The 272,847-nt window shown below is 31.7% G+C and overlaps 4 protein-coding genes and 4 long non-coding RNA genes across 8 annotated transcripts; 2 read left to right on the top strand and 6 right to left on the bottom strand.

Annotated features, from left to right (window-relative positions):
- The first annotated feature begins 28,010 nt into the window (after window positions 1–28,010).
- LOC143066660 (uncharacterized) lies at window positions 28,011–35,205 on the top strand. Its single transcript, XR_012975723.1, has 6 exons — window positions 28,011–28,121; window positions 29,769–29,919; window positions 30,334–30,403; window positions 32,494–32,560; window positions 33,411–33,496; window positions 35,069–35,205. It is a non-coding gene; the product is annotated as an uncharacterized LOC143066660 (long non-coding RNA).
- A 1,217-nt stretch (window positions 35,206–36,422) lies between these two features.
- Window positions 36,423–41,420, top strand: LOC143066661 (uncharacterized). The gene is made up of 3 exons (XR_012975724.1): window positions 36,423–36,481; window positions 38,958–39,038; window positions 39,972–41,420. It is a non-coding gene; the product is annotated as an uncharacterized LOC143066661 (long non-coding RNA).
- A 5,878-nt stretch (window positions 41,421–47,298) lies between these two features.
- LOC143069515 (adhesion G-protein coupled receptor D1-like) lies at window positions 47,299–223,930 on the bottom strand. The gene is made up of 16 exons (XM_076244194.1): window positions 223,809–223,930; window positions 222,726–222,845; window positions 221,313–221,385; window positions 220,559–220,673; window positions 219,973–220,019; window positions 217,246–217,369; window positions 213,163–213,266; window positions 212,247–212,349; window positions 211,396–211,546; window positions 210,700–210,769; window positions 209,992–210,058; window positions 209,098–209,183; window positions 52,110–52,236; window positions 51,198–51,239; window positions 49,025–49,108; window positions 47,299–48,737 (listed from the first exon to the last, which is right to left on the bottom strand). Exons 2-16 carry the CDS (start codon window positions 222,841–222,843, stop codon window positions 48,684–48,686), a joined length of 1,365 nt encoding a protein of 454 aa, XP_076100309.1. The 5' UTR covers window positions 222,844–222,845; window positions 223,809–223,930; the 3' UTR covers window positions 47,299–48,683.
- LOC143069517 (uncharacterized) lies at window positions 59,570–62,288 on the bottom strand. The gene is made up of 4 exons (XR_012976430.1): window positions 62,215–62,288; window positions 61,118–61,232; window positions 60,212–60,258; window positions 59,570–59,669 (listed from the first exon to the last, which is right to left on the bottom strand). It is a non-coding gene; the product is annotated as an uncharacterized LOC143069517 (long non-coding RNA).
- On the bottom strand, window positions 62,579–68,488 carry LOC143069835 (uncharacterized). Its single transcript, XM_076244640.1, has 7 exons — window positions 68,387–68,488; window positions 67,415–67,528; window positions 65,537–65,736; window positions 64,929–65,117; window positions 64,523–64,594; window positions 63,574–63,682; window positions 62,579–62,706 (listed from the first exon to the last, which is right to left on the bottom strand). The coding sequence occupies exons 3-7, from the start codon at window positions 65,708–65,710 to the stop codon at window positions 62,579–62,581; spliced, it is 672 nt and encodes a 223-aa protein (XP_076100755.1). The 5' UTR covers window positions 65,711–65,736; window positions 67,415–67,528; window positions 68,387–68,488.
- Window positions 126,793–144,647, bottom strand: LOC143069516 (uncharacterized). Its single transcript, XR_012976429.1, has 9 exons — window positions 144,292–144,647; window positions 141,720–141,822; window positions 140,942–141,092; window positions 140,464–140,533; window positions 133,169–133,235; window positions 132,069–132,154; window positions 129,477–131,045; window positions 127,750–127,833; window positions 126,793–126,961 (listed from the first exon to the last, which is right to left on the bottom strand). It is a non-coding gene; the product is annotated as an uncharacterized LOC143069516 (long non-coding RNA).
- Window positions 145,464–166,559, bottom strand: LOC143069514 (adhesion G protein-coupled receptor B3-like). Its single transcript, XM_076244193.1, has 13 exons — window positions 166,494–166,559; window positions 165,700–165,771; window positions 162,064–162,209; window positions 160,924–161,034; window positions 158,594–158,793; window positions 158,082–158,267; window positions 155,737–155,808; window positions 154,334–154,442; window positions 152,650–152,769; window positions 150,417–150,489; window positions 148,476–148,590; window positions 148,083–148,129; window positions 145,464–147,057 (listed from the first exon to the last, which is right to left on the bottom strand). The coding sequence occupies exons 1-13, from the start codon at window positions 166,544–166,546 to the stop codon at window positions 146,601–146,603; spliced, it is 1,761 nt and encodes a 586-aa protein (XP_076100308.1). The 5' UTR covers window positions 166,547–166,559; the 3' UTR covers window positions 145,464–146,600.
- On the bottom strand, window positions 168,519–193,543 carry LOC143069836 (uncharacterized). Its single transcript, XM_076244641.1, has 10 exons — window positions 193,407–193,543; window positions 188,908–189,099; window positions 178,722–178,793; window positions 178,156–178,227; window positions 176,026–176,097; window positions 173,653–173,724; window positions 172,923–172,994; window positions 172,027–172,098; window positions 169,737–169,808; window positions 168,519–168,615 (listed from the first exon to the last, which is right to left on the bottom strand). The coding sequence occupies exons 2-10, from the start codon at window positions 189,096–189,098 to the stop codon at window positions 168,519–168,521; spliced, it is 792 nt and encodes a 263-aa protein (XP_076100756.1). The 5' UTR covers window position 189,099; window positions 193,407–193,543.
- Window positions 223,931–272,847: the final 48,917 nt, after the last annotated feature.

Genomic DNA, 272,847 nt, shown 5'->3' on the forward strand with positions numbered 1-272,847 from the left:
TGATTTTGTACCATTATTTATCCACAGATATTGGTCACATCTCCAATCATCTGCACCAGTTTGAAACAAATAAACTTCGTTTGCCTTTGGCTTATAAGGGAGAACATTTGATGTACGAGATGTTTCAGGTTTAGTTAAAATATCTACTATTTCTGTTTGATGTAATACATCTGTATGCATATAGACAATAGACCCACTTTCCATTTTGGTATTTTGTCTACTAGTAAGTTGTGCTAATATGATGGCTATACAACTGTCTTTAAAAAGACATGCCTTTAAATAAAGCAATATATAGTAGCACTAATATCAATCTATTTACTTTTGTATTTATAAATATATGTTTGACAACTGTCTTTAAAAAGACATGCTTTTAAATAAAGCAATATATATAGTAGCACTATTATCAATCTATCTATATCTATAGTTCAATAATGAATATATATTGAAAATTGTCTTTAAAAAGACATGCTAAAAGCAAAATATAGTAGAAATATAATTTGTGCGATCTGAACTGATTGAAAGTCAGAGCATAAATGACTGAACAATTGAATAGTTATTACTAGGTGAGTTAAATGTTAATCTGAAATCCTGAACTTCATAAAATTTCTTCTTTAATTGGATACTAATTACAAACTGATTATAAGGTAATTCAATTAAATGTATTTGATGTCTCAGGTGTGAAAACTTTATTGACATGTTATTTGGCTTGATTGGTGATTACAACAAGTGTCAAAATTAGATTAATTTGATTAAATATCATTACTTCTATTATGCATTGGTGAACCCGCTCACATAAACATTTTGGGCTCATTGTTTTTACTTTAAAGTTTATTTATTTTTCTTATGAAATATTTATTAATCTCACAAATTAATTCATTTCATGGACAGATATATTATAAAAATGAAGAGATATTAACACTTGTGTCGATCAGTTCAATATATTTAAATTATAATATCGGCGAATGTTAAATCCGTCAGATCAACTTTTTTTTTGAAGAACAAAATTTTACATATTTAATATAAAGTTTATATTTACTTATTGATCTCTCAGATTTCATAATTTCATACATTTGATAAAATAAAAGAGACATAAACACTTGTGTCTACCAACTTATTATATTTAAGGCATATAACGGCGAATGTTTGTTCCGTCCGGTCAACTTTTTCTGAAGAAAAACATTTTTATTTACTATAAAGTTTATATTTTCATATCAAGTATTTATTGATCTCGTAGATTTCTTAGTTTCATGTAAACATATTGTAAAACAAATAAGATATTGACACTTATTTTTATCAGTTCAATATAATTAACGCGTACATCGGCGAATGTGAACACCGTCCGGTCAACTTTTTTTGTCGTATCCAATATTTATTATTCTCACAGATTCCTGAATTTCATGATTAAATATTGTAAAACAAAAGAGATATCAACACTTGTTGAATATATGTATAGCGTATATCGGCGAGTGTGAATACCGTCCGGTCAACTTTTTTGGCTGAAAAATAATTATTTTCCCTCTTTTTTTTAATTTTCATAAAATATAGTTTAATATCTTTCAGGTCTACAAATATTAAACAAATCTATCGAATAACAAAAAAAGTTATGACTATTTCTATGTCGTCCGGTCAACCGTCCTGTCACTATCCGGGTAATCGTCCTGTCATTAGTGCTTCCCTCCAAATTCGTGTATTTGGTTTTGATGTTAGATTTGTCAGAGGATTTTGTCTAATGCTTAGTCCGTTTCTGTGTGTTACATTTTAATGTTGTGTCGTTGTTCTCCTCTTATATTTAATGCGTTTCCCTCAGTTTTAGTTTGTTACCCCGATTTTGCTTTTTGTCCATGGATTTATGAGTTTTGAATAGCGGTATACTACTGTTGCCTTTATTTATTACTATTGTTTATACATGTATCAACAGAAAGTCACTTTTACGGATCTTTACGTTGTTTATTGTAAATTTCTCCATGTTTCAATTGCAAATATTTCTTCCGGTCATTACCGGTCACCGGAACTAAATTACTTTGCATATTCGTATATTTTCTGTGATTATTACCTGCCAATTCTCATAAATAGAAATTGAACGCTGAAGCGAAAATCTTTGTTTAAAGCAATGTAGTGTTGAATAAAAATCGCACACTAACTTTTCTTTAAAACGTAATAATTTTGTCAGTTCTTTATATTTTTTCACTGTAGACCGACGATTGATTTTTAAATTGCGCGTCAAATCTTTTTCCATATCATAAACACCTATACACTGCATTGTTACCAAAAATACACCTGAACTTTAATGACCCAGTCAGTGCTAACACTCACGTAACATATGCGATTTATATAATAACCCGAATTGCTCGCGGTAACAGCCCGGTACATCCAAGGGCCATGTCAAGTGGGTGATAAACATGTCGGTTTCATTATAATTTTATCATTTTTCTCTGATTAAACTGCTATCCTGGGGATGCTAATTTTGTATCAAGCAGAGTGTTCTCCTTCTCATATTACCTCCATGGTTTTAGTTTGTTACCCGAATTTGTTTTATTTTCTCAATCGATTTATAAATTTCGAACACCAGTATACTACTACTGTTGCATTAAAATCTTAATGATTGAAAGTACAAGTTTTACTGCAGGTCACGTGGTATATATTTATTTTAAAGTCATAAGTGTCTTATGTTTGTTTCAGGCTTTCAAATGATATTAAGAAATATTCGCTGTTCGAAAGTTGTGTGAAGCACTGTTGTTAATAACTTCTTTTTGTTGGTAGGAAACAAATATGTAAAAGAAAGCACTTATTCTGAGTGTAGACAATCAAAGATTGAAAATAAATGTTATTTTTTAAATGTTTGTTGTTGCCTACAAAAAATACTCTCACAACAATCCTAGGAAAGCATCTATTGTCAGATCGAACCAAGAGTTGTTTTCGTTAATTAAAGATGATCTGTAACAGTTATTGTGATCTGAACAGCTCTTGATAAAGAGAGGCGAAAGTTTCAAGAGGGACGTTCTTTGTCATAAGTGGAAAATAAATGACAACGCCATGGCTAATTCAGAAACGAATCAAACACTAGTACATAACACACAACATAGAAAACTAAAGACTAAGCAACAAAACCCCATCACAACATGGGGGGATCTCAGGTGCTACCAATAACTTATTAATTGCAGAAAATTGAGTACTGTTTAAACTTTTCACTTGCAGTAAATTAAGATCCGTTCAGTCTATGTTCAGATTTACCAGTAGTTGGTATTTCCCCGCACAAATCAATTACTTACAAAATGGTCGGAAAAGCTACGAAATAGTACTAAATTGATTACAAGCGAATAGTTCTTAAACATTTGTTAATTTACTGTTTAGAACAGACAGACATTTTCAGAAGGATATGATTAGTCAGACCTGGTGTTATAGATTACTTACACTCCAACTGGCATAACAGTTGTTTATAGCTCTGTTATATTTAAAAATTTGATAAGCATTCCAAATAGACATTATAGAGTAATGTGACAACTGAAATATAGCACCCAAAACATGTGAAATAAACATCATGTATACACTGTATATACAACAAAAATGACTAATACATTTAAACAAAATACAAACCTCAAATAACAAAGACACCACCAAAACGTGTAGTAGATAGTAAATTTCACGTTAACAATGACGTCATCAATAAAGGTTTGTCTTACATAGTACATACGTAGACAGTGTACTGTTTCTGTTTTAAATAACAATAATATGAACTTAAATGCAAGGGTGAACACAATATATACTCAACACTGTTTACGCCTTTTGTGTCCGAATTGCTCCTCATGTCCAACTTGCAACAGAAAAACACAGTTTAGAGTAAAAAAAAAAGAAGGCCGGATGCATAATTACGTGAAAAGTCATACGTCCAAAAATAATCAAACATAACACCAAAAAGTCTAAAAACAAACAAACTTAAGTAACATTAAAAATGCATAACTTAAGCAACTATAATCTATAACTCAAGACCATCTTGTGTTATTTGTGAAGTAGACTCTAATTGATAATTTGTTGATGAAATTAACGTTTTGGGAAAAACGACGTGACGTTCTTTGACTAAACCCTTTCTCATTAATTAATGCTCAGATACCGTTTTATAAAGTCTGAGTAGCACCTGCAAGCTTTTGAATATCGTTTTGGTTGAAAATGTATACTCCATACGCGGGTTCTCAGTTGGGTCGATGCCACTGAGGGCGAACTTTTCGTTCCCGAGGGTTTTACCAGCCCATTAGTCAACACTTCGGTGTTGACATGAATATCAATAATGTGGTCATTTTTATAAAGGAGTAGGTCAGGTAAGGACCGATTTTTGCCTCAAATTTCAGGTTCATCTGACGAAAGATTTTGAACACTTTTTAAACACTTAAGTGTCTATTTCAGTTGATTCAATTAGTTTATGTCAAAAATTCAAGCTTAAGTATGACAAATCTATCAAATATGCCAAAAATGTCACTCTTCAGATGTTTTTTTTTGTGAAAAATGAAAAAAAAAGTGGCCGTGTTCATCCTCAACCTTTATACATAAACTATTCATAGATACCAGGACTAAATTTTGTATATACGCCAGACGTGCGTTTCGTCTACAAAAGACTCATCAGTAACACTCGAATCCAAAAAAGTTAAAAAGGTCAAATAAAGTACGAAGTTGAAGAGCATTAAGGACTAAAGTCCCTAAAAGTTTTGCAAAATACAGCTAAGGTAATCTATGCCTGAGGTAGAAAAGCCTTAGTATTTCAAAAATTCTAAATTTTGTAAACAGGTAATTTATTAATATAACCATATCAATGATAATTCATGTCAGCACAAAAAAGTGCTGACTACTGGGCTGGTGATACCCTCGGGAAAATAAATCTACACCAGCAGTGGTATCTACCCAGTGGTTGTAAATAAACTCATCATAGATACTAGGACTAAATTTTGTATATACACCAGACGCGCGTTTCGTCTACAAAAGACTCATCTGTGACGCTCGAATCCAAAGAAGTTAAAAAGGTCAAATAAAGTACGAAGTTGAAGAGCATTAAGGACTAAAGATCCTAAAAATTTGCCAAATACAGCTATACATGTTATGTATTATCATCAAATAAAACTTACATATCAATTTTAAGCATGAACACAAATGCGGCCACTTTCATTTAAGACGGAAACCGTTTAAAATTTAACAAAAATGCCAAAATTGTGAAGATTTCAGTAATTTAGCATGACTTAATGATGCTAGTACCCGATATATATATGCATTGTATCGTTAAAAACAGGCCATAATTATTTAGAAGAAGCATTTTACTTCCCAATAAACAACTAAAAGTTTACATTTTAACAATTTTGTAAAACTTCTATATTTTGGGGCCAAAAAGGGGTCTTACTGGACCTACTTCTTTCCTGTTTACAAAATTTTGAATTTAAAAAATAAACCTAAGGGTTTTCTAATCACATGCATATATTACCTTAACAGTATTTGTCACACCTTTTTGAAAATTTTGGATCCTCAATGCTCTGTAACTTGCAGTGGTTGTCGTTTGTTTATGTGTTACATATTTGTTTTTCGTTCATTTTTTTACATAAATAACGCCGTTAGTTTTCTCGTTTGAATTGTTTTACATTGTCTTATCGGGGCCTTTTATAGCTGACTATGCGGTATGGGCTATGCTCATTATTGAAGGCCGTACGATGACCTATAGTTGTTAATGTCTGTGTCATTTTGGTCTTTTGTGGATAGTTGTCTCATTGGCAATCATACCACATCTTCTTTTTTATATCTTCAACTTTGTACTTGTTTGGCTTTATAAATATTTTGAGATGAGCGTCACTGATGAGTCTTATGTAGACGAAATGCGCGTCTGGCGTACTAAATTATAATCCTGGTACCTTTGATACCTATTTACTGTTCCTAAGATGAGGAAAATTTGTAATTTTAGAAATGAAATCGTCATGTGTGTCATGGACGCTGGTACTGAGATGACCACTTTTGTCAATATAAAGTTAAATGTCTAGACGATATCACTAATATTATTGTTGATATAAAAGGAAAAAGATGATTGTCTATAACATGTATTAGACAAATCTCCTTTATTTCAAACTGATTTTGTAAATTTATCTCACTAAAACGTCCACTGGACATTTAGCAACCAAAAACAACTCAGTCATTTTATGCTAAATTTGCAAATTATATAGTTTAAAATTAACTTTAAATTTACGATTTCAGTTTGTAAGTTGGTAGGCAGTGGTTATTCGTGGTCAACTTATTTTTACAAATATATTTAAACAAAAACTGTATTTTCTCTTACAACTGCAAACAGAAATAACACGAGGTCTATTAATTGATTTTTTTGATTTTTTGCCCCATGAAATTGTCTGTTTTTATTCAATTAAAGCCCCAGTTCCACTAGACCACGATTGCAGCACGCTCACCGGGTTCTAAAATTTATTCAAATCGTGGTGAAGACGGTATGAACGGCACGAAACTGTTAATTTTTGTTGTTTTCACGGTGATAATACTTCCTTACTACGCTTCTACAACGATCCCGGTACGATTAAACCACGTTCTCGCCACGCTCTTTCTACGATTATCATGATCCTACTACGCTCATCACGTTCTCACGACGACCATACATATCACGAGGTATCCGATTGCAACACGATCTTATTACGCTTCTACTGCGATTATAGCACATTCTTACCACGATTTTATTACGTTCGTACCGCGATCTCACTACGTTCTTAGCAATAACGTCAACATCTTTTTCCGTATCATTACTGTTCCATTCCTTCGATTAATACGTAGATGTCTCGGAAACAACACAGTAAAGCAACCAAAACCTACCAGAACATTTGGACGTGGTGGTAGAGGTAGATATTGAGGCTGAGGGAGCTCTGATAGTAACGAATTCTGACCCAACAGAGATGTCGGACCGACCAATCAAACCTGAATCACAACCTATTGCTGGTCCATCAAGCTCAAACAACGATGTTTTTAGTGAATGATAGCAGAGATGACACAAATATGACATGAATGGTTGTGGCGCCATTAGAGAAAAGGGACAATAGGTTCAAATTACAAACACACAAAATAAACCTTGAGAGCTTTTATATATTTTATGTGAAAATGACAACGAGCATGATGGTCGTAGTACGAACGTAGTCAGGTCGTAAGAAGAGCGTGATAAGGACGGCATGGACATGCTAGAATCGTACTATGGATTTGAACAGCGTCGTGTAAACGTGGAATAGTCGTAGTTTTAGCGTAGTTTGGTCGCGATGAAAACGTGATGGTCGTAGAGCAGTCTCCTCTTATATAACTACGTTTTTGCTACGTTCTCGCCACGATGGTATTGCGACCTTTGCGATCTTACTACGACCTTACTGCGCTCTAACTACGCTTCTAATACGACCTGATTTCGCCACGACCACACCACGATTATTTTGAACATGTTAAAAGTTGGCCACGCACATCACGATCATGAAGACCTTACCACGACCGTGATACGACCTTACTGCGATCTACACGATCGCACTACGATCGTCAAAATTTTCATTTTTTTTCACAGATCGTGGTGCGATCGTGCCCTAGTGGTACTACGGTATAACATTTTAAATGGTCGTTGATATGTTCTCTCTATTGATTAAACAACACGTTTAATAATTTCTTGCGTCCGAAGCGCTTTTCTTTGGAACATGTTTTAATACATATTGTGAATTCTAAATACGGTTTGCATTTTTATTTACCTTTTTAATTATTAGAACTAATAGTGGATTCAATAAACCTTTGTGAGGAAAATGTGGACACTCTTCATACAAAATGGAATACAACAGTAGAAAGTACCCTAGCTACGGTAGCCTGCACTGGTGGCTACACGGGTAATGCTTCAAGATACTGCAGTAGCCATGGCAAATGGAAGGAACCGAACTACATCAATTGTATTAGTAAATCAATACAACATATCAAAGAACAGGTATATCCTGTATATACTTTAAGAATTGTTCTGTTTCTTTACATGCTATTTTCTGATATTTCTTCAATCCCGGCCCTATAAAAAAGTAAAAAAAAACCGAATTCCTAGGAAAATGATAAACGGAAAGTCCGTAATCAAAATCAAAAGCTCAAACACATCATCGAATGGATAACAACTGTCATTTTTCTGACTTGGTACAGACATTTTCTTATGTTTTGAACTCTATATTTGCCTTATTGTTCAAATCCGAAGTACCTGTTTTTTTGTATTTCTGAAATCTTTGATCCTTATATGCAAATAAATACATGTTGTTTTCAAAAACCAAAAAAAGAAAATCGGAACATGGAATAGCTAACTTCCATTGGTTTGACCTGAAAATATTAATATTTATTTATGTAGTATAGTTTTAAATCTGACTGTCATGTAACAAAGTAAAATCGGTTTTAATACAAGGTTGATTCTAATATGCGTTATTAAGGTGAGTTTTTAAAAACGAAGCTGTCAATTGAAAACAAAATATTAAGAAACCGAAAATCTGTCAAGTAATAGGTTGGCCTAGTCTTACAATCCGTTATTATGAAACTAGAAATAAGTTGAACCCACTTTAAGTACTTTGTAGATCTTGATATGTTGTCATAATGATAAATGACACATATTTCCTATATTCACTATTCTCACATTTTTAGTGTGTATGATCAAGAGTTAAGAGACCTTCTTCAAGAGAACGGTCAATTAATGTCATTTCTGTTATACCTATCATTTTGAAAAATATTTTTTAAAGAATCAGGTGAGTTGTATATTTTTTTAGTTCTGACGTTTGTAAAAAAGGATATATTTACAATAAGTCTATTGATATTTTTTATAGTCCTAGGTCTATGGAAGACAACTCCTGATCGATTTTTATTACATATCTATATTTATTTTCTTGTATTTTTTTTAAACAACATTGATACTTTCTATGATTTTCTTTCGTTCTTCAAAAAGCGAGTTCAATGAATAAGATAAGTTTGAAGTCACTAACAAATCTTCAGATGAAAGACTCCAAACAAATTTTATTTCATCAGATAACCTTGAAAATATTTTTTTAATTTTGAATTTTAATTAGACAGATGTTGAGATTTAGTATCTTTTAGAACAGGACATTTTAAAAGTTTGACTGGTTAACCAATATTACATTTCATAGAATAATACATTATATCTGTGTTTTTCTTTTAAAATTGGAGTTATATTTTTTATGTTCTTTTAGTCCTGAAGTCTACAAACACAGGGTTTACAATGTCTTACCTTCAAACAAATTCGTAATATACAGACATGAAATGTTTGGTTAAAAGCTTACAATTTTGATATACATATCGGGTTTGGAATATACATTTTTTTATGGATCTATGTCTGATTTCTGATTGCAGAAAGCTAATGTGCGTAATTAAAAATTAAAACTGCTTATAATATATGAATTACATTGCTATTTGATGAAATTTCGTAGTTCAATTTCTCCTTTTTTATTCTATTTTTGAATGTTTTAAATTGTGTAAGCGGTATAAGTGTCTCATATGTCTTTTAAGGCATGAATCTAATATATTTTTATGCTGTTTTTATCTGATGTATAATATATTATGTATAATGTTAGATTGTGACACTGTAATAAACTAATTACTTACTTACTTACTTACTTACTTACTCTATTTGTTTAGACAGCTAAGCTATTGTCTGGGGACAGTGACTATAATCTAGTGACAATTATCCTGACAGAGTTAGAAAACATAACAAGAGATAATGATGATTTACTGTCTGGTGATCTACTTACGTCATCAGATATACTGAATGATATTGCTAAGTATGTTACAAACCACACAGAAAAATTGTCACTTGAACAACTTGAGGTTAGTTTCCGTACTCATACATTATCCAAACAAGCTGTTAACACGGAACATTTAAGAAACCAGATGAACTTGAAATTATCATTCATTCTTATCAGAACCTTCATAATCAAAATATTGTAAATGATTTGAAACACGTAATTAATGGTACTGAACTGACAGATTCATTTCAATGTGAAACTTTAGTAACGCACACTGTAACCTAGTAAACTCTTAAAGCAAGATATACATAAATCTTAAATTATCTTCAAAGATAAAGATAGAAATAAAGGATAAGAAATATACCGCTGGAAGTTAGTAAATGAAAAAAGATCTGATGAACATAAATATTTTTTTTGCATCTATTGTATCAAAAAATATTAATATCGTGTTTAAAATAATTATCAACCTTAATTCATCTATCAGGTTTAAAATACTGCGTAACCAATATATTATTCTATAAGACACAGACGTATATTGATTTAGCTTTTTTTATCTATTTTTTGTTATGTTTATATGTTCATCTCAAATAGCAGTGTGGTGACCACTACATTTGATGATTTACTGACTTGTAATCAGAATCATTTATCTTTCAGATTTTTGCATCTCTATGCAACAATTTACTGGATGAAAGACATCGTCAGCCATGGGAAGAACTTGTCGATGGGGTAAATATTTGTTAATACAATATACAGTGTATGTAATGTGCGAATCCTGAAATGCTATTTTCACTGTATCTGGGATGAATTTCTTATCTAGAAGGATAAATAAACGGACGACAAATTCACGATTTTTGACTAAAATAAGAAATAATATACAATATGTACTGTTTTTATAAATTCCTGATAAATGTATTTGATACGGACGGGTTTTAATCGCACCTACAGCCATCCAGGTGTAAGATTGATACACAGATAGATAAATATTAAGAATAATTCTCGAACAGAGCGTGCAAGACTTTTAAATATAGTTGTAAAGTTTCATTTGTAAAATAAATGTACTTTTAACCATGATTAATAAAAATGTAGTATAACTTAAGACAGGTTTTGTTGTTCAGCTTGTTGCTATTGAATCAAATTCTACTTTGTAGTAGTTTTTGTGATACGATTCATGTCAACTGTTGAATAATGATACCAGACTTTCATTTTCACTGTAGAGCGATTCATTACTGTTGTATATGCGATACATTTTTAAAGAAGGATTAAAATTAATTTTCGTCATATAAAATAGTAATTGAGCCGACTCTCTCGAGTAAGAAGGATTGATTATATATGCATACTGTGTGAGTGAAAGTATGAGGTAATATAGCAATACATTTCGTAAAAATGGCATTTATTGCTAATATTGTCTATTCTATATTCACTTATAATTTGTTCAGACTCAGATCCAAATGTAGGATTAAATATATTGTTTCCTATGACACGCCATCATTGTAGCAACCATTTGATTTTCTGGTGTGTGTGTGTGTGGAAGGGGGGTTTGATTTTTTTTAGAGACAAAGCTTTTATTACATTGAGCCAAAGTTACTTGTAATTTTTTCAGGCAAATTAACTGCTATGATGGTCTGGGCTCATGCCCCCACCCCACCTCGCCCGCGCCCCCAAGAAAATTTTGAAAATTAGATGTCTATTCATTTTCTTCAATAAAAAATTAATATAGCTCTATTTCCAAAAAGAAGTATGTTGTTATATAAACTAATGTACCATTTTAAGTGAAAGGAAGTTTATAGCTCTAAGTATATTATAACTCAATTGTTACTTTTTGGGAGGGAAAATTTACCAGAAACAAACTGTTTTTTTTTCCCAAAAAAAATATCCATATATCAATAACAACCCCTTCCCCCCCCCCCCCCCAAAAAAAAAATAAAAATAAAAAAATAAAAAATAAATGGTTGTTTCGGTCTAAATATAAAGCACATACTTTTTGCGTTTTTGTGAGCTTTTTTGTTTTGCTAAGCATTGTAATTAAGATTGAACACACTTTAATATAAAATAAACAAACAAGCCATCCAAACCGTTTAAGTACAAGCATTATGAAAATAGCTCTAATGGATGTATCTTAGAAAATCAAAGAGCAGTTACAAAAAGATCATTTCACGATTGATTGAGTTGTAACGTTTTCGTCTCGCACAAACAATTGCTTTACATTTGACCTCTGGATGGCTGTATAATTATTTTTTGTAATGCCATTTTATGTATATCTTATACAGTAAAGAAAAATCGAGCAACAATCGAGTCACCTTGATATATGTTTGAATTTCTCATGAATCGATAATGCCCCATTCCCACAAGACCACGATTGCACCACGCTAATTTAAAAATAAATTCAGATCGTGATAAGGTCGCATAAGCGGCATAAAAAAGTAGATTTTCATTGTTTTCATGATGCTTCTACGTCCTCATATGCATCACGCTTCTACAACGATCCCGCTACGGTTATACCACGTTCTAACCACGTTTATTCTGCGACCTGACTACGATTATAACGATCTTTCTACGCTCATATCGTCCTCACTAGGACCATATGACGATTTATCAATTGCAACACGATCTTACCACGTTTCCGCTGCGATTATAGCACGCTCTTATAATACGATCATACCACGTTCATACCCCAATCTTACTACGCTCCCAACAATAACGTCAACATCGTGTTCCATATAAATACTATATCATTCCTCCTGTTTTTCATTGATACGAAGAGATCCAGTAAACATACTCCAATATGTAGCACCGAACAATCCAATCTGATTCGAAACGTATTGATGGTCCATCAAGATCAAATTACGATGCTTCGGTGAACGATAGAAGAGAAGACACAGATGTGTCAAGCATGATTGAGCCGTTGGAGATGAAGGAAAAGAGGTTTATTACATACAGACAAACAAAAGCTGGAGAGCTTGTATAAATTGTATATGACAATTATAATGAGCATGATGATCGTAGTACAAACGTAGTCAGGTCGTAATATCAGCGTGATGATGACGGCTTGGGGGCGCTAAAATCGTACCATGTTCTTGCACAGAGTGATATAAGCGTGATGTAATCGTAGTGGACGCGGGTTTGGTCACGGTAAGAACATGATGGTTGTAGTTAAGTCGCTGTGACATCATAGCGCAGTATCTCCGACTAGTTTCGCACTTTCGCTACGCTGTCGTTACGACGGTACATCGACCATTGCGATCTTACCACGACCTTACTGCAATCTCACTATGTTTCTACTACGATCTGATTTCGCCACGACCGCACCACGATTGTTTTGAACATGTTCAAAGTTGGCCACACTAGACCTCACCACGACCGTACTACGATTTTTCTGCGATTTGTACGATAATGGACTAGTGGGGACTGCGGTTGTACTATGTTCTCGATGTTTTACTTATGAACGGTACAGAACTATGACGAATAAAAACAGAAAATAAAGAACAGAAAAAATATCGATGAACAATACACAATATCAGAAATCAACCATAAGTTGATTATACTCTTGAATATTCAAGGGAGCATCTACGACCAGCTTGCTTTTAAAATATCATCAGTATAAAAGTAATTTTTTAAGACTATGTTCAGTTGTTGCATGTCAAATTATCATATAAAACAATAATGAAAATTCATCGCACCTCAAAAAATTCCACATGATCAGAAATGATTGCACTTTCAGTGATAAGTCATCGCTTCTATAGTTAAAATGAATAGCATCCAGTCAACACTATTATGGATTCAGCAGCTTTAATCACACTTTTTTGGACTTTAATCTTGTGATTATACATTAGAATGTGATATTATTATTAAATTGTGTTAAAATATACATTTAAATCAATAATTTCGTACTTTCAAAAAGTAAACAAACGCAGTTTTCCCCGTCACCCTTTATTCTACATAGGCATACTCACATATAACAGTGAAAATGAACAAGCTAGATTTGCACTTTATATACACTGATATATAAGATCCGGAATTTGCTAGCGTTTTTTTAAGTCTCTGATACAATCTTTAAAAATATACCACAGCATGTGTCTATTCATGTCAATTTTCTGCGAGGTAATTGTTTAGAATTTTCTATAAGATACATTTATCACTGGACTAGTATATATTTGTTTAGGGGCCAGCTGAAGGACGCCTCGGGGTGCGGGAATTTCTCGCTACATTGAAGACCTGTTGGTGACCCTCTGCTGTTGTTTTTTATTTGGTCGGGTTGTTGTCTCTTTGACACATTCCCCATTTCCATTCTCAATTGTATCATATGTTTAGTAGTAAATACAGTAGTTTTGCATATTTGATAAATAGCCTGTTGTTTAATCCATATCGCGTTTGATGCGCACCCTTTATCGCATACCCTTTATCACACCTCTACTTTTTTTTTGCTGAAGAAATATTTTCTTCAAAATAGGTCATTCTTTTTAATGACGTCATTGTTTGGAATGTGACATCACGAACGTCAAGTTTTCATATTGTATGTGACGTCACGAACGTCAAGTTGACATATTTTTTTGGCACACTAAATGCAACTAGGTCTATAAAAAAATATACAATAATAAACAAAATATTTAAAAAAAACAGCACGCAAATTGTAAGGTAACCCAGGTGCTTCGGATAAGTAATTAAGCAGTTTTTTTAAGGCCTTTGTAACAAGACAAAAGTAGAACTGAAGGTAACCCAGTGCTATGGATCAGAAAACAGTTCATATAATATAATACTCTTCTGTTGAAATATATCATAAAGCGTATAAAACATGGCAAAATGCGTATCACATGTCGTATCACCCTCGAACAATATCATCCCTCGGGCCTAAAGGCCCTTGGGCTGATATTGATGTCTCGGGATGATACGACATATGATACGGATTTTGCCATGTATTATTCTCTGTATATCAACTTGCACGATCGAGTTTCTTTAAAGTCTAATGCCAGTTATAAAATGTACCTTTTCTCATATTATGTTACAATATAAGATACTGGATTAACTTGAACATGTACAATTTTATGGATTTACTTTCATTCTAAACGGTAGTAGTATTGAAAAATTGAATGCATATATTTGTTATTTTGAATCTGTTCAAAGTTTTGATTTTTCTACCCTGTATACCACTTTGCCTCATATTCTTATTAAGAAAATTTCACATCCCTAATAAACTGGGTATTTAAAAAGTTAGAATGCGAGTACATATTTCAACTTCTTTTAGGTCATTTGACATGCTTTGATACTATGTATTTGCTTTGAATTTTTACTTGATATCATTTTTGTTCGCTTCGGAGATTTCGTATATTGTCAAGTTATTGGATTTTCAACGGGGACTAACTGTGCACCACTTATTGCGGACCTGTGGATTTACTTTCATTCTGAACGCTAGTAGTATTGATAAATTGCATGCATATATTGGTGATTTTGAATCTGTTCAAAGTTTTGATTTTTCTACCCTATATACCACTTTGCCTCATATTCGTATTAAGAAAAAAATCACATCCCTAATTAACTGCGCTTTTAAATAGTCAGAATGCGAGTACATATTTTCAAACTCTTTTAGATCATTGGACATGCTTTGATACTATACATTCGCTTGAATTTTTACTTGATATCATTTTTGTTCGCTTTGGAGATACCGTATATTGTCAAGCTATATGATTTCCAATGGGGACTAACTGTGCACCACTAATTGCGGACCTGTTTTGTATTGTTATGAGTTACAATTTGTGACTAAAATAGCAAAGACCCATCGAAACAACATTTGATACAAAAAAATTTAACAATACTTTTAGATATTTGGATGATATAATGACGACTTCAGTATGTATACTAAAGAAATTTGTCCTGTTGAACTTACTTTAAATAAAGCTAATATTTACTATGACCACTGCCCTTTCCTCGATCTTGATAGCTATTTCATTAACGGGAAGCTTAATACAAAAATTTTTGATAAAAGGGATGATTTTTCATTTCCTATCGTTAATTATCCATTTTCAGATGGTGACGTTCTCTTGTCACCATCTTATGGTGTTTACATATTTCAACGTGTACGATTCACCCGTGTATGTAACAACGTATTAGATTTTAGGGTGATAAATTTATGTATTACTGAAAATTATTACACCAGGGTTTTCGATATCACAAACTAGTCAAAACATTTACTAAATTTTATATAAAGAAATAATTCGTAAATATAACTCAACATGCAGACATCTTATACGTTCAGGTATTTCACATCCAATCTTTTATGGTAATATTCATTACAAAGCACAAAAATGTCAGTATTCACCTCAAAAGCTCACAAAACCTTTAAACAGACTTATTAATAAGGGATATAGTTACGATACTGGTGTCAGGTTATTAAAGATTGCATATTTTGGCTTTAATATTGATTCACTTATAGGGTCTTTGCATCAGAACTAAACACATTTATTTGTAAAAAACAGTTGTTGGCATGACACGGGTTATGTTCTATTCATTTATTTTATGATAGTATGATACTAAACTGCCAACGGGAGGGAGTGTGCCTGACATTCATATGATGAAAACATAATCTTTAAGTCAGTTTAATTGAGATCTGGAGCTGGCATGTCAGTTAACTGCTAGTAGTCTTTTGTTATTTATGTATTATTTTCATTTTATTTATTTTCATTTGTAACATCTTCTGACATCGGACTCGGACTTCTCTTGAAATGAATTTTAATGGGCGTATTGGTATGCGTTTATTTTTCTACATTGGCTACAGGTATAGGGTGAGGGTTGAGATCTCATTAACATGTTTTACCCCGCCGCAATTTTGCGCCTGTCCCAAGTAAGGAGCCTCTGGCCTTTGTTAGTCTTGTATGATTTTTAGTTTTAGTTTCTTGTGTATAAAGTCCATTACCATTGTACTAATATACATATTTTTAATGGGTCAGCTGAAGGCCGGCTACGGGTGCGGGAATTTCTCGCTACATTGAAGACCAATTGGTGGCCTTCAGCTGTTGTCTGCTCTATGGTCGGGTTGTTGTCACTTTCACTCATTTCCCATTTCCTTTCTCAATTTTATTAAAAACTAAGTTCGTACAAAAAAGTATATTAGGATTTTTACGAAATGAAGAAATGAAGATATAAAATTCTTAATAGTCTTTATATTTATAAACACAATCTATAGAAAGTATGTAAGGAATGGAAATTCTAAAATAATTATTTGTTGGTTTCAATGTACAATCTACGGATACATTAGTTGAATGATTTTTATTGATTTTAATGACTAAATATTCCAAATCAAAAATATACAAAAGAATACAAGTAGTTTACAAGGAGAACCACACATGTTGAAACAAAAACACAAACTAAATACAAATACAAATCGGAAAACCAAACATTTTGAAAGAAAAAGCAACAAGACTTATTTGATGTGGATGACTTAGCAATTCATAATTATTTACACCGAAATAAATGATGCATTTATATTTATAGTCATCTGATTGCTATTCTAGACATAATGATTTATTGTTTTCATCAGGGATCAGGTGGTGCTGCTCCGCTTGTAAATGCAGTAACGGAGTTTAATGATGCATTTAATGATGTTATTGACAGTAATTTCTCACTGATTGCTGTAAAGGAAAATGTTGGTACGTTTTTCAAACTATTTTAATCCATGTGCTGTTGGATAGTTATTTCAATAAGTTTTAAAAATGCTTGTAATATAAGAATAGATATCTTTCTGCAAAATGTAACCAGAATTGTTTTAAGTGAGGAAACAGGAATTACACGTTTCAATATCAATGAAAGATGGATACATCATTTCATTTAAAAAATAAAAGTACATGTAATACTTATTCTCGATGTAGGTATTAATTGAACAAGTGTCTTTTTTAAAATCTTTCTTTTAGCCGTGAAAATTATGTCAAGTCCTTGTATTTTGTGAGTGTAAATGTCGTCATGTCTGTCTGTGAAAGTAAACAAGAGCCTGTAGGCTTTAACTGATCATACTTGAAGGCGCATAGTAATTTTACTAAAAAAAGAAAGAAAAAAAGAAAAGTCAAATACGTACATGTAATTAATATTCCCCGGGGATATTTCTATTAAATTTTGTCTTTTTTCTTACATTTTATCTTTCATAGCATGGCGACACATACAATTAGCGTACCGATTGTTTATTATAATATTTTTTGTGAACGATAGAAAGAGAATAACCTGTTTTCATAGAGAATTATTAAACAGGCATTACTCTCTAATATAAAATTTTCTTTGACACTTTATGTTTTGAAACTTGACAAAAAATGACAGTGGTAAACTTGGTAAATGCTGTCTACAACACAGTTGATATACACTTAATGTAGCAGAGATAGGTCAGACTCAGTTTTGGTCTTAAAAAAGAGGGTTTTTATCTGCAATTATAGGAAACAGAAACATGCAGAATAAACGACAACATATCTTTTCATATCATTTGACTTTTTATTCGTAGAGAACAGCACATCATGCACTATCCCTTGAGAAATTTGAAAACTGATCCTGACTTGTCTAAAAAAACACATTCTTATTAATAAATTGCGTTTCTTCAAAGCCTGCATTTCCCATAGAAGCTAACAAATTTATCTAAACCCGCTAAAGTCAGCAAGGCGTACATTTGGTCTATTCATTGTGAAACTAATTACCTTTTGTTTTAATTGACCCATTTTAGATGTAAAAGTCACCGCAGACACAAAAAAGTGCAAAGCTTAAAAACAATTAACCAATGTAACACTATCGAAACAGTAGTGTAAATAGTATGCCACAAATGAGGAACTGTTAAAGGGGTAGTCCATAAAAAGGACAAAATCAAACATTATCAACAAACGGATCGAATGAATATATTTCAGTATGTTTTGTTTTATAAACTCCATATGCCGGTTATTTAAGTTTATTCTTTTATTTTAGTAATGGAAGTAGGGAAGACTAGTTCTGATGAGATCATTGTTCCTGATCGTTCGAAAACAAATGTTACATGGATATCCGATTCAGGAACTGAAATTAAATTGATACTTCAGAAGAATATATGTACCGGTAAATTAACATATTTAAAAAAAAAAATCTCTTACATTTTTATTCATACTTCAACGCTTAATGTGTTATCTAAAAGCCTAAATTCACTCTTTTGAACACAACTTCAAAATACTTTTTTATTCAGTGGAGATAATGTCAGATAATGGGTTAAAGGCGAGAAAAACAGATAAATATACTCATTTAGAATTTATAAAGGCTCTAATAAAGTTGATAAAAATCAGAATTGATAACCTTAATGGGTCTATAAATACCTACACTTCATCAATTCTTATAGACTAAAAAACTGCAAAACAGAAAGATTTCATCCTTGACAAATATGTTACTGTTCCTGGAGATCGCGGTCAAAACAACGTATTTTTTTGTGTGTGCCAAAAAAGATTATATAAACTGCTGGATAAATAAACTAGGTATTGACAATTCACTTGGAAACTCGATATTTGCCCAAAAGACACTTACAAAAGAGAGAAACCTGTATAATAAAAATGATAATTATATTGCTAAATGATTTAAGTTTTAGTGACTATGTTAAAACGTGCTAGAGATAAATGATAGAGCAGATAGTCTGCATCATATCTTGATTTACATCTAAAAATTGACAGTGAGGGTCGATTGCAAACAAACGGCTGCGACAAAAATATGATTTGAGCTTCCTATTTGTGCATACATATTTCCCAGATGGTACTATATTCCAGACCTTGTATTTCCTATCATGATTTTTACATTATCTATTTATATTGTACATAAGAAAATGCCTATACCAAGCCAGGAATATGACACTTTATTCATTTCTTTGAAATGTTTGAGTTTTTGATTTTGCCATTCTTTTTGTAAAAGTAGTATACAGTTTTCTACAACGAGTGTCAAATATTCATCGTTTTTGGAAAGAATTAATATCTCCATTAATATCCATGATTTGCGTTCTATTGTAACAAGCCTTAACTGAATCCAAGATTCTTGTATTGGCTATTTATGAAAAGATCAATTATCAAGAATATGTAAGAACCATCAGTTAATAAAAATTGATAAAAAAACATAAATTATTAAAAATTTGTTACAGGCTTGACGGGTTATAGTAGTACATTTTACAGAAATGTTTCAAGGCTTTTTCCAGAGTATTTGTTACTAAACGGGTAAGTTAAAGTTGGTATTGATGAATTATCACAATGATTATCTAATCAAGTTAAATAAACAAGTTCTTCTCTTTCCACTCCATTTGTGTTTTATCAGATAAGAAAAGAATAAAAAGTATCTTGAATCATGTATGTACATGTGTACCAAGCATCAGTATTTTCTTTTTCTACTTTTTTATGTTTCAATATGTGTTTTTCCTTAGCTTTTTGACATAGAAAAGGGTAATGATAATGCTATCATGCGATCCGTTAACAAATATGCCTAATTTAAATCAAATATATTGTATTTACAGGACAGTTAAGTCATTTAATGGTAGTTATGATGTTAACTCCATCATTGCTGATTTTACGATTCATGGATCATCTTGTTCAAACTATACCTTAATTATGAAATTCGATCACCTTTTGGTAAGTGATTTTGTGTTTAATATATACGTTAAATATTAACATGTAAATAAAAAAAACAATAAGTGGAATTTGGCTGGTTTTTTTGTTGGTTTTGGTCGAGTTCTTGTCCCCTTTCAATTCTCTATCTTATACTGTATATGTTCGGTCACTGTTTAGTCTCACTAATCTATTTCATTTTTTTCTTAACTGTTTTATTGCATTTGTATACAATGTTACTGAGCTTAACAATAATTTTCCGGCATTTATAATGTCTATATCACAAATGTCTCATATATACATAAATGCTATCAGTAGAAATTACTTAAAAAAAAATACAAGTTTTTTTCGAGTATCATTTCCTATCATATCTGCTGGAAGATACATTATTTTTCTATTTCATAATTCTCAATCCATTTCGACGGATCAAGGTGTTACAACCTGCAAGCAAAAAATATTCTTTTATATTTGTTTTATTCAGGGAAACTACAACAGACCATTTTGTGGACATTGGGATTTCAATACTCCGTAAGTATAAAGTCTTTATTAAAGACATGATATTTGTAATCATTGCTATCTCCAGAAATCATATGGTGGGATGTAGGCTTTCAACAATAACCAAAACAAATACCGTATAGTTAACTATGACATGCTTCCACACACCAAGATGATAATACGTATATTGTCTGTTTAAATAGTAAATATCATCTTTTGAAATATCTTTGTTATGAAATACTCCTCAACTTCTGTATATCATTTTTCAAAGAAGCTAGCGTTATGTGTTATCTAGCAATAGCATAACAACAAAAATACATATATAAATAGATGAAAATACCTTTAATAAAATTATAGAAAAACGTATTTTCAAATGTTTATCTAATTAAATTTATTCTTATTGAAAAACAGATCATCAACACATGCATTTATCAACATAATCGCGAGTAAATGTCACAAAAATGGTTTTGAGTTCACTTAATCGATAAGTCTAAACTGCTTGTAAATTGATTAGACCATAATCAGTCTACGTTTTGATAACACTAACATCTGTTGAAAATTACTCAACCTATGCCAGCAGTTTTTCATACAGTTTTATACCTAAATTTCAAATTGTTGGCATAGGTTGAATGATCCATTGCGATATATTCATTTTATCTTATAGGAATACTAGTAATGGAGCGTGGTCATCCTTTGGTTCACGACTTGTTGTTGCTGAAGACTCTTATACGATATGTGAATATAATCACACAACTAATTTTGCCATATTGATGAGCCCAGGAGGGAGAGTATGTGCTTTTTTCATATAAAGGATAACTCATTGATCAAAAACTCAACAAAAAAAGATATCATATAATGCTCTTCAACTTTGTATTTTTAGCCTTTTTAACTCGTTTTGATTCAAGCGTCATTGTTGAGTCATTTGAAGATGAAACGCGCGTCTAGCTCAAATACAATATTTCAATTCTGGTATCTATGATGAGTTTTTTTACAACCACAGGATCGATGCCACTGGTCGTAGAGTTTTATTCCAAGATGATATCGCCAGCCCAGTAGTCAGCACTTCTGTTTTGACATGAATTAAAAAATGTCCTGTGCTAATTCAGAAATATGGCCATTGTTATATTATAGTTCGTTTCTATGTGTGTTGCGTTTTAACGTTTGTGTTTTCGTTGTGTCTTTCGTTTTCTTTTATTTTTGAGTGTGAATTCACATTACTAAAACACGTGTCACGGTACTTATCTATCCCAAATTCATGTATTTGGTTTTGATGTTATATCTGTTATTCTCATAGGATTTTGTCTAATGCTTAGTCCGTTTCTGTGTGTGTTACATTATAATGTTGTGCTGTTGTTCTCCGCTTATATTCAATGTGTTTCCCTCAGTTTTAGTTTGTTACCCCGATTTTAATTTTGTCCATGGATTTATGAGTTTTGAACACTATACTACTATTGCCTTTATTTATTAAGCGCAGAGGTTTGGCTAACCACGAAACCAGGTTAAACTAACCATTTTTCTTAAAATATCGTGTACCAAGTTAGGAATATGGCAGTTGTTATGTAATAGTTCGTTTCTATGATTGTTGCATTGCTGTTTGTCTTTTGTTGCACTTCTGTGCTTTGTTATTTCGTTGTTTTCCTCTTATAGATAATGTGTTTTCCTCGGTTTTAGTTCTGTTGCCTTTATTCATATACATGATATATATAGATTTTTCCATTCATCAAGTGTGATACAATATTTATCCACTCGAAACATTTAAATATTCAAATTTAAAATGGAAATCGCATCGAGCGATTTAACTTTTTTAGAATTCAACTGCCGAGTATGGATATATATTAAAAAGTAAAATCACAAAAAAACGAACTTAGAGGAAAATCAATTCGGAAAGTCCATAATCACATGGCAAAATCAAATAACAAACTGCACGAGATAAAATGGTGAAATCGTTTTCTCTAATGATTGCTGTTATATGCAGAAAATCATGAATAAAGGCAGCAGTAGTATACCGCTGTTCGAAACTCATTAATCGATTGAGAAAAAACAAATCCGGGTTACAAACTAAAACTAAGGGAAACACGTCAAATATAAGAGGAGAACAACGACACAACAGTAACGCAACATTAAAATGTAACACACACAGAAACGAACTATAATGTAACAATGGCCATTTTCCTGACTTGGTACAGGACATTTTAAGAAAAAAAGTGTGGGTCATAATCCGTCTGTTAGAATAATCTGCAAACAGATGTGTTCTTTCTATATGACGTAATCAGGCAAGATCGCTTTTTTTTCATGACGTCACAATAGGATTTTCAGATAAAAGCGAGAAAGTTAGACTTCAAAATTGAATTTTGTCCAATGACAAACTGAGTTCAAATGAACCACAGATTGATTAAGTAAAAAATAAATCAACAGGTAAGGAAAGTATAAATCGAGGAAGAATCAGAGAATGTAAAACATATAGCATGTATCAGATAGCAGTACTATTTTTGGATATAATATCCAATTTTCGAAGACCCTAATCTCAAGTTTGAAATATGTGTGCAATACATTTTTTTCCCTGAGTCATGGAATATGTCGACTCTACTCCTATTTCATCAAGTTATATAATGAAAATGCAAATATTCAATAGATGCAAACACTGTTATACGTATGCGTTTGAATATGTTTCTGGTATGATCTTCATGTCTTGTCATGACAAGTTGAATGTGTACATTTCTTTTGTACATGTATGTCAGACCCTTTTCTAAATATTATATTTTACAATTTTACAAGCCATTGTCTCGAGCTCACCACTTACCACTGAGTCTGATATCAGCCATAGGATGTGGAATGTCAATTGTATTTCTGGTCATCACAATTATCATTCATGTTGTATTTTGGAGGTAAGTTAAACGTTTTTTAATCATGCATATATTGAAATGAAGGTGTTGTCATTTGTATGTATACATGTATGATATGACCAGCAGAAAGTAAAAAAAAATTACTAATCAATAAAAAAATCATGAAAATTACACGTTTTGGGAATCTGATGACCTTATATGCAAAATCACAAAATCGTTGTTCTATTTGTAAATATTCTTTAAGCTCGTAATATTTTGAATATAATGGAATATTTAGCAACTGTCGTACAAATGAAAAGTGTAACCAACTATGTTTCATTCAGTATTGTCTTTTAAAGGAAATAACTGTACCAGGTCAATAATATGTTTTATTTTTCTTTTCCATTCGTTTAAAATGTTTGAAATTGTTATATTGGCAATTGAAAAGGGACTTTCCTATTCAAGTTTTCATAGAAGTTCGGTATTGTTGCTGTTTTACGTTTGATTACATTCACATCTTTAAATAATTAGTCTTCACGTTTCCCATATATTTAAAATTATATTTCTTGACTTGATAGCAGTCCGTAGACGATAAGCGTCATTGGTTTGAGATTAAACACAACCCTTTAATGTTTTCGGCGTAGATTCAAATTCGTAAAGACTGACAAAGTTAAACGTTAGACTATGTTAATCAACGGAACAATTACTTGCATTGCGACAAACACAACCACATCCCATTTTCCTCGAATGTGACATCACCGAATATATATTATAACATATGAGATTTTCTAAAAGAGGGGCCAAAGATAACAGAAGGACAGTCAAACTCAAAGATCGAACATAAACTGACAACGTTATGGCTAAAAAAAAGACTAACATACAAATAGTAGTACACATAACACAACATAGAAAACTAAAGAATAATCAAGATGTTCGTGTTGCTTAATATTTACATGTAGTTTCATAGTGCTCTATTGATAATAATGTCTGTGATTTCGATCTGCTCTTAATAGAGATTTCCAATAAAATGACTTTACTCGACATAACCGACCTAACTCAACGTATTTCGTTCTATTGCATTGAAGCATGACGGAGGGGAGATTCCACTCAATGCATGTTTTGCTCTTTTAACACGCATTTTTTGCTGGAATATACTATATGTAAAAATCAACCCAACTATTGTTTTTAATCTTTGATTATTTTGTCATTAAACTTTGAAAGATTTTATTAAAACAAATATTATAATGGATTAAGTAAGTTAGCAATTTGTAATCAAATACACCCATCATTTCTTGTCATTTCACTTGACTCATATTTTAGTAATTCTCAAATTATGAATTTAAAAAAAAAACAAAGACAACATTTAGCATGAAAATATTAAAATAATTAATTCCAAAGCGAGAAGGTTGTCTATTTGTTTTTGTTTTTACAAGTTTTAAGTTTAAAGTAGATTCCAACACACCCGAATGAAAAAGGTGTACTCGACTATTTTTTCAATATAATTTTTTTATAATTTTATTAAAGATAATTTGATGTTGGCAGAAATTCATATCATTGATATATTTATCAAATGTTACTTTTCCGTCTTTACCCATACTAATGTATGGGACGAGGTTTTTGTCCTTGTATACCTAAACGTGCATTCGAGGATACAGGGTAGAGGGCATACTCCCCCTTTTGATCGCTAAATAATTTTGAAAGTCTCATGTTTTCCACAATATCTATACAAATTGTTACCGTATAATCGTCAGCATAAATCCAATTATCGGGAACTACACCCTCTTTCAAATATCTTGGATTTGGCCATATTCACAAATTGTGCTGCACGAAAAAAAAACTTATATCATTGTCATTTGACTTTGATAAATACTTTTTAAAAACAACATTGTCTGAACATTAGACTTCTCGCATGATATTTTACAGTTTAAGACTACATTCTGAATTTTATTTTTTCCGTTATTTAGTATCTCACTTAACACAGAAATGTGATACTGACATAGTAGAGTTGTTGCTTTTTTAGACTATATCTATGTGTATGAATTTCTTATACTTCATTGGTGATATGTACCAAAAACAATGCGACAACTTTTCACAGGATACCAAATAACACAAAAATTTTAACCACTATAGGCCACCGTACGGCTTTCAACAATGAGCAAAGCCCATACCTCATAGTCAGCTATAAGACGGCACAAAAAGAAAAATGTCAAACAACTAAAACGAGAAAACTAACGGCCAAATTAATGTTAAAAAAATGAACGAAAAAACAACAATAAATGATAAGCACTGAAACACAGGCTCCTGACGTTGGACAGGCACATCCATACTAGGACAATGGTGTAACAGTACGACATAATTGTTCAATATTATAAACTGGATAATTATTCTCTATTCATAAGTTGTGGTTGTTTTAAGATAGTGTTCAGCAGCTATGGATATTATCAGATCGGTACATGAAGTTTATTTTGGAAATACTATAAATTGCTGTTTTGATGCTTCGTTTTAGTCTCACGAGTCAATTCCTTTCTTACTGTTTTAATTGTCACATGATCATTTGATAAACATACTTCAATGATTTTTATTGGCTTTAACTTGGACATTTATATGTAGCATAGATATGCATGCGTAAAATAAGTTCTCGACATAAATTGCCTAAAATATCAGATAAGAATTAAGCCTCAAGTTATAATACTAACGACGAAGAAGCCTCAAGCTATATTACTTATGATGATGATACTGTTGTATGTCTTATATCCAGCGACAAGTATTACATATATATATATTAAGGATGATCAAATGATAATGATAAATGCAAATATATCTTATTGTACATGCCCAATACTTAGAGTCGCATTTTCATATGCTAGGTAACAAGAGAGCGTAACCACTATAAGGACACACTTGTCTTTCTACAAGTAAACCAATACCTGCTCTTACTCATGAATGCATCATGCTTGGTGGAGAAACCGTAAAATACATTCTCAAAGTCATTCGTTCAGGGGTCCAACAAAATATTTGAACCCGTACTCGAGGCTAGCCTGCTACCAGTCAATCCCATGTACATTGTACTAGTATATAATTATGAAAATAAAGTGTTTTTAGTCACTGGTTATCTGTCGCAGATTTGTCACTTTTATACATATTCCTCCAAAGCGAGACAAAAATTGAAACTAAAATGTTTTGTTAACTCAATCAGTATATGTGATAGCTTACAAACTCACTTCTAATTGGATAAGTAAGAGTTAAAGAAAATTCCCGTAAAGACTGAAGTGACATTATTGTTGTCTCAAAAGTGTAACAAGTATGTAAATAGCATTCCAATCCTCTTTTAATCAGAGATACTTGGGGACAGGATATTGTAGCCAAGTACTATGTACTATTAACTGATAGTTTACTATCCGCAGTGACAAATGTTTATATGCATATTATTCATCAGTTGCGAATCAAGTACACCTTCCAAATTACAATCTATGTAATGATTTGGTGTACACATTTATTTACATACATTATTATCAATTAAAATCTTTTCTTTTTTTAATGTTCGTTGACTTTCATTTGAAAGAAAAGTGTATGTCAACTAGTTAAATTTAAAGACGTACGCGACCTGTTTTTTGTAAGTATACTCATCCCGTTGTCGTACATTTTCCTAGTTGAAAAAAAAATCGGAGATTGTAAACTAAGGAGATTAACTACAGAAGAAGAGAACGTTTGAAATGATGCTGAATAAAGTATGATGCAATCCCAGTTATTAACTTTAACTGACACATATTCTAATTAACACTTTCAGTTCATTTTTTTATAAAATTGCAAAAAAAAAAAAAACTTAATTAATATTAAATACCCACGGAAATAAGATATTACAAAACATTATAAAAAAACGAAAAGAAGAAGGGACACCATGATAACGACAAACAAGAGCAATACAAATATCAAATAATAAAAGGTTCATTAATTTTTGCAAAGTATATCGGAAAAACAAAGTCATGGTCATGAGAAGCACAAAAGACAACTCAAATGAATCGTATGATAGGTAAAGATACGTATATATACGTGGTCTTATGACAGTAAGTATTGGCGGGAATCTCAATAGTCACGTGATATATAAAAATCATAATTTCTTTCGTTTTTCATCATCTTAGAAATACTTGATATTGATAAAATTTCTTATGAATGGGTTTTATAATTTAGGAATACTTAGTTTAAACTTGAGTGACGCGTTTAACAAAATTAATTGGTTAGCAATAACCGGTCCCGTTACGTGCGTATGTCGAGTTAGGTACGTATATCATTTTATTGGAAATCTCTATTAGTACTGAAGATACCTAAGGGCAATTAAAGTCGAAAAGGCATCTTTTCTTTTATTGTTTTGCAGGGATGTGAGCGATGATGGTACAAAAGTACTGATGAACTTATGTGTCGCATTACTTATTTCGTACGTCATATTCCTAGCTGGCATAACACAGACAGAAAATAAAGTAAGACAAACAGAAAAAAAGTCTATAACTGGGTTTATATTTGATTTAAAACTAAAATTGAATATTTCAGCTCTTTCTAAATTATTAACATCTATTTTAGCAGCAATCAAAGACGGGCTTCAAAGTTATTGTGAAACTGCCTATTCTAGAGGTGGCGTGAATCAGATGTGGATACTTAAAAATTCCAAAGATCTTTTAGAGTACATACAATCCAACTCTCTTTCATCTTGTAACAGTATTAAAACATTTGACTTTTCTACTCTTTACACAAGTATTCCACATTCCAAACTAAAAGACAAATTGAAAGAGTTGGTATTACTTTGCTTCATAAAAAAGAATGGCCAACGTAGATACAAGTATCTTGTCTTAGGAAGGGATAAATCCTACTTTGTAAAGAATCACTCTGATTCAAACAAAAAATTCTCTGAAACTGATATTATCAAGATGCTTAATTTCTTAATTGACAACATATTTGTAACGTTCGGAGGACGTGTTTTTCAACAGACTGTCGGCATTCCAATGTGAACAAATTGTGCCCCTCTACTTGTCGACTTGTTTCTTAATTATTATGAGACAATGAGGGTCGGTTGAAAACAAAACTTTACGACAGAAGAGATGATTTCAGCTTTCCAATTGTGAACTTTCCATTTCTAAGTAGCAACATTCCAGCAGCACCTGCATACGGGGTATATATCTCCCAATTGATACGATATTCCCATGCTTGCATTTCCTATCATGATTTTCTTGATAGAGGGTTGCCTTACGTCGTAACTACAATTCCCTTCCCTTTCATGAATGTGACCTACCGAATTAGACCATTTACCGGATTAAAATTTTGTAATCACATAAGCAACACGACGGGTGCCACATGTGGAGCAGGATCTGCTCACCCTTCCGGAGCACCTGAGATCACCCCTAGTTTTTGGTGGGGTTCGTGTTGTTTATTCTTTAGTTTTCTATGTTGTGTCATGTTTACTATTGTTTTTCTGTTTGTCTTTTTCATTTTTAGCCATGGCGTTGTCAGTTTGTTTTAGATTTATGATTTTGACTGTCCATTTGGTATCTTTCGTCCCTCTTTTAAGGAAGATATTAATTATCTATAAACACAATACCTAGAATAAGTCCTGTAATCTAGGACATTCAGGATAAGGACTCAGTTCCTTCACGGGAACTCAAATTTATCCTTTTGAAAAAAATGTATACTGATTTATTTGCACTAGATAAGTTTTCTATATGAATGATGAATTCTGAAAGCAAAAGCGTAGAGGATATTGATAGCAAAAAAGCCATGACAAAGAAGTGACAGAGAAAGAAATTAAAAAGAATTATTATTTTAGTTTTATAAATTCAAAATTAAATTGAGCTACAACACAAATAACAACATAGTGGTGTATCATATCGCATATTTGTGAATAGAAGCGATAGCTATTATGTCTGCATAACTAAAAATAATAACGCAGCATTCTCATGATACTGGATACTGGATACATTGTTAAAAAGGCTAAATGATTTGATCCTACCATAACATTTTACAGAAATGGAAAACACGAACAATTGCCAACATTTTGTAAAAAAGATGCAGTATTCAAATTAAATATCTTTATACAATTGTATAATTATTTCTCAACTAGCTTTATCATATTGTAGGTTGTTTGTTCAGTGATTGCAGTTGCTATGCATTATATGTTCCTCACAGACTTTGCTCTGATGCTGGCTGAGGGTATTCTTTTTGTGAAAATGGTTGTGTTTATTTTCAACAAACGTTCTATAATTAATCAACTGATACCACCATGTTGGGGTAGGTATAATTCTACATTTACAACTCAATTTCAAATTAACAACAATAAACTATTAATTATTTAAAGTAGCTAATTAGTCAAAGAAGTTATCAAACAAAAATAAATCTGGATCTGCTATGCCACATGCGTTCTTGTTCATAAGGACTATAATGTCTCTGCTTACATACATTTATTATTTGTACAATAGAATTTTTTGATAATAGAACATACAACAACCTGTAAAGAAATGAAAAAAAAACTACACAAAACATGTGATTAAATAAAATCAAACTTACAAACAGTGGGAAAATATTTCTAAAATAAGAGGTAAGTAACGGATTCAAACATCTTGCCTTATGCCTATTGCACAGATGATGGTAGCATTAATCCAACCAAAACGTCGCTCAATAAAAAACTGTAATCTTGATTTTCAGTTGTTCCTGCTGTTATAGTTGGAATTTCTGCTGGTGTGACTAAACTTAAAGGATATGGCAATCACAAGTAGTACGTATATAACTTTAAAAATAGTATATTATGCATACAACTACAAATTCTTACGTACCCTACTACTTTTTTTCTTCCAACATGTCCAAAGATGAAGTATAAGACCCTGCAAGATATTTTTAACAGTTGTATGGCTACATCTTCTTAAGAGTTTACATTATAATCGAACAGACCTCAATTAGACTGCATTTCAAGTGTATTTATACTTGTAAAATGCTGAATTTGCGTTTCTAGAGATTATACATAGAGATCATATATGGGAAGAAGTAGGTAAAACAGCCGTTATTACAAAGCTCAACCCCTAGGCAATATCAAATTTCACAGAATAATTCGAAACATGAAGATAATATTGAGATGTAGTCAATACGGGATTGGTTTGGATTAAAACTACCAAGGGGATTGTGACCTAATGAAACATGAAACAGTGAAAAACTAATTTGGTGTACTCTATTGATATTATATAATGAATTAGAAAATAGTAAAAACATAAAAATACTGAACTCCGAGGAAAATTCAAAAGGAAAATCCAAAATCAAAAGGCAAAATCAAAAGTCCAAACACATCAAACGAATGGATAACAACTGTCATATTCCTGACTTGGTACAGGCATTCTCTAATGTAGAAAATGGTGGATTGAACCTGGTTTTATAGCTAGCTAAATCTCTCACTTGTATGACGGTCATATCAAATTCCATTACATTGTCAACGATGCATGAACAAAACATTCATACTCAAAGAGTAAAAAATGTCAAAGATAGGGGTACAGCAGTCAATATTATGTTACCATCTTAATATCACTATAAAAACAACAAATGTAACGAAGAAGCACAAACAGGCATACATCAAATTTAACATACTCATTTTGTTTTTCTTATACGACTTAATTTATCTATGTAAAGTCTACCCATAAAGGATAGAAGGTTTTCAGTACTGGTATAAAATTGCGCGTTTGAAATTCGCACAGGTAGACATAAAGTTAATTTTGTCGTTCAAAGTATGACGGCATACATAAATTCAGATTCACGTTAAGTAGATATAACAGAAAACAGATTTAACAGTAAAAGTAATAATAATTAATAAAAAAGTTGTGTGGTTCTAAGTATGACGGGATACATAAGTACAGTTTCACGTCAAATGTATATCATAAAAAACAGACTTAACAGAAAAAGTAGTATTATTGAATAAAATAGTTTTGTCATTCATAGTATGTCAAGATCCATAAGTAAAAGTAATATTAATAAATAAAATAATTTTGTCGTTCAAAGTATGATGTTTTACATAACCACAGAGTCACTTCAAAAGAATATCTAAAAAAAACTGACTTAACAGTACAAGTAATATTAATAAAGACAAATAAAATAATACTATTATACGTTATTAAGATGATAACCAACGTCAGTACGCAAAATCTATACTTCAAGACCATCTTGTATTATTTGTGAAGTTGATACGGAATCTTTATCAACAAGTTTCGGTATCTTCCGATGAACTGGAAATTGGAAAAATGGAATTCAATATTCTACTGTGTATTGTTGAATTGTATTTTGCTAAATTTTTAACTTGCCATTGAATATATGAATAAATAAACTCATCATAGATACCTGGACTTAATTTAGCATAAACGCCAATAAATAAGATTAACATGTTTTATATGTTTTATTGTAAATAAAAACTTTTAATTTGATTCCTGTTTAGAACAAATAAAATTCAAATGGAACCCATATCAGTCTAATTGCAAATTTTCTTTTCATACTCTATGGCACTTCCGCCATGATTGTTAATTCTCACGTCACAAATGTTTAATATTGACCTTCAACAATTCCTTTGATATACGTTTAAATAGATCCATAACGTTAATATACTTGAAAATAGAAACAAGGCTTCGAATTCAGATATATGAAATATAATTTAAACACGTGATCGTTATATCCAATGAAAACAGAAGAATGCTACACCATGTGTAATTCTAGTACATGTTTCCTTTTTATTTTATTTTGTTTTATTTTCAGTGTCCATTTTCGTAACTATAAGAATAGAATAATAAGACGTAAATAAATAAATGACCCTCCGAAATGCTTTCTTCGTTTCAGTTGTTGGTTATCTCCTGAAACAAACCTCATCTGGGCGTTCATAGGACCAGCATTACTTGTTATTACGGTAAGGAATGTTTTGATAACATATTAGTAGTCAATCGCCGTTGTTTTGATCCATTCGTTCCAAACTTCATTTTTTTTTATCAGAAATGAGTGAATGGAAACTGAAACAAAGCGTCTATAAAAGAGGGTAGAAAGATACCAGACGGAAATTCAAACTCATAGATCGAAAATAAACTGATAAATATTTAGTGTTGCGCACGTTTCGTGCGAGATATAATTCAGCAGGGAAACATTGATAACAACTTATTTCCATGTTTCATTTAAATGAAATTGAAAAACAATGTAAAACATGTAAACATGGAACTTTCGACGCTTTTTCAGAAAAAAAAGTGTTTCCTTGATACCATCTCATGCATTATTCACATTGAACATTATTTGTTAGGTTATATTAACAACTGTCGACAAAACAGTTTTGAAGCATCAGAATAACCCAACCAAACTAAAAGCATAGTTTATCAAATATAAAAGTCATTTCAAGATTAGATTAACTGGATATTATGTTGCAAAGCGAATCAGTTACTGCAAAACACCTACATCAATATATGAAATGTATGAATGTGTTAATATTTTCAGTGACGATGTTTCATAAAATTGCATGTATATACAATACAAGCTTTTATACACTGTGTCAACTTAGGACATTATAACAGGTTTTTCCCTGATCTTTCCTTTGAAATTGGTTATACACTCAACCGAACGTTTTGTTCTTTGAATTCCAACTGCACATTTATCTCTACTTATACTTTTTATACTTAGTAACACACACACGAAATCAAATTCTTTGAAGACATTTTTTTTAATTTATTTTGAAATGTCGATTATTTAATTTTATTTAAAATTTTATTTTTCAGATTAATGTTATCGTCATCATCATAACTGTATATAAAATGATGACTGTGAAAGCTGTAGCTACGAAAACGCCAAAAGAGAAATCCAAGTAAGTATGTTATATGTACTCAATTTGTCTGGATTCTTTATTAGTACCCTTACTGGTAAAAATATATTGCGGAACCAATTTAAACTGCTTTGAAGTATTAAAAATTAGATAAAATGTAAAACAAAGGTCAAGTACAGATGCGTGTTTTATTACGACCATATGAGCTTCCACAGACTCGCATTCCCACCTGTAAAATATTGCACCTTTAATTCGTTGTTACAAAATGTATCGTTACAATTTGTTGAAAATAAATGAAATCGTCTTAAACGGTTAAAGTTGAAGATCGACACATTCCTTGCATTTGATACTTTTTTTTCCTCTTTTTTAAGAGAAAACACAGTTTAAGAAGGAAGTTAAAAACGGTAGAACATTTGATTACTTTGTCAAATTGATTTATAAGATGCAACGGTCAAATGTATTAGTTGGGTAGCGTTTTTACAGCTTTATATAGTGCAATATTGTCAAATTGTTAAAAGGTTGTGCACATTTTGATATTGTTATCATATTATTGGCTTTAAAATCGCTATCACTAAAAGTAAATACTCTCAGATATTTACTAACGTTGTTACAGATAAGGGAGAGATAAATTCCCTGCAACGTCCGATCTGTGTTTTTCTGGTGTTTTTCAACTGTTTGTCGATCTAATGATTTCTGCTTTTTTCAACTGATTTGTATTATGTGTTCTTATGTTGTACTGGTATACCACTATTATAGGTTAGAGAGAGGGTTGAGTATTCAATCTATCTACATTTTGGTGGATAGTTGTCTCATCATTTGCTCATTGGCTATCTAAATACATCTCTTTATTGTTGTATAGAATGACACATGATATAACGTGACCGAAACGCTTTAATAGATATAGTTTCATCAGGAACGCTCCATGTTGAATATTTGAAACTCATGATGTATAAGAACCAGAACAGTTGAATAGCTATGTAATCAAACATTACCCGAAAAGAAATTCCAGCAGACATTAAAAAAAGATATTTAATGATTTTAAAAAGTATGAAACGGTTAATTTAAAACACGTTATTTAAAAAATTGTCAAAAAAGAAAAAATATCAAATAGCATAACTTCAGAGATGGTAGCAGATGTTTTCTTCGAGTGAGACATACCGAATTCGTCGTATTATCGTGTTTGCTCACTCTCGCAGGTCATATAGGGTCGCCATCAGATTTGTCGTGGAATTCATGTTGCTCAGTCCTCATTTTTTTGTGTTTTGTTTATTTTTCTATCTGTTGGACTGTTTCCTTTTTAGCCATGGTGGTGTCAGTTTATTTTCGCCTGTCTTAAAATATTGAATAACGGAGTACTGAGCTTTCTACGGTGATAATGGAAATGTTTAACGACCTTGACTGGCTTTACAGCTCTCGCAAGGTCAGTTCCTACGGTGTCTATCATCCGAGGTATCTACCCAGAGCTGTAAAACAAAAAAACAAAAAACTACAAATCGTGACTTGCTTGAGTCCGAAGCGTTTGTAATGAAACATAAACAAGATCATCAATCAGTAATTAAACAGTAATTTTTCTTGAGGCAAAACATGAACATGACGTTTGTTGTTCTATTGTAGAATTGGTTTGAAAGGCATCCGTGTTATGTTACCGTTGTTTGGAGTAACGTGGGTACTAGGAACGTTTTCATTGAACGATGATCTGGTAATGTTCCAATACCTATTTGCAATTTGCAACTCTCTTCAGGTAATATTTACTGTTTTATACTTATCATGCACTCAAATGCATTAAAAAGTCCCTTTTTACCACATAAAATCATGTGAAAAAAGTTTTCAAAGTAACGAAATAGTTACAGATACCAGAATAAATCAACGGAAGCTTATTTTTCATTTAATAATTTTTGAAGTAATTCAATGGAAAGGTGGGAATTACATGTACCAACTGGACATTCGATATCATAATTCGGAACAAGATGAGAATGTCCAATAAATAACCATTTCTGAGAAAAAAGAGTTACAAAACTCACAAAAACCAATAAAAATAAAAATAAAGACTGACCATTTAAAACTACAGCAACACCGGTTGCAACCCTATGTGGCCGAAATAAGTGCTGCAGGTTTGGCAACCGTCGTATCAATCATACAATCAAACAATATTTGGTCTCTTTTGGTGATATCAAATTCGCAGAAAAATAATCTACAGACCTGAATCGTTGTTATATTAGATAAATATGTCATTAAGCTTCGTATGTGAAAGTAAAATAACAAACAAACGTCGAATTAAATATTCAAAACAGAAAACCGGTAATTCAAAGCGCAAACACAGGAAACCAATGGATAACAATTTTTACATTCCTGACTTGGAACAGACTTTTTCTTATGTTGATTGAACCGGGTTTTATAGCTAGCTTAACATCTCACTTGCATGACAGTCACATACAATGCCATTAAATTGAAAGCAATGTGTGAATAAAACAAAAAGACATAATCATGATATTTGATAACGATGTCAAGAACAGGGATACATATTCAACATTTTGTTATAATCTTAATCAGTATAACAACAAAACAATATGTAACTAAGACACACAAAAAGGCATATCGACAAAGCACATTAGCAAGGAATTAAAGGCAATCATATGAAATTTACCAAGACACAATAACACAATTACAGGATGTATAAGTTCAGTGCCACGTCACTTGTAACAAAGAAACACAAAAAGGCATATAGGCAAAGCACATTAGATAAACGAAAGACAAGCATGCAATTTGTCTTTGCCATGGAACAATAACATAATGGCGGGATGTATAATTACAGAGCCACGTCAAATTCATACCACACACAAAACAAAAATCAGGAATAAACAGTAAACACGGTAAACTTAATATTCACAAAGACAAACAAATGAGAATATATTATCACACTTTATTATGATGTATTTAGAGAAATGAGAATGTTTCAATATCTAATAATCATTATCCTTCAAACAGGGTCTCTTCATATTTGTATTTAACTGCTGCTTGACTGACAAGGTATTTATGTTAAATAAAGGCAACCGTAGTATATATACCGCTGTTTGAAATTTATAAATCGATTGAGAAAAAAACAAATCTGGAGTGGATTACAAACTAATATTGAGGGAAACACATCAAATATAAGAGGAGAGCAACCACACAAGTAAAACACAACAATAAAATATAACACATATAAACGAACTATAATATAACAAAAGCCATTTTCCTGACTTGGTACAGGACAGTTTAAGAAAAATAAATGGTGAATTGAACCTGGTTTTGTGGCTAGTCAAACCTCCCGCTTTTATAGCAATGTTAAATATAACAGATAAATGACAACATTTCATGACATGACTACAATACAAATGAATGGGAGAAAATATAGGACAGAAAAACACACGAATAATAACTAACAAAAGGTACCAGGTTTTAAAGTTAATACGCCATACGCGCGTTTCGTCCACACAATGATGATACGAGCGAAATAAAGCATTGGCTGTCTTTATCATATAAGTAAATATTCCGACTAAAAATTTAAATTTTGCAGTATCACACAAAATAAATATCATCTCTATATAACATATTATCTAAAGAGATGTTCCGTGATTGTAAATGTAACAACAATTTACAAAGTCATGATAAAACGTATTTACGCAACTATATGTATCTGTTGTTATTTTTCCTCGTTGACCAGCCAACTTATTAGAACAGGTCTTATTCCAAGATCTATTTAGAGATTGATTGTGTTCTTATAAAATATACAGTATATATGTAAAACTCAGATCGACGTCCGGTACCTAATCGACGTCCGTTTCTCAAATCGACGTCCAATTCAGACGTCACAACGAAATAACATACCCATACCACAATGGTTATAAAAGGCCACAACATGAATAATGTAAACAGTTCAAATTAGAAAATTAAAGGTCTTATTTATAAAAAGAAAAACAATTCTGAAAGACCAATATGGCAGACATACACAAACGGCAATCACTGCACTACTGGCCCATAAAGAATATGTCGGGTTAAACATGTGTATGATCATTTAAGCCACTTAACACAGAACAGTCGTGTAACAGCAGAACATAAAGACATAATGGCTATTTCTTGCGTATACGTTTCACTCCCTGAACTCCCTGTGCACATTCATAATGTAAAACTCAGAAATTTGTTGAAAGATATCTTACAGGGGTCCGAATTTTAATACTCTCAAATCAATTGGCTTTACTTCTTTTTTTTGTCTATTGTTGAAGACTGGATAATGCTTCTAGATGTCGTTTTATATTCTTTGTCGTTGGGTTGCTTTCTCATTGACATACACTTACATGCATGTAATTTATTGATATGCATAGCAATGACACACTATAATGTAGATCGATTGGATTAACTTTTTATCGAGATAATTAAAACATTAATATGCAATTTTTTGAAAATGTAGTTGTCGTAAGAATACTACAAAACAAACAATTTATTGTTTATGATTTATTGATATTGGATATCGATTAAAGACAACGACAATGAATCGGACATTGTTTTGGCAATACATGAAGTCACATCGGACATCGATTAGAGTATCAAAATTTTGGACGTCAATTAGAGAATGTGACGTCATATTTGTTCGTCGATTTGTGTAACAGACGTCGATTTAAGGAACGGACGTCGATTAGAGACCGGACGTCGATCTGAGTCTAACATATATGCCATCACATGTTTATAGTTTCGCATCATAATTTATATCTACCCTGGAATCAATAACAACTATGAGACCAATCTTTAATAAACTTGATGTTAATGCTTTGGAAATTGTGTTTTTGGTTACTGATTTGTTAATTAATGAGTACATCATAATTGGTTGGAATAACCAGGCTTAGTAAATGTTGATAAACTACAATTACAGTGCTGTTTATATTCAATTATCTATTTTAGATAACATTTGTTTCGACCCTGTTCCTGATGTTCGTTATCGATGAATAGATTATTTGCATTTTTAAAAATTTTATTGGAACTGTGCACATTCAGAATGTACAGAAAAAAACTAAAAAAACAAGATTCGAAAAATATAAACGACTAAAAGGTCTACTGTTGATTTATTGATAATAGTTGGATACCAATTTTCGTGGATTTTGGTGGTATAGGGGAACCACGAATTAAAATATTCAACGAATTGCAAATTTTCAAAAGGAATGTAAGCAAACTGAATCAAAATCGCGAAATTAAATATCCACACATATGCAAGTTTTTTCAAACCACGAAAATTGGAACACACAAAAATAAATGTATTAAAACACTACGTAAAGGGAAAATTAAAACTAAGAAACACAATATTCAAAAACATAGGCTGAAAGGATGGTATGCATATCCAACTTCACGTCTAACAACCGTTGTTTTACTTATATATTTTCAATTAGTATTAGAATGATATACCATTTCATAACATGTTACTGACTCCTATTCAACCCCATGTACATATTGTTATGTTTTATTCTGTGTATAGATCAGAAAAGGTTACCGGGAGTATAAGAGACGACGTGCCAATCAAATGGATTCAAAATTATCTACCGAGTGTACTAATAATGTGAGTATATAGATGTAAACATAGACAAAGACTAACAAGAAAGTAGCTCATACCAAAACTCGCCTTTTTATTAAGTTCATCTCTATGCACTTGACATATCTGATTACACGAATACAGTGAGGCATTCTTCATAAATGTGTCTAAAAGAATATTAAAGTGTTGCCTGTGTATGCAGTATATATCTCCTAAATGACACAGTCTGCAGACTCTAATACACCATGTAGTCATACATATATGAACTATAGACTGTTTCGTAGGTTTCGTCAATAACTTTGTCAAAATTTAATGTATATCTTTTGTATCGCAACTAAAGAACAGAAACACAAATTAATAGTTTATGTTAATCATGTTTATTGTTTTAAATATTAATATAAACATATGTATTTAAAAGAGGGACGAAAGATACCAAAGGGACAGTCAAACTCATAAATCTAAAACAAACTGACAACGCCATGGCTAAAAATGAAAAAGACAAACAGAAAAACAATAGTACACATGACACAACATAGAAAACTAAAGAATAAACAACACGAACCCCACCAAAAACTAGGGGTGATCTCAGGTGCTCCGGAAGGGTAAGCAGATCCTGCTCCACATGCGGCACCCGACGTGTTGTTTATGTGATAACAAATCCGGTAAATAGTCTAATTCGGTAGGTCACATTCAGGAAAGGGAAGGGGATTGTAGTTACGACGTAAGGAACATATCCGATATCATTTGTGAAACGGTTATTCCATAACGGTTAACCAACTAATCTAAATTATCTAGAATTACTGTTCATTGGTAAATGTTAAAGCAATAAAATAATGTTTCTTTAACATTGATGATCAGCAGTATTCTATTGTTGGAACCCTCTTTCAAAACTTTATGCATATTGCTTTCTTCTACTCAATATCAATGATTACTGATTCATAATCGTTCATTTTTGTATAGGACAATCTGAAAACAGCGCATCGACGACAAAACGTGTACACTGAAGAAATGGACAATACACTATAACAATATGTCTAGGCAATCATGTACAGTCCAACCTTGTTTTTTGTATTATAAGTTTATCATTTTAGCTTATTTTTACAAATGTATTAATATGTCTTTAATTTACAGATAATAGTTATCAATTGCATGTATCATAATAAGTGTTTAGTTTTATCGTTTTACAAGACGTTTTACTATTACTAATTAAGACAATTCTTATATTATATTTCATAAACACAACAGTATCATTACAATCATGTATATATCAGATACAAATGTTTATTAACGTGGCTAGAGAGACATTCTACAAAATGTCACGTTCACATCTTATATTCATCAACTAAATGTTTATAACATATTGTTTCTTGTTGGGTCAAGATATAATGTTTATACTCAGATATTGCTCTATCTTTTTAGATAAAGAACTCTTATCAACAATGTATATCAATATCAACAGATCATCTTTATGCATTTTTTTAAGTTATAAAACTTTATAAAAAAATTATAACAATATTAATATATACAGGACATGTACACTTAAGACGGGATCAATCATCAACTGTGTAAAACAACAACATTTTGTTTTACTAATAACAGTTATTTAAATAACACCAAGTCTTCGTGTTTTCTGATTTTGATATGAACATAGACACTCAAATAAAAAAAAGTAAACATATGCCAAGTAAAATACGAATTTGAAGCTTTGAAGACCCGAGGTTTGCCAAATACAGATTACTCATCAATTCCATAGTAAGAAAATAACTAGTATTTAGAAATACAACGTTTTGTAAACAGATTATTTACAATAATAACCATATAACACATCTAGTTCATGTAAAAGTGGGGCAAATGATACTAAAGGGACGGGACATTAAAACTTAAAGATAGAACATAAACTGACAGGCAAACAGGCAAACAGACACATAATAGTACACAAGACACATTTATGTAATCATATAAATATAATCACCTATTTGCTGTAAACACTATCAAACAAGACAGCTCCCAAGATTTCTTAATGTTTAATAAAATAAGGTATAATTCATTGTTTGTAACAAACTCTTAAATTGTTTTCTCACTATATCGAGAAAAAAGAGGTAAAACCTAATTTCACGCTAAAGAATTTTACAATTTTATACAAGGGATTTGTCATATTTTATCAAAAAAAAAAAGATACATGTTCATGTTTTTGTTAAAACCAGAATGTATTGCATGTTCTTTTTGTCAAAATCGTTGCATATCTGGTATTGAAATATTTATGTTTTTGTTTGTGTAGCTAGATGCATACAATAGAACAAGTCTTAAAGAGTGTTTAACAATATATATATTATATTTTTGTAAACCGAATAAAATGTTATTAATATGAGACAACGAGAGATACATGTGCTTTACATATTTCTAAATGTTATAATAATTCTTGTTTTATATATTAAAATCTTAATACATCTAGTATTTTTTTTTCTATATATCCAATAAAATAAACAAAAAATGATAAAATCAAAGCATTCATCAAGTTGACGTGTGCTCCACTAGTAAAAACAATATATTGTTTGTTTCGTTATGTCCAGTGTCAAATATTTCATGCAGGTCTAGAACGGCCACCAGTGATACAGTCTTCACGCCGAATGGCAGCCCAGGCTTATAAAATTGTTATCGGGCCTGTAAAAATCATATCTACTGGCCAACAGAATCTAAATAAAAAATTTCGAACACTGAGCTCTGGACCTGTAGATTTAACAGTTCATCGTGAAGACCGGTGATATATGTAGTATTATCATTAATAGGACGAGTTTGTAATATACCAAGTTTGTAATGTGCCGAGATTGTAATGTGGCGAGTTTGTTATGTACCGATATATCTAAAAAAAATGTAGCTTCGCATTTGTGATATTGATCAGACTTTTATGATTCCAACATTATTTAAAAATAAGTGCAAAAGACACTTGCAGCTTTTAAATATAGGGATTATAGGATGTGTCAGGGAGAAAAAAAAAACAATTGCCTGTGCACCCCCTCCCCTTTTTTCTTACTTTCTACATTCAATTGCTTAATATATCTTAAAAAACAACACATGTTAATCGAGCAGTTTGAAAAATGGATTCATATGCATAACCTTTTTGACGTAGTATGCAATTTATATATTACCTTTTTATTTGTTCTGGAATCTGAATCGAGCTAAATTTCCCTGCATATTGTATCACTGTTTTCAAAATCAGGCAGTAAACGTGCGCATTCTCAGAGTTTTCGTAGTATGCAGCGGGAAAACCCGAGGACTGATGAACGTTCCGCTATTATAAAACGATTATAAAATTAAAATAATAAATGAGTCATTGACAAAACTTAAATGATATATTAAACAATAAATATTCATATAAAATATTTATATAAGAACATTTAATTTGGATTTGTATTATTTTCTTGGACTTTTTGGTGCAAATTATGTCTGTGCGGGGAAAAAGGGGAATATTGTGAAAATCGAAAAAAATCGTGAATACATTTCATTGAAGGTGAATACTATATCTAGGAAGACTCATAACCACAAAATTGTCCCATAAACCCAGATTTTAATGTGTCAGCTTGTATGTACAGGGTTTTATTCATTACGTTATTATAATGTTGACACAACGTAACAAAATGTTACGTCGGATTACGACAGTTATAAGCACGTTTTCACAACGTAATAAAATGTTACTTTCTGACAGGGTACTAAATTGACGTAGATTCGATGTAATTTTATAACGTTGCTGTACGTCTGCATCCAACGTTGGGTTGTTACGTTCCCAAAACGTTGGTACGACGTACAATCAAGACATGACGTTCATACGACCATTAACCGACGTTTGGAGTACTGAATAACGGAATCAATGGATCATTTATAACGTTTACCGATGTTGTGATTAATACTAAAATATGGACGTTGACTTACAATAACATATAATTATAAAACTAAAATTGTTATAGACATATAATATAGAAACGTCGAATCAACATGCAAACGCAGAACAACAACGAACTTATTCCATCAACCATCAACTTCTTTTCTTCGTATAAGCTTCCACTTTTAGGAACACCCCTCTTTTGGGGGTAATATAAAAAGTATAAAAAGTATTTAACTATGTACTCTGTGAATATATATACACTTGCTTAAATCTAAAATAGACTTTAAGTTTCTAAGTTGAGTGATAACTGTCAACAGCCATTACACACTTATCAGTTTTAGTCTCGAGTTATGGATCTTGTAGCACACATCTCTTGTGTGCATTTCGAGCTCTTCTATTTTGAGCTTGCTTTCACTAAATATATATGTGAAGTTTGTACAGTCAAATATAAGGACTGTAATTTGATTTCTATCAGTGAATGTCTCTTTCCACTTCATTTCTCCAATGAATTTGGTTACATAACTTTTAATTGGGTTGATGATGAGCAGGTAGTAAGCATATGAGTACGGTCTTCTGGTTCTTGATTGCACATTTGACAAGATGGAGCAATTTCATATCTGCTGAATTTATGCCGATCAGCTTGTAGGGTATCCGTTCGTGTTGTCAACATATATTTATTCCGCCTAACAGAAATTCCATTGGAAACTTTGTTATAAACAACGTCATCCTTTTTTTGGTTATACCTTTTCGAACATCAAGACTTATAGGTTGTAATGTGGTGTAGGAGATATGGGACGTTCTTTGATGTCTTTTGGACTGTGTCAATTTGAAGAACATAATTCCAGTATAGTAGTTTGACATTTTAAAATTCACTATTTTTTTCCACTTATATTTAGTAGGCAAACTGCTTTGAAGTTCCCATATATTTGGAAGATTATATAATTGTAGGGTTTCCATTTCACAAAAGAAGAAGTTTTTTGGATTGTCAAAATTGATTGATGATTGTCTTTGTACAAGATCTTGAACGGTCTGGTTTTTGGCCGATAATAAAGAGTAGAGCATAGATAGTTGCCGCTTGTGAAGCTCTCCTTTAACTGGTATTCCATCTAATAGTAGATATATTGCCGGTGTAGCTATTCTTTGCGGAAGGGATTGAATATGTCTCAAGGTATTTTTATGAAATTTTTCTAGTATTTTAATTTGTCCTTTTGTAAGTGGTAGTATTTTTAAACCATATAGAAGCCTTGAGAGATTATATGTATTATATATGTTATATCCTGTAATTGGGTCAACCGCATTTGTTCCATGTAGACCGGAGCTCATTAAGGAGTATTTTGTTCTTCTTATTAGTTTAATGCGGTCATCAATGTTAATTTCATTTTCTCTTTTTTTATTTTTTAATTTGAAGACCTAAATGTGTTGTGGCATTTGTTGGTTCTATGGTTTTTCCTTTTAATATCCAACTGTTGTCTTTTTCCTTCGTATTACACTGTACGATTTTAGTTTTTGTTGGATGGATGTTATATTGATGCTGATCAGCACATCTACCTATAATGTCAAGCATTTAAAATTGCATTTCCGATGTGTCCGAGCTCAATAAGGCAATGTCATCTGCACAAGTAGGGGCAACTATGTAAATATTTCCTAGATTGAAGCCAATGCAATAGAGTTGTTTTTGAGTTCTTCCAGTGGATCTTTGACATACACTTTATAGAGGTGCGTAGATAAAATTCCACCTTGTCTTATCCCTTGTTTAATATTAAAACTATCACTGATACCCCCCATCCACTTTACTTTTGATTCTAAATCTGTGTATAGTCCCTTAATAAGTTGTAATAGATCTGGAGGAATATTTTGGTCTAGTAGTTTGTCCATTAGTATGATATGTTTGACTACATCAAACGCTGATTGTACGTCAACTGTTGTTATGAATAATGGTATGTTTTTGTTGTTTTTTTTAAAAGTTTTTCAAATTTTTCTTTTGTTATAAGTAAGCTTACCATAAGGGGACATAATTCTTCTGCGAAGCGAAATTGTAAATCTGGACCCGGATGTAATTGGAGTTTCTTTAGAAGACTCCGTTCATTTACTTTTCCAATGATGGGAGTAACAGTAATTCCTCTGTAACTTTACATCTATAGGATTTTTACCACTCTTTATAACAGGAGTAAGGACTGCTGCTTTAAAGGCTCTTGGAATAGAGTTTGTCTCTTTGATTTTATTGAATAGAGTTGTTAATACTGGTGTTAATACTGATTTGGCATTCTTAAGATGTTCGGCAGTGAGACCATATTCATCTGGTGATTTCCCTACATTTAGAGTTTCTATTGATTTTTGAATTTCTGTTTCTGTGTATGGGTCAGATGTTACTGGATTTTCTTTATAAAATTTTTCAATTAGGTTTTGACGTGTTTGACAGAGATCTATATAGGAGTTGTCATATTCCGAGTTTTTTTGGCATACTTAAGTCTTAATAATAATTAGCAAATACTTTTCTTTAGTTTGAATGACAGTATTCCTTTTCACCATCTATTTCTATACAAGTTGTAGTACCAGTTCTGAAATTTCGGTTTCTATTTATCAGTCTATAGAAAAGTTTTGTTGTTGGTTTTTCCATGATTGGTTGGTAGAGTTGTTTTCTATCAACAGCTTGCTCTATTCTTTGTGCGTTTCTCAAAAGTTTCTTTGCTGTTTTTAATTCAGAAGGTGATGGATGGTTTTGTGGCCGTACCTGATTTTTCCATTGTGAATATAGTGGTTTACATGATTTCAGATGTTTTAGTACTGTTGAAGTTGCATTCCATTCTGGCCCTTGTAATTTGATAGGTTTTGCTGGAACAACGTTAACTACCTTTATTGCTTTCAGTAATTCATTTGTAATGGTTTGAAGTTGGTCTGAAGTTGAATCCTCAGATTTAATTTTAAGGAGACCCTCTGATAATTTTGAGATGTATATTTCAGTGTTTATTTCATCCCAGAAAAATTTTTGTATGAGTTTCCTTCAGATGGTTTTCTATTTGCAGCACTTGTAATTGTTACAGTGGTGTTTGTTTCTACTGGCACATCAGCTGAGCTATTTGTCGCTGAACGGTCCCAAATTTTGTGTTCTTTGAAGATTGATATATTCCTTCTTAAAATGCAATCGATTTGAGAGGATGATTGTCCAGAATGATGAAAGAAAGTAATATTTGAATCATAATTTCCAGCTGTTTGAAGGCCTAATTCCTGTACAAAGTTTTTCAGTAATTTATCATGCTTGTTTGATCTTGAATGTACTTAAGTTCCTTTGAGATCCCCACAGAGAAGTATTTCATAAAGGTCCTGATATTTTTGTATTATTTCAAAGATTATATCTAGACATTCTGAGTCAACACTATAATAATTTTGTCTTACAATGTATTTAAAAACAAGAATGTGTCCTCAGTACACGAATGCCCCACTCGCACTATCATTTTCTATGTTCAGTGGACCGTTAAAATCTCTAATTTGGCATTAAAATTAGAAAGATCATATCATAGGGAACATGTGTACCAAGTTTGAAGTCAATTGGACTTCAACTTCATCAAAAACTACCTCGACCAAAAACTTTAACCTGAAGCGGGACAGACGGACGAACGGACGAACGGACGCACAGACCAGAAAACATAATGCCCCTCTACTATCGTAGGTGGGGCATAAAAACACAATTTCACATGGGGAATGGTGGTATAAAGGGTTCAGAAATCAAAAGTGTAGTTAGAACTAATTTCAGAAAAAGACTGAGATGCAAAATCATCCAGAAATTTCTTAGAATTTTTAAGAATCCACATACGGTTAATAGCACTACGCGAGTAAAAGAATTCTTGTCGTTCAAAGTATTTTCAAAATTATAATACAACAATAACATATTGGCACAAATAGAACAATAATAAAATTGCGGGACCTTTAGAAGAACAGAGCCACATCATATGTAACAAAGAAACACAAAAAGTTACACGTACAAAACACACCAGCAAAAATGAAAGATAATAAAAATTCATTGATTGGATTTAAAAAAAACCATAATGACAAAGGAGTTTCGTGAAGCTGCCAAAGTGTTAACTGTAGCAATATTCAAACAGCGCTTGTATATTGAAAATGTAGCTTTCACTTGATACACTATTTTTATGAACGCCATAATGAGTTGTTTGACTGATTTGGAATATCTGTTTCACAGACGACGACGTACATGCTTCAATTTGCGTAACTAAATTTCGTCCGGGTTCTTAAGGGTTTGGTATGTTTTCAAGAAGAAAATGATATATATATAAATTGTGTTTAACATGCAGAGCTCAAAAGACAGTAAGATATTAACTATCAAGTTCGAAAAAAAGAATTTAACAAAGTCTGTAAAACATGTGAAATAAATTTAAAAAAAAAATAATTTTATTCAGTAAAAGTACAAGAATCTAACTATACACATAATAACTATGAGTAAATGCTTGAATATATTTATAATTAAGTAAAATAATTAACAGGAAATAATTGTAAGTAAAACAAAATTGCAAAGATTAAAACACAAAGTTTACCAATAACATTATAACTGATATATTTCAATTTATGAAGATTCATTTAAATTTTATCTGTAGTTCTATGTTTTAATTCTGTTATACATCATCACCCTTGATTACTACCTAATTAGTGTATTAAACCTGTTTTGTCATCATACCACTTATCACACAATTTGATTTGATCAGATACCTGATCTATTATATACGTTAGCGAGAAATTAAATGTTGAGTAGCCAAATATATAGTGAAACTAAATAATAGGTTTCTAAAAAATGCCTCAATTTATATTTTACAGAATGAACACAGCATAGAAAGACCCTATTTTGATTTCAAAATTCTAATTTTATTTTAAGAGTTATGTTAATATTAAAAAAAACTATATTCACCTTTAAAGCTTTGAAAAGTCGTTGGTAGTGAACAAAATATTGTTTTTGTTACCTCATCAAATTTTCAAAAACTTTTGCTGTCTTCCCGCATTTAAAGATCGTGTTATTTTTTTTATATGCCCTCTATATGATGATAATAGAAAACGATGTCTTTATAAAATATTTGATCAGTTCTAAACATTTCTAAAGCTGGGGAAAACTATATGAAGTTGTTCTATTGATTTCGATAATGTCAATTGCAAATGGTAACATAAATTTATATTTGATTTCTAATCAGTGATTATCTGTATTCTCTAATTCAAATTAAAAAGACAACAGATATGAGAACGAACGTTCTATCTTGGCAGTGGAAACCATTTACCATAAGATTATGAAAATTGGATGTGAACCTGGTATTATCCTTCGGTGTTTACTTTATGGACTGACTATCTCACCTTAATTATTGAACTTCCATCGTAGTTCTCTTATATTTGATACGTTTCCCTCAGTTTAAGTTTGTTACCCGAATTTGTGTTTTTCTCTATCGATTTATGAATTTTGAACAGCGGTATACTACTGTTGCCTTTATTTGTGCTTTATGTATAACTAATGATATAGATATATATAATGTTGTGTTTGTATTTGTTACCTCATTACCATGATTAGTATAGTATATTATTATTAGTAGAAATAAATAAAATATGAACTAAAAAAATGCTAAAACTATATACCCTACTTCTGACAGGCTTGATTTATAAGTCCGATTTGTAATTATGTAAGACATTATTTTACACCAGAACAAATAAGATAATAAGTATACATATAATAATAATAAAAAAAAAACAACAATATTAAACTGCATATGGTTGATGTCATATGTATTCTAATTCTCTTTCATTTATTTCTTCTTTTCACGGAAATTGTCGTTGAGACGATGTGTTTTTGAATTGTCCTATATGAAAATAACAGAAAGTTAAAAACAATGATCAAGTATACTTATTTAAGTTTCAACATAATTTCATTAAATGAATGACGAAATCGACCAAACAATATAAGAGGTTATGAAACTCTTGTAGTTTTGTCTTGCATACTGTGTTATTTACAATGCATAATCTGCATATAAAGGTAACACTTCAATGTAGATTCAAACACATGTATGCAGAATACTTATCTATATTTATTGTTTTATTTATATCAGGTTAAAAAAGATGCACTTTCTGTTGATATATATTTACTTACAGTATTAGTAGAATCGGTAGGTAGCTTAGAATCCATACGATAGGCGTGTCGTCGTCTCTGGAAATGACGGTAGCCCAGTCTGACCTGTTTACAATATAAAACAATATTATACATATGTATACAGCTCAAATAATGCACATTTTTGTCAGGGGTCAGCTGAAGCTCGCCACTTGTTTCGAGATTGGCTTGGTCGATTTCTACGCTTTGGTCGGGTTGTTGTCTCTATGACACGGTCCCCTTTTCCATTCTTAATATCAAATGAAAGTGTAATCAATATCACGAAATCAATCACATCAGTTTTAGGATAAAGAAATACATGACAGCTAGTTTACGGATTTATTGGTGTCTTCAGGTTACAAAATCCATCACAGGTTTTCTTATGCTTTAATCTCCTATATAGCTTATCAAGTAGTCAACACCGAAATGAATATCAATAATGTGGTCATTTTTAAATTTTCCTGTTTCAGTCGGGGACACACTAATATATTAACAATGTAAGTGTCCTTTGATTATATCAACCATAATAAAGATACGATAAAAAAAAAAAACCAACAGGATTAGTGTTCCTTGCTTGCTTCCATTTCTTGCACTCAATTTCAGGATTCAATTTTTGTAAATATTCGAGAAAAAAAAGTAACAGAAAGTGAAAGTCAGATTTCGTTTCGGTTAAGCCAGTGGTCCCACAGGGGTCAATTATTGGACCAAGTCTTTTTATTTATAAATTAACTGTTTACAAAATTTTGAATTTTTTGAAATACTAAGGCTTATCTACCTCAGGCATAGATTACCTTAGCTGTATTTAGCAACACTTTTAGGAATTTTGGATCTCAATGCTCTTCAATTTCGTACTTTATTTGGCTTTTTTAAAACTTTTTTGGATTCGAGCGTCACTGATGAGTCTTTTGTAGACGAAACGCGCGTCTGGCGTATATATAAAATTTAGTCCTGGTATCTATGATGAGTTTATTTTATACTATATATACACGTTGTGGCATTCAGTATGTTGGAGAAACAATGGACAAATTTAATATTCGGCTCAATAACCATCGTTCATCATACAAAACCAACAAAAACTGTCCTCTCACAAGACATCTTCGTTCAACGAAACATCCTTTTGATAATGTTACTTTCCAAATTATAGAAGTCAACACCGAGTACTCAGACGTACTTATAAATATAATTATTTTCTGTGACTGTATATTACATTAATTTGTAGGATCCTTTACTATAGATAATTTAGCTGATCTGTAACAATAACATCTTCATGCCTTATATATCATGTACTGTAGTACGCTGCTAGATTAAAACTGACGAGGAAAGGTAACACACGGCCAGCGAAAGCTCTTTTTTTGAGAGCCCAGGTGGTCGTGTGGTCTAGCGGGACTGCTGCAGTGCAGGCGATTTGGTGTCACGATATTACAGTAGCATGGGTTCGAATCCCGGCGAGGGAAGAACCAAAAATTTGCGAAAGCAAATTTACAGATCTAACATTGTTGGGTTGATGTTTAGACGAGTTGGGGATATATACTTCGGTGTTGACATGAATATCAATAGTGTGGTCATTTTTATAAATTTCATGTTAACTAAACTTAGAATGTTTGGAAAAACTAAGGATTTTCTTATCCCAGGCATAGATTACCTTAGCATTTTTTGGCACAACTGTTTGGAATTTTGTATCCTAATGCTCTTCAACTTTGTACTTGTTTGACTTTATAAATGTTTTCATATGAGCGTCACTCATGAGTCTTGTCTAGACGAAACGTGCGTCCGGCGTACTAAGGTATAATCCTGGTACTTTTGATAACTATTATCAACATAATGAATAGTAGGACGAAAACATGCAATCCGATTAATGTAAAAGTTAACAAAACAATCGATGCCCGAATAATGCAATCAAGTTGTGATGTTCAAATTCAACCTCGAAAATCAGAAATAATATTGACTGTGAAAACGACTTGTATAAAAAAAGGTACATCACAAATGTGGTTATAAATAACAAATGTTAAATGAAACATTACTACTTCAACTGAATCATAACATTTAGATCTTCAAATTATTAACAATTCCAGTTTTTTGAAAACTCTGTTCAGTCACAAACGGCCGAGTATATCATTAACACAAGCAATGCATAATTTTCTTTCGTGTTATTGATTTCTATGGTAAAGATAAATACCTGCTCATTCAAGATACAGTGGAACAAACATATGAAGAAACCCTGTTTAAAGAATATTAAATATCAGGTTATTCTATTATTATGAATTGAATGGTACAGTGATGTAATATTAGACAATTAGACGAAACACGCACAGTTGATTACTAAACTTTGACAATGTAATTAACAAAATTTACGCGATTATAAACTAATAAATATACCGACTTAAATTTTGGTACTCGAGCATCAATTTTAGTTTACATTAGAAATTCGATATCTCTATTGCAGCATTTCAGCAGCACCTGCATATAATATAAATATCTTCAAGTTGATATTTCGGAGCATGTATTTCGTATTAGGATTTCCTTGATATACAGTGCTGCTTAAAAAGAAGCTATGAAACTAAGGTCCTTCATAAGTTGCTTGACCGTTATGCGTTATCTGTTTCAGAGATGACGACGGATATTTTCTAACTGTTCTATTCTCAATCTTGTTGTTTTCTTGAATTTGACATCACCTATTAATACATCGCTGTATCTATTCTATCATAAACATCACGACAAACGTTACAATTGGTGACTGGATTTGAGTACATGATATCACATCAGGTTTTGGAAGAATTATTATTGCTCGTTTTTTAGTTTTTCAATGATGCGTTATTGACTATTATGAATGTTTTCGTTGTATTTTACTTTCTTATGTTTAAATTGTCAGTTTTCCTTATACTTATAGGTATCCATTTCGTATCTTCCATCCTTACTGTAATTATCTCGAAGTTATCATGATGAAACGAAGCTCATGTTGAAAAATATTAAACTTTAATTAATATATCATAGAACATTTTGGTAAATGATTGCATTTAACACATATTTGGTTTTGAAGTTCTTTAACATCAATTTGACTGAGTGATAAACAAGTAGATGTCTAATATACCTGCAGAGAGTTGAACGTTGCAAAAAGGTATTGAAACATGACCAGATCATCGTTTATAGAAAATGCTCCTAGTACCCACGTTAATCCAAACAACGGCAAAATGACACAAATACTTTTTAAACCAATCCTGAGAAAAAAACAACATACATTTGTTTTGTTCTGAGAATTGACAGATACACTTTATTGTATTCACAAGATGACGATTTTTCCGCTATTAACATTTATACTTTTAAAGCAATATGAAGTATCAAAATTAATGAATATATCATTGATAAGGTAAAGTTATTTCCTTTCATATGACTAACAATTTGTCAAGCACGCATAATCGACTGAATGAAGTTATGATGGTTTCGTTCATAATTGTCATCCTCATATATACATTAATGATTAATCTCTCCCCCGATCACCGTTCATGTCGATGTCCTGCTTATGTATGTGTCACAGTTGTCTTGTTCTGTTAACTCAGCTGTCATTTATTCTGTTATCTGCTCATGAATGGAGGTTTTATTCAACTCGTTGTATTTTTTTATGTTTCTTATAATCTTGAAGGCTATTCCCTGCTAATAATTATATGTTTTCTTATCTTCCTTCGTATTGAAAAGATGTATCTGGTCTATCAAACCAAACTGTTATTTCCTATCTAGCTTTGGAATACCTTTCGGTTAGTAAAATAAGACACTTATATGTTACGAACATTTTGAAAGTGTATTACAGAAAGTACTGTTAACCATTTTTCCAATATGACAATAACAAATCATTACGAGTGCCGATGATTAATACTGACAAATTCATCATCAAAAGCAAACTTACTTAAATTTTACTTTAAGTGTTTTCGCAGCTAACCCTCTAGTTGTCATCATTTTATACACCGTAATAATGATGAACATGAAATTAATCTATAAATATACGATATACAAAAATTAATTGACATTAACTAATTTTAAGAATATAGTTTTCCCTTCTGTAAAGTAGGTTTTTTTTGGTTAGTTATTCTTTCTATGCGGTTAAATTAATGAACTGATTTTTGAATAATTATTTCTTTGGTTTGGGTTCTTGGAACCTCTTCCTTTCTACATTGCGCGATAGCATGCCAAGAACAAAATCCATTGTTGTTATCTATTTTTGATTTTTACCACAGCCTTAGTTACGATTGTCAGTTTGATTTTGACTTCAGTTTGCTTATCTACAATGGTTAATTCTGCCTCTTCTGTTAATGTAATATCATTTTTTTTTATATGTGTCAACCATGAGTAATGCAGTTAAAACAGTAGTTGGTGCTTGTTACTGTTATTTAAAAGTACCATATATTTGTACAGTTGCTGTAAGGACAGTAGGAGGAGTTACTGGTTTGTATTTTCAAGCAACAGCACGTCCATATCATTTGTATACATTAGGCATAAACATACGTCTATAAATCGTCACAAAATTTGAAAGTACATGTAGATATTAGAATTTCAGAAAACAAAATTAAATTGCAAAACTCATGTCTTATCATGATACTCTTAAATTCAGAATTGTAACTTTCTTATATCATTTGAACATACATACCACAATAATAAGTAGTGCTGGTCCAATGAACGCCCAGATGAGGTTCGATTCAAGGGTTAACCAACAACTGAAGTAAATAAATGAAATTATCCTCTGGTGTTTAATACCAATTATATAGGTTATGACGTTATATTTTATTAATTTTCAAATTTTAAGCAAATGAACGATAACAGATGTTAATCCGGATCCAATATGCAATACATAGGTAGTAAAACAATATTAAACTAAAATGTTTAACTCATACTTAGATATTGTTTAACGAAAAAAAAAAATCAGTCGAACTCAGATCAAATTTCTTATTGTTGTGAGAATACACCATGAGAAAACACCATTGTCGCAGATTAGCAGGGTTGTGTCGCTTTCAAACTACATTAACTGCACCACATAATGTATGTGCACGTCCTATGTCAGGAACCTGTCATTCAGCGGTTGTCGTTTGTTCCCGAATATCTGGTATTTCTGACAGACTTAAATAAATTAATGGTTGCACCAAAACCTAATAATAAAGACATTTAATGGTTTGACCCTTCAATGTATTGTATTATATCATAATTACACGTTAAATACGTACAACTGTTGATTGCCGTAGCCTTTAAGTCTAGTCACAGCAGCAGTAATCCCAACTATAACAGCAGGAACAACTGGAAATAAAGATTAAAATATTTCGTATAGAGTGAAGCTTATTTACTGTCCCTACACAGTTCAAGATGTTTTGCACGTCCGTACATGTACATGTTATCGTCCCTGATTTCAAACTGATATTTATCCCGGGATTTGTGAGTTTGCTGTTTTTAAATCACGTTTTCCTGCATTTTGATTCTTTTCGTATGTTGATTTTTTTTTAAATGTTTTTGGTAATGATGAATGCACTTGGGATTTTGATTACAAACTATCCTCTTTTCGGTATTGAAACCATGAATGAATTTGCAGTTACCGTACGTGTTTAGCCTTCATATCGACTAGCAAAATAATTTGTTTACCATTGAAAGGATATGAGTTATTCTAAAAAAAATAGAATACTTTTTTTAGATTGAACGTCGTCTTTTTGTTAGGTGATGTATATACATGTGTCCTTTTTGTTTAACTTACTCCAACATGCTGGTATAAGCTTATGAATTATAGAGCTTGCTGGGAAAACAAATACTACCATTCGCACAATAAGAATCCCTTCAGCAAGCATCAGAGCAAAGTCTGTCAGGAAGATATAATGCAAAGCAATTGCAATCGCTGAACATACAACCTATTAATAAGATATACCAAAAATAAAATCATTACAAAACAACCTATAATAATGTTGCAAAATGTTGAAGGCAGTAAGTCTTTCTCATTGACACTTGCAATCAACACTGCATTTTTCTCATCATAGGTTCAATAAAACTTCCCTTTTATTGCCAATTGTTACATACCAAAATGTTGACAAAGGTTCGTGACTTCATCGTTAAACTTTTTCTGGAATCATGTTAATTGCACTTAATGATGACTGGTGTACCCATATTTTGACTAATTTATTCATTATGTCTGTTCAGTTCACGCATCATTGTAAATATAACGGAATTTGATGAGACTGTCATCAAAGTGAGAGGTTTAGCGCTTTAAAACACGGTTTATTCCACCAATTTATACATCTGAAAATGCCTGTACCAAGTCAGGAATATAACAGTTCTTGTCCATTCGTTTTTTATGTGTTTTGTCTTTTGATTTTGCCATGTGATTATGAACTTTCCGATTAGATTTTTCTCTGAGTTCAGTATTTTTGTGATTTTACTTTTTAGTATATTACGATTCATTCATATTGGCTTTTTGGTACATTCTACGTAGATGGTAATGTTTATGTGGTTGCTTTTAAGAAACACAAAAATGCACCGTGATTGGTGTTATTACAACAATATTAATTTTGTTTTCTGTTCAATGCTAGTCAGTACGGATTTTCTGTAATAGAACTTAAACTTTTTCATTCAATATTTGACTGAACAATTGACGAAACATTTTTTCATGTGGGTTTTAATTTTGTTTCATTTAAGCTATCATTACGTTTTGTGTATTTCTGTTAAACGACGTGCAATACGATAACTTATAAAAATGTTAAGGTTGGATCCAACTAAATCAGTTTAAATCTTTTCATGTTTACATAGAATGGAGATTCTTCGATGGTCTACTTTCCACAAAGCTTATGCAATAAAAATGCAATATTTTTAAATACATAATTATATATGAGCTTAAACCATTTTAGTTAACAGCTATGGATATTATAACGCGTTTGATTAACACTTTTAATTGAGTAAACGACAACTTTGTCTCTGATGGACAGTCGTTTTATTGGCAAGCATACCCTATCTTTTGATGTATAAAATGACAGCTTATTATTTTTATTGAATACCAACGTAGATATTCGTCGTTTTAATTATTTACGATGGCATTGTATTTTCATCCTTGACTTGTATGTTCAGATGGTTTCTTGTTCTTCTTGTTTTAGTTTTGAATCACAATGTATACAAGTTTTACAAATGTATACTGTATGACTTCGTTCCTGTTTTCTTACTTTGTTCTCTGTTTGTTTGATACCAGCTAAGAATATTACATACGACATAATTAATGCCACACATAGGTTCATCAGTGTTTTTGTTCTATCATTTCTCACATACCTACAATTACAAAACCGATCAATACATAAGTATAGTATATAGCTACACAATCACAAGAATCGGGCGCACAAATGTCAGGTGAAGTATGTGTTGTTGATTACCTTAGACGTATTTATCATAACCTTTTTGAATTGTCGGACCCTCCTTGTTTGGCTTTTTAATTAGTCCTGGTATCTATGATGATTTTATTTACAACCACTTGGTCGATGCCACTGCTGATGGAGATTTATTTCCCCGAGGGTATCACAAGCCCAGTAGTCAGCACTTTTTGTGCTGACATGAATTGTCATTGATATGGTTATATTTATAAATTTACTGTTAACAATTTTTTGAAATTTCTGAATTACTAAGGCTTTTCTACCTCAGGCATAGATAAAGGCAACAGTAGTATACCGCTGTTCAAAACTCATAAATCCATGGACAAAAAACAAAATCGGGATAACAAACAACCGAGGGAAACGCATTAAATATAAGAGGAGAACAACGACATAACACTAAAATGTAACACATATAGACAGAATCCCACGAGAATAACAAATATAACATATATGTATAACATCAAAACCAAATACATGAATTTGGGATAGACAAGTACCGTGACACGTCTTATCGCAATGTGAATTTACACTCAAAAATAAGAGAAAACAAACGACACAACGTTATAATGCAACACACACAGAAACGAACTATTAGATCACCTTAGCTGTATTTGGAAAAACTTTTAGGAATTTTTGTTCTCAATGCTCTTCAACTTCGTACTTTATTTGGCCTTTTTAACTTTTTTGGATTCGATCGTCACTGATGAGTCTTTTGTAGACGAAACGCGCGTCTGGCGTATATACTAAATCTAGTCCTGGTATCTATGATGACTTAATTTACAACCACTGGGTCGATGCCACTGCTGGTGGAAATTTATTTCTCTGAGGGTATCACAAGCCCAGTAGTCAGCACTTTTTGTGCTGACATGAGTTGTCATTGATATGGTTATATTTATAAATTAACTGTTTACAATTTTTGATTTTTTTGAATTACTTAGGCTTTTCTACCTCAGGCATAGATCACCTTAGCTGTATTTGGAAAAACTTTTTGGAATTTTGGTTCTCAATGCTCTTCAACTTCATACTTTATTCGGGCTTTTTAACTTTTTTGGATTCGAGCGTCACTGATGAGTCTTTTGTAGACGAAACGCGCGTCTGGCGTATATACTAAATCTAGTCCTGGTATCTATGATGAGTTTATTTACAACCACTGGGTCGATGCCACTGCTGTTGGAAATTTATTTCCCCCGAGGGTATCACACGCCCAGTAGTCAGCACTTTTTGTGCTGACATGAATTGTCATTGATATGGTTATATTTATAAATTTACTGTTAACAAATTTTTAAATTTTTTGAATTACTAAGCCTTTTCTACCCCAGGCATAGATCACCTTAGCTGTATTTGGAAAAACTTTTAGGAATATTGGTTCTCAATGCTCTTCAACTTTATACACTATTTTGCCTTTTTAACTTTTTTAGGTTCGAACGTCACTGATGAGTCTTTTGTAGACGAAACGCGCGTCTGACGTATGTACTAAATTTAGTCCTGGTATCTATGATGAGTTTATTTGAGTAGACGAAACTAGCGTTTGGCGTATTACATTATAAATCTGGTACCTTTGATAACCAATTAGTATGTATATAAACAAATCAAGTAATTATGTGCATGCTATTTGTTTATGAATCGTGTACAATCTAGTGATTGATAGATTAGTTGGAGCAAACATCCTTTTTACGTTCCGCTGATATTTCCATCAAGATATACATAACACCAATTTTTTTTTGATTACAACAATTATGCTAATCTTACCTCCATAGAACAAAATGAATGAGAATTGTTATAACCAGAAACAAAAGGGACACTGCACATCCGATGACAGATATAAGACTCAGTTGAAAATGATGAGACGATGTCTTGTAAAAATAAAAATTATATATTAAGAAAGATACACCGACATCAAAGTACAATTTTCAATACTTGTACAGACTTGTTATACTGATTTTGCTGTACGGCGATGTTTCTTCACAACTAAAAACAACGAAAAGTACACATTTACTCTTGCAGGACATTGAGGATGGATAAACCAACAATAATTTTAAACACAATTGTTATATAGCTGTTAACCAAACTTTTGAATTTTTGCAAATGATAAGGCTCTTGGATCTCAGGAATAAATGACCTTATCTGTATTTGGCAAAACCCTTAGGTATTTTGGTTCTTAATGCTCTTCAACGTCGTACTTTATTTCGCTTTTCTTATCTTTTTTTATTCGAGCTTCACTAATGAGTCTTTTGTAAACGAAACGCGCGTCTGCCGTAAATATAAAATTTCAATTCTGGTATCTCTGATGAGTTTATTTACTTGTAAGAGGATGATATCATTTATAATGTTAATAGAAAACCGGTATCTACAGGTAACGTTTTTCTCCTTCATATTGAAGTATTATTTTAATAACAATGTAAACCCTTAAACGACGAATTGAGATACAGAGTAGTTTTATTTTCCGATACACAAAATCTGCCTGATGTATTTGTCAATTTGGTTAATTTCGTCAACTAACTGCCAATTATCTTTCGGTAAACAGAAATCAGTTTTTTTCGTAAAATAACGTCATTTGACATAATTTGTAGATTCCCCGAAACAAGCATTCAGCAAAAGAGGAACCATTACTCGAATGAAACTGGTCGTTATTTTTGAAACCCCAAACATATATGCATATTTCAGACATTTTTGCATTGTGGAGTGCATTAATGTTGCTTTTAAAATTAGCTAATACAAAAGTCAAAAAGGAATTGATCAATTATAGTTTATAACTTATATGTTAAGTCTTCATCCAACTTCGTGGGTTAAATGCTCAAAAATTGAGCGTTGTAAATATAAAGTATCCCGGTCAGTACAACAAAATAATGCAGAAACAGTTGAACCATTATCAAGTGCATTATAACTGTAATGACCACCAACACTTAGGGTATGAAAAGTGAAAATATTTCAGAAACATTAGTTTTGTTTAAATCCATTAACATATTTCCACAAGCGAATAATTATTACATTAATTGGTAAAAACATAAGAAATACTTTTAGATATCATCCCTTTTCTTATTTTATATAACGAGCATACCACATTTAGAGAATGAATATAATACAATTGTAGAAATAATAAAATGTAGATGTTATATTTTATTGAGAAACTTGGACATATTATTTAACAGCAGTAAACATACTGTCCTGCCTGGGCGAAATTAGTTGTATGATTATATTCGCATATCGTGAACGAGTCAGTAGCATCAACAACTCGTGAACCATAAGTCGACCACGCTCCATTCACAGTATTTCTATAAGATAAAGTATACATGTCACATTTGCAGTTTTTCTGTTGATATAATCTTGCAATGGGTAAATTCGAAAAAGGTACACAAATATTAATGTTCATCTATTCAAATTCCATTTGAAAGGATAATGTTTAATAAAACAAGATGACCATGTATAGTTTCCAAAAGGTGTCTTCAATTCATGTTTCAATAAATCTGTTAAAATATTTGATTTTTTTATGAATGGTTATTACTGTGTCAGATTAAGTAATAAATGCAAACCATATTCATTTTCTTTGTTTAAAACGCATATTTAAGTATATCACTGTTTGAGGTTATGGAAGGATTAGTGATCTCAAATATTGTTTTCATCACCACATGCATTGGCCTGTGATTCATATTCGTTTTCACTTATAATTCAGGCACACATTAGGACACTGGTTTTCTAGCGTTTTCTGATAATTGGTGCCGGCACTACAATCTACACTATTTGATTGTGGTAGATAGTAGTCTCATCGGCCATTATAACAAATGTCCTTACTTTATAAAAGACTGTTCATACTTACCGAACACTGAAATCCCAATGTCCACACAATGGTTTGGAATAGTTTTCCTTGTTAAAAAGAATACCAAACAAACAATGTATTTTAAACTCAATACCCTCACAAAATTCTCATGCGTTCATATTGTTTTAATAACGAAATCACCACCGCGAGTATTTAATTCCAACAAATGGATTTCAAGTGTTTCATAAACATATTCATATTCCGTTCATTGTTATAGTGTCTGTACATTTTGAACACAATGCCTAACGCAGAAAAAATATTAGAAAACCATGATATATTCCAAAATTGTCAGAAAATCATTTTGTGTTTTTAAGTTGATGGTACTGTTATTTCTCTTTTTTATATAGATTAAAACGTTTTTTTCCGTTTGAATGGTTTAACACTTGTAAATTTTGTGGCCCTGTATAGTTTGCTATTCGGTATAAGCCAAGGCTCCGTGTTAAAGGCCGTACCTTGACCTATAATGGTTTATATATGTAGAGAATAGATCAAATAGAAAATATAACTGGTTTATTTTATGTAGCAAAACTGTATCTAATACCATTAACGGTAGAAATAAATATCTATGCAGTGATGCTTGAAAGTAAATTATCGAAATGAACCATCTTAAACAACCTCTACAAAGATGATAAAGCAAGCAAGGACCAACATTAAAAAATGAATTCAGACTGTTCCTTGTATGTCCGAGGGATGCATAATTTTATATCAGCAAATTGGAGTAGAACCTTACCTGTATTTTCATTCCAGTATCGACACGTTGGCTACTGGTATGATGATACACTCGGTGACGAACAGTCCAACGTCATTAGTTTACTGCGGACAGTTTCACAAAACCAAAACAATAAATGTAACAAGATTGAATAGTGACAGAAACATAATAAGTCAAATTTTGAAACATTCACTCACCAAAACATGTTCGAATTTAATAATTAAGGAATAATCCGAACAAGTTGTTCCATGGATCGTAAAATCAGCTATTATAGAGTTAACACCAAAACTCCCATTAAATGGTGTTATGTTCCTGTAAATAGAATAAATACAGTTATATTCAAATTGTATTATGTAAATTAAAAGAATGTTTTCGGAATAATCAATTGTTAAATACTATTATAATTTTCTATATCAAAGTGGTAATGTTAGGAAGTCGGAGTTCCAGCAAGAACCATCTAACGTACACAGGCAAGATCGGAATGCAACTAAATGTTTCAAAATGTGTACGGAGCAACACTGATATATAAGGTGTTTCAAAATTTTACGGGAAGAAAAAACATGACCATAGAAAATATTAGCCTAAATACCAAACTCAAAGATCAACTAAAAAAAGGTCATGTTTCATTAAACATACCAAAAATAAAACGCTCTGTTGTACATTCTACAGGACAGGTAAGAGAGCCGTGGTGTCTCGATTAGCCCTATCGAACTACTAGCACAAGGGTTCCTGATTCGATCCCCGTTGAGAAAATTTCGGGACTGACTTTTTGGCTTTTCCTTTGACACTATTTGCGAGTATGGGTCTTGAGAAACCGTTATAGTCCGTCGGAATGGAAAGATACAAGGCTGACTCATGAAATGAGAAAGCAATATCTCTTGCACGTATTAGAAATCCTTGTTATTTCTAAAAAAAAAAGTAGGTTTATGACGCTACAAGGCACCACTCGCACCTGCAAAGTTGAAAGGGGTTAATAAAAGTTGCAACAACTTGCTTCCACTATAAGTAAATATGTTTAAAATATGACAAATAGAAAGCCACTTTCGTATCAAGCAAACATAACATTTTTGAATAAGGACAACCGGATGTCGGTTTAAAAAGAGTCTTCAGGTTACCATTTAATCTTCAAATTGTTTGAATCAACCAGAGAAAATTGTCAAAATTGTTTAGTGAATACATGTTAAGGTCTACTTTGGTTATTCTTTCATTCCTAAAAATAAAAAAGGAGAGGAGCGGAGGAGAGTTTGTTTATTTTATAGGATTGAAAAATCTGCAAAATCATTTTTTAACTTACCCATTTAGTACTAGATACTTCGGAAAAAAACGTGAAATATTTCTATAGAATGTACTGCTATAACCAGTCAAACCTGTAAAATACATACTGAATATGTATCATGTGTATGGTGTTAATTGTTTAATTAGTACATGAGTATACATGATTACATCTTCTTCATCATGATTTTATCCAATTGATAAACGATAAGATAATAATAATAAAAAAGGTAGTATATTATAAGTATTATATAAGTTCTATTTTTACTTTTTATTGACGTCCTTTGTATATTATTTTAAATCCTTTAGTATGTTTGCTCCAAATAGTTTCTTTAGTGTAAGCGACGAAAGATACGTGTGTCTTGCTGTTAATTAAAAAAAAGTATTTATTTACCGCTACAGATATTCTTTTTCAGTTTGATTTCAGTCACTGAGTCTGATATCCACGAGTCAGATGTTTTCAAACGGTCAGGTACAGTTATCTCATTCGTACTAGCCTTTCCTACTTGCATTACTGAAATGAGGGATTTTTCTAGAATAATTGATATATAGATAGTATAAAATGTGATACAGAAATAAAACATGCTATACATGTACATTTACATGTATGGGAATCGTTCGAAAAACTGTTTATACATTTGTAGTAGTATAAAACAAACTCATGATAGATACCAGGATTAAAGTTTTAGATTTACACCTGACGCGCATTTCGTCTTAAAAAAAACTCATCCATGACGCTCGAATAAAAAAAAATGAAATAATACTCCCTTACTTTAGTAAGTCATTTTTGCGTTGTTTTGGTGTTTACAACAGGACATTCTTATCAATAGTTTATCAAACCCCATAAACTAAATGTAACAACTGCACACTACATTCATGACATTTTGTTCAAATGAGGATGTAGGCTTCCTATTTGAAAATGTTTTGGCTAGTGTATTTGTAATTATTCTTTTTTTTGAAGGATTATTTTACTCATTAAGTTGGCTTCGGTTTTTTAATATGCATACAACTGTTATATGGTTTTATTTGCTATTCTCTAAAACAATAAATCTTAAAATATTGATATATAATATGGTTTCGTTGTTGCTACTTGTGTATTATCGACTTGAATGGTAATGTTGTCTTTCAACCAAAACTAATTTTGATTTAATTCTGGTTTAGAAAGTGTATTCAAACTACGCGTATTAATTTATCAGGTTTAAAAAGATGAAATGAGATAAAAGGATCAACAGAAACATTTGTGGATAATAACATTGTTATCCAAGATTTGCTCACTTCCAGTTTAACAGGTTGAGTTTCAAAGAAAGACTTTTATACTCACAATAACGTGAGCACAAACGATTAAAATTGAATTATTAAACTGCAGAGTTAAGAAACGTACCGACATTTTTCTTTGCCACGACCAAGGATAACTCATCGTCAATTATCTCGTTAAATGCATTAGTATACTCCGTAACTGCGTTTACTAATGATGTAACACCACCTAAACCCTGGTAGAATAAATAAATGAATGTTTCGAAAATATATAATAAATGTCTGAAATATATTTGAACTATTTACAACATGTTCTTTTAGAGGTATATTTTGCAAAATATTTCGATATGGAGCTTTGTTTTATATTGATCGTTCAGTCTTTCTTGTTTTTTTTCTGCCAACGCACTACCTGTCCTTCTTTGTGTACATTAAACTTTTGAATATTCAGTCAATTGTGACCCTTAAAAGTGACGCCATAGATATTAAAGAGACATCCAAACTCATAGGTCGAAAATATACTGACAATCCCATGGCTAAGAAAGAAAAAAAAACACAACATAGAAAAAACAATGGTGATCAAAGGGTCTCCGGGAGTGTAAGCTTATTCTGCACTACATGTGGCATCTGCGTTAACATATCCGTTATAATCTGAGAAACAGTTATTACATAAACACAACCAACGTGTGATGGCGACCGTTAAATAATGAAGGGTTGATTTCAATTTCACCACTTGTAACCCTTGGTTTAATAGCTTTCCTTTTAAATCACGAGCGTCTAACAAGAAAATCATGATGTAGCATAAAAGCTGAAGCATGTTGTATCAACAGGGAATATATACTCCATATGCAGTCGTTTCTGTAATATAGTTACTTAGAAACGGAATTACCATAATTTGTAAGTTGAAAATCTCTTTTGTCTTAAAGTTTTGTTTTACTTTGATATCATAACCATTTACTACTTACAAACTAACGACACGTAGACTAGTGTAAGTATTTTATAAACAGAATTAAATTAGGAAGTAAGTGCTTATGTTTTCCCTATCTTAATATGTATTTATTGTATTGCAAAATATTAACCTCGTTGTTAAGTTCTTCCCATGATTGATGGTTTCTTTCATTAAGTAAATTGTCGCATAGAGATCCAAAGATCTGAAAAACAAATTATTTTGAATTAACAGACAAGTGTAGTCCCTGTTTAATACTTTGTTATTAAATGAGAGTTTTCCAGGTAAATGAGAGTTTTCCAGGTAAATGAGAGTTTTCCAGGTAAATGAGAGTTTTCAAGGTAAATAGTTGGCATTGAACTGCCATTCACTCTGTATCTCAATTCATTTACAACATTTAATTACATTTTATTGATAATAATTTTATTAACAATTTATTAACATTTAGAAAATTCTGGTAAGAATATATGAAAATTGGTTTTGTATCTTGAAATTAACTGTTCCATGGGAAAGACTTTATGCATAACTTAGTAACAAACCTCTAGCTGATCAACTGAAAGGTCTTCTGTGTGGTTGGTAACATACTTGGCAATATCATTCAGTACAGTTGATGACGTCAGCAGGTCACCTGACCGTAATTCATTATTATCTCTTGTTACGTTTTCTAGATCGTCCAGGATAATGGTCACAGGATCAGTTTTATTGTCTCCATACAATAGCTTGGCTGTCTAAAGTGATTTGATTTTAAACTTTATCAAATAACTTCTGTGGGATTGTATAGAAATGCTTGACATTTTTCGAGTGCCCCTTTAACTCTTCAATGACAAGTATAATTTGTAATTGATTTTTAGAAGTCATTTCATGATAAAACTATAATTTCTTAGGTCTTTTAAGGAATGATTCAACATGCCTTAGATATAGCATCCTAGAGGGTAATAGTTTCCAGAAGTTTGGTAGTTTAAAAACCTTCTGTTATGAGCAACAGGGAAAGTGTGCCCGCTTGTTTTGATTGCACATATTATTTTTGTATAGTTAAAAAGGATTTTTCAACAAAGATTCTACAGGTATTTTATATATTGTAAATATCGGAATTTAACTATTTACATGTATGAAAGGAACATGTTGTCATAGTATATACAGGATTTACCTGTTCTTTGATATGTTCTATTGAGTTACTTAAACAATTGCTGTAGTTTGGTTCTTCCCACTTTCCATTGATGCTGCAGTATCTAGAGGCATTACCCGTGTATTCACCAGTACAGGCTAAAGTTGCAAGTGTGCTTTCTGATGTTTTACTCCAAGTAGTATGAAAGATGTCCATATTTTCTTCGCAATAATTTGCAGATTCTACATTTGGTAAGTAAAAATATATTTAACACTCAAATGTGTCTTGTAGTACAGCTATTTGAATATTGATAACAATTTGTGGCATGAAAAACATGTGATCATACAGATGTGCGCTTCTTTACAGACCAGCTACACCCATATAGAAATATGATAAAGCCGTATCGACAAATACAATGGGTGAGATAAGAGATAGTTGTGTACAATAAACTGAATAATGTCATCTTCAATATATTCAGTTACTTCCTTGCACATCGTTTTGTTTGCAAAATTATGAGGATTTATACAGTTGCAGACATTACAAGTGACTAAAACTGCTAGTAACGGCCTTCTTCCTGTTGGAGCAAGTATTCATTCAACTACATGAATTTTTGATCTAGCACTTTATTTCAAATTATAAAAATGCCTAAAGAGAAGACATAATTAAAATAAAACTGCACAGGTTTGAATCTTTTTTTTTATATAAGTGCATGACTTGTAAATGGTCCTGCTGAATGATGAACCACATATTGTTTTGCTTAAATTCACAGATTTGGAAGAAATCTGCAATTAAATGTTATAGTAACCATTATATTTACTTTAGCAATAGTTACGAGAAAAGACAAACTGAAGCATTTCCGATGATATTGATATACGATATGCATTATGTTTTGCTGAAAGAAGTCCTTATATACAGGTGTTGGTTGTATAACAACATTGAACTGTATTAGACTGTTTTCAAACTGACACAAATGTGTACAATTGAATACATAATATTGACTTTTAGATGTTCAATATGGAGAGTTTTATGCATAGTGTGAAAGTACTTTTTTTCGTTGGGTATCAATTTTCGTGAAACTGATATAAATGTTTAAATATTAGTATAAAGTTATCTTGACACAAAACGTTTTTGAATTTTTGGGAATGATTTCCAGAGAAAAAAAACAACTTTAATTTGGAAATGAATTGAAAACAAAAGACCATTTTGCATTGCCTTTTCCACACAGAAATAAAGCCTACAGTATATTGGCTTATAATAAACAAAAACCAAGTGTAATGGTCACATTGCAATGATGGGGAGATTAAGTATTCCAATAATTAAGATATGAAACCAAGTTTTTTTTTGTATTAAAAGAAGACCACGAGGTATGATTGCCAGTTAGACAACTATCTATCACAGTCCAAATGACGTAAATTAATGTATTGAAAAATATGAAGCTATTATTCAGTGACCCATAATGATACAAATGTTATAAAATATTATTCCTCTAAGAATTTGTCATATTGGAAAATACTAAAAATCTTATATTAAACTTTTAAAACATATAATCTACTTTTAGAGCATTTTTTGTTTAAATCTTTCAAATGGGCAAACACAATAAAGTGTATTAAACTTTTGTCACTTGATGTAAATTGCTATTTAAGCAACAGCTTCAGATTTAAGCATTGCCAATTAAAAAAATAACACGGTTTTGAAATAAAAAAATGACAAAGTAATTGTAGAAATAATATAAATCTTGTATTTAACTTATTGCTGTTTCATATACAACGATACCACTTCCACAACACAGTGATGCACTTTTTGTTGAAACAATTAAAAATACCTTGCCTTGTAGTTATTAAATTAACGCAATATGCATTGATGTAGTAAACATGTATTATTGTCAATGCCATAAAACCATAGCTTTTTTGTTTGTCTTACCTGTGCATGTAGCACCTGTCCATTCAACGACACATGAACATGATAATTCACCAGAACTGTCCTGACTACAAGATCCTCCATTTGAACAGTAATCAGTATACTGACAAGCATTGTCTTTGTAAAACGATAAAGCATTATATAACCTTTGAAAATGCGGTTCAAATGTGTTCGTCATATAAAGTAACGTTCTCCCAAGTATTTGTATTGTAGTTCTGTCATGTAATGTTGTCATTTTAATGTTATATTTAACATTGTCATAAAAGCGTGAGGTTTTGCATGCCACAAACCAGGTTCAACCCACCATTTTTTTTTCTTAAAATGTCCTGTACCAAGCCAGAAAAATGGCCATTGCTATTTTGTTGTTCGTTTCTATGTGTGTTACATTTTAAAGTTGTGTTTATGCTGTGTTGTTGTTCTTCTCTTATATTTGATGGCTAAGCTACGAGTCATCTAAATATTTACATCTTTTTAAAATGTTTATACATCTTATAACCATTATTTATGTGTTGCTATATGATTGTTGAACACTCGTTTTTAAACGAAAACAAATGACCTTCTGTTTTTTTCAGCGTGCATACTAACCACTAGCTTACACTTTCAAACTATCTCGCTTTAACACGTAAGATTGCTATTATTTCAAAAGAGTGTTGTAAAACAGGGGCGAAATATACCAGAGGGACATTCAAACTCATAGATCGATAATAAACAGACAACAAAGAAATAGAAAAACAGACTAATAGTTCACAAGACACAACATAGAAAAATATAGACTAAGTAACACGAATCGGACTAAAAACAGCACTAAAAATTATACTAAAAACAGGTGCTGCATGAATAAGACCCCATTATACAGTATATATCATATTTGTGATAAATATATAATTGAAGTATGTTACGATAAGAATTTATACTCGTCTAAAACATCATTATTATGATGATTTCATTGTTTATTAATTTGTAAACAATACTTACAGGTACAATTATCAAAATCTCTTGCTTGAAGAATTGACAGTTGGACATTCCGATCCAAACAGAATACACTCTCACTAGTTAACGATTTTGATTTGAGCCAGGTCCAAAAGGGAATGTTACAATCGCAGAATAAATCAAGTTCCCTGTTAATAAAATCGATGACAAGAAGTAAATTAATCAATAAATGTATATATTTTTGAAATAAAATACCCTCCTATAACATGTATAAACTCATTAGTATCATTATATTTTGAATAAAAGAAGTACTAGAGAGAAATAGGTAAACAAATGTGTGGGGCATATAACACACAGCCATGATGTATATTGTACATGTAGAAGGTTGTTCAAATTTACCTATGTTACAATGTAATGATTGATAGCCCTTTTTTTAAACAATTCAAATGTATATACTGGTGAAAAGTATGTTTGTTACCATTACATAGTATCATCAATATCACCAAAGTTAAAATAAAAATTGGATATCTTGATTGTTTTGAAAAATTTGTAGGCGTAGGATATTCAACTATATCACTAAATTTTCTGACGTCAGACACGCATGAATGTGTTTGTAGACAGATGTTTTTCTGTTCTGTTAAATTGTTCCTTTTAAAATTGTTACACGATGATGACTGCTGTACCCATATTTTGACTATTTTATTTATTGTGTCTGTTTAGTTAACGCATCATTGTAAATATAACGGAATTTGATGAGACTGTCATCAAAGTGAAAGGGTTAGCGCTATATAACCAGGTTTAATTTACCATTTTCAGAAATATGACAGTTCTTGTCCATTCGTTTTTATGTGTTCTGTTATTTGATTTTGCAATGTGAGTATGGACTTTCCGAATTGATTTTCCTCTAAGTTCAGTATTTTTGTATTTTTTTTTTCACCGTACAAGTACAGACAGATATAGCAGTCCAGAATTTACATTAATCACGTTTAAAAATTCGTTCGACTCTATCAATAAATCTATTATAAAATAAAATATGTAGTTTTGTAGATACATACTACGTGTATAACCAGTGGTAAACGTTTAAGGCATAAAAGTTATTATTTTTTTGAGTGTAACTATTCTTAATAATTAAAGTCGACAAAAGAAACATAATACAAAAGTGCATTAACAACTCAGTTGACGAAATGATTATAAACCGTTCAACGTAATTATTTTACTTACAGAGAACTTAAGTTGGTGTTATATGCAAAAGTGTCATTCCTGACAAATGTCAATTGGTTTCCCCTCAAATATCTGAAAAAATGATGTAACAACTTAACTATAAAATTAATGTTGTTAATATCTTCAAATGCGTTTAAATTAAAACATACAAAAGCAGTGAGTACACTTACGATCTATGTATGGTGGTATTGTAAATGTTTCAATTTCTGAGAGGCTGAAATGTCTATCATCTTTTTGCCATACGTATTTTGTTGCTCCTACGGACAAATAATTAAATACTATTGTCTTTGTATGTAAGTCTTGCTCCTACGACTATCTTGTAAAACAATAAGAAGAAAAAAACAAGTACTCATGTTATTCCTTATATAAAAACGTATCATTTGATAAGGATAAGATTTTGACGAATGTTAAGTCCTTCAGGGATTCAATGAATATTACATTGAACAACAAATTGGAGGACTTACCTTGTTGGTATTAGTTACCTGAAATTCACAAAATACCGTACAAACAACGGTATATTGCAGGCTCATCTATATGTTCGACCAAAGAATTGTCAATTAGACTGACCACAACTTCCCTTCTCAGTGAACAAGGGTCATCAGAAATAATGTTAAACTATATATTCACTTGCGTAGTGGTATATACAACATGTGGATTCTAAAGAGCTGCTGGATAATTGTTAATCTGAAATCAGTTTTATCAAAACGTTTTTTTTACCTTGTATAACACCATTACCCATGCTTATTTTCATATAAGTCAAAGTTTCTGCAAAAGTAGGAAGATCAAAGAAGCCTGTTCATTCAATTTAAAATTCAAGTCCGAATATGATAACTATTTTACATTCAAGCTGTTTTAGATTAGACGAAAAACCTTTTACTATTCATAAAATCTAGTTCAGAACGCCACACATGCATTATAATATACTTTATATATTATTATAGAATGTATACCATGTATGACCCCCGAACACGATGAGTAGATATCAAACAATGTCAACTCGCCCTACTGGTTAATCGGCTCACACTATTTCGCCACTTAGAAAAAATTTCCCCTCTCTTGTACACCGACTGGTCCCACTTTTGAAAAAGTGTAAAATAAAATTGAACAATCAGTCTGAAAACTCACTTATTAACGAAAAGGGTTTAAACCCCACTGCAAAAGGTCTGCCAACTTGCCCCACTTATAAAAATATCTTGCTTCCTGTAAGTATGTTAAATTACTGATAGTTAGTATCCAGTCGTCCTGGTGTAGTGATATGTGTCGCTTGATAAAGATAAAAAAATATGTGTCGTGGCTTGATATGCTATAGGTCTTCAGTTCGAATCCCAGCATATACACTGGATTTTTTCTACGTTAATTTTGATAGATAGTCTTTTCCGTATAAAGAATTATAACTTTGATAGTGGATTTGACATTCCCGCCAAAATTTTACAGAACAAAGGAAAGCATGCATACCAAAGTAACTCAAACTGGGGTGGTCTGGTAGGGTTGATCCGGTTCACTTTACCCTTGTTAGAACAAAGGAATTAGTATGTAAATGATATATCGCCCATAACTAGAATAGTTATCAAAGGTACCGAATTATCATTCAGTACGCCAGACACGCGTTTCGTCTACATAAGACTCATCAGTGACGCTCATATCAAAATATGTATAAAGCCAAACAAGTACAAAGTTGATGAGCAATTACAGAAGCAACAGAGTCGGCTTCCTCTGTCTCGTTTGTAGGCTTATGCATCGAATTTTACATTCACAGTTATATCAGTACCAGAATCTATAACACACGGGACGATTTTAATTATAGATTATCAATTTGCCCCACCTTAGTAGCAATAAACAAACTTCAACTGCATATGCGATATACATTCCCAATTTATTCAGTATTCAAGGGCTTACATCTTCTACTTTCACTTTATAAGACGTCACCAGTGTCTGAGCAAAAATTTAATGAACCACAGGTTTGTCAAATAATTTCTGTCTTTTTCTTAACCAAATTAATCTGTAGGTACCAAGATCTTGTTGAAATTACTGAGTATCAAATTCACAAATAATACACGGTGGTCTTGAAGTACAGATTATAGGTACTGACGTTGTTTATCGTCTTAAAAAGACGTGTTACATTATTATTATTTTTATGAATATTGCTTTTACTGTTTAGTCTGTTTTTGATGATATCAATTAAATGTCATTACTTATAACATCCTGTTATTGTGTTATTGTTCTATATATGATATTTTATGTATTTGAGTCTTTCATTCATGTGATTTCTTTATATGCATTTTTTGTTCTTTTTTGTTACATATTTGTTTGTTTGTCTCGTGATTAAGATTATAACACAATGTTCACTGATGTACCCCAATCTGTTTGCTTCGTTCACACATCGTTGTCAATATAATTATGGAATTTGATGTGACTGGCAATCAAGTGAGAGGTTTAACTAGCTATTAAACCATGTTTAATCCATGATATAAATGCCTGTACCATGTGTGGAATAGGACAGTTGTTATCCATTAGTTTGGTGTTTTTGCGCTTTTGATTTGTCATTTCAATAGGGACTCTCCGTTATAGAATTGTCTTCGGAGTTCAGAATTTTTGTGATTTTACTTTATTCAAGAAAGTGACTGAGCTTAAGCATTTCTAATGACTTGGAGATCAGAGGACTATAGACTAAAGGCGTAAAACTATGGAATTATTAAATGTATGCAAAGAACCAATTGTTCTTTCTGTACCCTGAGCCCCGGGAAGCCCAATCACAAAAAGCTTTTGGGGGTGAGGGTAGTTTTATGAAATGGAACTCATTTCGTATCCCGAAACTTTGACCACGTAATTAAAAACTAGTCATAATGCATATCCAAGATTACATTGTAAGAGCAGAGGAATTTAGGAAAAGGCAACTGTTACCGCCTACTTTGAATAAACGGTGCATATGAATCCATAGGAACTTATAAAAATAGCATGTATTAACTTAGGTGCGTTCGAAGCGCTTTTCTTGCAATACCTGCTTAGTTATGGAATGTTTGTATTATTTAAAGTCATTGTACTTGCAGTTTAAATCATCTAATGTAAAACTGAGTTGACAAATGCAATTTGTGTTTAAAGTATACATATATGTGTTTGTAGGATTTCGGAAGTCATCACTCCATATTAAGTATGACGACTGACAAGAAATGCACAGAGCGTCGTACCGTTAAATTATGGTTCCGATTGTTAGATGTCTAAGGCCATTTTTAACATCATTACTTGGTTTTGAAAAATTATTCCCTTCAAATAATTTTGATGGAAAGTTTGATTTATTAGCTTAAAGGAATAGACACTTGAATATACGATACTTTAGATAATGGGATAGTAGCCTATCCGTCAAACGACCTGTAGAGGTAAACAAAATTGACGTGAAAAAAACTGATAGTTGATATTTTTATTCTTAAATTGAATACAATAATGAGCATGTTTATGTTTGGCATGCAGTCAAAGTTTTTTGCTTGATTGAACTTAATCAGGAACGCTCACACAAATCACTACAAATGTTTGTCAGTATAACAAAAATCAAAAGTTTTTAGTTTGGTAGAGAGAGAAAAAATACGGGTTACGCACTTTTGCAGGTTTTGTTCGTTCATAGTAATGAGCATACTCTATGTTAAAATGACTTTATGGTTGAGAAGGAAATATTGGTTAACGCTAAACATACATTCTATTGAGCGCTGGGAGGTCATCAAATGTTCCTTGTTCTATTGAAGTTATTTGATTGTCTTGTAAGTATCTAAAAGGGAAGCATTATTATTATGGCTATATTGTTATTTATTGTTCTGGTCTTTTTATTCAATGGTCAGTAAATAGTTGTATTCAGAAACAAACAATTTGTGTTCGAAAAATGTTAAAACTAATAATCTTCTATTAAATTGAGAACGGAAATGGGGAATGTGTTAAAGATACAACAACCCGACCACAGAACAGACAACAGCAGAAGGTCACCAACAGGTCTTCAATGCAGCGAGAAATTCCTGCACCCGGAAGCGTCCTTCAGCTGGCCCCTACACAAATATATATACTAGTTCAATGATAAGGTACGCCATACTAAACTCTTTCAGCATTACAAAGAGACTTAAAATCGAATGATTTATTTAAAAAAAACCATATAATTGATGACAACGACACAACAATTTAACTACAAACAGACAGAAAAAGAGACAAAAGTGACATTCAAACTCATAAAGGTAAACAAACTAACAACGCAATGGTAAACACAATAAAAAAAAAAAAACAGAAAAAACAGATAAACATCAATATACCATGTACGAGACACAACATAGAAAGCTAAAGATTAAGCAATATGAACTGCTAAAAACCTGGGAATATATTGGGTGCTCTTAAAGGGTCAGCAGATTCTAATCTAAATGTGGCACCCATCGTGTTGCTTGAGTAGTACAAAAAGCGTTAATTAGTCTAGTTTAATCAAAATCGAGAACTTACAGGTTGACATTATTGTAACGACGATAGGAACATACCCGTCGTAATATTTGAAAGATATTTTAAATAACAATCAATGAATTAGAGATGTGATCTTTAACATTTGTGAAGGCGTAATTTCTTCATTGCCTCAACTGGGAACTCTAGGTTTAAAAGATTCCTTGCGTTAAGCAAGTCAATCATGATAGCAAACTTTAAATTATTTCATGAGAGACCATAATCAAAATAGAAGAAAGCATTATTAGAGGATAATGCTAGCTTCATTTCTGTCTCCATAAGAATGGGAAATACTGTGTTAAAAGTAGAATGGTCCAATGTGTAAAGTGTTGTATAACAACTCTAACTTCCGGTGCATGTCATAACAAGGAGTGAAGTAAAATAGTCGATTTTTTCCCGAATATTTTCTGGCCTCAATGCGTACTAAGATTATAGCATTATGGCAATTCATTGTAAATGACACTCTCGTTCCAGTCAGTATTTTGCTTGATTTACATAATTTCATTTAGCACGATTTGAAAGTTCCAATAACACTTATGTTTTTCCGTACTTACTGATACACTGAATGACACTAGTGAGTTTTGCGAGTTTTTTTTTTACCGTTATGAAATAACCGTTTCACCGATGATATCGAATATGTTCCTTATGTCATAACTACAATTCCCTCCCCTTTTCACGAATGTGACCTATACCGAATGAGACTTTTTACCGGATTTGTAATACCATAAGCAACACGACGGGTGACACGTGTGGAACAGGATCTGCTTACCCTTCCAGGACTTCTGAGATCACTCCTAGGTTTTGTTGGGGTTCGTGTTGCTTTGTCTTTAGTTTTCTATGTTGTGTCTTGTGTACTATTGTTGGTTTGTTTGTGTTTTTCTTTTTAAGCCATGGCGTTGTCAGTTTATTCTCGATCTATGAGTTTGACTGTCCCTTTGGTATCTTTCGCTCCTTCTTCATAAAGAATACTTGGCAATAACAATGTTGATTAGTTCAAATGTGAATGTTTGATTATTTAAAACACTAAGGATGTCTTAACATTCGCTCTTACCCCTGTGCCCCTTATCATATAACTGTGTTGATGCAATCACAACTAATGAATCTTTTGTAGACAAAATGCGCGTGCTGAGTAGAAAATCATAAGACTAGTACATGTAGCTTACTGTTTCTATGATGAAAGATATTTTATCTACGATATTATCACTTGTCCAGTAGTCAGCACTCTTGTGTTGACATGATATATACTCAGTAAATTAACTATTGTTACAATGTTTAATTATTAATTATAGGTTTAATACCCCACCCCTTCACACACCTTACAATTAGTTCAAGAATAAATTTTTACATACATAGTATTGAGTAATGGTAGCCCTTTAAATGTTCCTTGTTGTAAGGCAGTAATTTGATTCCTATTTAAATTTCTGAAATAGAAGAATAATTTGATAATGACGACAGATGATAGAACTCTTGCATTTTATTCATCACTTGGTTTTCCAGATTCCAGCCTTCACTTTCACTGACGTAAGATTACGTATGAAAACACGTATCCAATATCTATCATACGTACAATTTGAGTTATTTTTAATGGTTTTGATTATGAAATTATTTTTAATATACATTTCTTTGTCTTTCTTAATAGTTTTGTAAATTTTGTATAATTGTATTATATTTGTTGCAGGGAAACAAATATTTGGATGATATTTAAAGGGATATTTTCTGATCATTTCCGAAATATAGAACCCAGTATTAGTCAGAATCTGTCTCTTTATAAAAGTACAACAAATGAGATAAAACTATTGCTTATCTATTGAACTAAAATTCTATAAAAGATGTTGTTTTTATAAAAAGGTGTGTTCGATAAGGGATTGTTCTGTACTTTTTTTAACGGGAATGACATCGGAGTTCATACACAAAAGACATGTCTAGGCAATTTGTTTTTTATCCTTTGAAGTGATTAGACTAAGTAAAATGTAAAACATGATACTGTAAGGCCAAAGTTAAGTCTTCGTTGCAAAACTAATATTTATGGCTAGCCGTTTTGCTATTTATTCGTACTTCAAGATATTTCATATAGTTAATAAGATATCTTATATAGTTAATAAGATGTCTATAGTTAATAAAATATCTTATATAGTTAATAAGATATCTTATATAGTTAATAAGATATCTTATATAGTTAATAAGATATCTTATATAGTTAATAAGATATTTCATATAGTTAATAAGTTATCTTATATAGTTTAAAAGATTTCTTACATAGTTTATGAGATATCTTATATAGTTTATAAGATATCATGATTTTCTTGATAGAGGGTTGCTGCTCACAAGGAATCTCTTAAACCAAGAGTTCAACATGGTGAAGTTGAAATCATTCCTTCTTAAATTTTACGGACGCCATGACGAATTGGTTGACCGTTATGGAATAACCGTTTCACAAATGCTATCGGATATGTTCCTTACGTCGTAACTACAATCCCCTTCCCTTTCATAAACGTGACCTACCGAACTACACTCTTTACCGGATTTGTTATCACATAAGCAACACGACTGGTGCCACACGTGGAGCAGGATCTGCTCACCCTTCCGGAGTACCTGATATCTCCCCTAGTTTTTGGTGGATTTCGTGTTGCTTATTCTTTAGTTTTATATGTTGTGTCATGTGTACTATTGTTTGTCTGTTTGTCTTTTTCATTTTTAGCCATGGCGTTGTCAGTTTATTTTGGATTTATGAGTTTGACTGTCCACCTGGTATCTTTCGTGGATTTCAAATGTTTGGATTTGAGTGTTCCCGATGAAGGTAAATCCAGAAAAGCTCTTCGGACGCATTAACTTATTAAACGTGTTGTTTTCATTTTTTTTTTACATCACTGAGTCGATACCTCGGCTGGTGGACTATCAGGCCCCGAGTGTATCATCAGCACAGTAGTCCGTACTTCGGTCCTGACATGATCATGATGATTTAACAAACTTTTCAAAAATTGTATGTTTATTAATCTTGAAATTATAAAGAAACTCAGGTTGGAAATCCCTCAGACAAAGTAGACTTTAGATGAATTGGCTATTTATTTTAGGTATTTTTGTCATATAGCTCTTCAACGGTTTCAGTACTTATACATCCCTCGGATTTCAAATGTTTGGCTTTGAGCGTTCCTGATGAAAGTAAATCCAGAAAAGTGCATCGGACGCATTAAATTATTAAACGTGTTGTTTCCATTTTTTTCTTTCTAAATTATATAAGATATCTTTAAAACTATATGAGATATCTTTTTAACTAATACGGTCTACGCACGAGTTAAATGATTGAAATGTGCAAACAACTAGAAAAGTCAGCTAAATCTTTTTTAAAAACGCATGACTGACACCGTGCCAATGATCATATTTCCATGGTCAGTGCACCGATTTAATTGGGTCCAACTCTTATTTGGTATATAATTTGAAACGTTTTATAGTTTGAATAAAACGGAAGAATGGACAGATGCACAGACCAGTACATATACTATCCCCTTTCAAAAGTTGGTGATCCTCCTACTTACAAAACTGTAATCAATTATTCCGTATGTGTCCGTTTTCATACGTATCAATATATGTTCAGCGCTAAACACTTTAGACAAACAATTTGAGAGTTATAGTATGCACATGTGTGTATGGATTTTTCCTAGAATCCAAACATCATTATACATAAAGATAGAATATTTAAAAAAAATGATTCTGTAAAGGGTTATACATTTTTGTTAAAGAAGAGTCCTCGTAAATTTCATTTAAATAAATTCTACGGAAAGGTGAAAAGTACTGTCAGAAAGATTCATCGGTGATCTCAATTCTACCTTTGCCAAATAAAGGCAACAGTAGTATACCGCTGTTCAAAACTCATAAATCCATGGACAAAAAACAAAATCGGGATAACAAACCAAAAGCGAGGGAAACGCATTGAATATAAGAGGAGAACAACGACATAACACTAAAATGTAACACATATAGACAAAATCCCACGAGAATAACAAATATAACATATATATATATAACATCAAAACCAAATACATGAATTTGGGATAGACAAGTACCGTGACACGTCTTATCGCAATGTGAATTTACACTCAAAAATAAGAGAAAACAAACGACACAACGTTATAATGTAACACACACAGAAACGAACTATAATATAACAATGACCATATTCCTGACTTGGTACAGGGCATTTTTAAAGGAAAAAATGGTGGGTTGAACCTGGTTTTGTGGCATGCCAAACCTCGCACTTTTATGGCCATGTGAAATATAACATCAAAATGACAACACAGGACTACAATATAAATAAATTGGAGAACACAATTGACAAAGAATCACACGAAAAAACAGCCAACAAAAGGCAACAAGTTCAAAATTTTTAATACGCCAGAAGTGTATTTTGTCCACACAAGACCTATGTGTGACGCACAGATACAAAAGTTTGAAAGCCGAAACGAGTACAAAGTTGAACAGCATCGAGGACCAAAAGATCAAAAAGGTTGTGCCAAAAACGGCAAGGGTTTTCTGTTAAGTTACCAGAAAATCCCTATAATTTAGAGTAATTTATACTTTTGCAAACAGTAAATTTAATAAAATGAATATTCAAAAGATGTACATGATAAAGCTGAAGTATTAACTAACTACAGGAAACAACTGAAATACATTTACATAACCAGACATTTGAAACACAAAAGTAGACACATCCGAATACGTTTAAACCTCTACGCCAAGTGACGTCCTATTGCCAAAAGTAACTTGAAATAAATTACAAAAGAGGGACAAAAGATACCAGAGGGACATTCAAACTCATGCAACCCTTATATTATTTGGCACAACTTTTTGGAATTTCGGGTCCTTAATGCTCTTCAAGTTTGTACTTGTTTTGCTTTAAAACTTTCTTCATCTGAGCGTCACTGATGCGTCTTATGTAGACGACATCTTTAATCTTATAATTTTCAAAATAAAAATGACAATATCATCTCGCTTCAGATTCCATTATTTTTTTTTTCAAAATGATATTAGATTTAGAAACTACAGATCTGTATAAAAATTTGTCGTGTGGGAGAGAAATATGCGAGTTAAATAGAATAAACAAATGAATAACCGGTGCATTTGATTACCGGTAACTGCATTTATCATTTCCCTAAAAGATTGTTAAAATCACCCTAAATTTAATAGCATAAGATGCAAAGATGTAAAATAGCAGCTTGCGATAATTTTATAATAGCATCATATTCAACAAAGTATGTGTATCCAATGAGCCATAAACTGATGCAGTGAATGCTCTTTTCAGTCACCCACCGATGCAATGGGCCGACACGATATGGTCAGGTAGGTTTAGATATGACGTGTAATGTTATTTTATTGGAAATTTCTTATTGACCAATTTTTTTTAAATATATATATATTATCATCACATTTGTGTTTTCATAATTCAATCTGCAGTGTACCTATCTGAGGCTATAATTTTTCATAAGATTAACAATTAATAAAATTAACGGTACCAATTTTCTTGCACTCTACTCCTAAATTACCGTAGGTGATTTATTTTATTTTTCTATTGAGCAAAAGCAAGAAAACTTTGTTTCTATAAATACTGTATTATACTTACATATTACGGAGCCTCGGTAGGTCCTCAAATGTTCCTTTTTGTAATATAGTAATGTTATTGTCACTCAAATGTCTGAAAAGATAAAATGGTTTTGTTATATAATATCATGATTTATTTTAGTGTTATTTTCCTAGAAGATCGAGTATTAAACCGATCATTGTATACTCTTTGCTAGTTTATCTGCTAATGTGGCAAGAGAGAGAGCGAAAAAAAAAATGCATTTAAAGCACTGTATTAAAGTTCGTTCATATCGTCTACGTTGTTCACTTGATTCTACAGGTTTCACTCGTCATGGAAGACATGCATGGTAAACATATATATAATATATCAAAATAAACGTTGTTAATGATAACCTCATGTTTCAATCAGACTTCGCCACAAGGAAGACAACGTTAAAATAAACTCATCATAGATACCAGGACTAAATTTTGTACATACGCCAGACGCGTGTTTCGTCTACAAAAGACTCACCAGGGACGCTCGAATCCAAAAAAGTTAAAAATGTCAAATGAAGTACGCAGTTGAAGAGCATTGAGGACCAAACTTCCTAAAAGTTTTGCCAAATCCAGCTAAGGTAATCTATTCCTGAGGTAAATTGTTACGCATTATTTGAGTAGATATCAATATGAATATGACGCCCGTCAAGCAAAAACAACCCCTTTCGCATTTGACGTCGTTATCGGTAGTCAACTCTAGAATGTAACGCACAACAAACCGATAAATTGCACGTTGAAATTGAGATATTTTTTTTTCAACATAGAGTTACGATATATGCTTATTGTATCAGTGGAATGATTTATAATGTAGTGTTGTGTCGTTGTTCTCCTCTTATATTTAATGTGTTTCCCTCAGTTTTAGTTTGTTACCCCGATTTTGTTTTTTGTCCATGGATTTATGAGTTTGAACAGCGGTATACAACTGTTGCCTTTATTTATAAACAATATAAAAAAAATCCCACACATCACCAAGTCTCATTATGACATCGTACCACGCTATCTGATGATGCAATGCAATAAATGTATTAACCTTCTACTATATATAACATGTATAAACAATAACAATGTTGTATATAAAAAAATTAAATCTTTATTTAACAAAAAAAAAACCACAAAAAGTTATTTTCCGGAGCTAGATTTCTCTTATACTTTTGGTACGGCAAGTTATTATATGAAGAACCGAAGAAAATAATGTAGTACTTGGCAGAACATTATGCATGCCAAATGCGGGAAATCTTGCCTGGTTAGTCAGACGAGAGCGTTTGTGAGAAGAAGGTCTGTCTGAAAGTTTTGGTCTATTATTTTTGCCACGTTTTAATCCGTAATATTTACTACTTTACATAGACCAATAAAGGACGATCTATAATAAGTGCAGTAATTTGGCCCCTTTGTATGCAAAAAAAATGAATAACAATAACTGGGGCAAAAATGACTATAAACAGTTACTGAAGTTTTATATTTTTTTTGAAATAAACTTATTTTTCAAGTTAAAGCAGGAAATCGAATATAAATGATACTATGAATAAACCATAAACGGGTGTCTATACGGAAAATCGTACTTTTCTGACTCTACTTGGAATGATTTATACATGAGCGCAAGTGAGAACATGTAAAATATTTTACATATGGTATGTATGATATAGTATTGGCATTATATACAAATTTCATAGATGTTCTCAATTGCGCTCATATCAAAATCTTTAAAAAATATCATGTACAGTCGTTGATTTTTGCGTGCGGTTTATTTATGTCTGACAACTTCCGGTTTCAGTTGCCAGGGAAGCTTGATAGCATCAAAGTCAACAAACTACGCTGCTGTGATAATATATGATTATAGAATGGTAAATGTGATACTTATTCATGCAAAAATAGAGATACAAAATGTATATCATAAATCTCATGTGGGAAAATGCACTGGTTCCATAAAAAGTCCCAAGAAGAAACAAAAGAAATCATAAAAGATCATAAAATAAATTCACAAAAAAGAGCAGACGTCACATGTTAGCTCACTATATCACAAAGCATAAATTATAATAAAAGTTGTAAATGTGATAGTTGTATGTCAAAAACTGATATATATTACAAACATTACTTTTGATAATGCATAGGTTCCAAAAATACTTTCAAACCAAAGAATTATAAATTCACAAAAACTCGGGGTCACCGCCGTTCATGCTCAGAGGCTGAAAGAGCAGACATCATACTTATTTGAAAGCAAAACATTTATTGCCCTAGCAGATCAATTGTGTTCCGAATGTATCCGTGGTTAATGCAATTTGACATCCAGATGGTCAACTATCGGGTTTAAAAAAAAAACAATTTGTTTTTGTACGGAATTCTAAAACTGATTACTTCCCCTCGCAATCAGAATAAAAGTAGTTTTTATGAAATGTTCCTTTCAAATATTTGTTAGAAATAAAATAACACAACCATAAATCATTTCATAGGGTAGTATATAGTATATACTAAAAGATTATAATGAAGAAAATTTAAATTCAATAAAATGTTGCAACAACAAATAACAAATTATGTAAATATTGTAAACCTATTGACTTGAAAGAAGGTAGATGTATGACTATATATACCTATTAAAAATTATTTTTGGGCCGATTTGGAGCATTGTCTTAATAGAAAAATGTCCAGAAAAACAACAAATAATTGTTGTAACTTCTTCAATTCTTGATATAAATATGTAAATGTAAATTTTGCTAATATTTCTAATCAGACATGCATCAAATGCACATGATGCAACATACATAAGAAAAATATACTAAGTTAAACAGAATTTGATGAATTAAATAAAAAAAAAAAACCTCAGGTTGACAAATTCTTTCCAGTTGTATGTTGCAAATTAAAAGGACTTATCATTGTTCCTCAAATCAAAACGGACAGGAGTTGGCCTCCAAATTACAATTTAGAAGAGACTAAAAACCAAGATGGGTGAAAAGAAAGTTAATCATGTGTGGTTCTTAAATATGAAAAAAAAAAAAATTCTTTTATTTAGGTTCACTTCCTTTCATTGGTTTCCTCAACACTGTTTGAAATATTCAAGATTGTTTTAATAAAAAAATTCCTTGTTGTTTTTGATTTTCATAAATATTTAATTTATTTTGTAGATTGTCTCCAAAAAGTTTTGAATGTGAATTTATATGCCATGTACACCAAATAAGCCATGAAATGAATTACAGATGAATTTTAACTGTAAGAATTTGTTATTCCAAACTTTTGTTAAGTTTGATACTATATTAAAACTTGCAAATATAAATTAATTAGTTCAACATGTTTGGTTCTTAGATATGAAAAAAACAAGTTCCTTTTATTTAGGTTAGCGTGCATTCATTGGTTTCCTTCACCATGTTAGAAATATTAAAATGTTAAAATCATTTAAATAAATAAATCCCTTGCTGCACTTGATTTTCATCAATACTTTATTTATTTTGTAGATTGTCTCGTAAAAGTTTTAAGTGTGAATTGATACAACACAATAATTAAGCCAGGAAATGAATTAAGAAATGAATGAAAGATGAATTGTAACCGTAAGTATTTGCTAATTTTTGTTGAGTATGAGACTTTATTAAAACTTGATAAATTAATACATCACATCAATCTAAAGAACCTAGTATGTATACATACATTATGTGGACAGGGACAGTAGGGTCATCATTTTGAAGTGTTGAGTCTGTTGTTTAAGATTTTAGACATGATATCTTCTTCAGACCTTTATTGAATTGATAACAAACTGTAACCTTTTTCATAATAAAAAAAACTACAGATGGGTACAGTCCTAACCTGTTCAGCAAGATAACTTGATAACCAGTCATTTGGACTGGTCAAAGTTAACCTGTGACCGGATTTAGGACTGCTCTGACCAGTCCTAGGACCAAAATCTAGTTAACTTGAAAAGCAGACTTGGTCCTAGGACTGTTTTCATGTCTGCCAAAAAGTTAACTTGGAAACAGGTCCGCTATTGATATAAGTTAACTTCGAACCAGTCCTGTCATAAGTTAACATAAGTTAACTTCGAAACCAGTCCTGCCGTAAAGTTAACATAAGTTAACTTCGAAACCAGTCCTGACACAAAGTTAACATAAGTTAACTTTTGCTTTGACAAATCCGATCAAAACCAGATCTGTTCCCAAGTTAACTTTTGACTGGTCTCCTCAACACTTAAGTTAACTTGTAACCAGGACCGCCCTACATCGATTAAAAAAAAATTTAATATCTTTGTTTCGTTATATAAACATCGAAAATAAAGTAAAATTAATATTTCCGTTATATAAACAGGATTAAATACAAATACTTGAAAATAAAGTACGCATAAAACGTTGCTTGTAACACAAATTTATCTGTGATCTGAAAATCTATCAATTATAAAAACGATCTTGGCACGTCAGGATGGAATGAAAGATTTAAAAATCAAGTAGATATCGTTAAATTGATTATTGACAGTACATTTATATTGCCTGATATTAACAGTCGTACCGATTTAGACAAAATTCAAAAAATGTCTACCGATATGTGCTATAGGCTCCATACCGAGAGAACTTGTATTTTGCAGAAATTGTGAATCCGTCCGATGAACTGTATATAAAAGTAAAACCATAAATATTGAACATTTGTGATATGAGCTGTTTGTACATATATGATAAGGTAGAGGCAGGGTGTCCCCTTTATTTTTACTGTATAAAGCTTAAGTGATCCTGTCCAGTTTTTATTTACATTTATATTTCAATCCGTAAACTTTGGATTTTTGCGCTATTCATTGTATAAAGCACCCTATATTTTTAGATTTTAGTTGTGTACAGTAAATCTTAAAAATAAATATTGATAAGGCCTAGCTATTTTACCTTTTAATTGCGTAAATTATTTTATGAGTCCTTAAATAGTTTAGATTTTACCAGCGTACAGTGAATCTAAATTTGTTTATGTTATTTGTCGAAAACTTTTAGTGCATACATCATAAATTTTAATTTACTCCCGTCTGGATAATATCCGTTGCGGAGGTGTTCCATAATTGGGAGTTTATACATATAGAAGAAGAAGAAGAAGAAGAAGAAGAAGAAGATAATAGGCATTGAATATATATTCAAATACCTATCAAATTCAACCATATTTGCACTTTATTATGTATATCTTTGAAAAGACGTATATTTGATGTTAGCTATATATACGTCCTTGTTAGTTATACGTCCTTGATCTATGTAGCCAGAATCAGCAATAATTTAATTTCAGGATAGAATTTATTATACAAAATGAAAGCATCATTTAAACACATGACTACAATTTTTTGTTAGCATAAATTTAGGGTCCTCCTTTTATTCAAAATATTGATGCGTAACAAAATTTTAGTAGTTTTGATATCTCACTCATGATGACTTGTACAAATAAAATTATTTGACTGCATCGACCAAAACTGACACCATGTGCCCGCATAGTAAATCAGTCATATTTTTTGTCAGGATTTAATGTATAATACAATGGACAGCAATATTGCAATACAATAACAACAAATTTTTGTTCGAATAAATTTAGGGTGCCAACATGTCCTCCTTTTATTCAAAATATTGATACGTAACAAAATTTCAGTAGTTTTGAAACTTCAGGCTGACTTGTGCAACAAAATTATTTGACCGCATCAACCAAAACTGACCATATGTGCACTTTAATTTGTAAATCTATATACCTGCATAGTAAATCAGCCATATTTTTTTTATGTCAGGATTCAATGTATAATACAATGGACAGAAATATTGCAATACAATAACAAATTTTTGTTCGCATAAATTTAGGATGTCCTCCTGTAATTCAAAATATTGATACTTAACAATATTGCAGCAGTTCGGATACCTCATGCTGACTTGTACAACGAAATTATTTGACCGCATCGACCAAAACTGACCATATGTGCACTTTAATTTGTAAATCTATAACCCGCAACCAAAATCAGCCTTTTTTTATGTCAGGATTCAATATATAATACAATGGACAGCAATATTGCAATACATTAACAACAAAATTTTATTCGAATAAATTTAGGGTGCCAGCATGTCCTCCTTTTATTCAAAATATTGATACGTAACAACATTTCAGTAGTTTTGATTCCGCATGCTGACTTGTGCAACGAAATTATTTGACCGCATCGACCAAAACTGACCATATGTGCACTTTAATTTGTAAATCTTTATGGCTGCATTATAAATCAGAAGTTGTTTTTAAAAGTTGCGATGGATTGTACATAGCCCCTTCATTGCTTACATTTGCATCTACATTTTAGTAGGATGGCAAATGTAAGCAATAATATTGGAAAAAATTAATGATTTTTTTCACGCATAGAGAAGCAGCATTCCATCTCTGTATTAATAATATTGAACAGTCACTAGAGATAGTAGTTCAGGGTTGTGTGTAAAACAAAACTATTAGGCCGCATCATCCTAGTACCAAAACTGACATGTCTGAATTCATTTGTACTTTCTAATAAAAAAAAGTATATGATGTTCTCTTCTGGGAATAGTTTACTGTTAATCTATTATGTCGGTTAATTGATTTTGTTTGTAGTTGAACGTCAAGTGGCAACTATTTCATTCAAGTGCACAAATCTGACGAATTTGACGAGATTGTTGAGAGTTTTTCACATCGTACGTATCCGGGACACTGTACAATTTTCGTTAGAATACTCCGCAAGAAATAGAATAGTAAATCGAATGCACACAAGTTGAATAACAATGAAATATCCATGCATGTGTAAATGCACAAAGTAAAATTTAGGAAGAGACAGGTAAAAAACGGGGAACGAAACAACGTCGACAATGATGTTGATATCCCATGATAAAGGAATATTGTTCCGATACGTTGGATAACCTTTCTTTCCGCCTTCTAATAAAAAAAAGACGACAGCTCTATGTGATTTTTTAATGTATATAAGCATATATGAAATAAAAAAAAAGAAAGAATTGTGTTGTTATGTATAATATCTATAGTAGAGTCTAGCGAGTAAAGAAATTTGCTATCAGAGGTCTTCTCGGCTCTTCTTGGGGAAAACCATTATTCTGCGAATGTTGTTTACATATTTTAATTAAGCTCAAGTCTGATATGAAAAGTCTTAAAAACGATAACATACCATAAGCAGACTTGTCCACAGGTCTGATCAGAAGCAGACCTGTCCACAGGTCTGGTCAGGAGCAGACCTGTTCATAGGTCTGGGGCAAACCTTACCTCGGGACTGGTCTAAAGCAGACTTGTCCACATGTCTGGTCTGGAGCAGACCCGTCGATAGGTCTGCAGCAGTCCTAAAAAGTAGACTATAGGTCTGGTCCACCAACGACGAAGTTAACTTGCTGGTCTGCTAAAAAATGCTCAAGTTAACTTAGAAAGCAGTCAATACGTTAGCTTAACTCTAAGTTAACTTATGTCAAGGTTATGACCGCACCCATCTGTAGTACAACAAAATTAAAAGCTTAAAAGCAAAAGTATTTTTCAAAGATAAGTATTATGGAATTGCAATCCTTTTGAATCCCCGATAAATCCCTTCAAAATTCAAAAAATAAGTGCTGATCTGGCAGTATAAAAGGGGGTCAGAATCCTCGCCCAACCCCTGAGTACAAAAAAGCCATTGATTACACTTTACGCTTCATTAAAATATTCTAATCCCAATAAGCATGATATATATTTGCTGCTAAAGTATAACACTATGCACAAGTTCATCAACATCATAATATCATTAAATATTAAACATTCTGTATTCATAATAAAATTGCCACAATATAGCCTTTTTGTGCTAATGCGACATAAAGCAAATAACAATCAATCAATTCATAATAAAACGTTTGAAAATATGTATCCTGTAAAAGCAAATTATTATTTTTTTTTTATCAAATACATGTAGATTAAAACCGCTTATTTATTTAATTTATATATAGATAGTATTTTAAGTTAAGCATCATGTACATACTTATGTCAATTATAACATTTATTTATTTTTTAATTCATTACATTTGCACTTGTACATGTACTACCCCTGTTGTAAAATTATTATTTTTTTCAAATTGTTTTATAATTTTTCTTCTGTTTAATATTTGTAAAATATTTATTTTTGCTTTTCAGATTTTCTCCATAGATATATTGTACCCTAAATGGTAATTTTGCTATAACATGTATACAGAACACCTATGTCTGATGTTGAACAGTAGATAAACAAATGCATACATGTACCTCACAGTAAGTTCTAGAAAATTCAGAATGATTTTTTTCCGATAATAAATATTTGAAAGTTTGTACTTAATATATACAGGAAGAAGTGGTACGAGTGCCAATGAAACAAATCTCCATCCAAGAAACAATTTATAAAAGTAAATCATTATAGGTCAAGGTACGGCCTTTACCACGGCGCTTTGGCTCATATTGAACAGCAAGCTGTAAAAGGCCCCAAACATTACTAGTGTAAAACCATTAAATTGGGAAACCAACTGTCTTATCTATATAAAAACCAGAAACACCAAATCTTTCCAAAAATTTATTGCAGTCATATATTGGTATCACGTTGTTGTCATCCTTGTCCGAAGACTCTTTGTTTTCAGACAATAACCATAGTTTCAGTAAAATGAATCTCTATGAAATATAAACACAAGATTTTGGGGTTATGGACCCAACAGTTTAGGAATTAAGGGCATATAAAGGTGTCCAAGTAAGCATTTTCTAGTTTCCAGACAACAACTTTTGTGTAAGTGTATGGAACTTTCTGAAATTATAACACAAGGTTCCATACCAAAATAAAAGGTCGGGATTAATTTCGGGGTTTATCGCAATAACTGTGTAGGAATAAGGAACTAAAAGGTTGAAAAACAAGGGTTTCTTGGTTTAATGCAAATTAAGACAATTTCAAAGCAGTGTAAGGGAGGTAATCCAACTATATTGGGGAAATCCAAACATAATATAGGGGCCAAAACAATATTTGTATAGATTGCTTTTTTCTTTGTCAAAATTGTCTTATTCTTGAATTCATGGCGTTCTTAAATATGCTGAATTTAACCGTGTATACAGAATGTAATCGTGTATACAGTTTTTGGATTTATGGCCCCCTTTTTAAATTGATCCACATGAGGTCCAAAGGGTCCAAAAATTATACTTTGTTTAATTTAATCAAAAATTGAATTATCGAGGTGCTTTGATATGCCGAATCTAACTATGTATTTAGATTTTAATTTTGGTCTCATTTCTAAATTGATCTACATTAAGGTCCAAAGGGTCCGAAATAAAAATTAGTTTGATTTCAACAAAAAATAAATTCTTGGGGTTCATTGATAAGCTGAATCTAAACATGTATTTAGATTTTTGATTATGGGCCCAGATTTTAAGTTGGTCTAAATTGGGCAAAATCAAAATTTGTTTGATTTCATCAAAAGTTGAACATATGGGGTTCTTTGATAGGCTTAATCTAACCATGTATTTAGATTTTAGATTTTTGGGGCCTGTTATCAAATTGGACTGCATTGAGGTCAAAAGGGTCCAAAGTAAAACTGTGTTTGATTAAATCAAAAATAGAATTATTGGGGTTCTTTGATATGCTGAATCTATCTGTGTTAAGATTTTATTTTTCTGGTCCCGTTTTCTAATTGGTCTACATTATTAAAGGTCAAAAGGGTCTTAAATTTAATTTTGTTTGATTTTAACAAAAATTGAATTCTTGGGGTTCTTCGATATGCATAATCTTAACATGTATGTATATTTTTGATTTTTTGGGCCTGTTATCAAACTGGTCCACATTGAGGTCAAAAGGGTCCAAAATTAAACTTTGTTTGATTTCATAAAAAAATTTTATTCTTGGTTTTCTTTGATATTCTGAATCAACCAATGGCCATGCATTTAGATTTAGGATGATGGACCATAATAGGTAAAACAATTTTTTTGTTCATCAGCCCACATTTATTCTGTGTCAGAAACCTATGATGAGTCAACTATTTGATCACAATCTAAATTCAGAGCTGTATCAAGCTTCAATGTTGTGTCCATACTTGCCCTAACTGTTCAGCGTTTGACCTTTGCGGTCGTATAAAGCTGTGCCCTGCGAAGCATCTTGTTTTTTTGTTACGTTTTCAAATGGATCTACATTAAGATGAAAAGGCTCCAAAATGACACTAAGTTTGATTTTATGGTTCTTTTTTCAAACTGGTCTACATTAAGGTCCAAAGGGTCCAAAATTTCACTTAGTTTGATTTTAACAAAAAATGAATTCTTGGGATTCTTTGATATGCTCAATCAAACTATATTTATATTTTGTTATTTAGGCCCAATTTTCACAGTATTTCATTTTATTTATTTTTTTCATTCCAGTATTTGTACAGGATGACAAAGTCTATCAATTGCTGTCTTTTTAAGACAAAACGCCAGCGAAAAAAACAAAATACGCTGCTTAAGTGCTGCAATTGGTTGCAACATTTGCAATGCTTATCCCAACAAAGCTGGCAATTACCTATAGTATGGTTAGGTTTGGAAAGGTCAGCACGGACAAGTATATTTCTCAGGCTGTTAGGTTGTTTGAAGGCAATCATGGGAGGCTCAGGAAAGATTTTGGATAACTTAGAAAATTTCTCGATTGCTGTCCAATGATCACGAATGGTCTTGAAACTATTTCTTAGGCATGGATGGTAAGTGAGCACACATGGGATTCTTTTACTTTTCTGGTTTTCTTTGTAAGTTAGCAGACTGCTTATGAGAATGGATTCCGCTTTTCGAAAACTATTTTTGATGTTTTTTGTGTTTATATCTTCTTAATATATATATATTGCTTACAATTGCATAAGTTGTTCTTTTGTTGAAAAGAGTCCCTTTGACAATCATACAGCATTTTCTAATTTTGTTTTGTTTCTCTTTCCAGACGAATGACTGGGAAGTGTTTCTCATTTTACTTCCGAATAAGGTATCGAAAAACTATATACATACATATTGTTGATTACTGGTAGGTTTTCAAAGGCTCCTGTTTGTATTGTAGATATATGATTGGTGTGCAAAACTCTAAAAAGAAAGAACAGTACAGCTTTAATAGACTGTTGTACATATAAAAATTGTTACTTTCCTCATGTGTGTTAAAAGTTCAAGGGATAAATTGTCCGTGATAGAGTCTTAATAACTCATTTGTGTTTTAATGTTAGTAATGTTTATTGACCAATGAATTCAACTTTGGTTAAATACATCGCTGTCTTTCCGCAATTTAACACTATGCACTTGCTTATGTCTTTATAATGCCATTAATAAAATTGAGAAATGAACTATAAACGGAATAAAAAAAATTACCTAAAATAACAAAGGAAATATTTCAACTTGAAGCTGTATCTGACTGTGTTCTAGTCATAACCAGAAATTAGCAGTGCTTTTGCTAATTAATATTCATAATATGTAAAAGAGAATTGTACCACGTGATAATAGCTTTACTGGACTGGCTTGATATCATTAAAATCTTTAAAACACGGATATAACAAGTTGCCCGTCACAGAGTCCCTGTTTATAATCACTCTGATATTTTCGTAAAGTTGTCAGGCGGTCAAAATCAAACCAATGAACACGAATTTAGTGATTTTTGTTTTGTTTTCGTGAGTTTTTTCTTCTTGAAATAGGGGCATTTAAACTTTACGTGGGAACCTATAGTTCAACAACTACTCATACAAGGTTCGGACTTGCGCATTCTTTCGACATTCAAGTTTCAAGTTTCACCCGGCAACCTGTTTATGTTAATGACCTTGTTAGCCATTTTTCAACATAAAGTTTGCAAATTTGACGTTTCAGTCATGTTAGCCTGTGTTGTATACTGCATTGTTAAAAGCCTCTCGCTTCGATTTTTAAAATAGCTCAGGAACCTTGATTTTCGCAACGACAGTCATTATGTTTCGTTTTAAATGTGTATGTTGTTGTGTATATTTATTTTCTGCCCCGGCAACATGTCTATCACTTAAATTAAAGTTAAAACAGACATTTTATTCGAAATTCCCTACCATTTCAATATAATTTCCGTGACCCGTATCCGATTTCTTTAGTATAATATTCAAATAGGCAAAGTGGCGTTGATTTCTGGGTATGTTATTTTAGTGTGAGTTTTGTTGTGATGTTTTCGGTATGTATTTTCCAAAGCTTTGATCACATTCTATTAAAGAAGAATGCATGGTACGGTTTCATAAAATGGTCATCCAAACATTAGTGACATAATAATAATCCAGTCAGGCTTATGAAGGTATCAGGGTTTGTTATTGTATATTTTTCTTCATTTTTATGAAGTAAACATGTTGTGATGTTATGCTATTGTTTCAGAAAAAGAGAGAAGGTTTGGATCCATTAAAACGTTTACTCCCGCTGCAAATGTTTGCACTTGTCCTAAGTCAGGAATCTGGTGTATAGTAGTTGTCGTTTGTTTATGTAATTTATACGTGTTTCTCGTTTCTCGTTTTTTTTAATTTTATATAGATTAGACCGTTGGTTTTCCCGTTTGAATGGTTTTACACGAGTAATTGTGGGGCCTTTAATAGCTTGTTGTTCGGTGTGAGACAAGGCTCCGTGCTGAAGGCCGTGCATTGACCTATAATGGTTTACTTTTTTTAAAATTGTTATTTGGATGGAGAGTTGTCTCATTGGCACTCACACCACATCTTCCTATATCTATAGATTGAAAACACACAGACAGGTAATTTTGCTAGATTCTGCAAGAGAAAAATCATTATGGTCATTTTTGTTCGTTTTGATTAGTCCCAAAAGACTTAGTCCCATTTTTATTCTGTTATTTTTTACCTTCATATTCTATTTTTCTTTGAAACTTTTCTTATATTGTTCGTTTGCTGTTGATTTTTATTTAAATCTACTTTTTGTTTAATGAATCAAATGTTTGATTAAAAAAACATAACTAAACTAACTTCATTCTAACACTATTTTATTCAGTGACAAGTGACTGAAACATTATAAAGGGTAACATATTTTGGTTACATTCGTTTCAAACAATTTTAAATTATTAAACTCCAGTGATTCTTGTTGAGGAAAAAAATGTACCTATCGCTCAAAGCTGCTTTAAGGAATGAACTAACTTAATGCATCATTTGTAATTTTTCAGTACTCACTATTTTGTTTAACCGAAAGCACAAAGCTGATACCGTGTGATACAGGAGAAACTTAATTGCACCAACGAAATCTGAAAGACCAATTTGACGGAATTTTGAACACGAGTGCTAACAGGATTTCAACCTTATTATTATTGTTACGTTAATAATTTACCAGTTTGGTAAATCTCAATATAGAATTTAAATTTCATCAAGTATAAATTGACTCTCAAAAACAGTTGCCCCGATTCCGTTACGTGACTTTACATCGACGTTTCCTCGTTTACCGCCGGTTACTCCCAGTTCTTGATCAACATTCTATTATGAAGTCAAGTTGTGTTGCTTTCCTCTAAATCTTTCTATTACAACGTCATTAAAAGGTGACCATACTTGATAACGTCACACAGAAAGAACACATTTGTTTGGCTGATCATTTGAAATGCAGTATAGAAAGTGTCATCATATCGTTTAAAAAACATTAGAGAAACATATTCCAACATCAAAACATGTACAATACAATATTTATTCACTCTGGACAGTTAAAGTTTTAAATATTTAAAACGCTGGGCAAGACTCGCGATATACATTGTAAAATTTAACTGTCTCGAGTGGATAAAATTTCGTAGCACACTCAATATTGTGGTAGAATATATTCATACATATAGGAAGGACTCAGATCGACGTCCGGTCTTTAATTGACGTCCGTGCCTGTAATCGACATCTGTTCCTCAAAAGATTTTCCGCATATCGACGGCCAATTTATGCCTATAAAATCAACGTCCAATTTTTAGTTTCTCTTATCGACATCCGTTTTGGACACGAAATAAAAAATTGAACTAAATCGATATCATGGTGATGGGAGTTTTCCAGCTGAAACCTAAGACTTTTAAATATATTATGTGTGACAATAAGAGTCTATTTAAAAATAAAATATTTTAAACTTATGACCTACTTGTATGTTAAAAAGTTTGTGATATAAATTCTAAAATTGAGAGAATGCATATACGAACGTCATTCGTTAATATAGCTCAACATGCAGACTTCTTATACGTTCAGGTATTTCACATCCAATTTTCTATAGAAATATTCTTTATAAAGCACAAAAATGTCAGTATTCACCTCAAAAGCTAAAAAATCCTTTAAATATACTTATTAAGAAGGGATATACATTGTAGTTACGATGCTGTTGTCAGGTCATTAAAGATTGCATATTTTGGTGTTGATATTGATTCCCTTATAGGGTCTTTGCATCGGAACTAAACATTTTAAAAAAAATACAGTTGTTGGCATGACACGGGTTATGTTCTTCTAATATATGTTACGATGGTATGATACTAAACCCCTAACGAGAAGGATTGAGCCTGATATTCATATTATGAAGACATACTCTTTCAATCAGTTTAATTGAAGTCTGGAGCTGGCATGTCAGTTAACTGCTAGTAGTCTGTTGTTATTTATGTACTATTGTCATTTTTTGTCTTTGCTTGCAACTTCTAACATCAGACTCGAACTTCTCTTGAATTGGATTGTAATGTGCGTATTGTTATGCGTTTACTTTTCTTCATTGGCTAGATGTATAGCGGGAGGGTTGAAATCTCATAAACATGTTTAGCCCGCCGCATTTTTGCGCATATCCCAATTCAGGAGCCTCCGGCCTTGGTTAGTCTTGTATTATTTTTAAAAAATCATTAGAAAAGCGTGAAAATAATTCATTTTATTCGTGTGCAATAAAGTCAAATTGGAAAATAAAAAAAAATACCAACCGTAAACTTTAAACTCAAATATCATTTTGAACTTTGTTCATCAAAAGTACAGAAAACAAATATTTATGCACATGTTTTTTTTATATGTTTTGTTAACGTCAGAGACTTGTCAGATTAATAAATAACATACAATTTAACTGTAAATTTTAATAATTTTTATTGTTCAAAACAAGCACATATTGTATTGCAACTTGTATCGCAATGATAATATATACATTACTCGCCAAATACTGTTCTTTGAATATTAAATATGTTCATTAAACAAATGTAGTTCGAATCAATTTCTATAATATAAACCATTCAGGTTTTTTTAATGGGTGTATGTATCTATAAAGAAAACAAATTACAATCTTAGTCATAGAAAAACTAGAGGCTCCAAAGAGCCTGTGTCGCTCACTTGGACTATAGGCATATAAGACAAAGGGGCCCTTTCCAAAATTGTAGACGATGATAGACTTCATAACGAAAATCTCTTTTTAGGTGATCTTGTATTACTAATCTTCTAGTCTTTTTAATTTCTTTGGCTTATAAAAAAGTAAAATAAAACAATGCTGAACAATCCAAAAAGGAAAGTCCCTAATCAAAAGCTCAACACATCAAAGAAATGGATTACAACTGTCATATTCCTGACACGCATTTTCTTATGTAGAAAATGGTGGATAAAACCTTGTTTTAAAGCTAGCTAAACCTCTCACCTGTATGAAAGGCGCATCTTGTTGCATTGCTTATCATTATTGTGGTTTCAATGTTTATTTATCTATTATAATTCAAATCATAAAACATCATAGTTTTCATGATATGATGAAAGGCAAATATTAAAAACAAAATGGAATGATAAAATTAGTCACGTATGGACAATTACTCCTTTAGTAATTTTTCGTAAAATTTTGACGTATATTTACAATTGCATTTTACCCTCTTGATCTATTTTCAGCCATGGCGGAAATCGTAGTTGATGGACTGGGTCATTGAATGTCATTGAACGATGTTGACAAAATAGCCTAAGAAAGAATTAGACCAAGTTTGGTCCAATTTGACTCCATAGTTTCAGAGTAGATGTTTTTCGTAAAGTTTAAAAAGATTACGAACAATTGTAAAATAAAGGTAGTTTAAAGGGTGATAACTTTATTTTGGGTTACATTGACAGCTTTTTATTCCTATCTTAAATAATATTCAAGATAAAAACCTAAAATGGACAAATTTCCCTAAAATTACCTAATCAGGGGCAGAAACCCTACTAAGGGTTGTTTAATATGTTTGGAAATTTCAGGGTAGATATATCTTGACCTTATGAACACTTTTACAATGTCAGATTTACTCTATAAGCTTTAGTTTTAAAGATATAAGCCAAAAACTGCGATTTATCTCCATATTTTTTTTTAAATAATCAAATATATGTAGTATACTTAAATGCTTATAACAAATAATTCAATCAAATTATACTTACAGTTCATTTAATACTGTCATGTTTCGAAATGCTCCTCTTTCGATTGTGGTGATATTATTGATTGCCATTATTCTGAAATGGAAAGAATTATTATTATTATTATATTGATATTTTGGGAGGCGACTTTCCTGATATGGAACTTGCGAATTACTTTTAAACTCAGGTATTTATAAGAAATTATATTGTCTACAACTATTGCTGACATGAGTGATATTGCTGCTATGAATGAATTTTGAATTTCCTAGTTATTATCGGATCGCATTATTTTTCAATTGTCGGTAACCGGCAACTGACGAACCATGTCAACTGCACCAATGTTATAATTAAAAAAGGCACGACAGATACCAGAGGGACAGTCAAACTCATAGATTGAAAATAAATTGACAACGCCATGGCTAAATATAAAAAGACAAACAAATAAAAGTACAAGACAAAACATAGAAAACTAAAGACTAAACAATACGAACCCCACAAAAAACTGTGGATGATCTCAGGGGCTCCAGAAGGGTATGCAGATTCTGCTCCACATGTGGCACCCGTAGTGTTGCTTATGTTATTATAAATCCGGTAAAAAGTCTTATTTTGTAGGTCAAAATCGTAAAAAGGAAAGGGTATTGTAGTTACAACATAAGGAACATATCCGATATCATCTGTGAAACGGTTATTCCATAACGGTCAATTACGTGAACAATCAAAAGACTCACATTTAGATAACAGTCAAGGTAATTGTCTATTCGAACAATTGATGTGGATAATTTTTTCACCGTTATATTTCACGTATATTTTCGTATTTTTGAATTTAATTGGTTTCTATCTTATATCATGTCGAGTAAGATTATCATGTGACGGTTTGATATTCATATTTTAGGGGACACCCTTTTGACATGTTTAATAATAAGATGATAAAAAATGACTTTACTTCAAAAAATTGGATAAGAGTGTAAAGAAGACGTATCTAAGATATACATGATGTATAAATAAATATAGATGCTCAAAAAATTACTTTCTAGTACATTTGTATCTTCATAACTTTAACTTGTATGGACACAGCATTTTTTTCGAGGAAAATAATATGGTAATAATTTAGTCTTCCGTCTGACTAACTGTTAAAACCCTTGCAAACACGATAGATGTAAAATCACAAAAATACTGAACTCCGAGGAAAATTCAATCGGAAAGTCCCTAATCACATGGCAAAATTCAAATGACAAAACACATCAAACCAATAGACAACAACTGTCATATTCCTGACTTGGTACAGGCATGTTTAAATGTAGGAAATGGTGGATTTAACAAGGTTTTATAGCGCTAAACCTCTCACTTTTACGACAGTCTCATCAAATTAGGTTATATTTACAACGATGCATGAAAAAAAAACCAGACATAATAAATAAAATAGTCAAAATATGGGTACAGCAGTCATCACTGAGTTACAATCTTTACGTTTCTTTGGTTGTACGGAATAAATGCAATTAAAGGTTCATCTGGTCTGAAAAAATTACCTGATGACTAACTAATTAAAAAATTGAATGAATAATTTTATGTAGACCAAAATTCATGTTTATACACATTTTGTAAAATGGCCTACGTATAACCGATTTCTTAGTCGCAATGACGAATTCAACAACATTGTAAACATACCAAAGTGAAAATAAGTGAGTAGAACAGAAAATCCATAGTAAAGTGTTTTGCTTGTCATTTGCGGATAACGAATATTATGGAAAACATTATGTTCTGCATTTGAAACAATTGATTAAACTTTAATACTTTTATCCAAGGTTTAGTGATGCTCGTGTATATGTAGTGTTTCTACAGAACTATTCTTTTTTAAGGGGCACGGTGATGTATATTCTTCTACGATCAATTGTTTCAATATCCTGCTTTTCATTGTCTCACCGTTTTCATAAATACACATAAAAGAATGTAATATTTGAAATAATCGATACTGCTGAAAGACCTTAATAGAAACATATGACATGAAGTATGAGTCATTCGGGAAGTCTGTTGGAATCAAAGTAAATCCTGTGTTTACACAATTCACTCTCAGGTTGTTGTCCTGCGTTGTACATGAACAGTTAGATGGACAAGATACTACCCCGTTAGTCAACACTACAATTATTAGTAGAATAATTGCCATATTAAAGTACACCTTCTTTACTCTGTAATAGAAAAGATAAATCAAAAGGGTGATTAAACTATTATAATTCTATTTTCAAATTTATTTAAACTATTTATTTGATGAAATTATACACGGAAAAATGAATGTAAAATTGCAAAAATGCAGCAGGTTTCTTTTGTTTCGCATAATTTGACTTTTTGTGAAGTGAAGACATCTTTTGTTATTCATCTATCTTTTTTTTTTTTATCTTATACATGTATAAATTTTCAACGATGTTGAGCAACTTTGAAAATTCGATACGTGACGTATGAAAGTGACGACACACAGTGAATAGGTCAGAGACATGTACAAGGTTCAGAATATGGAAAAAAGGGGTTCTAGAACAAATACGGAATTTTTACTTTTTTAAAACCTGTATTATCAGTAAACTGATAAACATTATTAACCGATTCGATTTACTAGTTGCTACTGCTTCCTTGATTTACCCTTGACCTATGATTTTTGATTTCATTTATCTCTCGCTATATTCAAGTGTATACAAGAACAAGACAATGATCATTCAGTTATTAAGTTCTGTGGTCTAAAGCGTATCTTCAACCTAAGATAAGCTGATAACACTAAAAAAAATATGACAATGAGCTGTCTTTTTTTGGCCATTTTCCGATAATCTAAATGTGGTTTGTTCAATATTGTACAGACAATATGATGTGTTCCCAGATATATATGATCTCTGTTTCATATCGAGAGCCATAACTTAGGAAAGTCACTAGTAAATATGCTTATGCATATCGGTCAAATAGAAATATGTGTAACGTCAAGAAAGAGGTAGTACAGTCCTTTATTAATTTAAAACTCTTAGAAGTTCGGGGAATACAATGTATACATTTTGAAATTGCACAGCCTTATATTTTGACCTTTGAAAAGTAGAAGTGCATATGAACTTTCCGTTTTATTATATATTTTTTTCAAAACTGCATAGCAGACATTAGCCATAAAAAAAGTTCCGATTGTAATTTGCATTGTCGATATTCACAGAAATGCTTCCTATATTGGGTAAAAACAGATAACGTACAGAATTTCACCAAATCTGGTTTATCTCATAGATTTTAGTTTTTGGTGGGGTTCGTGTTGTTTATTCTTTAGTTTTCTATGTTGTGTCATGTGTACTATTGTTTTTCTGTTTGTCTTTTTCATTTTTAGCCATGGCGTTGTCAGTTTGTTTTAGATTTATGAGTTTGACTGTCCCTTTGGTATCTTTCGTCCCTCTTTTTTTAATGAAATTAACTCAAATATGAAGTTTTATAATAATATTTCATAAAAATTGAGAAAGCCCAGGCCTTAACTATGATGCCATAGCATATATTCACAGTTTACAGTATGCATAGTTTAAGTAAAGACCTGAAAGCAAATTAAATTCATAATATATGCATATTTGTAATTTAAATTGTTTCGAAGTACTTATATATACTCTTCGCACTCATTGATACTCCCTTAAATGTATTGGTGGGGTGTTTTTTGTCCTCTGAATACCCTTAAAGTAAGCCGTGATACCGAAATGCGTTTTTTTGTGACCACGGCATAAACATTTCAAATTAGAAATCATCATACCTTAATTAATATTTTATCCGAAATATGTACCAAATATACCATATTGCTAGAAACATCACAGATTAATTTTGAAAATTTGAGTCTACAGGGTTAAAAACAGAGAAAAAGCCCTACCCCTGGGTCATAAAACAAATAATTTAACTTGTAAATGCTAAGATTGTATTATTTCAAAGGTCTTATGTATAAAAAAGAGTAAATGTTTTGATCGAAAATGCGATGTGCATATAAGCAGTCATTTCTATAAAACTTTTAGTGCGTTTCCCTCAGTTTTAGTTTGTTACCCCGACTTTGTTTTTTGTCCATGGATTGATGAGTTTTGAACAGCGGTATACTACTGATGCCTTTATTTAGTGAACTCTTATATCTTATTAGTTATCAAAGGTACCAGAATTACAATTTAGTACGCCAGACGCGCGTTTCGTCGACATAACTCATAAGTGACGCTCAGATCAAAATAGTTATAAAGCCAAACAAGTACAAACTTGAGGAGCATTCAGGACCCAAAAAAGTATACCGAATACGGCTAAGGTAATCTATTCCTTGGATAATAAAATCCTTACTTTTTCAAAAAACTCAATGTTTTGTAATAGGAAATTTTAAACATATGACCATATCATTGGTATTCATGTCAACACCGAACTGCTGACCACCGGGCCGGTGATACCCTCGGGGACGAAACGGCCACCAGTAGTGTAACTAGTTATCAAAGGTACCAGCATTATTATATTTTAGTACGTCAGACGCGTGTTTCGTCTACATTAGACTCATCGGTGACGCTAAGATCAAAATAGTTATAAAGCCAAACAAGTACAAAGTTGAAGTTATAATACATACAATTTTGCAAAAATGGCTTTGTTCAAACATTTCAAGTTCATATATTAGCTAAATTATGTTAGATATATGGTGTCAGATCTTACTATTGTGACAACATTTTTAAATAAGGGAGATAATCTGTTACTTCCAGTTTGAAAAATGTTACTTCCGATAATATTTAAATATTAACTTGACACTGATTCAAAAAATATCTGGTTCTATATACTTTTATATTGATAAAAAGTACAAAAAATAGCTACTTCCGGTTTACTCAAGGTCACTTCCGGTTGATTTTTTCATGGTCATATAGTTCAATACCTTTTGCCAAAAGTCTCATGGCTTTATCATGTATACATATGAGGTAAAAGCAAAGATCAAAATCTAGAACGTCAAATTAAGCTATGACCTTGAGATCAATTTCAAGGTCATAAACCAAGGATCTCAAATCAAAAGACCAGAGGTCTTCATTATATTTTGTTGATGAGTTACATGTATATCACTATACGCATATTTTTAAATACAAGAGGGGTAAAAACTCCCTTTTACGTTCAACGTACCCTTACAATCAAAATTTATGTGTTACGACATGTCGCAACTAACAATTTAGTAAAAATAATTTGTTGATATCTTATACGTTTTTGTGGAATAAGTGAAAATAAGCCAAATTCAAAATTTAGAATATGACCTTGACCATTGAACTTGACCTAATTTTCATGTTTTTGGACCAGAACCGCAAATCAAAAGATCCTAGGTCTCTATCACTTATGGTTTACAAGATAGAGATGCATATCACTTATATCAAATACATAAGGGGAAATAACTCTCATATGGAGTGTTCATATTGCTTCGGTCAAAATAGGACAAATCATGCAAAGGATATAACGAGCAATTTTAATCTTCTACGGTTGCGAAGGAGTAGTGAACACAAGGAAAACAGTTTTTGGGAAGATAACTCCTACAAAAAAAAATTCGGTTACCCAGTGTAAATTTCAAAAGTGCATAAACTGTTCAATATCATATACCAAAAATCTAAGCGACATATTGCGAAACAAATATCTATCGCAAGAACAAAATAAGGCGGAAGAATAAAAAATAATCAGAAGAAAAACAATAGGTCTTTCCGCAGAAAAGTGGAAAGACTTAATTATATAATAACTAATCGAAGAATTCAAATAGAGAAAAATATTCAACGAGTGACCGAACAACAAATTAATTCACGAATGCGCGTAGCGCTTGAGTTAATTATCAGTGTTGTGCGGTCACGAGTTGAATATTGTTCGATAATTGAATTCTTTAATTACATGTAGTTATTCTTTTTATTACATTGGCAAATGTTTTTTTTAAAGAAATTAATGTAAAACATGTAAAGAACTATATCTTTTTTTCTACGCATTTACAATTTGTTTAGAGTCGCCGTTATCGACGTCTTGACAACGCCTATCGTTGTATGACGTCGGAGAGTGAAATAAACACGTTTATTTAACATGTGAAATTATCGGTTTTTATTAAACTGAGAAATGAATGTTATTCATTGCAACCAATGAAATAGACACTTTTTTTTACAATATAACCAAGACAAAAACAAATTTATTTATAGTTTTGTTCACGCATCGGTTACAATATAATGGAATTTGATGCGACTGTCATACAAGTGAGAGGTTTAGCTAGCTATAAAACCAGGTTCAATCCACCATTTTCTACATTTGAAAATGCCTGTACCAAGTCAGGAATATGACAGTTCTTGTCCATTCAATTTTGATGCGTTTTGTTATTTGATTTTGCCATGTGATTATGGACTTTCCGAATTGATTTTCCTCTGAGTTCAGTATTTTTGTGATTTTACTTTTTAAGGTGCAGCTTATTCATCACATTTTAGCTCAAGTAAATAGAAATGTATTTGTTCAAATGGCGAGATAATAATATCATTTTACAGATCATTTTAAAATTAAAAAAAACGTTTTATATATAGTTGTCGCTTTAATTTGTTTATTTAATGCAGAATGTATATATTTTAAATAGAAAAATATGATATAACATGAAATTAATTATCATAATGAAGGCAAACACATATCATGTTACTCATTATGAAGAAAAGAATGAATGTAGGACATCTATTTTAATTCATATCAAAAGGAATATAAGTTGTTCAAATAAAAACTTTGCCGGATTCCAAACTAAAACTACTTGATTGGTTTAAACTTTGACGGTATATGATTATACTATAATCTCAAATATCAGTGAATAACACGCATCTACAATAATGCATAGGGCTATTCACTAAAAATCTCTTTGTTAATCAATTTCGTTTGTCGAATTGATAAATGTGTTTCCTCATATAATCCTTGAATAACTTTAATTTGATTTAATTTTGTTTGTCAATTTTATAAATCATTATACCTAGACAGGAATATGATAATGGAAGTTTTTAACGGCCTTGACTGGCTATACAGCCTTTGCACAGACGGCTCAAATATATTACCGTAACGGTTGCGTTTGGTTTATATATATGGTCAAGAATTTGATTTTGTCAGGTTTCATGACAGGGTTGCTATATCAGTCCTTGGAATTATTATATTTTTATAAACAAAAGTTACGTTCATTCATTCCATTTTCATATCACCAAATTAATGTCTTTAAAATCGTCTTTTTTTCCTGTAATGTTCTTTTTAGCAAAATCAAATTACAAGCTTTTTTATACTTAAATTGTAATTCAGACTGCATATATTCTGTTATAAAATTGTCATTGTATTGATACTGCAAGCGCTAGAGTGATTAAGAGGGGGTGATCTACTAATTATCTAAGACCTAGTGGTTTCGTTATTTCTGATCGATTTTATATAAAGCATTTTTTATTTGATAACTTGTAAGTAGATCTTTTTAAAATCTTAGTTATTATTATTCATATGCTGATAATCGTCAATTGACATAACAAAACTATGAATTAACGAGAGGTTATTATATTGCACTTTATTGGTATGGATTAGAAATCCGTCTATATTCTAACATATATCCATACATCCTTATTGTTAAAGCAATAAATCATTATCAATTGATATTTACTCATGGATTGATGTCAGTACATATATTTATTAACTTTTCTCTAATTCTTCGTCAATTTATCCCTTTCTGCACTCATTGAATAAAACAATTTAATCAACGTGTGGTTCATTTGATATCAGTTCTTCATTGGTTAAAATCCGATTATGACGTCGAATTTTCTTGTTTTCCTCTGAATGTCCAATTGTGACGGCATGAAAAAAGGCGACCATGCCTGATGACGTCACATAGACAGAACACATCTTTTTGCAGATCAGTCGCAAAGAAGGAATAACTTTGCCTGCGTATTGTTTCAAAATTCCACCACCAAATCTCGTGTAATACGATATATATCCACTCTCGACAGTTAAATTTTAAATATCTAAAACGCTCGGCAACCCTCGCGTTTTAAATTTGAAAATTTAACTGTCTCGAGTTGATAAATATCGTATCACACTCGTATAAATCCTTTTGCTATTAAAAATTAAAATTAAATAAAAAGTAAAATATCTAAAATACCAAACTCCAGCGAAAATTTAAAACTAAAAGTCATTTTTATTAAATGTCAAATTCCAAAGATCTACGACACCAATCGAAACGAAACAACTCTCTTATTTCAGACTTAAAACAAGCATTCTCTTATGTACAAATGGTTCAATAAACATAGTAAAACATCTCAGTTGTCCTCATAACATTTGATTATATTTATAATGATTATAACCAATAAATCATTTTCAAATTTAGATCCTTAAAACATATTTATATTAATAGGCAAATGTGTTAGTATTTCTTCAGTGCACCATTTAGTCACTATGCTAAAGTTTAATCAATTTTGTTTTTGAATTTAATTGACTAACGAAAAGAATGTTATTGTAGTAAACATTACAATTAAAATCCTCAATGATACCATTTTATTTTGTCTCTTTCGTTGTATTTTGTTCACACATCTTTGTTAATATACTGGAATTTGAAGCGACTGTGATACAAGGCAGCTTTCATTAAGCTTTAAAGCCAGGTTTATTCCACCATTTTTCTACATGATAAAATGCCTGTATCAAGTCATGAATATGACAGTTGTGATACATTAGTTTGATGTATTTGAGCTTTTGATTTTCAATTTGATTAGGCAATTTCCTTTTTAAATGTTCCGTGACTTTCAAACATTGACATTCAAAATGTTACGGGAACTTTACAAAATAAAATAATTGATCTTCTGGTAGTCAATTTTGTTTGGGGTATTTGAAACCATATGTGCGTAGAAATTAAGGCATATATGAACCCAAATTTAGAAAAGGCATGTAATAAATCACTCCAATGTACGCACTTAATCTTAAAATTAAAATTATAAATATCTACTGCAAAATTGTAGATCACAATATTTGCTAATTTGTAAGACCTATGACTGTTTTACTCTTTACACGACTTCACCACCTCAGAGCTTTTTCTATACAAATTGGTATCGTAGATAAAAAAAATCTTGTTTTGGGTTATAACAATTCTTATTTTGTGAACAACCACACTGATTCTGATAGAAAGTCGGTATTTAAATGGGTAATAGTTGTGCACCCTTTCTGACCGACTTGTTGTTGTACTCTTATAAAACAGAACTCATTCCGAATAACCTTCTAAAAGACAAAAAGTAAAAAATACAAAATTCTTTAATTTTACTTTCAGATAATGATAAAATCCGATCACTAAAAAACCCATATTTAAGTCAGTAATTGCATCTCCTAATATATCCCAGCAAACTTGAAAATAAGAAGGACTGCTTCTCGTCTTGATCTTTTCTTCAATATTGACATAGACGTCTCACTATATTCTATGACAAATGGGATGATTTTAATAATATTTGTGTGTGCGTTTTTCTGTGATGAGTGTTCTTCCGTGTGTTTGTTCTGTATTCCTGTCACATAGTGTTGTCATTATAGCGACATTTTTTCAATTTCTCATATAACGGGAGGTTCGGCTAGCCATAAAACCAATTTCAACCCACCATTTTTTCCTTAACATATCTTGTACTAAGTCAGAAAAATGGTTCGTATATATGTATGTTAGCGTTTGATTTTGTTATACTTCATTGTTCCTGTTTTTCCTTAGTTTTCCTCTTATAATTAATGTGTTACATTTCTCTGAGCCGGATTTGTTTTCTCATAATCGATTGTTGGCTTTTGAATACTGGTATACTAACGTTGTCTTTATTTGTTGATAACCTTTGTGTATCGGTATCGGCTCCGAGCTTTACACAATAAATATGACAGTTTACACATTTCATGCGTCCGAAAGTGCAATATATGATGTTTCCGTAGTCAGACGATCGGCTACGGACAAAATGTCTGCAAAGGCAAATTGTTACATTACGCCGATGTAGGTGCATGTTACTCCTGCATTTATATTTCCATAAATCTTTTGTTTTGTTTACCTCAAGAATATACTTGAGAGGTTTGGGAATTTGAGTCATATGTTCGGACTCCTTTTTCCCTTTTTACCCCTACGTTACGTATATACCAGATAGCATATTTTGAACCATAACATCCAATTTCCTAATATAGATAACTTCAATAGCTCATATAAGGTCATTTACAAAAAAATAGGCAGATTCTTGATTTTTGATTTCATTTTGAGACCCAAATAATGCTAATGCATATATATAGTAAAAGTTCGAAACAGCCTTTTAAATATCTCGAAAAGTAGCTCAAAACCCTATCAATATTTTAAGCTGAATTTGTTCCTTGACTGGTTCTCTTTCGACTAAATAGTATTAATTTGAATTTCTTGATTATCAAAATTTCACATCATTAATTGCTTAAAAATAATGCTTCTTTTGTTATTCATTTACATCTTGTATTACTTATTTTGAATTTTTTGAACAATCATTAAAATAAGAAACACGTACAGCAATTACATTGAATATATTTTGTTACATTTAAAAAAAACACAGTTTCGTATAAAACATCGATTTTGTTAATAATGTACGTCTTTAACTTCACACAATTGTAAAACCAAAAACATAGTCTGCATACATATTTTGATTTAAATAAAATAGTAGCAAATAAACGTACCTTTTGGTACTTCTATCCCTGAACAATATTGTAATACGTGTGTGATTATACATTTAAAATGCAATTACTAATCAATAACAAAATCTGATAAGTGCAAAATAACACTCTTTCATTCTATTCAGTTGATTCATTGGAGAGTTAAATTCGTCCTTGATTCTTTTTTACTGTACATCTGAAATTATATAATCGGTTAAATGTTTTATATAAAACGATGCACTATACCAAATTTTCCTCAATATATTTATTTGTATTTGATATCCTTTTAACATTTGTTGATGTAGTAAAGTTTTCACAAATTACAAATTCAGTATACACAGTAAAAACTTGCAAGCTCTTATTGTTGGCATTTGTTTTTGTATAGACCATTTATAGAAAGGGCTCTTTTTATATACTTGATCACGTTGATAGCCACTAGTGTGACTTGACACATGACACAGTGTGCTAGTGACCTTACATGGTATGTAAACGAGGTAAGAATAATTCATATGGAGTTCGAGCTTAGCTGCTCGAATCCCATATGTAGTGTAATGACCCCATGTATATCGTAACAGGTCACTGGCACCCGGTAAAACGATCGTACCTTACCAACTGTCTTATGTGAAATTTTGGCTATCATAGTGATTAAGTCTTCAATGTAATGAACCCATGCCAACAGTAACAGCTTGTTAGCTTTTAGTGATTTTTCTGCATGTATTTCAATCGTTCATTATCAACTTCTTCACTGTTGAAACGTTTTAGGTTTTTCTTCAACAACCGCGGTTGTCTTTTACAAAGGGATGCAACACAAATAGTAACCGTGTATTACAATAAACCCATTCTGCTAACGGTTTCCAGGCGGTTGATTATAACCTAACATATGTTTAGAAACGATAGAAGCTAAAATAAAATGTAATATTCAGGCAACATCTTTACTCTAGTATACACCTTCAACATGATACAATAAAATTCTCCGTTGTGTACCGCCTACCGCCAATTCGTTTGAAATTAAGAATGGTTAGGTCAAATTATCAATAAAGATACCGTTTAAGTTGTTTTTATCGTTTTCCTTTTTTCATTACAGTGATTCAAACTGTGTCATTGTTAAGAATACGTTACAGTTTATAATGCTTATAACATTCAATTTAATTAACAAATGAAATTAATGTATCAATAAGAATATCATGTCGGCACAAACATGTATTGCAGTATATTTATTTTTGATAATTTTGAGGACAAATTTATCCACTGAATGGTTGCTGCAAATGTCATTACTTCTACTGATCTTTTAATGTAGGTACTCAAAATACAAGGCGCATCACTGCAGTACACGTCATAACAGCACTCATACAACATCTTCTTATAAATAGTTATTCAATTGTTTCTATTCATTTGCGTAGATTTATTTTTACTTTTAGCATTCCTAATACATGTACTAGTAACATAAATAAGTAAAATCAGAAGAAAAAAAATACACTTCGGAAGCTTGCAAATATAGTTGTTATCATTTCTATTACTCGTGTCTAGTGTCTTGTCATTATCAGACTGATCATAACTGTTCAACTATGTGCTCTTCAAAATTAGACATTTGAAAATCAGAAAATTTGTATATTTTTCTGTATGTTTTTTTGCCCTTGACGAAAAAAATAAACCAGAATGATTTTAAAATTATATAAGCATTTGATTTATAGAAAATTACCAGATTATATTCAATTTTATAACTGATAGCTGCCTATGCTCTTGATATTTTGGGGTACATCATACATAGAAGTAGTGAATAACATTGGTTAGCAAGTATCACAAAGAAATACCAGGTTTGTATAGTTAGAACGCGATATGCCCTTACGCTCACAGCATACTTTCAATAAAATAAACGTTGGCACTTTTCTGCACTGATTGCGCGTTGCAACAACAAATATCTGTGATCGAGGTAAAAACAATTGAAGTTCCACGATGTTTCCAAAATATGGAATAGATTTAAACAAAATGGACACAAAGTGTTTCAAAAGTCAGCTATCGATTTATTGATGTTAATGACGTTATAAGTAATGATAACTAATTTGAAACAAAACAGCGTTCTGTATGTTCTCCCATTTATTTTATTGTAGTCCTGCCATGTAATATTGTCATTTTAATGTTATATTAAACATTCCATAAAGCGAACAGTTTGGCTAGCTACAAATCCATCATTTCCCCCCTAAAATGTCCTGTGCCAAGTCAGGAAAATGGCCATTGTTATTTTATAGTTCGTTTCTGTGTGTGTTATATTTTAGTGTTGTGTTTTTGTTGTGTCGTAGTTCTCCTCTTATATTTGATGTGTTTTTCTCATTTTTAGATTTTAACTCGGATTTGGTTTGTTTTCTCAATCGATTTATGAATTTCAAACAGCGGTATGTAAACTGCTACCTTTATTTCGAAAACCGAATCAATTACAAAAGAAAGGAACTTTAAATGATATTTTATTTCAGTATAGAGTGTTAATTACTAATCTGATGTTATCTGCGGAAAAGATAGGTCGACCAGCAGTGGTTAAAAATGTTCAATTTCTGTCAAAATCTAATTATTTTATTTGCATGTTTTGTCTATACCGACGCATAGATGGCGTTCAAATAAAAACTGCCTGAAGATATTTTCAACATAGTCGCTTGAATATAAACAGTTAAAAAAACAAAAAAAAGTCAAAGAATTTTGCGGACTCTAATATCTAAATTGTTTTGCAAAACACAGCTTATTCCTTGAGTAGAAAATCCTTAGTAAAAAAATTCATGATGTAATAGCTACATACTATTCCTGTTTTGAATAACAATATTTTGCCTTGAGCATTACTCAAGATACAATATTCATCGAAATTGGATTTAGCTTAATGTTAAGGTGGAATTTGCTAAATGTATTATTCACTTTTTCAATGTGTCCATAGTTAGTAGTTATATTTTCATGTTTGTGTTGTTTAATGAAAAAAAAAGAAAGGTTTTGATAGAAAACAACAAAGTATGAAGGCTTTTGATTTTACAATACAAGAGGGACACCCTCATAACTGTAATGCTCTTTCTCATGAATTTTAAACTACTTAAAATAATTGTTAATATTAAATATGAATCTAGATCACATGTATGAAAGAGTACGATATATAAAGAAATTATTTAAACTGTATTTGAAATTTATGTAAATAAAAGCCAACAGATCGAAATCTGAATGTTTATTACATCAATGATAAAAGTAACTGACGGATATTTAAATATTTGTTATTAATTGACTGACTGCATATTAACTGATCATATTACCTTAACAGTTTTCATTGTTCTGCAATGCGGTCAGCGGGACCAACGCATATCTGTACAATTGAGACATGACAAAAGCACATTCTTTATTTATATTTACATTATGGCATATTCTATGTTGACAGGAATTATCATTGATATGGTCATAATAATGACAAAAACTGTTTATGAAATTCTGATTATTTTTAGATACTACGGTTTTTCTACTTCCGAAATAGATTACATTTATCGTATTTGGCAAATACAATGCTCTTCAATTTCGAACTTTATTTGGCCTTTTTAATATGTTTTGATATGAGAGTCACAGATGAGTCTATTGTGGATGAATTGCGCGTCTGGCGCAAATATAAAATGTTATCATGGTATCCAACAACTGTTAAATAAATGTGTTTAGTTCCGATGCAAAGACCCTGTAAGTGAATCAATATTAACGTCAAATCCTGAAATCTTGAATGCCCTGACATAGTTTAAGGTTTTGTTGGCTTCTGAGGTGAATACTGACATTTTTGTGATTTATAAAGAATATGTCTATTAAAAATTGGATGTGAAATACCTGAACGTATTAGAAGTCTGCATGTTGAGCTATATTCACGAATGATGTCCTTATACCGATGATAGAATTAAGTTAATGCTTTGACTAGTTTGTGATATCGAAAACCCTGATGTAATAATTTTTCAGTAATACCTACATTTATGTCGTTAAAATCTGCCTGTTTTCACGAGATCACTGTCAATAATTTAAATAACTATATATCTAATCATCCTTCTCATACATTAGTTATAATGTCTTAAAACTGTGTGCCACAATTCGGTTATATTGGACAGGAAGACTGTCAAATTCTCTTTGCCAAATAATTAACGTTCTTTTTGTACAAAAAAGCTATGTATTTGCTTTCCATAATTACACTAGATTGTATTCCAAGAAATGGTTTGCCATGTCTTCCTACTATCACTTTGTTTCCATTTGACATTAGAGTTGTAGTATACGTTTGGAAATTAATACACTCACTATTTCTTTGTTTAATGTTAATGCTGGTGCAAGTGTGAGTAAAGCAAGATCAAGCAATACTATTTTTTTCTCTCATGTCCTCGTGAGTTATTTGAGTAAACATATATTTGATGTGAAACCTTCCAAGCTGCACGGAACAGTTTATATTTTGCATCAAGATTTCTTGACTTTGTAAGTGCTGTCCTGTCGTATTGGTTATCCTTTTTCCCTTTTGACGAATATTTTTGACTAATTTCAGCTTTTTGATGAACTGAAAATAATATCGCAAATAAACAATATCCATCAAGTGTTGCAGAATATAACACGATCGCGTCAATATTAACTATAACAAAATGTATCTATTTCACCATACTGATACTGCCTGATTATATTACGGGACGTAGTAAATCTGTCATATCATTTTATGTTTTGTATTCTAGCTATTTTTTTATATAGGTTATGGAGTTTAATATGACGTCCTTTATCACTGAACTAATACACTTTTGTGTTCAGTGGCCATCTGGAAACGCCCTCGGGACGGGATATTTTCCCCCGTATTGAAGAACCAGTTGGCGACTTTCGGTTGTTTTCCGTTCTTTGGTCGGGTTATTCTCTCATTGACACATTCTCAATTTAATTGTAGAAACATATCAGGACTGTTACAAGTATTTCTTGATACTTAGTGTAAAAATAAATGTGTTTTGCACTTAAGACGTATTAAAATTTTGAACTTGTTGCCTTTTGTTGGCTGTTGTTTGTGTGTTTCTTTGTCAATTGTGTTCTCCAATTTATTTATATTGTAGTCCTGTGGTGTTGAGTTGTCATTTTAATGTTATATTTCACATGGCTATAAAAGAGGGAGGTTTGGCATGCCACAAAACCAGGTTCAACCCACAATTTTTTTCCTTTAAAAATGTCCTGTACCAAGTCAGGAATATGGCCATTGTAATATTATAGTTCGTTTCTGTGTGTGTTACATTTTAACGTTGCGTCGTTTGTTTTCTCTTATTTTTTAGTGTAAATTCACATTGCGATAAGATGTGTCACGGTACTTGTCTATCCCAAATACATGTATTTGGTTTTGATGTTATATTTGTTATTCTCTTGGGATTTTGTCTAAAGCTTGGTCCGTTTCTGTGTGTGTTACATTGTAGTGTTGTGTCGTTGTTCTCCTCTTATATTTAATACGTTTCCCTCAGTTTTAGTTTGTTACCCCGATTTTGTTTTTTGTCCATGGGTTTATGAGTTTGAACAGCGATATACTACTGTTGCCTTTATTTGGGCTGATCACATATTGTTTAGCAATTAATTATATAATTCCATAGCGAAGAATTTCATAAACAGCTCATAAACATCTCGGCATTTAGCTAAGAAGCTATCAAATTATCTTCGGGTAACAATTCTCAAATGGAAGGGATTATACAATACGGGTATAGTAATCAATGCCGGAGATAAGAAAATGCTAAGTATTTCGAATAATTCATTCTTTTTGCAACAGATTGTTTAAAAAAAAGACCATATACTTGACATTCATGTCAACACCGAAGTGATGACTACTAGGCTGGTAATATCCTCGGGGACAAAACGTCCATCAGCAGTGACATCGACCCAGTGATGTAAATGGTTATTAAAGGTACCAAGCGTATGATTTGATAAGCCATATGCCTGTTTCGTCTACATAAGACTTATCAGTGACGCTCAGCTAAAAATAGTTAAAAAGCCAAACAAGTATAAAGTTGAGAAGCATTGTGGACCCAAAATTCCAAAAGATCACTTTTGGTGATGTCAAATTCGAGAAAAAAAGGATCATGGTAGGAACAACAGTAAACTATCAGGTCTTCAATTCAGGTCAACGAATTTACCGGTTTCAGAATCTAATGTATTATGGGAAAATTTTTATAGTGTACACCAAAACGTTGTGAATGGGTCAAAACGTTCTAAACAATGGTAATGCATTAATGTCATTTTTATTATAGTGTAAGAACAATGAGATGCACTATAGTCTTTTAGTTTCTGATCAGGCGAATGAATACAATAGGAAATGATCGACGGTTGAGTCTCATTGAAATTAATCAGTGCGAGTTATTGTACATGCTTTTCATGGGGCAATGTATAACTTACTTCAAACATGGTGTAGTTTTTTTTATGTCATTGTCTTTTATAACAAAATACATATATGGTGTGACGATATCAGTTTTTATTCATAATATGATAGATTCATATGTTTATATATGCCAAATAAAATTGATTACAAGATGTAACAAAATGGATGTTAATATCAATTGAAAACAGAACAGAAAACAATTGATTTGTGGCCACGATGTTATGCCACAAACATAAGGTGTCAATATTTTTTTGTACACCAGATCCGGATTTCGACAAAAAATGTCTCTTCAATGATGTTAGGGGTCGAACCGGTATTTGGAAGGCCATATATAATTTACCATCATTTTAGATAGACTCTTGAATTTTAAGAGTCAATATAGGATGAACAGATCATATAAACCGGAGGGAAAATATGATACTAGCCCAAACGAAAAAATATAAACAAGTCTAAATTGAAAACTACGTTCAAACCTATGATTGCGTTGGATAAAAACTGCAATTTTTATACGTGTGTATGTAAAACAAATTTCGTTGTAGAAGAGTTTGAATAATTTATAAAAATGAAAACGAATAATGAGACCAATTTCTTTCAGTCGTTGCATGTGCTTTCCAGATGGCGATGAAATTGCTGATGGAATATGGGTAAGCAATGACGATCGATAAAATGAATTCTTCCTGAGATTACTTCTAATAGACATTAGAAGCATGAGGCAGGTTATAACCGTACAATACTAACAATACTTTACAGTTTACAAGATATATCTTTTCATTTTTTTTTTCTTCAATTTTACCGCTTACCAAATTTAAACAGTTTGCTAGCTGCAATGAAATTCTGTAAAGGACTAAATTACATCACAGAGTATAACGTCACTCATGTAAGGCAAACCTTAAACATGAAACACAATCCGTCAGTGGCCCCAGCGATAACTGAATTTAAGTATTTTTACTTAGAATTGCATTATGGCTATGGATGCGTGAAATGAACATTCACATTTTGACAGTCATAGTCTCCTTCAAAATACCGAATACTTTTTAAATTCACAATTAATATCTATAACTTGAAATTACTTCGCCAGTATTGACACTAGGCGAAGAAAACAGTGTGTATTTATTTCACAGCATTTCTCTATCATAACGCAAACACTTTTATCTTTTATTTTTGCTGTAGAAATAAAATAAAGACATGGCTAGTAAACGTTAAATGCTTTGATTGTTGACAGCAGATTTATAGCAAAACCATGTAGATATATTATATTTTACGAGTACTACAATGGACTAAGAATGTCTGTATGTTTGTGTTAAAAAGCTCTTGTTGTGGCAGACACAACTCATATAAAAGGAAATGATAATGCTGTATATGCGCATGATATTCTTTTTATCTGGTACAATGTATAGCGTTGTTCAAAACGCTCGTTAGGGTATAATTGACTTTAGCAAAATATAATTAATACTTCAACCAAAAAGTGTTTATAGAGCGGTAAACATATAAAATAGGTCAAATTTGTTCGAGAAGTTGCAATTTTATACACAATGAAATGCAGACTGTAGGGGCTTTGTTCATTGTTGAAGGCCGTACGGTGACCTATAGTTGTTAATTTCTGTGTTAATTTGTCTAATTGACAATCACACCCCATCTTGTTTTTTTTATATGAATCGCATTAAAAGTGATAAGTCCGAGTTATTATTCATGCTTTTTGGACAATGTAAAACCTACTATAAATATTTTTTTTTATATAATTCAATTTGTATTGCTAATTCATGTTATTATATGTAATTGTTCTTTCGTTTATATGGTATATTTTTTCTCGTATGTTGAGAACGCTTCAATGATATTGCACAACATATGTGTGTATTCCATTGTTTTTTTTACAGGAAACACAGTTAAACAAGTCACAGGTGTTATAACAATTTATTTGGTTAAATACAACTTATTATACATATAACAAACATTACTTGTTAAATGATGCGACGAGTCACATTATAAGGTATACAAAGGCGAATGACTTCTGGTCCACACCCAATACACTGTACATCAATGTTATGTTAAATACATTTTTTTGTCAAGATATAGTATCTTTTCTGAGGTGTTTAGCTCACTTGTATTCAAAATAAGGAATATAGATGATCCTATTATCTAAATAAACACTGCAACTTATGAGCCTAATTAAAATTAATATGATTCATTAAAATTAATATATAGAGGGCACGCACAAATTAGTTCTTCCTCAACCGTGTATATTTTATCTTAATGAGGAAAATACAAACAATTCAAAGTAATTATCAACAACTATTTTATAACGATCTCATTTGATTCAATGACTATGGCTACTCGTTCTAAATTGTTTTTGGTGTATTTTTTTAATTAACTTAACTTGGTATAGGACATATTAAGAAAGAAAAAATGGTTGATTGACCCTTGTTTTGTGGCATTCCAAACCTCCCGCTTTTATGACAATGTTAATATAACATTAAAATTACAACATTACATGACAGAACTGCAATACAAATAAATTGTAGAACATAGGATAATAGATAACAAAGGTACCAGGTTTAAAGTTTAATACACCGGACGTGCGTTTCGTCCACACAAACGCTTGGATGAAGAAAAGTTCGAAAGCCATGAAACATGCAACATGAGTTCTTGCTTAATTAATCTCTAAAAATTGTTTCCTATACTTTGGAAATAAAGTGCTCAACAATGTAACAATATTATACAGGGAGTTAGCTGTTACAAAACGACCTGTTTGGTATTAATTATTGGGAATTTACAGGGATGTGCCAATACATAGACAAGTGTGTAATGCTTTGAATATATTAGAGGCTCTCAAGAGCCTGTGTCGTCTCCTTTTGTCTATGAAGGACACAGATGGATTCATGACAGAATTGTGTTTGAAGATCTTACTTAATTGAACATTTTTGATTTTTACAATTGTCTCTATCTATAATAAACTCGTTCCTTTAAAAAAAGAGAAAAATATTTTGTGAAAATTTACAAAAAGTTACCATAGTAATGAAAATTATTAAAAATTGACAGTAAAAGAAGGACGAAAGATACCAAAGGGACAGTCAAACTCATAAATCGAAAATAAACTGACAACGCCATGGCTAAAAATGAAAAAGACAAATAGACAAACAATAGTACACATGACACAACATAGAAAACTAAAGCATAAGCAACACGAACCCCACCAAAAACTCAGGGTTATCGCAGGTGCTCCAGAAGGGTAAGCAGATCCTGCTCCACATGTGGCACCCGTCTCGCTGCTTATGTGCTAATCCGGTAAATAGTCGAATTCGGTAGGTCACATTCATGAAAGGGAAGGGGATTGTAGTTACGACGTAAGGAACATAACCGATATCATTTGTGAAACGGTTATTCCATAACGGTCAACCAACTCGTGATGGCGTCCGTAAAATTTACGAAGGGATGATTTCAACTTCACCATTTGGAACTCTTGGTTTAATATCTTCCTTGTGAGCAGCAACCCTCTTTCAAGACAATCATGATAGGAAATGCAAGCACGGGAATATCGTTTCAATTGGTAAATATATACCCCGTATGCAGGTGCTGCTGGAATGTTGCTACATAAAAATGGAAAGTTCACAATTGGAAAGCTGAAATCATCTCTTTTGTCGTAAAGTTTTTTTTTCAACCGACCCTCATTGTCAATTGCTAGATGTAAGTCAAGATATGAGGCCGACTTAGCTGTATTTATAGAATCTTATTTATCTCTAGTTCGATGGGATTGATGCGTTCAACATCGTCACCAAGTTGTGAATTATTTAGTGAAAGAACATCATCTATGTAGCGGAAATTAGAGTTAGAGGGCAATATCATAATATTCAAGATAGAACTGCATAAATTAATAAAATAATAGTACATTTTAACATGTAAAACGCAGACTAGCAAAGTACATCTTCCTTTAACAATAGCACACCACTACAAACAGTGACGTATTTTAGTGACATATAAAGAATCCTGATATTCAGCAATTATATGAAAAAAAATCCTAAAACTTAAAATTATTGTCGCAATACTAGTCTAAATAATGATCATGATTATAACGGTATCAGAAGGCTTTTTTCTTATATCTATTCAAAATCAATGTTGTGATGACATTATAATTATTTGGACTTACACAATACTTTTTCCACGGAAAATTGAAACTAACTTGACTATACTGACAAATGAGACATATGTGAAATGTAGACAAAGTACATACTTAAAACCATTACGATAAGGCATAACACACTATCCAACAAACTCACCAAAATAACATCCTAATTGAATAGATGAATTTTGGATGTATAAATACTGAGACAAGTCGTATAGCATACAAGTTCTCATTCGACAACACAATCATATTCAGGAATAGTTCCCGTTTAGTACTTAGCTCACTGACGACATAGATTTTAAACCACAAATATCACTGAATGCGAATGGAAAAATGTCTAATTAATTTGAAACGGCACATTGATCACGTATATGGAAGTGAAAGAAGAGGGATTTTCAAAACACAAAAATAATTAACATGATGGGCAAATAGAAAAAGAAAAACGATGAAAATCCAATAACCCCAACAACACACTTCACATACAACAACAGACAAACATTGAGCAACAAGAAACTCATAAGAAATCACTGCGAATGATAAGGCACATTCGTGAAGTTTTAATTGAGGACAATTGGTCGATGTTTGGTGTGATTAAGGGTTAACATATGCATATAAAGGAGTAGGTCCGGTAAGGGCCGATTTTGGCCTCAATTTTTAAGTTCATCTTACGAAATAATTTTGACAATTTTTAAACACTTAAGTGTCTATTTCAATTGATTCAATTAGTTTATGTGACAGATTTTAACTGATTAAGTCATTAAAAACGCTCCTATTCAAGCTTAAATATGAAAAATCTATCAAATATGCCAAAAACCGTCATTTTTCAGATGGTTTTTGTCAAAAACGAAAGTGGCCGCATCCGTGTTCATCCTCAACCTTTATATATATTATGTATTATCTTCAAATACAACTTACATTTCAATATTATGAATGAACACGAATGCGACCACTTTCATTTAAGAAAATTTATCTAAAAAGCTGAAATTGTGAAGATTTCAGTAATTTAGCATGACTTAATAAAGCTAGTACCGGGTATATGTGCATTGTATTGTCAAAAACAGCCCATATTTATGTAGCAGAATCATTCTACTTTCCAACAAATAGCTTAACGATTACATTTGTACAATTTTGTAAAACTGCTATATTTTGGCGCCAAAAAGGGGTCTTACTGAACCTACTCCTTTCATGACAGTTACTTTAGTCAAAGTTGCGTCCATAAAACCTTTGATCTGAAAGGAAATTAAAATATTAAACGATGCGTAATGTAGTTTGCAGTAATTGAATATTATATTTTGCACAATTGTCACTCTCTGGAAACTGGCCCAAGAGTATCAGTGTTATCATTAATTACAAGTTCATTGAAATAGATGCTATAAAAATTGTCCCAAAACCTTTGAAGTATAAAGAAGATTATCAATACATACATCGGATAATTAAATTACATATTTATGCAACCTTCATTTTATTTTTCTTGATATGCTTTGATTAGAAAAAGTACAGCTGATAATCCCAAAGTTGCAGGGAATTGAAGGTTCCCATTACAAGGTTTATTGACTGTTGAATGAAATGGCGACTTGATAAATATATCTGTTTATTGCAATAGTGAAGTTTACGGATGCGTATTAGCGCCTAACAATTTGTTTCTAAATTTTACTTCCTATCTATGCGTTATAACGCAAACATTTGCGTTATATCATAAACCTTAGAGTTATGATGCAAACCTTTCCGTAAAATGCAAACATGTGATATATAACACAAACATTTGCGATATAACGTAAACATTTTTAATAACGCAAACCTTTGCGTTAAATGATTGATCTATTGTTAGTTGCTTAACTTCCAGTTGCAAATATGTAATGCATGTTCAGGACGAGAACAAGTTAACAATAAATACAATAGGTAGATCTTGTGCTAGAGGCCACATGGGATGAAGGTCGGGGACATTTGGACTGCAACAGGAGACTGTGGGTATATTGGATAGGGACAGAATTTTTTTCCGTTATATCATTATAATAAATATGCATAGGAATAGGGGGTCAGAAAAGTGTATAATTAAACAAGAAAATAGTTATGTTATGTTAAGGCATCTTTTTTACATTTTGATAAAGTAGTTTACAGTAAAAATATTGTCATCCATTTGTAAAACTGTCAAGTCAAATAGACATCACGATCTTCCTGCTGTAAAATGAATTATTGAGAAAGATATATTTTTTTTTAAATTTTGATGTAAAAAGGTTTTTTAAACACTGAATATGAAACAAATTCTTTAATAAGATTCGTGAATTTTCATTTTAATCTAGTGCTAGTAACTTTAAGATGATTGGGTAGAAATTTGAATGGAGAGAAAAATAACTTTATTAATAAAACATCTTCATTTTATACATTAATTTCAAAAAGGTAGCTGAACACTGTATAAATGATCGGTTCCTTTATTGATAAACGGTATCATTGTTAAACATTGTTTATGTATATGCATGGTTAATTGCTTGGTTTGTTTTGTTTTTATTTCAACGTCTTCTCTAGAATTCTGCAGTCAAACTACACATTGAGATTTGACGGTGTTGGCTTATTACTTTGTGTATTTAAGTCAGCCCATAAAAACTGCTCGTCTTTACCTCAAATTGCGTCAGATAGACAACTTCCTTATCAATAATCAATGAGGAAATTTTGAATTTTTTTTTCATATTTCGCATTTTTCTTTATGCATTTTGTTTTGGGGCTACCTTAAATCAACAAAAGTTAGGAAAGAGAAACAGCAATTCGACGACAAAATTGCGCATGTATCGGAATAAAAAGATTTAAAATTAAGGCCGATTGTTGCTGGACCGCAGTGTCCACCTTATATATGAAGCCATTTCATTGACTTCTCATAACATCGTTATGACAATATTAACCTAGTTTTATCCGTGATAATTTAGAATGTCTAAATCATTTACCAGCAAAAGTCAAAGAAGATGCAATATTTTTAAGCTTCGACGTTACCAGTCTTTTCACTAATATGCCACACAAACTAGGATTAGATGTTGGTTTGAGTTATATATGCATGTTATTGCCTTAGATATTTGAATAATTTGTTGTTGTAAGGATTGAAAATCATACTCGATAATAACGTCTTTTTCTTTGATGGAAAATATTATCGTCAGATGTCTGGTACAGCTATTGGAACTAAAGTTATTCTAACATACCCAACTCTCGTGATGGGATTTCTAGAGTATAAAATATATCACTAAGTTAAAATTGAAATTGATACAACTTTTACATTTACATAAAACCTAAACCACATATAAAAATTATAAAAAGACAAACACCCACCAATACCTGAATGATCATTCATGTCATTCTTCACACAGGAAACGAAACATTACATTTTGTCTTGCAAGACGTCCACAATTGTAAGCGATTAGTCCACGCAGGAATAAAGTTTGAATGAACAAAAGATCTTTGTGAAAGAACACAACTATCCAAACGTACTAATAGAGCAGGGAATGGAAAGCGCAAAAGCAATAACAAAAACGGAACTGAGGTTCCAGCACATAAAGGAAGAACTGCAGATCTTATTCCGTTAAAATCAGTAATGTTTTCAATCATAAAATCTTACAATTTTTACTCCAGAGATTTTCTTAAAACACTATATGTTGTGGGTATATGAGTTTCCGATCTAATAATATTAAATTTTCATAGGGGCACGTGTTTTTTTGTTGTTATTTAGTTGGTAGATGGGAACATTCTAAAATCGTCAATCGGTAGTATTTTCCAATTTAAATTTAACAGTGAATGACATAGTTGCAATCATACTAACTTGTTAATTAAGAAATAATTCATGGGGCTTGAATATATCGTGATTTTACCACGGGTTGCCCCTTTATGACAAATATTTAACTCTGATCACTAAATAATAAAAAAAATGTGAGGCCTATGTTAAACGCCTCTATTTCATCGAACTTGAGATACAAAAATACAACAGATACATATATTTCTATATAGAAACATCTTTAATAGAGGATTGCTGTTCACAAAGAACCAATAAACAAAGATTTCTTAATGCTGGGGTTGGAATTATTCTTTTTTAGGTTTTACGGACGCCATAATCGGGGATGTTCCTAATGTCGTTCATAAAATCCTGTATCTTTTTCAAGAATTTGACCTATCGAATAGGATTTATTACCGGGTCAGTACTGACGTGATCAACTTGACGGTTGCCACACGTGGAACAGGATATGCATACCCTTTAGAGTTTTTTTATATTGGGTTCGTGTTGCTTAGTCTTTAATTTTCTACATTGTATTTTTTGTACTATTGTGTGTGTGCTTGTCTTTTTTAGAAATGGTTTTATGAGTTTGAATGTCCCTCTGGTATATTTCGCCCTTCTTATGCTTACTGGTGTCTGGCATTGCAGGTCACTCGTTACTCGTTAATACACCTTGAATTATAAGGGTTGAGTACATATTTGGAAAGATAGTTGAATTAAGGGGACATACATGTAGTCTTGAGGCCGTACTTTTTAAACTGACACATATTTGTAAACGACGTAATGATTGGACACAGTTTTGAGACAAGGACACAACTTTGAGAATGTACACGGATTTGAGGCTGACACATGTATCAGTGAAAAAATGAAAGCAAAAGTACAAGTTCCAATAAAACCATTTTTGTCCTCTTTTCTAGTGAATTGAAACTTATAATTTATAATTTCATTAAAATAAGTTTTCAAAAATGACAATTTGGATTTGATATGATTATGTGTTACTTGCCTAGTTAGATATTTGAAACCTTCTATTCATTTTCCCTCTAAAATCTTCTATATAAAAACAAACTACGACTTTACCTTATGAATGACAATGCATTATTGAATACTTCATTAAAGAAATATAAAATAGTTAATTCAATTACATTATTCAAACGACTATATATAAATAATATAACCACCAGATTGATCCTTAGCACAAATACATTATACTCGGCAACCACAGACTTTGATGTCTGCTCAAGAAAGCTGGGCTAAGACTCTGATGTAACATAGGTGATCATGTGCCAATTTTCTACCATATATTGCAATATACACCGGATGAGAAGTGGAACCGCTGTTAACTGAGTCTATAAGATATATTGCGACGTGCACTGTTTGAGATGGCAAAACAACGTGTTCGTGAAGATATATAAAACGTTTACATCTTTTAAAAGCATTAAAATACAATTTACTGTGTTTTCACTTCTGCTATTTATTAGAAGTTTGCACATTTTTGTTAAAGCCGGAAGAGATTACTGTCACCATTAAAGCTGCTAATGGCCTTCTCTACTGTATTATCTAATTTGGTCCTCTTACTCTTTTGTTCTTCGGTGACTTTTGGACACTCTTTTATCCAATGCCCACTCTCATGAAAAAGAACAAATATCCAAGGGGTTACAATTCCCCTGCTGACAGGTATCTAACTTCCATTAGAATTTTGAGTGGTTGTTTTGTTGTATGGTGTTGTCCTTTGGTCTGTATCTTTTTTCGTCAGTTTTTCTCTTTCCATCATGATATCTGCTCTTGACTGTGCCTTGTACATTTTCCTTTCGTCCTCGTAATTCTTTGCCAAAGGATTAGCGTTGTATGCAGCTAATACCCGCCACCCTGCGCCTGACTTATAAGCTAATTTTATCTGTTTTTGAAAAGGTCCATACCTTTGGCTCAACTTTTTGAAATTCTAGGTCCTCAATGCTTTTCAATTTTGTAATTATTTGGCTTTATAGCTATTTTGATCTGAGCGTCATTGATGAGTCTTATGTAGATGAAACGCGCGTCTGGCGTTTACAATAATAAGCCTGGTACCTTTGATAACTATTATGCATTGTTACATTACTGATAAACTGAAAGGCATATAGACAAAGAAAGCACATTAGCAAAAACGAAAAACCAGAATACATAAAAATAATATGGTACATTAACAAAATGACGGAAATACCGCACTATGTCAAATAGATATTGTCAAAAATGGACTAAACTGTAAAAATTATAATTTATAAAGACAAAAAAAAATAATTCTATAACACATTATTCTTTCTGCTCAGATACTGTTGACGTTTTTCAAAAGTCTGAGTAGAATACCGAAAAAACTGAGGAAATATATCCCTTATGCAGATGCAGTCGGTATATAACTACTAAGGTAGGGGTAAATTTGAATATTTCAAAACTAAAATCGTCTCACTTATGTCAATGACTCTAGTACAGATATAACCGATTATGTCAAATTCGAGGTTTAAGTCTTAAAATGAGGTAAACGAAGCCGTGTTTGTTTTTTCCATAATTTCTGGTTCTGGGTGATATATTAATGAATTCCAATCAGAATTGGATTGCTATTGGAAAGACCATCATCAGTATATCTGAATGTGCTATTAATTGATCTGCCTTCTTTCATATTCTTAGAAAGTGTATGCAGGAACTCCGACTTGTATAAAAAAATAAAAAGAGGTCGGCAAAGAGAGTTACAGTTTGTTCCCTTTAGGAATGCCAACAATTTGTTGAAAAAAGTCTTTAAAAAAAAATATCTCATTTAGGAGACTTCTTTACATTAGTCAGATGGTGATGTTTTCGTCCAGGTCTACGTTGATATCGCAAAGTACTTTTACATCAGCTCATTATATTAATATCATTGCAGCTTTGACTTGACAATTTCCAATAAACAATTGAGAATAGAAATGGGGAATATGTCAATAGAGACAATAATCAGATTAAAGCGCAGATAATAACCAGTCTTACACGTGCTCCATTTCCTTTTTTAATGTTCACGGGAAAAATGATGGGTGTCGTTTCACATTTAGCAGATGTCTGCATACTGTCGAAAATATAAAAGGAATAAGGTTTTGAATCATGAAAAGTATCTGAAATTGTAAAGTCAGTAGTCACCTTCTTTCTAAATTATTAACATCTATTTTATCAGCAATCAAAGGCGGGCTTCATAGTTATTGTGAAACTGCCTTTTGTAAAGGTGGCGTGAATAAGATGTGGATATTTAAATATTCCAAAGATCTTTTAGAGTACATACTATCTAACTCTCTTTCATCTTGTAACAGTGTTAAAACATTTGACTTTTCTACTCTTTACACAAGTATACCACATTCCAAACTAATAGACAAAGGGAAAGAGTTGGTATTGTTTTGCATCATAAAAAAGAATGGCCAACGCAGATATAAGTATCTTGTCTTAGGGAGGGATAAATCCTACTTTGTAAAGGATCGCTCTGATTCAAACAAAAAATTATCTGAAACTGATATTATAAAGATGCTTGATTTCTTGATGACAACATATTTGTTATGTTCGGAGGACGTGTTTTTTAACAGCCTGTCGGCATTCCAATGGAAACAGACTGTTCACCTCTACTTTCCGAATTGTTTCTTTATTATTATGAGGCTGACCTCATGCAGGAACTTCTAAGGAAGAAAGATGAGAAGTTAGCAATATCCTTTAACTCTACTTTCCGCTATATAGATGATGTTCTTTCACTAAATAATTCAAAATTTGGTGACTATATGGAAGGCATCTATCCCATCGAACTAGAGATAAATAATACTACAAATACATTTAGTCGACCTCATATCTTGACTTACATCTGGAAATTGACAATGAGGGTCGGTTTAAAACAAAACTTTTCGACAAAAGAAATGATTTCAGTTTTTCAATTATGAACTTTCCATTTCTAAGTAGCAACATTCCAGCAGCACCTGCATACGGGGTATATATATCCCTATTGATACGATTTTCCCGTGCTTGCGTAAACTATCATGATTTTCTTAATTGAGGATTACTGCTCACAGGGAAGCTTTTAAACCAAGAGTTCCAAATATTGAAGTTGAAATCATCCCTTCGTAAATTTTACGGACGCCATCACGAGTTGGTTGACCGTTATGGAATAACCGTTTCACAAATGATATCAGATATGTTCCTTACTTCGTAACTACAATCCCCTTCCCTTTCATGAATGTGATCTACCGAATCAGACTATTTACCGGATTTGTTATCAAATAAGCAACACGACGGGTGTCACAAGTGGAGCAGGATCTGCTTACCCTTCTGAGGACCTGAGATCACTCCTAGTTTTTGGTGGAGTTCCTGTTGTTAGTCTTTAGTTTTCTATGTTGTGTCATGTGTACTATTGTTTGTCTGTTTGTCTTTTTTCATTTTTAGCTATGACGTTGTCAGTTTATTTTAGATTTATGAGTTTGACTGTCCCTTTGGTAGTTTTGGTCACTCTTTTCTAGCTGAACATACGACGAATCAGGTGCATCCCAAATGATATTCCTGTAACACACAAGACAAACACTTCAGTGCTCCGTGTAGCAAAGAGGATCTTTGTAACCCGACAAAGGTTTATTTTAAACACATGTTATTGTTCAAAATGACAAATGGATCGGACACCAGTTTTAACAGTAAGCACCGTCTTCTCTTATCTGGTTAGTTCTTTGTATTTTAAGTATATTCATCATGTAATCAGCTACAAAGTTAATGATGTCCTCAGGGAATCATCCACCAGCATCAAAATTCTTTGAAGTAGACAGTAAAAAGTTAAACAACAAAAATACCACACTCCGAGGAAAATTCAAACCAGAAAGTTCGTAATCAACTAGCAAAATAAAAAGCTCAAACACATCAAACTAATGGATTAATTGTCATATTCCTGACTTTTTACAGTCATTTTCATGTGTAGAACAAGATGGATTGAAACTGAGTTCAAAGGTCACTATATATATATAGCTAAACTTCCCACTCATATAAGAGTCGCATACAATTATATTTACAATGATATGTGAACAAAACAAACGGATATTATAATTGAAAGACAATAACAATCAAAACCAAGGAGTAAACAAAGACTCACAAAACCAAAGGAAATTTACATCAACAGTTATAAATGATAATTAAGAAACAACACGAACTCCACTAAAAACCAGGAGTGAAATCAGGTGCTCCGGAAAAAATAGCGGAACAGCTGTCAACGTTCTGTTCTAATTGTATTCATCATTAACACCAACAATATGTAAAAAAAATCATAATAACCGTTTGTCCTTTCGCTAAAGGCGCAGCCTGGAGTGAAATGATGTTTAAAGGTTGACAATTTTGGATATTCATCTCTTCTGATAGGCAACAATTGTTTTTTTTATACCTAACTGGCTGATGGGCCTTTTGGATCATTCAAACAGAGCTTACTTTATTTTTTGACGTTCGAAAATACCTTTATGACCTGGAATTACTCGTTTGAATAAAAAAGGTGGAATCTTTTTGTAAAATGTTGATGGCCCTGAAAAGGACCGTTGATAAGAGATATATTCGGCTCCTGATGCATGTACAAAGCCTTGTTTACTCGTCTCTCGAGTGGCTACCGGTAAATCACAATCTGAAACGTGACCGTTATGATGTCATGGGAGATAACGGTCACGTTACACATTAAGAAACTCAAAAGGTTTTTCGCCGGTGAATAATAAGGTTATACACTGCTGATGTAAATTGTTAGGGTCATTCGTCCTATCTTGTAACGGAATGAAAATTAACTGAATTATTCTTGTCACGTGATAACATGTTACCCAATACATTTTGTGTGTAATATATGTAAAGTATAATAATATTAATTATACTGTTTTTCTTAGTATTTGAATTTGATTGATATGCTTGCAATTATCCCTTTGGTTAAGGAAATACCTTATAGGAATTAGATCCGTTGTATTATTAGAAAAAATACAACATCTTAAAGTGCGCAAAAAAAACATCAAATCTGGCACATTCCAAGTACAAATATAAGTAATTTGGTAAGACATTTTAATACAAATGATAGATTGGTATACTGATGGTGAAAAGAAGGGAAAAAAATTCACAGAAAAAGATTGCATGATTATGTATTGCTATAGTCCCTCGTTTATTTCGTCTCTGTGCAGATATTGTCAAAGGTACTAGTAGGCTGTTGTGTTTTGGGGTTCTCCTATAAGAAAAGAAACGGTGGGAAGTTAAGTAATTATATATCGTTACTGATTTCTTCCAAACAAATAATGTGCAAAGAGAGAGATAGTGAATGTTATCGTTAACTATTTTTCAGTGGTTTCACTATCTATTTCACTTCATTAAATTATGTATCACGATTGTGCATCTGGATAATGATAAAAAAGATAATATGTTTACATAACAATATTTGAAAAAAGATTCCGCGCATTCGACGACATGTACTTATGTTTTTCAAGTTACACGGGGATTATTTCTCTTTGTGATAAAAAGAGGGAGAAGAAAGCAGAAGCCTAAAATAAATATAACACGTTTGACGTAATCCACAAAACAAATAGTATAAAGTTAACAATAATTGAAAAACAAAGGATATGGGGTATTCATCCATAACACAATCATGACAATTAAGTACATGCATAGCAAAAATAACACTAGTAGCAAATGTGTGGAGCTGTTATTGATGCTGTATCTGTCAAAGTGAAAATGAGATATTCAACAGAAGAAAAACAGAAACTTATTCCACCTTCAATGATTCATAATATTTTCAGCTCTTAAATGATACACGATTTAAAAAAAAACCACACTGCATGTACAAAAGAAAACTTATAACTTGATTTGCTTCAGACATGTGTATTAAGAATACTTTAACTGGCATCTAATTTCATGTCACTGTCCAGTTTAAAAAAATATACTTGATAATTGTTTATTGTCGGTATGACACCGTTTCTTATCAACCTTTGTTAAATTTTATATCTATAAAATAATACTTACATATTTAGTTGACTCGGTAGATAGTTTCAAATCCATACGACCAGCATGTCGTCGTCTCTGATAATGACTGTAGCCAAGCCTTACCTGCGTAATTGATAAATATTTACATATGTTCAAAATAAATAGAAAACAGACGAAAATACATTTAGTATTTGATAAAATTGAGAATAGAAATGGGGAATGTGTCAAATAGACAACAACCCGACCAAATAAAAAACAACAGCAGAGGGTCACCAACAGGTCTTCAATGTAGCGAGAAATTCCCGCACCCGGAGGCGTTCTTCAGCTGGCCCCTAAACAAATATATACTAGTCCAGTGATAATGAAAATATTAGTGATTTTAATGATGCCTTGTGGTTATATAAGCTATTGTTATTTACTATGTTATTTGGTAACTTTAGATTTTTTGATTTGCAATCATACTTCATTTTACATTTTCTTTCTAGGACGAGTGTCAAATGTTGATCAAACTATTCAAACATCCCAGCTGCACTTGATATCATTTCAGTATTTTCCTTGTACTGTCCAACCTGTTATTGTATTTAATAACCTATATTGCAGATAAATAAACTTCTTACCATCATAATGTGTCAATAACAACAATCGTGTCACATGATTTGTTTTTGTCTATCGATTTATGAGTTTTGAACATCGGTATACTACTGTTGCCTTTATTCATTATTGATTTTGCCTTTGAAGATTTGTTGATTGGAGCATCACTTATGAGTGTTGTATACGAATAATCCAGATGCACTCTGAATTACACTGCACTTTTGTTTAGTATGTGCTGCTCAGTCTTTAGTTGTGCAAAATAGTCTGTTACTAATCTTTTATCTGATGAAGTAATGACTTTAAGTGTCCGATTTAAACTACAGACATGCCGACTACTAGACGTATGCTACCAGGATTGGATAGGGGTAAGAATTCGGTGGTTGGGAGGATATCCACAGTGACGTTAAACCAGTGGTTGTGAGCAAACTCATCAAAGATGTAGGGATTAAACTTGGGAACACAATAACTTACAGAAACTGTAAAAAAGATGCATATCCATGTAAGGCATTTTCCGACAAATATGTAGGGTTTATCCTACATGTAGTTAGCTAGCTGTGACGGGATTGTTCCCTTTAGAACATGATGTAGATACTTAGTTAGCCATGAGTAGTTGAGCTAAGAAAGTACTTCTTTAGCTCAGTCGATAAATGCGCCTGCCTTGTAACACAGAGTTATCGCGAGTCCTGATAGAGACATTCGATTTTGCAAGAAGAATCATGCGCTCCGGTTACATTGGCGCCCAACTAAAAAAAAACACGGAGGTTAGAGGGGGAATCTTGCAAGTGTACGTTTGTGTGAGAATCATAATTGCTATAATGACTATTGAGGTGGGGAAAGTGTGACGGGGTTGCTTCCCTTAAAACATGTGGTAGTTAAGTAGTTAGCCGTAAGCGGGTGAGCTAGGGAAGTACTTCTTTAGCTCAGTCGGTTTAAGCGCTGCCTTGTAATACAGAGGTCCCGGGTTCGAGTCCCAGTGGAGACATGCGATTTTGCAAGTAGAATCATGCTCTCCGGTTACATAACTAAAAATAAATGGTATTTCGTTCATTGATTATTTTCTTATTGCGTGTGGTGAAAGTTGGACTGTATATGTTTGTGGGTATTGGATTGATGATAGCTCGTGTAAATGTTTGCTTTTCCCTCGTTTCGTTGTATTCTATCAAAATGATACATACCTGCTCATTCAAGAAACAGTGTAACAGGCATATGAAAAAACCCTGTTTAAAGATACAAATATATCAACCAATACAAATAGACTAAACACTAACAATTGAAAAAAAAATGAATTAATAATAACATGTTCCGAGATCGCTGACATTGTCTTCTTTATTGACTAATTGCGTATTAAATATACAAATATTAGCATTAAGTATGCTAGACGAGCATTTTCTCAAAATCTGATTTATTTATTGCAATCGAACCGAAGGAGCTTGGAAGTCAAATTTAAAAATAAGAAGCTCGAAACTTTTGATTACATAGTCTTAAACATAGCCGTGAAAATTGAATCATGTCATAATTACTTCAAACTTTAAGTTGGTTGAGTATGATATAATTGCAAGTTACAAAAAAACACATTATTACCGGTTTAACCATTTTCGTTATGTCCAATGCAATATCTTTTAAAAAAAAATGTTAAAAGAGTTATTTTTAATCAGACACATATCTCTGTTAACAATAGTTAATAGACATTGATCATTTAACCTGTCTGAGACATTGTTGTTATAAAATTTTGAATAATGTTTTATAAATCAAGAAGTATCAATACGAGATTGCTTGCAAGGTAGATTTCCATAGCATTAATATTATTAAAAGGAATTTTTTTTTAATTTTAAAAGAGTTTATTTGTACTGATGATCGACATTTTACAAAACATTGCTTATATAAAAATCTTACATATATAAGTTTGAAAAACAGAGCACCTAAAATGCAGTTTTTCATATGCCTGATATTCTTCAAAAGGATGAAAGGCACTGATTTTATACAAATATCCGGAGCTTATATTTATCTTTGTTAAACTCTGACAAGAACGATGCATGTATAACAAAACAATTTTCAATATAGTGTTTTGTTTACAAAGGCATCACTCTTACAAAAAAGACTACCTAATGTGAACCATTTCTCTCTGGCAACTTCGCAGTAACGCTTTTATATCGAGTGTTTATCTCCAATTTGAGACGATTTTATCGAGCATTCGTTTTGTAATATCGTTTCCTGCACAAATTGTTGCTATTTTTAGTGAAACTAGATCAATTTCGCAATGTTGCTTAGCCGTTAGTTTTTCTATGCTTTTGTGCCAAATGAATACCTTTTGTATTTTTTTGCTTGTATTTCTTTTGTGTTGCTATTCTGTCTTCAACCTATGCTTATTCATATTTCTGTGGTCATTTCAATCTATTTGGTACACTAAATTATCGAAATCAAAAGCTTCCTGTTAAATTTTGTTATGCTTTAATATCCGATTGCCATGTGATTATGGACTTTCCGATTGTATTTTCCTCAGAGTTCAGTATTTTTGTGATTTTACTTTTTAAAATTATTTTTTCAGATGCTTGCATTTAGTTTTGATAAGTTCGTAAATGCTTTTGTCTAGGGGACAAATAAATTTGATATAGTGTACCTGGAGAGAATTGCAAATTGAAAAAAGGTATTGGAACATGACCAAATCATCGTTCAAAGAAAATGCTCCCAGCACCCAAGTTACACCAAACAACGGCAAAATGACACAAATACTTTTTAAACCAGTCCTATCAAATGACAAAATGCATGTATTATTACAAATACATATAAAGTATATATTTCTCAGGTAAGACGATATGCTGGAGCGTGTATTGTTTACCTGATATGTACGTCCATGAACAGCACGGTATGTGTCCCCTGTTGAAAAAAGCAATCCAAAGCATATGCATTTATTCCGTTTTCGCTAGGGTTCGTGTCTTCCAGGTTGTAGTGTCCTACGTATTATTTTTTAATTCGTCCGTTTGTCGTTGTATATCACCTTTTATCATGACACTACATTTTATAATTTTGGGTTTAAATGTCCCGGAGGCTTTATTCATTCTCTTTTGAATTCAATTAAGTTTAAAAAAAAACACCAGTAGACGAAATACATATATGTATAAAGCACAAAGTTCTGAACTACGATAAAACTAGACTCTTCTAAAATTTCGAGCCAATCGAGGTAGAGATAACAACAGTTAACTTTATTCGTGATTTTAAAAAAAATCTTCCATTTAAATATTTGCTTTTGCATGTTTATTCAGAGCGATAACGGTAAAGCTAAGTGACTGTGATAACATGCTGTATCCTTACGTGCAGTGCAGACCAAGTAATGTTTGAGATGCAACGTATTGTCTTTCAAGTTTTCGAAGACAGTCAATGCAATTATTGCGTGCATTTATTATGGGGATTTTAACATGACTTAGGAAAAATTTCATACTACTTTGGGTGTTAGAGAATAATCATTGCAGTATTTTCTAATTCAACAGTTGCATGTTGTCTTTTTTGGTCGATAACTTTTTGTCATTAAACTCCATTTTACTATTTGCTTTCAAATGTTGATGACTACTGGCATATGCCAAAAACGCATTAAATGGGTTGTTTTCCTTTCTTCGTAAGCAATATTCAGATGCGAACTATGTTTGAGTAGTAATAAGACATTCACATGTAATCAGTTTTAATACATCGAAGTCTTTTCATCAATATGATAATTACAACATAAAGGTACAAATAGTATATGCTGACAAAATGATTACCAATAACACACTTACTTATATTTCGTTTGAAGTGTTTTAGCAGCTAACCCTGTACTGGTCAATATTTTATACACCGTAATGATGATAATAATTAGATTAATCTGGAATAGACAATGTGAAAATATACATAATTAATTGAAAATCCATTATGAATAAAAATAAAATACCTTCTGATGGTAATTTGACTTTTTGTTCGATGTTAATGTTGTTTTGTTCATCTCTATACCTGATTTTAAACGCCCCCTAGGCATCCTCCTACTTTTAACAATTTTTTTATAGAAACATTTTTTGTTTTCAATTTGAGTTATTGCAGACGATAGAGTTGTAACATCCAATAATAATAGCTTAGAGTGAATGAATAAATAATTGCAAAAGGGAAGCTCGGTAACTGAAAACTTTTACGTCTTACTTAAATACACAGTGTTTTCATATTATTTTCATGGTGTAATTGCAAACAAGTTTTAAGCATTTCAATTCTTAAGCATATGAAATTAGCAAATGCTTCGTTTATGGCTACGTTTATTAATTGTTCTTGCATAAAAGCCTAATATATCAACATTTATGACACATTTAAATGTACAAAAGCAGGAAAAATATCAATACAAAGCTATTGTTACTGCAGACATACAGCACACCGAAAAATTAAAAAAATATCGGTCTGTTCAAGCATTTTTGTGGTATTAAATGATCAAATTCTAATTGATTCTTTTTATTTACTGTAGACAAAAGTTTTCGACAGTAAACATCATCTGCTGATTTACATTTGAAAAATATCATTGTAACCCTGCTGAACAATAGTTTTTAAAATTTCTACCAGAAAATAGAAAATACTCAACCTTTTGAATGCTTCAATCTATATGTTCTTCCCTTAGTATCTTTTAATGCATTTATGTTTGTTTTGTATTACTATCTTTACATTATTTTTGTCCTTCTTTCATTTATTAGGAGAGATCTTAATAATGTTATATATTGTATACAAACGAAGTGTTGAACTAAAAAATAATAACGGATATTAAAGGTTAAAACTAGAATCAAAGAAAATAATGACAATTACACATTTAATAATTTATCATAATATTCTATGATTTGTTTTCTAATTGTCATGAAATACATACCAAACTAACAAGTAGTGCTGGTCCAATGAATGCCCAGATGAGATTTGACTCAAGGGTTAACCAACAACTGAAACAGCATATTGATAGTTATCATACATATATATATATTACGTTTTTCTTCTGTTTTGTAAATGTCCAGAACATGCACACTACAAATACATCAAGAATGCCCATCTTTCATTTGTTTGCTCAGTGCGATTTGCATTCAATCAGTAAAAGAGGGACAGAAAATACCAAAAAGGACAGTCAAATTGTTACACATTTGTTTTTCGTTCATTTTTTTACATAAATAAGGCCGTTAGTATTCTCGTTTGAATTGTTTGACATTGTCTTATCGAAGCCTTTTATAGCTGACTATGCGGTATGGGCTTTGCTCATTGTTGAAGGCTGAACGGTGACCTATAGTTGATAATGTCTGTGTTATTTTTGTCTTTTGTGGATAGTTGTCTCATTGGCAATCATACCACATCTTCTTTTTTATAAACTCATATTATATAGAAAATAAAATGACAACGTCATGGCTTAAAATAAAAAAGGCAAACAGACAAATAATGGCACAGAAGACAGAACATAGAAAACTAAAGACAGAGCAACACGAAACCCACCAAAAGCATATCATGCTCCACATGTGGCATCCATCGCATAGCATTAGTCAGGGACTTAGTAGTTGTTGTGTGACTGACACAGATTCTAAACTAATTCACAGTCGATTAGATTAATTAAGTACAGATACAAGTCAGATAAAAAACAATATTAATTGATCATGTTCCAAATGGTTAAAGCATTATCGGAGAACATCACAAAAACGACCAATTCACAATTCATTAGCTAAAGACAAATTAATATTGAAAACGGCCAAGTGTTAAAACGATCAATCGCAAAACTAATGAATGACATTCTAATGTTGTTGAATTGATGTTTTAAGACAAAAGTAGTATACCACTGTTGAAAAGTCTTACATTAATTGAACTGCAACAAAAACAAACGTCAATGCAATATACATAAAAACGAACTATTAGATAACAACAGCTAAATTTCTGACTTGGAACAGGACATTTTGGTATCAATGGTGGGTTGAACCTGGTTTAATGACTATCTAAATCTTCCGCTCTTGACATTGTTAAAAATTCCGCTTAAATGACAAGATTTCATGACAGGAATACAGAACAAATAAATGCAAGAACACGCAGGACAGAGAAATACATTGATGAATAATACAGTAGTCATTTCGACATGCTAACTACATAATAACTACGAACACTTAAAATCAATTTGCGAAAGTAAACAATAATATCATGATATAATTACAAAAGAGGAACGAAAGATACCAAAGGGACAGTCAAACTCATAAATCTAAAACAAACTGACAACGCCATGGCTAAAAATGAAAAAGACAAACAAAACAACAGCACACACGACACAACATAGAAAACTAAAGAATAAACAACACGAACCCCACCAAAAAACTAGGGGTGATCTCATGTGCTCCGGAAGGGTAAGCAGATCCTGCTCCACATGTGGCACCCGTCGTGTTGCTTATGTGATAACAAATCCGGTAAATAGTCTAATTCGGTAGGTCAAATTCAGGAAAGGGAAGGGGATTGTAGTTACGACGTAAGGAACATATCCGATATCATTTGTGATACGGTTATTCAATAACGGTCAACCAACTCGTGATGGCGTCCGTAAAATTTACGAAGGGATGATTTCAACTTCACCATTTGGAACTCTTGGTTTAATAGCTTCCTTGTGAGCAGCAACCCTCTATCAAGAAAATCATGATAGGAAATGCAAGCACGGGAATATCGTATCAATTGGGAGATATATACCCCGTATGCAGGTGCTGCTGGAATGTTGCTACTTAGAAATGGAAAGTTCACAATTGGAAAGCTGAAATCATCTCTTTTGTCGTAAAGTTTTGTTTTTAACCGATCCTCATTGTCAATTTCTAGATGTAAGTCAAGATATGAGGCTGACTTAACTGTATCTGTAGTATCCTTTATCTCTAGCTCGATTGGATAGATGCGTTCCACATAGTCACCAAATTTTGAATTATTTAGTGAAAGAACATCATCTATATAGCGAAAAGTATAATTAAAGGATAGTGCTAACTTCTTATCTTTCTTCCTAAGAAGTTCCTGCATGAAGTCAGCCTCATAATAATAAAGAAACAAGTCGGCAAGTAGAGGGGCACAGTTTGTTCCCATTGGAATGCCGACAAACACGTCCTCCGAACGTAACAAATATGTTGTTAATCAAGAAATCAAGCATCTTGATAATATCAGTTTCAGAGAATTTTTTGTTCGAATCAGAGTGATCCTTTACAAAGTAGGATTTATCCCTCCCTAAGACAAGATACTTGTATCTACGTTGGCAATTCTTTTTTACGAAGCAAAGCAATACCAACTCTTTCAATTTGTCTTTTAGTTTGGAATGTGGAATACTAGTGTACAGAGTAGAAAATTCAAATGTTTTAATACTGTTACAAGATGAAAGAGAGTTAGATTGTATGTACTCTAAAAGATCTTTGGAATTTTTAAGTATCCACATCTGATTCACGCCCCCTCTAGAATAGGCAGTTTCACAATAACTTTGAAGCCCGTCTTTGATTGCTGATAAAATAGATGTTAATAATTTAGAAAGAGGTTTCGTGGAGCACTTGGAAGACCCAGCAATATACCGTTGTTTGTAAGGACACTTATGTAGTTTAGGTATCCAATACAGTGATGGCAGATCCAGTTCTTCATCTTTGGTTGAAATTCCAAAGGAACACAGAACAGACCTATGATTATCCAGGATTTCCTCTTTGGTAAGTGTCGTGAGGGTTTATGTTGAGTTTCCAAGTGAATTGTCAATACCTAATTCGTTTATCAAGCAGTTAATGTAATGAATTTAACATACAAAAACGATGTTGTTTGGGGCTTTATCTGTGGGAACAACATATTTGTCATGGAGGTAGGATAGGTGTTTTGCAACATTTGGGTCTTTAAAGATTGACGTAGCATGGGCATTGATAGACCCATACAGTTTCTTAATTCTGATTTGTATCAACGACCTCACTGCCTTAATCCATTCGGAAAGAGTGTCTACATCTTCCTTCTCGCGCTTAGCCCATTGCCTGGCATAATCCTCAACTGAATCCATCAAAATTTTAAAGTTGAATTTCCAATTGATGGATTTAGGCTCACGATATTTCGGACCTTTCGATAACACATTTCGTAGAGAAGTGTTATTAACAATGTTGAGGTCACCGGTAATAACGTGGCCAGCGGGATTATATGTGAATTGGGAACTAGCACAAGTGCAATCGGGAGGTTTAGACTTGAAGTCGTCAATATCGAGACCCTGCAAAACGTGTTTGTAATTGAAAATTTTAGTTGCAATAGGTTTGGTATAGGTATAAGAAATGATTGGTACAGACTGGTCTTTGAAATAAGGAGGTATTTTCGATTGAACTAATTTATGATGAAGGATATTGCCTAAGTTGACGCCATCGATACCTTTGTTGGCAAAGGAAAGATTAAGGAAAGATCTTTTTTCTTTTTCATCTTTGCCAATGCGGACTGGCTTGAAAAGTCTGTGACTTGTAATATCCGAAATTATAGCTGTAATTTTGTATAGGTTTGAATGAGGGTTTGTAACAGTGGATTCCAAGCATAAATTGAACAGAGAATGAAGTTTTGAAAGGGGTAATGAATAAAGTTTCGTGCGAATGTGATGAATACCTAACGGCTTTTGTATAAATGGCAGCAAACTGTGTGTCATACGTGTATGTCAACGCCATAGGCAAATTTCTACAAATTGAATATGAATCGTAATTAAGTTTGTAAGAATGTAATTTGATGGATTTTATAAAAAAAAGTATCATTATAGAATTGTGTTAGTTATTGTGTAATTAATTATATTATTGCATAGCAATATAACAATTCCCACAGAAAGTAACCGAAAGTTTATGTGTAATAAATTCTATTATTGCATAGCAATATAATTTTTCCCATAGATTATATACCTATATTGAGTTATTTTCTTTCAGATCGACAGGTCATTCTTTTTTCAGAATCAACCCGGACGATACCATGTTTCAATGAAATATGCTCAAAGGCATTACATAATGACCTGTGTGAGGTCATTATTTTCCTTGATAAAAATGCAATCTATAATTTACTTCAAAACTTTATTTTCGTCTGATAGTTTTTTGTTGCCGATTTGGACATTTATTTTTTCGATGATAGACGTAAAAGAAACCTTCATTGCCCGCATTTTAATTTTTGAAACAAATAAGTTTTGTTAATTTATCGCTACAATAAAGAAACATTATCATATATGTGAGATGAATTTTAATATAGACTTTCATAAATAAAAAGCCAGATTTAACATATTCGTGTGTTAGATTTTGAAAATCTAATTGAGTCACACTGAATAACTTGATTTATTTTTGGTTGCTTGCTTAACGTCCAGTGGGAAATATTTCATGCATGTTCAGGACGATAAACGCTGAATAGGAAATCATACTGTGACCCACATGTATTTATATTCGTCTTCGTGTCAGTTCTTAACTTTTTTTAAATTTATGTATACCTTTAATTCTATCAAATGCTCAACTAATAAGATAATCTTGTATTCTATTGAATAACATTAACGTAACTTAGAAAAGGGTCGGGTGCGGAGGGTATATAATTATATCCTGATTATATGTTAATACAGTGAAACCTGTCCACCGAACACCCACGGGACTTTGCGTTTTGTTCGGTTTTCACAGGTATTCGGATTGTAGAGGTAAACGGAAGTCGACACCAAAATAATTTTAGCATTTACTGACAAGGGCTAATAGGTTACACAACAGACGACAGTTTATTTTTGTGTTGATTTAGATATAAATGTGAAAATAAAAGAAGATGAAGATAGAAGTTTTGTTTATAAATCAAACGCAACTCTGTCAATCACGCTCGTCGTTGGAAGATTTCCGACGTGGAGCGATTTTGCTTTTTATAATTATTTTCTCAATTCACAGACCACTGTCAAATGACGATTCCGTAGTTGAATCGGGAACGTCATTGTACACACGAGTTCTCGGACTAAACTGGTCAACCGCTGATTGATACTTCGACACAAGATAACAGTGAAACAACAGCAGGGGTCCAGTTTATTCTCGGACTTTATCGTTTCTAAATAGCTAACGGAAGTCTTCAGGAGCATTCGAATCAAATATATAGGGCCTCTAAAGGGAATCCAGCAACCGAAATCCATTGACCTTGTTGTGTTGCACGATTTCTTAATCCGGTGAAAGGCTTTAAAACTATTATTTAATTAAACAGTTTAGCTATAGAATGGCAGTTTCGATTTTGTGGCCGTAATTATTTGAGTAAGGTGCATTTAATTGATCTGAGGGAAAGTTCCTTTATTGTCATTATCGGCGATGGGGGTAGCTGACCAGTTTAACGTTTCTTTACAAAAAAAAAATCACTTTATACATGGACACAGACATGCTAATTAGTTTGTAATAACAACTCACAAGTTCATTAAACCTCAAATACTTTCGGGGATACTCTGCCATCCTGTGTTTGTTTAATTAAATCATGTAAATAATATTTTATTGTTTTTATTGGTATTGATCGATTTTGACAGGTAATTTTAAGATACAAATTTACTAACGAGCCTTCAAAAAGCGTTCGGCATTCGGTGTTGACAGGGTTCGGTTTTTTCAGGTTAGATTAACGTTAATTGTTTGGGAAATTTTGTGGGACTTTGAAAATTGTTCGGTTTCAACTGAAATTCGGTTTTATCATGGTTCGGTTTACCCAGGTTTCACTGTAAAATGTATTGATTTTCAAAAGACAATCTTTCTGAATTTTTCATTTGATTCAATTAAAATTGTTAAAAAAATAACCACTTTTCCGCGATAGAAATGACATTATAAATAGAAAAAAAAAACATACCCCCCCCCTTTTCCATAAACTAAGTGGTACAATAAATTACTTACAATGTGTCTTGTATTTTTCATACACTGTTAACGGATGAAAACAAGACATTTGTGTCTTACTTCATGCAGTTACAGTAATATTTTTATTGTGTATGGATAATATTTTTTAAAAGGTTTATATCTAGATTCATTAGTGAGTTTTATTTCACAGTCTGAATGAGCCGTAGGGCGTTTTAAAACTTGAACGCATTAGGAAGGAATATCCCACTTTAGTTGTTGTCGGTAAAATAGGATACTAAATTTTTCAAATCTTTATAAAAAATAATAATACATATTTTAAGGTTTTTCTTGTCGTAGAACACACCGAGGGGTGTCAGGATTGATCAAATGAAAGACCGAACGTAATTTCAAGGTCATAAACAAAGGACCTCACATCCAAGGACCATTGGTCTTTAATATGTATTGTTAATGAGTTATATCTCTTTACGCATGTCTAAATGTAAAATGGACGAAAACTCTTATTATATTTTTGAAAGTAAGTCAAAATAAGTCAAAATCAAAATTTAGAAAATTACCTTGACCTTTGACCTTGACCTTTTTTCATTTTGTTTACCAAGGACCTTAAATTTAAGGACCCTAGGTCTCCATCACTTATGGTTTATAAGATAATAATGCACATCCTTTATATTAAATGCATTATGGGAAATAACTCTCATACGGAGTGTTCATATCGCTTCGATAAAAATAGGAAAAATCATGCGAAGTATATAACGAGCAATTTTATAAAATAAATTTGTCGCGTTCTTTTACGGTTACGGAGGAGATTTAGTCACAAGGAAAATAGTATTCGGGGAGATAACTTCTACACAGAAAAGTATTTGGTTTAGAATGGGTGACAACAAAAAGCGCATAAACTGTATGATACTATATAAGAAATATCTTAGCGACATATTGCGAATCAAAAATTGTACTCGAGAACAAAATGTGTGGAAGAAAATCAGAACAAATACAATAAATACAAAAGGTCTCTCCACAGAAAAGTGGAAAGTGGAAAGACCTAATAACAGATAAAACATCAAAACTAAATACATGACGGTTGGATAAACAAATACACGTCTTGTAGCAACGCGAATTCACTCATATAAAAATGTTCTTGGGGGAATAGGTCACGTTCGGTATGTATAACCAGACGACATAAATGGTAATCCACTATCTAAGACGTGTTAAAGATGTCCTTAGTTTGTTTAGACACAGACACGTCGTATTGATCAACCATTGTAATACAAAATATAACAAAGAAAACTTATATGTTTCTCTGCTTATCCTTTTATTTATCAATCATATTTTATTTGATGCTAAAGTTGTTAAAACGTACAATTGATGATTGCCATATCCTTTCAGTCCTGTGGTACCTGCTGAAACTCCAACAATAACAGCAGGAATAACTGGAATAAAGAAGTAATCCCTTTCTATCAATCAAAGCCTATGTACATGAACCAACGTAATACGCCCAATAAAACAGTTAGATTTGAAATTAACGTCAAGTTTTCTAGTAACAATATCTCTCCTGCAATGACTTGTAACTATAGTAACGATATAATCTCAGATGTTTTCTATTTACCTTAAATATATGATTGTTTGCAGTATACTTTCATTCCTCGTTGCAACAAGAAAAAACAATAATAGCTTGACAAATCACAAAAACTATTTTGTTCTATTTATTAAGATAAAACAAATTCGTTGACAATATAAAAAACAAACAGGCTTTTCATAAACTTACTTTATTCGGGAGCCTACTTTATTCTTTAGACTTTCAGTTTGAAGTTTTTCTACACGTAGGGTTTTATACTTACTCCAACATGCTGGTATCAGCTTACGGATAATAGATCCTTTGTTAAAAATTATGACTACCATTCTCACTATCTGGATACCCTGAGACAACATTAGTGCAAAGTCTGTCAGGAAAAGATAATGCAAAACAATTGCAATCGCTGAACAAACAACCTTAAAAAGATATATAGCAAAGCATAACACAAAATATAAATATGTGGCAATTATGTGTGAGCAGTTAAGCTAAAACAATGCCAGTTGATTTTATAATTGTATATCTTTATTCATAGATTTGATTTAATTTTCCTTTTTTTTTTGTTGATTATGACGTTTCAAAATGTTGATGACTACCTCTATAAAGTATAGATTGTAGTTTAAAAATTGAACCCTATATCATATAAATTGTCATTTTGAATTTTAGTTCAAAAAGGTAAACCCTACGTTGCAATTATAGTTTCTTGCTGGCGTACACATTTCAATCTTGGCATCTTTGGTAATAAAACGATCAAATCCAGTCCATGTGCATCGTAGATCTGTGATGAAAATAAATTAACAGCTTTGCATTTTCGAGCCAAATAACCTGTACTTTAGGAATGAGACGCTTTGCGTTATACATTTTGAATATAAGCCGCTAGTAGGGAAGATTCATATAGCCTACCTCATAATTTTGGAAACTTTTGTTTAATAATTCGAATTGTTTTGGTTTGAAGTGGTGTTATCCGTTTTACTTTGAATAACGTGCTTCTGATTTCAGTTTTGAATTTATCACCAATTATGTAATTACTTTGCTGTTTTGCTTACTTTGTTCTCTGTTCTTGAAATACCAGCTAAGAAAATAACATATGACAAAAGCAATGCTACACATAAGTTCATCAGTGTTTGTGTTCTTTCATTTCTTACATACCTGAAAACATGACAATATAGATCGACATATGACAGGTAAAATTCTAATTTAACATATGATTGCATCCGTATCTTTAAAGATAGAGTCCAAATAACTAAAAAAAAGGGACACATTTTCGATCAAAACTTTGTTATTGTACATCTATAACTGCTATACTGTTACACGAGGGCAACTAAAACACAAGCCCAATAACACATCAAGGTCAAAACGAAAATTGCAGAAAAGACAACAACACTAACTCAACACTTCATATGCACATAAAGATTGAACAACATAAAACCCTTTCAAAGTTGGAAGGATTTATGTCGTTTTCAGTTATGTCAAATTGAAGGAAAATTTGACGAGGTTATGATTGCTAGCAAGTTTAATACATGTGTAGATATATTTAAATTAGTGATTGTTTTGTTCATAAAACTTTTAAGCACAATGACTTCGAATTTATCACATTAAATCTTATATGCAAAATTGTCTTTTTAGAAGTATTTCTCTATTAAGTAAATCATGATACGATTTGCTTGTCCAGAAATGTTGTACATGTTGTATGAAAATGAAAACGTTGTTCACAACGTCAAAATTCAAATCATTTTTTTATTCGAGAAGTTCTTAACCGACATTCATTGTCAAGCTCACGATATCACAAAAGATATGAATTATTGAATCATAATTTGCTCTTGGTAATTATATTCCAACAGTATAACAAGTGCGATTGCACTAAATACTACCATCGCATCATTTAGGGCCATCTCCTGATGGTTACGTATATTGACAAAATTATTAAGAAGCTTATCAATAAATCAACAAGGTATTAACATTATCAGAGAGGGACGAACGATACCAGAAGGACGGTCAAACTCATAGATTTAAAATAAACTGACTACGCCATGGCAAAGAAATAAAAAGACAAACAGACAAACAATTGTACACAAGATTAAACAAAGACTTAGCAAAACAAACCCCATCAAAAACCGGGGGTTGATAACAGGTGCTCCGGAATGGTAAGCAGATCAACATCAATATGTGGCACCCGTCGTGTTAAATATATTTCTCAAAATATTTTATGATGAAAGGCATCCACATGCAGTTATCTTTTAACGAAATTAAAGTGTATTCCGTACTAAAAGCATGACTTTTTTGTAATCTAACTGACAATGAAGCTTAGCTATATTTGCGATAACATTTTGAGAGGGAATTCGATGTTTTCTATACCACTGTTCATGTCAACGCACTTCATGACAATACCATTAAACCAATCAAAATGATTTTTTTCCAGTCTTTGAAAAAAGATTTTACTTTATCACGTATCATTTGTGAAAAGTTTTATAACTGCGAAGTTTCTGTATAAAGTTAATAATTATGTATACATTTGCAGCCCAAATTTGGTGTTGCCTTAAACGCACAAATGATAAACCCAAATAACTATACAAATACAGAGCAACATGTTTATGAAATTATAGAAAAAATTTCGGTAGACAGACTTTTATTCTTTTTTGCAAAATGATGAACTTAAGAAATCACTAGTTCGTTGACCGTTATGGAATAACTGTTTCACAGATGATACCAGATATGTCTCCTTTATCATAACAACAATCCCCTTGAATAAGACTATCAACCGGGTCTGTAATAACATGGGCACCACGACGGGTGCCACATGTGCAGCAAGATTTGCTTACCCTACTTTGTACTTGTTTGGCTTTATAACTATTTTGATCTGAGTGTCACTGATGGGTCTTATGTTAACGAAACGCGCGTCTGACGTATTAAATTATAATCCTGGTACATTTGATAACTGTTACCTTTACGGAACTCCTGAGATCACATCCAATTTTCTTTTAAAGTCTTCAAGTTTTCTATGTTGTGTCTGGTGAACTATTATTTGTCGTTTTCTTTGTTAGTCACGACTTTGACAGTTTATGTTTTATCTATGATTTGACTGTCCCTTTAGTATCGTTCGATCCTCTTTTAAAATATCTGACATGTTCGCCCTACTCAGTTTAACCATTATTACTTGTTATGATGTGGTTCTGTTATTGTCATGGAATCTTACGCAATATGATTGGATTAAGCTTGTATTAGTTTACCATTATACGGTTTACGTTTTTATACATGACTATTGATTAAACCAAAATTTGAATGATTGTGTACAGTGACTTAAATTACCTTAGAGCCGGACGCTGAATGAGTCTAGATTATAATTTATCAATGAAAGTAAAGGTTTGAAAGGTAAGAATTGCCACTACTTCTATTTGTATAAATTTCTATGAATACAAAGTTAAAACAATATCTATAGTAGCTTATTATGTTGAAAAACATGTACGTAATACTAAATATATAAATGAACTGCAATTAGACTTAAGTTTGATTGAATGATTAGGGAAAAGTCTTTCCTTGCTTCTCATAATACGTTATACATATGCATACAATTAATGCTGTTTGACAACAACAACGATGATTTGAATACGTATAACTTACCTCCAAAGAACCATATGTATCAGAATTGTAATGACTAGAAACAAGATTGACACTCCACATCCGATGGCTGATATGACACTCAATGGAATATAGTGAGACGATGGCTTGTAAAAAGTGTAAAATCATATTTAGAAAAAAGATTTGTATTTTAATAAATGTATAATTGTGATTCTCTTATGGTTGGGGCCTGTTATCTAACTTCCACGTGAATAGATATTTTTCGTATCACACCGTACGGAGTGTGATATGAAAAAGTGATATCAAAATTACGTTAATTTGATTGGCTTATCTCGTAAATTTCCAATATTTTCATTGGCCGTTGATCAGGTCATTATTCGCTGGAAAAGGTCATGCCGGGACTACTTTTTTTCTTGACAACTTCCAATTTCAATTTCCCTCTGTATGCGACAGTAAAACTACCGATGGAGGTCCGCAAAGCTTCAAATACAATACAGTTATCTCTATTCTAATGCAAAACAAGTTCATAATTAAATTTCAATCACAATTTCAGTGTAAAATCTTCATTAAAGAAAATTCCGCGAAAAGATGTTATCTTCTTTGGTTCCTACACTACGTGACGTCATAGGTATGCTTCCGGTGTCATACATAAACACCGGGCATTTTCTGGCTTCTGTGCCGCTTCAGAATGTAATAACATTTGATAAAAAGAAGATTTTAAGGCGCAACAAGTGAGTTATTTGTTTATTATTGTAGAAATAACGTGTCAATACACTTGTTACAAATTAGATAACAGGCACCAACCATAAGAGAAAGATCAGTACGCGTTGCAAAGAAAAACGGCCGTAGCAACACAACTCGCAACAAATAGGCCACGCACATACAACTTTTTGCCATAAGAGAAATAGGTTTAACAACTTGTGAGAATTAGATATCGCTTGATATCAACTCTCGTTATTTAATTTCAATAATAATAAATTCGCCATGGGCTCGTTTATTATTATTGAAATTAAATAACTCGAATTGATATCAAGCGATATCTAATTCTCACTCGATATGAAACCTATAAATGATTTTTTAAATTAAATATACATGTACTGTTTGCTAGATAAATGATAAATCGATGTTTCGGTATGAATAATTTAAAAAGGGAAAATTCAAAATTTAATCAGTATAAGAGAGACTAGATATTCATACTCTTACGTTAAAATGCATTGCGTGAAAAAGAAACGACGATAAGACAAACAAAAGTCTACATAATACCTCACTTATTTTTTATTTGAGAATACAATCATTTTCTAAAAATCTTTAATTTCAAAATATTGAATGTGTATCAAAACATGATCAATAGTTCCTATTCGATGACAACTAGCCCAAATTCTCTATTTACTTATTTGTAACTTAGTATAGCCAAAAACTTTCAATCCAAAATGATTGAAGAAGAGAGTTAAAGGATATCAAAGGAACACTCAACCTAAAGTAAAAAATACGGACAAACAATGTCATTGAGACAACTCGCAATCGGTTTGCAGATTTTTCGAATTTGGAAATATATTCCAAACTACGGTACTCTGATTTGTTCTGATTTTTGTATTTAAACTTGAATTGAGATAACCGAATTGTATATAATTCGCAGTCAGCGTAAAACGTGGTTTTACTGTCGCAAATGTCAATAAACCTAGCTCTCCTACGTATTGTTATGTAATATGAATTTGCGTTTGACGTGGGCCAGGATTCACATACAATACGTCGTTAATATACACGATAGTACATATTACGGTGCTGTGATAACCTGATGTCGAAGTGTCGGAATATATACAGGGCGTAAATTGGTTATTTTTCTCTCGTTTTGTTGGGTTAATGTCTCTTTATCACAGTTTCCATTCCCGTCATCTAATCTTTCTTGAATGTTTTAAAATGTTTGCATTGCTAAATGTGTTATGATTTGTAAGAGTAAGAGTTTTTTTAAATGAAAAAATCACATTATTGATATACCTTACTCTGTCATATTCCAAAACTGATGTATATTGATGGCATTTAGTTTAGCAAAACATATAACCTGTACATTGCCAAACATGTAGATACCGTCAGACTTTACGGTTGTAAATGTACAGCTGTGTATCAGAATACTAGTTATTTTTTAGGTTGTTACAAAAATCAAATATGTTGTCATTGATCATCACGGAAGAGACATTTTGTCGAAATACACATCCTATGCATTAAATTTATTGTTTTATTTGTTAAATATTTTACCAATAAAATCAATTTTTAAATATTTGATTAAAGTTATGAATTGGTTATGGTTTAGAATAAGATTTTTTCAATGATCGCTAAGAGTTCCCCAAACATGTCTAAATTTGCGTTTTTAGTTTGTGTTGCACACCTTTGAGAAAGTGTCGTAATTTTCCAGCACACATATGTGTGTCATTAAATACATATTGTTCAAGTAAATAAAACAGCAATCCTCGGTATAGGGTGGACACTACGCCCACGGATGTCCACGGCATAGTGTGGGCACCACCCCAACTGTGGACAAAGGACGTGGACAGAGAGTAGACCGCATTGGTTTGTCCACCGTTGGTTAGTGCAAATGACAAAGTACACCTGTAGTGTAGTGTACAGATGTTAACGATTCTTCTTATTGTGAAACGTAAATAAATCAATTGGAAGTTGTAATTAAACATACTGTTTTCTGGGCTCATCAATATGGCAAAATTAGTGGTGTGATTATATTCACATATTGTGTATGAATCTGAAGCATCAACAAGTCGTGAACCGAAAGAAGACCACGCTCCATAAACAGTATTTCTACAAAACAAATTGTTTATTGAATAAAGAGTTCTAAATGCTGAAGTTAAAATCATTCATTTCAAAATCCGACGGACACCATCTGATACACAATTTACAACGAATATGTTTAAAATGTCAAAACAATAATCGTGTTCTCTTTTCCTAAAAAGGTCACATACCGAATGAAACTTATTAATGCGTTCCTAATTTCATGAGCAACATGATACACATAGACCAGGATCTACTGACACTTTGTAACATTTACTATCAAGCAATCAGTTTTAAAGGTTTATGTGTTCAGTCTTTAGTTTTCTATGTTGTTTATATTTTGATTGTTTTTCAACATTATATTGGTTGATTTTTGTACCATATTATAAAGTAACAACTATGAGTGTACAGATTTTTTTTATTTTGCTGAAATTGTTGTATCCTCGAGCCTCCTTAAGAGCTACATCCCTTGGTATTATTTGACTATTGCTTATCTTGTATGCAATTGATTCAAATGATAATGGTCAATTAACAGAACTTTAATATTAAAAATCAATCAGCTGAAAGCAAAACAATAATACATGGAAAAGCAGAACTAATATCAATCAAAATTTCCATATTAAGTTTTAAAAAAGTTCTTCAGGAACGGACTAGGTTAATGGAGGGTTGATTGTCCTAGAACATGCCCGATGTTCTCATCCTAGATTTTCAGAAGGTAGATTTCACCCATTATTGTCCATAGAAAATGCCTGTTCCAAGTCAATAATATGACAGTTTTTTTCCACAAGATCCTTTGCAAATTGTGTTGGACTTCCCTTTTATAATTTAGAGTTCGGTATTCATGTTTTTGTTAATACGTTTTTGTTTTATTACATGTATGTAAGCACACGATAGGATGTTTTGCTCTTGTTTTGTAATGTTGTGGCATGCTACAAATTAGTATGCAGTTTCTGATTTGAATGTTGTTTCAGGCAGGTATCTAACATGCTTCCAGTATATAGTTGTCACTTTTCACCAATACACATGTTCTTAATGTATAAAGACTTCAAACTTACATAGCACTGAAATTCCAATGTCCACAAAATGGCATGGACATGTTATCCTTGTTTAAAAGAAAAAAAGGCAATTGTAATTTTCATACTTTAATAAACTTTTAAATTTTGCATATCCAGAACATTTTTAGATTTTGTATTATCAAAACCAATCTCAGTAATCGTAAAGATAGAACAATTCCTTTAACTATATTTTACATTCGTTAAGTATTATTCGTATGCAAAATAGTCATGCTATAGAAATAATAGTTTCTTTAGACAAATATGAAAAAAATTTAAACAAGCAATATATTTGCATGCGGAATGGATCCAGTGAATTTCGCAAAACATTAGATATGTATTACATCACAGTGACCAAACAATATTGTAGAGAGTTTTGAAAATATTGTTACTTACCAAAAGGTGGTCGAATTTTATAATTACGGAAAAATCTAAGCAAGATGTTCCATGAATCGTAAAATCCGTTATGATAGAATTAACATCATAACTCCCATTAAATGATTTTACATTCCTGAAAAATATTTATATATATATTATTAATAACAAAGCAAATTAAAATATGTGTGTCGTATCAATTGTGTAACGGTATTGTGAACCAGCTTTCTATAATATTCAATATTTATAAAGAAAGTTGAAGTGTTGCATAAGAACCAATATGCATAGACAGACAACAGGCTATCTTAGACAACAAAGATCGTAGATCACTGACGGGTCTGCAATATTTTCTAGACAAGACTGATCACAACAGATGTTTTTCCAACATTTAAAAGATATATTACATTACCAAGAATAGAATTAATAAAAAAAACAAAATCAGATCTTTGATAAGAAAAAATCACACGTTTGATTGTATCAACCCTCAAATGGAAGTACACCACTAAGTCATGGTCCCATTGCTTTCTATGTTAAATTCCTCCATTTCAAGCAGGCACACCTCTCTCATTTTAAGTTCAAATAAAGTGGCAATCATTGCATGTCAAAGCAACACTTTATGGTGTCTTCTACTGAAAAAATCAACATACCTTTAATGGCATATAAGAAATAACTGGTTCCCGAAACTTCGGATGTACCAAAACAGGTACTTCAAATCTGACTAACATATTAAATGTACCCTCTTTTTTTAAATTTTGTGCAGTTTTTTTAATATTTAAAATTTAAAATTAAAGGCCAAGAGTGTTCTACAATGATCACCAGTTCTTCAGCTTTCATTTGATGCCAAAAATACCTAAATATCCTACATATTTTGAAAGTTACACTCATGCGTAGGAACTATTTTGCGTTAAATATGTACTACTTTTTGGTATGTGCTTTCTGGCCGGGCCCGCATTAGTGATGTTACACCAAATAATTGGAAAACTGCTATCATTCAATGAAAATATAGAGGCGTGAATAAGAAAACAAGTCGCCGGGTAAATAAACCAAAAAAAAAATAAGCTTTTAGTTAAATATTTAAAGGTGCATCATGAACATAATTATTTAGTCTTCAATCAACACGTGTAGTTGTTTCAACAGGTGTATATGAATACGTGTTCAGTTGCTTTGTTTAATACAAAAAAGTAAAATCACAAAAATACTGAACTTAGAGGCCAATCTTATTGGAAAGTCCATAATCACATGGCAAAATCAAATAACAAAACACATACAAAACGAATTGACAAGAACTGTCATATTCCTGACTTGGTACAGGCATTTTCAAATGTAGAAAATGGTGAATTAAACCTGGTTTTATAGCGCTAATCATCTCACTCTCACTGACAGTCTCATCAAACTCCGTTATATTAACAATGATGTGTGAACTAAACAGACATAATGAATAAAATAGTCAAACTATGGGTACAGCAGTCATTATCGTGTTACAATTTAACAGAACACAAAAACATCTATGTACAAACACATTCATTGATTCGCTTGTCTGACGTCAGAATTTATTTTTAATTTTTAAGGCGTTTATCCGTTGAAATTATAGAAGAAACAAGGAATAATGTTAGTCTTCTATAGTTTACTATAGCAACTTCAAATAAAAAACAAATTACGTTTAGTCCAATAAGGTATTGCCAATTAAGTACTTTGTTGACAATACGGTTTTGTGTTTTTACAATTTAATGTTACAAAATGTTTGCATTTGTTTTAGATAAAGGAATTTATCTCCCTCATGCAAAGATTTGATTCCTTGTCATATTTTGGCCATACGTTTTGTGCATTTTAATTTAAAAACTATTATATTTTTAAATTTGTCTTTTTTATTAAATCTGTCGGCCTCAAGCATCACTGAAGAGTCATTTATTGTCAAAATGCGCATCTGGTGAAGAATAATTTGAAACGTTAATGTTATTATACCCGTCTAGTATTAAATACTTCGGAAACAGTCCTGAAATACTTTTATAGAATGTGCTGCTATATCCTGTCAAACCTAAAATAGAAATATTGAAAATCAATTTGGTTACTTCATGAGTATTCGTCATAAAATTATCTGAATCACGATTTTTTTCTCATTAAAGCACATCAGATAATAACGGGTATTTAATGGCTCCATACAAACATGGATTTCCAGTACGATGAAACAAAAAATGATATAAAATAAAAACCTTTTAAGTTTTAAACCGACAAACTGAGTAAGAATTGTTGACATCTTTATAATCTAAAGCTGTGAAAACAGAAATGTTTATCCCATCCGATTCTATGATCTTAAGTATTAATGTCATATACATAGTGGAGGCATATCAAAATAAATAAAGGCAACATACTGCTGTTCGAAATTCATTAATCGATTTAGAAAAATACAACAAATCCGGGTTACACACTAAAACTGGGGGAAACACTTCTATAAAATACCTATAGCAACGTTGCCAGGTTTAAACTGACCACCCTTTTTTCAAGAAAAATCAAAATCATTGAGACCTAAAAGGCGGCGACATTAAATATTTTGCTAATTATGTAACATGTAGTTTAAAAGTAAATCAATGTCCTCAGTTGTAGAAGTTAAGGACTAATAGAAGCTACAAATTTTGAAAATTGTATAGAGCCCCTTTGCGAGTTGCTAATTAGACAAAACTGACTCAGATTTTAACCTTATATATGCATTGGTGTTATTTTTGTTTCAAATAGAAGGAAAAGAAATCTAGAATTTGCTGCAATTTTGGTAAATGTTCTTTTATGGATTTTAAGTCTAATACTAGAACACACCCGTGATATCGCGGGTCCGTGACTGAATTAAAGTATATAACTATGAGTAAGGCCTTATTTTAGTATTGGTATTGTCATCTGACAAAGTCGTGCCGATTATTATAAGATACACAGTTTTCTCTGCTTTCAAATCTTTCTGTTTGAACCCGTCGACCTGGAACTTTTCAATTATTGGTAATATTCAGGTCCTGGAATTGAGTATTTTTTAATCAACAGCATTGTCACATAAAGTTCAAATCTTTGATTCGCTGTTCTACGTCATGCCCGCTAACAAATTGAAAACTGTACCTCTACGCCTTAGTCCAAATTTTTAGTATTCGTATTGTTATCTTAGAAAGTCTTACTACTTAAAAAAAAACTACAATAGGGAACAATTTGACAATGATTGAATTTAGTTGTGTCGACTTTGTGATTATGTCCCGTGTATATATTTGGTGGTGCGCCTGTTAGATGCGGAACGTACAGATAAGGTAATAGGTAACAGGTGAATATACTATTGGTATCGGTACCGGATTCGACCCGGAACTTGTTAATTATTGGCAATATTAATTATGTGGAAAACAAAAGGGTCTGGAGTTGTGTAATTTTTAACCTACACAATTGTCCTTTATTAGCTATATATAAAGTTGAATGTCGTTTTTACCTGATGCCGGCATAACAGGTTTTATTGCTACCTTTAATTCAGTTTTTGCTCTCAAGACTATTTTGTAATTTCGCCTGCAAAACCTTTTTTCTCCCTGGCAATATGAGAGCATCCTATAAGGATATTTTTCGTGAACACGTGCAACACGTATACGGAAATACCAAGCATACATTTTTTTACTTGTATTTAGATCACTTAAAATTTAACTTATTGAATATTATATCAAGTTATAATGACACAATTAGAGTTGACTGTTCTGTAAACTTAAAATCAATGTCATATATATATTTAAAATAAATAGACTTATAAGAGTACTCATCAGCTACATTATTGACAAGAGTATCTGAATAAAGGCAACAGTAGTATACCGCTGTTCAAAACTCATAAATCCATGGACAAGAAACAAAATCGGGGTAACAAACTAAAACTGAGGGAAACGCATTAAATATAAGAGAAGAACAACGACACAAAATTAAAATGTAACACTATGTCAGTCTTTTTTCATTTTGCTTTATTCAATTAAACAACATCGCTGTGTTTTATATTTTCGTGTCGGGTGTATACCGCCTTAATTACGAAGGTCTATGTAGTACTCAAGTTATCAAGAGGTAGCTCGTAAAATATTAAACAACTGCTTAACAATAAATTATGTTGGTTTAATTTCATAATGTTCGATCTAGGGTTCAAGGAATTAATTATTTATGATACAGTGTTATTTTTGTTTTAAACGTGTCATTTATTTACCGCTACATTTTTTCTTTGTCAGTGTAATTTCAGTCTGTGTTTCTGATATCCACGAGTCTGATGTTTTCAAGCGATCAGGAACATATATCTCATCCGACGAAGTCTTCCCTATTTGTATTACTGAAATAGTTAAATTTAATTTCAATAAATGGTTTATGATTAAGATATATAAATGTTTTATATTACAGAGTAATGGTAATGATAACATATTTTGTATGAGCTGTATTGGTTCTGTAATGCTTGTTTAAATTACAAAAATGGCAAATTTCACAGAATGACTATGAGACTCAATACATCCAATGTTACTGCTTGCATGCTTGGATAACGCAAGGTTTGTTATTTTGTACCAGCAATAATCATGTTAATATGTAAATCATAATTTACAATATACTCATTGGCAATCATACCACATTTTCTTTTTTATAATAAAACTCTATCGTTAATGATTTTTTACAACAATATCACGTTTTACGCTAATTTTAAGTTCAGCAATTCTGCCTAAACATTTTAAACGGCTACCAGACCAAACACAATATATAGCGAAAATACGACTTATTTAGAAGCAATAATGTTACGATTGTCTTAACATTGATTCAATGATATTGTGCATCGGAAATGAATGCATTTATTTTTAAACCAGTTGTTTGCATGATACAGGTTATTTTGTATATGTATATGTTATTGATGATATGATGCATCACCCCAACCGTGCGGGAATGTGCTAGATTTTCACATGAATAAGGCATGATTTTTCAATTAGATTATTTGGGGTCTGCGGCTTGTATGTCAGTAACATCGGACACAGTTTTCTGAATTTAACTGTTCGTATTGCTGTGTGTGTGTCTTTATTCAACATTGACTTGAGTCATGGGGAAGGTCTGAGATCGGTAAAAACATAATAAGTTCGCTGCATGTTGCACCTGTCCCATGTAAGGAATTCCAACCTCTGGCATATATTAGACATGTATGTTTGTGTTATTTTGGTTCTTTATTTGTTTAGAAGTCTAGTGTGACGTCAATGTGAAGTGAACTTCAATTGAAAATGGAAATGGTGAATATGTCTAAGAGATAACAACCCAACCAAAGAGCTGATAACAGCCGACGGCGACTATTGGATATTAAACGCCGCGAGTAAATCCCGCAGCCGGAGATGAGCCTCAGTTGGTCCCTGAACACAGATGTGTAGTTCAGTGAATATGGACGTCATACGTAACCAAAAAACAGAACCAAAATGCGGTAGGGTAAAACGAGTGTTGTGAGATAGCAAAGCCCTTCTGCTACCGCTAGCTAATGTAGAATAAAGAAATACTTAGCAATACACACAGTAAAACTCATTTCAACAGAAGTCCGAATCTGAATTTTCTCGCTTTGTTGAACACCCTTTTGTGGACTTTTTCTACTTTGTTTTTTAAGTTCAATTTGTTTTCGTGTTGACGCTTTCCGCGTTTCCATTCTCAATGTTATGAATGCAGTGGAAACTTGGTCGTGGACGATTAGTACTTATATGAGGGCTAAATGATATTGGACTTTGTAATCTTAAATATAAGTTTCCATCAAAGCGTTCCTCACGCCAATATTACAAGTTTTGGTTTAAAAAGAACTTGCGTACTGAATTACATAAACACTAGTAATTCACAAATTAAAATGATATCCAACAAGAAATTAAGTAAATCCAAAAACTTACCAACATTTTGCCTTGCTACGACAAGGGAGAATTCACCGTCCAATACATCATTAAATGCTTTGGTATACTCCGAAACTGCGTGTACGAGTGAAGTAATACCACCTAACCCCTGGAAAAAATAGATTAAGAATACCGATAAATGTCTAAAGCCAGTAGTGAACCATCGCTTATATGAGCTAGAGGTTTGGCTAGCATTAAAACCAGTTTGAACCCACTTTGTTTCTCTCAAAATGTTCTATATAAAATAAGGAACATGGCAGCTGTTATAAAGTAGTCAGTTTCTAGTTCATAAGTTGATGTTTGTTTTTACTGCACTTCAGCTTGTCTGCTGTTCCATTGTATCCATTTGATAGTGGATGTGTTTCCCTCGGTTTTTGTTTGTAACCCGTATGTGTTTTTCTTTTAATCGATTTATGACTTTTTACTTATACTATTGGTTTTCTCTTTTTTTTCTCTTTGCCAAAGTACTGCCTTTCTTTCTTTGCATACACTTAAGTTCAATCTTTTCGAGTCTTCGATCATTGAAATAAAAAAAAAACTATCCAATTTGACATACATTTATAACATACCTTTCCGCATTGATCAAATTAAGTTTATAATGAACACCAAGGTTCTTATCCTAAATAGCAAGTTAAACTTAGATGAATGCTCTTTGATTTAATTTACACATATTAAAAACAAGTATATTTTAATAAAATAATACCTAGATTACGAATCGACCATGCAAGTGCTGTATAGTCAGTCAAGGTCGTTAAAAGCTTCCATTTGTTGAAGATTAAGTTAAGAAAAGTAAAATACGAACTGTCAATAAATAAAAGATTTAAAATTGAAAACTGAAATGGGGAATGTGTCAAAGAGACAACAACCCGACTATAACACTGAGATCGGTAAACATCTTTATAAAAACAGATCGTGCACAAAGAGATCGGTATCTTTCCTGTTCAAAACCCGATCGTGCATACTTTAGATCGATATCTTTTAAAAAAAAAATGATTGTGCACATTGAAATCGGCATCATTCTAAAAAAAGAATGATTGTGCACACTGAGAACGATGTCATTTTTAATAAAAACCCGCACGTGCATTTTGAGATCAGTGTCAATTTTTTTTAAACACCCGATCGTTCATTCTACGATCGGTATCAATACCTTTAAACACACGATCATGCACACTGAGATCTTTACTAATCCTTTAAAAGACATGATTTTGAACACTGAGATCGTTACCAATTCTCGAAAACCCGATCGTAAACACTGATAACGGTACCAATCCTTTACACACACGATCGTGCCACTAAGATCGTTTCCAACCCTTTTAAAAATCTGATCGTGCACGTTGTGATAGGTATCATTGCTTATAAAAACCCGATCGTACATATTGAGATTTCTATTGAAAATTATAAACCTGGACGTTAAGCTCGTTCCATTGTTGATAGTTTCCGTCGTCTAGTAAATTGTTGCACAGAGTACCAAAGATCTGAAAGAAAAATATGCCTTTTTATTAAATCGATAGCTGTAAGCATTGTTAATCACAATGCTCATTACACGAAAAAAGTTTAACAGTTTTTGACAAATTTAAACTTGTTTAAATAAACACAGTTTTATATTAAAAATTCGTAGATGTACAAACAAATTGTTGATATAATTTCAAATGGAAGTTGTAGTTAATATTATAAATATGTAATATTTGATTTACTCTCGATATTGTAGTTGAATCAAATAAAAACAAGAATGTGTCCAAAGTTCACGGATGCCCCACTCGCACTATCACTTTCCATGTTCAATGGACCGTGAAAATGAGTAAAAATATAGATAGGCATTAAAATTAGAGAGATCATATCATAGGGAACATGTGTACTAAGTTTCAAGTTGATTGGACTTCAGCTTCATCAAAAACTACCTTGACCAAAAACTTTAACCTGAAGCGGGACAGACGGACGAACGAACGGACGGACGGACGAACGGACGGACGAACGGACAGACGGACTAACGGACGCACAGACCAGAAAACATAATGCCCCTCTACTATCGTAGGTGGGGCATAAAAAACATGAGGAAAATATTGCTCCAAAGACATAAAACAGTTAATGCAAATACTAATTTTTAGCGTCGATCTATATTCAAGTTTCTTGCACCTTTTCTTATCCCCTGATCAGTTGATACTTGAATTTTTACCTTGAACTCGTCATGTGTAACGCTAAATGATTAGCTGATTGTGAATAGAACAAGCATTTGATAGCCATCGGTAGTATAATAATCGAAACAATATGAACACATGTACAATTGAGTGGTCAAACGACAACATATGTGAAGTCACTTAAATGAGTATTTTAAACAGCGTTTATTAAAATTTGTTGGATCATTTTGAACTATATACTAAACATACAAAACTGTTTTATCCCTTCTATTTAATTCATTTTTTTTTTATTTGTCCACACTAAATACTACTTTGCCCCATAATTATAGTAAGACAATATACACACTTCTTATAAAATTGAAATTAAAAAAGACAGAATGCTAAAATATATGTTCAAACTCTTTACGGTAATTTTCAGTGCTAACCGACAACAATACTATGTCAATTTCACCTGCTTTGATATCACAATGTCTCTTAACATTTTGGTTCCCTATGGAGATTCCGTATATCGTCAATTGATTTATTTAAAAACTTATTTTTTGGACCATACATGTATGGTCATGACTGTATGCGTATAAACTCATATTGGCCAACCATACGCGTATAGTCCTGGTATGTTATACGGTGTAAGGAATTACATAATTGAAATTGTGACTAATCAAGTGGTAATCATTGATACATTTTTAAAAAAGAAATTAATTTTACTCACAAATTAGAGCGTTGCATGGTCATCGCCGGTTTTTCCTTACGAAACACAATATTTCGACTTCGACTATGGCATAAAACTTGGAAGTAATAGCAAAATTAACAGTTCAACAAAAATCAACTATTGAACTCACAAGCACTATAGGCATTGTACCCGATTTTTCGTGTTTATCTTCATTTTTGTGATTCGATTTGGTTTTACTAAAACTACAATTTCTTTAATATTTCAAAATATGTTTTTTATTTAGTTATATTTCATGTTCATAGTCATACGATTAAACGATGCCAGAAGATTATACGCAAAATACATAAACATATAGGGCAGCAAGCATACACTCCAAAAAAAAATCAAAAATGTGAGAGAAAAAAGAAGAAACTAGGCGTATTTAAAAAATAAGATAATCTACAACGGGGAAAGAAGATAAATGATTATTCCGACAATCAACAGGATAAAGATGTATCAAATTTACTCCAGTGAAGGCAACCTTAAAAATTGATGTACAACAATTCCGAAAACATGTAAAGTATAAAGAATTTCGGTAAGTAACTTGTGGTGATTGGAGAACAAGCTGTGTGTTCCTGGGAAGGAATACAGATTTATTTGCAGAATACACATATGGCCTAAATTATCATATGGTCGTGCTCGGTAACAACTATAAGAGTATATACACATATGGTCCGACTATACGGTCGAACTATTTGAATATACGTATATTGTCATGATCATACGCGTATAGTCCGGAACATGTATATAAAAATATTTATCCTACTGAAATGATTAATCTAATTTTGCAAAAGAGATGGCGAAATACGCTTGATTTAACAGCAGTTCTTTACATCTGGTTAGATTTCTCTCATTGCTTCATATAACAACAATGAGTGCAAAAAGTATGAATTGCGTAACTAACCTCTAGTTGATCAGATGTGTGCTTATCTTTGTGTTCTGTAACATACTTGGCGATATCATTCAATATAGCTGATGAAGTAAGCAGATCACCAGACCGTAATTCATTGTTATCTCTAGTTATGTTTTCTAGATCTTCCAAGATTATGGTCACATTATCATAGTCACTGGCTCCAGCTAATAACTTAGTCTTTATATATGAAAATATAACAATTTCTAGATAAATTATATAGGTATCAATATAACTGTACTTATTTATCTGTCAAATATCCAGAACATTTTAGATATACATGTATATCTCCATGATGTGTGTCTTTTTATTATTTAAACAGACGTTGACAATGTAAACTATGTCATTATGTTAGCTTATAAATCAATACAATGGCTATCATTTTCAAATGGTAACTTGAATGGAGAGTTGCCTCATTGGTGCTTATACCAATATTTAAACAATTTATCGCTTTAAAACGTCTGAAATATGTTATTTATGAATAAGTCATAGTATAATCAGTGTACCTGTGATTTGAGATTTTGTATTGATTTACTAATACAATTGCTGTAGTTTGGTTCCTCCCATTTCCCATAGCTACTGCAGTATCTTGACACATAACCTGTATGATACCCACTGCATTTTAAGGTAGCTATTGTGTTTTGTGCAGTTATGCTCCATTTAGTATTGAAATTGTCCACATTTTCTGCACAAAGATTTGAAGAATCTACAATAGGACAGTAAAGGGTAACTAAACATGCAATATTATCATGATTATCATTAATTTATTTATGAAGGTGATAGCAAAATAGTGCTTAAAATATGATAAAGAGTAGTTTGTTGTTATGAAGATGTTTTTTGTGTCAAAATAATAAGATACTGGTAGAGTACATACTGAGAGGTATTACAAAAACATAGCTCAAATATAAACAACCCAACAATAATATCCATATTAGATTGGAGTACGCTTTAACTTTTATACTATACTTCAATTTTGATCGTCCTGTTTAGCTTGGTTTTATTTATTACATTTTCCCACTTACAAGCTAACCAAAACAAACATCAAAATTTGAAACATGGATTTTGAAGATTTATAATTATAATAACGTTAACTTTGTTAAAAAATTCAGTTTGCATACAAATGAATTATGCATTTCAACAGTTATATATGTTTCGTAAACACCACAAATTCGTTGTTACAATGAGATTGGGTAAGGTAAATGTGTAAATTACAAAATGTGAAATTTGAAGATTATGAGCAATGTTAAGCATGAGAAGTGAACACAACAATAGATCTAAACTATTTTCATTTATAACCATTAAGGGATTCTTATTTTTTTTACATTTAACAGCGACTCCTGCCAAGAAATAATAATAAAAAAAAAACATCTCTTTTACAAATACATGCACTATGCTGGTACTCCTGTTTTACTATAATTGTTTTGTACATTGTCTAGATCATTCATTATACGATATACGTATAACACAAAACACAACTATGAAATAAAAGGGAGTAGTGCCATCCTTGTTATCATAAATAAATGTGTACGTGCATTTTATTTTACAATAAAGCAAATTAATAAAACTAACAAAATACATTATGATGCAAATAAACTTGAAAAGGACCGAAACCAATATTAGTGACAAGATAAACAGCTCATACTTTGCATGTATAAACCTTCTCGCATATGGAAATTTCAAATCAGTAAAAACAAAAGTACCAATTACAATAATAAAAAAATCTATAGATCAGACGAGTTCACACATATCTGAGATAGAGAAATGACTCATTGTGAGCAGCAACCATATAAGAAGGAAACAAAGTTGTGTTATCAACTGACTACCTTGTAACTGTCTTGTCGTAAATCTTAATTTTGATTGGATAGATGTGTTCAGCATAGTCAAGAACATTATCTAAATAGCGGAAAGTTAGACTGACGGAAACTGTCTTCTTGATTTCTTTCTTTCTAAGAGGTTCCTGTATGAAGCCAGCCTCATAAGTCGACAAGAAGAGGTTGAACTTACTGTGACAATCAATATTACAATGGACATATTATGTTAGATATTAAATGGCTTAACCCATCAGTTTAAGTGATAACACAGTGTTATTGCCAAATTTTGGAATTTCGGGTCCTCAATGCTCTTCAACTTTGTACTTGTTTAGCTTTAAAACTATTTTTAACTGAGCGTCACTGATGAGTCTGGTGTAAACGAAACGCGTGTCTGGCGTATTGAATGATAATCCTGATACCTTTGATAACTAATTAAAAGAAAAGTTTCACAAATTTTCAAAGCTTTCTTTTTTCTTTTGTATTTGAATAATTGTTATAACAATGTAAGGTATAATACACCCTCAATGAAATTTCAAACACCATTTGTGGATGAATATTGTGTAGGGCAATAATTTGCACATTAATAAGGTGAACTACAAGTTTTGCATATTTTTTTTTTCATGGCAGTTACAGTTTTTCTGTTTGTCTTTTTTATTTTTAGCCATGGCGTTGTCAGTTTGTTTTAGATTTATGAGTTTGACTGTCCCTTTGGTATCTTTCGTCCCTCTTTTACAATAAAATACGATTTAAATCAAATGCTCAAAAGTATCACCGATCTTTATAAACTTATTGCGTTTTCACCGTCTAATGTTATCAACATCTACGCGTTCATTCTTTTTCAATACAAACGACCGTACTGCATATAGAAAAATATGTATATCCTATCCGTTCATTCGATGTAATGGTGTATACAATACATGCATGTTCTTAATTTGGTAATTTGTTTCTAAAAGTATGTGGTTCATTGTATATACTGAATCCATGATAAATAAATGAAACACATTTGATCCAATATTTGCTCTTACCTGTACATTTTTCACCAATCCAGCCACCAACACACGAGCAGTCTAAATCACCATTATTGTTTTGACTGCAAGACCCACCGTTTGAACAGTACTCAGGATGACAAGAATAGTCTATGAAGACATTTAGTTTGATTATATACATGTAGCTCTTCAACTGTTTTATAAAATTGAGAATAGAAATGGTAAATATTTCAAGGAGATAAAAACCCGACCAAACAGCAGACATTCTTTGTTTTCAAATATATGGCTTTATCTCTTGTGGAGAATGGTCTCAATGGCAATCATACCACATTTTCTTATTTTTATATATATATATATGTGAGTGTTCCTGATGACGGTCAATCCAGAAAAAAACACATTTTATATAGACTTTACACACCTGATATTAGTGTTTAAGTTAATAGCAGGCACTCAAATAATAATAAAACTTAATAAAACAACCTTAAATAATTCTTCATACTGAAAGAGTTAATATTGCTATCAAAATGATGTCAATATATGTTCGTGGAGTTCGAGTTATCATTTAAATTAAACTGTATTGAGTCAACAAATAAATGGAAATTTTTAACGACCTTGACTGTATTGACATGAGGCATTATATATTTCTTGGGTACAGAAGATGGTTTCGTTTGTTTTGTTGATACGGTATCAAACAATCTTGAGATGTGCATTATTTACTGTCATGGTTGTGATTTTTTTCATTGGTTTTGATTCAGGGAAATTGATTGCCTATGTTGATTGCTTTTTTATTGCTACTCTAAATTCAAATATTTTGAAGGCTGTTATTGTTTTTTTGTGATCTGCGCTGACATAAAAAAATATATCACATTCCCAATTTGTACCCTTTGGTTGTACCCTTTGGTTTTTGTACGTAAAAAAAATGTTCGTGTCATTTGACAGGTCTGAGTACACTTCCTTGAAACCAACACATGTGTTTATCCAAAATACAATAGAAATTGTATAGATGTAGATGATATTGACTCTAACTCTTTAAATGAAGTACTGACAAATGATTTTTTGGTATACGTCTCCATTACCTAGACTATAATGTAATATATATAATTGTCTAAACTATTTCACATTTCATTCTTGTTATAAACATGGTTTTTACAGTAGAAAAGACAATACGTATACACTTACCTGTGCAATTTTCGAAGTCACTGGTTGGAAGACTTGACAGCTGAACATTATTCTGATCCAAGCATGTTACACTACCTCGGTTTGGAAATGAATTTATCCAGGACCAAAATGGAGCGCTAATGCAATCACAAATTAATTCAAGGTAACTGTTAAAAAGGAAGGATACAAAGTGAATACATTAATGGTACATTGTTTATATTTCAATAAGCGCAATGCCACAATTCCGTAATTGATCATATTAGTTTACGAGCAATATCAATACAACACGGAACACCACAGAGACATGTCTTACATGGGTGTCTTAGTTGAAATTTTCGTTAGTGGTAGCGATAATAAGCGACAAAATATAACTATCACATATGTGTTTAGACTCTCCCAGTAACTAGCGTCTCGATAATTGTTATAATTGTAGGACATAATATGATTTAAGAATTACGAATGTCCCGTAAAAATGTCGCATCGACATTGCTAATTGTTCCTTATCTGGTATATCTTAGACCGAATGATGTGCATTTATATTAAATGACTAGAACATCGCAATTTTTCAACAAACCAATATCAACACAAGATATTAGAAATAAACCTAAGATCCGTCCTCAACAAAATATTCTAATGCAATTTTTATGATACATTTTTCTCATTGGCTAAAAGCTCCCGTCAAATCCACAGTTGACCAGGAGTAACTAAGGTGGGACCCGCCATTTTGAATTGATTGAATCAACAAATGTTCGAATACTGCTATATAATCAAAAATAAAACAACACTTACCACAATTTCGCAGTTTTAATGTTATTTTATCCGAATTTGAATCGTTCAGGTAACATAATATCCTCCAGTTTGTAAGTTTCCATGTGTATGACGTCACGTTTACCCATGACGTCTTTGCGCCAAAATTATTTATAAAGTTTCGCGTTTTTTTTTTTTATTTGTCAAATTGAGACATTTTGTCAAGTTTAATAGTATTATTTCTTTTTTGTAATGCATTAGAATCGGAATAACAGTACTGTAGTTGAAAAGTTGCCACCGTCAATTTTGATTTAACGGTCGCAAATCTCCGTTTTACTGTCTCCGCTACGCCTCAACAGTAAAACTGCATTTGCGACCGTCAAATCTACAATTGACGGTGGCAACTCTTCAACTACAGTACTGTTATTCCTTAACCCTCTTACTGCCGAGTATTTTTCTTGCTTTGTCGCGCAAAAGCATCTTGATGTTTCTTATATGTGACGTTGCAAAACTTATTTCTCTCTGTAGAACTGCGCTTTCCCGCCGTCCATATTTTTTCCCGCGTTACTGTAGCCGTAATTATGAAAAACGATGAATAAGTAATTTTACAGAAGTTATTGCTCTAAGATTGTCATAAACGATATTTTTAATACAAGATTATTTAAAAATACAACTTTTAACCTTGAAATATTGTTTTTTTATATGTCTTATCTTAAATAAAGTGAAAATAATATACCAATTGCTAATAGCTTTGAAGGCGATTTTGTTTGATCTTTGTCAAGTGAAATGCATAAATGATTCTTAGCCACCTCTAAAATACTAAAATATATATATTCTCGTTTTTGGATTAGCTTATTAAACCTTGTTATAATAGGTAAATACCGGAAAAAAGTCTCTCAAATCATTATATAAATGGCAAAACAACGGCACCCAATGAAAATAAAAATAAAAACAATGTGTGTACAAATAAAAATAAAATAAAATCTCCAAGCAGCTGATTTTATGAACTAGTTCTTATTGTAAAGTATCAAGCGTGGCAGATTATCATTTTCATTCCAAGCCTTGTTTCGTTAGGCGAGGAAATATTTTTTACAAAAAATATCATCCATATTCATTTTGTTTATTTTTTAATCATGTTTATTATTATTTTGTTGACCACCCATTGCTCCAAATTTTAGAGAATACGAAAAAAAACATAGAAAAAAACGAGGGACGAAATTCTCTAAAATGAATTTCTATTGTCTACAAGTGAACCTGAATCAATAATAATTCATTTTCATTTTCTATGATAAAGTACACACTGTAATTAACATACACAAAATATCTTTAAAATCTGTTATTTGAGAAATTGTTTTCTTCTCAACGTTCAGTGGCAAATATTTCATGCTATATTAAGGACGTCTGAAATTTAATGTACAGTACATATATTGCTCAATGGGTCCTACAATGTAAAAGATCTGTGATGAATGCCAGAAAAAAAGAGGTTGCCACTGGGAAAGAATATCGATTATATATATGATAGGAATAGAAATCATTGTGTCTACTACTAATTTAACATCCTTATTTCGAATGCAAATAAATATTTTTATGTCAATGCTTCCATAATGAAACGGGTTTAAAATGTATTGAAATATCGCATGGCAATGCAAATATATCGGTTAACATGTGTGTACTTTTACAAAAATAAATCCTAACTGAGATTTCAAACGCGGCATAAATAAAGCGTGTATTGTGACTGCATATTAATATTTCGCGTATAATCAAGTATAACAGTTACCCTTTTTATGAATATTTATTAGGAAAGCGAGTGTTACATAAGTTATTCTGATTGAAAGATGTGCGAAAAAAACGTTAAACACATTTCTCGAAAGAATGCAACATTTTACATGAAAATGACGAACTAGATAAGTAGTAAACACGTTAAATATGCTATTATTATAGTACTAACAAGCTTATGATCCAGTATCATTTTTTGACATCCGTTTTAAGTATACTTTTAATGCATTTTATTAATACAGTTTGCTTCCTTTTGGCGCCGTCTTTTGACGTTGCTAGTGTCCCTGAGTATTGTGACGTTACCATGGACCTTTGACGTTCTACACAATCAACAAGATTTGTGTGTAGAAGCCAAAAATGTCCCTTTAGCAGCAAGAGGGTTAAGTGATAGAGGTCATTTGTAGAATGACAAGAGTATCCCGTCTTCAAAGTAGTATTCAATTTCAAAATCAATTATAAATCCTTTTATCAATTTAAGGTATAATGCATTCTAATGCAATTTGGCCGAAACAATTTTTATCATTGGCTAAAGTAACCGTCAAATCCACAGTTGACCAGTCGTAACTAAGGAGGGACCCACCATTTTGATTTGATTGAATCAACAAATGTTCGATTACTACTATATAATCGAAAATTAAACAACACCTACCGCGAGTTCGCCGTTTTAATGTAATTTTATCCGAATTTGAAGCGTACAGGTATCGTAATAACCTCCAGTTTGTAAGTTTTCATTTGTATGACGTCACGTTTAGCCATGACGTCTTTGTGCCAAATTATTCATGAAATTTCGCGGATTTATTTTCTATTTGTCAAATTTAGACGTTTTTCAAGTTTTATCGTATTTTTTCTTTTTGTAATGCATTTGACAATTGACGATGGCAACTCTTCAACTACAGTTCTGTTATTCCTTAATTCGCATCTTTGATGTACATGGTTCAAAGCTAACAGTAATTTTGGTTTGATTTGTTGTTTGATTGGGAACATTTAATTTCATTTTGAAATTACCTTAATTATGAATATCAAGTTAAACATTGACATACAGATTAAGTGCCTATCCCAATAATATAACCCAGTTTGCTGGTGACTCTTTAGCAAATTATCATTGTATTTGAAACTGTTCAAAATTGTACTTACAGAAATCGTAGACTTGGATTACTGGTAAATGTGTCACTCTTGACAAAGGTAAAGTTGTTACCAACAACATCTCTGCGAAAAACAAAGTGTGTTCAACTCTAAGACAGAACAAAACAGGTAGGAAATGTCCATGGTCTTCGGCAAAAAAACGTAGTGGGCATATTTAGGTAGCGACGAAAAGTGTTTCATATAATTTATTTCAACAATAAATCATTACAATATTCTCGCAGAACTCGTAACAGCTCTACACATTATATAGAATAGACCTCAAAATATGTCATCGTACGGAATTTTCTTGAAGTTTGGTATTTTTGTTTTCTTCAACTATCAAATTCGGATACCAATCTACTTTACAAAATTATGAAAATAAATATAGCTTATTTAAACGTACACACTTTTAAACCTGGTAATGATACATGCTAAAATAGTTTTGCGAAGAACAAATTAAGAATGAAAAATGGAATGATGATGTCTTTCACAATGTTTCACTCAATTATTTAATGTGTATTGATTTATAATGCACCTTTTCCATCAAATATGAAAGAAGGAATACCCCCAAAACAGTTATATCTTCATCATATTTTGACAAACATATAGAAATATCAATTGAGGGCGGTTTGGAACACAATTTGTTATCGACAACAGCAATGATTTTGTCATCTCATTTTTAACTATGAAGGAATATTCGTTATAACTCCTTCTTGCTGTCACTGTACATTGTGCAGTAGATATATTTCTTTAATTGGTGTTCCTTTGCATATATTATTTATAGTATTTAAAAATAATATACATACAGCTGGTATAGCGCTGGTAGGCCTTGAAACATTCCTTTGTGAAGTGTGGTCATTAGATTGTTTTTATACCATCTACAACAAGTATTGTAGAAATTATTGTTAAAAATGAAAGTGCAGACATGTCCTTATTATTGAAAATGTTAAACCGGCTTTTAATAATCAGTAGAATGCTAGTTCTAGATGGTTAATTGAACAACTGTGTTACCTTCAACAACCATATTTTTACATAATAGTAAAATGTATCAGAATCACAAATCAGTTAATTTAAAATCTAAGGATGGACTGTTATATAAAAAGGACAGCAATAATTACGAAATTGTGTCCACTTTAATGTTAAGTGTCAAATTGATTTATTGACAATACTAACCAGAGAATATCAATCATATATTTTTTTATTGTTTCTATACAAAAAATATTTGCCAACACCAATCCACAGTTGTACTTTTTGCTCAGTCGATGAGCTCAAACAAGAATTGGTTAATAAGTGTTTGGAGTGGGTATGTGTCATTGATTCTATTTTATGTGTACTGTTTGTTACTGTTGCACAATCGCTGGTCGTTTTATTTCTTCTCATGATATTTGCAGTCTTATATGATTAATCCTTGTCGCTTAGCCGTTTGTATGTGACGTAATTTTTAATGCCTTTTCACCATCGTTTGTGACGTCATTTTCATAATTTACTGCGTTGAGGCCTGGACTGAGTCGGGTGTGTCTATTCTGTGTTGGTCTTTGCATTATGTATTCGTGTTTGTTTTATGTAATGAGTTAATACTTCAGTTTCATTATGTATATCTGTTATATTCATTTGATAAAATTTACTGTTTGCAATAGCATTAATTGTTCTAAATAATAATAAGTATGTTCTTATCCCAAGCATAAAAACATAGGCGTATTTGACACAACCTTTTTCAACTTTTGATCTTCAGTGCTGTACAACTTTGAACTTTTTTTCGCTTTCGATCTTGTATATCTGGGCGTCACTGGTGAGTCTTGTGCGGACGAGGCGCGTTTTTGGCGTATTGAATTTTAAACCTGATGCTTTTTGTTATTCATTAATCATGTGTTTCTTTGTCTAATACGTTCTCCTATTTATTTGTATTGTAGTCCTGTAATATTATGTTGTCATTTCAATGTTTTATTTAACATTGCCATTAAAGTGCGAGGTTTGGCATGCCACAAAACCAGGTTCAACCCACCATTTTGTCCTTTAAAAATGTCCTGTGCCAAGTCAGGAATATGGCAATTGTTATATTATAGTTCGTTTCTGTGTGTGTTACAATTTAACGTTGCGTCGTTTGTTTTTTCTTATTTTTGAGTGTAAATTGACATTGCGATAAGATGTGTCACGGTACTTGTCTATCCCAAATTCATGTATTTGGTTTTGATGTTATATTTGTTATTCTCGTGGGATTTTGTCTGATGCTTGGTCCTTTTCTGTATGTGTTACACTGTAGTGTTGTGTCGTTGTTCTCCTCTTATATTTATGCGTTTCCCTCAGTTTTAGTTTGTAACCCCGATTTTGTTTTTTGTCCATGGATTTATGAGTTTGAACAGCGGTATACTACTGTTGCCTTTATTTAGGTTCCTTGCTTATTATGTTTAGGCTAGTATTTTGTTTTAATTATGAAATCATTCAGATATTTCTTCCCTAATTACATGTACGTGTATATCTGTAAGAATAACACATGCACAGGATTTCAGTCGAACAAGAACAGTTCAACCTCTGACCACCGTCGTGTTTTTTCATCACATTTCTAAATTATGTTTTAAGAAACTACGAGTTCAGTTATATCATTATCTATATGAAATCATAGTTAGAACTCACGATGAACTCAACACTTTGTTTTTTTATGATAACAGTTTAGTAAATAAATGAAATATCATGGCAAACTATCAGTTACAACTTTAGACGTCAAAAGGCATAAATTTATAATGAATTTTTTTTTGCAAAAGAAAAACAACATAAACCGTTATTTATTGACATTATTTATGTTTCGATTTACTTCTTAATAAAATTAAGTGATCTTAATTATTAATTAATGTTACATACAGTCGTTGAAGTCGTGGTAGATATCGAAATGATCCTGTCTCAATTGTGACTAGTTGATTATTCTGGAGATATCTGGAATAGAGATGGAATCACAAAATCATGCAGATATGTTGTTTTATGTCTTTGCAATACAAATATCGTATCATTCTTTCCTTAATATTTTTGGTTTCAAAACAGTTTCAAATGAAACTTCAGCTCGAAGCATTGTCTCACACCGAACAGCAAGCTATTAAGGGCACCAAACTGACATGTGTTAAACCCTTCATACGGGATAGCCAACGGTTTAATCTATAATATATATATATATATCGGGAAACGAGACACACGTATGAACCACATCAACAAACGACAACTACTGAACATCAGATTCCTGACGTATGACAGGTTCAAACACATACAGCGGGTTTAAACGTAAGGTATGTATAGATGTGATATCGCAAAAACATGTGGTTTGTGAGTTAAACGAAAGATGCATTATAGTTAACAATTTTTTGATGGTTGCCTTAGCGTTTAGGTAAAAAAAGCTTTATAAAGCAAACTTCTTAATTGTATGGTAATCTAACACTTTATCACTAATGAACGCTCTGAACATTAAAACGCTCAATTTGTCAGTGTAAAAAAAGTGACATTGTAATGAATTGGGGAAAAAATGTCATACACATCTTCACAAAGACGTTAAAGCTAGAATTATAACAATTTCATATAGTACATGAAACCAGCTACAGAACAATCAGGACAATCTAGAGTACATGCTAGCAGTGAATTATAAAATAGCGTGTATGGAAGGGTTTGCAAATTTTTACAATTTAAATTTAAAACATACAGTACTTACTTTATGTTCATCTTATTTATATATAAAAAATGATACTTATGGGTTTCATAACGAGTAAGAATGGGATATAGCTGGAGTTGATATAAAGCGAAATCCAATTCTCAGAAATTGTTAAAACCTTGCCATGGACGAAATATACATAACCTTTTAATCTCATCAATGACTTAACGAATAGACAATGGCAATGTAATAATATCTCCAAAAGATCATGTATAAGACAATCAAATTAACGCACATTTTCGTTTCAATATTTTCGTTTCACACTCCGTGCAGTGTGATACTAGATAAATCTTAATATGCAATAAATAGATATCAGGCCTCAATCATAAAAGAATAGTTTTTCTTATTTTGTTGTACTTACAAATATCTTAACGAATACAGATTCACAAATGTGTCTTTCCTGAGATGTATCATGTTGTTATCGTTCAAGTCTCTATAAATAATTGAAATTATAATACGGTTTTATTATATGTGGTAAGTATTGATTTATTGATAACATTTTAAGATCGCTTGCGGGTAAACAAAATTCACCAATTATTTAAACTTTTTTTTTCATTACAAAAAGTATGTATTACACAATTAATGTGGTCATTTTCATAAATTTCCTGTTTACAAAACATTGAATTTAAAAAAAAACTAAGGACTTTCTTGTCCCAGGTATAGATTACCTTAGCCGTATTTGGCACAACTTTTTGGAATTTTAAATCCTCAATGCTCTTCAACTTTGTATATGTTTGGCTTTATAACTATTTTGATATGAGCGTCACTGATGAGTCTTACATAGACGAAACGCGCGTCCGGCGTACTAAATTAGAATCCTGGTACTTTTGATAACTAGTAGTTGTTACTTTATGATATGGTACAAAAATCATCCAAACAAAAATTGTTTTGGCCCCGGATAACTTTAAAATGTTTATAGCATTGAAAAAAGCTCCAAAGTATCTGCCTTGTTAAAAAAATGCCAGTTTTTTGCAGTAACATTGAAATATTGTTTTAATTCACTAGTGTCCTACATGTATACTTTTTGTTATATTTCTAAAAAAACTGTACTTAAAATAAACTATTGTAAAATTTAAGCTATTTCTGTAATTTAGTCCTTTTTTTATTTCGATATCACCTTTTTTTCTCCTATTAGTTCAACAGAAAAAATTACCTCAACAAAAATGCATGCCTCTCTCGATGGCAGATTGTGAGCTTAAATGAACACTGATCCCATATTTTTTTTTATTTTTCTATTAGATATAGGATAAAAAAAACAGCGAAATCCTTTTTTAGAATTTTTTTTATCAGTATTTCAAAATAACTAGTCATTACTGTTAAATGTATGTGTCATATGATAATCTGATTTCTCTTATGGTTGGGGCCTTATCAGGTCATTATTCACTGGAAAAGGTCATGCCGGGACTACTTTTTTTCTTGACAACTGATTGTTTACTTCCGGTTTTGCACAGATGACGCCCGTAGCAACAACTCTCGCCACGAAAATAATCATAAAAACATTTGTTTTTTACCATACGTTTTACAGCTTGTGATAATTCAATATCGTTTGAATTAAACTGAGTCATCTTATTTTTAAATATATAAAATCAGCCTTGAGCGAATAAAAGAAAACCATATTAGTTCAAAAAGTATACAGATCAGTACGCGTTGCAAAGAAAAACGGCCTTGCAACACAACTCGCAACAAAAAGGCCACGCACATACAACTTTTTGCCATAAGAGAAATAGGTTTAACAACTTGTGAGAATCAGATATCGCTTGATATCAACTCTCGTTTTTTAATTTCAATAATAATAAACTCGCCATAGGCTCGTTTATTATTATTGAAATTAAATAACTCGAGTTGATATCAATCGATATCTAATTCTCACTCGTTATAAACCCTATAATTAAACACAAATTTAAATGTATTAACTGTCAAGTTATCTAGTATATTGATGCAGTTTGAACAAACAGTTGATAATGTGTTGATTCCAGTTCCGACGCGCGTGATACTTATTAACATAACAGTTCAAATGTGTGCTCTTTTGAATTTTAAAACACGTATCTGTATATATGTTTTATTCAAAGATTGTCTTCATTCATTAAATCAGTGTTTAAACACGGGAACTATGCTCTTAATTCTTTTTCGCGTGTTCCTGGAAGCTAGGTATCAAGTGTTTAAACATTGGGACTAGGCTCTCACTTCCTTTTTTGCGTGTTCCTATGGTGTATATGCAGTAAAACATGTATTCATATGTATACACTATCTGTTTTGTGAGTAAATATTTATGACGACAACGTGAATGGAATAAAAATAATGACTGTCTGATACTTTGGAAATTGAGTCAAATGTTTACGCGCTGAAATTTCACAGAAGAACATACATTTTGTTAGATGAAACGCGTGTCTGTCGTAAATATAGAATTTTGATCCTGGTATCTATGATGAGTTTATTTCAAACCATTGTATAAGTCTTTATTTGTATCCAATATGATAACTATTCTTCTTTTTAGTTTGTGTTTCTTTTACAAAAAAAAGGCACGTGATTTTTTTGTACTTGATAGATAATGCATATCGCTTTTTTAATTACCAGTTGGAATAGTCAAACATTAATCTAGACATGCATTTCATTTGCAACTGAATAAATCTTTATATAAAATGTATACATACAAACGCTGTAGCACTGCATGTTGTTCAAATGCGCCTTGTTGTATAGTTGTTATTGTATTATCTGCCAAGTACCTGAAACAATATTCCTGTACTGTTCAATGTTATTATCTTAAGGACTGATTTAGTGTTCTTCTTATAAAACTTACTGACAACAGTATTATTCAGCTGTTCGTTTTTGGTCCTATCCATGCGTCTTTATTCTGTATTTACGTGTTGTTTCCTTTGATATTTGGATAAAAGCAACGAACTCAAAACGATTGTATGTATGGTAAACGGTTGTCTGTTGTTTTGTTATGCCAGTATTAGAATGTTTTGCTTTCATATTTTAGAACTTGAACACCTTATACAAGTGTAAGAACCGTAGACATAGTTTTTGTTTTATATAATTTAGCTAGTTTGCTTTTATATGGTACAAACTGTCTTATGTAACCTTTGTTGCTTTGTTGGTGAATAAATGTAAGGTATGTAGACAAAAATACGAGGACACGGTGCGAGATAAGAAAATGACTGTACAAAGTCAGGAATATGACAGTTGTTGTCCATTCGTGTAATGTGTTTGTGTTTTTGATTTTGCCATTTGATTAGGAATTTTCCGTTTTAAATTTTCCTCGAAGTTCAGTCATTTTTTGATTTATCATTTTACCTCAACACTGAACGATTTACAGCCATCCTCCCTTTTATAGTAGTCTTCAACTTCAAGCACCAATCAATCAAACGAGTTATAAGTAGATGGTTCAGGAGCAAATACTAATTTCCAAGTATAATATGACAGAATAAAACACATTGATATCAATACTATGGAAAGTACTCACACTGATTTTCAAACTAGTTTAACAAATATACCATCTTTAAAATATATATTTTTTTCTTGAAATATTAAGTTACTTCATACATACAGATGATAAAGAGCTGGTACGTCCCCAAACGTTCCTTTGTGTAATATAGTTATTTTATTGCTGTACAGATTTCTGAAACGACAATATATCTTTGTTCTCATTATGATCTATTTTGCAGTGATTGTTCTTATCAAACTGTTGAAAGTTGCTGGGAATTTGCTGTCCATTTTAGTCTCTATTCTAATTGTTACGGTTTTCTTTAAGTCTCTTAACGAGTGGACGTAAATTAATGTCTAGTAATCCAACTGTATAGCAAATGGTAGTATATGTCTTTTATTACTTCAATATCAAGACCATACATTTTTTACACTTGTCTTCTTTAGTGAAACAAGTCGTAAACATTTGTTAAATAAGAACAGTGAGATAAAAAAATATAAAAGGACAAACGTTGTTATGTTATGTAAATAAGATGATGACTTTATTGAGCTTATCTTTTTTTAATTCCATTTTGGTGACTTAATCTAGTACTATCGGATACATTTGCGTGTTAAGTTGCTTTTTTGTTATCCACAAGTCAGAGTGGTTGATTATTCCTTCAATATAAGTGAACGATTAAAATGCAAATACCTGTTCAAAAATGTCGTAGTTTTTATCTAAACGGAATACAAGACATAAACATCTTTATTGTTGGGAGTACGCACATTGTTGTTACATACTTTATTAAAGCTCAATTATTAAAGTAGACACGGTTTCTGCATCTACATAAAGTAGAGTAAAACTATATACATACAAAACATAGAGAGCTGGTATATCTGCTAACGTTTCTCGTGTTAATGTCGCTACTTGATTGTTGAACAAATTTCTGAAACGACAAAGTAGAAGCGCCTCTGTGTTATTTTTATTATTTTTGCAAAGATTTTCGACAGTTGTTCAGTATCCCTAATGAGCTTTTAATTGAGGAACTCGCAAGTAGTGAATCAACTGTGAAGTGACATTGAACAGGTTTCAATTTTTAGAAAGTGACTGAGCTAATCCCTTTGTAATGATTTTGAGAGCAAAGAACAATAAAGTAAAGATGTAAAAAAACAAACAAAAATATGTTGCAAAAAGAGTAATTTTTCAACTTATGAAGCCGCGTCACAAAATGCTCTTCGAGTTGCGCTTAGTTATGGGAAAAATAATCTCACTTAGTACCAAGAAAAAAGTGAAATCACAAAACAAACTGAACTCCGAGGAAAATGCAAAACGGAAAGTCCCTAATCAAAAGGCAAACTAAAAAGCTCAAGCACACCGTACGAATGCATAACAACTTAATATTCCTAACTTGGTAAAGGCATTTCCTATGTAGAAAATCTAAAACAGATTTTTTTTACATGTATATAAATTAGATGATAATTTGTTAGTGCGAGCATTTCTTGGACGTTCTGAACGACTTAATTTAGAACTTGCATGCATGTTTGTTTGCAACTTATTTGGCAAAAAAGGATCTGTGGTCTTAACAAAAGTGATTGGTCATGTCTTCCGTATTCCATATCTGTTTATCATTTAGCAACATTTTGTTCAAATGAAATAAAATTAATTAATAAGCAAAGTGACAATGAATTACTAGAGACTGTTATCTGATGACATAGCTGGATAGAAATCTATCTCACCAAAGCAGTCTAAACCATAACAGGTTTTCCTTCGTTATCGGTGTTAACTTGTCAATGAAAGTTCAAAAGTTCTGTACCCTTTGGCATAAGTTTATGCACTTTCATTTTTAAACTTGGAGTGATCGATTGAAAAGCAAACGCCATCAACAAAGTAACGACAACACAATGGATTGTTAGTGCCCTTGGAGATCGATTCTTACCTTTGAGATAAATAATAAGATGTTTTATCGGACCTTAGATAAATTATCAGGTTGTGATTGGTTAAACGCCTTCACGTGGTGACCCCCTATGAGACCTTAGGGAATTAGTAAGTTTCATATGGGGTTCATGACGCGTTAATGGTGACATCATCTATAAATGTTGTTGTGTTTGATTGTTTATTTTTCAACAATACGCAGCAGAAAAAGTCAAACGTTATACGGTTAACTACTGACCCCCTACGGATCCATAGAGAGTAAATAAAATCATAGGGGATTCGGCCTCCGGCCTCACCCCCTATGGATTTTACTAACCCTCTATGGAATCGTACGGGGTCAGTACCGAACCATATAACTTATAGTATAAAAAAAAATCTCCATCCAAGACACACGGGATAAAACGTTAACAATTAGATCCTTTATTGGAATATTTTAGAAATTTAAATGTGTCGTCACTTGTGTACGTTGATCTGTTCGGCTAGCATATAATATGTTGTTCGGCTGTAACCTTTTAATGTGCTGGTTTGGGTTGCTTTATGTATTCGTTGTTATTCTGAAGTCAGTAACCACTTCGGTGTGAACATGTATATCTATTATATAGTCACTTTCAAAAATTTACTGTTTGCAAAAAAAAAAATCTAAATACTAGGGATTTTCTTATCCATGGCAGATAACCTTATACATAAATAAGGCCGTTAGTCTTCTCGTTTGAATTGTTTGATGAGTGCTATGTCGACGAAACATGTGTCTGGCGTATTAAATAAATTTTGATTGCTAGTATGTGTGTGTTTCTCTGACCGGTATATTTTCCATCTATTTGCATTTTAGTCCTGTCATGTACGTAATGTTTTTTTCATTTTAATGTTATATTAAACATTACAACAAAAGTGGGAGATTTGGCAAGTCACAAAACCAAGTTCAATCACCATTTTTTCTTTAAATGCTCTGTACCAAGTCAGGAAAATAATCATTGTTATATCATATATAAAAAATTAGACGTGGTATGATTGCCAATGAGACCACTCACCATCAAGCACCAAAAATGACACAGAAATTAACAACTATAGGTCACCGTACGGCCTTCAACAATGCGCAAAGCCCATACCGCATAGTCAGTTTATCTGTGTGTTACATTTCAGAGATGTGTTTTTGTTGGGTCGTTGTTCTCCTCTTATATTTGATGAGTTTCCCTCCGTTTTTGTTTGTAACACGGATTTGGTTTTTTTTCCCAATCGATTTATGAATTTCAAACAGCGATATACTACTATTGTCTTTATTTAGCATCTGTAAAGTGTTTTAAAACTGTATACATACACAACTTTAAGAGCTGGAAGGTTTACAAACGTTCCTTGGTGTATTGTTGTTATGCGATTGTTATGCAGATATCTGAAATGATAAAATGATGACTTTGTGATTTTCATTATTGCATTGTTTTTTTCCTCAATCAGGTTGACTGTTGCAGGTATTAAAGTGTATTCTTCAACCTTTATAATTGCCGAAATTCATGTTTCATTCATATTTTTCTTTTATTTCATCCATTATAGGGCATGAAGTAACTCATCAAATGCACTCTATAATAATTTTATTCAGTTATGCTTGTAAAGCTTTCCTCCTTATTTAAAAAATTATAAGATTAAATCAGACTTGGGAGAAAAAAAAAACTACTACTGTCTGAATGCCAATTTAGAAACAAAAAGATTTATACAGAAAAAATACTTGTGATAGATGTATAATCCCTAATATTGGCACATTAATTTGATTATCACTGTTTCACTGAAGTATTCTTTGTAGAGTTAGTCTTTAAAACATATTTCAATGAATATTGCACTTTAATCGTGGGTAGGGCTAAGAAACCTGTTTATATTAATCTTGTTCCATTTAATGTCACTAAATATAAATCTTCCGTTTAATTTGTATCAATTAAAAAAGGACCTAACTTTTGGTTTCTGTAAGTAGCTTGTATGAACACACACTCAACTATACAGAAATTATTCACTTTAATTCTTAACCGGTTTGATATTATATGATTTTTTTTATGATGGAAATTAACGACATGTACACAAGTTTAAAACCCCGTAATTTAATCGGATATTTTAACTGTAAGACTTCATAATCCTTGCAGTTGAAGTAAAAACTCTTACAGGATACAAACTTTTTAATTGATGTTTGTTGATACATACCCATTTTTTTATGATTTGATAGAATTTTATACATTATGTACATAAAGTGTGCCGTTGATCGCCAAATTTCGATATTTGATTGTATCCGATAATTCATCCCTTGCGAATGAAATATGTGGGTCAATATTTATAAACTATTGAAACTTCATTTGGAAAGAACATAATGAAGTCGGAATTTCATCTGCAGTTAGTATGAAGGGATTCCAAGTAAATTGTCAATTTCTAATTAATATAACCAAAACAATATACTAGTAAGAATTCCGCTATGACCTCGGAAATTATGAAGTATTCCGAAGTTGTTGTAAGATCGTGGTGGTCGTGGTCAGGTCGTAGTAAGAATGTGTTTAGATGCGTCATGATCGTTGAGATCCACGACCAAATTTGAACATGCTCGAAAAATGTGTTGTGCTGTCGTGACCACAACTAGTCGTAGTATAAGAGTATGAATGTCGTACTAAGGATATAAATAGATCGGAAAAGGCGTAGACGCATCGTATTTGAAACATAGTACAATCGGGGTAGCCAATTGAAAATACTTCGATGAAACCTTTCTACAGTTTCATTGCGACTATTTAACGCTTCTGCTACGATATTGATACGATTATATTAAGATGAGGAATACAAAATAACGCAGCTACTACGATCTGGTCGTCCTCAGTACTACCTCGCTACGATGATTCTACTTTCTAACGACTTCATTTTCTTGATACCTCTACGTTTAGCACCAATACCGATAAGTGTTTACGATACCTTGAAATTCATATTTTCGCAAAGAAAATGCATTCAGTTAACAATGAGAAACAAAGAAAATGCATTCAGTTTACAATGAGAAACAAAGAAAATACAATCAGTTTACAATGAGAAAGTCGCGATATGTATTTAGTGACAACATAGCGGAGTTGTGGTTCAATCGTATTAGATTCGTATTGAAATCGTTATGTAATCGGGAAGGTCTTGATAAAAGCGTAGAGAGAACATGGAAGTTGTGGTAAGTTCTTCTCTTCATCAACAATTGTACATGTTAAAAGCATCAACGCATTAGAAATTATTATTTCAGTTTTGATAGATATGTATAGTATTTACACAAACAATGTATCAGGAGCTACCGCAATTTCTCATTACGTTTTTTTTTATATTGTATTATATATTAAATAAAGCATACACTGAAATATAAAGTACCATTATCAGTTTCAACAAGAATCATGTATATTAAACTTCTATTAAAAGTGAGTAGCATGCAGACATACAACTTGCAGATACTTACAAGTTCTCAAGGATTGGCAAATTTATAAATGCACCTCTTTCAATGGTTGATATTTCACACGAATTCATATCTCTAAAAACAATGAACTATATAAATGATATGTATGTCTTTGTCAATGAATGATAGAATAATATTAATACGTACATTATTAGCATATATTGCATCAAATGTTCTATTTCAGATTGGTATTTTAACAAATGATTGTCTCCAAACTTTAATTACAAAGTATATAAAAAAAAATCAGAGTACTGCCTATGGGCTTGTGATATCCACGAAAATTGCCAGTCAGCTTAGTTCATTTGTGTTATTTCATTCTATAATAGATTGATCAATATTCGAGTCACCTACATTATATCATAGTTATAAGACGCTTTACAAGAGGAACAGTTTTTTTAGTTTCTTTATATGTAAATTATACGACCACTTTATTGATACGAATTTGTATATGATACAATAATTTATTATATTTCATGTGACTTCTCGTGTTCTTCATTAATCAAAAATGAAAATTTATAGTTAACGTAAATTATAAAATAATACATGAAACATAACAAGCTAATACTTACAATTGATATAATAATGTCATGTTCTGGAATGTCCCTTCTTCAATTATGGTAATGGAATTGTTATGCATATTTCTGAAATGCATACAAAGTATTCTTACATTGTAGGTTACTTGTTTGTTTATCATTTCTTTATTTCTAGGGGGTTGTTGAAATATCTTGTTCCACATAAATAGTGCAGTTAGTGGTGGATAATGAATGAACATATTAGGTAAATGTGCATTGACGATCCACACGTTTGCCTCAACTTTTTATAATTGCTGGTAACAGATTATTCAAGAAACATTTGGTGATAACCACATCAATTAGTCCCGAGACAGACAAACTAAATTCAATATAATAGTGATCTATGCATTCAACGTTATCCACTTATCTATCATGCATGAGGAAGATAAAAAGTTTGTTCACTCAACATGCTCAAGATAAAAAAAAATCTAGGGCTTTTTCCGCGGGAAATATGACTTTTCAAAGGTGGAAAAGTCTCCTTTAGCCAATGGAAATGAGGGTTTAATTCCACTGCCTATATTTGTTATTACATGAAAATAAAATATTAATTTCCATTAATGTTTTATATCCAAACACGACAAAAACATTGATAATAACATAAATGGTATATTTTTTCTGCACCAGATGCGCATTTCGACAATCAATGTCGCTTCTGTGATGTTGGATCCAAGATATTTAATATTTAAAAAATCGAATTTCAAATTTTATTAAAAACATAAAGACATACAAACCAAAAAGGACAAGACTGGACCAGGAGTAAGAGCTAAGCATGAGGCAGATGTATTCCTTAATTTTAATAATTTCCAAAATTATGTAACAGCATATTTTAAAAACACAAAATCATGATGAAAAGTAATATTAATCAAAACAGGAACTAATGATTCTGTAAATTGTACAATTTTGTTCTTTATTTTTTTTTAACATTTGAAATAGGTAATAACACATTGCTGACTACACTGTTGATATTTATATATATATACCTGGCGTTACATAATACGATAATTCTAGAAATTTCAGTGGAGAATTTGAATGTTTGTTCATTGTCACATAGGATAGTCTCAACCAAGCATATGTTGATTACACTTCAGTGAAATAATATTATTTATTTATGATTTCAAGTTGCCGATTTTAATCATGTTGTACTATTTAGTACCGTTTATATCATGTTGAATAAAGACAGTGAATAACTTGCTTTGGCTTTAACTTGGTGTTTTGGTGCTATAAGTTTTCTTTGTTGTGTAAACATAGACCAATTTTGTTATTTCTTAAAAGTTTTTCTAATAGAATTTAATTCAATAATAATTAAATTCAGTTATTGTAATTATATAACTTGGTATGCCTATTATTGATTTAAATTGACGGTGTGTTCGATTCATTTTATACTGGTCACTTTAATATGCTAATTAGTTTAGCCCGCGAAATGTTAGTCCGTGCAATTTACCTCGTGTGGTTTGGTCATTTGAATTCAAACCTTACACGAAGCTTGACCAAAGCTATAGAATTTAAAACACAGAAGAAAAGATGAGTATTCTTTTTTAGTTTTAGAATTAAGCAACATTTTATAAAAAATAATATCTGAACAATTTAAACTGTTAATCTGGTTTTTCTTTCTTAAATAATTTTAACTTTGTTAAAAGCTTTAAATAGTCGTGAACTTTTTCTTTGGTGTTATAACTGAATTTAAATTCTATCATTGCGTTAATTGTCAATCTTTTCTTGAATAATATTTTATATTTATATTTGTAAATTGAGTAGATGGTTATACTTATTGTGCGAGTTGTTATATCTAATTGTTTAACTGTCTTAATACGCTAATGAACATTTACCATGTTATTTATTCTGAATCCAAATCCAAATCTTGCAGCGCGAAGTAACCGGTGAGTAAGCCACATATTAATTTCAACATAAATGTATATATAAATTCTTTTTAGTCCTAAATATGCATGAAATAGGTGCCACTGGACATAAAGAAAACAATCTATGAATCTAGGTATGGCAACGAATGCTATTCACATTCAATGCATTTTGAACTTCAGTCCTGAATGAGATTGGTTTACAGATTTCACTGTATAAATATTGTAACTGATATACAGATATGAATTTACTTTACTTTTATACATACAAGTATTTTAATACAGTTATCTGACATAATTATTTGTTTGAAATTTCTGGAATAAGAATAATGTTATATTATTTTCATTGTTTTTCAGTGCAACAGGTATTTTAGTCCAGTAGAATAATTGTTAAAAGGTTGTTGTTTATCTTTATTTATAAGCATTCACTATACATGCTATATAAGAATAAGAATATTTCATTAAATGTTAATGAAAAGGGAACATTCTAAAACTATCATGACAATACAAAGACAGATGACATATTTCAAAACTTTTCTTGTCTCTCATGGTGCAACTGATTTTTATAGTTTGTTCATATGTTGTACTGTCACAGGTCAGGGGGGATTGGGCGCCTGTTATCATGTTTAACCCCACCACATTCTGTATGTATGTGCCTGTCCAAAGTCAGGAGCCTGTAATTCAGTGGTTTTCGTTTGTAGATGTGTTAAATATTTGTTTTTCGTTCATTTTTTGTACATAAATTAGGCCGTTAGTTTTCTCGTTTGAATTGTTTTACATTTGTCATTTCGGGGCCTTTTATAGCTGACTATGCGGTATGGGCTTTGCCCATTGTTGAAGGCTATACGGTGACCTATAGTTGTTAATTTCTGTATCATTTGGTCTCTTGTGGAGAGTCTCTGAGAGTTGTCTCATTGGCAATCATACCACATCTTTTTTATACACACACAAACATATACATTTGTATATAAAGAGTAATATTTCATATTTTGTTTCTTTACATTCAAATGTTAATAAAGTTTTACTTTACATTTTCAATATACCAACTGATGCTCTGAAAAAAGGAATAAACAAAAATCGTCATGTTATGTGACTTTGGACGATAGAATTTCATGAGAGTGGTTGACATTTTCATGCTTTAAGCTTCTATTTTGACCAAAAAACTTAATATGGAGGATTGAAATTGACTAACAAGATGTAAAAGAAACAAAATAAACAAAAGCTATTACCCAAATGATTAAAAAAAAAAAAAAAAAAAAAAAAAAAAAAAATATATATTTTATTAATTTTTTAAGAGAGGCAACAGTTTTTCCAGAGTAGTAAAAAATTACCATTTTGAAAATTTGCTATTTCTTCGTTGTTATTATGTGTATTGATGAAAGTGAAACTGTTCTGAAAATGTCTTCACAATGCCTTTAAAATGAGGTCAAGTTTTCTTAGATCAGCTGATTAAAAAAAAAAATCACATTCCGTACCTAATGAATCATTTCTTTTTGTAAACTTTTGCGAGCCATCAAGGATGTTAGTTGACTATTTAAATATATATACTTTTCGATTTAATTGTTTCATAGTTTTCATGTATTATTGTCGATTATAGGATAAAAAAAAATTTCTCATTAACGAAGGTCACTTCAATTGATATTCGGTAGATACAATAATTATTTTCTTTTATGACTTTCGTTATCAATATGATATTATCATTATGAATATACTTGAAATATCTGCCACTGGACATAGACAGCCACAATCAAGCATTCGCGGTTTTTTCTACTTTGGTTATTGCCATTGTATCTTAATACTAATTAGTCAATGGTAAAAATTGAAATATTTAATTGTATTTCAATATTGATTCAATTGTTTGATTAAGGGATGTAACATTGACAAGTGATATACTATTTTACTAATGCATTGACTAACATTGTAATTATTTGTTTAAGCCAGTATGCCGAGAGGAAAAGGGGAGAGGGTGCTGCCAAACCGTGCTGTACGTAGGCAAAATCAAATACAGCTACCGGTAAACAGAAAGCTTCGCCCAAAGAAAGCTGAAATTGTAAGACAAAATATAGCCATTCCACAACAGCCGTTAATATCCCCACAACAGCCATTAATGCCACTACAACAGCCATTAATGCCACTACAACAGCCATTAATGCTACCACAACAGCCATTAATGCCACCGCATCAGTTATAACCACAACAGCAGTTATTACCACAACAGCCGTTTGTACCACTACAGCCAATTCTACAACCACAACTCATTTGAACTTCAAACTTCCTCAGCAGCCCGCTGAACAACAAGTTCCTGATCAGGGATGTGTACACCCAGGGCAGCCCACAGCTCGTAATTCTGTACAAAACGGTGAGATTTTAGTTATACCTACTAGTAATGATGTTGATGTGTTTGTACCACAAAAAATTATAAACCAAATATGGAATTTAGAATATGTTGATTTGGCACAATTACTTTACAAAAACATTTTGTTTCAAATATTGATCAACCGAAAAAAGTGCTCGGTTTTGATGAAGATGGAGACATTTTAATTGACAGAAACAAATATTCAAAAGTAAATCATTATCTAACTTAGGTGAGTGGACTGAAAGGTTTTTAAATTATATGAAAATTTTATTGCAAAGATTCCAGGAATTGGCAAATGAATTGATTAGCTACATGACGATTATAAGGGGGTGTACCTTTTGAGAACGTTTATAAATTTGACATGCAATTTCGACTTAGAAAAGCTCGTGTTCATATGCGTGCATGGGACGTCATTGATGGGCAGCTATGGCTTCAGTTTATTGCAGTAGGCATAAATCATGTTCCACAGACATCTTCTTATACTTCTCACACAGTTATTAGTCCTTGCTACGATTATAATTTTAAGGCCGTTTGTACTCGTATGAATTGTGTGTACAACCATGAATTCATGTATAAGATGTAGCCAGTTCCATCCTTCGATGTACTGTACAAATTATTCATATAACAAGAATAATCCTCAAAGTTCTGTAACTTCGGACTATTCTGCTCCTAGGTATCAAAACTACTCTAGGGCACCTGATGCAAACAATTTTGCACCAAGGTATCAGTCCAGTGCTAGAGCAGTCAAACAGGTTTTTGAATACACATGGAAATTTTAACCCAAATACTCGTTTTTCGATAAATAATTAAAGATTTCCCTGTCAGCAGGCAAAATGTTCCACGGATGCAATTTAATCATTTCAAATTTTATAATTTTGTTTACAGCTTGCAATCACAGTATGCTATTGGGTATTTTTGGTTGTTCCCCTGTTAATACTACGGTTTAAGGGAATATGTTGACTGACTACCCCGTTAAAATATTGGAAAATTTATTATATAATTGTTTTAAATATGGTTTTTGAGCACATCATACAAGCAAAACATTAAAGTCTGTTTTACAAGATCCAAATTTAGCTTGGAAAAATCATGAGTGAATTGAAAAATGGTAAAATTGCGGGGCCTTTTTATTATCGACCTATTTCTAATCTACGTGTTTGGAAAATAATTTTAGAAATTATAATGGCATTTTTTATATTTTGGGTGACAAGTGGTTGTCGAGTTCTGGTTTAAATCTCTTTATCGGTAGTGCAAGAGTTATTCAAATACTTTACTTACGTATCAAATGGACTAAATTAATTTCAAAACTTTAAACATAAACTAAACCTGTATGACGTATGGCCATGCTCCGTTTCACATTTAGTTAATAGTAGCTGACATGTTTAAGGATGAATATTCTTATTCCACTGGGAATGCGTACCTTTCAGGCATTAGGTTTAATCATAAAATCAATGGTTTATTGGACAAAACTCATTCTTTTATTGTTCAAAAGATGCTCAGTGACATAAGCGACACGTCTGTCGTAAGCCTATTACTATTGGTATATTAACTAGACTTTTAGATGCGCTTAATTTAGTTTGTTATTCAGTATATGAAACATGTTTATTCAAAGCTTCATTTTCAGCTAGAATTTTGGGTTTCTTAGTTTTGGAGAAATTGCAAATTCAAGTTTTAATGAAAATCTTATTGTAAAACGATCCATGATATAGTTTGATGCTTATTCAGGGTCACTTATTATAAAAGTTCCTTCTCAGAAAACAGATCAGCTGGGTAATTCAGTAACGACAATTCTGGAAAAGAATAAACTACTTCAATTTGTCCTGTCCGGTTGATGTCGGACTACATTGCTGAGACACAAAGACGATGGAAATTTTCATACACTTTAAAAAAAGGTTATGTAAGAACAAACCTTGTATAGTTGAAACACTTAATTTCGGGGTACCTGAAAGATATTTGGGTAATTGGCTCTTTTATTGTCATAGGAGCTGTCATATTAAGCTTATAGGTGGATCGTTCGGATTAGAGATAGTTGGGTGTATTCCTAAATCAGATTCAAGGAGCTCTGAAAATGTTATGTATATATTTTCTTTAAATTTCCTCATTGTTTGGTTTTCCCTTACAATGAATAACATAGCTTAGATGTTGACAGTATTGCATTTTAGCTGAAGTTTATGTTGATGTTGCCACATGAATATCAATTTAATGAAGTTCAAAGTATTGAATTTAAGTTGATGTTGATAATATGTTGAAGTTGATAATAATGTTGAAGTTGATAATATTGAAGTTGATAATAATGTTGTAGTTGATAATAATGTTGTAGTTGATAATATTGAAGTTGATAATACTATTGAAGTTGACAATATTGAAGTTGATAATAATGTTGAAGTTGGTAATATTTAAGTTGATAATAATGTTGAAGTTGATAATGATGTTGAGTTGATAATAATGTTGTTAATATTGTTGATGTTGAAATTGATTATGATGTTGAAGTTGATAATGACATCGAAGTTGATAATGATGTTGAAGTTGATTGATGTTGATTCTTGCTGTTAAATTTGTCATGCGGTAATTTGTATGGCGGATTACAAGTTGTGCAACTAGTTACTCAACTTGTAATTTTGGCGGAATTTACTTTAAGCTGCTATGGACTACCCAGTGGCTCCTTATATAACTTTGTTACTGCTGGATCGCCCTTCAGTAATTCAATCGTCATCAAGTTTTGATTGACAAGTTGATTGTTTCTTTCTTGCAATAAATACCATGACAAATTTACAGCCAAATAAAACATAATTTCTTTAGTGATTTTGATTTATAGTTTATTCGTTGGATTCATGAATTACATCATGAGGTCAAACAATGAGAATACAGATTTAAACAATACAAGTACACTTACATTTTATCTAGCCCCCCCCCCCTTTCGATCTATGTGTGTATATATATATATACAATAAATGAAATAGATATCATATTATAATTCTTTTTCTTTTTATGATAATAATTTTTCGGTAAAAAATGCTATGGTGGTTTCTTCTTGATTTTTGCCAGTAGACAGTAATACGATTTATTTCAATATTGTTTCGCTAAGGATACATCTGGCAATTAAGAAAAATAGCTGCTTTAGAACGCATATTTTAACCCAGATCGTAGTCTAATTTTTGCTTAAATGGCATGTAAATAATGTGTTGAGGAAAATATGGCTTATCTTTGGTCCCCAATGCTCTTCAACTTCATACTTTATTTAGCCTTATTTACTTTTTGACAACATCAACATGCTCTTATGAAGATGGAAGTTTTAAGCTACCTTGACTGGCTATACAGACCGTGCACGGTCGGCCATAACTTGCGCCTTTTAGGCGTTTAAATAATTTAATTTAACCATATGGTAACTGATATTATTTAGGATGAAAAAAAAGTTAAAAACGATTAAAAAAGGTGTAAAAATTTTAATGATTTGATTGATTAACTAAATAAATACACAAATTGATGAATAATTAAAAAAATAAATAAATTGATGAATAAAACAATAAATAAATAAATTAATGAATTAAAGAAAAGGGAAAGAATGTAAAAGAAGTAAATATATTAAACAAAAGAGATACAAAATAAATAAAAAATATACACATAAAAATAAATAATTGATAAAAAGGAGCCACCAAAGTAGGAACAGGAGAAAAGGCTAAGTATAACAAACAGTAGTATGCGGCAGCAATGTCATCCTGGTACACAAGCAGCCAATTAAACAGTGGATAATTTTCTAAGCCAATATATGTATGTGAATTTATTGACCAAATATCTTGTATAAACCGAAATATGTCTAAATATATGTATGTGGATTTTGCAATAATAATTATAAAAGGGTTTTGTATATACAAAAAATATAGAAAAATAAAAATCCAAAGAGTGTATGAATAATTTTAACTGCTTTCTGCTAGCCTTATGTAGTTGCAGGACATTTTATAGTGATTGTACACTAGAACGCTGTCCGCAGGAAGACAACAATCCACGCTAAATAAAACTGGGTTGGTACAAACCAGTACAATCTCTTATCTGAAGAACTGTAAAACTACAGTAGAAAAAAAGGGGTATATAAGCATGACTTTAATGGACGCACGAAACAACAGAAATCTAAAATTCTAAATTAAAATTTGAAGGGTTTTTTGTTTATCAAATGGCTTGCAATGTTATAGTTCTTATCAATTCTTTAAAATTATGGGGAAATTAATGTTACAGAATCATTTTTGAAAATTGAATGGATTAAACAATATTTTTGGCGCATTTCCGTATTTCAAAGATATGACATCATGAGAATGAAAACGCCATGGCTGAAGGTTTTTCCATTGCGTTTAACATTCATATAATAGTGGGTATAATAGAACAACCCTTCACAAGTCATACCCAACCTTGCTTCAGTTTTTTCTTGACCGTATTTGTCCGGATGTGTTTTTCTCAATCGATTTATGAATTTCGAACAGCAGTATACTACTGTTGCCTTTATTTTGCACTTTTAGAATCGGAACAATTCATTGAAGCCACAGATTGTTGTATATGTACCTAAATAAAGGCAACGGTAGTATACCGCTGTTCAAAATTCATAAATCAATAGAGAAAATACAAATCCGGGCCACGAATCAAAACCGAGGGAAACGTGCCTAAGGCCTAGGCAGTGATATCTGTTAATTTTATTACTCGCTAAGGCTCAGGATAAAATTTTATATAACACGGACCAGGCCATGTGAAAATGTCTATGAAATCTAGGGCTTCAACGAATTATTTGTTAATCATATTTTGTCTTGAAAAAAAATAGAATCTTATTATAAGCATACTGTCCTTGGACAAAAATTTAAGTGTATGGAATAAAACATAACCCAAGACGTTTCTTTATGACTTTTATTATTACGTTATTAAGTATTGTAACAGAAATTCAAAAAAAAAAAATTGAATCGATTAAACACTGTTTTCATTGTATAAAACAACTCAGCTGTACTTAATTTTAAGTTTTTTTTCTAACACGTTACGATTAAAATATAACTAGGAAACATCTGCGATGCGAAATCGTGGGCATTTAGAGTTATGTTAACTGTTAAAAAAAATCATTACTGAAGAATTCAGGAGAGTTATTACCAGTGTACTTGGGAACAGAACAATTGTTTTAAGCCCTCATTCCTTTTCTAAAGACCTATATTTTTTGTTTTCTATATTTTTCTGGCACTATAAACAGTCACTGATAAGTAACATATAGAGACTTTCTAAATAATATATCAGTGACCGCCGTGGAAAGTAAACTATTGGAGTTGATAGTTAAGAGCAAATACACTTAAATCATAGTATATGCATGAACATAGTATACAGAAAATTGCAAAAAATAATTGTCAGGTCCCAAAGTACTTATGGAAAGTATGTGTAATTTTAATACAGTCTTAAACAGAAGTCTTTCATGTGCCTCAAAAGTCAGTCAGTTCGATGAAGGAAATATTATCCAGACACCTTTATTTTCATTTCCTTCCGAAATAGCCCAACTGAATAATCATAAGCAATGATGATTAATTCGATTTTGCATTGTACCTTTAGGACACAGAGGCATGACAATGAATTTATTGTGGAAGAAAGAGAAGCGACACACAAAATCAGGCCTTCTCATTAAATAGTATGGATATTAAAATAGAGGCTTCATGTAGATTTACCAGGAGATATATATTTGGAAAGGTCTAACATTATATTGTACTTTTTTGCATGCACCCGTTCAAAGTCCACAGCCTGTAATTCAGTAATTGTTTTTAAAACATAAATGTTTTTCGTGTACTGTTTTTTTTTTTTGCATACGTCGGGCCATTAACTTCTCATTTGAATAGTTTAATATGTTGGGGACTGTTATGGCTTGTTATTAGGTATGGGTTTTGTTCATTGTTAAATCAATTGATCATCTTGTTGGTCAATACAAGCATATTTGTAAGTAATAACTTATGAAGAACATATTTACATAGAGTATGAGTCATTGTTGAAGTTTCTTGGTATAACAGTCAAGCCGTTAGAATCGCAATCTACATTAACGTGACCTGCAAATGGCGTTGTTGTAGAACAGTAACAGTTGTCTGGACATGCTGAAACCACGTTTGTATATATCGCAATTATCAGTAGTCCGAAAGCTACAATGAAGTTCATCGTTTTCATTCTGAAATAAAAAAAAAGTTTTTAAACGACCAGACCATATTTGTTATCAACATCTTAAACAAATAAAGGCAACAGTAGTATACCGCTGTTCAAAACTCATAAATCCATGGACAAAAAACAAAATCGGGGTAACAAAATAAAACTGAGGGAAACGCATTAAATATAAGAGGAGAACAACGACGAAACACTAAAATGTAACACACACAGAAACGGACCAAGCATCAGGCAAAACACCACGAGAATAACAAATATAACATCAAAACCAAATACATGAATTTGGGATAGACAAGTACCGTGACACGTCTTATCGCAATGTGAAATTACACTCAAAAATAAGAGAAAACAAACGATATAATAAGTTATAATATACATGTGTAGTTACTCTCTTAATAAAATCCAAAATTAAGATTTTGTCGATTATAAAAATGAAATCATGTTAAAAAATGTTTTTGGAATGCATTTCAAGTTAAAATCGAAAATTCATTTTCTTTTCACTCTGAAAAAAAATTGCACCGTACGAAATGTCTACGACCGGGCAAAAAAGTTAGATTAATGTATTGGCTTTGCAAAACTATAATTTTCAGCCTGCAGGTATGCCGGTCCATTAAACTCGTAAAATAATCACCTTTTTCGTGATTTGTCACTCCACTATTAGACATATTTTAATAAAACAAAAATGCACAACATGCATTAATATCATTTTACACATCATGTTAGAATAAACAAAAACACCTGTTATATCTCGTGTTTTAACTGCAATTGGTTTAATTCTAGTCTTCTCAACGTGTGTACGCTGTCTAGACCAAAAATTGCATGTAACAATTGCGCCAATTTATTAGAATTATAAATAACAAAGTTTTTAACTTGATTCTCTACGATGTAAGCCTATCGGCTGTACTGCTCATGATACCGTTGTGATATAACTCTTATACTTCCTCAACAATTGTACAACGCAATTTAATGTTAATCAATATGTTTTGCTGTATATAGTTGCTCAAAATAGATTAAACCGGAATAAATGATATATTTGACAAGTTTTGCGAAGAACAACTATCAAGTACAATGTATGACACAAGAACATTAAACATCTTTAAAGTCCGATTGATCTTATTCTTAAATAACACACAATCAAAGTGTTATGGCTCTGCATAATAAATCTTCGCTAGCCAATGATTCCGATGTTATAGGCACTTTTCGATTGGTTGTAGCCAGTTAAAATTGTAACCAATCAAAATCATTTACTCGTTGATACGATATTCTTTCTTAATCCCCCAAGGGTCAAGTTAGTCTAAGAAGGTTTGCGATATTGATTGCATACCGGTCAATCAGTTCTCAAATATCGCGTTCAGAAATTTAGATTTGTGTGGTTCAATATTTTCTAATATGAGGTTTACTAAACCCGCTATGAATAAAATGATGATATTTATTATACTTATATTCTTATTTTTTTTTTCATTAATTTCACTGAACATGCGGGAATTGTTAATCTGCACTAACTTTTTGTACGACCTACCCACTCGTAGCAATTTGTAATATATTAATATAAGAAACGTCTGATAATGCCTTAAATCAACTCAAAAGATTATAAACAATTCTCATATGATGTACTTTTTTTAAAACAGCATTGTGATACAATTCTCGATAAACCTTTACTTTGCGCATACTCCGAAATGTACATAATAATGGCTGTTTAAATATTCCTCCAACGTTAATCAAATAAATTGTAACCTATGTGCAAACGCTATGGCGATTTTGCTGTTTGAAAACAATATAATTGAAAAAAAAACTACCGAACCTTTATTCTTTTTCTGTGGCAAATAAAAACCCAAACTTATGCATTAGATATCAGAACAATATGCAAATCAAGATAAATTGACTTTCTAAGGCATTACATTTATAATTTTTGCGAATTTAGAGATGAATGGAGTCAAATTTTAAAACATTTACTAACAATTTCGGTTTTTATTTTCTATTCTATTGGGATAGACAAGTACCGTGCGACGTCTGATCTCAATATCTCAAAAATAAGAGAAAACACAAACGACTCAACGTTAAAATGCAACACACAGAAACGAACAATAATATAACAATGGCCATCTTCCTGACTTGGTACAGGACACTTTTAAAGGGGAATAAAAGTGGTGGGTTGAACCTGGTTTTGTGGCATGCCAAACCTCGCACTTTAATGGCAAAGTTAAATATAACATTGAAATGACAACATGATATTACAGGACTACAATACAAATAAATAGGAGAACATATTAGACAAAGAAAAACATGATTAATAGATAACAAAAAGCATCAGGTTTAAAATTCAGTACGCCAAAAATGCGCCTTGTCCCACAGGACTTACAAGTGACGCCCAGATAACCTTCATAAGTAATCAAACATGATGTTCCTTTAATAGGAAAGTAGCCTATGAACTCGACTTTAAGTGAAGTCAGTCTGAATAACAATATCAGTCGAATAATGCATATATACTCGATATGTCTCGGTTTGATATCGTGAAAATAGCATCTTACATTAGCAACGTCATTACCTCCGCAGTAACTGTACTGTGTGCACTTAAACTAATAAGTCGAACAACATCCTGGCAAATAAATGTTTTTGATAATTTAGTCAATAAATTGATTTATGATAAACCGATTCTCGTTTTTTTTTTTTTGTACCGCTTTTTATTTCTTTTTCTTGTTTGCACTATACTTGTGTTTCTAATATCGAGTAACAATATTTTCATTATATTTTGATTGAGTCTGAATTTTTTTTTTAAAATCACTTGTTCGGTGTTTAAGTACCAGCAGTTAACCTTCATAAACTATACATTAGATTACAAATTAAAAACTATCTCTTAATCATAAAAGCATGACACTTTGCAGAGTGATGCTTATGACTACTTTTCAGAGCCTCGATAAAATAGAATATGGCCACCATATTACAGATGACCTACACTATGTATTGAGAATACAATACCATGCATTTGATGATGTCTACCAATATAAAAATGTTCATAATGTATTCATCATAATTATGTATGGTGAAAACGGAAAGCCAATGTTTATTTTTATCGCTATGGATATTATTAGTTTTGTAACAATTGCCCACATTTCAGGATTACGATTATAGAACCCCTAAAAACTAACAAATTGGAAAGCTTACAATGATTTTGATATTATATATTAAGTTCTATTTTGGCAAAAATTTAAGGTATATTTATGCTCAATGCTCTTCAACTACTTTTAACATTTTTTTTATTTGAGCGTCACTGATGAGTCTTGTAAAGACGAAACGTGCGTATGGCGTGTATACACAATTTCAATCCTGGTATCTCATGAATCTATGGTGAGTGTATTGGTGATATAATTCTACATTTGTTTTTCGAGCGTTCCTTATGATGCGATGATTGTTGTGCGGTTTTTTTCTACATTGGCTGCACGTATAGGGGAGGGTTGAGATCTCAAAAAAACATATTTAACCCCGCCGAATGTTTGCGCTTGTCCCAAGTCGGGATCCTCTAGCCTTTGTTAGTCATGTATGAATTTTAATTTTAGTTTCTTTTGTATAATTCGAAGTTTAGTATGACGTCCATTATCACCGAACTCGTATACATATTTATTTAGGGACCAGCTGAAGGACACCTCCGGTGCGAGAGTTTCTCGCTGTATAGATGATCCATTTGAGGCCTTCGGCTGATTTCTGCTCTATGGTCGGGTTGTTGTCTCTTTGACACACTCCCCATTTCCATTCTCAATTTTAATCATGTTTGATACTGTCTAATTGCTAAATGATACATTTGGAGTTCTTGGTTTTGTTTAGGACATGTAAGACTTTGAAGACCTGTTGTTTTTATTAAGACTTTAGACTGTTATACTTTCTATTATAAAGTTATCTATATACAGCAAAACTTTTTATGTTGATAATGTCAGTAGAAATGTTAATCATGTGATGCTATTTCCCGGTCATAGATCTGGTAACGACAAATTCCATTTAAACGTTTGATCACATAGTCATACAAACGCATATGTCGAGATTACCTGTTATTCAACACGGAATTGTTTCAATAGTTACTCTTGTATTGCCTGTAGCTAACCAGTTGTCCAACTTGTTTCGAATGCTAAACATGTACATTCTGATTCGGCATTCATTTTGAAAAGAAGTATTTTCATTAAGACTAGTATCTAATGTTTAAGAGCTGAAATACAGTTTTTTATAAAGTATTTCACATTAATGCAATGTATGTTTTACTTATAACATAATTACAAAATCAATTAATCTATACACAATTTAAGAAAAAAAACCATTATGACCTACCTCAGATACTTCCTTTACAGAACATTGTTGTATTCAATATCCCTTTAAACTTCTTTAGCTATATTTTTGTGTATTAAACGGTCACAAAATATTAGGAATGTAAGACATCACTCTTTTCATTCGTGTGACCATTTAAACATACATTGTTGTAAACAATTTGTTCGGGTAATAAGATCACTTTTTCGAGTAATATGATCTTTTTATTTGAAGCGTAGTGAACTATAAATTATATAAATAGATGGAAAGGTTTTCCTTATACATTAAAGTCGTGTTTTGAACTATGGGTAAGATGATTGAAGACCAGTGCATTACAGTTGTGAAGAAATAATAAAATACTTTTATGACGTTTTCGAGAAATTAAAGTTTAAACTTGTTTTTATTGTAGATTACAAAAACATAACATGACGAATAACAAAAGTTCCGAGTTTTGAGATAAATTGACATCAACGAACTTCCGGAATATATAGTACGTTTGTGAACCTGAATTGGAACCTAAGTTAATTGATAAACACACGATGTGATGTGACTGACGTATTATTTTATAAATATATAGGTTGCAGTTTTTAAATACAGCTGTTTCTTAAGGTAGGCCTTGGTAACACCAACAATTTTCTCTTGTATAGTTTTTCTTATATTTACATCATTGAAAATGTAAGGGTCCATGCATCATCTTAGTGAAAACTGTTTCACTGTGTCATTTTATGTTAAGGGTATATATATTGAATATGACCAGTTTTGGGATACCCTAAAAAAACGGTCGAAAACACTAGTAGGTAAATTTCATTGAGTGTTTTTGCACATGTTGTCATTAGAAATAACCCTGACTGTTAAATTGCATAGAAGAAACATATTTTAAAGTAAATCTGAAACATCATGGTAATATAAATAGCCGGAATGTAAAAAAAATGTTTTTGTAATAATTGATACGGCGAAAAGTCTGGCAAGCTCAGATAACACATTTTTTTCTTCAAATGTATCCATAGAAAAATTTGTCGTTTTATTCCTGCAAAAAATTGTTTAAACTTTTATTGGTTACTAATCTTGAAATTCACAAACTTATATCGAATTTGACCGTTTGAAATTTTCAAAATCTTTCAACAAGTTGGTTTACAAGGCACACGAAAAAAGTAGAATTTTGGGACAAAATTCATTTTCCTTTTACAAAATCTCCTACATATTGTCTTTGCATTGTTTTTATGTGTAATAGTCAAAAGGAGTACTGTCCCGATAATAATTTTAATAAATTTTATAAGGGAAAACAGTTACAAAATTTCACTTTTAACCCCGCCGCATTTTTGCGCCTGTCCCAAGTCAGGAGCCTCAGGCCTTTGTTAATCTTGTATTATTTTTAATTCTAGTTTCTTGTGTACAATTTGGAGTTTAGTATGGCGTTCATTATCACTGAACTAGTATACATATTTGTTTAGGGGCAAGCTGAAGGACGCCTCCAGGTGCTGAAATTTCTCGCTGCATTGAAGACCTGTTGGTGACCTTCTGCTGTTGTCTTCTCTATGGTCGGGTTGTTGTCTCTTTGACACATTCCCCATTTCCATTCTCAATTTTACGTGAATTTATTTTGATCAAGGTTAAGGTCAACGATTAACTTACAAGCAATATCGGACAATAGATGGTACAATTCTGTAATTAAGTAATATGACTAAACTGTAAAAAACAAATTGTCAAAATCAATGTATTTATATATTAATATTGTATAACTAATCATATTCAATAGACATAATTTTTACTGTATAATCTCCTCCTGGTTAAACAGTAACTAATTTACAGGGATACCCGTCTGAATGCTGTGAGTCGAGTAAGTTGTAAACAGCAGAGAAATGTGCAATAAAACATTTATTTAAAAAAAAAAAGAAAAAAAGGAAAAACCGTAATATCCAGTATTGGACGAGTATCCTTGGGGCGAGTTGACATAATTCTTTATCAAAACTTTTTATTGGTTTCTCTCTCTAGACTACAGAATGCTCCTGTCATCAATAGCAGACGCTTTCAGAATTCATTGTTTTGACAGTTTGTCACTATCAAAGTACTTTATTTGTGTTGATGTCGATTATCTATTAGCATAAGCTTGTACTAGGATTGATGTTCATATCATATCTTCTATAATAGTGCCTTTTATATTTGAAAAAAAAACAAGAACAGTAAGTACAAACTCTGTATCAATGAATTAGCACTAAAACCATATGACTTTATTATTTAATTCATATGTTCCAATCGAATTTCCCAAAACTTCTAAGATTTTTTTCAAAATGATGCCACAACTGGCACAAGGTACTTTAGTCAGTAAAGTAGCTCCAGAACTCCTCACACTCATTTCATTGGTGGATTTTTTAAAACATCCTTCTCAAAGCCAAATGTAAAAAAAAAATGCTTGATCACTGTTTAATTTACTTCTATGTTAAAACGCACTAATGATTTTCGATACATGTGTTAGAGTTGTCTCCCATATACCAGGTATACCCCCTTAAACCACGCCTCTTTTTGGGAGAAATATAATATTCATAGATACTCAATTATGTTTATTGACTGGTTCCCAGATATGATCCCTATATGTGATCTTGTAGAATATGGGAATGTTACCATTAAAAGTACATATATACATAATGGTCAAATTGAAATCTGTAGAAAACCTAAAGCCAATGTTTAGGTATTACAGGATTTTAGTGTATGTTTAAACTCTTACAAATTTGGGGTTCATAAACGTTGAAAAGATGCCACTCAACCCTATATTTTGACCTTTGAAAAAAATAGTAGTGAATAAGAACGTTCCTTTCAAAGATACAATTTGTGTTCAAAACATCATAGTAAACGTGGTATAGTTTTAGCAGTAAAGGAAATTCCTGTGAGAAATTGCATTGCCGATATACACAGAAATGCAACCTTTAAGAGAGCAAGAGGCTTAGAATAAGTAAAAAGTGTTAAGTGACTGTCCATAATAAGCTTTCAATTTAAAAGCATATGATTTGAACAATTAACACTATATTGATAACTTAACGTGTTTTATAAAGTATTGTATAGATGATTGAAATATTTCACTTCGAATACAACATATTTAACATATGCGTAAGTATATCATGTTACTTGTTTCAATATTTATTGTGCCATGATACAATACACATGATAAATGTCACTTGCATACACACAGTACACATACATGCTAAACAAAAATTTCAAACTTACAAACAATGTACTAAATATGATGAAAAAATAGCATTGAAGTAAATTAAACAAAATATACATATGAATGAATTGGGTTTTAATCTCGTCTTCATTGAATGACGAATGTTCAACATATGTTATACAATGTATTAGCTTGCTGATCGATGTGAGCTAAGGCTCTGTATTTGAGACCGTAATTTGACCTCTGTAAATGACATCTTGAACCTATGTATATTATCTCTAGAAGATAGCGTTAATGACAATATACCAACTTACACTGGGGAAGCGGCCGTCCTTAACTTCTGTTACGGACCGCACAATATGGTAGATGAAATTATCGATCAGATTTGATAGTTCTCAAATACTTTTGATCGAAAACATTGTCGATAGAGAAAATTGGTAATTGTCTGTGAGATATATGGAACAACACAAGTATAAAGTGTTCTGGAGAGAAATTGACGATATAATGGTTATATACGACTTTTAAAAAAACGAGAAGCCGTACAAAACTTTAAGAATGAAAATACAACAGCTGTTCGTAACGGATCTTACGGCCGTGCATAACTCATTTATAATTTTATCGATTTGTCAAATGTATACCACTAACTTCTATCAATTAAACAATTTAATTGTCATATGACACTGTTTACAAGATACTTAAACGTCTAGAAATACAGATACAAAACAACATATTATGTACGTAAGTTTCTAGTCATGGATATAATGTAATTCCGTGACAAAATATATTTTATTATATTGGGAGATTTTCCTGGTTTTAAATCCAGCCACTGTCCATCCCCTCTCCCATGTTTTTGACAGTTCATTCGAAAATATGCATCTTTACATTTTGATGCGTACATTTAATTGATGTAGTAAAACTATAACTTGTAAAATGTTATGCCCCAAAATACAAGTCATAAAGTCATAAACATGATGATGTGCTAAACTTGTTTTCTTTAAACGTTACGAGCAGCCGTTCTATATAAATACCTCAAATTACGTACGGCTTCTCTTTTTTTAAAAGTCGTATTACACCATTTTATCTCCAGAGCACTTGATATTCGTGTAGTTCTATATATCACACAGACAATTACTAATTTTCTCTATCGACAATGTTTTCGATCGAAAGTATTTGGGATATATAAAATCTTAACGATACTACCATATGCCATATTGGGCGGTCCGTAACGTAATTTACGGACCAACGCTTTCCCCCAGTGAACTGAAACAGTTCGTAAAAAGGATGTTTGTCCATGGATAACAACAGACCTGACAAAAATTATAAAAAGAATGGACAGAGCTTTTAAAAAGAAGAAAAATCAAGTGATAAAAGTGACACTACTTCATATAAAGAGCAAAACCCCAAAAGAACCAAGAAATGGATAATGAAGGTGTATCGAAGACATCGTTATACCAAGCAGTGAGTCGGATATAGGTATACTGACTGCATGAAAAGATTCTGGACGTACATTCATTAAGCATTAACGGTCATACGTGAGTAGAATACCATCTCCTAAATCAACAGGTCTACTACACGCCGACTCAACTGACAAAGCCAACATTTTAAACACATAGTTCCAAGGAGTATTTTAAAGTAAAAATTACCTCAACAACACAGAATATAAGAAAAGATATAACATGTCTGTCCAGCACTCCGAAGCACCTAATAGCCAATGTAGCCCATGCAATAAATCCTATACTGTAACTTGTCTTGACGAGATCATATGAAACATGAATGGTAAAGCCATTATGGAAATCAGTAAACATTTGTCCAGTATTTTAAACAATACAAAATATTGAAACAATCATATACAGACCAATATTGTTAAACTGTATATGTTGTTATATAATGGAGCATATAGCAACAAGCCATATCATGTACAATTCAGATAACGAAAGAATCCTGTATGACCATCCACATTGGTTTCGAAAGAAACTTTTATATGTAACCCAGGTGATAGGAGTTATAGACGACATAACCAAAAACTTTTAGAGTTGACAACACACTGACTGCCTAATCATGGTCTTTTCTAAAGTATTTGACAAGGTAAGCCATAGTCTACTGACACACAAGCTCCAACACTATGGCATAACAGGAAAAATAAACAACTGGACTTAAAAGCTTCCTAAGTGAAAGAACCAAGCGAGCACTGATAGATGGGGAATCATCTGACTCATTCTAGGTAAAATCTTGAATACTACAAGGATTGAACTAGGAATCTTCATCTTTTATATGAACGACATACCAGAAAAAAAATTCGACCGTTAGGCAAGTTGAAGATAGCATAATTGCATACATCACATTAACATCAGATGATAAATGGATGATGAAATTCCATCCACATGAATGATACGTATATACTATCAGTAACAAAGAACCGAATACCTATCTTAAATAATCATCTTTTACATAGCCACACTTTGGAGCACGTAACATCTACAAAATACGTGGGTGTAATTACTACATGAAATTTGTCATTAATTAAACATTTATTTTCGTGGTTAACCTTTACTCATGATAACCACGAACATTGATATCGAACGAATAATAATGGATCAACAACTAGGAGGTCAACTTTACAGCAAGCCACCAACTTCTAAAATTGAAATCGTTTCGTTTGTCAAAGATTCTGGTACTGCGATTACCATTTATGTCAAATTTGAGGTATAAATCTAAAAACGAGGCGGATGAAACCGTGTCTGTTTGTGTCGTGAAATTCTAGTTCATGGGAATATATTATTAAAACCCAAACAACAAATAGTTAAATCGTTAATACAAAACATCTTCAAGATATCTGATTATAATATTAAATGACTTGGTGTCTTTGGTCTTTCTTGTTTTCAACAAATGTATGAAGGAGATCTGACTCATATGAACATAAGAAGATGTCGACAAAAAGGGGAGTCACACAGTTCGTTCCTATAGGAATGCCGACACTTTCTTCAAAATGTCTGCCTTTTAGCTCGACATATATTTTTTCAATAAGAAACTCAAGCACAGTGTTCAATAATTCCTCTTTGTAGCATGTTTACCTTTTTGTCCATTATTAAGAAACTATTCCGTATGGTATCCTAAAGTGATAAATTTATAGCGTACATGTATGCTACTTTTTTGATATTGGATAGCTAGGATTGTGAACTATTTTCTGAGACGATTTACAATGGGAAATGGTGGCATACAGGGTTAAAAAATCAAACGTTTTATAAGAAATATTTAAAGAGAAAAATTGGAATTTAAAAGTCAATAGAGTTGTTTCAGAATCCACATATGGTTTCCACTAACCCGCGAGTAAACAGTTTCACATTATTTCTGAAGATTCTTTTTCTCTGCGAACAATTTTCTTTCAAACTAATTTACAGTTCCATAGTTCTATAGTAGAACATGCAGATGAGCAAGCACTGTATGGTTGTTTGTGTGGATTTTGTGAAGCTTAGGTAAGCAACAGAAGCAAGAAAAGTTCTTAGGTTCGCTGTTATATGTAATGATCTGTAATGATTATTAAAGTAAAAAGGGACTTGTGATTTTCGATACTCCAAGCCTTCATAATTAATAGCGTTGTTGTATGTAGGTTTACCATAGTGCTCATTTATTCTTAATTCTTTTACAAGACACGTGTAGTAGTCCAATTTACATTAAAGGAAATATCAGTTGAAGCTATGTTTAGAGGAACAAAACCCTATTCTTCTAAATGTAAGGCATTTGAGAGATTTTTTGTCTGTGAAATGGATTTCAGTCAATCATTCAAACAGTTTATCAACTCATAAATTTAATTCGAAACCTGAATGTTTTTACTCATTCTGACAAAGTGTTCAGTTCAGTTTCTTCTCGTTTAGCATATGCTTTTTCGTAGTTTTTGTTAAAGGTAATCCATAATTATTTTGAAGTTGCGTAAACCAATAACTAACCAATCCATTAATCGAATTGCTACGTTATGGTTCTCTGAACTAAATTTCATGCCATCTTATCTTCCAGAGATGTTCAGGTTGAACTTTAATATCTACAGTATTAACATGACCAAAAAATGACTGTAAATATTAGACGAGTGGGAATAGTAACATATTAGAGTTTTTTTATGCATTTTTATAAATCAAGTTCTGGCAATGGTTGCTTATACGTTTTTGTTTTGTAATTAAATACTTCAGATGAAACAGAGTATATAATGTGAAATTGGAGATTTTACCACCTTCAGATTGTATCATTCCATAATTTAAACACTAAACTTGAACATGTTGAAGGAATTACCTCTTTTCACCATTTAACCTATATGTTTCATAATTAAGGCAGATCCCTAACAAAAAATGTATTATATGTAGGTATTTGTTAATGGAAATCATGGAAATTGTATGCACAAAAGATTGCCAAATTTTCCTGGCATGTTATTTCATTAAAAACAATAGTACAAAGTCATTGAAAAAAGATATATCTGGGCTTATGACACGTGAAAGTAAAATTACAAAGACACCGTCATTCGGAGAAAATTCAGCTCGGTTTCAAATGGCAAAATCCAAAGCTCATAAACAAACTATACCTATCTCTTGTGTGACAACGCATAACATTCCATGAGAGATGACTTTCAACCTTATAATTTTAAAATAAACTCATCATAGATACCAGGATTTAAATTTTGTATTTACGCCAGACGCGCGTTTAATATCCAAAGAATAACCTATTTTCTCTTGAATTTTTTAATTACTAAAATCACTTTTGAATATTATAAATTATAAGGCAAAACTCCAGGGAACAATCAGTATAGACGTATTACTAAACAAAGTGAGAACTACAATCATAGTTATGGTATGTTTGTATAAATAAGCATTTATGATTAAAGTATGAATATTTATTATATTTGCCGTGCTCAAAAGAAGATACAAAAAACTGAGGGGCATTATAATGTGTGTTATTAATTTACTGAATACATTACAATTTATCATGTCAAAAAAAACCAGTTTATTTTTTTCTGAAACAAGACCTCATGTACATTCAGTGGGACCAACGCGAATTTGCACACGTTTGACGACATACATCCCTTTGGTTTCACATGTTTCACATTCGAGTATTTTTTTATCAGAACATCATTTAAAAATAACAGTAGACACTCTTTCCGAATGGATTAAGGCAGTGAGGTAGTTGATACAAATCAGAATTAAGAAACTGAATGGGTCTATCAATGCCCATGCTACGTCAATCTTTAAAGACCCAAATGTTGCAAAACACCTATCCTACCTCCATGACAAATATGTTGTTGTCCGCGCAGATAAAGCCCCAAACAACATCGTTTTTGTATGTAAAACTCATTACATTAACTGCTTGATAAACGAATTAAGTATTGACCATTCGCTTGGAAACTCAACATATACCCTCACGACACTTACCAAAGAGGAAATTCTGGATACTCATAGGTCTGTTCTATGTTCCTTTGGAATTTCAACAAAAGATGAAGAACTGGATCTTTCATCACTGTATTGGATACCTAAACTACACAAGTGTCCTTACAAACAACGGTATATTGGTGGGTCTTCCAAATGCTCCACGAAACCTCTTTCTAAATTATTAACATCTATTTTATCAGTAATCAAAGACGGGCTTCAAAGTTATTGCGAAACTGCCTATTCTAGAGGTGGCGTGAATCAGATGTGGATACTTAAAAGATCCAAAGATCTTTTAGAGTACATACAATCTAACTCTCTTTCATCTTGTAACAGTATTAAAACATTTGACTTTTCTACTCTTTACACAAGTATTCTACTTTCTAAACTAAAAGACAAATTGAAACAGTTGGTATTGGTTTGCTTCATAAAAAAGAATGGCCAACGTAGATACAAGTATCTTGTCTTAGGGAGGGACAAATACTACTTTGTAAAGAATCACTCTGATTCAAACAAAAAATTCTCTGAAACTGATATTATCAAGATGCTTGATTTCTTGATTGACAGCATATTTGTTACGTTCGGAGGACGTGTTTTTCAACAGACTGTCGGCATTCCTATGGAAACAAACTGTGCCCCTCTACTTGCCGACTTGTTTTTTTTAATATTATGAGGCTGACTACATGCAGGAACTTCTTAGGAAGAAAGATAAGAAGTTAGCAATATCCTTTAACTCTACTTTCCGCTATATAGATGATGTTCTTTCACTTAATAATTCAAAATTTGGTTACTATGTTGAACGCATCTATCCCATCGAGCTAGAGATAAAGGATACTACAGATACAGTTAAGTCGGCCTGATATCTTCACTTACATCTAGAAATTGACAATGAGGGTCGGCTGAAACAAAAACTTTACGACAAAAGAGATGATTTCAAATTTCCAATTGAGAACTTTCCATTTCTAAGTAGCAACATTCCATCAGCACCTGCATACGGGGTATATATCTCCTAATTGAAACGATATTCCCGTGCTTGCATTTCCTATCATGATTTTCTTGATAGAGGGTTGCTGCTAACAAAGAAGCTCTTAAACCAAAAGTTCCAAATGGTGAAGTTGAAGTCATCCCTTCCTAAATTTTACGGACGCCATCACGAGTTGGTTGACCGTTATGGAATAACCGTTTCACAAATGATATCGGATATGTTCCTTACGTCGTAACTGCAATCCCCTTCCAATTCATGAATGTGACCTACCGAATTAGACTATTTACCGGATTTGTAATCACATAAGCAACACCACGGGTGCCACATGTGGAGCAGGATCTGCTAACTCTTCCGGAGCACCTGAGATCACCCCTAGTTTTTTGGTGGGGTTCGTGTTGTTTATTCTTAAGTTATCTATGTTGTGTCATATGTACTATTGTTTGTCTGTTTGTTCATTTTTAGCCATGGCGTTGTCAGTTTGTTTTATATTTATGAGTTTGACTGTCCCTTTGGTATCTTTCGTCCCTCTTTTATACAAGTATTCATTCAATGTTTTTGTCATAAGCAAGGTGGATTGTTAGTTCTCAGTCGTGATTCAATTTAAATGTTAATAACGAACATTATCTAGTCATGTATAATTCATTTAAGTTTTTAAATCCCATCCGCTCTTTTCACGCAAAGGTTTTATAGTGTCTATCTATAAAAACTTCATTCCAAGGCATGGTTTCAATCCGTGGATTACTTATCCGTGATATCAGATAAATAACCTGAGTTCTTCGATTCACAAAAGTTGGGGTCTCAGATCAATAAAAATATATTCAATTTTAAAGAATTTTTATTGTATCATATCATGATTATATCTGTAATTAAGTACAATATAAAATATAATTTATTTTAAGTAAAACAAAAATATAATGATTAAAAATATACATGCTTACCAATTATCTTATAACATATATCTTAAATTTATTAAAATCCATTCACATTTTATCAGTGATTCTATGTTTTAATCCCTATAGTACATTGTTACCTGTTTTCTCACATATTTCACTCATCACGAATAGTGATTTGACCAGGGACCTAAATGCCCTGAATATCAGACATACACAAACAAGCCTAAACATTCGTACCAGAGAGTACTGTATAAAGACTGGGAGCAAACAAAACAAATATGGATATCATTGTAAAACCATAGCAAAAGTTGAAATAGTTTCAATCACATTTTAGTGTAATTCTATTAAATAAATTAGCTTGAAATAATATGTTCACCATATTCGCCTAAAATTAAAAAAAGTTTACTAAAAAATGCTTCGAACATCGCTTTATAAGTTAATGGTCAACCTGAGTCGTTGCGAGTAACAAGATAAAAAAATAAAGGACGTTTTGCTCTCTAAACACATATAGAGATCAAGATTAATTATTATCCCCTCTATTTGATGTTAGTAGAAAACGATATATTTATGAATTTCCAAAACTAAAGATATCTTCATGAAGATATTCTACTAATCTAGATAATGTACTATGGTGACATTAATTTTTTTTTGAACTAAGTGATTATCTGTATTCTTTCTTCAAATACGAAAAGACAACAGATATGAGAACACATGTTCTTTCTTGACAATGAAATACTTGCAATAAGTTTATGAAAATTGGAAGTGCATCTGGTATAATCCCCCTATGTATACTTAATGGACTGACTATCTCCCTTTAATTATTGAACATCAATGTATGATATATGTATAACTTATGATATACATATACAATGTTGTGTTTGTATTTGTTACCTCATTGCTGTGATTGTTATGAGCACTTTTGTTGATATAGTCATAGTATATAACTATCAGTAGAAATAAACAAAATATGTACTGAAAAAATGCTAAAACTATACCCTACTTCTGACAGGCTTGAGTTATAAGTCCGATTTGTAATTATGTAAGACATTTTTTTTTACGCCAGAACAAATAAGATAATAAGTATACATAAAATAATTTAAAAAAAACAATATTAAACTGCATATGATTGATGTGATATTCTTATTCTCTGTCATTTATTTCTTCTCTTCACGGATATTGTCGTTTAGACGATGTGTTTTTGAATTGTCCTATATGAAAATAACAGAAAGTAAAAAACAAAAAAAGATCAATTAAACTTATTTAAATTTCACCACAATTTCACTAAACGATTTGCAATTTCTTGGACATGTATATGATTTGTAGCTCTTTATTAACTATGAAGTAATAAAAAGCGCTTATTTGGAGATAAAAATCATCCAATAACATTCAAATATGTATATATATATATATATCAGAATATTAAAAACCTTAGGAAGAAAGTGAAAAGATGAAGAAAGCATAAAACTGCTACATCCAATATATACTAAAAAGAATGCTTTTCTTTACGTTTTTTATTTATTGCAGATATGCTTTGAAAAGTATATTTATGGATAAAAAAAACTTTGTAAAAACCACACTATGCACGAATGTACTTTTCAAGTTCATAATGATATTGACTAAATATTTCTTTCTTTTTGTTATGATAAAAGGAGGGAGAAAAAAACACGAAACAGAAATATAAACCGAAATATTGACGAAATCGACCAAACGATATAAGAGGTTATGATACTTCCTGAGCACCTGAGATCATCCCTTGTTTTTGGTGAGTTTTGTGTTGCGTATTTTGTAGTTGTCTATGTTGTGTCATGTGTACTATTGTTTGTCTGGTTTTTTTTTCATTTTTAGCCATGGCATTGTCAGTTTATTTTAGATTTATGAGTTTGACTGTCCCTTTGGTATCTTTCGTCCCTCTTTTGTAGTTTTGCTCTTGCATACTGTATTAATTGGGATGCATATTCTGCATATAAAGGCAACACTTGAATGTAGATTCAGACTCATGTATGCAAGATACTTATACGTAATTTTGTATTATGTATGTCAACTTAAAAAGGAAATACCGTCTTTTGATATATATATATACTCACAGTATTAGTAGACTCGGTGGGTAGTTTTGAATCCATACGATAGGCGTTTCGTCTTCTCTGGTAATGACTGTAGCCCAGTCTGACCTGTTTACAATATGAACATCATTATACATATGTACATGTATGAATAAGTACATATTTTTGTTAGGGGTCAGCGGAAGCCAGTCTCTGGTTTTGTAATTTTCCCGCTGTGTTAAAGACCAATAACTGGCCTAGATCAATTTTTGGCTTTGGTCGAATTGTTTTCTCTTTGACATATTCCTCATTTCCGTTCTCAATTTTAGATTTCAAAATTCACCACATAAAATATATAAAGGTTAAACAAATACATGATGGCTAGTTTACAAATGTATTGATGTCTTAAGGTTACACAATGTATCACATGTTTTCTGATGCTTGGATCTCTTATATTACTTATCAACATAAAAGATAGTAGTAAGAAAACAGGTGTTACATGTGGATTCGTATATGTTACCTCCTAATAGTCCTGAGTGTTATTGATGTAGTTTATGGAATTCTGAGTCCTTAATGCTCTTCAACTTTGTACTTGTTTGGCTTAATAACAATTTTTATCTGAGGGTCACTGATGAGTCTTATGTAGACGAAACGCGCGTCTGGCGTATTTAATTATAATCCTGGTACCTTTGATAGCTATTATAACAGAAGTTCTTGTTTTTTCGTCGCTTTTCGTTTTTTAGCAATTCTTCAAATGTTGATGTTCAAATGAAACCTCGATAATCAGAAATTGTACTGACTTTGAAAACGCCAGAAAGGTTACCTATAGTTGCTTATATCTTTGTTTTATTGAGAGTTATAGAATATCTTTTTTGGAAATTGTGAACGTTGGACGTTTGCACCACTTAATGATTGAACATACTGATAGGGTCCATTTCTTTGCGGATGTGAAAAAATTGAAGGATAATAAATACGTTTCAGTCACAATCGTGCGATTATATACATTTATCCAAACAATGCATATTTTTATTTTGTGCTATTTCTTTCTATTGTTAACATAAATACCTGATCATTCAGGAAACAGTGGAACAAACATATGAAAAAACCCTGGTTAAAGAATAAAAAAAAAATTATAATTGTAAAAGACAGACGACAGATACCAGAGGGATAGCCAAACTCATAGGTCGAAAATAAACTGACAACGCCATGGCTTAGATAAAAAAAAAACCAGACAAATAAAAGGTACAGAAGACGCAACTTAGAAAACTAATGAACTAAGCAACACGAACCCCATCAAAACCTGGGTTGATCTCATGATCAGGTGCTCCAGAAGGGTGAGCGATCCTACAAATTGAATTTTACCTTGTATATAAACCTATACAATTATTCTTAATAAGCACAGTTGATCACTAAAATTTAAAAAAAAATTGTCGAAACAACACGATACTAAAATTCATGTTTTGATAAAGCTAGTAAATATACCGACTTAAGTTTTGGTACGCCTGAATTTCTTTTCGTGTAGATCAAACTTTCGATATATATGCATTCAAGCAGCACCTGCAGATTGTGTATGCAACTCCCAGTAGATATTTCAGAGCGCCTGTATCATGACTTTTTTATAAAGATTTCTGCTTACAAGAAAACAATTAAATAGGCCCTTCACAAGTTTGTTAACCGTTATCAATGATCTGTTTCAAAGATGACGACGAATATATTCTAATTGTCCTATCCTCCATATCGTTCTGTTTTTTTTTTTTTAATTGACATCACCTCATAAGACACTAATTAATATGATTAATATCATAAGCATGACTACGTACGCTACACTTTTTGCAAGATATGTTTACTATATATGAGCACATGAGCTCACATCATGTTTTGTAGGGGTAATTGATGCTCAGTCTTCAGTTTTTCAATGATGCGTTATAAACTATACTTTATGCTTTCACAGGTTTGTTTTGTCTTTTGTTTTTAACCTTGTCAGTTTGCCTTCCACTTATAAATACTCATTTCGTTTTTCCGTTCCTCCTGTAAATATCATGAAGTTATCGAGATAAAACAAATGTCTTGTTAACTGTAAATTATCGATCCCAGAACATTTTGATAAATGATTACAAATATCAAATGTTTGGTTTTAATGATCTTTAACATCCATTTGACTGAGTGATAAACAAGTAAAAGTCTAATATACCTGAAGAGAGTTGAACGTTGCAAACAAGTATTGAAACATGACCAGGTCATCATTCAACGAAAATGCTCCAAGTACCCACGTTAATCCAAAGATCGGTAAAATGACACAAATACTTTTCAACCCAATCCTATAAAACATTGAAAAGAACAGCATACATTTTTTGTACAGAAAAATGACAGAGAAACATTATGTTATTCACAAAACGAATTGTCTTTTACGATTGGTATAAATACTTGTGAGTCATGTTATTTCCTTTTATATGACTAGTCAATATTTCACGCACACATTATTCTGGTAATAATTCTAAGGGCAGGTCGATGTCTTTTTAACAAACGCCCAATTTCCATTCTCAGTTTTATTAACTATGCATATGTTTAGTTAACGGTAGTATTTATGTCTGCATTCGTCTAGTATACTCTCGAATTTTCACACTTTTTTACCTTATTAACAGTTAACAGAGTTGTACCTCTGATACAAAAACTGTCCTAACAAATTAATAAAGAAGCAACGAGAAAATAAACCGGGTCACAAACCGAAACCAACGGAAACTGAATTAATCGCTTGAAAACATAACATCTATATTGATAAATATGCATAACGTTACCATTACAGTATCTATTGTTTGTATATATATACATAATTGGAGGGTGACGGGGGTCCTTATCCCGAAATCCCGGGCTTACAAATAAAAATCCCGAATTTGAATTTAAATAAAGGTAGCATGAAATAACGAATTGAAGGGTGAAACCACATTTGGTGGCAATAGATTATCTTTAGTTTGCCAAAGCTCTTCTCTTCATCTAACGTTTCCTTGTGAAGTGTTATGTTCAGTTTCGGTTTCTAGTATGGTAACATTGATAATATTATATATATATATGCTGATATTGTTTCGTTTCCTTGATATACTAATTTAAGCGACACACACTTGTGTTACTCAATTATATGTTGAATACATTTTGTTGGTGTACTCTAATATGGATTTTCAACCATTTTTCAAAAATGACCAAAAAATACCACTGATAGATGTTGACAAAGTATTTACTTAAATTTTACTTGAAGTGCTTTTGCAGCTAACCCTCTACTTGTCATCATTTTATACACAGTAATAATGATGAACATACAATTAACCTGAAATATAAACATTAATTTATAGTTAATAATACCTAAAGATATCAAGATATCTTATTTTGATGTAAGTAACTCTTTAGTTTTATGGGATGGAATATGTGAACTGATTATTGAATATTTGTTTGGTTAGGATCGTGTATTTTTGTTAACTTATGATTTTTATAGTACTTTTGGAATCTTCTTAATCTTGATCCTTTTTTACATACTGGCCTATTTTTCCAGTATAGTTTTGATCCTTTTTAACATATATGTCCGTAGAAAAGATACAATGTGCACGACAATATCAAGATCAAACTGTATTGTTTTATCTATCTATCAGTTATTTCGACTTATGAGTCTGACTATTTCTATGGTAACTTTCGCCTCTTCCGTGCAAGCAATTTCATTTCGTTTTAAAACTGTACTTTCCAAATGATATGTGTGAATCATAAGTAATACAATTAAAACAATATCAGGTGCATGTTACAGTCAGTGACTTTTTTAGATAGATAAAGCGAAACAAAGTTTTAAGTCAATATGTTTGTCATAACTCTCGTATTGTTACCAGATTACAAAAATCAACAATTTATTTTTTAAAGATTTGCAAAAATACTGTATTATTCATTTGTTTATGTGCTGTTATTTTTCTATATTTTTTTATTAGAAATCTTAATATTTCTATACATTAGCCACATAGGCCATCTTCTATGAATCCCATAACATTGAACTAAATGCCAGAATTTAAAGAAAAAATGGCAATATAAATAACTGATCATCATATTCCTAAATTCAGAATGGTAACATTCTTACATCATTTGTACATACATACCACTATAACAAAAAGTGCTGGTCCAATGAACGCCCAGATGAGCTTCGATTCGAGGGTTAACCAACAACTGAAATAAATAATTAAAGTAATCCTCTGCTGGATAATATATGTATAAACATTGTATGACGTTTTATTCGATTGATTTGCCAATCTTTTGATTTGACACAGGATTTAAACAAAGATGATAAATATGGAAAAAATAAACAGTAAAACAAATATAACACTAGCATGTTGAACACATACCAATATATATGTCATAAGTTAAAAAGTCAGTATCTCGAACTCAGTTTAATTACAAATTGTTGTGTGGGAATACACCGCCAGAATACAACACTGAAGCACACATTGTTTTCGTTTAACCCCGATCTGGTTAAAGTCAAAACTTAAAACTATAGTTCCACAAAGTAGCCAATTATTAGTAGTAAGCTCAACATTGGTTGATTTGAGTGACGGTAATATTTTCATGTAATTTGATTAAGAACTTTTTGTATATTACCATTATAGCATATAATTTCGGTTAAGTTCAAAACATAATTCATTTTCATTCAACATCAAGAACTTATCATCCTCAGTATCGCGAATCAACCACCACTCATCATTTGCACTCGTATGTGGTAATGCTATTTCGAAACAAAATATTGTTTCAATTGCTCAACAGTTCGGTCTGAATGTAATAAACTATATAATATTTACGCGGTAAATACTTACAACTGTTGATTGCCATAGCCTTTAAGTTTAGTCAAACCAGCAGTAATTCCAACTATGCAAGCAGGAACAACTGGAAATAAAAATTAAATTATTTTGTATACAACAAAGCCTACTTTATTTTCATAAGCTCAGTGCAAGATGTTTTGCTCTTCCGTTTATGCACAAGTGAGAATGGAAAATGGGAAATATGTCAAAGAGAACTATTCGACCAAAGAACAGAAAACAGCTGAAGGTCATCACGTAGTCTTTAACGCAGCGATAGAATCCCACAGCCGGAGTTGGTCCTCAGCTGGACTCTAAATAAAATGAGTGAAATGTACATGCTATTATCCGGGTTTGTATAGGGACATTTGTAGGGTTTGTGAGTTTGCTGTTTTTAAACCCAATTATACTCGTTTTTAATGATTTTGTTTGGTGAATTTAATAATAAAAAAAAGGATAATGATGTAGGACCTGCACTGAACTGAAATTATAATACATCACTATAATTTGTTTAGCATTGACGCCATTAATAAATTAATGTTTGCAGTGAACATTTAGTCTTCATTTCGACTAGCAAAATATTTTGTTTAGCATTAAAGGTAAATGATCATGAGTTGTAATACATTGTAATATCACATAAAACGTTTCTTTTATTATAAATAATGCTTTCTATTTGTAAGTGTGATATAAATTTATGTTTTTTTTTTAACTTACTCCAACATGCTGGTATAAGCTTATGACTTATAGAATTTGTTGGGAAAACAAATACTACCATTCTCACAATAAGGATACCCTCCGAAAGCATCAATGCAAAGTCTGTTAGGAACATAAAATGCAAACCAACTGCAATCGCTGAACATATAACCTTTCAATAAGATATAAAAAAAAGCATTACAAAATATATAATAATGTTGCATTATTTGAAGGCAGTAAATTTTTATCATTGGAATTTGCAATCAACACCGCAACTTTCTGATAATAGTTTAAATAGTAAAACTACCTTGTTATGGATGATTTCTGCACGGTTCGTAACATCACCATTGACCTTTTTCTAGAATCATGTCAATTGCACTTTTCGTCAGGAAAGGTACATCTTATTGCTTTTGGGTTAGGTTGATTAAAAATACACCGAAAAAATACTTAGTTTCTGTACAATGCTTGTCAATCATATTACGTTGTGTGTATTTGCGTAAAACATGCATTATGAAAATTTATAAAAGTTAAAAATATGAGGCACCTATAAACCCTTTTCAATTTTCACATAATTTTGGAGTTTCCTCGATGAACTTTTAATGTAATAGCTCGTGCAATGAAATTTCAATATTTTCAAATAAATATATGTGTGCTTGAATCAGTTACGGTTAACGGGTATTGATATACAAACGCGTCTGATAATACTTTGAATTTGAATATACAATAAAATTTGTATGCGTAATTTTGTCTCGGTTGGAAAGTTGTCTTATTGGCAAGCACACGACAACTTTTTTGATAATGACAGCTTATTGTTTTTATTAGATACCAACAAACTAGTGTTATACTATATCTCCTGTTTCCCTTTTTCTTACTTTATTCTCTGTTTGTGTTATACCAGCTAAGAATATTACATATGACATAATTAATGCCACACATAGGTTCATCAGTGTTTTTGTTCTATCAGTTTTTACATGCCTACAACAATTAGAAAACCGATCAGTACATGAGTCTTGAATAAAAGTACACAATCAAATGATACAAGAACACAATTCAGGTTAAGTATGTGTCGTTGTTTCACCGGTTGTGATAAATCGAGTTCAGAGACGTCCCAATCGTAAAAATAGGACGAAGAAAAACAAAGCTCATATGTTTTGACGTTGTTTATTATTTTAGTTTCTTGTTCAAGTGTTCTGTTATGTGTCTTTGTAACAATTAACTTTAACTGTTTAGTTCTTTTTTGGATATAACCGTATGCTGTGTCTGGGTTTTCATACGTCCTGCTTGTGAGTTTATGTGCTAAGGTAATGTTTGGTATTCTCGTCTTTTGTGTTTGCTCATGTGTTTTGTCGATATGCAATTTTGTTTATATTTGTTGACTCCTTTGTTTGTTTATTGTTTTCCCCTTTTTATTGGGGGGGGGTGTAAAAGTATGAATTATTCGAAATACTTAGGATTTTCTTATCCCAAGAATAGATTATCTATGGGTACTAAATGCTCTTTAACTTTGTACTTTCTAACTATTTTGATATGCGCGTCAACTATGAGTTTTATGTAGACGAAACGCGTGTCTGGCGTATCAAACTATATGCCTGTTACCTTTGATAACTAACTAGTATGCATATAAGCAAATAAAATTATCACAGATTAAAATGTGCATGCTGTCTTTTATGAAAAGTGTAAAATATTTTGATTAATAGATTAATTTGTTCAAGCAACCCCTTTGCGTATTCATAACAACAACGGTATTTTAATAACAACAACGCATCATTGTAATTTGTCAAATCTTACCTCCAAAGAACAAAATGAATGAGAATTGTAATGACCAGAAACAAAATGGACACTCCACATCCGATGGCAGATATAAGGCTCAGTGGAAAATGATGAGAGGGCGGCTTGTAAGAAGAGTAAAATTATATTTAAAAAGATACACTGACATCAAAGTACAATTTTTAATACTTGCGCAGACTAGTTATACCGCTTTAGTAATATGTTGATGGGCCTGCACAAAAACATGAATAACCAACATTAGTATTAAAATATTTTTTTCGGCCAATTTTTTTAAAAAGTCCAGAAAATACCATATAGTATTCTATGAACTTTAATTATATGTTCATCTCTATAAAGTTAATGTTGTAAAAGTATGAATCATTCTAAAAATGGATTTACTTATCACAGGCATAGATAACCTTACTCGTAATTGGCACAACGTTTTGAAATTTTGAGCCATCAATGCTCTTTAACTATTTTGATATGAGCGTTACTGGTAAGTCTTATGTGGACAACACGCGTGTCTGACTTTTTAGATTAAAAGCCTGGTACCTATGATAACTATTTACATTTGACAAGGTATTACATGAAAAAAAAAAAATTAAACAAAAATTAAAATGATTCACACATAATAAAATTAACGGTACCAATTTTCTTGCACCAGATGCGCATTTCGACAATAAATGTCTCTTCAGTGATGCTCGTGGTCAAAATATTTGAAATCCAAAACTTATATAAAAGATGAAGATAACGTTTGTGATAACTTACAGCATTCGCTCAAACGAGGACTGAACAATAAAAAGCATATTACCAAATTGCAAAAACAAAACAAAAACTATTCAAGGCATATCGTTAAAAACTGTTTAAATAGTAATTGAATAACACAATTGTTTTCGATGGAAATAGATATATTAGTGGAGATGTCAGTGTCAATATAATGGAATTTGATGCGACTGGCATACACGTGTGAGGTTAAGCTAGCTAAAAACAGGTTCAATCCACAATTTTCTACATAAGAGGGAAGTAAACTATGAAGGTGAATTTATTTAAATTTTTATTTCAAATTAGTGTAATTGTTTGTTAATTGTGAACTTTCTCATTCGGTCTTATATATATAAAAAAAAGTGACAAGGCCCCAAGTGGGGGAAGCATAATAGAAATGTGACTGCTTTTGGATTCATGTTTATATTGATTCAAAATTGATGTTTGTTTTGTGTGATATTCTATTTCGTTCTTATACAATGTATTCCCGGCGAGGGAAGAACAAACAATTTGCGAAAGCAAATTTACAGATCTAACATTGTTGGGTTGATGCTTAGACGAGTTGTATGAAAATAATGTACACAGCCATATATCACCATCATTGCTGGTGATCCGATGAATAAATCTAGTGTTGAGTTGTCGCTGACTCAGACGTACTTATAAATATAATTATTTTCTGTGACTGTATCTTGCATTAATTTGTAGGATCCTCTACTATAGATAATTGAGCTGATCTGTAACAATAACATCTCCATGCCTTATATATCATGTACTGTAATACGACGCTAGATTAAAACTGACGAGGAAAGGTAACACACGACCAACGAAAGCTTTTTTATTGTAAAGCCCAGGTGGTCAGGTGGTCAGGTGGTCGTGTGGTCTAGCGGGACGGGTACAGTGCAGGCAATTTGGTGTCACGATATATCAGTAGCATGGGTTTGAATCCCGGCGAGGGAAGAACAAAACATTTGCGAAAGCAAATTTACAGATCTAACATTGTTGGGTTGATTATTAGACGAGTTGTATATACATAATGTATACAGTCATGTACCACCATCATTGCTGGTGATCCTATGGATACATCTGTTGTAGAGTTGTCACTGACTCAGACGTACTTATAAATATAATGATTTTCTGTGACTGTATCTTGCATTAATTTGTAGGATCCTTTTCTATAGATAATTGAGCTGATCCGTAACAATAACATCTACATGCCTTATATATCATGTACTGTAGTACGACGCTAGATTAAAACTGACGAGGAAAGGTAACACACAACCACCGAAAGCTTTATTATTGTGAAACCCAGGTGGTCGTGTGGTATAGCGGGACGGCTACAGTGCAGGCGATTCGGTGTCACGATATATCAGTAGCATGAGTTTGAATCCCGTCGAGGGAAGAACAAAAAATTTGCTTTTCACAGATCTAACATTGTTGGGTTAATGTTTAGACGAGTTGTATATATATAATGTACACAGCCATGTATAACCATTATTGCTGCTGATCCGATGGATAAATCTGTTGTAGAGTTGTCACTGACTCAGACGTACTTATAAACATGATTATTTTCTGTGACTGTATCTTGCATTAACTTGTCGGATCCTTTACTATAGATAATTGAGCTGATCTGTAACAATAACATCTCCATGCCTTATATATCATGTACTGTAGTACGACGCTAAATTAAAACTGACGAGGAAAGGTAACACACGACCACCAAAAGCTTTATTATTGTGAAGCCCAGGTGGTTGTGTGGTCTAGCGGGACGGCTACAGTGCAGGCGATTTGGTGTTACGATATTTCAGAAGAATGGGTTCGAATCCCGGCAAGGGAAGAACTAAAAATTTGCGAAAGCAAATTTAGGTCGTGTTCACATTGACCTTAACTCGGTGCTGTGTAAGTGTAACTCACACGTAAACTAAACAAAATTACGTTCCAATTGATAAAACTCACTGTTTACATGTAGTGTAAATCATGTTTTGTCTACATGCAGTCGATCCACGATGTAGGCCTTGTGTAAATTAAGTGTACACACAACTAGGCATTTAAAACATAAGTTTCACCGTGTATATTTAAGGAAGAAACGATTTTTGAATAACATTGATATTTATAACAGTTATTAATAAAGTTCTTTACAGAAATATTTGTCTAAACTTGATAATTTTATATTTATTTTCTTCTTTAGAAAAAAAACTTAACTTAGCTTTATTAACCCCTTATCAAGAATCAAAGCAGCATCATTGTCGAACACATAATTCATTTAAAATTTCGAATTAATGTCTTTCCGAATCGACTTGAATTACACAGAAATATTTGCCACTGATCTTTACCAAAACAACGATTCACTCATAAATGCATTACTTAAAAAGTGTGAGGTAAATGTTTTGTTTGTCTAGTATCCATGTTCCGTTAAATTACACTTAAAAATAAAAAAAAAAAACATTACCCCTCCTTTTGCCAAATACTCATTGGAGGGGAAATACCATTTGAAACAAACTGAAAAGATAGAAATATTGGGATCCCTAATATATCAATCCTACTTCTTCGTCTGTAAGCACGCTGCTGCAGCCTACGTTTTCTAATGCTTAATCGAGACATCTTTAGTATCTTTAAACTACTGCAAATCATCAATATGGCTTTCATAAAGAAGCAACCCCTTAACTTCCAAAAAAAGGGGGGGGGGGGGATTTTGTTTATTTATCTGAGTCAGAATTTTTTTCGCGCAAACGTTTTATTTCCTTTTTTTTCGATGCTGGTATTTTTTTTTTAACATTTAACACTATAATGTAGGGGAAACTCTTGATTCAGAATATTTTTTATCATCCCCGAAATAAGCACTTAAAAATTGAAATGAAACATATTCTGCTTGCAAGGATTGGAATTATGTATATATGCTTATTGCATGCTAAGACATGTTTGCATTGTTGAAAGTATTGATTTCGCTTAATAAGCTAAGTATTAGATATGTAAAAAAAAAAAAAAAGAATTGATATATTATTAAAGTCCATGACCGATATATATATTAAGGCAACGTCAGAGTTAATTGCTCGAAAACTGAGAATGATAAATATAAGGGATCCCGGTGCAGTCAGTATAAAAAAATTATGCAGAAACAGTTAGACTCTTATCATGTGCAAACTAACTCTAATATCTCCAAACACGTAGGATATGAAAAGTGCATATTTCAGAAATATTAGTTCAGTTGAATTCATTAACATATTTTCACATACAAATAATAAAATTATTAATTAATAAACATAATACAATTATAGAAATGATACAATGTAGATGTGATATTCTATTGAGAAACTGTGATATATTATTTAACATAAGTAAACATACTGTCCTCCCTGGACTCATCAAAATGGCAAAATTAGTTGTGTGATTATATTCACATATCGTGTACGAGTCAGTAGCATTTACAACTTGTGAACCAAACGTCGACCACGCTCCATGAACAGTATTTCTATAAGATAAAGTATAAATGTCCCATTTGCAGTTTATCTGTTGATATAATCTTGCATATGGTAAATTTGAACACGATTCAAACATGTTAATATGTATCTAATCAAATACAATTTGGAAGGATAATGATTAATAAACATATTAATTAAGAATGCAGTCTGAACAAAATATTGGAATCAACCAAGATGAACATGTACAGTTTCCAAAAGGCATCTTCAATTCATGTGTCAATACAACTGTCATAAAGTGTGACTTTTTTATAAATGTTTATTACTGTGTTAAAGTAATATATTCGAACCACATTCATTTCCTTGTTTAAAACGTATATTTATAAAATAACGTTGTGTTTAACATTGACTATGTGAAAGTAGTATTCAGGGTGAGAGACAATAGTGCACGACCTAAAGGGAAGTACACTATTGTCGCTCACCTTGGCTACTATTTTCCAAAGTCAATGTTGAACACAACTTAAATAACATTATTATTATACTGCCTGTTTACTATTTCAAATAGTGCTTATTTTTATCAAAGGTACGAGGATTATAATTTGATACGCGCGTTTCGTCTACACAAGACTCATCAGTGACACTAAGATCAAAATAGTTATAAAGCCAAACAAATACAAAGTTGAAGAGCATTGAGGACCCAGAATTCCCAAAAGTTTTGTTAAATACGGCTAAGGTACTCTATTCCTGGGATAAGAACATCCTTAGTTTTTCGAAAAATTCTAAATTTTGTAACAGGACTTAGTGTATTTCTATGTTAAAAATGCTTTAAAGTATGAAAAAATGTTCTTTATGAATCTCTGCATATATATATGCTGTCTTTAAGAAAGTTAATTTTTTCAAGTTGACTGTTAGAAAGAGTTCCAAATAAATAAATTCAAAAGTAAGTGTTTTGAGGTGAAATGATTGATTTTAAATCTATCTGAAGATTAATCAATATAGACTAGTTTAACAAGTAGAATTCTAATTAAGGGCATACGATTCAGTTTTGATCCTGTATTTACAAGTTGATGAAAATTTGCATATAGACTATTTTTTACCTAATTAAATCAAATATGTAATAAAAAAATATACCTTCATGTGCTACTTTTTGAGTTAAATGAGGTCGAAATTTTGTATATTTGTTCAAAATTCGGATTTGTGGCCGTATTTTCCCTTTCGAAAGAAAGCCATAACTTTTTTGTTTTTAAAGATAAACACAAATTGTTTTTGTTAAATAATTTGTAATTTCTGTATTTTATAAATATCTTTAAAATGTATGCATTTCTTCTTCAGAAATAATACATATTTATCAAATGGTCATGAATGTAGAAAAAAAACGTCATTTTTTGCTGTATATTTATAAACATTAAAAAAAATGCATTATTTACAGTTTTATAAAATTTGGCCCACATAATCTACCTGCAAAATGAAACAAAATGTCATTTCAAAACATAGGGGTCCATGCACTCGTTTTCAAATTAAATCAGTTTGAATGATAAAAATCAGTCGAAAAATGCATCTTTTCCCGATATGTCAGTTTGACGTCGCGAAAATAACATATTACGTTAGCAACGTCATTATCTCCCCTGTAACTGTATTGTATGCCCTTAAACTGGTGCTAGAGTTTGTCTTAAACATGCTATAAAGTACCTATATTGTGCTCATTGTTGAAGGCATGTACTCATATTGACTTCAAGATGAGGAAGTACCAAAAAGGTATCGTTTCATAGCTTTGATTGCCCGGTATTGTTTTGGATTTGGTATAAACAAGGTTTATTCCATACCCGTTTCATTTCATTCTTATTAACATTTTCCATAGTACTCAATAACGTGCAAAACAGTGATGTAGTCATTACTATTTATCTGTAAAAATTACTTCTAAAGTATTCAAACAATTTTTGTTTCAACGGCAGTAAGCAGAGGTCAACAAAGAACAAATACGTTCTAACAGAACAACAGTATGTTAAAGTCTCTTAAAATGTATGAACAATTAATATGATATCTACTATTTTCCCCTTATTGTCCAATTGTAATGGTTAATTAATTGGCAGGCTAATAAATCCAACCCACTTGACTGTTAAAGCAACTAAGCTCTGCCTTTGAACGCGAAATTGAAAATGATTGACGTGAAAATCACTAGTCTGGTGCAACAGCAAGGCATACTAATTTTGCATAGTGTAGTTAACTATATATATTTCTTTTAAAAACTATGCAAAGATAGAGCAATTTTACTATAGTAGGACATTCTTACAGAAAGTATAATAATTCGTTTTTGATGTGTTTTGTTAGTTGATTTTTGCATGTGATTATGTGACTTTCCGATTAGATTTTCCTCTAAGTTCAGTATTTTTGTGATCTTACTTTTTTCCCATGTTATGAGAGGGTAGAGTAGTCTCCGATATTGGTTTCACCACCACATGTGTTGGCCTGTCAATCATATTTGTTTTCCTTTGTTATTAGAGCAGAAATTAGGAAGCTGTTTTTTTTTCTTGTTTTTGGATAATTGTTGCAAGTAGTTCGATTTACATCCAACTATATTTTTTTTCTGATAGATAGTAGTTTCATTGGCCATCATAACAAATGTCCTTAATATCAAAAAAAGACTGTTCCTACTCACGGAGCACTGAAATCCCAATGTCCGCAAAATGGTTTGGTATAGTTTTCCTTGTTAAATAAAATATCAAATAAACCATATTATTCTAACCACCATTTTGTCATATTCTCAGAAAATTGTTATGATTTCATATAGTTTGTATGACGAAGGCACTATCGTGTGTTCTCAGTTCCAATAAATGAATTAAACATGCTTCATATTCCTTCTCATCTACCATTCATTGTTCTAGTGCCTGTACATTTTATACAGAATGCCTTACGCAAGTAGACTTATAGAAATTTATGATAACTTCCAAAATTGTAAGAAAAATATCTTTTTTTTTCATTCCAGCACCAACAAGCTGGTTACTGGTAAGATAATACACCCTGTAATGGACAGTCCAACACCACAATGTTTCTGCGATGTTAGTAATAACATCAAGGGTATAAGTTTTAATGCACCATATTCACATTTCAACAATTATTGTCACTTCAACCATGTCCGGGATCAAAACGTTAAGTGCATCCAGACAGTTTCACAAAGTTATAAATGTATCAAATTGAACATAGACAAAATAATATAAAGAGATAACTTTGAAAAATTTACTTACCAAAAGATGTTCGAATTTTATAATTAAGGAATAATCCGAACAAGTTGTTCCATGAATCGTAAAATCAGCTATTATAGAATTAACACCATAACTCCCATTAAAAGGTGTTATGTTCCTGTAAATAGAATAAATATAGATACATTCCAATTGTATGCAGCTTTAAAGAAAGTATTACTTATTGATTAATTGTTAAATGCTATTATCAGCACGCGTTTCTGTATTAAAGTGGCCGATATAAGGAATGCATTGTTCACAGAAAAAACAACCGAACGTACACAAGCAAGATCAGAGTGAAACGTAATGTTTCAAAGTATGTACGGGGCAATACTTTTATCAAAGGGGTTTCAAAATTGTATGTAGACGCTGAACATTACCTAGAAGAAGTATAAGCCAAAATACCGAAATCCAAAATCAATTCAGAAAGGGAATGGTTCATTAAACTTGACGAAATCAAATGCTTTGCTTTATATTCTACAGAAAAAATGAAAAAAAAAAACAAATACTCTCGTATCAAGGAAGCATATTTGAATAAGGAAATAAGGTTGCCTCTAAAATGTACGAATGAGAACTCAGCGACTAAAGGTTACCATTTAGTCTTCAAGTTCGAATCAATAATTGTCCAAATAGTTTAGTGAATAAATATTAAGGTCTATTTTTGTTATTCTTTCAGTCGTAAAAATAAAAAGTGTGGAGCGGAGGAGTGTTTGTTTTTTTCATAGGATTAAAACATCTGAAAATATAATTTTAGACTTACCCATTTAGTATTATATACTTCGGGAAAAAACGTGAAATATTTCTATAGAATGTGCTACTGTATCCAGTCAACCCTGAAAGAGACATACTGATTATGTATTGTGTTTACGCTTTAGAAGAGAGACGAAATATACCAGAGGGACAGTCAAACTCATAAATCGAAAATAAACTGACAACGCCATGGCTAAAATTGAAAATGACAAACAGACATATAATAGTATACACGAAACAACATAGAAAAGTAAAGAATATACAACACGAATTTCGAACCCCATGATGCATGAGAATACATTCGTCACTATGATTTTTTCACAATAGATACACGACAATAAAATGATAGATAGCTATGTGACTCAAATCAATGTAACGCATGTCTTGTGTATTCATATCGATTAAATAAAAACATGATATAAACTGGAAACCTTTTTCATTTGTTTTTGTGGTAGGCCAATACACGGTGCAAAAGTGTTTGGCATTTAACAAAAAATAAAAACTTGTCCAATCTAGACCTGTGATACTGATTTCATGAACTTTTGCATTGATTTCTTGTACTAAATGTTGACGTCCAAAAACAAAGATTACTAGATTGCCTGTTTAAATCCACTGCATCTCTAAATAGAGGCAACAATGTAATATAATCTACAAAGCGGTCCATTAAAAATAGGTTTAATTATTACAGAAGTATAAAAGTTAATTATACTCAGGTAGCTAGTACTCTACCTTTAGTACCTGGTATGTATTGGTCAAAAGAAGATAAACTAAAAAGTATACCCCACAGATGTACTGTCCATATTATCGAATGTAGTAACGAAAATTAATGCAAAAAGGCTTAATGGAAATATTCATAAGCAGTTACAACATGCGATGGCAATATAAACCTTTAACTAGTTCTTTTTTGGATATATTGTTGATGCTTACAAACCTTATTGAATAGTTTGACTTTGAGAGAACATTATCACATTGTCAACATGAAAATGTTGTACTGTAGACACGAAACAAAAATGAGGACCACAGTACGTATCTTTGTGTTGTTGTTGTTATTTTGCCTAATATTGCCATCGCATGTAAATATGGTAAATAGTACTTTGAGATAACAGATGGATTTTTTTCAGATTATTTGTCATTCCAAAACTTAACTGAGAAGTGAAACCCAAAAATGAAAATACCTTATTATTATGTTCAAAATTAAAAAAAAATAAACATTTTAGGAACAAATAAAAATGCAACATGTCCATCATAATTGCATATGCAAACAGCAGTGTATAAGCAGTTTATAAGTTTTTTAAGTGTCGTCCTTTGTTTATAACTTTGAATTCTTTAGTAGGTTTGCTCTAAATTGCTTGCGTCGAGTGTGTAAGCGACTTTTTTAACGTGTATCTTGTGTTTTTGTTTTATAAAAAAAGTATTTATTTACCGGTACATATATTCTTTTTCAGTTTTATTTGAGTCGTTGAGTCTGATATCCATGAGTCAGATGTTTTCAAACGGTCAGGTACAGTTATCTCATTCGAACTAGCTTTTCCTACTTGCATTACTGAAATAATATTTTTCTGAAATAACTGATATACTGTGGATTCATTATTATTCGTTCGATACTATTTTTTGGTGGGGACAGATGAACTACGAAGTTAAATAGTCGACGAATTACAATTTTCCTATAAGCTATGAATGCAGATATTGGTAAAACCACGCAATCAAATATTCAACAAAATTGATACGCACAAACAAACATGAATCCACAGTATAGATCGTATAAAAAATGATACAAAAATATAAAGATAATATACATTAAGATGTATAGGAATCCTTTGAACAACTGTTAAAAGTGATATCATACTGCCTAATTTCAATGAGTTGTTTTTGTATTGTTGAGGTATTTACATTACGAAAAGACAATCTAATCAATAGTCTTCTAGTATTAAAAAAAACCTCAAATATTAACGACTGCACACTACAATGAGTTCAAATGAAGTTTTAGGTTTCATATTTGAAAATGTATGGGTTAATAAATATGCAATTAATTAATTTGAAAGCTTATTGTACTAATAAATTCAATTTTTGAATTTCCATTTAAATCATGCATTATTCGCTGGTCCGTAAAACAACAAATCAGAAATTATAAAATACAATATGACGTCGTTATTGCTACCTGTTTCCTGTATACGGAATGTGAAATATTCTTTTTGGACCAAACCCTAATTTTGATTTATTTCTAGTACACAAAGTGAATTTCACCTACGTTTATTAATTTTCTTTTTTTAGCAGGCTTTCGTGGATGAAATAAGATTAAAAAACCGATATAAAGTTCTTGGGCAATAAGTATTTTATGTAAGTTTTTATTTGGAGACATTTTTTTTTAAGTCAATGTGAAAATTGTCATCCCAGTCACTATCAGTTTGCAGGTTAACTTTCACAGAAAGGCATTTATACATACAACCCCTTAGAATTTTGAAATAATAAACTGCAGTTTATAAGTCACCAGAGTTTAAAAACGTACCGACATTTTCCTTTACAACCACCAAGGGTAGTTCATCGTCAATAACATCGTTAATAACATCGTTAAATGCATTAGTATACTCCGTAACTGCGTTTACTAGTGACGTAATACCACCTAAACCCTGGTGAAATAAATAAATGGATAATTCGAGGATATCACATGTATGAAATAGATGTCTGGAACATATTTGAACTATTTACAATATGTCCCTTTTATAAGTTTATTTTGCAAAATTTGGTAGGGAGCTTTGTTTTAAAATCATTTGTTTCTTTTTGTTTTCTTTAATAGTGCTTTTCTTCTCTGCCAACTTACTACCTGTCTCCCTTTGTATACATGTAACTTTGATACCATTTTTGAATATTCAGTCATTTGTTAACACTTAAAGAAATGCGACGGGTATCAAAGTGACATCCAAACTCGTCGAAAGTACACTTATTACACCATGGCCAAGTATGAAAGAAAAAAAAGGAAACAACAGTACACAACATACAACATAGAAAACTGGAGTGATTATAGGTGCTACTGGAATGTAAGCATATTCTGCTCAAAATGTGGCATTTGTCGTCTAGATATAACATACAGGTTCAAGCATGTTGTATCAACTGGGAATATATAATCCGTATGCAGACGTTGTTTCTGTTATGTAGTTACATAGAAATGGAAAATTCACAATGGATAAGTTTTATTTTCAGCCGACCCTATCGACTGTAATTAGATCATTTAATATTGTTTTGATTGGTATTAATATTGATTTTGTTATAAGTAAATAAAAAGCAAACTAAATATAACTGTTATTTACATATACATTTATGGATCTACAATCTGTCGATACCTGTATCTTGGCATTGCACAAGGTCATGTTTTTCTCCGACTGTTTATGACGTCTTTAGGCTAAACCCATTGTATGGTGGATGTGTACTGATTGATAATTAAAGCTAAGATGCATGATTTGTTTTATTAATTGTTAGTGGATTTGAACTGGCTGTCAGTTACTGTGAGTACTATCGGATATGTACTTAGTGTTGTTTTGTTGTTTGATGCTAAAGTACCCGGCCCCGTTCACTTGTATTTGTAGTATTTGTATCCTTCTGATTAGGTAAGACTTTTTCAACTGATTTTTATATCTTATGTTGTACTGTTACACCACCGCCCCAGGTTAGAAGGAGGATGGGGATCACGCTAGAATGTTTAAACCCGCTACATTCTGATTGTATGTGACTGTTCAAAGTCAGATGCCTGTAAATCAGTGGTTGTCGTTTGTTCAAGTGTTTTATATATGCTTTTTGTTTATTTTTTATACGTAAATTTGGCCGTTAGTTTTCTCGTTTGAATTGTTTTGCATTGTCAATTCGGGGCCTTTTATAGCTGACTTTACGGTATGGACTTTGATCATTGTTGAAGGCCGTAAGGTGACCTACAATTGTTATTTCCTGTGTCATTTGCTCTCTTGTGGCGAGTTGTCTACTTGGCAATCACACCACGTCTTCTTTTTATAGCTTATTGTCTATTTCTAGACGGAAGTCATTGTATGAGACACAATTGTATCGATTGTGTCCATTATCACAAGTTTGGTGAGATAGATGCATTCGACACATTCATCAATTACTGAATTATTTACTGTGGATTCATTATTATTCGTTAGTTACCAATTTATGTAGGGTTCGTGGGAATAGGTGATCCACAAATTCAAATGCGCAACGAATTGCAAAGTTTATATAGACTTTGTATGCAGAGATTGGTAAAACCACGAAATCAAATATCAACGAAATGCTTTTCTCTAATCCATGAATACTGGAACCAACGAAAAAAAAATGAATTAAAACAAGTGTGAGAACATCATCTTTTTAGCGAAATTGGAAGTTATAGGACACTGATATAAAAATTCCTGTATTAAGTGAACAAGTCGACGTGAAAAGGACCACGGTTTATCGTCATGGTATGCCGATTGGTTGTTGAGAAAATAACACGTCCTCCAAATGTAACATATACATTCATGTAGTCAATCATGAATATTTCAGGTAATTGTATGTTTGAATCAGTGAAATGTTTAAAAATGACACATACTACACAGTTCAGATATTCCATACTTGTTTTCAAGATGTTTGTTTGAGCGTCCCTAGTGAAGGCAAATACAGAGAAAAAATGCTCTTTTGCACAAGGTTAAAACCTTTTGGTGTTCTAGAAAATATTTTCAACTTCTAAAAGACATTAAATAAACCTGATCGTGAAGCTGAAAGTGGTATCTTACTTTAACATCATAATCATTGTGTAAGCATTTTAAATAGTTTGTACAGAATAACAGTAGAGAGAATGGGATAATGCTTTCCTTATATCAATATGTATTGTATTGAAGAAAAAAATAAACCTCGTTGTTAAGTTCTTCCCATGACTGAGGGTTTTTTTCATCAAGTAAATTGTCGCATAGAGATCCAAAGATCTGAAAAACAAATGACTTTTATTTAACAGATAGCTGTAGGCGTTGTTATAACTTGGTTATTTTAAATAAGAAGTCTTTATATACATAGTTGTCGATTCACTGCCATGTACTCCATATTTCTATTCTTTTTAAATTATTTAAGAATTGAATGCTCCTTTTTGTTAATTCATTGGGGTGTAAAAGCGTTGATCGAAGTACATTGTGTATGAAGCGCGGAAACGCTTAATTCTTAAAATGTACACACGGTCAACGCTTTTACAACTCTAAAGCATTCAATACTTATAATTGCATGTTTTAGCTAGGATCATGAAAACAAGATTTCTATGAAGTTCTTTTTTAATTTACATGATTTATCTGAGGGACCTCGTGTCATCATGAATGTTACATTTCATTGTGTATTGAATAAGAAGGACGCTAGATTGCTGATAGCCAATCAAAATAACGTATTATAGTGAAACATACATGTAATATAATTATTAAAAATTAATGAGTTCTAGTAAGAATAAATGAGTCTTGAAATATCCTTAGCCATCTATAAATTCGCATACGTGATGCATAACTTAGTAACAAACCTCTAGCTGATCACCTGAAAGGTCTTCTGTGTGGTTGGTAACATACTTGGCAATATCATTCAGTACAGTTGATGACGTCAGCAGGTCACCTGACCGTAATTCATTATTATCTCTTGTTATGTTTTCTAGATCGTCAAGAATAATGGTCACAGGATCAGTTTCAATGTTTCCAGACAAAAGGTTAGCCGTCTAAAATGGTTTATTTTAAAAATCAATAAAATATCAGTATTAGTGTAAAAATGCTTGAAATGCAAAAACCCACAAATGCATGTATGATATTTAGTTACTATATAGATATTATTATTTTCGTGTATTTTCAATCTAATACACTTGAACTTTGCAAAACTTAAAAGTAAAAGACAGAAGTCCTTTTAAATTATGTCATCTTATCAAGATTCAATTTGCAACTTAAATCAATATATTCAAATAATAAACTAATTTAGAAAATACATCAACTTCATATATATAGGCACACGATATATTTGAAGGGTTCACGTTATAAATATTGTAAATACTTCGACTAAAGAAACGCAATTAGATACATATATAGTTAACAAAATATGGGATATTAATCAATAAGATACAAGTGTACCAGAACATCATGATCTATAAACAAAATGTAATACACATATAAAAATGAAGATGTGGTATGATTGCTAATGAGACAACTATCCACAAAAGAGCAAAATGACACAGACATTAACAACTATACATGTTTAGTTAAAGAACTAACGTTGATTGACAGGTAGACATTTTGAACCTTCATTTGCTGCGACTTCAGAGGTGCAAGGAAAACAAACGTAGTTCCTTTATAAGCGAAACATGAAATTTTATTCGATATTTACACTTTGTCCAGCTATCAATCCCCTGACTTTTTATCATTTTTAGATTCAATTTGTATAGGCCTACATATCAAATGCACATTAAACATTTCTTTTTTTCCATTTTCTTATCTTAAATAATGGCTACCAGACTCTACACTGTTGATTTTGAATGTGAATTGAGATGCAGTTAAAAAGGATATCCTTCGCATTGGAAAAAATATTGTTATATGATGGAATATAAACATTATTGTTTTAGTTGCTTCTTTCCCCATTATTTACAGTATCTTCCAAAAAAAAATTACAGAGATTATTTAATGTTATTTACTTTGGATTTACGATTCTGTGCTTGGTAAAATGTTTAGACGAAAATTGTGTCCGGATATATCAACGTTGTGTAGTTATGAATAAAAAAGGCAACAGTAGTGTACTACTGTTAAAAAGTCAATGATCGATTGAGAGAAAACAAATATTGGTTACAAACTAAACCCAAACCAAAACCGGGTTTCAAACTACATGTATGAACAAGCTCGTCAATTTCGGCAGATCCATCCTACCGAATATAAATGATATATGAGAGTTCAGAAACAAAACAAACTCGTCCTGAACATGAATTAAATATTTGACCTTGGACATTAAGTTCCCAACAAAACAATCAACTGACATAATATACTAACAGTCAGTATATACATTTCCCAGTCGAGAACTTCTCATACTGTTCATTATGAAATATCAATATAATCAATTATTTCAGTGTTGGATGATGCGGTCACATATGTTTGTTATACAAACCATCCTGAAATATAAACTTTTGACTTTAGGGACGGTACACTATTATGTACAAGAAGAGAAACCGCTGGCACTCTAAATTGGTGCAAGCAATACTATTTAGTCATCATGGACATGTATTCAATAAAATCCATCCAAAGTTAACAAAATTACTGAATTATGAGGCGACTATAAAATTGATCGCTTCAGTATTTTGAATAAAGAAAAATGATGGCACTTCAAATTGATCTGATCAACATCTTGTATTCATTGTATTCTTATATTCTTTCTTTTTGTATATTTGCAAATATGGTCAGCTTTAGTGTTTGCAGTTAATTTATTGTGTGAAAAAGTCAACTTGAAAACAACTGATTTTTTGTGGCGAATCAATATGTAGAACATCTTGAATTAAAAGAGGGTAAGCTGACTCTCTAAATTGAGTAATAATTGTGTTCCAGTATTGCCCTTTTTGTGTTATTTAATCTTTCCTCACACAAAAAATACAACACTGATGTATGATGCATTTATAAATTGACATAATAAAGTGCAAATATTGTCAGTTTTAATTGATGCTTCAAATATTTGACTAATACAAGCCAACCTAAGATATCAAAACTACTGGGTTTTTATGGTGACGAATCAATAATTTGAATATGTTGGGAAATAAAAAAGAATATAATTGCACTCTAATTTGATGCGGACAGTATTTTGTACTAGTTGTGTCCCATATTGATGACATTTGTTAAAAAAAAATGATGCGACAGTAATATACCGCTGTTTAAAGGTATAAATCGATTGAGAGAAATAAAGTCTGAGTTACAAGTAATATACAATCCATCCTGGCATAACAAAAAACATTTATATGTCATGTGGTCAGATAGATTACATAATAAAGAGCAAATATGTCCAGGTTTATTTGATGCTGTCAAACAACTTTGTGATACGAGCCAGCCTGTGTTATCAAAATTACCGATTTGTGGATGGCAAGTCAACATTTTGAACATTGACATGTTTTATAAAAAGAGAAGATGCAGGCATTATAAATTGATTCGGACAACATTTTGTAGTCATTGTTTGTCAATTTTGCTCTTATTTGTATTATACAATCCACCTTGACATAAACACAATTATTTATATATATAATATGCAGCCATATAAATGCAGCCGTATACATTTATATAATTTAGTGCAAATATGGTCAGTTTTGGTCAGTTTTGGTCGATGAAGTCAGACAATTTTCTTATACGATCCAGTCTGAGGAATAACATGTATAAAGATTACTGTATTTTTGCTTCGAGTTAATATTTTGAATAGAAAAGGTTTGCACCCCAAATTGATATGGACAACAATTTGAATCATTGTGTTCCAATATAATGTCATTTGTATTATACAGTCCATCCTGACATACACATTACTGATATATGATGATGCCATATAGATTTAAGTAATAAAGCGCAAATGTTGTCAGTGTTGGTTGATGCCGTCAAACAATTGTGTGATACAAGTCGGCCTGAGGTACAAAACTACTACAATTTGCTACGATTCGTTCTTTTTTCATTAAAAAGACTACATGCTAGCCCTATGAATTAATGCGGACAAAAGTTTGTAAACTTGAATACCAATTTTGCTGTCCTTTGTATTATTCAATCCATCCTGACATAAAAAAAAAAAAATTAATTATGCGGTCATATTAATTTACTACATAAAGTACATATATGGTTAGTTTTGGTTAAGATACGTTTCTTTATGTTGTTATACAAGCCACAGAATAGTAGAAAGATATAATTATTTTATAAATCGATGAAGAGCGGTCCTGGTTACACGTTACCTTAATGTTGAGCAGACCAATATGAAGATAACTAAAATCAGGTCTGGTTCAATTAGAGATATTAAAATGAAAGTTTACTTAATGCATGGCAGGTTTCGAAGTTAACTAATATTTGTAGCGATATGTACAAGTCTGAATGCATAGCTATAATTTTATTGATTTGTGGCAGTAAATGTATGCTTAAACTTTAACTTATCCTGACATCAGATGACCAGTTAAGTATAAATTTACCAGTTATTAATGTATTGCACTTCTTTTATGAGTAATAGGGCATGTTTATCTGCCGATTATGGTTTTACGTATATTTTTGATATCATTAATTATATACAACTTTCAGAAATCATTGGGATTATACAGTTACTACATTTATAAGTTTGGTATTTGATACCAAAGTAATATTATTATTTAATTTGTTGTCACAATTATCATGTATGGAAGCACACATGTAGTCATAGCATATACATTATTTACCTTGTCTTTGGTATATTCGATTGCTTTACTTATACATTTGCTGTAGTTCGGTTCTTGCCATTTTCCATCGCTTCTACAGTATCTTGACACATTACCCGTATATTCACCAGTGCATGTTAATGTTGCTAGTGTGCTTTCTGCTGTTTTATTCCAATTAGTATGAAATTTGTCAACATGTTGTACACAATGAGTTGAAGATTCTACAAATATACATCAATGTAGATTTTAATTTCAATATAAAAAATATGAAATTGAACAAAAATGTGATTTTACAGCCCAGTATTCAGCATTTCGGTGTTGACATGAATATCAAATATGTGGTCATTTTTATAAAGAAGAAGGTCCGGTAAGACCCGATTTTGGCCTCAAATTTCAAGTTTAAGTGTCTATTTCGATTGGTTTGATTTGTTTTTGTGAAAGAAAAAACGCTCCGATTCAAGCTTAAATATGAAAAATGTATCAAAAATGCCAAAAAACGTCAAATTACAATTTCACAATTTTGTAAAACTGCTATATTTTGGGGTCAAAAAGGGGTCTTACTGAAACTACTCCTTTCCCGTTTACAAAACTTTAAATTTTTTCGAAAAAAAGGATTTTCTTATCCCTGGCATAGATTACCTTAGCCGTATTTGGACCAATTTTTTGGAATTTTGGATCATCAATGCTCTTTAACCTTGTACATGTTTGGCTTTATAATATTTTGATATGAGCGTCACTGATTAGTCTTATGTAGACAAAACGCGCGTCTTGCGTACTAAATTATAATCCTGGTACATTTGATAACTTTATACAGATGTGCGCTTCTTTACAGATCAGCTAACATCATAAAAATATGAAAATGCATATTAGTATTATATTTTATGATAAATCTTAGTTCAAACTTGTGTATCGTTTCTAATGTTGACTAGTATATTATACAGGCAACACCTTAATATCTTCCATCAGTAAAACATACCAAATGTCATAATCACGATCATTAACGGACGATGCATCAGTTTGTCATCATCGAGTATTTGTGCAAACTATAGATTGTCGTAAAAACAAATAAATGAAACTGCGTTTGAACATGTCCACAAATAACAACGACAGTCGCACGCCTTTCTAATTATCATCTACATATTCACAGTGTAGAAACTGAACAGAACGGTTTTCTCATATTTCGATCATTTGGGAATATGTCAAGCGGGGCCCTTAACATTCAAGAAAATAACCATTTGTTGGATGGAAAGTTTGATGAACTAAAATGTTACTATGTAACGTGTCTACTGCAAGTTTTTGGTATTCAAAACATTCTATATGTCAATATTATTCAATCAAATAATAAAAACGATATTTGCATCTAAACGTTTTCCTTAGAATGTGGAACACCGAGTAAATCGATCAACACTGCCACATAACAGCGATCAAAACTGTCAAATTAAAATCGAAAAAAACAATCGTTGCTACCAGTACCTTTTCTTATATATAGTTTACCTTACTGGAAGTTTAAAACCAGTGTTCCAGTAGAAACCAAAAGATATTATTTCCTTTTTATAGTTTATAGAGTTTTCACCATAATCAACAAAATCCACAATGGGTTATTGTACGTATCATATTTAAACATTTAAAGTATCATTTCTAACTACAATTGGGACTTAAATAATTTCAGATGCAGCTTATTTAAATTCAATTATCCCAACAGGCAAAGAATATATAACTATTATCTAGTTTAACCAGTCAACACCATTACAGGTGTATTACATTATCGGTCAGCATATATGAACATTACGGTTTAAATAATTTAAATAGATACTAACATGTCTATTTATCTTCCTGAGAGAACAATGTCTGCTCCCAGTACTTACACTTATTCTGGTCTTACCTTGACTAGATCTTGTAACGCTGGTGGTTGATCGAGTAGTAGTTGGGTTTTTTTCTGACACGTCTAATAATAAGAATTAAAAAAAAGATAAGCCAAAACACTTGATAATAATTTTGTTTAACTTTAAGCAGAGAATAGAAAAAAATATATATCAAAAAGAAATGCAATTGTTTACTAAATCGATCCTAAAAACAATACAAACAATTTCTTGTGTTTTAAAAGGATTATGCTCTAGGGCAATTAAACATGATACAAAGTCCTTCTGCATTCGTGGTATTTTTTTACATGTAAATGTCGGAAAAAAATTATTTAACGAGACACAATTGGTAAGATTGTGATCAATACAAACGGGAAATGTATAAAACAAGTTTTTTAATCAATAAGTACAATTTGAAAACGCTATGTTTCTATCGTTTAAGCTGGAGTCACAAATTCACGATTTTTACTGCCGTCCTTCACAAGACCATTCCCAATAAAAATTTGTCAAAAGTCTGATCAAGATCCTGTGAATCGGGGATGAAAATTCAAAATTTAATTACAACAATCAGATATTGTTCAGAAAGCGTCGATATTCAACCGATTTTAAGCGAATCTATCCCGATAATCCCGTTCTCAATCCTCTTCTAATCCGATTTGTATCTTTCGCCAGGTGAAATTCGACCAAGTCTGTCACGACTGCGTCCCGATTCTACCGAATGTAATTCGATAGAGATCAGACAGTGAACCGACGCTGACGGAAGTTATCCGTTCGAAAACTGTAGACATTATCAGGATGAGCAGGTACTGTCGGAACGTAATCCTATCACGGTCCGCTATATTGCATTGCAAACGGCTTTGTCTGGTCTCAGTCGTATTGTATTCTGAAATTGTCGGGACTCTGACGTGGGTATTATTGACGAATTTCGTATTAATAACGGGACTGTTCCGGAACGGTTTCGGCAAAAACGGTTCGCAATTGACACGATATGGATGCAATCTCGACTCAATCGGCAGACAAACAGCAATGAAAAATTTCTCCATATCATTCCCGTCCCATGGGACACCGTCCAGAATACACAGAACATTGTTAGGATTTGATCTGATACAGCAGAAACTGTCACGACAAAGGCACAATTGTAATCCGACTAGACTAAATCGGCTGAGTATCCCCGAATGTTACGGGGCGCACCTAACTGTCGGGTTGCTTCGCCGAACTATTCGGACCCTTCCCGACCCGTAGGAATCTTTTACGAACTTAAACGACTGTGTTCAGACAATGATAGGACATTCCAGATAATTGAGGATAGTAATCCGACATTTTCACTATTCGTGTCGTATCACTGTCTGATATCAAACGGGAGCAACAATCGGCAATGTGTGAACCACGCATTAAGTTTTTTTGTGTTTTTTCTTTTTTCTTTTTTCCCCCAAATCTACTTTTGTAAAAAAACATCTGCTTGCTGGATGACATGAATCATGTCGAGTACAGTTAGTGTAAAACAGTAACAACGATTGTAAACATTCTTAAGGGATTTTCAAACTCATACTTTTCCTAAAATATGGCAAAAAAACTAAAAAAAACATCACAAAAATACTGAACTCGGCGAAAAATTCAAATAGTGCAATTAATTGATAAAACACATCAAACGAATGGACAACAACTGTCATATTCCTGACTTGGTACTGGCATTTTCAGATGTAGAAAATGATGCATTGAAATGGTTTTATAGCGCAGAACCTCGCACTTGGATGACAGTCGCATCAAATTCCATTATATTTACAACGATGTGTGAACAAAACAGACATATTAGCATACGACTTGAATAAAAACTCTTAATCGATTTATCGGATTGAATGTGTTTATTTTCCATGATAGAAACAAGTGGTTTCTTTGTTTCACGAGCTTCCCGGAAAATTTTATAAGTTCATGTCAAACTTATCAACGTTATTACGTTCATAATGAAATAAGTTATATATCCGGCTAAAGTTTATATAGGCTTAGTTGACGTATTTGATGATAGAAAGCCGTGATATGCAATTTCATGAAGAGCTGAGAAGAACGACACAGTCAGTGGTAACACTGATGATGATTTTTTCTAGTCAATAATCGACATCCTCAAAAAATCTATATGGCTAATTTAATTATAAAATGAACTCAAAGTAACCAACGAGTTTGTGTTGCTTGTGTAGAACATAATACATGAAATACAAAGAACCATACATCCAAAATGTATAACATATATATTCGTTACACATTTGAAGAAAAAAGAAGATGTGGTATGATTGCCAAATTGACAACTCTTCAATAGACACCAAGTACAATTTACAACTTTAGGTGACCGCACGGGGTTTGACAGTAAGCAAAGTCCACACAGCATAGTCAGTTATAAAATACCCCAGAAATGACAAATTTAAAAATATATTGAACGAGATGTTTAACGGCCTTCGGACACTGTTTGTTGCACACGAATATCGTTTGCTTTGTTTTCTGTGATTAAAAGCCGTATCTTTGAAACATAAAACTTCTTACAGTTATCTGTTCATTGTAGATATATTTATTTGTCTTGTGTATTCTTAAGTATAAAGATGTCGGGGTTGAAAAAAATTTAAGTTGACCTTATTGTTAACTTTCCTTATTCTATTCCTTCTAAATTGGTAGCATACTACCTGTGCAGTTATCGAAATCAAAGTCAGCTAGAAATGTTCCGTCATCACACGTGGCACTTGTAGGATTCCCATACATCAGATTTTGCAAGAATACGCTGAGTTGTTTCGTATTACAGTTGATACACTTTAGAGGATTATCAGATATATTACTTTAATAAAAATAAAAAAAAAAAGAGGTTTCCCAATTAAGGTTTGCAGATGTCAATTGTAGATTACATATGATATATTTTACTTAGGTTTTAATGTATTCACACCAACAAGAAAAAAATAATGATTTTCTTGTCCTAGGCAGATAACCGTAGCCGTATTTGGCACAACTGTTTGGAATTTTGGGTCATGGATGATCTTCATCTTTGTTTAGCTTTCCTTACTATTTTGACATGATTGTCACTGATGAGCCTTATGTAGACGAAACACGCGCCTGGCGCATTACATTATAAGCCTTGTAACTTAAATAACTATTAGCATGTCGTAATGTGCTATTGTATTGTTTATTTGAGTATTTCTCTGTCCTATATTTTCTTCCTTTTATTTGTATTGAAGTCCTGTCATGCAATGTTGTAATTTAATTGTTATATTTAACGTTGCCATAAAAGCGGGAGGTTTGGCTAGCCACAAAACCAGGTTCAACCGACCATTTTTTCTTAAAATATCTTTTACTAAGTCCGGAAATAACAATTGTTATCTGATACTAGTAGTTCGTTTCTGTTGTTTTGTTGTTCCGTCTTACATTTGATGTCTTTCCCTCCGTTTTAGTATGAAACCCGTATTTGTTTTTTCTTAATCGATTGATTTGCATTTATCTATACATATAAAAAATACCTACACAAACAAACTTTTCGTTTAAAGTTAAAGAGAAACGAAAGTCATTGTAATAAACTTGTAATAATATTTTGCATAAGTTCATATAGGTGTACATCGAGTAGTCTGTAACTGTATTCGGATTGCTCCAATATGCTTACAATATTATACTGCTGTTCAATAGTCATTGATCGGATCAACGAAAACAAATCCGGGTCACGAACCAAATTACAGGGAAACACACCAACTGTGAGAAACTACTTACATGTTTTGAAGTGCAGTCAAGCCGTTAAATGTATTTACATCTATAGTTGTAATGTGATTGCTGTTCAAGAATCTGAAAAAATGAAATGTCTTTATCCAATGTGATACTTCATAACTTATGTTATCTTCATAAATTCAAATATATTTAAGTAGCGAATGATAAACAAGCAAAGACGACATAGAGGTGTTTTAAAACAAGTTATCCTTTGTCATATGTGCTGAACTGTGTTTTGAAGATAAAAAAAAACAACGTTGAAGGTGTATGTCTTAAATATTTTACGATTAATGCATTTTCCTCCATGGTGAATTTTTTAACTTAAATTTTGTTTCCCAAAGTTTTACCGCAATTGTACAGAAATATTTATGCAAGTGACCATATTTGAAGAAAACAGTACGATAACACTGTGAACAGACCAAACATGAATTTCCAGGCCTTAAACATTTGGCACAATACCTTTGACAGTATCAAAACCAATGGGGTGCTAATATAAGTGGAAGATGACGAAAATAATCAAATGATGTTTGAAAAGAATATTTATTAAAACATTTCAATTTAGAAACCTATATCGTCTTGATGAATCCAACACAGGTGAAACTTAATATATTATATAATATAATGCAGTTCTGTGCAAATACACACACATTAGTTGGGAAAATATATCAATAAAAACATTTCAAGTGAGCAGCTTACGATTGTCATTTTGAAAAAAAAGTATGTTTTGCATTACGATCTTTGCTGTTTAAATTTTGTTAAAGATTGTTAGGGAATCAGTATTGGTCTTCAAATATTTTGTCTTCCTTATTCTGACGTATATTAAATAATAGACTGCTAAATATGAAACTTCAAAAGTAACGATTTTCTTTAATTTGTTATCGTACCTTCCAGACTTCACAATCACCAGTGTTATAGATTAAGGGAATACGATATAGTTACAGGGGAGGTAATGACCTAGCTAACGTAAATTGTTATTTTCGCGACGTCAAACTATACCTTATCGGGAAAAGATTCAGTTTTCGACTGATTTTTATCATTCAAACTTATCTAACTTGAAAACGAGTTTATGAACCCCTCTTTTTTTTAAAATTCCATTTGGTGTGATTACGTAAGAAGATAAATGTGTGCTAATTTTCATGAAAACGTAAATAGTGCATTTTTTTTTAATTTGATAAAAAAGAATTTACAAATAATTTAACAAAAAACAGCGTGTGTTATTATCTTTTAAAAAAAATTATGTATATCTGTCGAAAGGAAAATACGTCTACAAATCCGAATTTTGAGCAATATATAAAATTTGGACTTCATTTTACTCAAAAAGTAGCACATGAAGGTATATTTTTTATTACATATTTGATTTAATCAGGCAAAAAATAGCCTGTATGCAAATTGTCAGCAAAGTTTCAATATGGGATCAAAACTGTATCGTATACCCTTAAATAAAAAGCATAGATTTATTTATCAGTCATTTAAAAGAAGTTAATTGTAGAAAAGTACGACACCTTCAAAGAAGTCTAAAAACAAATATATCAGACAGTTTCTTTGCAGGTTCTTAAATTTAGGATTGATCAATCAAAGATGTTTATCATCAGATTGAATTGTCATTTTAATTATAACAATTAATTTTCACTTCATTTACAATATTATTTCTTAGAAGGACACATTGACATCACTCTATATTTTGACAACTTAAATAGTAAAATTGAAAGAGTTGGTATGGCCGTGTTTCATAAAACAAAGAATGGAAAACTTAGATACAAGTAACTTGTCTTACATTTTTCTTAGAGAGAATAACAAAATTCTCTGAAACTCACATCATAAATATGCTTGATTCGCGATTGACAACATATTTGAAACGTTTGGACGACGTGTTTTTCAACAGACAGTTGGAATTCCATTGGGAACATATTGTGCCCTTTTCTTAGGAAGAACAATAAGTTAGCAATATCCCTTAACTTTACTTTCCGCTATATAGATGATGTTGTCTCACTAAATAATGAAAAATTTGGTGACTATGTTGAACGAATATATCGCATTGATCTAGGAATTTTTACTACAGATACAGTTGGGTCTGCCTCATATCATGACTTACATCTTGACTGACATTAAAAATGAGGGTCGGTTAAAAACAAAACTTTACGACAAAAGAGATGATTTCAGCTTCCCAATCATGAACTTTCTATTTCCATGAAGCAACATTCCAGCAGCGACTGCATACGGAGTATAAATCTCCTGATTCATACGATATTCCCGGGCTAGTTGGTTGCTGCATACAAGGAATCTATTAAATCAAGAGTTCCAAATAATGACGTTGAAATCATCCCTTCGTAAAATTTACGGACGCCATCATGTGTTGGTTGACCGTTAAAGAATAACCGTTTCACAGATGCTATCGGATATGTTCCTTACGTTGTAACTAGAATCCTCATCCCTTTTCACGTAATGTGACCTGCCGAATTATACTATTTACCGAATTTGTAATAAAAGCAACACGACAGGTGCCACATGTGTAGCAGGATCTGCGTACCATTCCGGAGCACCTTAATTCACTCCAGATTTGGTGGGTTCCGTGTTGATTAGTCTTAAGTTATTTGATTTTTTGTTTTTTTTTTTCATTTTTAGCCATGGCGTTGTCAGTGTATTCATGTTATTTTCGATCTATGAGTTTGACTGTCCCTTTTGGTATCTTTCGTCCCTGCTTTAAAGCTGGGTCATCAAGTCAGTAACATATTTGTTGCACCCTTCTTTTTATTATATCAACATGTTTCTTATTAAAAGTATCATGAAATGATCCTGATGATATCAAAACGAAATGTAATAAATGACTCATTAAAGCCATATATTTTTTGGGAAATTTTCACATGGTCCTAACTACTTACATTTCTCGAAGAGCAGTTAAGCCGGTAAATGCATTTGCATCTATAGATGTAATTTGATTGCTATGCAAATTCCTGAAACAAAATCAAATTGTACTACTAGATCACATGTGCTATCTTCATAAATTCAAATATATTTACGCAGCAAATAACAGGAAAGTAAAAACGACAAAGAGCTATTTTAAAACTTATGTCCTAGCGTATGTGCTGAAATATGTTTCCAGAATTAAAATTCATGTATGAGTGCCTTTATATATTGATGTTCAGATATCATTCTTAATTATAAAACAAATGTTTAAATAGTTCTCCCACAACTAGATATGTGTTTCAGATGTAGAAACCCGTATGCAAATGACAACATTTCCGAGAATTTGATTTACAAACATATAGTGCAAAAATAATTTATAAGGATTTAATTTACTTACAAATGTAAAAGAGCCGTCAAACCTTTGAATATATTTGCGTCCAGCATGGCTATCTGATTGTTTTCCATATACCTGAAAATGTATTGTTTACTGATATTTGTCTACTTGATACAAAAAATGTTGAGAAATCATTCAAACAATAAAAATTGAGAAATAATATTTTCTTTTACAATATTAGTTTCTTACTGCATATTTACGGAAACTTTCTAAAATCCAATTAAGCGATTTTTTCATATATTTCATCCTTCATTTGAATAAAAAAGAGGTATATTTCAAATCTTCAAACACTTTTCTCCCAGACAATTAAACCACATTTTTATTGGTGCATTTGAACAAGAAATCAAATATTTAAGTGACATTATGCAAAATGACAGTCACTTTGGGAGTGTAATACTTGTATTGTCTTCATCTAACTTATTAGATTAATCTTATCATATACATTTCCTGATTTATTTGGTTACCTTTTGATAGCTTACAATTATGATTTTGTTTTTATATGTAGTTTTTTTAATAACCAATCAATTAGATCACCACCAATATGGTTATCAGTACATAGTTATATGTCATAATTCCAACAACTAGCTGTACAAAATGTAAGTCTGCACAAATGAAGAAAAAGAGGAATTGAGATAAAACCCGGTAGAATACATTCTTTGTTTTTAGAATAAATTTACTTACAAGTATTCAAGTGCGGTCAAGGTTTGAAATGAATTTGACTCTACGATGATGATTTGGTTGCTAGAAAGGTACCTGAAAAAAATGTTTTAGTTACAAATATTCTACTACATTACATGTGCCATCTTCATAAATGCAGACATCTTTACATAGAAAAAAAGACAAAAAAAGTAAGATACACAATTTCAATATCAAATAGTCAACATTACAATTTTCTCGTTGCTCTAAAACAGTATTGTTCTTTAGGAAGGTTTTATCTCTATAAAATGATATAATAAAAGCTTGACCAAGGATGCATAAATGTATTTTCACCAAATATACAGCCTTGTCATGTAGCTCTTTTCCGTTTTTTTTATACCAGGTTGATCGGAAAAGTTACATGAGGAAACAATTTCCTGTTCAGTTTACCAATAGAGATAAAATTGAGAATGGAAATTGGGAATGTGCCAAAGAGACAACAACCCGACCATAGAAAAAACACAACAGCAGAAGGTCACCAACAGGTCTTCAATGTAGCGAGAAATTCCCGCACCCGAAGTCGTCCTTCAGCTGGACCCTAAACAAATATATACTAGTTCAGTGATAATGAACGCCATACTAATTTCCAAATTGTACACAAGAAACTAAAATTAAAATAATACATGACAAACAAAGGCCAGGGGCTCCTTACTTGGGACAGGCGCAAAAATGCGGCGGGGTTAAACATGTTTGAGAGATCTGAACCCTCCCCCTATACCACTAGCCAATGTAGAAAAGTAAACACATAACAATACGCACATTAAAATTCAGTTCAAGAGGAGTCCGAGTCTGATGTCAGAAGATGTAACCAAAGAAAATAAACATAATTACAATAATACATAAATAACAACAGACTACTAGCAGTTAACTTACATGCCAGCTCCAGACTTCAATTAAACTGACTGAAAGATTATGATTTCATCATATGAACATCAGGCACAATCCTCCCGTTAGGGGTTTAGTATCATACATGTACCATCATAACATATATGAGAAGACCATAACCCGTGTCATGCCAACAACTGGTTTTTGAATAAATGTGTTTAGTTCCGATGCAAAGACCCTATAAGTGAATCAATATTAACGCCAACATATGCAATCTTTAATGACCTGACAACAGTATCGTAACTATATCCCTTCTTAATAAGTCTATTCAAAGGTTTTGTTAGTTTTTGAGGTGAATACTGACACCTTTGTGTTTTAAAAAGAGTATTTCCATAAAACATTGGATGTGAAATACCTGAACGTATAAGAAGTCTGCATGTTGAGCTATATTTACGAACGATGTCCTTATACCGATGATAAAATTTAGTAAATGTTTTGACTAGTTTGTGATATCGAAAACCCTGGTGTTATATTTTTTCAGTAATACATAAATGTCCCTCGTTAAAATCTAAAACATTGTTACATACACTAAAAATAGATAATTAACGATAGGAAATGAATTGATGCAACAAACATAAGCAACGTTCTATAACACAAGGAGGTAACATCTAAAATTCCAGCTTATTTTCACGATCAATCTGTGCGTATTGTATCCTTAAGTTAAACGAAACCCATTGCACACAAGGAATTTAGCTATAAACAAGCATTTCAGGATCTTGACTTAGAACAACATTTAAACAAAGTGTCTGACATTTCACTGTTTTCACTCGTCTTATAATTATAACACATCTGTCCATGTTATAACGGGGAATCTTAACAGAATCCAACGTGCAAATCTCCGAAAGGTTATTTTTCATGGTCCTAAGTTTAGAGAACCCCAACACATCAATCGAAACTAACTTAAAATAATTATGGATTCCATTTAGGATCACATTGGGCCATGGGCTTAACGAGTAGAAGTTGAACTGGACATTTTGTCAGAATGATTCAAAACAGTCAGGTATCTGTTATAACATCGCATTCCTTAGTTCGAAAAAATGTTGTTAAAGAGCGACCAAAGTCCGTTTTCAGAGACAAAGAGGCTGTGAAATATTTCTTATCTCAGTAAGTATTGGTGTTCCAGCAGACAAGGCTTCAAAAAATATTGTCGTTGTATGTTAACCGTAATACTACAAGTGTCATATAAAAGAATTAAGAATAAGAATACAAAAACATATCATTTGACAAGGATGAGATTTTGGCGTATAAAGTCGCGTAGTGGTATTAACCATATGTGAATACTAAAAAACTTTTAAAAAAATCTGGATTATTTTAAAACCTCGGTCTTTTTCTGAAATAAGTTTTATCAAAACTTTTGATTATTCAACCTTGTTAACCACCATTCCCCATGTGAAATTGAAAAAATCATCTAACAGAAATTCTATATTTTCCACAATGCTTTTCAACATAAAAATGATTCCAAACGCTATAAATGTATTACTTTGGGATACCATACCACCTGTTTTGTTAATAGTGAATAAAAAGGTAAAACATGCTACACAGAAGAGACTATTTACCGAATTTGTAATAAAAGCAACACGACAGGTGCCACATGTGTAGCAGAATCTGTGTACCATTCCGGAGCACCATAATTCACCCTAGATTTGGTGGGTTCCGTGTTGATTAGTCTTACGTTTTCTATGTTGTGTCTGGTATACTATTATTTGATTTTTTTTTTATTTTTTTTTTTTTTATTTTTAGCCATGGCGTTGTCAGTGTATTCATGTTATTTTCGATCTATGAGTTTGACTGTCCCTTTTGGTATCTTTCGTCCCTGCTTTAAAGCTGGGTCATCAAGTCAGTAACATATTTGTTGCACCCTTCTTTGTATTATATCAACATGTTTCTTATTAAAAGTATCATGAAATGATCATGATGATATCAAAACGAAATGTAATAAATGACTCATTAAAGCCATATATTTTTGGGAAATTTTTACATGGCCCTAACTACTTACATTTCTTGAAGAGCAGTTAAGCCGGTAAATGCATTTGCATCTATAGATGTAATTTGATTGCTATGCAAATTCCTGAAACAAAATCAAATTGTACTACTAGATCACATGTGCTATCTTCATAAATTCAAATATATTTACGCAGCAAATAACAGGAAAGTAAAAACGACAAAGAGCTTTTTTAAAACTTATGTCCTAGCGTATGTGCTGAAATATGTTTCTAGAATTAAAATTCATGTATGAGTGCCTTTATATATTTATGTTCAGATATCATTCTTAACATAAAACATATGTTTAAAGAGTTCTCCCATAACTAGATATGTGTTTCAGATGTAGAAACCCGTATGCAAATGACAACACGTGCAATAACCAGAACAATTCCGATGTGAACTAACTAAATAAGCTTCTGTCGGCGAAAAAAAAACAATCAATTTTACATCATCATCATCAGTTGGTATGAGTGGAAACATCAGTCAATCCTTTTCACGTTAGCTACTTAGATTGTCATGTAAATAACAAAAAAGGTATTAGCTAACAAACTATACTTTGCACAATGGTTTCTTTTGTTTTAGTCTGCACATATTCTGTCATCTATCGCCAAAATACCCAAATTTATTATGTTAGTTATATTTTGCTACATTTAAAAATTATACCACAACTTAAACATTTTATGAACTCAATGATAAGTAGCCTGTAATCGGTGGTTGTCGTTTTTTGCTGCATATGATATTTAGTTTTACTTCATTTTTACTATATAAATCAGGCCATTACTTTTCTTGTTTCATGTAATTTAGAGTCATTTATACCTGACTATGTGATATGGGTTTACTCATTGTTGAAGGCCATACGGTTACCTATAGGTGTTAATTTCTAGTCCCATTTTTTTCTCGTTTGGGAAGTTGTTAAATTGACACTACAACATCGTCCAATTTTCTAAAGCTATCTTTTTGCATTTCTTATGAAGTACACACTTACACGGCATGATGACATTATAAAACAAGATGTATTTATAATCAGGAAATTGATAACGCTTTTTAAAGTATCAGCCTATTTCAAATATTAACACAATATAATGTTGTAATTTTAGTCGTATTTATAACAGTGTCATATACGCGGGCGGTTTGGCTAGCCATAACATCAGGTTCAACCTACACATTAAAAAAAAATGTCCTGTACCAGCTTAAAGATATGGCAGATATTATCATATTGTTCGTTTCTATGTATGTTGACGGTTGAGTTTTTAAGTGCTTCTGTTGTTCCGTTTTGTTTCCCCTTAAAGTGTATAAGTCTCCTTACGTTTTCGTTTGTGACCCGAATTTGTTTCAGTTAGAAAAATTGATGAATATCGCACAACAGTATATTACAATTAATTAAACAAAAGGAGAGGAGATATTTCATATCTTAGCAAACTATCAACACATAGTGGCAAGATAATATACTTTTACATACAACACTTGAAGCGACGTTAATTCGTTGAAGACATTTTGCTTTAGTGTGGTAATCTGATTCTCGTTCAACCACCTGACAATAAAATTAACGGTACCAATTTTCTTGCACCAGATGCGCATTTCGACAATACATGTCTCTTCAGTGATGCTCGTGGCCAAAATATTTGAAATCCAAAGCTTATATAAAAGATGTAGAGCTATAATCCAAAAGGTCCAAAAAGTATAGCCAAATCAGTGAAAGGAATCAGAGCTTTGCATGAGGGAGATACATTCCTTAGTTTATAATAATTTCTATCATTTTGTAACAGTAAATTTTAATAACACAAAACATCCGTATTTTCATGCCAGTACCAAAGTACTGGCTACTGGGGTGGTCATTTCAAATTGAATTTTTGAATCACAATTGTAATTTTATAACTGCATAAAGACAATGTCCAAGATGTACATGTTTTAAATTGTCGCGCAACTTATGATCTGAAAGAGATGTTTGAAAACGTGTCCCACATAGTTTTTGTTTTGAAAAATGAGTATATTACAATAATGTATAACATTATCAGTGTACATGTATGCCTTGCAGCTTTAAGCTTATCATGGTGCTACATGACTAAGTCTTGACTAGCTGGACAACAAGGTTTGGACTCGCGCTTTTTCAATAGTACATGATCGGTAATGTTCTTTTTAATGCATGAACTGCGCCCAAATATCGCTTATATATTTCTTAAAGATATTTGAGGCTATTGATTCACATTTAAAGTGAGGTTTTTTTTGTGTGCAAACAAGGAAATTCTTGCCAAAAATTACAGGTGCTGGAAAATTTGAAAGATGCATTGAATTATATTCTGAGAATATCAACATTATTTATTAACATTAAATTTAATTATTTTCAATAACAATTTACAGGAGTAGGCCGAGTAAGACCCCGTTTTCCCCTAAATATACTAGTTTTACAAAATTGTTAAAATATAAACTATTTATTGGAAGGAAGAATACTTCTGTTACATAAATATGAGCTGTTTTTGAGATTACAATGCACATGTATCGGGTACTAGTATCATTAAGTCATGCGAAATTACTAAAAGTTTTCTAAATTTGAACATTTTGATTCATTTTTTGACGGTATTCGCATTTGTGTTTATTCTATATATTTAAACGTAAGTTGTATTTGATGATGAAACATAACATATATAACGGTTGAGAATGCACACGAATGCGGCCAATTTCATTTTTCGACAAAAACCATCAGCAAACTGACATATTATGTCATATTTAAATACCTTAAAGATTTTTCATATTTAAGCTTGACTTTGGGCGTCTTAAATGACTAAGTCAGTTTAAATTGTTCACAAAAACTAATTAAATTGACTGAAGTAGACACTTACGTGTTTAAAAAGTGTTCAAAATCTTTCATCAGATGAACCTGAAATTCGAGGTCAAAATTGGCCCTTACCGGACCTACCCCTTTCGATCTTTATAGTTTCATTTAGTTTGATAATTGTGAATTAAAATTAGTATTTTATTTATTTCGTAATCATCAATATATCGTACCTTTACATTTTGTTATGATATTATAAATTAATAAGAAAGAAAATTATTTGTAATTTAATTCTTAATGTAAAATTGTAAACAGACTCAAATAATTGTATAAAATTTAGACATAATTTACAATTTTAAGTGCCAAATAATAGCCCTTGTAAAACTTCCATGTTGTTATTAGTGTTTTCAGATAAGACTCAGATATATTCCTCTCCATTAAGAAATTCAGAAGGTCGTTATTCATAGACTCTTATTGTTTATCAAATCTGTTTATACAATGTTATACAAAATTTTACAAAACTTTAAAAAGGAGATTCAGAATGAAGCAGAATACCTGTTGAAAAACGATGACAGAGGCTCATGCTTGATTAGACTGCAGATCAGTTTGTATGGTTAAATAAATATTGATAATCGTATCGATAAAGCTCTTTACAAGTAAGAGATATAATTAATTGCATTGCATTAGGCGTGTTCAAGTGGTGCAATTCCTTGGAATTCTGTGATTGGTGAAGGAAAAACGCTTTGAGGTTCGAGCCAATAATTTGGCATTTATTTTTGAGAGGTATAAATGTTGTTAGTTAAAAGTTATAAGTACGAATGTTGGTTGAATTCGTTGAAATTGGATTTTCTAAAAATAATATACTGCTCAAACAAAAGGCAGAGTTCCGAGAATTTTATTTATAAACATATAGTGCAAGTATAATTTATAAGGATTTAATTTACTTACAAATGTAAAAGAGCCGTCAAACCTTTGAATATATTTGCGTCCAGCATAGCTATCTGATTGTTGTCCATATACCTGAAAATGTATTGTTTACTGATATTTGTCTACTTGATAAAAACAAATATCGAGAATTTATTCAAACAACAAAAATAGAGAAACAACATTTTCTTTTATAAAGATGCTTGTTTCGCGATTGAGAACATATTTGAAACGTTTGGACGACGTGTTTTTCAACAAACAGTTGGAATTCCATTGGGAACCAATTGTGCCCTTTTCTTATGAAGAACAATAAGTTAGCAATATCCCTTAACTTTACTTTCCGCTATATAGATGATGTTGTCTCACTAAATAATGAAAAATTTGGTGACTATGTTGAACGAATATATCGCTTCGATCTAGGAATTTTTACTACAGATACAGTTGAGTCTGCCTCATATCATGAATTACATCTTGACTGAAATTAAAAATGAGGGTCGATTAAAAACAAAACTTTACGACAAAAGATATGATTTCAGATTCCTAATCGTGAACTTTCAATTTCCATGAAGCAACATTCCAGCAGTGACTGCATATGGAGTATAAATCTCCCGATTGATACGATATTCCCGGGCTAGTTAGTTGCTGCTCACGAGGAATCTATTACGAGTTCCAAATGATGAAGTTGAAATCATCCCTTCGTAAATTTTACGGACGCCATCACGTGTTGTTGACCGTTATAGATTAACCGTTTCACAGATGCTATCGGATATGTTTCTTATGTCGTAACTACAATCCGCATCCCTTATCACGTAATGTGACCTGCTGACTAAGACTATTTACCGAATTTGTAATAAAAGCAACACGACAGGTGCCACATGTGTAGCAGGATCTGCGTACCATTCCGGAGCACCATAATTCACCTCCAGATTTGGTCGGGTTCGTGTTGATAAGTTTTAAGTTTTCTTTGTTGTGTCTGGTGTACTATTATTTGATTTTGATTTTTTTTTTTCATTTTTAGCAATGGCGTTGTCAGTGTATTCATGTATTTTCGATCTATGAGTTTGACTGTCCCTTTTGTATCTTTCGCTTCTGCTTTAAAGCTGGGTCATCAAGTCAGTAACATATTTGTTGCACCCTTCTTTGTATTATATCAACATGTTTCTTATTAAAAGTATCATGAAATGATCATGATGATATCAAAACGAAATATAACTAGATTTGCCATTGCTAGCAATAGCGGATGGCACCCTTTCCCTTTTGCCAGGCGAGCAGCAGCAATCTAGAAGATTCCAAAGTCAAAGTGCACATCTACACATTCAAATTATCATTTTTGTTAAGTTTCATTAAGTTTGGAGCATTTTGAAATTTTTGACAGTTTTGCTGTTTCCATGGTTACGGCGGCCATTTTGAAAATTCCAACTTCAAAACACAACTCTGCTTATGCCAGTGACCATTCCTGTGAAGTTTCATCCAGTTTGCAGCATTTTTTTTTTTTGACCTTTTTGCATTGTTTCCATAGTTACAACAGATATTTTGGAAATTCCAACTCCAAATACCACATCTTCCAATGTTGCTCATCTTTACTGTGAAGTTTCATGAAGTTTGGAGCATTTTGATATTTTTTAAATTTTTGGTGTTGTTTCCATGGCAACATAGTAGTTCCAATGAGTGTCAAAATCATCCAATACCTGTATATAGTGGGCATCTACATTGTATTGAAATATGATGTTTCTGAGTTCAAGTCTATCCAAACAGTTCGAGAAAACAAAAAACTAGATTTTTTCACATTTCTTTCGTTTCTATGGCAACGGCAGCCATCTTGATGGTGCCATACCCCACTGCACTATTTAATGTGGTGGTCTACATTATGGTAAAGTTCCATCAATATTGTTCAAGCCAATTCTGAGAAATAGTATGGACAAAAAAGTGTGGAAGAATAAATATAATAATAAGACAAAAAGAAACGAACAATAACAATATGTCAACCCAACTCCGTTGAGGGTGCCATAAAAAAAAGAAACGTAGAATAACAATACGTCACCCCAACTCCGTTGAGGGTGCCATAATAATAAGAAAAAAAAGAAACGTAGAATAACAACACGTCACCCCAACTCCGTTGAGGGTGCCATAATAAATGACTCATTAAAGCCATATATTTTTTGGGAAATTTTCACATGGCCCTAACTACTTACATTTCTCGAAGAGCAGTTAAGCCGGTAAATGCATTTGCATCTATAGATGTAATTTGATTGCTATGCAATTCCCTGAAAAAAAATCCAATTGTACTACTAGATCACCTGTGCTATCTTCATAAATTCAAATATATTTACGCAGCAAATAACAGGAAAGTGAAAACGACAAAGAGCTATTTTAAAACTTATGTCCTAGCGTATGTGCTGAAATATGTTTCTAGAATTAAAATTCATGTATGAGTGCCTTTATATATTTATGTTCAGATATCATTCTTTAACATAACACAAATGTTTAAAGAGTTCTCCCACAACTAGATATGTGTTTCAGATGTAGAAACCCGTATGCAAATGACAACATTTGCAGTAACCAGAACAATTCCGATGTGAACTGACTAAATAGGCTTCTGTCGGCGACAAAAAACCAATCAATTTTACATCATCATCATCAGTTAGTATGAGTTGAAACATCAGTCAAACCTTTTCACGTTAGCTACTTAGATTGTCATGTAAATAACAAAAAAGGTATTAGCTAGCAAACTATACTTTGCACAATGGGTTCTTTTGTTTGTGTCGGAGTAAATAATTTTAGTCTGCACATATTCTGTCATTTATCGCCAAAATACCCAAATTTATTATGTTAGTTATATTTTTGCTACATTTTAAAATTATATGAACTTATAAATTTGATGAACTCAATGATAAGTAGCCTGTAATCGGTGGTTGTCGTTTTTTTCTGCATATGATATTTGGTTTTCCTTCGTTTTTACTATATAAATCAAGCCGTTACTTTTCTTGTTTCATGTAATTTAGAGTCATTTATATGTGATATGGGTTTACTCATTGTTGAAGGCCATACGGTTACCTATAGGTGTTAATTTTAGTCCCATTTTTTTTTCTCGTTTGGAAAGTTGTTAAATTGGCACTACGACGTCGTCCGATTTTTTAAAGCTATCTTTTTGCATTTCTTATGAAGTACACACATACACGGCATGATGACATAATAAAACGAGATGTATTTATAATCAGGAAATTGACAACGCTTTTTGAAGTATCAGCCTATTTAAAATATCAACACAATATAATGTTGTAATTTTAGCCGTATTTCTAACAGTGTCATATACGAGGGCGGTTTGGCTAGCCATAGCATCAGGTTCAACCTACACATTTAAAAAAATGTCCTGTACCAGCTCAAAAAATATGGCAGATATTAATTTATTATTCGTTTCTATGTATGTTGACGTTTGAGTTTTTAAGTGCTTCTGTTGTTCCGTTTTGTTTCCCCTTATAGTTGATGAGTCTCCCTACGTTTTGGTTTGTGACCCGACTTTGTTTCAGTTAAATTAATTTATGACCATCGCACAACTGTATATTACAATTAATTAAACAAAAGGAGAGGAGATATTTCATATCTTAGCAAACTATCAACACATAGTGGCAAGATGATATACTTTTACATACAACGTTTGAAGCGACTTTAATTCGTTGAAGACATTTGGCTTTAGTGTGGTAATCTGATTCTCGTTCAACCACCTGAAAAATATCATTTCAAATTGAATTGTTGAATCACAATTATAATTTTATAACTGCATAAAGACAATGTTCAAGATGTACATTTTTTTAAATTGTCGCGCAACTTATGATTTGAAAGAGATGTTTAAAAACGTGTCCCACATTGTTTTTGTTTTGGCAAATGAGTATATTACAATAATGTATAACATTATCAGTGTACATGTATGTCTTGCAGCTTTAAGCTTATCATGGTGATACATGACTAAGTCTTGACTAGCTGGGCAACCAGGTTTGGACTCGCGCTTTTTCAATAGTACAAGATGGGTCATTTTCTTTTTAATGCATGAACTGCGCCCAAATATCGCTTAAAATCTTTGGGTAGGGGGTAACTTTAAGTAAAAAATTGAAACATTGTGAAACAACTTTTACATATTATAGACGCATATGTGTATGTTTGGTTAATGCTGCTTTGATAGATTGTGCTTGTAGATATTTATACTATTTATGCTACTCATTTTTAACCACTTTATTATAGTATGTCGACTATAACTATTGGTAATGTAAACTGCAGGGGTTTATCAGAAACAGTTAACAGTTAAAAGAATTGATATATTTACAAAATATAAGGACTTATATGAATAACTATATTAGAAATCATCGCTTCGTAAATTTTACGGACGCCATCACGTGTTGTTGACCGTTATAGATTAACCGTTTCACAGATGCTATCGGATATGTTCCTTATGTCTTAACTGTCCCTACGTTTTGGTTTGTGACCCGACTTTGTTTCAGTTAAATTAATTTATGACCATCGCACAACTGTATATTACAATTAATTAAACAAAAGGAGAGGAGATATTTCATATCTTAGCAAACTATCAACACATAGTGGCAAGATGATATACTTTTACATACAACGTTTGAAGCGACGTTAATTCGTTGAAGACATTTTCCTTTAGTGTGGTAATCTGATTCTCGTTCAACCACCTGAAAAATGTCATTTCAAATTGAATTGTTGAATCACAATTGTAATTTTTTAACTGCATAAAGACAATGTTCAAGATGTACATTTTTTTAAATTGTCGCGCAACTTATGATTTGAAAGAGATGTTTAAAAACGTGTCCCACATTGTTTTTGTTTTGGCAAATGAGTATATTACAATAATGTATAACATTATCAGTGTACATGTATGCCTTGCAGCTTTAAGCTTATCATGGTGATACATGACTAAGTCTTGACTAGCTGGGCAACCAGGTTTGGACTCGCGCTTTTTCAATAGTACAAGATGGGTCATTTTCTTTTTAATGCATGAACTGCGCCCAAATATCGCTTAAAATCTTTGGGTAGGGGGTAACTTTAAGTAAAAAATTGAAACATTGTGAAACAACTTTTACATATTATAGACGCATATGTGTATCTTTGGTTAATGCTGCTTTGATAGATTGTGCTTGTAAATATTTATACTATTTATGCTACTCATTTTTAACCACTTTATTATATTATGTCGACTATAACTATTGGTAGTGTAAACTGCGGGGGTTTATCAGAAACAGTTAACAGTTAAAAGAATTGATATATTTACAAAATATAAGGACTTATATGAATAACTATATTAGTAATCATCGCTTCGTAAATTTTACGGACGCCATCACGTGTTGTTGACCGTTATAGATTAACCGTTTCACAGATGCTATCGGATATGTTCCTTATGTCTTAACTACAATCCGCATCCTTTTTCACGTAATGTGACCTGCTGTCTAAGACTATTTACCGAATTTGTGATTAAAGCAACACGACAGGTGTCACATGTGTAGCAGGATGTGCGTACCATTCCAGAGCACCATAATTCACCTCCAGATTTGGTCGGGTTCGTGTTGATTAGGCTTAAGTTTTCTATGTTAAGTCTGGTGTACTATTATTTGATTTTTTTTTTTTTCATTTTTAGCAATGGCGTTGTCAGTGTATTCATGTATTTTCGATCTATGAGTTTGACTGTCCCTTTTGTATCTTTCGCCCCTGCTTTAAAGCTTGGTCATCAAGTCAGTAACATATTTGTTGCACCCTTCTTTGTATTATATCAACATGTTTCCTATGAAACGTATCATGCAATGATCATGATGATATCAAAACGAAATATAATAAATGACTCATTAAAGCCATATATTTTTGGCGAAATTTTCACATGGCCCTAACTACTTACATTTCTCGAAGAGCAGTTAAGCCGGTAAATGCATTTGCATCTATAGATGTAATTTGATTGCTATGCAATTCCCTGAAAAAAATCCAATTGTACTACTAGATCACATGTGCTATCTTCATAAATTCAAATATATTTACGCAGCAAATAACAGGAAAGTAAAAACGACAAAGAGCTATTTTAAAACTTTTGTCCTAGCGTATGTGCTGAAATATGTTCCTAGAATTAAAATTCATGTATGAGTGCCTTTTTATATTTATGTTCAGATATCATTCTTTAACAAAAAACAAATGTTTAAAGAGTTCTCCCACAACTAGATATGTGTTTCAGATATAGAAACCCGTATGCAAATGACAACATTTGTAGTAACCAGAACAATTCCGATGTGAACTGACTAAATAAGCTTCTGCCGGCGACAAAAAAACAATCAATTTTACATCATCATCATCAGTTAGTATGAGTTGAAACATCAGTCAAACCTTTTCACGTTAGCTACTTAGATTGTCATGTAAATAACAAAAAAGGTATTAGCTAACAAACTATACTTTGCACAATGGTTTCTTTTGTTTTTGTCGGAGTAAATAATTTTAGTCTGCACATATTCTGTCATTTATCGCCAAAATACCCAAATTTATTATGTTAGTTATATTTTTGCTACATTTAAAAATTATATGAACTTATAAATTTGATGAACTCAATGATAAGTAGCCTGTAATCGGTGGTTGTCGTTTTTTTTTTCTGCATATGATATTTGGTTTTCCTTCGTTTTTACTATATAAATCAGGCCGTTACTTTTCTTGTTTCATGTAATTTAGAGTCATTTATATGTGATATGGGTTTACTCATTGTTGAAAGCCATACGGTTACCTATAGGTGTTAATTTTAGTCCCATTTTTTTTCTCATTTGGAAAGTTGTTAAATTGGTACTACGACGTCGTCCGATTTTTTAAAGCTATCTTTTTGCATTTCTTATGAAGTACACACATGCACGGCATGATGACATAATAAAACGAGATGTATTTATAATCAGGAAATTGATAACGCTTTTTGAAGTATCAGCCTATTTCAAATATCAACACAATATAATGTTGTAATTTTAGCCGTATTTCTAACAGTGTGATATACGCGGGCGGTTTGGCTAGCCATAGCATCAGGTTCAACCTACACATTTAAAAAAAATGTCCTGTACCAGCTCAAAAATATGGCAGATATTATCATATTGTTCGTTTACTGTATGTTGACGTTTGAGTTTTTAAGTGCTTCTGTTGTTCCGTTTTGTTTCCCCTTATAGTTGATGAGTCTCCCTACGTTTTGGTTTGTGACCCGACTTTTTTTCAGTTAAATTAATTTATGACTATCGCACAACTGTATATTACAATTAATTAAACAAAAGGAGAGGAGATATTTCATATCTTAGCAAACTATCAACACATAGTGGCAAGATGATATACTTTTACATACAACGTTTGAAGCGACGTTAATTCGTTGAAGACATTTTCCTTTAGTGTGGTAATCTGATTCTCGTCCAACCACCTGAAAAATATCATTTCAAATTGAATTGTTGAATCAAAATTGTAATTTTATAAATGCATAAAGACAATGTTCAAGATGTACATGTTTTAAATTGTCGCGCAACTTATGATTTGAAAGAGATGTTTAAAAACGTGTCCCACATTGTTTTTGTTTTGGCAAATGAGTATATTACAATAATGTATAACATTATCAGTGTACATGTATGCCTTGCAGCTTTAAGCTTATCGCGGTGATACATGACTAAGTCTTGACTAGCAGGGCAACATTGTTTGGACTCGCGCTTTTTCAATAGTACAAGATGGGTCATTTTCTTTTTAATGCATGAACTGAGCCCAGATATCGCTTAAAAATCTTTGGGGGTGGGGGTAACTTTAAGTAAAAAATTGAAACATTGTGAAACAACTTTTACATATTATAGACGCATATGTGTATGTTTGGTTAATGCTGCTTTGATAGATTGTGCTTGTAGATATTTATACTATTAATGCTACTCGTTTTTAACCACTTTATTATATTATGTCGACTATAACTATTGGTAATGTAAACTGCAGGGGTTTATCAGAAACAGTTAAAAGAATTGATATATTTACAAAATATAAGGACTGATATGAATAACTATATTAGTAGACACCCATAGCTTATCTGAAAAAGAAAAACAATGGCTTCATGAATGGGGATATGTGGGGAAATTTAGTTCTTATTCTAGTAAAAGTAGAGGGGTAGCTATTCTTTTCAAAAATACTTTCGAATTCAAGATCCATGAGGAAACTATAGACCTAATGGGTAATTTTATTATACTAGATATCACCATTCAGGACTACCGTATAACTTTGGCAGCTATATATGGACCGAATAGAGATGACCCAGTCTTTTTTTTTTGAGAACATAAAACACAAAATATCCCACTACAGCAATACGTCAATTGAAGTAGCGGGATATTGGAATGTTATTCTAGATTATGACATGGCCACATTACATTATAGAAATGAAAATAAGTCAAAAGCCAAGATTCATGAGGTAATGCATGAACTAGATGTATTAGATATATGGCGCCAGCAGCACCCTTTTGATAATAGGTACTCCTGGCAGGGTCCAAATCACAAACAAAGTCGTTTGTACTACTTCATGATACAGAAACATTTGTTTCATTAGATATAGGGATAAGTTAGAGATCGTATCATTCTCCTGTATTGATTAATTTAAGGTTTTCTAGTCAGATAAGGGGGAAGGGTACATGGAAATTTAATAACAGTCTTTTGAGGGAAACTGAATTTATTGAGAAAGTAAAAGGGGACATCAAAACTGTCATTGAAGAATATGAGTCTGATCCATCTATTAATATTGAAACAGAGGATAAACAGTTTAATATAAGCTATCACCTTTTATGGGATATGATTAAGATGAAAGTCCACGGATCTGTAATCTCTTTTTCGTCTTTCCAGAAAAAAGGAGGAAATAAAAAAGAAAGAGAATTACTATATAAGATATCATTATTAGATGAAAAACTTTTGGTGCATAACTTGCCATCAGTATACCAAGAAAAGGAAGGGATCGAACTAGAATTCAAAATATTGAGGGAAAAAAATGTAAAAGGGTTAATAACAAGAGCTAAGGCAAGATGGCAAGTAGAGGGGGAAAAGGGAAGTAACTATTTTTGTAATTTGGAAAAAAAACATTACACAGAAAAAATTATTCCCAAACTTATTTTGGAGGACGAGACTGAGATAACAGATCCCAGTACTATTAGAAATGAGCAAAAACAGTTTTATAAAAAAATATATACTAGTTGTAAACCATTGTTACTTGAAACTCACAGGGACACATTTCTTCAGCATGATAATCCTTGTATTACAAAACCGAATGAGGAAGAGGTGGGTTCCTGTGAAGGACCTTTAACAATGCAGGAATGTTTGTCTTCTCTTAAACTTATGAAAAACTTAAAATCACCTGGTATAGATGATTTACTGTTGAGTTCTATAAATTCTTTTGAAATGATATTAAGATACCACTGGTAAGATGTTTAAATGAGGCTTTAGAATATGGAAAGTTCTCTGTCACACAAAGGCAGGGACTCATTACTTGTATACCAAAGGAGGGTAAGTCAAAATTTTATTCAAAGAACTGGCGACCTATAACACTTTAGTGTGTAGACTATAAGATAGCTACAGCAAGTTTAGCAAATAGACTAAAAAAAGGTGCTGGGAAATATAATTAGTCAAACACAAAAAGGATTTCTTAAAGGTAGGTATATAGGCGAATGTACTAGATTTATTTATGATCTGATGGAAAAGATCGAGGAAGACGACATTCCTGGTCTTTTAATTTTAGACGATTTTGAAAAAGGTTTCGACACGGTCGAATGGTCTTTTATACGAGAAGCTTTGCAGTTTTATAGCTTTGACCATACATTTATAAGTTGGATTAAGGCATGCTACTGTGGTGCCTCTAGTGTAGTGTTAAACAACGGATATATTTCAGATTTTTTTCATTGAAAAGAGGGGTTCGTCAAGGGGAACCTCTGTCTCCTTATCTATTTATTTTAGTTTTGGAACTACACAGTGCAACTATTTAAAATGACCCTGATGTTGCTGGGGTAACAATTAATGACTCTTTTTTTTATTGAGTCAATATGCTGATGATTCTTCCCTAGTCCTGTATGGTGTCAAAAAGTCTCTAAATCAATGTCTAGATTCGTTTGATAAATTTTCAGAATGTGCTGGACTTAGGTGTAATGTTGACAAAACTGAGGCCATATGGATTGGGTTAAAAAAAGGTAGTATGGAAAAACTTTTGCCAGAGAAAAATCTTGTTTGGAACCTTTCTGGGAGGTTCAAACTATAAGGTATATGGTTTGAGCTTGCTAAAAGGGATAAGACTGTATGTAATTTTACAGCCAAGATAAACAGAATCAAGTCACATCTTAATACTTGGGCTTATAGAGAACTAACATATATTGGGAGGGTGGTTTTGATTAAAACTTTAGCACTTCCCATTTTGGTTCAAATTCTGACTGTCCTTCCTAACCCCCAGATGGGGTTTTGAAGGAGATTCAAAATATATTTTTCAATTTTTTATGGAAAGGAAAACCAGATAAAGTGAAAAGAACAGTGGTTATGTCCGAACACTGTGATGGCGGTCTTAAGATGCCTAATATTTACTATTTTTGTTATAGTGTAAAAATGTCTTGGTTGTATAAATTACTAGACCCCCAAAATTACTCAACTTGGAAAGTTTTGCTGCTTAGTTATATACAAAAATTCGGGGGAGACAAAGTTTTACATTTAAGTAAGGAAGGATTGCTTTATTTAACAAAGAAGGTCAATCCTTTTTGGCATGATATCCTGGTAAATTTTTCAAAATTGAAAAATAATTTCAAAGTTGAAAACAATACCGATATTCTGGCCCAGTCCATATGGCTAAATCCAAACAGCAAAATGGATGGCAAGATGATTTTGAAGGGTAAATATATTGAAAATTGTATATTTCTTATCAATGATCTGGTGTCAGATAATAATACATTATTTTCATATGAAGAATTTGCGAAAAAGTATAATATCAATACTAATTTTGTAAAGTTTTATGGTATTTTAAGTGCTGCTATTCCAAATAAATGGAAAAGTAGGATAGAAGGTAGTTCTAAACTTGACAATATAGTAAATAAATTAGTAGATAAAAGTAAAAAGAACCAAAATCTTGTAAATTTTTCTATAATTTAATTCTGGACGATAATAAAGTATTATCACTATCTTCCCGTAACAAATGGGAAAAGACTTAAATATACAGATTGAAGATTGGAATGCTATTTATTCCATGCCCTTCATTATAACCAAAAATTGGTTTTTACAAAATTTTCAATTTAAGATTGTTCATAGGATTTTACCATGTAAATCCTTTTTATATAAATGTAAATTAAAAGAAACTGAACTATGCACATTTTGTTCAGAAGTTAGAGAGAATATTTTTCAGGTTTTTTTGGGAATGTAATGTAACACAAAACTTCTGGTTATCCATTATAGATTGGATTACAAATTATGAAATCTTCTTGCCTTTTAGTGCAAAAGAGGTCATTTTAAGTGTGTCTGAGGATTTTTCAACAGTAAAACAGTTAATAATATGTTGTTGTTACTTAAATTTGATATATACAAATGTAGATGTAAGAGCATATTGCCCACAAAATATGGTGGGATAGAATATTTAAAGTATTGGATTCAAATAGAAAAATACTCTGTATGTTTCTTAACCCCTACACAAAATATAAAAATGGATCAGAAGTGGCAATTGTTAGAAGCAGCATTTAATTAACAAAATCAATTGTAATATTTATATCTTAATACACCATTATGATTTAAACGATCTTACAAGTATTAATTAACTTTATCTCGAAAAATAAAATAATTACAAAAAAAAACTCGAAGGGATGGTCGCAATGAGGTCATTGAAACGTCGCTGTGAGATCGTATTCCAATCTCTCCGGTGGTATAAATATCTTACTGCGTTTTAATTACACCTTTACTACGAACTGATGTTGCCATAACCAAACCACGTTTGTTTTGAACATGTTTAAAGTTGATCACGACAAAAAAGATCTAACAACGACTGTATCACGACCTTAGTGCGATCTATACGATTTATTTTAAATTTTTTTCACAGATGGTAGTGTGCACGTGTCCTAGTGTGACAGGTTATACCATTACCCGTCATTCAATTATTTATACGTAATAGTTATCCAGTTTTAATTCTGATAAATTGAATTGCCATATGACTTTGACTGAGGTCAAATGCCATTAGTAGTATGACTAATTTTGAATAACTGGCCAGGAAAATATTTAGGTAGAATTGTTCGCATAAGATTTCACATCGTACATAATGTTACCCTTTAAAAAAGCATAAGTGGATTGACATCTTGACATAGTTGAGCATCGTAAACGCAGGTTTGGGATTAGTGGCAATTTTGGCTCAAAATTATCAACCACTTTAAATATCCTTCGTTATGAAATGATGGCGACCAATATTACTTAGTAAAGGATACCAGTGTACCTAATGAGAACCTTTCATCTTTGGATGAAAAAACGAGAAATCCTTTCAAGTTTGATTCGAAGTCAAACACACCTCGCCACGATAGATTTTCGAAATCAAAATAGTTCTATCGAATGTACAGACTAGGTTTATATGAAACACATAGAAAACTCTACACAAGAAAGACAAATGTCATTTTCGCGTTTTGGACGTTAAATGACTGTATATACAGACTATCTGAATTTGAAACACTAAGATAATTCTTCTAAAAAAAGACAAATGTTATTTTGGCATTTTAGACGTTAAATGACTACATATCCAAGAGGTCATTAATTACGAAAAGATTTAAATCTGCTCTTCCTTTCAAAATCTCATAGAGTTTATGATTTAAACGACTGGCTAATAAGTTCATTTGCCATACTGGTTATTACTGCAGCCCTTTATAGCTTCATCAGGTGTGCATGTGTCCGTGTAAAGCGGCTCCACATGAACTAAAATTGCTGTAGCTCATTGTACATAAGTATGTCAATACTTCATTTATCCTTAACTATTAGTTATTAACGTACACAGTAAATGCAAAATTTGAATAAAATGCAGTTCGTGTTTTGTTTCCTTATTTGTTTCTTTTTGGTAGGAGGGTGGGGTAAAAATAAATCATATTGAGCATATTTTGAAGACTTTTCCCCTTTTACCTCTTAAACTTTTCGTTAATATGAATAAAAATAAAAAGCATGATTCATATTGATTATCATTTAAATACCAAACCAGGTGGTAATTTTAGTTATTAAAATGCATATTCAAATGAATGTAACAAAGATTATAATGAAAATATTGCATTTGTTTTGAATGTTTTTCTTCTATGCTCTGACAGCATAAAATTGAAAACAACTATTTTGTTCTTAACTTTTTATAATGTCTATTTATTAATTACATTTGATTCAATTTATATTGGCTCAGATAATGAACACTTGCACAGGTTTTCATCAAATATCCATTATAGCAATTATTTCTATGTTCTACATTACAAACTTCATGGTACACATTTGACAATGATTGGGTCGATATTCTTTCAATATACATCTTGAAGTAAACACATTTTGTCACGAATAACTTTACATGTGTCTAGATTCTGCTTCCGAATAAAATATTGTAAAACTGTATACATACAGATATTTGAGAGCTGGTAGGTTTTTAAATACACCATTCTGTATTGTGTTAATGCGATTGCTCGCCATGTTTCTGGAAGGAAAAAATAAATATCTTATTGCCATGTTTGTTAGCATATTACTAGACTTAAATGATTAGTCATTTCACTTTAAAAGAAATCATTTGTTCTTGGAATACTATGTCGTGGTTTTTTTTATAAATATTTGTAAAGTTTGTTATTGAATATTAAAGGCAACAAGTTACCTACAGTAATTCCTTTAGCAATTACAACATTAATTTCTGCCACCTGACTGATGTGTAAAAGTTTCACAAGTACAGCTAAGTTCGAAGAAAAGAATCAATGTAAGAATACCGTAACAACTGCGTTGATATGCGTGCACATTTGACATTCCAAAAACATTCCGTTTCTTTCACGTAAACGCGCATTAACCATGTGTTTCTACAAATATTGTTGATTAACGCACAACAAACGACGCGTTGAAACGTTTTGAATTAGACGTAATGCAAAATTGGAAACACTGTACAACGAGCGAGCTTCCATACCACATGATATGATATACCATACCCTCCAGTCTGATTAAATGGCGTATACTAAATTGTGTATATAATGTGTCCATATGTATTTTTTAAAAGATTTTTTTAATAATTTCTGGTATCTCTAAAAGCACATATTTGTTTGCGTACTGTAATATGCAGTTTATATAACTAAGCAGTTTTTTTATAAACAAAACGCGCGTCTGTTTTGCTAAAAGATAGGCCTAATAACTTACTTGAGGTTATTACTAACACTATTGTGTTAACAACAATTATTATCAAAATGTGCATTTTCTGTAAAATTATCAGTTTTTGACAACATTTCACGATATATCTACCCGTACAAAAAACATTCCTTTAATCATATTTTTAATTCTTAGTATTTGACCACTGTTTGGTCTTTTAACTTTCATTTTAGGACCATAGACGTGTTTGTTGAAGATGAAAAGCACGACATGGAAACTTATTAAAGCCTGGTATCTTTAACGAGTGTTATTTTAATAAGGTTGTTAATTCTTATGACTATATATATGTTACAGTAAAAAGGTGAAATTAGGAATTACATGTAATTACTAAAATTTAGGAATTACTTGTAATTCCCGATGCACTTAGTAAATACAAGTAAATACTGAATTTTCCCAGTTATTACCAGTAATTACTAGTTTTTAAATGAATTTTTACAGCTATTTACTAACTGTTAAAACAATGTTGTAATAAGGTCAGCGGGAAAAAAAATCGGGTAAATCTGATTAGAAGATCAGTGAATATTATCAAAAAGTGATCATTCTAAAATATACCTTTTTGCTTTATTAAGGGGGCTTGCTGGTATAAAACCCTATTTTTTTTAATATAGGATTTCGCTTTTTTTTATAAATGAACTTTATCCTAGTACACTTAAAAATAATTGAGAAAAAATTGAGTCACCGTACTTTTGTGCTCACAATCTGCCTTTGAAAGAAGCATGTAATTATGTTAAGGTACTTTTTATCTGTGGAACTAACAGGAGAAATAGAGGTAATATCGAAACATTTTATTTTTTTTAAGAATTGTTTAGTTGCAGTATAGCTTATTTGACAACTATAATAAAAGATATAGGTCACCGATGAGTTAAAAAGATAATTCAATTTGAATGCCAAAAAATGGCATTTTTTAACCAATGTGAGATAATTTGGATCCTTTTCAATAAAATAAACAAAAATAAAGTCATCTGGGACAAAAACGGATCAATTTTTAGGATTCATGTTTGCAAATGTTTTGTACCATATCATAAAGTAATAGAAATAAAATTTTAATGGAAAAAAAATGTTTAAAGTTTGGCTGAAGTTTTTAAAACCTCGATCCTTCTTAAAGGGGCAATAGCTATATAATACAGACAAAAAAATAGATAAATTGAATCAAATTTAATTCGCTTTAGCAGATAAAATTTATTTAGTTATTTTTTCAAAATAAGCTTAGAAAATGGCTGATGAGTAATCCACTTGCAAATGAATAATACGGCCTCAATGTAACCGTTTAGCTGGAGAAGGGTTACAAATGCATTCAGCTTTTAAAAAATACAGAATGTCAAATTTGAAAGTGAATCATTAGGTTGACTGGTTCGATTTACGAAAAAATCATTCTTATACATGTACAGGTAAATACGACATTTGTTTGATGTGTTTAAGATTATGATTGTGCCATTTGATTAGGACTTATAGCTTAGTCCTTAGTTTTCCATGTTGTGTCTTGTGTACCATTATTTGTCTGTTTATCTTCACCCTCTTTTTTAGCCATGGCGTTTTCAGTTTATTTTCGATCTATGAGTTTATATTTGGAACAGGCACCTGCATTATGTGCTGGGGTAAACTAGTTTTGTCAAATACCCTCCCAAACACCACCTCCCCCCAAACACCCCAACCCCATAATTTATATGTGTGATTAATGATGTAAAAAAATACTGTAGTAAACACATTGTAGAAATTCACCCAAAAAGCATTAAACCTACCCAGAAATAATAATGTCCATCTGTGTCTGTCTGTTTGCAAATCAGGACCAGGTGCTTTGTAAAGATAGGTGTTCTCGGCTTCTCATTTGACACTATAAATATGTCAATAGCCACTACACATCAAGTAAACATATATATATATATATATATATATATATATATATTAATTCTAAATGGGTATTCATATTTGCTACAAACAGGTGGGGGCAACTGCTATATTGGTTTGTTGTAGGTTTATATGCTTACGTTTGGATGTCTTGAGAAAGTCACCAAAAAGAGACACGTAATGCCATCATTTTGTATAATTTTATTTATGAAGATTGTCAGCTTCATCGTAAAAGTCTGACAAAAAGAAGTCGTAGTTAAACCTAATTTTACAGAGGAATTTAATCATTTCATACATATAGTTGGTCTGATTGATATGCAAAGTATGCCTAATACAGATTTTCATTTTTCATTTTGAAAAATCAAGATTGTTTAACCAAATTTGGCAAAATATAATGTCTATCATCAAAAAGAACTGGCGAAGTTGCCTATGCACTTCTCACAAATGCATTTCTCATATTTGGATTATATCATTGTCTTGTAATTTGCAAATGAGTTTCATCGAGTTTCAAAAATTATAAAACAACCATTTTCCAGTCTCAATTCATAAACAAAACTGTAGAACATACAGTCTTTGATTCCTATACCTTTAAGTAATCCCTGCAATCCCTAACCCGTTACTTTCTTATTTAGTATCATGAATTATGTCTCAAATTTAATACAAAATATAAAGTTAGTAAATAGCTGTAAAAATGACAAAAAAATTTTAATATCAGTAAATACCCTTTATCACTGAAACCATCAGTAAATACATGTAATTACTAAATTGATTAGTAATTACAGGTATTTACTGAATTGTTAAGTAATTACGTGTATTTCATAAGTTCACCTATTTACTGCAACAGTAGTATACTGCGGTTCAAAAGTGAAAATTCGATTGAGAGAAAGAAAATGGTTTACACCGAGGTAAACACATTGACTGTTAAAAGAAAACAACGGAATAAGAGATACACTAAAGTGTAATATGAGGGAATCAATATACATTTCTAACAAATGCCATCTTTATTTACTGGACAACAGTATCTTAATTATATTCCTTCTGAATAAGTATGATTGAATATTTGGTTACCTTTTTACGTGAATGACGACTTTGTTTCTGCTAAATATTACTTTAAACGATTAGGTCTAAAACACTTGAAAGTTTAAGATGTTTACACATCGATTTAAATCTACGAAAGATGTTTTTTAATTGTCTTTGAATTTTTCCTCGGAGTTCAGTATTTTTGTGATTTTACGTTTGTACCGATGATAACATTTAGGAATGCAGTAATAAGACTATAATATCAAAGCTGTTGAAATATATTTTCAGTACAACAGAGGTCTCTTTCTTTAAAGACAAATACTTCACTATTTATATATAGCTAGAAATGAGAAATAATCCATAAGAAATAAAAATCGTGTATTTTTATTGTAAATTTTTCCGTTAAAGTTAAAGATTCAAGAAAGCAAGTGTTCATTGTTGGTATTAGCTTTATTTGTAGTAATTTCAACAAAAGAAATCTTTTAAGTGCACATACTCATGACACAGAATACGTCATGATTAAGAGTCAATATATAAATTAATTGACTAAAATTTTGTTGTTGTATCAGTTATTAAAGATTGAGAAATATATTTGAACCGAGCATCACAAGTTTCGAACTACGCACACGGTGCTGAGAAATTATTTCAATTTTAAATGTAAAAAAAATGACGTAAATAAAATAAACAACACACGACACCAAAAAATATGTAGTCATGATCTGCTGGTAGAGATTTGTGCCTCCAACCAAAGCACACATTTATCACATGTACGTGTTATAATATTTTTATTATAAATTGGAATCCTAAGTGAAGATCTAACATATTAGCAAATTTCTGTCGTCTAAAGATTATCAAGCTAAATACGATTTTGTTTTAGAATTTGAGTATTTCGAATAATAAATAAGCTTACATTTTCACGGCCATATATATGTTATGTTTCTTCTGCACTGAACTGGACACGATAAAACCTTCAGCAACAGCCATATCCTATACTAAGCTGTGAACACACCCATTAAAACTTTATATAAAAGGATGTAACAATAAACCTGTTTATAAAATAATGTTTGTACCACAGAACCATAAAACCCTTAGATCTCATTTTGTTTCCGTACTGCATTGTACACCACTTATAAGTCTGATGATGACAAAACGCACGTCTGGTGAAATTAATTAAAGCCTGATATTTTGAATATGTTATAATACTCAAAGGTATGTGATTATTCATATTAATGAAAACAACGTTATCTTCATGAACCTAACAGTTATTATAATGCATAATGTTTAATACATATATACATACATATACTCGAGTGCTGGTAGATCTATGAACGTTCCCTGTTGTAGTGTATTTATTTGATTGCCACTTAAATCTCTGAAAAGAAACACGATGTATGTAAGTATTTTATTTACCCATTAGCCCATATTGTACAGTCATCGATAACATGACCCGACATGAAAAATATGAAACAATAAAGTTGGGAAAAACTAATAGCCTAATTCTTATAAATAAAAATTTACGAAATACGAAAACATGAACCAACGACAGTTGAAGAGCATAGATTATTAAAAATTCCAACAAAGTTATGTCAAACACGGCTAATGTAATCTATGCATAGGATAAAAAAAACCTAAGTATTTTGAAACATTCAAATTTTGGTATTAAGGGTTGCATTTTTCTGGCAGTTGAGTATTTTTGTGACTTCAAAAAAAGAAGATGTGAAATGGTTGCCAATAAGACAACTCTTCACAAGAGACCAAAATGAGTCCAAAATATAAAATTGAGACTGGAAATGGGGAATGTGTCAAAGAGACAACAACCCGACCAAATAAAAAACAACAGCAGAGGGTCACCAACAGGTCTTCAATGTAGCGAGAAATTCCCGCACCTGGAGGCGTCCTTCAGCTGGCCCCTAAACAAATATATACTAGTCCAGTGATAATGAACGCCATACTAATTTCCAAATTGTACACAAGAAACTAAAATTTTCAAGACTAACAAAGGCCAGAGGCTCCTGACTTTGGACAGGCACAAAAATGCGGCGGGGTTAAACATGTTTGTGAGATCTCAACCCTCCCCCTATACCTCTAACCAATGTTGAAAAGTAAACGCATCACAATAAGAACGTCTGAGCCAGTGACAACTCTACCACAGATTTATCCACGAGATCACCAGAAATATATAGCTAGCAATACCTCTCGTTTATATTCCAATGTTAAAATACCGTCAAAATGACCAACAGTAAAGTAAAAATAAACACTTTAAAAAAAAAAGAACATTCTTGTCAGAAGAAAACATAAATACATAACTCAATAGTACAATAAAACATGTAAACCACGGAATAATAACGTATCAATAGGAATGTCACTGTTTATTTACATGATTGAATTCAACTACATGTTTAATGATTTAAGACTATACAGTAATCTCAAATAATCTTTAATATAAGTTTTTCACAGCCCAATACAATTATCTATTTGATTATTAAAGTAGATTTAATTTTGTGTCATATATGTTAAATCATATAACTAATATAAAAACTAATAGCCTAATTTTTATAAATAGAAATTTACGAAATACGAAAACATCAACCAACGACAGTTGAAGAGCATAGATTATTAAAAATTCCAACAAAGTTATGTCAAACACGGCTAATGTAATCTATGCATAGGATAAACAAACTAAGTATTATGAAACATTCAAATTTTGGTATTAAGGGTTGCATTTTCCTGGCAGTTGAGTATTTTTGTGACTTCAAAAAAAGAAGATGTGAAATGGTTGCCAATAAGACAACTCTTCACAAGAGACCAAAATGAGTCAAAAATTAGCAACTATTGGTCACCGTACGGCCTTCAACAATAAGAAAAGCCCATACCGCATAGTCAGCTATTAAAGGCCCCGAAATGACAATGTAAAACATTTCAAACGAGAAAACTAACGGCTTTACAAAAAAATGAACAAAAACAAATATGAAACACATTTAACAAACGACAAGCACTGAATTACAGGCTCCTGATTTGGGGCAGATACAAACATACATACATACATACATACATACATACATACATACATACACAATAATTTGGCGGGGTTAAACATTTTAGCGAGGTCCCAACCCTCCACCTAACCTGAGACAGTGTATAACAATACAACATAAGAACGAACTATAAAAATCAGTTGAAAAAAGTTCAACTCATGAAATTGACAAAAATACAAGTGGACGTGGCCGGGTACTTGTACATTCCAAATACAAAAAGACACTAGGTATATAACTGAGAGTACTCGCAGTGAATCAACAGCGAGTTCAAAGCCATTAACAACTACTTTTGTGCCTCGTTAGATCGATATTTTCCTAAATAACTTTACTTCAGGGTAAGAATCTTATCTTTTCTTATTTCCCAAATATTACTCAAATTTAAATGTGTTGTTACACATTATTGTGTCATATTCATATGTGTGTGAATGCATTTAATTCGTTCCTTCAGTTTCTCTATTTCATCAAACCATACATGATCGTTTTCAGCTTTGTTTCACATCAAAGATTATTGGGGGAAATGATGGATAGTAGCAGTTGTCCCAAAAATATCGCCGCATTTGAGTTTCACATCCTATATATTGAAATTTGACTAAACATCTATAATCTTATATATGCCATTATAAATCGGCTTACATGTATTACTCGCTAAAACTCTAAGAAGAATGACAATCAAAAATGTAATTTAATTAGAACACTATATATGTGATATTAGTGCGGTGCTGGTATTTGTATATGAATTATGTTTACAACGACGGCTCGTAAATATGTTTCTATTTTATAAACAAGTCTTGGCTTTCAAACTTTTGAGTTTAAGAGTTTCTGTTCAGGATATATATAGAAATGAGCTACGAAAAAGGCTCCGAAACCACCAACAAAATAACGTGTTATTTTAATATAAAATTGAGAATGGAAATGGGGAATGTGCCAAAGAGACAACAACCCGACCATAGAAAAAAAACAACAGCAGAAGGTCACCAACAGGTCTTCAATGTAGCGAGAAATTCCCGCACCCGGAGGCGTCCTTCAACTGGCCCCTAAACAAATATATACTAGTTCAGTGATAATGAACGCCATACTAACTTCCAAATTGTACACAAGAAACTAAAATTAAAATAAGACAAGACTAACAAAGGCTATAGAAAAAAAACAACAGCAGAAGGTTGACTCTTTTGCGTTATTATTTACGCAGTGTGTTTTTCTTTCTACTTAGAAATGTTATAGCTTTTAGTTGTTCCTTTTTTTTATTTGTCCTATTTTTCAACCGTGCATTAGGAATAACATTTAAACAACCAGATGATATTATTTACAATATAACCAACTTATACTTACATTATAAGTAATAATGTCATATTTTGAAATGCTCTTTCTTCGATTGTGTTAATTCTGTTGCCAGTGATGTTTCTGAAATACAAAAGCAACACCTTTTAAATTACGGTTTTTTGTTGTTTTTTTTTCTCTCACTTAAGTCTTTTTTTAACCTTTCAACAAACAAATACCCATGTTAAAATTGTTTTGTATTTATGAGTTGATCGTTGTGTTTAAGTAACTCAGGACAGTGTAAAACGAACTTACCTGGGTGTATAATTCTGAAGAATACTTAAATCAGTTAGTTTAAGATAACTGAGAAATCAATTGTCTATTTCAATTCTAACAATAAATGTGTTCAGTTCTTCATCATTATCATTTACTTACAATTTTCAATTACATATTTCAATTGAATAACTAATTTACATAAAAAAAGAAGATGTGGTATGATTTTCAATGAGACAACTATCCACAAAAGGCCAAAACGGCACAATTTTATCATGTTGACTTAGACTATCATGTTTTAATTCAAAATTTAGATATGTAGAGGAGACACTTTTGATGAATAAATTGTTAAAAAGTCCATGATCTGAGAAAATAATTTGATTACTAGGTGAGAAAGTTATATTTGTTGAACACTATATTTGTCCTGCATATACTAATATCGAATGACAATGTGACCAGGTATAAAACAAATGCTGTAAATATTATTTAATGCTATACTTTTATCTTCATATTTTTAATTTGCATACATCCTTATATTTGGCTCTTTATATCAGTACGGTCAAATTTAATTCCTTCTCTCGACTGGAAGATAAACACATGTAAACACGAATCTGTTTTATCAACAGGTAACTTTCCCATGTTTCCCGCTAGGTTATCTAGTAGTTCAATTCATTTGGATGCTTTTATCAAGAAAATATGAATGAAGAAATGTGTGGGTTTTTTTTTTTTTGGCATACGAATTTTGAGAATATTTTTTACATTTTCTGTGCTTAATGTTCTGTTTAACCGATGTAAAAGATTGTTCTAAGAACTTTCCCATATGAATTATTTCTACAATTCTTTTGGTAAAAAATTCAATGTGAGGCAGAATTAATGCCATGTGGAAGCATGTTGTAGATGGTGTATAATTGTAATGCCGATATGGTTTTCTGGTTTATTGAAATGCAAAACCAGTTGTGTTATGACCACTGTGACGTAAATCTATGTAGATCATGTTGAAACATAGCATAAATAGACTATGATGATATTTTGAAATGTCCTGACTTATAAACAACTATTTGGTCGCAGTTAAAAGTTCTATAAATTATACCTACGAAATTGAGATAGGTTAGCAGATCGTAAAATTAGGCAGGAAAATCTTTGGTGGTCATTTTTATACTATTAATATATTATCACTTGATTATTTTGTTTTGCTAAACTTCTATGGACATACTGCTTGTGTTGTTTACATTGTTTTAAAGACGTAAACGTAAATTATCATAAAATTTGCCAGTATAAATTATTAGAAATAAAAGTCAATGAATAAGGTTGTGAAACAACAGATATATTACATGTAATATGAGTCACTGGGAAAGTTTGTAGGAATAACAGTCATTCCTCCGCTCCAACACTCTACAGTAACTGTGTTGTTCGTTGTTCGTCCACAGGAACAGTTGGACGGACAAGATGATACTCTGTTAGTTGACACCAACATGATAAGTAGAACTAGTAAAGTATAGTAAAGTGTCATCATCATGAGTTCATGCTGAAACATAAAAAAAAATCATTTAATGTCTTCATCACGTGAACACATGATTAAAAAGATAAAATTAGTAAATAAAACAAGCCAGATAATTTAATTTTACTTTCGGATATAATGGTGATGTTCGTTATTTTAACAATCGAAATTTTCTGATTGGATTCAACAAATATACATGTACCTATAAGAAATGGAAATTGTTATACCTTTACCTCGAATTTGACATGTATACACGGCCATCTCAGTTACAGAATCAAAGAAAAACGACATGATTTTCAATTATCCCCACCTTAGTGGGCAGAAAGTTATGTATGTCAAAGAAAGTCTCGTCATGTTTCTAATAAAATTTATCGGAATGTACCAAAACCTTGCTGATAAATATTCCGAATCAGCTTAACAAATAATACACTATGGTCTATAAAAGTATAGTTTATGAATATTACGTTTACTGCTTAATCTAATTTTTAATTGATATATATTTGATCTGAATCGGACATCGTCATTGCATTATGATAATTATCGTATGCATGTCTTTCTTTCTTGTTAATGTGCTTGGCCTATATTCCTTTTGGTGTTTCTTTGATACAAATGACGGGTTTCTGTTCTTATATTCATCATGTTATTGTGCTATATATTGTAAAACAATTTGTTTCCTTGTCTTTTTTGTTTGCTAATGTGCTTTGTGTACATGTCTTTTTATGTGTGGTTTTTTTTTAGACATATATGACCTGGCTCTGTACCTAAACATCCCGTCATCGTGTAATTGTACTATGGCATATTTGTGTATTTTGTCTGTAATTTTTTTCTTATATGCCACTTTGTGCTTCTTTGTTACATATCTGTATGCTATTTTTATTAATAACTGTTAATATAATGGAATTTGATGCGACTGTCATACAATTGAGAGGTTTAGCTAGCTTTAAAACCAGGGTTTATCTACCATCCACTATTTTCTACATTAGAAAAAGCCTGCAGCAAGTCAGGAATATGACAGTTGTTATCCATTCGTTTGAGTTTTTGACATTTGATTATGGAGTTTCCGTTTTGAATTTTCCTCAAAGTTCAGTATTTTTATTATTTTCTTTTCATTTCCAGAATTTAGAAAATGTCATTTGGCTACAGTTCGATACATTTCAGATACAGCCAACTCAAATAAATATACAAATAAAGTAAACAGTAGTATACCGATGTTCGAAAGGCGTATATTGATTGAGACAAAAACAATCCCGGGTCACAAACTTAAACTGAGGATAATACATCAACTATAAGACGAAAACAACAAAACAAAAGAATCACTGAAGTGAACAAAAAAAAAAGACAATGCAATACACAAATAAATGCTTTATAAGTTAAAAACGAATAAACTTTCATATATTATATTACTTATCGCTGCCCTGTTGTACGAGCCCTAGACACACATTTATATACATACATTATGACCAAAGTCCTCTGTTTTTCTGATAAAATGTCGGACAAAACAGTGTATGGAAGGAGTCTTTCTTCAATTAAATCGCATGCACAATGCATGCACAGTACGTAGAGGTTTTAAATGTCCTCAACATTTGGATTACAATTAGTTCTAATTAGCATTTAGAATAATGTTAAACTAACAATAGAATTTAAAAGGTCTCTAGTATGATAGGTTATGAATATTCGTAAACCAATCTAACTACATAATGAAAGTTGCGTGTATGAATATCTTTTGGGAAATGATTTTAAAGCATTGAAAAATAATAGTTCTATATATATTTATAAGACCGTCTGAGCCAGTGACAAATCTACAGCAGATTTATCCATCGGATCACCAGCAATATATAGCTAGCAATACCTCTCGTTTATATTCCAAAGTTAAAATACCGTCAAAATGACCAACAGTAAGGTAAAAATAAACACTCTTTAAAAAAACCCCAAAAAAACACTCTTTTCAGAAGAATACATAAATACATAACTAAATAGTACAATACAACATGTAAACAAACGAATAACAACGTAACAATAGGAATGTAACCGTTTATTTACATGATTGAATTCAACTACATGTTTTATGATTTAAGACTATACAGTAATCTCAAATAATCTTCAATATAAGTTTTTCACATCCCAATACAATTATCTATTTGATTATTAAAGTAGATTTAATTTTGTGTCATATATGTTTACTCATATAACCCTAGAAATAATTAGGAATATAAGTCGTAATTGAAAAAGAGGGTTAAAAGATTCCAGAGGGACAGTCAAACTCATAGGTAGGAAATAAACTGACAACTCCATGGCTAAAAATGAAAAAGACAAACAGACAATAATAGTACAGAAGACACAACATAGAAAACTTAAGACTAAGTATGACATAATTATTTCTATATTATAGCAGTGACAATATACTAACTGTTAAGTTGATGATGCCCTTTAATAAATCCGACAGCAATATTGACCCAGTGCTTTGAAAAATGAAAATAACAATGTGTACATTTTTGCGTAAAAAACCATTCGGGATTATCCTTTAGTGGGAATTATCAAGTCGTATTGTTGAAAGCCACTGTTGTTTTAAATGACACCTTAGTAGTCAAAGGCAATATATTATCACTATGATAAAAAAAAAAAGATAAATACAGTAGAAGTACAAGTAAGGTTACTTTTGTTTTCATGTTGTTGACACCGCAGCAAATACTCCTTTAG

This window comes from Mytilus galloprovincialis, chromosome 3 (genome assembly GCF_965363235.1).
Source record: "Mytilus galloprovincialis chromosome 3, xbMytGall1.hap1.1, whole genome shotgun sequence".
NCBI classification, from domain to species: Eukaryota; Metazoa; Mollusca; class Bivalvia; order Mytilida; family Mytilidae; genus Mytilus; species Mytilus galloprovincialis.

Coding starts and splice junctions, on each gene's coding strand:
- LOC143069514 (XM_076244193.1), bottom strand. CDS start 166,546: ATGACCACACTTCACAAAGGAATGTTTCAAGGCCTACCAGCGCTATAC. Junction 161,035..162,063: donor TGACTTCGAAAATTGCACAG/GTAAGTGTATAC, acceptor ATGTCTTCATAG/ACTATTCTTGTCATCCTGAG. Junction 158,794..160,923: donor GATTGGTGAAAAATGTACAG/GTAAGAGCAAAT, acceptor GTCCTATTGTAG/ATTCTTCAAATCTTTGTGCA.
- LOC143069836 (XM_076244641.1), bottom strand. CDS start 189,098: ATGAAAACGATGAACTTCATTGTAGCTTTCGGACTACTGATAATTGCG. Junction 172,995..173,652: donor ATACCAGCTCTCTATGTTTT/GTATGTATATAG, acceptor TTGTCGTTTCAG/AAATCTGTACAGCAATAAAA. Junction 168,616..169,736: donor CTGTATTCGTTAAGATATTT/GTAAGTACAACA, acceptor TCTCTATTCCAG/ATATCTCCAGAATAATCAAC.
- LOC143069835 (XM_076244640.1), bottom strand. CDS start 65,710: ATGGACATCTTTCATACTACTTGGAGTAAAACATCAGAAAGCACACTT. Junction 65,118..65,536: donor TAGAACATATCAAAGAACAG/GTAAATCCTGTA, acceptor AAATCACTTTAG/ACAGCCAAGCTATTGTATGG. Junction 63,683..64,522: donor GGGAAGAACTTAACAACGAG/GTTAATATTTTG, acceptor TTATTCTACCAG/GGTTTAGGTGGTGTTACATC.
- LOC143069515 (XM_076244194.1), bottom strand. CDS start 222,843: ATGCAAGTAGGAAAAGCTAGTTCGAATGAGATAACTGTACCTGACCGT. Junction 211,547..212,246: donor TAACACAAACAGAGAATAAA/GTAAGAAAAAGG, acceptor TCTTATTGAAAG/GTTATATGTTCAGCGATTGC. Junction 210,059..210,699: donor GGCTATGGCAATCAACAGTT/GTAAGTATTTAC, acceptor TATTTATTTCAG/TTGTTGGTTAACCCTCGAAT.